Below are 288,358 nucleotides of genomic sequence, written 5' to 3'. Positions count from 1 at the left end.
AAGGCTGGGCTAAACCCATGTGGCTGATGTGTAGATCAATGTTTGGGTCCCACGCCATACAAGGAAGCTCAGCTGGGCAGCAGTTTGGAAGGCTTAATGAATACATAACCCTAAATGGGCCTTAAGCTCATTTCGAACTGGGCTAATTTGATTAGTCTTTAAGGGGCGAATTCTGAGATAAGATCAACTGATAGAATTGGGCCCACACCCTATCCACTCAGAGAGTCCAAGATGTAATGAGATTTAGATTTTGAAACTTCCTAATTAGATTAGGAACTGGCTGATCTAATCTGCAGATAAGATAAGGTTTATCCCTTATATCAAAGAGACTTCTAATCCATATGTGATTTGGGTTAGCAACTCCTAATGGGATTAGGAGCTGATCCCTTTGAGTCTATAAAAGGAAGAGGGGGCGGCTGCCTTTAGACACACAATCACCAGCAATAGTCTTGTCTTCAGAGCTGAGATCACAGAGTAGAGAATTCTGCACCCTGCAAATTCTCTCTAGCCACCTCCTTCCTGCAGCCGCCGCCTATAGCAGTTCGATCTCCATTGCTTGGGAGAAATCAAGATCGGATCTTGATTCTAATCTTTTGGAAAAAAGATTGGTATGAGTTGTATTTACTAGTCGTCCAGGTGATTCTTGGGAAGAATCAAGTTCTTAGGAAGGACACTGTTGATTCTGCTCCACCTTGCACTGCGCCATCTTCAGTGGGAGTAGATTTTGGTTTCTACCTTGGGCGTGAACACCTCCATTGAGAGATATTATTTCTCTGTATCAGGTATTATCTCTCTCCTCATTTTGGTTCAGACCTGGTTCAGTTTATGGTTCAAGAATGATCATTGAAAATATGATTTTCTAAATAGGGAATTCGATTCCCAGTTGAAGGGAAAGAAAAATTTTTGAAATTCGCCCCCTTTATTCCGCAATCTTGGGCGTCCATGTGATGGATTTACTATCCCTTCAGTGGTATTAGAGCCATGGTTCAAATCTTGAACCATTATGTTTCAGATCTGAACCTGCACAAATAGGGAGAAGGCGTTCTACCCAATTAGCGCAGATATGGGTTTTGGGAAATTTGTTCCCAAAAACAGATGGACAAATAATCTGAAATTAATTTTAAATAAATCTGATTATTATTTAGAATAGTTCTTTATAATTTCTTGATTTATGGGTTGTTCGTACAAGAGGAGATCGAAATCTTGGTTTGCACAGGGAGAACTGCAAGATTTGCAATTTGTTGAATTTATTTATTACATTTGGTCTGTAAATAATTTATTTTATTTTTAAACTCAATGTATAGACATTCGATCTGATGTAATAATTAATAGATCTGAACCTGCAAATTCTCTCTAGCCGCCTCCTTCCTGTAGCCGCCGCCTATAGCAGTTCGATCTCCATTGCTTAGGAGAAATCAAGATCGGATCTTGATTCCAATCTTTTGGAGAAAAGATTGGTAGGAGTTGTATTCACTAGCCGTCCAGGTGATTCTTGGGAAGAATCAAGTTTTTAGGAAGGACACTACTGATTCTGCTCCACCTTGCACTGCGCCATCTTCAGTGGGAGTAGATTTTGGTTTCTACCTTGGGCGTGAACACCTTCGTTGAGAGATATTATTTCTCTGTATCAGGTATTATCTCTCTCTCCTCATTTTGGTTCAGATCTGGTTCAGTTTATGGTTCAAGAATGATCATTGAAAATATGATTTTCTAAATAGGGAATTCGATTCCTAGTTGAAGGGAAAGAAAAATTTTTGAAATTCACCCCCTTTATTCCGCAACCTTGGGCGTCCATGTGATGGATTTACTATCCCTTTAGTGGTATCAGAGCCATGGTTCAAATCTTGAACCATTCTGTTTCAGATCTGAACCTGCACAAATAGGGAGAAGGCGTTCTACCCAATTTGCGTAGATATGGGTTTTGGGAAATTTGTTCCCAAAAACAGATGGGCAAATAATCTGAAATTAATTTTAAATAAATCTGATTATTATTTAGAATAGTTCTTTAAAATTTTCTTGATTTATGGGTTGTTCGTACAAGAGGAGATCGAAATCTTGGTTTGCGCAGGGAGAATTGCAAGATTTGCAGTTTGTTGAATTTATTTATTACATTTGGTCTGTAAATAATTTATTTTATTTTTAGACTCAATGTATAGGCATTCAATCTGATGTAATAATTAATAGATATGAACCTACAAATTCTCTCTAGCCGCCTCCTTCCTGCAGCCACCTATAGCAGTTCGATCTCCATTGCTTGGGAGAAATCAAGATTCGATCTTGATTCCAATTTTTTGGAGAAAAGATTGGTAGGAGTTGTATTCACTAGCTGTTCAGGTGATTCTTGGGAATCAAGTTCTTAGGAAGGACACTGCTGATTCTGCTCCACCTTGCACTGCGCCATTTTCAGTGGGAGCAGATTTTGGTTTCTACCTTGGGCGTGAACACCTCCGTTGAGAGATATTATTTCTCTGTATTAGGTATTATCTCTCTCTCCTCCTTTTGGTTCAGATCTGGTTCAGTTTATGGTTCAAGAATGATCATTGAAAACATGATTTTCTAAATAGGGAATTCGATTCCTAGTTGAAGGAAAAGAAAAATTTTTGAAATTCGCCCCCTTTATTCCGTAATCTTGGGCGTCATTGTGATGGATTTCCGATCCCTTCAGTGGTATTAGAGCCATGGTTCAAATCTTGAACCATTCTGTTTCAGTTCTGAACCTACACAAATAGGGAGAAGACGTTCTACCCAATTTGCGCAGATATGGGTTTTGGGAAATTTGTTCCCAAAAACAGATGGACAAATAATCTTAAATTAATTTTAAATAAATCTGATTATTATTTAGAATAGTTCTTTAAAATTTTCTTGATTTATGGGCTGTTCGTACAAGAGGAGATCGAAATCTTGGTTTGCGCAGGGAGAACTGCAAGATTTGCAGTTTGTTGAATTTATTTATTACATTTGGTCTGTAAATAATTTATTTTATTTTAATTTTGGATCGAAGATGGCGGCGCAGAGAAGGAGATTTCGCAGATGGGAGATTCGCTATCGGCGATTTGCAGTTTTAGAAACTGCAATTTGTGATCTTACCTTTGTTTTGCAGGATGGAGTGTGTGAACAGCCTTGATTAATTGATTTATGTTTTTCTTTTATCAGTTATTTAATTTTAGATTATTTACTTGAATTAAGAATTTAATTAAAAATCAAACCCTAGACCCATTCGAACCAAGATTGGTTCAAACTGTTTGGACCAATTCAGGGTTTAATCAAGGCTGAAAGTCAGCCCTATTTTCCCACTAATGGGCCTGAGGACTGATATTTAATTAAATGGTTAATTCGGCCCAGCCTGTAAAGGCCCAGTTTTAAATAGTTAAAACTGCAAAAAGCCCATTTTAAAGGATAAAGCTATATGGGCCGAACTGGGTAACCCTAATTTAGCCCATATACCTAGATAATATTAATGGTTAATATTATGAAATTTTAACGGGCTTCCAACGGGCCTTACAGATAATTAATTGATTGGATCAATTTATCCCTGCATGAGATGTATGGATGTGTGATCTGCTGCGTACATGGGCCATAAGTACTTGGCCCATGCTCATTCGATAGTGGCTCTTGCGCACACAATGGCTGAATGCACATCATTGCCATGGTGTCCCTTTTGGTCATTGGATGACTTCCCTCAGTGGTGGGCCCCACACCTCATCAAGAGGTTACGTGCGGAATCCTAACAGATTTAAGGCCCACTGAAATCTGACTTTATGAAAGTCAGTGGGAGCCACTTTGGTTTGACCTAAATCAAACTAGGGCGTATTTAACTGTTCCCTCCAGCTAATATGAATGCACATGATAGGGAGATTCATATGATGAACTCTCTAAAGGCCTTCCATCATTAGCATGAGGATGGGTTCTTCAGTAATGAGGAAACGCACCAGAAAATGGGCTATCCATTTGCTGTTGGGCTTGTCTAAGTGTTTCATAAGATGATAGGGGCGTCATAGACCAATGTGGAAGGGGCTTCACTAGAAAATGGGAATTCTCTCATGGTACCTTGGCGTTCACGAACATGATGGGTGAACACTCACTGGACAGAAAGGTTTACCTGAAAACGGCTCTAAACCTTGTCTGACAGAGGCCAAAGGGAAAACTCATATGATGAGTGGATATGATCATTCACAGAAAGGTGGTGGGGTTATGCAGCTGAAACAGTTGGCTACATGCACCCTATGTGATTTCCCACATTTCCAGAGACAACCCGTAGTCTCCGTCACTGAGAAAGGAGGGAAATCTCAGAGATGAATAAATGGAAATGGATCGTAGATTAAAAGCCATACCTATGAAATGAACATGAATCAAATTAGGTTGTGGATTGATGTTTGCTCTTTTATCAGAAAATGGCAAACAGATCTTTTGCAAAACTTCTTGATGACAACAACCTTAAGGGCCCAAACTACGCCGACTGGTACAGGAACCTTATGTTGGTCCTAGCTTCAGAAAAGCTGGACAAAGTGGTAAAGAATCCTGCCCCAGAGCATCTGGGAGACAGGGCTTCTGAGGCCCGAAGGAGAGACTATTAGGAATGGGAGGAGAAAAACTCCCTAGCCCGGTGTTACATCATCGCCTCTTTAGACAACCCAATACAGAGGCAGTTCGATCAGATCGAACTTGCCAAGGACATATTGGACAGCCTGAGGACGATGTATGAAGAGTAGAATCGTTCTACTCGGAAAAAGGTCTTGAAGCAGTTCATGACCACACAAATGTCCAACAGCCAACAAGTTCACGACCATTGTCTTCGGATGATGGGATATAGCAACAAACTAGAGGCTTTTGGATCCGGGCTGGACCTCGCAACCCAGATAGACGCAATCCTTAATTCTTTGCCTCCTTCCTTTAATCCGTTCATCATGAACTATAACATGAACAAGCTGAATGTCAGCTTGCAAGAGTTCAGCAATATGTTGCAAAGAGCTGAAGAACTGATTAAAAAGGATGAGCCTGTAGCTATGCTTGTTGAAGCTAGCAAAACGGGCAAGAGAAAGAGGAAGGCAAAGAAGCCTTAGAAGAAAGCCACCAAGGGCAAAAGGCAGAAGAAAGACAAAGCATCAGATGCATGTCACTTCTGCAAGAAGACCGGCCACTGGAAACGGAATTGTCCTGTCTACCTGGAATCCAAGAAAGGTAATTTCGAAACTTGTGTTATAGAAACCAATTTATTGGTAGCTTCTGCGTCCTGGTGTATTGACTCTGGGGCTTCAACTCATGCGTGTAACTCACTGCAGGGGTTCAAGGTAAGCAGAAGGTTGAGTGAAGGAGAAGTCACTCTCTACTTGGGGACTACTGGAACTGTTGCAGCCGCGGCAATAGGAACAATGGAGTTAATTTTTAGAGAAGGAAAAATTGTACTCAAAGATTGTCTTTATGTACAAAACTTAAGAAGAATTTTGATTTCTGTTTCAAAACTGTGTGCAGATGGTTATTCTGTCTTCTTTAGTAATACGATTACTATTAAAAGAAATAACAGATTCATCGCATACGGGGAACTGGAGAACGGTCTCTGTGTTCTACATCTTACTCTAGAAACTAACATAACCGAAACTACGTCGGCTGAAATCCCCAAGAAGAGAGCCCGTGATACAATTAATCCCACATGTCTGTGGCACTACCGACTTGGCCTCATCGGTGTTGACCGAATCACAAGTTTGGTAAAGGATGGTCCTTTGGATTTTCTAATTGTAGAAGATCTTCCCACCTGTGAGCCTTGCCTACAAGGCAAGATGACAAAACAGCCATTTGACGGTAAGCCTGAAAGATGTACAGGCACACTTGACCTAATACATACTGATGTATGTGGTCCCCTGAGTGTTAGGACACGGAACCAACACGTGTATTTCATCACCTTCACAGATGATTTCTCACGATATGGTTATGTGTACCTAATGAGACACAAGTCTGAATCCTTTGAAAAGTTCAAAGAGTTTAGACAAGAGGTCGAGAAACAGTTGGGGAGAGAAATTAAAGCCCTTCGATCAGATCGAGGTGGCGAATATCTCTCTGACGATTCAGGGACTACTTAAAGGACGATGGGATAGTATCACAATTAGCTCCTCCTGCTACACCACAAATTAACGGTGTTTCAGAGAGGAGGAATAGGACCTTATTGGATATGGTCCGGTCACTTCTCAGACACTCAGAGTTACCCACATCCTTTTGGGGTTACGCATTAGAGACTGCGATTTACGTGCTGAATCGGGTTCCAACCAAATCAATTCCAGACACTCCATATGAACTTTGGACCGGAAAGAAACCAAGTGTCAGACACTTGAAGATTTGGGGTTGTCCAGCACATGTCAAAAGAACAAGTGCAGACAAGTTGGAATCCAAGACCAGTCGTTGCCTATTTGTAGGCTACCCAAAAGGCTCTGTAGGTTACCTTTTCTATGACCCAAGTGAGCAGAAAGTGTTCTGCAGTCAAAATGCTCAGTTCTTGGAGACCGATTACATCATGGACACCCATCGTCGGGAAATTGTTCTTGATGAGGAGAGCTCAGGAGTAGTGGGAGATGTCCCACAAGTTCCAGGTAGTGACCAACCTAGAAGATCCACTCGGGTATCCAGGCCACCAGTCCATTATGGTTATGACCAGGATAGTTACCTGGTGGAAACCTTGACTAGTGAGGAGGATCCCGTGACTTAGCGGAAGCTATGTTGGACATAGATTCCCAGAAGTGGGTGGAGGCCATGAGAGCAGAGATGGACTCAATGGAGACCAATGGAGTCTAGACTCTAGTAGATCCGCCCTCCGGGGTAAAAGCAATCGGTTGCAAATGGATTTACAAGAGGAAGAAGGGCCCGGATGGAAGAGTTGAGACCTTCAAAGCTCGTCTGGTGGCGAAAGGGTACACTCAAAAAGAGGGCATCGATTATGAGGAAACCTTTTCGCCTGTGGCCATGCTTAAATCCATTAGGATCCTGCTAGCTGTAGTAGCATACCATGATTATGAGATTTGGCAAATGGATGTCAAAACTGCATTCCTGAATGGAGATCTTACTGAAGATATCTATATGCAGCAGCCGCATGGCTTCATAACTGCGGGTCAGGAAAACATGGTATGTAAACTTAATAGATCCATTTATGGACTTAAGCAAGCTTCTAGAAGTTGGAACATCCGTTTTGACTCTGCCGTCAAATCGTTTAACTTCGAGCAGAATCCGGATGAACCATGTGCTTACAGGAAGTACAGTGGAGATAAGGTTACCTTCTTGGTTTTGTATGTGGATGACATTTTACTCATTGGGAAAGATGTAGGAATGTTGACTACGGTGAAAATATGGCTTCCGCAGCAATTCTCCATGAAAGATCTTGGAGAGGCCTCCTATATACTGGGTCTTCGACTCTATATAAATAGATCGAAGCGGATAATAGGATTATCCCAATATGCCTACATTGACAAAATAGTCAAAAGATATAGCATGGAAAACTCCAAGAAAGGAAATGTTCCTTTCAGGCATTGAGTCACTCTCGCCAAGAAGATGTCTCCCAAGACTTCTGAGGAGATTGATGGCATGATAGACGTTCCCTATGCCTCTGCCGTAGGGAGCATCATGTATGCCATGTTGTGCACTCGCCCAGACATTGCTCAGGCAGTGAGTGTAGTAAGCAGATTTCAGGCCAACCCAGGGCAGGAGCATTGGACTGCTGTGAAACACATACTTAAGTACCTTCAAAGGACAAAAGAGTTTTGTCTAGTATTCGATGGTAGTTCACTACAGATCCAAGGGTATACAGATGCCGATTTCCCGTCGGATCCAGATGATAGAAAGTCTACATCTAGATATGTTTTCACGATAGGATCGTGTGCTGTTTGCTCGAAAAGCAGCAAACAGGGGTCCACTACAGACTCCACGACCGAGGCCGAGTACATTGCCGCAAGTGAGGCTACCAAGGAAGCCGTGTGGATGAAGAAGTTCGTTCATGAGTTGGGAGTAGTTCCATCCAGCACATCACCCATCTCATTGTTGTGTGACAACAATGGAGCTATTGCTCAGGCTAAGGAGCCACGAGCCCACTCGAAATCGAAGCACATCGAGAGGAAGTACCATGTACTGAGGGAGATTGTTGGTAGAGGGGACGTCCTGATTTAGAAAGTAGTGTCAGCGGATAATGTAGCAGACCCATTGACAAAGCCACTATCACAGAAAGTGTTTGAGAAACACGTGGAAAGCATGGGACTTCGGCTAGTACCTGATTGAACCTAAGTGCAAGTGGGAGCTGTTAGACAGTTTTGTATGCCCTTAGCTTCAATTAAAATTGATGTACTTTATGAGTTTATTGTAAATGAATAAAAGTACATATTTGATTCATGTTCCCTTGGTATGTTTCTGTGTAATACCCTTAAACTGGACACTTATTGAGACTCGTGTTAGTTTAGAATGTTCACAGCCAGTGGGTTGGTCTGGGGAGACCTATCCTGACAAGGCTGACACTGTGATGCCAACAAGTCGGTTGGGGTGGCTTGTCTCAGCTACCGAGGTGAGACCCTAGGCACATACAGTGTGGGATTAATTGAATCTTTGAACTGGACCAGATTTCCAGTATTGCCCTGGACCTTGGAGATTGATGGGCAAAACTGGAAAGTTACACCCGACCCCTAGACTCGATTAGGATACTGCACTAGGTGTCGGATCGGGCTGTCTTTGATGTACCATTCAGTGAGATCCTTAGCGGGGGTCAAAACCTGGGTATGTTGGGACAATCCGAGAATTCATCTGAGTGGGTGATCATAGTGACAGAATCAGCCCCTTTGTCGGACAAACGTAATGATCGGGGATGCACTCTCACTGTTGGAAACCAAGACTGCCGACAGCCGATTTCAACCGTTGAGATTCGTTTTGCAAAGTATATTTTATATGAGATATAAAAGTATATATATTATGGTTTCTAAAATGTTTGCAAAAGGTTTTAATTCCCGGGATCCATATTTGAGAGAGTGCAACACTGTTCCTTGCAGCCGAGGGAGAGGTCCTCTCTTGTCGGGCAGTGTATGATCATTATGGGCTGAGAGGTTAAGTGTAAGGCCATTGAGGATAATACCTAATGGGCTAATCTTGCATCTGCCCACAGTCCCTGGGTGTTACAAGGTGGCTTAGCCCAGGGACCACTTAGGGTAAGTGTTGGGCCAATAGAGCCCATCTGATGGATTTCAGGGGGTGCACTGTGAAGGGTTGAGAGATCCATCACATGGACGCCCAAAGATTGCGGAATAAGGGGCGAATTTCAAAAAATTTTCTCTCCCTTCAACTGGGAATCACATTCCCTATTTGGAAAATCACATTTTCAAGGATAAATCTTGAACCTTAAACTGAACCAGATCTGAACCAAAAGGAATGGGAGAGAATGATACCTGATACGGAGAAGCAATATCTCCCAACGAAGGTGTTCACGCCCAAGGAAGGATCCAAAGATTGCTCCCACTGAAGATGGCGCAGTGCAGGATGGAGCAGAATCAGTAGTGTTCTTCCCCAAGAACTCTGTCCTTCGCAAGAAACAGCAGGATGGAACGTGAGCACAGCTTCCTTTTCAATCCTTTCTCAAAGAATTGATGTCAAGATCCAATCTTGACTTCTCCCACAGTTGGAGATCGAACTGGCAAACAGGGCGGCAAGAGCAGGGAGGCGGCAAGAGAGTATTCGCAGGGTGCAGAATTCTCTCTTCTTGATTTCAGCACTAAAGAGGATCTGATGTATTTCTTGTTCTCTCTCAAGGCTGCCGCCCCCTCCTTCCTTTTGTTAACTTAAAAATATCAGCTCCTAATCCCATTAGGAGGTGCTTATCCAAATCATATTTGGATCAGCCTTCTCTTCTAGTGATAAGGATAAACCCTTATCTTATCTGCAGATTATATTAGCTTTATTCTAATCTTATTAGGAGGTTTCTAGATCTGAATCACATTCAGATCTGGACTCTCTGAGTGGATAGGATCAAGACCCTATCCTAACTGCTAATCCATCTCAGAATTCGCCCCTTTAATTAACTAAATTAATAGCCCAGTTCGAAATGGGCTTTAGGCCCATTAAGCTTATATGCTCACTTAACCTTCCTAACTGCTGCCCAGTTGGGCTTCCTTGTATGGCGTGGGACCCAAGCATTGATCTACACATCAGCCACATGGGTTCGGCCCAGCCTTTGTTACAAGGCCTGGTCGAATACACTATTAAGACAGTGCACCCCCTGAAACCCATCGAATGGGCTCTATGGGCCCAACACTTACCCTAAGTGGTCCCTGGGCCAAGCCACCTTGTAACACCCAGGGACTGTGGGCAGATGCAAGATTAGCCCATCAGGTATTATCCTCAATGGTCTTACACTTAACCTCTCAGCCCATAATGATCATACACTGCCCGACAAGAGAGGACGTCTCCCTCGGCTGCAAGGAATAGTGTTGCACTCTCCACTTATATGGATCCCGGGAATTAAAACCCTTTTGCAAACATTTTAGAAACCATAATATATATACTTTTATATCTCATATAAAATATACTTTGCAAAACGAATCTCAACGGTTGAAATCGGCTGCCGGCAGTCTTGGTTTCCAACAGTGAGAGTGCATCCCCGATCATTACCTTTGTCCGACAAAGGGGCTGATCCTGTCACTATGATCACCCACTCAGATGAATTCTCGGATTGTCCCAACATACCCAGGTTTTGACCCCCGCTAAGGATCTCACTGAATGGTACATCAAAGACAGCCCGATCCGGCACCTAGTGCAGTATCCTAATCGAGTCTAGGGGTCGGGTGTAACTATCCAGTTTTGCCCATCAATCTCCAAGGTACAGGGCAATACTGGAAATCTAGTCCAGTTCAAAGATTCAATTAATCCCACACTGTATGTGCCTAGGGTCTCACCCCTGTAGCTGAGACAAGCCACCCCAACCGACTTGGTGGCACCACAGTGTCAGCCTTGTCAGGATAGGTCTCCCCAGACCGACCCACTGGCTGTGAACATTCTAAACTAACACGAGTCTCAATAAGTGTCCAGTTTAAAGGTATTACACAGAAACATACCAAGGGAACATGAATCAAATATGTACTTTTATTCATTTACAATAAACTAATAAAGTACATCAATTTTGATTGAAGCTAAGGGCATACAAAACTGTCTAACACAACTATAGGAAGTTTCACCATTAAGTAGACACTATTGCCCTTTGAATCACCCACAAACTAGAATAAACCCTAGCATATTGCTGCAATCTGAAAACCCTTCATGCGAACTGTACTACACCTCTCATGTATTCCATAACAGAAAATATGCATAAAAAAAAACTTTACCTCATCGCCTGAAGGCCAACCACACGAAGGGCTGAGACACTACTGCACCACACGTACCAGCCCTAACTAGGGCTTAGAAACCACAATAACCAATCACCAACGACACAATCGGAGGCATAGGAACCTCCAAGGGAAGAGGGCGATCACTCCTTTTCAGTCCTTTTCCCAGTCTCCAACTCACAGCTGAGAAACCCAAGAGAAACTCTAATTCGAATGCGCAGAAGACAGAATATAGCAAGTCTGATTTGTTGAACCTCGCTCTGATACCATGTTGAAGTTTGACCTGCCCTAGAATTCTGTCTTGTTCGTTGACTGTAAAGTAAAGTAAACAACAAGAAGTAGGAGAGGAAAGAAGAAGAGAGAAAAGAGAGGAAAGAGAGAAAGGCTGGTTCGAATTAGAGAAAAAAGTTATCCCTAGATTCGGCCAGACCTGTTATTATATTATTAACTTATTGGAAAAGACTTAAGTGCCTTTCTTTAAGTAAGAGGCACTCGAACTAACATAACAGTACACATCAACATTCTCAACATGTACAAAGACCAAAATATTCCTTCACTAACACCACTAACAGGGGTAATCTGGTGACAAGGAAAAGTAAGAAGCAAACAATTGTGGCAAGAAGCAGTGCAGAGGCAGAATATAGAGCTATGGTACATACTACTTATGAATTAGTGTGGCTGAAGAACCTCCTACAGGAGATGGGATACATTGTTGACACTCCAATGAAACTCTACTGTGACAATCAAGCTACAGTTCATATTTCTTCTAATCCAGTGTTTCATGAGAGAACCAAGCACATAGAGGTTGATCATCACTTTGTGAGAGAAAAGGTGTTGAATGGAGTGATAGATACTGCATACGTTAATACAGGGAACCAGTGGGCAAACTTGTTTACTAAAGGGTTGAGTCGGGGAAGAGTGGACTACATATGTAACAAGCTAGGATTATATGATATATATTCTCCAACTTGAGGGGGAGTGTTAGTGTCAAATATGTAGGGTTAGTTCTTGTTAAACAGTTTTGTATGCCCTTAGCTTCAATCAAAATGTTGTACTTTATGAATTTACTGTAAATGAATAAAAGTGCATATTTGATTCATGTCCCCTTGGTATATTTCTGTGTAATACCCTTAAACTGGACACTTAATGAGACTCGTGTTAGTTTAGAATGTTCACAGCCAGTGGGTCGGTTTGCGGAGACCTATCCTGACAAGGCTGACATTGTGATGCCAACAAGTCGGTTGGGGTGGCTTGTCTCAGCTACCGAGGTGAGACCCTAGGCACATACAGTGTGGGATTAATTGAATCTTTGAACTGGACCAGATTTCTAGTATTGCCCTGGACCTTGGAGATTGATGGGCAAAACTGTAAAGTTACACCCGACCCCTAGACTCGATTATGATACTGCACTAGGTGTTGGATTGGGCTGCCTTTGGTGTACCAATCAGTGAGATCCTTAGCAGGGGTCAAAACCTGGGTATGTTGGGACAGTCTGAGAATTCATCTAAGTGGGTGATCATAGTCACAGGATCAGCCCCTTTGTCGGACAAAGGTAATGATCGGGGATGCACTCTCACTAATGGAAACCAAGACTGTCGGTAGCCGATTTCAATCGTTGAAATTTGTTTTTGCAAAATATATTTTATATGAGATATAAAAGTAAATATATTATGGTTTCGAAATGATTTGCAAAAGGTTTTAATTCTCGGGATCCATATTTGAGAGAGTGCAACACTGTTCCTTGTAGCCGAGGGAGAGGTCCTCTCTTGTCGGGTAGTGTATGATCATTATGGGCTGAGAGGTTAAGTGTAAGGCCATTGAGGATAATACCTGGTAGGCTAATCTTGCATCTGCCCACAGTCCCTGGGTGTTACAAGGTGGCTTGGCCCAGGGACCACTTAGGGTAAGTGTTGGGCCCATAGATCCCATCTGATGGGTTTCAGGGGGTGCACTATCCATAACAGTGTATTCAGCCAGGTCTTGTAACAAAGGCTGGGCTAAACCCATGTGGCTGATGTGTAGATCAATGTTTGGGTCCCACGCCATACAAGGAAGCCCAACTGGGCAGCAGTTTGGAAGGCTTAATGATTACATAACCCTAAATGGGCCTTAAGCCCATTTCGAACTGGGCTAATTTGATTAGTCTTTAAGCAGCGAATTCTAAGATAAGATCAGCTGATAGGATTGAGCCCACACCCTATCCACTCAGAGAGTCCAAGATCTAAATGAGATTTAGATTTGGAAGGTTCCTGTTTTGAAGCAGCTACAGTAGTCCGAACCAGTGAAGAAGGAAGAAGAAGATGAGGAAGAAGACAAGAGAAAGAGAGAACAAGAGGGTTTAGTCGAACTGATTAGTTTCCCATTCAGTCGACCCCCTTGTGTTTATTAGGTTCTAATTACACTTACAAAGACTAAACTGCCCTCACTTAAGTGTGGGGCAGAGTACTCTAATAAAACAGCCACATAAGCAAAGTACTTAACTGACATAAGATTACTAAATTACCCTTATTCGGCTCACTCTAACACTCCCCCTCAAGCTGGAGAATATATGTCATATAATCCCAGCTTGTTACATAGATGATTCACTTTCCCTGAGTTTAGAGCTTTTGTAAACAAATCTGCCCATTGATCATTCGTGCCCACATGTTCTGTGTTTATCTCTCCAGCAAGGACCTTCTCCCTCACAAAGTGGCAACCAACCTCTATGTGCTTTGTTCTCTCATGAAATACAGGATTGGATGAGATATGGAGTGCAGCTTGGTTGTCACAATACAGTCTCATAGGTTTATCCATGTGAAACCCAATTTCTTGTAGAAGATTCCTCAACCACACTAACTCACAGGTAGTATGTGCCATGGCCCTATACTCAGCTTCAGCACTACTTCTGGCCACAACCGTCTGCTTTTTACTCTTCCACGTCACAAGATTTCCTCCAAGAAATGTGCAATAGCCCGTAGTAGATCTTCTATCATTCACTGAGCCTGCCCAGTCTGCATCTGTATACCCCACTACTTCAAGTTTTCCTCCTGGTTTATACAATAGTCCACGGCCTGGAACTCCTTTCAGATACCTCACAATTCTAAGAATTGGATCCCAGTGAGGTATACGAGGGTCCTGCATGAATTGGCTCACCACACTGACTGCAAAGGATATGTCGGGTCTCGTGATAGTTAGATAGTTCAGCTTCCCCACTAGTCGTCTATACCTTCCAGGATCTTCAAATACTTCTCCTGTATCACTGCTCAACTTAACATTTGGTTCCATAGGGGTCTCAGCCGGTTTTGCACCAAACAGTCCTGTTTCTTCCAATAGATCAAGAACATATTTTCTTTGGCACAGATTTACACCTTGTTTTGACCTGGCAACCTCTATTCCCAAGAAATATTTCAATGTTCCAAGATCTTTTGTTTGGAAATGGTTTTGCAAAAATACCTTTAATTTGCCAATCCCCAATTTATCACTGCCAGTAATGACAATATCATCCACATAGACCACTAATAGAATCTTCCCAGCTTCTGAGTCATAGCTGAACACTGAGTGATCTACCTGGCACTGCTTCATTCCAAAACTCTTCACCACTTCACTGAACTTCCCAAACAAAGCACGCGGCGATTGTTTCAACCCATAAATTGCCTTTTTCAATCTGCATACCTTACCATTCTCCCCCTGAGCAACAAACCCAGGTGGTTGCTTCATATATACCTCCTCCACAAGATCACCATGGAGAAAGGCATTCTTGATATCAAGCTGAAACAGAGGCCAATCATACATAACTGCCAGGGAAATTAGTACACGAACAGAACCAATCTTAGCCACCGGAGAGAATGTCTCCATGTAGTCTACTCCATACAACTGGGAGTAACCTTTAGCAACAAGTCAAGCCTTCAGACGCTCTACACTACCATCTGGCAAGTATTTCACAGTATACACCCATTTACATCCCACAGCATGCTTACCAGGTGGGAGAGTAGTAAGTTCCCACGTTTGAGTATGTTGAAGAGCAGAAAGTTCCTCCTCCATTGCCTGCCGCCAATCAGGTGAACTGAGAGCTTCTTGGACATTGTTAGGTATGGAAATAGAGGATAAAAGGGAAACAAATTGGCGATGTGATGTAGACAGACGAGATAATGAAACGAAATTGGAAATGGGATGGAGGGTAGAACTGCGTTTACCTTTCCGTAAGGCAATGGGTAGATCAAGGTTTGAGGGTTCAACAATAGGAGCAATGAGAGGATCCGCAGATGAGGTAGAAGCTGGAGGAGGGGCCGGTGCCGTTCGACGTGTATACACTTGCCGGATTGGTGGACGTTCGGTGGTGATCTGCATGGGATGAGGTGATGAGTCTACTCCAACAACAACATCTGGAACTGGATCACTGACAGGGAGAGGAAGAGGAAGTGCGGGTGGAGACGAGGGTGCTTCAGGGCTTGAGAAGAAGGGGACTGACTCAAAAAAGGTGACATCAGGACAGACATAGCACTTCCGGGTGATGGGATTATAACACTTGTACCCTTTCTGAGTCCGTGAGTAGCCAAGGAAGACACATTTAATTGAGCGTGCATCTAGCTTGTCTATTCCAGGGCTCAGATTGTGGACAAAGCACACACAACCAAAGACACGAGGAATTAATGGGAATGGAGATAAAGTGGAAAACAAGATAGAGAAGGGGGACCGACCATGAAGAATGAAGGAGGGCATCCGATTAATGAGAAAACATGCAGTGAGTACAGCATCACTCCAAAAACGTTTAGGAACATTCATGTGGTAAAGAATAAACCGTGCAGTTTCAAGAAGCTGACGGTTCTTCCGTTCAGCTACCCCATTTTGTTGAGGGGTGTATGCACATGATGTCTGATGAATAATGCCATGCTGTTCTAAATACTGTTGAAATGAAGTAAGAAAGTATTCACGACCATTATCTGAACGGAGAATTTTGATTGGAACACCAAATTGTGTGCGTATTTCAGCATGGAACTTTTGAAAAATAGAAAACAATTCACTTCTTTCTTTCATTAAGTAAATCCATGTCATTCTTGAGCAATCATCAATAAAGGAGACAAAATACTTGTACCCATTATAAGACTCTATTTTGATTGGACCCCAAACATCTGAATGAACCAAAGAAAAAGGACTCAACATACGACTCTCAACTCTTGGACTGAAGGACACACGACGATGTTTCCCAAACTGACATGACTCACATTGCAAAACTGACAAATGACTCAATGACGGGACCAAAATCTTGAGAGCCTTGAGAGATGGATGTCCTAGTCGGCAATGCCATTGTAGAGGAGTAAGCGAAGTCTGAAGAGCAATTGAAGATCCACCACCGTCAAGATAGTACAGTCCACCAGCTTCATGCCCCCCACCAATCTTCTTCCCCGTCTTGAGATCCTGAAAAACACAGGTGGAAGGAAAGAAGGTAACGGAACAGTTAAGAGCTTTGGTTATTTTACTAACAGACATAAGATTGAATGGAAACTTAGGGACATATAAAACAGATGATAAGGGCACAGGAGCCATGTCAATATTACCAACACCACATATGGGAGATGAGGACCCATTGGCAAGTGTAACAGTTTGTGATGTGGAGGTTTTAGAGAGAGAAGAGAACACACCTGGAGTCCCGGTCATATGATCTGAGGCTCCAGAGTCAATAATCCAGGGAGAGGTTTTAGATGACATGCAAGCAATACCTGATTGGGCAAGTGTGGCAGTGGTATGCTGTGAAGTAGTTTGAAGGAACCGTTCATACTCATCACGCGGTACGCTCACCATTTCCCTCCCAGAGGTAGATGTAGATGTGGGATGAGTTCGGTCTGCCGGTTTACTGTCACTGATATCAACCTCACCCGCTACAGCATGATTAGCCCATTTAGAGGGAGGGCCATGTAGATCATAACAGAAATTCACTGTGTGTCCCTCTCTACCACAATGAGTGCATTTCCTTGTAGAGTTATTCTTCCCTCTGCCACGGCCTCCCCCTGAGTCACGACCACCCCGACTAATCATGGAACTGCCACGGCCTCCTCGGGGAGCATGACCTCCCCCTCTTGTACTATATCCAACCCCTCAAGCTGTCACAAGTGCTGATCTATCAGACTGTGTGGAGTTCTCTGTCTGTCCCAAAGAGATTCTACGAAGCCTTGAGAATACTTCCTCAAGTGTAGGAAGAGTAGAGCCCCTCAATATTTGGGCTCTAACTGGTTCATATTCCGACTTCAGCCCCACTAAAAATCTTGTAACATCTAGTTGCTCCCTTTGCTGTTGCTGAACTTTAATATCTGGAGTAAGGGGGTGATAGACATTGAGTTCATTCCTTATATTCTTCATGTTGGCATAGTACTCTTCTAGTGTTTTGGTTCCTTGTTGTAAATCAAAATACTCCTGATAAAGCTGATACACTCTTGTTGTGTTATCTTGTCCAGAATATAGCTTCTTAGCATGCTCCCATATATCCTTAGCCGTATCAAGAAACATGAAGTTGGCACTAATTTTAGGTTCCATACTATTCCACAGCCAAGTCATGATTTGAGCATCTTCTTGCTCCCAATCATCAAACCCTGGAGAGTCCTCCGATGGCTTTTCATCTCTTACATGCTTTACTTTCTTCTTTGCCTTGAGAAACACTTCCACTGATTTGGCCCATGGAACATAGTTCTCCCCATTCAGCTTAATTGAGGTCATTTGTACCCCTAGGTAGTCGGAGGAAATTACCACATTAGGTTTCTGATCATTGTAGCCATCTCCTATTGCTGCCATTGTACTCTTTCACAGTTGCCTCTAACCTTACTTCTCAGCTACAAGCTGATTGATGTTGTTCACAGTTTGATACTTCAGCACCTATTGCAGCCCCTAAACACAACAGTGGGAGCACACACTTGTTCTTCTTTACACTACTGCTGACTTCACACACCTACGACCCACATAAGCATCACAAGCACCACAACACAACAGTAGGCCCTCTTACAACCACTCAATAAAAAAAATTGCGCATCACAAGCACCACAACACAGTCAAACTGCTACACCCAGTTCAGATTTGTTTAACACACTTAAGAGGGCATTACACAACCACAAGAAGCTTGGCAAGGTCACTGCATTCCACCTTACACCACTCGGCCACCTACAGCAGCCCTAACACCACTCAACAACTCACAGCAGCCCTACACCATTCGGCTACTGCACACACAACCCTTTTCAGGGCAACAATGAACCTAGTTCTCTAGGTTCTAATCAGTACTAACTGATTCTTGAAGGGTTCCTACCCAGAAATACCAGCAACACAAGAGGACTAAATAACCAACCTTCCTTTGAGAGTATCAGCCAACCATTCACTGCTGAAATCACCTTCCTTGATGAAGAAAACTGTGCGCAGCAGAGAGCAACGAACTGTGATGTCTCAGACCTAGGGCGAACCAGCTCTCTCCATTAACCAACTAGAAACGAAGAGGAGGGTGTCACGAACACAGCTGAGATGCTTTGCAAGCGGAAGCAGGTCAGAAACCTTGCTCTGATACCATGTTTTGGAGCAGCTACAGTAGTCCGAACCAGTGAAGAAGGAAGAAGAAGATGAGGAAGAAGACAAGAGAAAGAGAGAACAGGAGGGTTTAGTCGAACTGATTAGTTTCCCATTCAGTCGACCCCCTTGTGTTTATTCGGTTCTAATTACACTTACAAAGACTAAACTGCCCTCACTTAAGTGTGGGGCAGAGTACTCTAATAAAACAGCCACATAAGCAAAGTACTTAACTGACATAAGATTACTAAATTACCCTTATTCGGCTCACTCTAACAGTTCCTAATTAGATCAGGAGCTGGTTGATCTAATCTACAGATAAGGATTATCCCTTATCTTAAAGGGACTTATAATCCAGATGTGATTTGGGTTAGCAACTCCTAATGGGATTAGGAGCTGATCCCTTCAAGTCTACACCCTGCAAATACTCTCTAGCCGCCTCCTTCCTGCAGCCGCCGCCTATAGCAGTTCGATCTCCATTGCTTGGGAGAAATCAATATTGGATCTTGGTTCCAATCTTTTGGAGAAAAGATTGGTAGGAGTTGTATTCACTAGCCGTCCAGGTGATTCTTTGGAAGGATCAAGTTCTTGGGAAGAACACTGCTGATTCTGCTCCACCCTACACTGTGCCATCTTCAGTGGGAGCAGATTTTGGATCCTACCTTGGGCGTAAACACCTCCATTGAGAGATAGTGTTTCTTTGTATCAGGTATTATCTCTCTCTCCTCATTTTAGTTCAGATCTGGTTCAGTTTATGGTTCAAGAATGATCATTGAAAATATGATTTTCTAAATAGGGAATTCGATTCCCAGTTGAAGGGAGAGAAAAATTTTTTAAATTTGCCCCCTTTATTCCGCAATCTTGGGCGTCCATGTGATGGATTTCCTATCCCTTCAGTTCTGTCTTTATACTTATGTTTATGTGCTAATGTGTAAGATTATGTTAGATTTAGTGTCCCTTACTTAAGTAGGGGCACATGTGTCTTTTCCACAATATAAGTAATATAAATCAATTCTGGCCGAATGGGAGAGTGATCTTTTTTCTCTCCTTTGAACCAGTTCTTTCTCTCTCTTTCTTCTTTTCTCTTCTTCTTTCACTCTCTTTCTCTTCCTTCTTCTTGACTGTTATCAACTTAATAGGATTCAAGGGCAGGCCGAATCCTAATAGCTTTCAACCTCTCAGTCTTACATGATCAAACATTGCTCACTTCTTCCCTAACTACTAAATGCAATGTCACATCCTCTACTTAGATGGATTTCAAGAATAGAACATTTTACAAACATTTTTCATAAAATAATATATTATAAATATAAAAACATTTGCAAAGAGATTTTAAAAATAGTTGAAATCCATTGTTAGTAGTTTTAGGTTTCCATTAGAGAGTGTTAACTCTGATATTCTTTGTCTGATAAAGGGGTTGATTCTAAGACAATGATCACCCACTTGGGTAATATTCCAAACTGCTCCAACATATCCAAGTATTTGATCTTAAGAGGATCTCACTGGTTGGAATATCAAAAGCAGCCTAGTCCAAGACCTAGTGTAGTATCATTATCAAGTCTAGGGTTAAATGCAATTTTTTAGCTTTGCCCATTTGTCTCTAAGGTCCAGGGCATAACTAGAAATTGGTTCATGTTCAGTGTTTCTTGCAAACATCCATTGACTATATTTAGTGTCTAACCCCAACAACTGGGATAAGTTGCTCCACCATTTCAGTAGTACATCAATGTCAATCTTGTCAAGATAACTCCCCAGGTTTATCCAATGGTTGGGAGCTTTCTAAACTAACATAAGCTTCATAGATGTCTAGTTTAAGGGGTAATTCACAAAAACATACCAATCAAAACATGAAACAGTAATGAACTGATTTTATTCATACATAAATCTCAATATGCATCAATAAGGAGTCCACATATTAGAGTTCCTACTTTTACTATATTTTAAATTTTTTATGTAAATTATTGTGATATCCCAACACCACAATTTTTGGAGGTTGATATGCTAGACACTTACAAATTTGCATGCTTAGCACCTGTGCCATGTATCAAGGTGACACAAGATGATTATGTCAAGGATCTCTTTTCTCCTTTGCTCTCTTTTCCACCATATCCATCTCTTAGATATTTCTCTAATGTTTTCTAAATATTCTAAGAAAATATTAAGTTCATCAGCAATTCATTTAATTCCACCGAATTACTTGGGTGGATTACACTCTTCATGGCAAATTCTGGTCCAGATATTGATTCCCCCATGTAGAACAATAACATGATTATTTGATGATGAATAGTGCATCAACAGAAATGCAACTTAAATGAAAATAACTAGTATGAGTCAACTAAGAGAAAGTTCAGAGTAAACTTTTCTTAGTTTCTTTTATTAATGAAAACAACATTGATAAGCTATCATCATGAGGCTTACCTTTCAGGAAGTAGGAGAGAAGGATAGAGCTCGTGTAGAATTCTCACAATCTCTGAATAATGAGCAACACTCTCAACCAAACAGTATCTTCCATTGGCTGAAGGAATTTCAAAGGCCTGAATATGTGCATTGGCAACATCTTTAACATTGACCCATCCAAATGTTGCATTGGGAAATGTATTTGCCCCTGTACCACACAAAACATCAGGCATAAGAATAATGCATATCAATCGGAAAGGTATCTCATTGTTTAGTTGGGGTGGTCCCAAAAATGGTCACCAAGATGAGGAATAAAAAGGCATTACAAAATTTGGTTAAACATTACACAAAATATTAGGAAATTGAATATACAAAACACCAGTACTGTTGAAAGCTCAATGTTGGGTTCTGAATTGAACTCTTCTCCCTTTTCTAAATTCTTGTTTAGTGGTATCAAGCTAAATGGTCAGGGAAGTCTACCCATACACAGAAACCATATTGGAAATATTTGTGATGCATCCCATTGTTTACATTGTGAAAAAGAAATAGAAAACTGAATTTTTATTTTTTTTATTGGTAGAAATAATTATATTGTATTAATATATGCAAGTCTGGGTGCCAATGTAAATATCCCTGACTTAATGCGAAGGGAGAAATTGGGATGCCTAATGATCTCGGTAGGGTGACATGTACAAAATATACAAAAGAAACTCTAAACTTGGTTTAGAGTTTACACCCCCAAATAGTTCACTCCTTGGAATCTAGTTCAACAAAAGGGTTCACTCTAGTTGTCAAAGATTGCACGTCTGGTCCAATAACAAGGCCTAAATCCAAAAGGAAACAGAAAACTGGGAAGTATGTAATGATAAAGAAAAGGGTAAAATACTAAACTCTCATGAGGTATTTGACAATTACTTAGTCATATCTAGCGAATCTATTGTTCATCATCGAATCTTCTCTCTCTGTTTCACTCCTGACAGTGTTGAAAATTATTCAGAGCAACAATCAACCATCAAAGCTGATGACATACTGCAAATCTGAGCCACCAACACAGGCTACATCCTATGGAACAATTTAGAAGGGGAATTGGTGCTGCAGACAATGAAATTGTGGGTTTCAGTGCTGGTGCTGAGGTCTTTGACTTAAATGTTTCAACAAAAGAAATTATACTGGTATCAAATTACACAACAATGAACAATCCTGTGGGTTTGTCGTGCAGTTGGCGAGACCCATGTAGCTGGCAGAATTGCAGTTAGTGTTGGTAGAGCTACATCGCCTGAGAGGGTGGAGCTTAAGAAGGCAACAGACCACAATGTACAAAAGAACAAAGTTGAACTGGAGATTATAAAAGATTGGTTGAAAGTCAAATTGAGGTTTTTTAATTGCAAGGGTAACATAATCATTAAGCATTCCGTTAGTAACAATGGAATCTTGATTTTACACGAGTAGTATTTAGGTTATTAGAAAACCCAGGGTATGGGTAAGTATTTATTAGATACTGTTAAGATGTGCCGAATAGGGGTAGTTTAGTCTTCTTCTGTTTATTAAGTAACTTGCTTATGTGGCAGTGTTATTAGAGTTACTCTGCCCCACACTTAAGTAAGGTTATTTCTGTCTTTGTAACTATGATTAGAATCTAATATAGATTAAGGGGGTCGACTGAATGGGTCAACCCATCAGATTTTCGAAAGACCCTTCTTCTTCTCTTCTTCTTCTTCTTCTTCTCTTCCTGTTCGGACTACTGTAGCAATAGTCGAAACATGGTATCGGAGCCATGCTCCTGACCTAAGTCAGTTGGTAAAGCACCTCAGCATTGTTCGTGACTCTTCACCATCATTTCTGATCAGTCGATGGAGAGAACTGGTTCGCCCTAGGTCAGAAACACTACAGCTTGTCTCTCTGCTACGCATAACCTTCTTCAACAAGGAAAGTGACTTCAGTAGTGAATGGTTGATTGATATTCTCAAAGGAAGGTCGGTTCTCTCTTCTTCTAGTGTTACATATATTTCTGGGTAGAAACCCTACAAGAAACTGTTATACTGAGTAGAACCTAGAGAACTAGGTTCATTGTTGCCCTAGGAAGGGTTGTGTGTGCAGTAGCCGAATGGTGTAGGGCTACTGTAAGTGGCCGAGTGGTGCAAGGTAGAATGCAGTGACCTTGCCGAACTCCTTGTGGTTGTGTAATGCCCTCTTAAGTGTGTTAAATAAGTCTGAACTGGGTGCAACAGATTTGGCTATGTTGTGGTGCTTGAGCGGTTGTAAGAGGGCCTCTACTTGTGATTAGTGAATGGTAAACTGATGCTTATGTGGGACGTAAGTGTGTGAAGTCAGCAGTAGTGTGAATAAGAACAAGTGTGTGAAGTCAGCAGTGGTGTTTAGAGGCTGCAATAGGTGCTGAAATATCAAACTGTGAACAACATCAATCAGCTTGTAGCTGAGAAGTAAAGTTAGAGACAACTGTGAAAGAGTACAATGGCAGCAATAGGAGATGGCTACAATGATCAGAAACCTAGTGTTGTAATTTCCTCCGACTACCTAGGAGTACAAATGACCTCAATTAAGCTAAATGGGGAGAACTATGTTCCATGGGCTAAATCAGTGGAAGTTTTTCTCAAGGCAAAGAAGAAAGCAAAGCATGTTAGAGATGAGAAGCCACCGGTTGACTCTCCAGGGTTTGATGATTGGGAACAATAAGATGCTCAAATCATGACTTGGTTGTGGAATAGTATGGAACCCAAAATCAGTGCCAACTTCATGTTCCTTGATACGGCTAAGGATATATGGGAGCATGCTAAGAAGCTATATTCTGGACAAGATAACACAACAAGAGTATATCAACTGTATCAGGAGTACTTTGATTTACAGCAAGGAACCAAAACACTAGAAGAGTATTATGCCTGCATGAAGAATATAAGGAATGAACTCAATGTCTATCATCCCCTTACTCCAGATATTCAAGTTCAGCAACAGCGAAGGGAGCAGCTAGATGTTACAAGATTTTTAGTGGGGCTGAAGTCGGAATATGAACCAGTTAGAGCTCAAATATTGGGGGGTTCTACTCTTCCTACACTTGAGGAAGTATTCTCAAGACTTCGTAGAATCTCTTTGGGCCAGACAGAGAACCCCACACAGTATGATAGATAAACACTTGTGACAGCTAGAGGTGGTGGACATAGTACAAGAGGGGGAGGTCATTCCAGAGGGGGCCGTGGCAATTCCATGATTGGTAGGGGTGGCCGTGACTCAGGGGGAGGCCGTGGCAGAGGAAAAAATAACTCTACAAGGAAGTGTACTCATTGTGGTAGAGATGGACACACAGTGAATTTCTGTTATGATCTACATGGCCCTCCTTCTAAATGGGCTAATCATGTTGTAGCAGGCGAGGTAGCTATTAGTGACAGTAAACTGGCAGACCTAACACCTTCCACATCTACATCTACTTTTGGGAGGGAGATGGTGAGTGTTCCGCATGATGAATATGAACGGTTCCTTCAAACTACTTCATAGCATACCACTACCACAAATGCCCAATCAGGTATCGCTTGCATGTCATCTAAAACTCCTTCCTGGATTATTGACTCTGGAGCCTCAGATCATATGACCGGGACTCCAGGTGTGTTCTCTTCTCTTGCTGAAACCTCCACACCACAAACTGTTACACTTGCCAATGGGTCCTCATCTCCCATCTGTGGTGTTGATAATGTTGACTTGGCTTCTGTCCCTTTATCATCTGTTTTATACGTACCTAAGTTTCCATTCAATCTTATGTCTGTTAGTAAATTAACCAAAGCTCTTAACTGTTCTGTTACCTTCTTTCCTTCCACTTGTGTTTTTCAGGATCTCAAGACGGGGAAGAAGATTGGTGGGGGGCATGAAGCTGGTGGATTGTATTACCTTGACGGCGGTGGATCTTCAATTGCACTTCAGACTTCCCTTACTCCTCTACAATGGCATTGCCGACTGGGACATCCATCTCTCAAGGTCCTCAAGATGTTGGTTCCATCATTGAGTCAGTTGTCAGTTTTACAATGTGAGTCATGTCAATTTGGTAAACACTGTCGTGTGCCCTTCAGTCCAAGAGTTGAGAGTTGTATGTTGAGTCCTTTTTCTTTGGTTCACTCAAATGTTTGGGGTCCGATCAAAATAGAGTCTTATAATGGGTACAAGTATTTTGTCTCCTTTATTGATGATTGTTCAAGAATGACATGGATTTACTTAATGAAAGAAAGAAGTGAATTATTTTCCATTTTTCAAAAATTCCATGCTAAAATACGCACACAATTTGGTGTTCCAATCAAAATTCTTCGTTCAGATAATGGTCATGAATACTTTCTTACTACATTTCAACAGTATTTAGAACAGCATGGCATTATTCATCAGACCTCGTGTGCTTTCACCCCTCAACAAAATGGGGTGGCTGAACGGAAGAATCGTCATCTTCTTGAAATTGCTCGGTCTATGCTTCACCACATGCATGTTCCTAATCGGATGCCCTCTTTTATTCTTCATGGTCGGTCCCCCTTCTCCATCTTGTTTCCCACTTTATCTCCATTTCCATTAACTCCTCGTGTCTTTGGTTGTATGTGCTTTGTTCATAATCTGAGTCCTGGAATAGACAAGCTAGATGCACGCTCAATTAAATGTGTCTTCCTTGGCTACTCTCGGACTCAAAAAGGGTACAAGTGTTATAATCCTATTGCCCGAAAGTGCTATGTCTGCCCTGATGTCACATTTTTTGAGTCTGTCCCCTTCTTCTCCAGTCATGAAGCACCCTTGTCCTCACCCTTACCTCCTCTTCCTCTTCCTGTCAGTGATTCAGTTCCAGAGGCTGTTGTTGGAGTAGACTCCTCTCCTCATCCAGTGCAGGTCACCACTGAACGACTACCGATCCGACAAGTGTATACACGTCGAACGACACCGGCCCCTCCTCCTGCTTCTACCTCATTTGCAGATCCTCTCATGGCTCCTATTGCTGAACCTTCAGATCTTGACCTACCCATTGCCTTACGGAAAGGTAAACGTAGTTCCACACTCCATCCCATTTCCAATTTTGTTTCATTATCTCGTCTTTCTGCCTCACATCGCCAGTTTGTTTCACTTTTGTCTTCTATTTCCCTACCTAACAATGTTCAAGAAGCTCTTAGTTCACCTGGATGGCAGCGGGCAATGGAGGAGGAACTTTCTGCTCTTCAACATACTCAAACGTGGGAACTTACTACTCTTCCACCTGGGAAGCATGCTGTGGGCTGTAAATGGGTGTATACTGTGAAATACTTGCCAGATGGTAGTGTGGAGCGTCTGAAGGCCAGACTTGTTGCTAAAGGTTACTCACAGGTATATGGTGTGGACTATATGGAGACATTCTCTCCGGTGGCTAAAATTGGTTCTGTTCGTGTCCTAATTTCCTTGGCAGTTATGTATGATTGGCCTCTCCTTCAACTTGACATAAAGAATGCCTTCCTCCATGGTGATCTAGTGGATGAGGTATATATGGAGCAACCACCTGGGTTTGTTGCTCAGGGGGAGGGTGGTAAGGTGTGCAGGCTGAAGAAAGCAATTTATGGGTTGAAACAATCTCCACGTGCTTGGTTTGGGAAGTTCAGCGAAGTGGTGAAGAGTTTTGGAATGAAGCAATGCCAGGTTGATCACTCAGTGTTCAGCTATGAATCAGAAGCTGGGAAGATTTTATTAGTGGTCTATGTGGATGATATTGTCATCACTGGTAGTGATAAATTGGGGATTGGCAAACTAAAGGTATTTCTGCAAAATCATTTTCAAACAAAGGACCTTGGAACATTGAAGTATTTCTTGGGAATAGAGGTTGTCAGGTCAAAACAAGGTGTGAATCTGTGCCAAAGGAAATATGTCCTTGATCTATTGGAAGAAACATGACTGTTAGGTGCAAAACCAGCTGAGACCCCTATGGAACCAAATGTTAAGTTGAGCAGTGGTACAGGAGAAGTATTTGAAGATCCTAGAGGGTATAGACAACTAGTGGGAAAGCTGAATTATCTGACTATCACGAGACCTGACATCTTCTTTGCAGTCAGTGTGGTGAGCCAATTCATGCAGAACCCTCGTATACCTCACTGGGATGCAGTCCTTAGAATTGTGATGTATCTGAAAGGAGCTCCAGGCCGTGGGCTATTGTATAAACCAGGAGAAAAACTTGAAGTAGTTGAGTATACAGATGCAGACTGGGCAGGCTCAGTGAGTGACAGAAGATCTACTACAGGCTATTGCACATTTCTGGGAGGAAATCTTGTGAAATGGAAGAGTAAAAAGCAGACGGTTGTAGCCAGAAGCAGTGTTGAAGCCGAATATAGGGCCATGGCTCACACTACCTGTGAATTAGTGTGGCTGAGGAATCTCCTATAAGAAATTGGGTTTCACATGGATAAACCTATGAAATTGTACTGTGACAACCAAGCTGCACTACATATCTCATCCAATCCTATCTTTCATGAGAGAACAAAGCACATAGAGGTTGATTGCCACTTTGTGAGAGAGAAGGTTCTTGCCAGAGAGATAAATACAGAACATGTGGGTTCCAATGACCATTGGGCAGATTTGTTTACAAAAGCTCTAAGCTCAGGGAAAGTGAACTATCTATGTAACAAGCTGGGATTATATGACATATATTCTCCAGCTTGAGGGGGAGTGTTAAGATGTGCCGAATAGGGGTAGTTTAGTCTTCTTCTGTTTATTAAGTAACCTGCTTATGTGGCGGTGTTATTAGAGTTACTCTGCCCCACACTTAAGTAAGGTTATTTCTGTCTTTGTAACTATGATTAGAATCTAATATAGATTAAGGGGGTCGACTGAATGGGTCAACCCATCAGATTTTCGAAAGACCCTTCTTCTTCTCTTCTTCTTCTTCTTCTTCTTCTTCTTCTTCTTCTTCTCTTCTCCTCTTCCTGTTCGGACTACTGTAGCAACAGTCGAAACAGATACCTTAGGGGAGGTTTAAGTATTTTATACTAAGAAGACTAGGAGTGAGGATCCTAGCATACAAGAAGTGCCTCTGTACACCACTTTGATTTATAAGCTGCTTGTATTATTGGAACTTATAGAAAAAATGTATTATAAACAACCACGCAAATTCACAAGGAAGGTAAGAAATGAAAATCTTACTGTTGTTTCCATTTTACACTTTGGTGATGCTAAGTGAAGTACCTTTATGTGCTAACCATCAAAAAAGAAATAACTTTACTTGATAAGAAGAAGAAATTACTCGTCATGTAAGGGAATAATCTGTAGATATATCCTTAATAGTAGGTAAATTTACCATTAATTACGTTCAAAATTGCAGCAGCACTTGTATTAAGTGACGGCTGCAAAAGAGGGCCAATCACCATTGATGGATTTATTGTAACCATGTTGATCCCATTCTCCTTTGCAAATTTCCAGGCAACTTCCTCAGCCAAGGTCTTTGAAAGTAAATACCAACCCTATGAAAAGTCAATGAATTTATTAAGTAGCATACCAGAAGATATGGAGGAATGTTGCATATAGTTCCTTTAAGTAATATTGGAGCAAAAAAGAAAAGAGTCAGAAAAAGATGAGAAACCAGTATAGAATCATCCATTATGAACAGAATTTGAACATTACATTCTCAATTGGATTATCGAAACCATAACAGAAGCAACTCATGAGCTCCTATTATAGGTATACAGCCAATATCCTTTGTTCTTCCAAAACTTAACTGTTTGCAAATTTTAATTTTTTGGATAAGTAACATTAATTTATTAAAGATGAAAGAAGGGCAACACAAGGACATCAAATAAATAAAAAGAGAAAATAAGATGTATTCACAAAGAACAGAGGCAAAGAAAAAATATATCTCTGATGTACAAAAATCCTAGATGTAAACACTGCCAACTAGAAACAAACCCTTAGAAAGAATATCAATTTTGCAAAGAGTCCTAAAATAAGAATAAGCCCCTCAAAACCTAATCTCCTACCTATGAGCTCCACCAAGTACCTGGAACAAACAAAATACAGTATCTTCTCACAACGTTAGCCTAATTTGAACTATGCTTCCAAACCAAAATAATCCTTCTTGGTTTTAGACATCCGACTACTGACTTCGGGTAGCTGGATCTCCTTTTCCATGACCCATCCCTTTTCCTCTGTTTCAGTTTACTTTACCTATAACCTCCCTTTGAACTTATTCTCCTGAAACATCCAATTTCTCCCATTGTGACATGGACAATGGACCGTTGGCATTGCCTTCCTCCTTATCAGTAATAACATTGCCTACTCTTACTCTCACTAAGTAGATTAAATACTCTCACCATAAGCTTACTCCTGTTTGTCCCTTTCTTCAAGTATTTTGCAATATTCTTTTCCTTTAAAGTGTCCCTCAAGAGGAAAGTCCCAACTATTTTAGTAAGAGATACTTGTCAAGAGCCTCTGAATTCTCTTCTCCAGGTCTATTATTCTCACTCGCTTTACTTGAACATTTTCCTCAATTTTTGTATCCATCTCATTTGTATATATGCCATTGGCCAATGAGATATTTGAAAGAATTGTAGGATCCATCGTATGGATGCCAAAAAGGTTGCGGATTGGGTGGGCGAATTTCAAAAATTTCTTACCTTTCTCCCAACTGGGAATCGCATTCCCTGATTTTAGAATCAAGATTCAAGGATCCTACTCGAACCAAACCAGACCAGATCTGAACCAAGATTAAAGGGAAGGGTTATATCTGATACGGAGAATTAATATCTCCCAACGTTGGTGTTCACGTCTAAAGAAACTTCCAAGATCTACTTCCACTGAAGATGACGCAGTGATACTGAAGCAGAACTAGCAGTGTTCGTCCCACGAACCAAATTCTTCACAAGATTTTGATGGAAGTGAAGAGCACCGAACACAATCAGCCTTTCAGCAAAGAATGTTGTCAAGAACACCTTCTTGATCTTTCCCTCTCAGAGAAATTGAACCAAGCAGTGAATGGCGGCGACGGTTGGAGAACTCAAGAGATGAAGTTGGCGTATTCGCTTTTCTTCTCTCTAGAGTTTCTAAGATCCAATCTCAGATTGCAGAGTGAGTTCTCTACTAAACCCTAGGTCAAATTCTTGTTATTTTGATTAGGGTTTTCTCCTTCCTTTTGTGATAAAAAATCTCCTAATCCTATTAGGAGTTATCCTAATCCAAATCAGCATCTGGATAGGGGATGATCTTAATCCTATCTGCAGATTAGGTCAGCCCTCTCCTGATCTTATCAGGAGGTTACCAGATTCAAATCACATTTGAATTTGGTCTCCAAGAGTGGATAGGATTAAAACCTTAATCCTTTTTCCAACCCTAATCCCAGATACACCCCTTAAGTGGATGAACATATCAACCCAGTTCAAAATGGGCTTTAGGCCCAATAAGTAACAGTGCTCAATTAGACTTCCAAATTGTTGCCCAGTTGGGCTTCTTTGTATGGCATGGGACCCAAGCATCGATCTACACATCAGCCACATGGGTTTGACCCAGCATTTGTTACAAAGCCTAGCCGAATTCACTAGAAAGCCCAGTGAACCCCTTGAGCCCATCAAATGGACCCTATGGGCCCAACACTTACACTAAGTGGTCCTTGTGTTAGACAGTTGTATGCCCTTAACTTCAATCAGAATGATGTACATTATGAATTTATTGTAAATGAATAAAGTACATATTTGATTCACGTTCCTGTGGTGTGTTTCTGTGTAATACCCTTAAACTGGACACTTAATGAGACTCGTGTTAGTTTAGAAAGTTCACAGCCGTTGAGTAAGTCTGGGGAGATTTACCCTACCAAGGCTGACACTGGTGTGCTGCCAAATGTTTGGGTGGCCCGTCTCACCTGCCAGGGTGAGACCCAAGGCACATGCAGAGTAGGATTAGTTGAATCTTTGAACCGGACTAGATTTCCCGTATTGCCCTGGACCTTGGAGATTGATGGGAAAAACTAGAAAGTTACACCTGACCCCTAGACTCGATTATGATACTGCACTATGTGCCGGATTGGGATGTCTTTGATATGCCAATCAGTGAGATCCTTAGCGGGGGTCAAAACCTAAGTATGTTGGGACAGTCCGAGAATTCATCTGAGTGGGTGATCATAGTGACAGGATCAGCCCCTTTGTCGGACAAAGGTAATGATCGGGGATGCACTCTCTGATGGAAACAAAGACTGCCAGAAGCCGATTTCAATCATTGGAATTTTGTTTTGCAAAATATATTTATATATTGATATACTTATATATGTTACAGTTTATAAAATGTTTGCAAAAGGTTTTAATTCTCGGGATCCATGTGAGCAGAGAGTGCAGCACTATTCCTTGCAGCCGAGGAAGAGATCCTCTCTTGTCAGGCAGTGTTTGATCCTTATGGGCTGAGAGGTTAAGTGTAAGACCATTGAGCGTAATACCTGATGGGCTAATTTTGCATCTGCCCACAGTCCCTGGGTGTTACAAGGTGGCTTGGCCTAGGGACCACTTAGGGTAAGTGTTGGGCCCATTAGGAGCCCATATGATGGGCTTCAGGGGGTGCACTGTCCATAACAGTGTATTCGGCCAGGTCTTGTAACAAAGGCTGGGCTGAACCCATGTGGCTGATGTGTAGATCAATGTTCGGACCCGACGCCATACAAGGAAGCCCAACTGGGCAATAGTTTGGAAGGCTAAGTGAGCACATGTCCTTAATGGGCCTAAAGCCCATTTCAAACTAGGCTGACTTGATCAATTAAATTAGGGTCGGATCTGGGATTAAATCAGCTGATAGGAAAGGGTCTTATCCCTATCCACTCAGAGAGTCCAAGATCTAAATGAGATTTAGATCTGGAAACCTCCTAATAGGATTAGGAGAGGGCTGATCTAATCTACAGATAAGATAAGGGTTTAACCTTATCACTTAAAGGGAATTATGATCCAAATATGATTTGGATCAGCAACTCCTAATGGGATTAGGAGCTGATCCCTTTAAGGATATAAAAGGAGGAGGAGGCAACAGCCTTTAGAGGTTGATGTTCTACCTTCAGAGCTGAAATCACAGAAGAAATAATTCAGCAACCCTGTGAATCCTTTCTTGCCGCCTCTTTCCTGCCGCCACCACACCTCCAGTTCGATCTCCAGTTCAGTGGGAGAAATCAAGATTGGATCTTGATATCAGTTTCTTGTGAAGGGACTGATAGGAAGTTGTGCTCACGTGTCGTCCTACTAATTCTTGCAAAGGATTAGGTTCTTGGGAAGAACACTGCTGATTCTACTCCATCCTACACTGTGCCATGTTCAGTGGGAGCAGTCTTTGGATCCTTCCTTGGGCGTGAACACCTTTGTTGGGAGATATTATTTCTCCGTATCAGGTATGTCCCTCTCCTACTGCTTTTGGCTCAGATTTGGTTCTGTTCTTGGTTCAAGATAGATCCTTGAAAATTGTGAATTTTCTAAAATAGGGAATTCAATTCCCAACAGAGATGGGAGAAATTTTTGAAATTTGCCCAGTCTTTTCCGCAAGATTTGGGCGTCCATATGATGGATATCCCATCCCTTCAGTGGTATCGGAGCCAGGTTAAAGTTTTGAACCGAAATTGGATTAAATCTGAACCTGCACAAATGGGCAGAAGGCGTTCTACCCGATTTGCGCAGATATAGAGTTTTTCTGGAAATTTGTTTCTAGTTAATGGGAAGATTGATTTGAAATTAAATTTTATAAATCTGATTGTTATTCAGAATTATTCTTTATAATATTCTTTATTTTTGGGCTGTTGGTACACATGGAGATCGAAATCTTGATTGGTGCAGGGAACCTGCGATTTTGCAGTTTCTTAATTATTTTTTTTCATTTGGTCTGTAAAATAATTTTTTTTTATTTTTTAGACAGAATGTATAGGTATTCGATCTGATGTAATATTAATAGAAATTAGGAAGGATTGTGCGAACAGCCCTGTTTGACTGATTCTTGTATTTCCTTTATCAGTATTTAATTTCAGATTATTTTCTTGAATTAAGGATTTAATTAAAAATCAAACCCTAGACCCATTCGAACCAAGATTCGTTCAAAACTGTTTGGACCAATTCTAGGGTTTAATCAAGGCTGAAAATCAGCCCTATTTTCCCACTAATGGGCTTAAGGATTGATATTTAATTAAATGGTTAATTCGGCCCAGCCTGTAAAAGCCCAGTTTTAAATAGTTAAAACTACAAAAGCCCATTTGAAAGGATAAAGCTATATGGGCCGAACTGGGTAACCCTAATTCAGCCCATATACCTAGATAATATTAATGGTTAATATTATGAAATTTTAACGGGCTTCCAACGGGCCTTACAGATAATTAATTGATTGGATCAATTTATCCCTGCATGAGATGTATGGATGTGTGATCTGCTGCGTACATGGGCCATAAGTACTTGGCCCATGCTCATTCGATAGTGGCTCTTGCGCACACAATGGCTGAATAAACATCATTGCCATGGTGTCCCTTTTGGTCATTGGATGACTTCCCTCAGTGGTGGGCCCCACACCTCATCAAGAGGTTACGTGCGGAATCCTAACAGATTTAAGGCCCACTGAAATCTGACTTTATGAAAGTCAGTGGGAGCCACTTTGGTTTGACCTAAATCAAACTAGGGCGTATTTAACTGTTCCCTCCAGCTAATATGAATGCACATGATAGGGAGATTCATATGATGAACTCTCTAAAGGCCTTCCATCATTAGCATGAGGATGGGTTCTTCAGTAATGGAAATCTCAGAGACGAATAAATGGAAATGGATCATAGATTAAAATCCATATCTATGAAATGAACATGAATCAAATTAGGTTGTGGACTGATGTTTGCTCTTTTATCAGAAAATGGCAAACGGATCTTTTGCAAAACTGCTTGATGACAACAAGTTGAAGGGCCCAAACTATGCTGATTGGTACAGGAACCTTATTCTGGTCCTAGCTTCTGAAAAGCTGGACAAAGTGGCAAAGAATCCTGCCCCGGAACGTCCGGGTGATAGGGCTTCTGAGGCCCGAAGGAGAGACTATCAAGAATGGGAGGAGAAAAACTCCCTTGCCCGGTGTAACATCATTGCCTCCTTAGACAACCGATACAGAGCCAGTTCGATCAGATCGAACTTGCCAAAGACATATTGGATAGTCTCAGGACAATGTATGAAGAGCAGAATCGTTCTACTCGACAAAAGGTCTTGAAACAGTTCATGACCGCACAAATGTCCAAGGGTCAACAGGTTCACGACCATTGTCTTCGGATGATGGGATACATCAACGAACTGGAGGCTCTTGGATCCGGGCTGGACCTTGCTACCCAGATAGATGCTATCCTTAACTCTTTGCCTCCTTCCTTTAATCCGTTCATCATGAACTATAACATGAACAAGCTGAATGTCAGCTTACAAGAGCTCAGCAATATGTTGCAAAGAGCTGAAGAACTAATTAGAAAGGATGAGTCTGTAGCCATGCTTGTTGAAACTGACAAGACAGGCAAGAGAAAGAGGAAGGCAAAGAAGCCTAAGAAGAAAGCCACTAAGAGCAAGAAGCAGAAGAAAGACAAAGCATCGGATGCCTGTCACTTCTGCAAGAAGACCGGCCACTGGAAAAGGAACTGTCCTGCCTACCTAGAATCCAAGAAAGGTAATTTCGAAACTTGTGTTATAGAAACCAATTTGTTGGTAGCTTCTGCATCCTGATGTATTAACTCCAGGGCTTCAACTCTTGCTTGTAACTCATTGCAGGGGTTCAAGGTAAGCAGAAGGCTGAGTGAAGGAGAAGTCACACTCTTCTTGGGGACTACTGCAACTGTTGCAGTCGTGGCCATAGGAACCGTGGAATTAATTTTTAGAGAAGGAATAATTGTACTGAAAGACTGTCTTTAAGTGCAAAATTTAAGGAGAAATTTGATTTCTGTCTCAAAACTGTGTGCAGATGGTTATTCTGTCTTCTTTAATAATACGATTACTATTAAAAGAAACAACAGATTCATTGCATACGGGGAACTGGAGAACGGTCTCTATGTTCTACATCCTTCTCTAATAACTAACATAACTGAAACTACGTCGGCTGAAATCCCTAAGAAGAGAGCTCGTGATACAATTAATCCCACGTGTCTGTGGCATTATCGACTTGGCCACATTGGTGTTGACCGAATCACAAGGTTGGCAAAGGATGGTCCTTTGGATTTTCTAATTGTAGAAGATCTTCCCACTTGTGAGCCTTGCCTACAAGGCAAGACGACGAAACGGCCATTTAACGGTAATCCTGAAAGATCTACGGGCACACTTAACCTAATACATACTGATGTATGTGGTCCCTTGAGTGTTAGGACACGAAACCAACACGTGTATTTCATCACCTTCACAGATGATTTTTCACGATACGGTTACGTGTACCTAATGAGACACAAGTCTGAATCCTTTGAAAAGTTCAAAGAGTTCAGACAAGAGGTCGAGAAACAGTTAGGGAGAGAAATTAAGGCCCTTCGATCAGATCGAGGTGGCGAGTACTCTCTGACGAATTCAGGGACTACTTAAAGGACAATGGGATAGGACCTTATTGGATATGGTCCGGTCACTTCTCATACACTCAGAGTTACCCACATCCTTTTGGGGTTACGCATTAGAGATTGCGATTTATGTGCTGAATCGGGTTCCAACCAAATCGGTTCCGAATACTCCATATGAACTTTGGACCAGAAGGAAACCAAGTGTCAGATACTTGAAGATTTAGGGTTGTCCAGCACACGTTAAAAGAACGAGTGCAGACAAGTTGGAATCCAAGACCAGCCGTTGCCTATTTGTAGGCTACCCAAAAGGCTCTGTAGGTTACCTATTCTATGACCCAAGTGAGCAGAAAGTGTTCTGCAGTCGCAATGCGCAATTCTTGGAAACCGACTATATCCTGGACACCAATCGTCAAGAAGTTGTTCTTGATGAGGAGAGCTCAGGAGCAGTGGGAGATGCCCCACAAGTTCCAGGTAGTGACCAACCTAGAAGATCCACTCGGGTATCCAGGCCACCAGTCCATTATGGTTATGACCAGTATAGTTACCTGGTGGAAACCTTGACTAGTGAGGAGGATCCCATGACTTACACGGAAGCTATGTTGGATATAGATTCCCAGAAGTGGGTGGAGGCCATGAGAGCAGAGATGGACTCAATGGAGACCAATGGAGTCTGGACTCTAGTAGATCCGCCCTCCGGGGTAAAAGCAATGGGTTGCAAATGGATTTACAAGAGGAAGAAGGGCCCCGTTGGTAAAGTTGAGACCTTCAAAGCTCATTTGGTGGCGAAAGGGTACACTCAGAAAGAGGGCATCGATTATGAGGAAACCTTTTCGCCTGTGGCCATGCTTAAATCCATTAGGATCCTGCTAGCTGTAGCAGCATACCATGATTATGAGATTTGGCAAATGGATGTCAAAACTGCATTCCTGAATGGAGATCTTACTGAAGATATCTATATGCAGTAGCCGCAAGGCTTCATTGCTGCAGGTCAGGAAAACATGGTATGTAAACTTAATAGATCCATTTATGGACTTAAGCAAGCTTCTAGAAGTTGGAACATCCGTTTTGACTCTGCCGTCAAATCGTTTGACTTCGAGCAGAATCTGGATGAACCCTGTGTTTACAGGAAGTACAGTGGAGATAAGGTTACCTTCTTGGTTCTGTATGTAGATGACATTCTACTCATTGGGAATGATGTAGGTATGTTAACTACGGTGAAAGTATGGCTATCACAGCAATTCTCCATGAAAAATCTTGGAGAAGCCTCCTATATACTGGGTGTTCGACTCTATAAAGATAGATCGAAGCGGATAATAGGATTATCCCAATCTGCTTATATTGACAAAATAGTCAAGAGATATAGCATGGAAAACTCCAAGAAAGGAAATGTTCCTTTCAGGCACAGAGTCACTCTCTCCAAGAAGATGTCTCCCAAGACTTCTGAGGAGATTGATGGCATGAAAGACGTTCCCTATGCCTCTGCCGTAGGGAGCATCATGTATGCCATGTTGTGCACTCGTCCTGACATAGCTCAGGCAGTGAGTGTAGTAAGCAGATTTCAGGCCAACCCAGGGCAGGAGCATTGGACTGCTGTGAAAAACATATTTAAATACCTTCGAAGGACAAAAGAGTTTTGTCTAGTATTCGACGGTAGCTCACTACAGATCCAAGGGTATACAGATGCCGATTTCCAATCAGACCCAGATGATAGAAATTCTACATCTGGATATGTTTTCACGATAGGATCGTGTGTTGTTTCCTGAATGTTAGCAAACAGGGGTCCTAAGTTGCAAATTAATAATCCACAACCCAAGCCGAGTGCATTGCCGTAAGTGAGGCTGCCTAATGAATGAAGGTGTTCATTAATGAATTTGGAATTCAGCACATCACCCGTTCCATTGTTGTTTGACAACACTGGACCTACGGGAGGATGATAGTAAGAGGTAGCATCAGCGGATAAGGTAGCAGACCCATTGACTAAGCCACTATCACAGAAAGTGTTTGAGAAACACGTGGAAAGCTTGGGACTCTGGCTAGTACCTGATTGGACCTAAGTGCAAGTGGGAGCTGTTAGACAGTTTTGTATGCCCTTAGCTTCAATCAAAATTGATGTACTTTATTAGTTTATTGTAAATGAATAAAAGTACATATTTGATTCATGTTCCCTTGGTATGTTTCTGTGTAATACCCTTAAACTGGACACTTATTGAGACTCGTGTTAGTTTAGAATGTTCACAGTCAGTGGGTCAGTCTAGGGGGACCTATCCTGACAATGCTGACACTGCGGTGCCATCAAGTCAGTTGAGGTGGCTTGTCTCAGCTACCGGGGGGAGACCCCAGGCACATACAGTGTGGGATTAATTGAATCTTTGAACTGGACCAGATTTCTAGTATTGCCCTGGACCTTGGAGATTGATGGGCAAAACTGGAAAGTTACACCTGACCCCTAGACTCGATTATGATACTGCACTAGGTGTCGGATCGGGGTGTCTTTGATGTACCAATCAGTGAGATCCTTAGCGGGGGTCAAAACCTGGGTATGTTGGGACAATCCGAGAATTCATCTGAGTGGGTGATCATAGTGACAGGATCAACCCCTTTGTCGGACAAAGGTAATGATCGGGGATGCACTCTCACTGTTGGAAACCAAGACTGCCGGCAGCCGATTTCAACCGTTGAAATTTGTTTTTGCGAAGTATATTTTATATGAGATATAAAAGTATATATATTATGGTTTCTAAAATGTTTGCAAAAGGGTTTTAATTCCCGGGATCCATATAAGTGGAGAGTGCAACATTGTTCCTTGTAGTCGAGGGAGAGGTCCTCTCTTGTCGGGCAGTGTATGATCATTATGGGCTGAGAGGTTAAGTTTAAGACCATTGAGGATAATACCTGATGGGCTAATATTGCATCTGCCCACAGTCCCTGGGTGTTACAAGGTGGCTTGGCCCAGGGACCACTTAAGGTAAGTGTTGGGCCCATAGAGCCCATTCGATGGGTTTCAGGGGGCGCACTGTCTTTAACAGTGTATTCGACCAGGCCTTGTAACAAAGGCTGGGCCGAACCCATGTGGCTGATGTGTAGATCAATGCTTGGGTCCCACGCCATACAAGGAAGCCCAACTGGGCAGCAGTTAGGAAGGTTAAGTGAGCACATAAGCTTAATGGGCCTAAAGCCCATTTCGAACTGGGCTATTAATTTAGTTAATTAAAGGGGTGAATTCTGAGATGGATTAGCAGTTAGGATAGGATCTTAATCCTATCCACTCAGAGAGTCCAGATCTGAATGTGATTCAGATCTAGAAACCTCCTAATAAGATTAGGATAAAGCTAATCTAATCTGCAAATAAGATAAGGGTTTATCCTTATCATTAAAAGAGAAGGCTGATCCAAATATGATTTGGGTAAGCACATCTAATGGGATTAGGAGCTGATCTTTTCAAGTTAACAAAAGGAAGGAGGGGGCGGCAGCCTAGAGAGAGAGACCAAGAAACACATCAGATCCTCTTTAGTGCTGAAATCAAGAAGAGAGAATTCTGCACCCTACGAATACTCTCTTGCCGCCTCCCTGCCCTTGCCGCCCTGTTTGCCAGTTCGATCTCCAGCTGTGGGAGAAGTCAGGATTGGATCTTGATATCAATTCTTTGAGAAAGGATTGAAAAGGAAGCTGTGCTCACGTTCTATCCTGTTGTTTCTTGCGAAGGACAGAGTTCTTGGGGAAGAACACTGCTGATTCTGCTCCATCCTGCACTGCGCCATCTTCAATGGGAGCAGTTTTTGGATCCTTCCTTGGGCGTGAACACCTTCGTTGGGAGATATTACTTCTCCGTATCAAGTATTATTCTCTCCCATTCCTTTAGGTTCAGATCTGGTTCAGTTTAAGGTTCAAGATCGATCCTTGAAAATATGATTTTCTAAATAGGGAATGCGATTCCCAGTTGAAGGGAGAGAAAAATTTTTGAAATTCGCCCCTTATTCCGCAATCTTTGGGCCTCCTTGGAATGGATCTCTCATCCTTTCAGTAGTTCGGCACCAAAGGGCAGCTCGGCGTATCGCAGGAAGATCTCCTACCTAACAACCGTACCTGACAGATCCGGAGGCCTGCACCCATGTCTCTCGCTAGGCGGCGCTGTGCCTACCAGTCCTGAGAGTTGTCCCTTGACTGGCAGAGCGGTACTCTGCAGCAGTCGCCTACACCCGCCACCTCAGCTCTGGCAGTAACAGCTGCGGCAGAGAGACAGAGGCAGTTACGCCTGACTTGATAGAGGCTGTTATGCCTGATTTGACAGGACACCACTACATAAGGACTCCGACCCCCAAAGACAAGTAGGAGGGAATGGAAAAATGGAGGTAATCCCTGCTCTCTAGCTCTCTCATTTCTCTCCAAGCTCTCTGCAATCAGAATGCTAACTTAGGCATCGGAGAGTCCCCGCTGGGTAAACGCCCCCGGGTCCTCTGATTCAGATCTCGCAAGTTCCTCAACTCCCACCGCCTATAAAGAGGAGGAAAGGATGGAGTTTTCGCAGGTCCCTCAGCTCCCGCCGCCTACAAAGGAGAGGAGATCACTTCATGCAGAGGGTAGTCGGGTTGCGTTACACCAAGGAGATCCACCACCCTTTGAGTTACAGGTCGCCTAGGAGCAGGTCAAATGACGAGGTACTTAGCCAAAAAAAATTAATACATCACAAAAATTGGTACGTGACCAGAAACAGTTATATCAATTGGCGCCGTCTGTGGGAACACGCTACAAAAAGCTAAGTTCTCATCCTACAAAAGCTAAGTTCTCATCTTACAAAAGCTAAGTCCTCTTCTCCCAGAAAGCTAAGTCCTCACTTTTTAGAAATTGAAGCTCTCGCTCTATAGTTTACATTTTTTATGAACTCAAAACCATGCAGGGAGCTAACAGACTAAGTAACTTTACCTTCAATTCGGATAAAGCCTCATCAGTCCTCTTCGCAAGGTCCCCCCTACAAAGAGGAGTTGTTCGTGGCTTCTGCAGGAGTTGGTGGCCAACAGACTACATAGGCGCCCTTACTGGTCGAGCCTTCCAAGGCTCCCATGTGAGTTGGCGACCTAAAGTTAGTAGTGCTGCCCCCGAAGGTCAAGCTCCTAGTAGCTTCTTGTAGGAGTGGGTGACCGGCATTACAAAGCTGATGCAGCGCAATCATAGCTCTAAGGCACCCACTTGGTCAACTCGGCACCTTACAGGTAGCTCAGCACCTAGTCAGCAGCTCGGCACCTTACAGGTAGCTCGACACCTTGTTAGCTCGGCACCTGGTCAGCTCGGCACCTCGCAGGCAGCTCAGCACCTGGTCAGCTCGGCACCTCACTGGTAGCTCAGCACCTGGTCAGTTCGGCACCTCACAGGCAAAGCCTACGGGCCACATTACTGCTTAAGACCCAATCGCCTCTTCGGCATGGGCAAAGTCAAAAAAGAGTGGACTACGAGTCACTCCCAAAAGCCTACGGGCCACATTACTACTTAAGACCCAATCGCCTCTTCGGCACGGGCAAAGTCAAAGAAGAGTGGACTATGAGTCGCTCCCAAAGCCTACGGGCCACATTACTACTTAAGACCTAGTCGCCTCTTCAGCACGGGCAAAGTCAAAGAAGAGTGGACTACGAGTCGCTCCCAAAGCCTACGGGCCATATTACTGCTTAAGACCCAGTTGCCTCTTCGGCATGGGCAAAGTCAAGAAGAGTGGACTACGAGTCGCTTCCAAAGCCTATGGGCCACACTATTGCTAAATACCCAGTCGCTTCCTAAGCATGAGTAAAATCAGCAAAAGTGAACTATAAGTTGCCCCCAGAGCCTAAGGGCTACACTATTGAACTGGCGGAGACCTCCTCACCTTACAGGCAACTCGCCACATACAGGCAGCTCCCAAAGCCTAAGGAATTGGATCAGCACTTACTAGCTCGTTGACTTACGGGCCGAAAGAAGAAATCTACTCCCTTCGCTGAGTTACTCTCAGCTCGGGAGTGGCGGGCAAATGATGAGGGCGGATTTGGCCCTCCAGTGAAATTGTGACACCTGGCACCTCATGCAAACCAAGTGCAGCCTCTTGACAACTAACCAGCTCGGGCAGCTCGGCACAGCTCGGGTAGCTCGGTATAGCTCGAGGAGCTCGGTATAGCTAGGGGCAGCTCGGCATAGGCAGCTCACCACAGGCAGCTGGCCACTCCGCAGGCAGCCTGGCGTCTTACAAAGAGCTCACCACTTAGGGGCAGCTCGGCATAGGTAGCTCGCCACAGGCAGCTGGCCACTCCGTAGGCAGCCTGGTGTCTTACGAAGAGCTCGCCACTTAGGGGCAGCTCGGCATTGGCAGCTCGCCATAGGCAGCTGGCCACTCCGTAGGCAGCCTGGTGTCTTATGAAGAGCTCGCCACTTTGGGGCAGCTCGGCACTTATAGGGTAGCTCGGCATAGGTAGTTCGGCACTTAGGGGCAGCTCGGCGTATCACAGGAAGATCTCCTACGTGACAACCGTACCTGACAGATCCGGAGGCCTGCGCCCATGTCTCTCGCTAGGCGGCGCCGTGCCTGCCAGCCCTGAGAGTTGTCCCTTGACTTGCAGAGCCGTACTCTGCAGCAATTGCCTACACCCGCCACCTCAGCTCTGGTAGTAACGGCTGCAGCAGAGAGACAAAGGCAGTTACGCCTGACTTGATAGAGGCTGTTACGCCTGATTTGATAGGACACCACTACATAAGGACTCCGACCCCCAAAGACAAAGGGGAGGGAATGGAAAAATGGAGGTAATCCCTGCTCTCTAGCTCTCTCATTTCTCTCCAAGCTCTCTGCAATCAAAATGCTAACTTAGGCATCGGAGAGTCCCCACTGGGTAAACACCCCCGAGTCCTCTAATTCAGTTCTCGCAGGTTCCTCAGCTCCCGCCGCCTACAAAGAGGAGGAAATGATGGAGTTCTCGCACGTCCCTCAGCTTCCGCCACCTACAAAGGAGAGGAGATCACTTCATGCAGAGGGCAGTCGGGTTGCGCTACACCAGGGAGCTCCACCACCCTAGGAGCAAGTCAAATGATGAGGTACTTAGCCAAAAAAAATTGATACATCACAAAAATTGGTACGTGACCAGAAACGTTACATCAAAGTTGTTCATGACCGCACAGATGTCCAAGGGGCAGAAGGTTCATGACCATTGTCTTCGGATGATGGGCTACATTAACGAGTTGGAAGCCCTTGGATCTAGGCAAGATCTTGGCACAGAAGTAGATGCCATCTTGAACTCTTTGCCACCTTCCTTCAACCCGTTCATAATGAATTATAATATGAACAAGCTGAATGTCAGCGTCCAGGAACTCAGCAAATTGTTGCAAAGGGCTGAGGACTTAATTAAGAAGGATGAGCCTATGGTTATGCTTGCTGAAGCTAGCAAATCGGGCAAGAAAAGGAGGAAGGCAAAGAAGCCTCCGAAGAAAACTACCAAGCCCAAGAAGCAGAAGGACAGGGCATCGGATGCGTCACTTCTGCAAACAATCCGGCCAGTGGAAGAGGAACTCTCCTTAGTACCTGGAATCCAAGAAAAGTAATTTTGAATCTTGTGTAAAAGAAACCAATTTGTTGGTGACTTCTACGTCCTGGTGTATTGACTCCGGGGCTTCAACTCATGCATGTAACTCACTGCAGGGGTTCAAGGTAAGCAGATGGCTGAATGATGGAGAGGTGATGCTCTACTTGGGGACTTCTGCAAGCGTTGCAGCTATGGCGATAGGCACCATAAGGTTAAAGTTTACAGAAGGAACTATTGTACTAAAAGATTGTCTTTATGTACAAAATTTAAGAAGAAATTTGATTTCTGTCTCAAAACTGTGTGCGGATGGATATTCTGTCTTTTTCAGTAATACGATTACTATTAAAAAAAACAATAAATTCATTGCATACGGAGAACTGGAGAATGGTCTCTATGTTCTACATCCTTCTCTAGAAACTAACATAGCCGAAACTACGTCGGCTGATAACCCCAAGAAAAGAGTACGTGATACAGTTAATCCCACGTGCCTGTGGCATTCCCGACTTGGCCATATCAGTATTGACCGAATCACAAGACTGGTAAAGGATGGTCCTTTGGATTTTCTAACTGTAGAAGATCTTCCCACTTGTGAGCCTTGCCTTCAGGGTAAGATGACAAAGAAGCCATTTAATAGTAAGCCTGAAAGATGTACAGGTATGCTTGACCTTATACATACTGATGTATGTGGTCCCTTGAGTGTTAGGACTCGTAACCAACACGTGTACTTTATTACATTCACCGATGATTATTCTCGCTATGGTTACGTGTACCTAATGAGACATAAGTCCGAATCCTTTGAAAAGTTCAAGGAGTTAAGACAAGAGGTCGAGAAACAGTTAGGGAGAGAAATTAAGGCCCTTCGATCAGATCGAGGTGGCAAATATCTCTCTGACGAAATCAATGACTACTTGAAGGTCAATGGGATAGTATCACAGTTGGCTCCTCCTGCTACACCACAACTTAATGGTGTTTCGGAGAGGAGGAATAGGACCTTATTGGATATGGTCCGGCCACTTCTCGTCCATTCAGAGTTACCCACATCCTTTTGGGGATACGCATCGGAGACTACGATATGCGTGCTGAACCGAGTTCCAACCAAATTAGTTCCAAAGACTCCCTATGAGCTTTGGATCGGAAAAAAACCAAGTGTACGACACTTGAAGGTTTGGGGTCGTCCGGATCACGTTAAAAGAACGAATCCGGACAAATTGGAATCCAAGACCAGCTGATGCCTATTCGTAGGCTACCCAAAAGGCTCTGTAAGTTACCTATTCTATGACCCAAGTGAGCAAAAGGTGTTCTGTAGTCGAAATGCACAGTTCTTGGAAAACGATTACATCCTGAACAATCATCGTCAGGAAATTGTTCTTGATGAGGAGAGCTCAGATGTAGTGGGAGGTGTCTCACATGTTCCAGGTAGTAACACACCTAAAAGATCTACCCGGGTGTCCAGGCCACCAGTCTGTTTTGGCTATGACCAGGATAGTTACCTGGGGGAAGCCTTGACTAGTGAGGAGGATCTCGTGACTTATGCGGAAGCTATGTTGGACATAAACTCCCTTAAGTGGGTAGATGCCATGAGAGCTGAGATGGATTCGATGGAGGCCAATGGAATCTGGAATCTAGTAGATCCGCCCCCTGGGGTCAAAGCAATTGGTTGCAAATGGATCAATAAGAGAAAGAAGGGCCCCGATGGCAGGGTTGAAACATACAAAGCTTGTCTGGTGGCGAAAGGGTATACTTAGAAAGAGGGCATCAATTATTAGGAAACCTTTTCGCCTGTGGCCATGCTTAAATCCATTAGGACCCTGCTAGCTGTAGCAGCATACCATGACTACGAGATTTGGCAAATGGATGTCAAAATTGCGTTCCTGAATGGAGATCTTATTGAAAATATCTATATGCAGCAACCGCAAGGTTTCATACCTACGGGTCAGGAACACATGGTATGTAAATTGAATAGATCCATATATGGACTTAAGCAAGCTTCTAGGAGTTGGAACATCCGGTTCGATTCTACTATCAAAAAGTTTGACTTTGAGCAAAATCTGGATGAGCCCTGTGTTTACAGGAAGTCCAGTGGGGATAAGGTTACATTCCCGGATCTATATGTAGACAACATTCTACTCATTGGGAATGATGTAGGAATGTTGACTACGGTGAAAGTGTGGCTTTCACAGCAATTCTCCATGAAAGATCTTGGAGAAGCATCCTAGATACTGGGTCTTCAACTCTATAGAGATAGATCGAAGCAGATAATAGGATTATCCCAATCTACTTACATTGACAAGATTGTCAAGAGATGCAGCATGGAGAACTCCAAGAAAGGAAATGTTCCTTTCAGGCACGGAGTCACTCTCTCCAAGAAGATATCTCCCAAGACCTCTGAGGAGATTGAGGGCATGAAGGACATTCCCTATGCCTCTGCCGTAGGGAGCATCATGTATGCCATGCACTCGTCCTAACATTGCTCAGGCAGTAAGTGTGGTAAGCAAATTTCAAACCAACCCAAGACAGGAGCATTGGAACGCTGTGAAAAACATACATAAGTACCTTCGAAGGACAAAAGAGTTTTGTCTGGTGTTTGATGGTAGCTCTCTACAGATCCAAGGGTATACTGATGCTGATTTCCAGATGATAGAAAGTCTACATCTGGATATGTTTTCACGATAGAATCGTGTGTTGTTTGTTGGAAAATTAGCAAACAGGGGTCCACGGCAGACTCCACAACCGAAGCCGAATACATTGCCGCAAGTGAAGCTACCAAGGAAGTCGTGTAGATAAAGAAGTTCGTTCACGAATTGGGAGTAGTTCCGTCTAGCACATCACCCATCCCGTTGTTGAGTGACAACGCTGGAGCAACTGCTCAGGCTAAGGAGCCTCGAGCCTACTCGAAGTCGAAGCACATCGAGAGGAAGTACCATGTACTGCGAGAGATTGTTGGTAGAGGGGACGTCCTGATTCAGAAGGTAGCCTCAGCAGAGAATGTAGCAGACCCGATGACTAAGCCACTGGCACAGAAAGGGTTTGAGAAACACGTGGAAAGTATGGGACTCCGGCTTACATCAGATTGGACCTAAGTGCAAGTGAGAGTTGTTAGACAGTTGTATGCCCTTAGCTTCAATCAGAATGATATATATTATGAATTTATTGTAAATGAATAAAGTACATATTTGATTCATGTTCCTGTGGTGTGTTTCTATGTAATACCCTTAAACTAGACACTTAATGAGACTCGTGTTAATTTAGAATGTTCACAGCCATTGGGTAAGTCTGGGGAGATTTACCCTGCCAAGGCTGACACTGGTGTGCTACCAAGTGCTGGGGTGGCCTGTCTCAACTGCCAAGGTGAGACCCAAGGCACATGCAGTGTAGGATTAGTTAAATCTTTGAACCAGACTAGATTTCCAGTATTGCCCTGGACCTTGGAGATTGATGGGAAAAACTAGAAAGTTACACCTGACCCCTAGACTCGATTATGATACTTCACTAGGTGTCGGATTGGGATGTCTTTGATATGCCAATCAGTGAGATCCTTAGCGGGGTCAAAACCTAAATATGTTGGGACAGTCCGAGAATTCATCTGAGTGGGTGATCATAATGACAGGATCAGCCCCTTTGTCAGACAAAGGTATTGATCGGGGATGCACTCTCTAATGGAAACCAAGACTGCCGGCAGCCGATTTCAATCGTTGAAATTTTGTTTTGCAAAATATATTTATATACTAATATACTTATATATGTTACGGTTTCTAAAACGTTTGCAAAAGGTTTTAATTCCCGGGATTCATGTGAGCAGAGTGCAGCATTGTTCCTTGCAGCCGAGGGAGAGGTCCTCTCTTGTCGGGAAGTGTTTGATCATTATGGGTTGAGAGGTTACGTGTAAGACCATTGAGGGTAATACCTGATGGAAACCGACCCGTGCTGATCAAAACCCAACCGACTCGGGTTGGGTCGGTCTGGGTAGGTCGGTTTGGTCGGGTTGGGCCTTCTTATGAACAACCCTATGGGCTAATCTTGCATCTGCCCACAGTCCTTAGGTGTTACAAGGTGACTTGGCCTAGGGACCACTTAAGGTAAGTGTTGGGCCCATTAGGAGCCCATGTGATGGGCTTTAGAGGGTGCACTGTCCATAATAATGTATTCAACCAGGCCTTGTAACAAAGGCTGGGTTGAACCCATGCGGCTGATGTATAAATCAATGTTTAGGTCCCACGCCATACAAGGAAGCAACTGGGCAGCGGTTTGGAAGGCTAAGTGAGTACATGTCCTTAATGGGCCTAAAGCCCATTTCGAACTGGGCTGATTTGATCAGTTAAATAAGGGGTGGATCCGGGATTAAATCAGCTGATAGGAAAGGGTCTTATCCCTATCCACTTAGAGAGTCCAAGATCTAAATGAGATTTAGATCTGGAAACCTCCTAAAAGGATTAGGAGATGGTTGATCTAATCTACAGATAAGATAAGGGTTTACCCTTATCACTTAAAGGGAATTATGATCCAAATATGATTTGGATCAGCAACTCCTAATGGGATTAGGAGCCGATCCCTTTAATGATATAAAAGGAGGAGGGGCGGCAGCCTTTAGAGGTTGATGTTCAACAACACATCTTCTCTTCAGAGCTGAAATCACAAAAGAAATAATTCAGTAACCCGGCAAATCCTTTCTTGCCGCCTCCTTCCTACCGCTGCCACACCTCCAGTTCGATCTCCAGTTCAGTGGGAGAAATCAAGATTGGATCTTGATATCAGTTTCTTGTGAAGGGACTGATAGGAAGCTGTGCTCACGTGCCATCCTGCTAATTCTTGCGAAGGATAAGATTCTTGGGAAGAACACTACTGATTTTGTTCCACCCTGCACTGCGCCATATTCAGTGGGAGCAGTCTTTGGATCCTTCCTTGGGCGTGAACACTTTCGTTGGGAGATATTATTTCTACGTATCAGGTATGTCCCTCTCCTACTGCTTTTGGATCAAATTTAGTTCGGTTCTTGGTTCAAGATAGATCCTTGAAATTTTTGAATTTTCTAAAATAGGGAATTTGATTCCAAGCAGATATGGGAGAAATTTTTTGAAATTTTCTCAGTCTCTTCCGCAAGATTTAGGCGTCCGTACAAAAGATATCCCATCCCTTCACCCTGGGCCAAGCTATCTTATAAAAACCCAGGGATTGTGGGCAGATGCAAGATTAGCCCATCAGGCATTACCCTAAATGGCCTTACACTTAACCTCTCAGCCCATAATTATCAAGCACTGCCCGACAAAAGATGACATCTTCCTCAGTTGCAAGGAACAGTGCTGCACTCTCTGCTCACATGGATTCCAAGAATTAAAACCATTTGCAAACTATTTGAAACCGAACATATCTATATATCATATATATAAATTTCGCAAAACAAATTCCAACAATTGAAATCAACTGCCACTAGTTTGGTTTCCATCAGAGAGAGTGTATTCCCGATCATTACCTTTGTCTGACAAAGGGGTTGATCCTGTCACTATGATCACCCACTCAGATGAATTCTCAGACTGTCCCAACATAGCCAGGTTTTGACCCTCGCTAAGGATCTCACTAATTGGCATATCAAAGACAGCCCAATCCGACACCTAGTGTAGTATCATAAACGAGTATAGGGGTCAGGTGTAACTTTCCAATTTTGCACATCTATCTCCAAAGTCCAGGGCAATACTAGAAATCTGGTCCGGTTCAAGGATTCAAGTAATCCCACACTACACGGGCCTTGGGTTTTACCCTGGCGGCCGAGACAAGCCACTCCAACACTTGGTGGCACACCAGTGTCAGCCATGGCAGGATAAATCTCCCCAGACTTATCCAATGACTGCGAATGTTCTAAACTAACACGAGTCTCACTAAGTGTCCAGTTTAAGGGTCCTACACAGAAATATACCACATAACATGAATCAAACATATACTTTATTTATTTACACTAAATGTCAAAAGTACATCAAATCGGATTGGAGCTAAGGGCATACAAAACCTGGGTAGGATTAATTGAATCTTTGAACTGGACCAAATTTCCAGTATTGCCCTGGACCTTGGAGATTGATGGGCAAAACTGGAAAGTTACACCCGACCCCTAGACTCGATTACGATACTGCACTACGTGTCGGATTGGGCTGTCTTTGATGTACCATTCAGTGAGATCCTTAGCGGGGGTCAAAACCTGGGTATGTTGGGATAGTCTGAGAATTCATTTGAGTGGGTGATCATAGTGACAGGATCAGCCCCTTTGTCGGACAAAGGTAATGATCGGGGATGCACTCTCACTAATAGAAGCCAAGACTGTCGGCAGCCGATTTCAATCATTGAGATTGGTTTTGCAAAATATATTTTATATGAGATATAAAAGTATACATATTATGGTTTTGAAATGATTTGCAAAAGGTTATAATTCTCGGGATCCATACCAGAGAGAGTGCAACATTGTTCCTTGCAGCTGAGGGAGAGGTCCTCTCTTGTCAGGCAGTGTATGATCATTATGGGCTGAGAGGTTAAGTGTAAGACCATTGAGGATAATACCTGATGGGCTAATCTTGCATCTGCCCACAGTCTCTGGGTGTTACAAGGTGACTTGGCCCAGGGACCACTTAGGGTATGTGTTGGGCCCATAGAGCCCATCTGATGGGTTTCAGGGGTGCACTGTCCATAACAGTGTATTCGGCTAGGCCTTGTAACAAAGGCTGGGCCGAACCCATGTGGCTGATGTTTGGGTCCCACGCCATACAAGGAAGCCCAACTGGGTAGCAGTTTGGAAGGCTAAATGAATACATAACCATAATAGGCGTTAAGCCCATTTCGAACCAGGCTAATTTGATTAGTCATTTAAGGGGCAAATTCTGAGATGGATCTAAATGAGATTTAGATCTGGAAGCCTCCTAATCAAATTAGGAGATGGCTGATCTAATCTACAGATAAGATAAGGGTTTATCCTTATCACCTAAAGGAAGGCTGATTCAAATATGATTTGGACAAGCAGCTCCTGATAGGATTAGGAGCTGATCCTTTAGGTTTAACAAAAGAAGAAGGGGGCGGCAGCCTTTAGCAAGAAATCAACATCCTTGTCTTCAGAGCTGAAATCACAGAAGAGAGAAACTGCACCCTACAAACACTCTCTTGCCGCCTCCTCCCTGTAGCCACCACCTATAGCAGTTTGATCTCCTGTTATTGGGAGAGATTCAAGATTGGATGTTGATTCTAATCTTTTGGTGAAAAGATTAGTGGGAGTTGTATTCACAAACCATCCAAGTGATTCTTGAGAAGGATCATGTTCTTTTGGAAGAACACCGCTGATTCTGCTCCACCCTGCACTACGCCATCTTTAGTGGGAGCAGTCTTTGGATCCTTCCTTGGGCATGAACACCTCCATTGAGAGATATTGAACCCTTGAACCGGACTAGATTTCCAGTATTGCACTAGACCTTGGAGACAGATGGGCAAAACTGAAAAGTTACACCTGACCCTTGGACTCGATTATGACACTTCACTAGGTGTCGGATCGGGCTGTCTTTGATATGTCAATCAGTGAGATCCTTAGTGGGGGTCAAAACCTAGACATGTTGGGGCAATCTTAGAATTCATCTGAGTGAGTGATCATAGTGATAGGATCAGCCCCTTTGTCGGACAATGGTAATGATCGGGAATGCACTCTCTCTGATGGAAACCAAACTGCCGGCAGTTGATTTCAATCGTTCGAATTTTGTTTTGCAAAATTAATATATATATATATATATATATATATATATATATATATATATAAATGTGTATGTACGGTTTTAAAAAGATTTGCAAATGGTTTTAATTCCCGGGATCCATGTGAGTAGAGAGTGCGGCACTGTTCCTTGCAGCCGAGGGAGAGGTCTTCTCTTGTCGGGCAATGCTTGATCATTATGGGCTGAGAGGTTAAGTGTAAGACCATTTAGGATAATGCTTGATGGGCTAATCTTGCACCTGCCTACAGTCCCTGGGTTTTTATAAGATGGCTTGGCCCAGCGACCACTTAATGTAAGTGTTGGGCCCATAGGGTCCATCTGATGGGCTTAGGGGTTTACTGAGGTTTTCAGTGAATTCGGTTGGGCCTTATAATAAAGGCTGGGCCGAACCCATGTGGCTGGTGTATAGATCAATGCTTGGGTCCCACGCCATACAAAGAAACCCAACTGGGCAGCAGATTGGAAACTAGTTAAACACTGAACACTTAATGGGCCAAAAGCTCATTTCGAACTGGGCTGATATGATCACCCATTCATGGGGCGAATCTGAGATTAATGTTAGTTAAAAGGATTGGGCTTATGCCCTTATCCACTCTAGGAGACCAAATTCAAATCAGATTTAATCTGGTAACCTCCTGATAAGATCAGGAGAAAACTAACTTAATCTGAAGATAGGATTAAGATTATCCTCTATCCAAATAATGATTTGGATTGGGATAACTCCCAATTGGGAGGTTTCTTAATCAAGAAGAAAGAAGAGAAAACCCTAACAGAAATATTAGATTTCGAACTAGGGTTGGTATGCAAGAGATACCTCCTGTGAATTGAGATTTGATCTCACATAAACTCCAGAGAGAAGAGACATAGTTCAGCCCTCTTCGTCCCTGGATTTTTCCTCCAGCAGCCACCATTTCCCTGTTGCAAGATTGGATCTTTACAGCAATAGGAAGTCAAGAAATCAGTTCTTGACATCAGTCTTGCAGGAAAGACTAAGAAAGATTCAGTGTTCAGAGTTTCCAGAGGATTCTTGCGAAGGATCGAGTGTGTAGGACGCACCCTGCTGGTTCTGTTCCATCAACAGTTGTGTCATCTTCAGCAGGAGCGGATCTTGGAATCTTCTTTGGGCGTGAACACCAACTTTGGGAGATATTGTTTCTCCGGATCAGGTATAATCCTTCCTGTTTCCTTTTGGTTCAGATCTAGTTTGATTATGGTTCAAGTAGAATCCTTGAATAATGTATTCTAAATTTAGGGAATATGATTCCCAGTTGGAAGAAGGTAGGAAAATTTTTGAAATTTGCCCACCCATTCCGCACCATTCATGGCGTCCATTAGATGGATCCTACCATTCTTTCACAAGTGTGCCTGTACATCTTTCAGGCTTACCATTAAATGGTCGTTTTGTCATCTTGCCTCGGAGGCAAGGCTCACAAGTGAGAAGATCTTCTACGGTTAGAAAATCTAAAGGACCATCCTTAACCAGCATTGTGATTCGGTCAATGCTGATATGGCCAAGTCGGTAATGCCACAAGCACGTGGGATTAAATGTATCGCGAGTTCTTTTCTTGGGGTTTTCGACCGACGTAGTCTCGGTTAAGTTAGTTTCTAGATAAGGATGTAGAACATAGAGACCGTTCTCTAATTCCCCATATGCGATGAATTTGTTGTTCTGTTTAATAGTAATCATATTACTAAAATAAACAGTATATCCATCAGCACATAGTTTAGAAACAGAAATCAAATTTCTTCTTAAATTCTATACATAAAGACAATCTTTAAGTACAAGCATTCCTTCTCTAAAGACTAATTCTACGGTTCCTATTGCCGCAACTGCAACACTTGCAGTCGTTCCCAAGAAGAGTGTCACTTCTCCTTCACTCGGCCTTCTGCTAACTTTGAACCCCTGCAGTGAATTACACACATGAGTTGAAGCCCCGGAGTCAACACACCAGGACACAGAAGTCACTAACATATTAGTCTCTATGACACAAGTTTCGAGTTTACCTTTCTTAGATTCCAAGTAGGCAGGACAGTTCCTCTTCCAGTGGTCGGTCTACTTACAGAAGTGACAGGCATCAGATGCCTTGTTTTTCTTCTACTTCTTGGGCTTGGTAGCTTTCTTTTAAGGCTTCTTTGCCATCCTCTTTTTCTTGCCCAATTTGCTATTCAGCAAGCATAGCCATACGCTCATCCTTCTTAATCAAATCCTCAGCCCTCTGCAACATATTGCTGAGTTCCTGGACACTGACATTCAGCTTCTTCATATTATAGTTCATTATGAACGGATTAAAGGAATATTGCAAAGAGTAAAGGATGGCATCCACTTGCGTGCCAAGATCTAGCCCGGATCCAAGAGCTTCCAGTTTGTTGATATAGCCCATCATACCTTCTGCCCCTTGCACATCTACGCGGTCATGAACAACTTCAAGACCTTCTGTTGAGTAGAACGATTCTGCTCTTCGTACATTGTCCTTAGACTATCCAATATGTCATTGGCTAGTTCGATCTGATCAAACTGCCTCTGTATTGGATTGTCCAGGGAGGCAATGACATAGCAGTGGGCTAGGGAGTTCTTATCCTCCCAATCTTGAAAATCCCTCCTTCGGGCCTCAAAAGCCCTGTCTCCCGTGAAGGATAGGAAATCCATCACATGGACGCCCAAAGATTGCGGAATAAAGGGGGCGAATTTCAAAAATTTTTCTCTCCCTTCAACTGGGAATCGAATTCCCCATTTAGAAAATCACATTTTCAAAGATCATTCTTGAACCATTAACTGAACCAGATCTGAACCAAAAGGAGTAGGGAGGGATAATACCTGTTCACGCCCAAGGAAGGATCCAAAATTTGTTCCTATTGAAGATGACACAATGCAGGATGGAGCAGAATCAGCAGTGTTCTTCCAAAAGAACTTGACCGTTCGCAAAAATCAATTGGACGGCTTGTGAATACAACTCCCACCAATCTTTTCTCCAAAAGATTGGTATCAAGATCAAATCTTGATTTCTCCCAAAAACTGGAGATCGAACTGCTGTAGGCGGCTATAGGAAGGAGGCGGCAAAAGAGTAATTGCAAGGTGCAGAATTCTCTCTTCTATTAATCTCAACTCTGAAAACAAGGATCTCTGGATTGCATTGCATGTCTAAAGGCTGCCGCCCCCTCCTCCTTTTCTAGACTTAAAGGGATCAGCTCCTAATCCCATTAGGAGTTGCTACCCAAGTCACGGGATCTTCCTCACTAGTCAAGGTTTCCACCAGGTAACTATCCTGGTCATAACTATAACGGACTGGTGGCCTAGATACCCGAGTGGATCTTCTCGGTTGGTTATTACCTGGAACTTGTGGGACATCTCCCACTGCTCCTGATCTCTCCTCATCAAAAACAATTTCCTGACGATGGGTGTCTAGGATGTAATTGGTCTCCAAGAATTGGGCATTTCGACTGTAGAACACTTTTTGCTCACTTGGGTCATAGAAAAGGAAACCTACAGAGCCTTTTGGGTATCCTACAAATAGGCAACTGGTCTTGGATTCCAACTTGTCTCCACTCGTTCTTTTAACGTGTGTTGGACAACCCCAAATCTTCAAGTGTCTAACACTTGGTTTATTTCCAGTCCAAAGTTCATATGGAGTGTTCGGAACCGATTTGGTTGGAACCCGATTCAGCACATAAATCGCAATCTCTAATGCGTAACTCCAAAAGGATGTGGGTAACTCTGAGTGTATGAGAAGCGACCGGACCATATCCAATAAGATCCTATTCTTCCTCTCTAAAACACCGTTAAGTTGTGGTGTAGCAGGAGTAGCTAATTGTGATATTATCCCATTGTCTTTTAAGTAGTCCATGAATTCATCAGAGAGTTACTTGCCACATCGATCTGATTGAAGGGTTTTAATTTCTCTCCCTAACTGTTTCTCGACCTCTTGTCTAAACTCTTTGAACTTTTCAAAGGATTCAGACTTGTGTATCATTAGGTACACGTAACCACATCGTGAGAAATCATCTATGAAGGTGATGAAATACACATGTTGATTTCGTGTCCTAACACTCAGGGGACCACATACATCAGTATGTATTAGGTCAAGTGTGCCTGCACATCTTTCAGGCTTACCGTTAAATGGCCGTTTCGTCATCTTGCCTTATAGGCAAGGCTCACAGGTGGGAAGATCTTCTACAGTTAGAAAATCCAAAGGACCATCCTTTACTAACCTTATGATTCGGTCAACACCGATGTGGCCAAGTCGGTAATGCCACAGACACGTGGGATTAACTGTATCATGGGCTCTCTTCTTGGGGATTTCAGCCGACGTAGTTTCGATTATGTTAGTTTCTAGAGAATGATGTAGAACATAGACCATTCTCCAGTTTTTCGTATGCGATGAATCTGTTATTTCTTTTAACAGTAATCGTATTACTAAAGCAGACAGAATAACCATCTGCACACAGTTTTGAAACAGAAATCAAATTTCTCCTTAAATTTTGTACATAAAGACAATCTTTCAGTACAATTATTCCTTCTAAAAATTAACTCCATGGTTCCTATTGCCACGGCTGCAACAGTTGCAGTAGTCCCGAAGTAAAGTGTAACTTCTCCTTCACTCAGCCTTTTGCTTACCTTGAACCCCTGCAGTGAGTTACACGCATGAGTTGAAGCCCAGAGTCAATACACCAGGACGCAGAAGCTACCAAAAAATTGGTTTCTATAACACAAGATTCGAAATTACCTTTCTTGGATTCCAGGTAGGCAGGACAGTTCCTTTTCTAGTGGCCGATCTTCTTGCAGAAGTGACAAGCATCCGATGCTTTGTCTTTCTTCTACTTCTTACCCTTAGTGGCTTTCTTCTGAGGCTTCTTTGCCTTCCTCTTTCTCTTGCCCGTCTTGCTAGCTTCAACAAGCATAGGTACAGGCTCATCCTTTCTAATCAGTTCTTCGGCTCTTTGCAGCATATTGCTGAGCTCTTGCATGCTGACATTCAGCTTATTCATTTATAGTTTATGATGAACGGAATAAAGGAATGAGGCAAAGAATTAAGGATAGCATCTATTTGAGTCGCAAGGTCCAGCCCGGATCCAAGAGCCTCCAGTTCGTTGATATATCCCATCATCCGAAGACAATGGTCGTGAATTTGTTGGCCCTTGGACATTTGTGCGGTCATGAACTGTTTCAAGACCTATTGTCGAGTAGAATGATTCTACTCTTCATACATCATCTTGAGACTGTCCAATATGTCCTTGGCAAGTTCGATCTGATCTAACTGCCTCTGTATCGGGTTGTCCAAGGAGGCAATGATGTAACACCGGGCAAGGGAGTTTTTCTCCTCCCAGGCTTGATAGTCTCTCATTCGGGCCTCAAAAGCTCTGTCACCCGGACGCTCTAGGGCAGGATTCTTTGCAACTTTGTCCAGCTTTTTAGAAACTAGGACTAGCATAAGGTTCCTGTTCCAGTCGGCATAGTTTGGGCCCTTAAGCTTGTTGACGTTAAGAAGCTTTGCAAATGATCCGTTTGCCATTTTCTAGTAAAATAGCAAACATTAGTCCACAACCTAATTTGATTCATGTTCATTTCATAGGTATGGCTTTTAATCTATGTTCCATTCTCATTTGTTTATCTTTGCGATTTCCCTCCTATCTCAGTGACGGAGACAATGACTTGTCTCTTGGAAATGTGGGAAAACCACATATGATGCATGGAGTCAACTGTTTCAGCTGCAAAACCCCACCACATTTTTGTGAAGGATCATATCCACTCATCATATGAGTTTTCCCTTTGGCCTCTATCAGGCAAAGTTAGAGTCGTTTTCAGGTAAACATTTCTGTCCAGTGAGTGTTCACCCATCATGTTCGTGAACGCCAAGGTACCATGAGAGAATTCCCATTTTCTGGTGAAGCCCCTTCCACATTGGTCCATGACGCCCCTATCATCTTATGAAACACTTAGACAAGCCCAACAGCAAATGGATAGCCCATTTTCTGGTGCGTTTCCTCATTACTGAAGAACCCATCCTCATGCTAATGATGGAAGGCCTTTAGAGAGTTCATCATATGAATCTCCCTATCATGTGCATTCATATTAGCTGGAGGGAACAGTTAAATACGCCCTAGTTTGATTTAGGTCAAACCAAAGTGGCTCCCACTGACTTTCATAAAGTCAGATTTCAGTGGGCCTTAAATCTGTTAGGATTCCGCACGTAACCTCTTGATGAGGTGTGGGGCCCACCACTGAGGGAAGTCATCCAATAACCAAAAGGGACACCATAGCAATAATGTGCATTCAGCCATGGTGTGCGCAAGAGCCACTGTCGAATGAGCATGGGCCAAGCACTTATGGCCCATGCACGCAGCACATCACACATCCAAACATCTCATGCAGGGATAAATTGATCCAAACAATTAATTATCTGTAAGGCCCATTGGAAGCCCGTTAAAAATCCATAATATTAACCATTAATATTATCTAGGTATATGGGCTGAATTAGGGTTACCCAGTTCGGCCCATATAGCTTTCTCCTTTGAAAAGGGCTTTTAGCAGTTTTAACTATTTAAAACTAAGCCTTTACAGGTTGGGCTGAATTAACCATTTAATTAAATATCAATCCTCAGGCCCATTAGTGGGAAAAATAGGGCTGACTTTCAGCCTTGATTAAACCCTAGATTTGGTCCAAACAGTTTGAACCAATCTTGGTTCGAATGGGTCTAGGGTTTGATTTTAATTAAATATTTAATTCAAGAAAATAATCTGAAATTAAATAACTGATAAAAGAAAATCAATAATCAGCTAAACAGGGTTGTTCGCACACTCCATCCTGCAAAACAGGGGTTAGATCACAGATTATAGTTTCACAAACTGTAAATCACAGATAGCGAATGACCCATCTGCGAAATCTCCGTCTCTGCGAAATCTTCCTTTCTGCGCCGCCATCTTCGATCCAAAATAAAATTAAATAGAAATCCTATTTCTATTAATAATTACATCAGATCGAATGCTATACATTGAGTCTAAAAATAAAAAAAAATTATTTACAGACCAAATGTAATAAATAAATCAAGAAACTGCAAATCTTGCAGTTCTCCCGTCGCAAATCAAGAATCCGATCTCCTCTTGTACGAACAGCCCATAAATCAAGAAAATCATATAGAACTATTCTAAACAATAATCAGATTTATATAAAATTAATTTCAAATTATTTGCCCATCAATCTTGGGAACAAATTTCCCAAAACCCATATCTGTGCAAATTGGGTAGATCGGCTTCTCCCTATTTGCACAGGTTCAGATCTGAAACAGAATGGTTAAAGATTTGAACTATGGCTCGGATACCACTGAAGGGATAGGAAATCCATCACATGGACGCCCAAAGATTGAGGAATAAAGGGGGTGAATTTCAAAAATTTTTCTCCCTTCAACTAGGAATCGAATTCCCCATTTAGAAAATCATATTTTCAATGATCATTCTTGAACCATTAACTGAACCAGATCTGAACCAAAAGGAGTAAGAAGGGATAATACCTGATACAAAGAAGCAGTATCTCCCAATGGAGGTGTTCACGCCCAAGGAATGATCCAAAATTTGCTCCTACTGAAGATGGCACAGTATAGGATGGAGCAGAATCAACAATGTTCTTCTAAAAGAACTTGACCCTTCGCAAAAATCAACTGGACGAATTGTGAATACAACTCCCACCAATCTTATGGAAAACATTGGTATCAAGATCAAATATTGACTTCTCCCAAGAACTGGAGATCGAACTGCTATAGGCGGCGGCTGTAGGAAGGAGGTGGCAAGAGAATATTTGCAGGGTGCAGAATTCTCTCTTCTAGTAATCTCAGCTTTGAAGACAAGGATCTCTGGATTGCATTGCATGTCTAAAGGCTGCTGCCCCCTCCTCCTTTTATAGACTTAAAGGAATCAGCTCCTAATCCCATTAGAAGTTGCTAACCCAAATCATATTTGGATTAGAAGTCCCTTTAAGTGATAAGGATAACCCTTATCTTATCTACATATTAGATCAGCGATCTCCTAATCTAATTAGGAGGTTTCCAGATTTAAATCTCATTTAGATCTTGGACTCTCTAAGTGGATAGGGTCTGTGCCCAATCCTATCAGCTGATCCATCTCAGAATTCGCCCCTTAAGTGACTAATCAAATTAGCCCAGTTCGAAATGGGCTTAAGGCCCATTTAAGGTTATGTATTCATTTAGCCTTCCAAACTGTTGCCCAGTTGGGCTTCCTTGTATGGCGTGGGACCCAAACATTGATCTACACATCAGCCACATGGGTTCAGCCCAGCCTATGTTACAAAACCTGGCCGAATACACTGTTATAGACAGTGCACCCCCTGAATCCCATCAGATGGGCTCTATGGGACCAACACTTACCCTAAGTGGTCCCTCGGCCAAGCCACCTTGTAATACTCGAGACTGTGGGCAGATGCAAGATTAGCCCATCAGGTATTATCCTCAATGGTCTTACACTTAACCTCTCAGCCCATAATAATTATACACTGCCCAACAAGAAAGGACCTCTCCCTCGGCTAAAATGAACAATGTTGCACTCTCTGATTATATAGATCCCGAAAATTAAAACATTTTGCAAATTATTTCGAAACCATAATATATATATATATATATATATATATATATATATATATATATATATATATACTTTTATATCTCATATAAAATATATTTTGCAAAAACAAATCTCAACGATTGAAATCGGATGCCGGCAGTTTTGGTTTCCATCAGTGAGGGTGCATCCCCGATCATTACCTTTGTCCGACAAAGGGGCTGATCCTGTCACTATGATCACTCACTCAGATAAATTCTCAGACTGTCCCAACATACCCAAGTTTTGACCCCCGCTAAGGATCTCACTGAATGGTACATCAAAGACAGCTTAATCCAACACCCAGTGCAGTATCATAATCGAGTTTAGGGGTCGGGTGTAACTTTTCAGTTTTGCCCATCAATCTCCAAAGTCCAGGGCAATACTGGAAATCTGGTTCAGTTCAAAGATTCAAATAATCCTACACTGTATGTGTCTACGGTCTCACCCCGGTAGCTGAGACAAGCTACCCCAATCGACTTGGTGGCATCACAGTGTCAGCCTTGTCAGGATAGGTCTCCCAGACCAACCCACTGGCTGTGAACATTCTAAACTAACATGAGTCTCATTAAGTGTCCAGTTTAAGGGTATTACGTAGAAACATACCAAGGGAATATGAATCAAATATGCACTTTTATTCATTTACAATAAACTCATAAATTACATCATTTTGATTGAAGATAAGAGCATACAAAACTGTCTAACATCCCGAACGTTCCAAGGCAGGATTTTTCACTACCTTGTCCAACTTCTCGGATGTTAAGACCAGCATAAGGTTTTTGTACCAGTCGGCATAGTTTGGGCCCTTATGTTTGTTATTGTCTAGGAGCTTTGCAAATTGTCTGTTTGTCATTTTCTGGTAAAACAGCAAAACATTAATCTACAACATTAGTTTGATTCATGTTACCTACATAGATATGGCTTTTAATCTATGTTCCGTTCTCATTTGTTCATCTTTGAGATTTCCCTCCTATCTCAATGACGGAGACAGCGAAATATCTCTGGAAATGTGAGAAATCACATAGGGTGCATGGAACCAACTGTTTCAACTGCATAACCCCATCACCTTTTTGTGACGGATCATATCCACTCATCGTATCAGTTTCCCTTTGGCCTCTGTCAGACAAGGTTCAGAGTCATTTTTAGGTAAACCTTTCTATCTAGTGAGCGCTCACCCATCATATTCAAGTTACACCAAGGTACTGTGAGAGAGTTCCCATTTTCTAATGAAGCCCCTCCCACATCGGTCTATGATGCCCCTATCATCTTATGAAACACTGACAGATCCAACAGCAAATGGATAGCCCAATTTTATGGTGCATTTCCTCATTACTGAAGAACCCATCATCGTGCTAATGACGGAAGGCTTTTAGAAAGTCAATCATATGGATCTCCCTACCACATGCACTCATATTTGCTGAAGGGAACAAAATTTACGCCCTATTTAATTTAGGTCAAATCAAGTGGCTCCCACTGACTTTCATAAAGTCAGATTTTTTATAGTGGCCCAAATCGACTAGCATTTCCGTGTGCATCCCTTTTCAGGGTTATGGGGCCCACCATGAAAGGAAGGGGTCATCCAATGACCGTATGGGACACCATGGCAATGATGTGCATTCAGCCATGGTGTGCGTAAGAGCCACTAACGAATCATCAAAGGCCAAATGCTTATGGCCCATGGTCGCAGCACATCAAACATCCATACATCACATGCAATGAAAGAATTGATCCAATCAATTAACTGCTGTAAAGCCCATTAACCAGTCCAACAAAAACATAATATTAACAATTAATATCACCTAGGTATATGAGCTGAATAGCAGTTAGCAGTTCGGCCCACATAGCCTTCACACAAAAGTGGGCTTTAGCAGTTTTAACTTCTTTAAAATTGGGCTTTACAGGTTGGGCCGAATTAATTCCTATCATTGAACATCAGTTTTGGCTCTGAAAGTGAAAAATCTGGACTGAAAATAGTTCCCTTTCGAACCCTAGATTCGGCCCAAACAGTTTTGGTCCAATCTGGTCCGAGATGGTCTGAAACTGATTTTCAATTTAAGAATTAATTCAAAAAATATCTAAAATTAATATTTCTGATTTTAGACAATCATAAATCAGACAAGGATTGTTCGTACCACCTGCAAAACAAAGGTTAGTCATCAGGGTTGCAGTTTCACAAACTACAAAATGTAGAAAATGATCCCTCCATAAGTGAATTTCTAGCGCCGACGCCTTCTTTTCTCCAATCAAGAAAAAAAAAACAGAAATCATATTTCTATTAATTACATCATTGATTGAATCCTACACATTCGGTCTAGAAAAATAAAAATATATATATATTTTACAGACCGAATAGAATAGAAATTACAAAAGGATTGCGTAAATCATCTGCACCAAATCTGCACTTCGATCTCCAGGTACGAACAGACCATTAAAACAAGAAATAAAAAAAGAACAATTCTAAATAAATTTCAGTTTTAATAAAATTAATTTCAGACCAATCGCCCTCAACAAGGAACATTTTCTTGAAATAAACTACAATCTGCGCAATACCCAAATAGAACAGCTTCTACCGAATTGCGCAGGGTTAGATCTGATTTCTTGATTCAAGATTTGAACATGTGGCTCTGATACCACTGAAAGAATGGTAGGATCCATCGTATGGACGCCAAAAAGGTTGCAGAATGGGTGGGCGAATTTCAAAAATTTCCTACCTTTCCCCCAACTGGGAATCGCATTCACTGATTTTAGAATCAAGATTCAAGGATCCTACTCGAACCAAACCAGACCAGATCTGAACCAAGATTAAAGGGAAGGGTTATACCTGATACGGAGAATTAATATCTCCCAACGTTGGTGTTCATGCCCAAAGAAACTTCCAAGATATACTTCCACTGAAGATGACGCAGTAATACTGAAGCAGAACCAGCAGCGTTCGTCCCACAAATCAAATTATTCACAAGATTTTGATGGAAGCGAAGAGCACCGAACACAATCAGCCTTTCAGCATAGACTGTTGTCAAGAACACCTTCTTGATCTTTCCCTCTCAGAGAAATCGAACCAGCTAGTGAATGGCGGCGGCGGCTGGAGAACTCTAGAGATGAAGTTGGCGTATTCACTTTTCTTCTCTCTGGAGTTTCTAAGATCCAATCTCAGATTGTAGAGTGAGTTCTCTACTAAACCCTAGGTTGAATTCTTGTTATTTTGATTAGGGTTTTCTCCTTCCTTTTGTGATCAAGAAATCTCATAATCCTATTAGGAGCTATCACAATCCAAATTAGCATCTGGATAGGGGATGATCTTAATCCTATCTGCAGATTAGGTCAGCTCTCTCCTGATCTTATCAGGAGATTACCAAATTCAAATCACATTTGAATTTGGTCTCCAAGAGTGGATAGGATTAAAACCTTAATCCTTTTGCCAACCCTAATCCCAGATACGCCCCTTAAGTGGATGAACATATCAGCCCAGTTCGAAATGGGCTTTAGGCCCAATAAGTAATAGTGCTCGATTAGACTTTCAAACTACTGCCCAGTTGGGCTTCTTTGTATGGCGTGGGACCCAAGCATTGATCTACACATCAGCCACATGGGTTCGGCCCAACCTTTGTTACAAGGCCTAGCCGAATTCGCTGGAAAGCCCAGTGAACCCCCTGAGCCCATCACATGGACCCTATGGGCCCAACACTTACACTAAGTGGTCCCTGGGCCAAGCCATCTTATAAAAACCCAAGGACTGTGGGTAGATGCAAGATTAGCCCATCAGGCATTACCCTAAATGGCCTTACACTTAACTTCTCAGCCCATAATGGTCAAGCACTGCCCGACAAGAGATGACCTCTCCCTCGGCTGCAAGGAACAGTGTTGCACTCTTGCTCACATGGATCCTAGGAATTAAAACCATTTGCAAACAATTTGAAACCGAACATATCTATATATCATATATATATAAATTTTGCAAAACAAATTCCAACGATTGAAATCAACTACTGGCAGTTTGGTTTCCATCAGAGAGTGTGCATTCTTGATCATTACCTTTGTCCGACAAAGGGGCTGATCCTATCACTATGATCACCTACTCAGATGAATTCTCAAATTGTCCCAACATACCTAGGTTTTGACCCCCGCTAAGGATCTCATTGATTGACATATAAAAGACAGCCCAATCCGACACCTAGTGCAGTATCACAATCGAGTCTAGGGGTCAAATGTAACTTTCCAGTTTTGCCCATCTATCTCCAAGGTCCAGGGCAATACTGGAAATCTGGTCCGGTTCAAGGATTCGAGTAATCCCACACTGCACGTGCCTTGGGTCTTACCCTACCGGCCGAGACAAGCCACCCAAACACTTGGCGGCACACTAGCGTCAGCCTTGGTAGGATAAATCTCCCCAGACTTATCCAACGGCTGTGAATGCTCTAAACTAACACGAGTCTCACTAAGTGTCCAGTTTAAGGGTCTTACACAGAAATATACCACACAACATGAATCAAACATGTACTTTATTTATTAAATGTCAAAAGTACATCAAATCGGATTGGAGCTAAAGGCATACAAAACTGTTTAACAATATCCTGCAAAGACAACCCCTCATAGAAAAATACATGGTAAATAAAGCTCATTGGGTTTTGACAAGGAAAGAGTTCAAGAAACTCTCAATGGATGATACCCCAAGAGGTTGGGCACCAGTAGCAAGGTTTATCCACAAACATGAATTCATCAAATATCATCTGACAGCCCCAGTGAGGGGGAGACAGAACATAAATTATGATGGATGTATTCTTGGCAATTCAGGACCTTCAGGAGTAGGAGAGCAGTCAAAGAACATCATGAAATTGTTGTCCTGAGCATCATTGGGCCAATTTGGGTTGGAGACCCATTGAGAGCTAAGATTCTTGCAATCATTCAAGGCCTGAAACTAGTTGACTCTTTGGGATGTGTAGAGAAACTGATGTGGGCCCCACCGTAGGGTAGAATGTACCTAGTCTATTTGTTATGTTTTTATGTTATGCTAGTTACAGGAAAGGACACATCTGCCCTTGGTGTTTACATCATAACACTTAACAATATAAAACTGAAAAGTAAATAACAACTAACTCATCTGCCGCCGCCACTTCAACTTAATATTTATATGTCATGCTAGTTACAGGAAAGGACACATCTGCCCTTGGTGTTTACATCATAACACTTAACAATATAAAACTGAAAAGTAAATAACAACTAGAATAACAGAACTAGAATAACAGAAAAACATAACAAATAGACTAGGTACATTCTACCCTACGGACAGAGTGGCCCCACACATCAGTTTCTCTACAGGATGGTTGAACTTGATTGTAGAAGGGGACTGCAAGGTATGCTCAGTTGGATGGAGAAGAAAAATGAGGGCCCATGGGTACTCCAACAGACAATTAGAGAAGCACTATCTTTAGCATCCTAATTAATCTACTTCTACAAATGGATACTTAAATCAGCTAATACCTTAGATGATGCCCTTGCAAGAAATGGAGTAACCAGGGACCAACTTCTTTGGGGAATACCAGGATTGGGGATTGATGTAACACCAAATTAATGTAATATTTGAAACATTCGTGTGGATGCCAAGTTTGATTGTATTGTCTTCTCTCTATCATATTTTGAGATTGAAAAGTTTTATTTATTTATTAATTAAATTCATAATTAATGATCAAAAACAAAGAAAGCCCCTCAAATTCATTTGGATCTATTCTGGAGCAGCCACCACCAACAACTAATCACCCTTCTTCTAAGAGCCTCTGTTGGTTATCAAAGTTCATGCTATTTTGATCAATGGAAGGAAAACATTAAAGAAAGAAAAAAAGTGGAAAGAGAAAAAAACACATACCTTTATCTCCTTACAAAATTCTGGATCCGAAAACCAAGTTTCATCGGCCACCACATCAGGAGTTCGGGGTCGGCCATTGTATAAAACTGCAGCTACTGATGATGTTATAACCACTCTTTTAACAGATGAAACTTTTGTGCAGGAACCAAGAACATTAAGAGTTCCCTTCACTGAAGGGTCAATTAATTCAGCCTGAAATGCAGAGTGAAACAGAAACAGAGCACTTATAAGAACAGTTACAATGCATTACTAAATTTGCAATTATTTTATATAAACAAAAGAAAAAGTGCTGTGGGGCCAATAAAAGAGCAAAATAACATTCTTCAGACCCAAAACAAAACAATTGTTAAGGTCTGTAAAGACATTGATCAAGACATTGTTAACAAGCTGTTTGGAGGGATTTCAGATATCATTGACTTCATCTAAGTCAGACTTTTTTTTTTTTGACATGTAAGATCATATTTCAGCAGCACTCATTTTTTGGACATGGTATTTCTTAACTTCTATACATTCTGCTCCATACAACATAACTGGATTTCAGATCTCAAAGCTTAAATTTATGTTACAGTAAATTAGAAGTTTTATTTTTGATAGTAAATGGAAATTCATTAAAAGAAAGAAGGGTATACACAAAAAGTATATAGGCCAATTACCCAAGAAAAAGGGAGATGGAAACTCAAAAAAGACCACCCCTTCTCAAGAAACTAAAAAATACTGTTGTAAGGAACTGAATTGCAGGAAATATGGTTTTCAGAAGTAAAAAGGAAAAGAGAGAAAGAAAAGATGTAATCATGTTGATAAAGTCTCTTTGCTGTATTCCGGAACATTTGGAAAGAGAAAGAAGAAATTCTCAAAATAAGTCAAAGTGATGTATGATGGGAAGGAGAAAAATCCAATTAGGGTGTACCTGGCATAGTTTTCAAGCCTAGTCGCCTAGGCGTTGCCTAGGGAATGAACTTTTATGTTAAAAACATAAATCCTAGGGTAGTTCCCTAGGTACCATAGCCATATTTATTTAATAATTATTCATGATTTTCATAAGAAAAGTATAAATTTCATATTGAAGTATAGAAAATCAACATATTCATGAGAAGAAAAGGAAGAAGGAAAATAACTTTCAAAAAATATAAGGGCTGAACTCTTATTTTTGTTATAGGAAAAGAAGAAAATAAAAAGTATTGGTAGTAGTACTAGTAGTAGAATAAGAAGAAGAAGTAGAAAAAGAATATATGGAAGAGCAAAATGGGCTGATAGTAGAAGATCAAGACTGCAATCAATCTTGAATCCTAATAGATTTTAGGTTTACAAAAGGAGAAGAAAAGTGAGAGAAAGGAGAAGGAAGAGAAGAAAAACAGAAGAACACAAGGGGTTGAAAGGAGGGACAGATTCTAACACATCTGCCGCCGCCACTCTCTTAGTATTTATAGGTTATGTTCAGTACATAGAGGAAAGGACAGATCTGCCCTTAGTACTTACATGATAAATAAAGTAAACAAAAACTGAAATAAATAACAATTGAATTAACAAACTGACCCTAACTGACACTACTACAACTGAAACAAATAACTACACATGCTGTCCTACGAACACAATGGGGACCACTGCTGTGGGGCCCACATCAGTGTTCTCTACACTCCCCCTCAAGTTGGGAGTAGATATTTGTCATTCCCAACTTAGATAGGTCTGTCTCTAACTTCTTCCTTGGTACAACCTTGGTGAGGATATCCGCGAGCTGCATATTAGATGTGATATACGAGAGACACACTTCTTGTGATGTGACCCTCTCTCGCACAAAATGTCGATCAACTTCAATATGTTTAGTTATGTCATGCTGCACTGGGTTGTGGGCTATATTAATATTTGTCTGATTATTACAATACAGCATTAATGGCTTTTCATAGTCAATACCCAACTTTTCAAGTAGTGACCTCAGCCATAAGATTTCAGCCACTCCGTTAGCCATTAACCTGTATTCTGCTTCAGCATTGGAGTGGGAGACAACACTCTGCTTCCAATCATTGGAACATAACTTTGTCTTCAAGAGACTCCCCGCCCTTTGCACTAATCTTGTGATTCTGTTCAATGGGTGTATCAGCAGGCTTAACACCCAACTTTCCAATTTTCGCCAATAGATCTAGAACATATTCTCTCCGAGAGATAAAAATCCCCTGCTTGGATCTAGCAACCTCAATACCCAAAAAATACCGTAATGCACCAAGATCTTTCACCTCAAACTCTTGATGAAGGAACTGTTTGAGGGACTCAATCTCATGGCTATCATTTCCTGTCACCACAATATCATCAACATATACTGCAAGTAGTGTCAGAGAGGACTCCACCCTCTTGATGAATAGTGTATGATCTAACTGGGCCTGTACATAACCAAACTTTCCAAGGGCTAATCTGAACCTATCAAACTAGGCTCTAGGTGACTGCTTCAAACCATACAATGCCTTGTTCGGTCGGCAAACCTTCTTACCCGTCTCTGTATCATAGAATCCAGGAGGCAACTGCATGTAGACCTCTTCCTGTAAGTCTCCATTCAGAAGGCATTTTTAACATCCATCTGGAACAAGGGCCAAGAATGACTTGCTGCAAGGGATAACAGAACTCGAATGGTGGTCATCTTGGCTACTGGGGCAAAGGTCTCCAAGTAGTCTATACCATAAGTCTGGGTGAACCCCTTTGTGACCAATCGGGCTTTGTACCTTTCAATAGAGTCATCAGCATTATGCTTCATAGTGAATACTCATCTACATCCCACCGGTTTCTTTCCTTTTGGTGGTCAACCAGTGCCCAAGTATTATTCTTCAATAGGGCATCCATTTCGACTTGCATTGTATCTTTCCATTCTGAAACTGATAAGGCTTCTTGTACTGTTCTTGGAATAGGAACATTGGCAATGGAAGTGAGATAGGACCGGTAAGAGGGAGATAGGCGATCATAGGATAAGAACTGTGAGATGTTGTGAGCTGTAGATGTGGTGCAATGTCGTTTCCCTTTGCAGATGGCAATAGGGAGATCAAGGTCATCCACAGGAGGGGAAGTGGCAACAGTGGAAGGTATCTCAATAGGCTCTGGATCTGGAGCCGCAGAAGGAACTGGAGCTGGACAGGACTGCCGATGACTATGATCAACCTGCCTGCATCGCCTGTGATAGACTCTCAACTCCTGATCCCTCTGACCACCCTCACCACTACAGCCTTCATCACCCAATGGAATAGGTAAAGGAACAGCCCCACTCCCACTGCGCTCCCCCTGAGGAAAGAGATGCAAAATCCCACTCTCACTGCGCTCCCCCTGAGGAAAGAGACTCAAAATCCCACCCTAGGATAATAGGGTGTCTCCTAAAAGAATGTGACATTCATGGAGACAAACCTTTTCCCTGAAACCGGATCATAGCAGCAATAACCCTTTTGAGTTTGTGCATAACTGAGGAAAATGCATTTGGAGCCTTAGGTTCAAACATGGAATGATGAGGCCCGAGAAGCTGAACGAAACAAGTACAACCAAAGGTTTTAAGGGGAACAATGAACAACTCCTCGTCTGGGTATAGAAAGGAAAAAGGGATTTTCATATCAGGAACCCAGGAAGGAACCCAATTAATGAGATATACCACCGTGAGGATATCATCACCCTAGAAGCGAATAGGTACATGGGAGGTAAACATAATGCTTCTAGCCACCTCCAAGATGTGCCTATTCTTCCTTTCAGCAACGCCGTTCTGCCGTGGTATATGAGGGCAAGTGCTCTGGTGAATAACTCCATGGCTAAGAAGGTAGGAGGTCAACGGCTGAGCAAAGTATTCCTTTGCATTATCAGATCTAAGGACTTTGATTTTGGCCCCAAACTGAGTGAAAATCATTTGATGGAAGTTTTGGGTCAGAGCAAGAACCTCATCCCGAGAACGCATAAGATAGACCCAAGAAAAGCGGGTATGGTCATCAACAAACAGTAGAATTTATCTGTACCCACCCATAGAAGAGATGTGATATGGCCCCCAAACATCAGTATGCACAATATCAAAAGAGAAATTACTCCATTTATTACTCAAAGAATAAGAGGTTCTACAATGTTTGGCAAACTCACAACTCTCACACCTCAACTTTGATAACTCAACAGACTCAAATAAAGCAGGAAAGAGACTCTTCAAAGACCTGAAAGACAAATGACCTAATCAATTATGCCAAAGCATAACCGAACTCACAGACTGAGAAACAAAAGACTTCTTATCCACTGACTCCTCCCGACGAGAATTCTCTCCAAGCAAATAGATCACGTTCGTCTCACGGCCAGTCCCAATCACCTTCTTCGTCTCCAAGTCCTAAAAAACACATCGATCAGGGAAAAAGGTTATTGAACAGTTCATGTGTTTGGTAATACTACTGACTGAAAGCAGGTTAGTATCAAGCTTAGGAACATGCAAGATAGAAGATAAAGAGATAGTATCCAATAGCTTGATGTCACCCTTGCCCGAAATTGGTACAAGAGAGCCATCAGCAATGGATACTCTATCTCGGCAAGAGGACAAGTGATAAGAAGTGAACAATGATGGCAAGCTAGTTATATGGTCGGATGCACCTGAATCTATTACCCAGCTATTACCCAGCAGTGGTCAGTATTACCTGGAGCTGAAGCATGGCAAGCTGAGGCTCGAGTACCTAAATGTGCATATGTAGATGTGGCAGGAGCTTATGGTGACTGAAACGGCTGAGCTGAACTCCCAACTTCCTATTCCAACTGTATGAGGGCAGCCCGAACAGCGGCTAAAGTCTCTAGGGATGTGCTTGATGAGGATGTTGAACCAGTGTTCACGGCCACATGAGCATTACCCTTCTTATTTCTTAGTTTTGCCGAAACCAAGTGAGGATGTAGCTTCCAACAAGTATCTTTTGTGTGCTTGGGTTTCTTGCAATGTTCACATACCAGGTCCCGTTTATCTTCCTTCTTCTAGTCCCTTTTTGGATCACCCCCTGACTTAGGTTTAATAGCTGTCAGGGCTAGGAAAGGGGGTTGAGGCTGCATCATGACTTTTCTCCTGGCCTCTTCACTATGCACCAGGGAGTATGCTTGAGAAAGGATCACACTATCTCTTGTCAATATCTGTTGTCACACAATGTCATATTCGGAATTCAAACCAACCAGAAACTCAAACACCCTATTTGTCTCAACTTTCTTTCTGTGAGTCTGTGCATCTTTGGGACTCTCCCACTCAAGGGTCTCTAGATGGTCAATCTCATGCCACAAGGATTTCAAGGTAGAGAAGTAGACAGAAACTGGCTTCTCTCCTTGTTTAAGGCTATTCACCTCACATTTCAATTCATAGGCTCTGACAACATTATGGGGTTGGGAATAGGTTTCTTTAACAACATCCCATATCTCTTTGGTTGTCTTTGCCCACAAGTAATTTCGGCGGATATGTGGCTGCATCGAATTACAAAGCCAAGTCATAACCAAATAGTTCTCTTGAACCCACTTGGTGTATGTTGGGTCCTTCTTGGAAGGTTCTTTCACATCTCCCAAGAGGTAACCCAGTTTTCCCCTTCCTCCAATAGCCATCATGGTTGATTGAGCCCATTCCAAGTGATTTGACCCATCAAATCTCACAGTTGTAATCTGAAACCCGGTTTCAGATACACTACCGTAACTGATGTTCCCAAAACTACTTTTTCCCTGATTTTTAAACTCCAACTTTGGTCAAGTATCAGTAGCTACAAACTGTTAGAGCCACTACACCAGAAAATAGCACTTGGACAGTCGGTCACAACCAAAAAACAGTGTGAAATCAATGCAGGTCTGATCTGAATCCAATCAGTAATCACAGTATATGCATGAACTAGTGCAGCCCTGATCTGAAACCAATTGGCTATCACAGTGTATACAGGAAATCAACACAAATCTGATCTGAAATCAATCGGCAAGCATAGTACTAGGCAGTTTGTCAAGTTTTTTTATCCTCTAAAAGAGCAATCTGAGATGTTATTTTCTGAAACCAGCTTAGAGAGCAGTCTGAGATGCGGGAGCAGAACTAGGGTTTCAATTGTAGGTCTGAAATAAGTGCTCAGCCGCACTCTCCAAGCAGTTCGTACAAGTGGGACCTGTCGCAGGATCAATATGAAACCCTAAAACTGATCACCTCTGAGAGAAGGGAGTTCGACCCAACAGTCAAACCCTAGAAAAAAAACTTAAAGAAGTTCGACCTCTCCTTCTAGATAGGTCCAACCTATCTCGATTGATTACGGTCTCTGAAACTAAATAAAAAACTTACTTATGGTTTTGGTTCACTGCCTTCCAGGGTTACCTGAACCCTAGCCTTCGCTGCTTCTCCCTGATTACCAACTCTCTGCAAGCTGCGGCAAGTCCTCAACTGCTGCGAACCTCTCCTGGTAATCTCAAAGAATCAGCTGACGAATACTTCTTCATAAGGTTCCAGCCCTAGCTAGTCCTCATGTGGTCAACTGAACTAGACACACATGAGAAGCCCTAGATAGGCTCTGATACCAAGTAGAAGATTAAGACTGCAATCAGTCTTGAATTCTAATAGATTTTAGGTTTACAAAAGGAGAAGAAAAGTGAGAGAAATAAGGAAGAGAAGAGAAACAGAAGAACACAAGGGGTTGAAAGGAGGGACAGATTCTAACACATCTGCCGCCGCCACTCTCTTAGTATTTATAGGTTATGTTCAGTACATAGAGGAAAGGACAGATCTGCCCTTAGTACTTACATGATAAATAAAGTAAATAAAAACTGAAATAAATAACAACTGAATTAACAAACTGACCCTAACTGACACTACTACAACTGAAACTAATAACTACACATGTTGTCCTACGAACACAATGGGGACCACTGCTGTGGGGCCCACATAAGTGTTCTCTACACTGATTATATAAAATTTTAAGTTCTTCATTACTTATTAGTTCAGGTTTTCAAGTCTTTGAGTGTTCAATACAGAATTTAGCAATGTTTGTGTTGATTAAACCCTAATAAATAAGAAAATAATACTAAGAAATTAGTATATCTCGACAGTGTAGCCGGCCAGAGATAAGAAGAGGAGAGAAGAGAAGAGAAGAAGAAGAGAAGATAAGAGAGGAGAGAAGAGAGAAGGTTTGCAATGTAACAGTATTGGCAGCGCCAGTGTTTATTTTACTATATATAGGGTGACAGAAATAACAAGGGAAAATACCCTTGTGCCCCTGAGTACAATAACAGACATAACAGAAATAAAAAATGAAATAAAAACACTTTAATTAGCCAAACAAGCCCTCACATCTACAACTAAGTTATTTTAACATTATTCTAACACTTCCCCTCAAGTTGGAGCATAGATGTCAATCATGCCCAACTTGTCACACAAATCTTTGTGCCGCACATGATGAAGACCTTTGGTGAAGATATCTGCAAGTTGCTCTTCCGAGCTGACATATGGTGTGCACACTTCTCCACTTTCAAGTTTCTCTCTGATAAAATGCTTGTCCACTTCAATGTGTTTCGTTCTATCATGCAGAACTGGATTAGCAGCAATATTGATGGCAGCTTTATTGTCACAGTAGAGTGACATAGGATTGCTTACTGTGAAACCCAGTTCACCTAACAGATTTCTTATCCACATGATTTTCGCAACCCCATGAGCCATCGCTCTATACTCTGCTTCAGCACTGGATCTAGCCACCACACTTTGCTTTTTGCTTCTCCATGTGACAAGGTTTCCTCCTACAAAGGCACAATAACCACTGGTAGACTTTCGGTCATTGACTGCTCCTGCCCAATCTGCATCAGTATATACTTCCACTTTTAAGTGACTGTGTTTCTGGAACAACAAACCAGCTCCAGGAAACTTCTTGAGATATCTCAAGATCCTCTCTACAGCCTCAAAGTGAGTTGTTCTCGAGTTGTGCATGAATTGACTAAGGACACCCACTGCATAGGCAATATCAGGCCTGGTCATAGACAAATACAGAAGTCTCCCCACGAGTCTCTGGAACATCTTTACATCTTTCAAAAACTCTCCCTGACTGTCTCCCAGATGGTGATTAGGTTCAATAGGTGAATCAGATGGTTTTACCCCCAACTTGCCTGTATCTTCTAGTAGATCTAGTGCATACTTCCGTTGGGAAATAAAGATACCCTTGTGAGAGCGGGCAACTTCAATTCCAAGAAAGTATCGTAAGGGGCCTAGATCCTTCACCTCAAATTTAGTGGCTAAGAATTTTTTTAGTCTCTGAATTTCAGCCTCCCAATCTCCTGTGATCACTATGTCATCCACATACACAATAAGAGCTGCAATTCTACCTTCACCTCTTTTCACAAACAGGGTATGATCTGACTGGCATTGTTTGAATCCCATCTGTTGGACTGCTTAATGGAACTTACTAAACCAAACCCGAGGTGAAAGTTTCAACCCATATAGAGACTTTTTTAACCTGCACACCTTTTGTTCACTGCCTTTGGCACAGAACCCTGGGGGTTGGATCATGTACACTTCCTCTTCCAAGTCACCATTCAAGAAGCCATTCTTGATGTCCAATTGGTGAAGATCCCAGTCAAGACTTGTTGCCAAGGAAAGGAGAATCCGGACAGAGTTCATCTTTGCTACTGGAGCAAAAGTCTCTGCATAGTCCACGCCATATACCTGTGTGAAGCCTCTTGCAACCAGTCTAGTCTTGTACCTTTCAACAGTTCCATCAGCTTTGTGTTTCACTGTGACCCACTTGCACCCCACTGGTTCCTTCCCTCAGGAAGATCTACCAACTCCCAAGTACCATTTTTGTGTAAGGCATCAATTTCATCCTGCATTGCATCTGTCCATTTAGGTTTTGACTAAGCTTCTGCCACGGTCTTAGGAATGGGGACACTATCCACAGAAGAGAGGAAGGCACGGTACGAAGGTGAAACATGCTCATAAGACACAAAATTAGAGATAGGATGATTAGTGGTACAAGATCTAACACCATTTCTCTTAGCAATAGGAATATTAAGATCATTGGTAACAAGTGAATCAACATTTAAAGGAGCAATGGGAGCAAGTGTACCTGGTTGATGAGACGGATCTACCTCGGGTGAATCCGATGATGTTGGTTGCATAGTGTCTGGCTCCACGGCTCTTGAACTCTGCTGGCTCTTATGGCGACGATGAAAAACCCGAAACAGAGGAGGATCGGGTAAAGGAGGTAGTTGAATCTGAGTCGTCACCTGTTTTTCCTCAACCCTACTCTCCCCCTGAAGGAGAAACCGAGAAGAATGGTTGACTCTCAAAGAACGAGACATCAATGGAAACATAGTACTTGCGGGCAACGGGCATAGCAACGATACCCCTTTTGAGATGAAGGGTAATCAAGAAAAACACAAGGAATAGCCCGAGGGTCAAGTTTACCACGAGTAGATGACAGGTTGTGGACAAAACAACGACACCCAAAAACACGCATCGGAATGGACAGCAGGGTTGTAGGGAACAAGAGCTGATGTGGGGCCTTATACTCTAGTAGCCGAGAGGGCATGCAATTGATGATATATGTCGCACACAATACTGCATCCATCCAGAACAGTTTTGGCACATTCATATGAATCAACAAGCCATGAGCAACTTCGAGAAGGTGACGGTTTTTTCGTTCAGACACACCATTTTGTTGGGGTGTCCTGACACAAGAGCTTCGCTGAAGTGACCCACTCAAAGCAAAGAACTTCGTGAGATCACTATGGAAATATTCATTTGCATTGTCCGACTGGAAGATATGAATTTCCGTTTGGAACTGAGTGAACACCATGCGTTGAAAATCTTTCACAATTTGTGGCACTTCATCTCGAGATCGCATAGGGTAAACCCAAGTGTATCGAGAATAATCATCAATCAAAGTAACAAAATACTTATAGCCAGCCGCAGTAGGTAGAGTAACAGGGCCCCAAACATCAGAATAAACAATATGAAATGGAAATTCAGATCTTTTATTTTGTAAATGTAAAGAACTTCTACAATGCTTACTCAACTAACAAGTTTGACACTGTAACTAACTCACTGACAAGGACTCAAACAACTTTGGGAACATAACTTTTAACAACTCAAAAGAAAGATGACCTAAACGACTATGCCATAAATAGGCCTGACTCTCACTCGACGAACTTGTAGACTCAGTTGCCACTAGACCAGCATTATTCTCCAACACGTAGAGACCATCCACCATGCTTCCTCTACCAATCGTCTTCCCCGAGGTCAAATCCTGAAACACACATGAAGACGGAAAAAAGGTGACTGAGCAGTTCAAAGAGTGAGTAAGACTACTAATGGACAACAAATTAATAGGTAATTTTGGAACATGCAGCACTTAGGAAGAGTAAGGCCAAGTGGGAGAGATATGGTGCCTTGGCCAGCTATGGTAGAAAAAGAACCATCAGCCAGTCTTACCTTATCTCTCCCAGAGAGAAGGTTATATGTCTGGAACAAATTTGACTTACCTGTCATGTGATTTGAGGCTCTGGAGTCAATAATCCAAGGTGAATCAGTAGTATGAGATGACACATAGAAGGTTGTGGCATTACCTGATGTAGACGCAAATGAGGTAGAAGGAGTAGGCCTAGAATCCACCTGGCGGAGAGTCCTATCATACAATTCCAAATGTTCACGGAAGGAGTTGATAATATCTTCCTTAGGGTCAGAACCGGGACGTCTCTCCTAAGTTACAAAAGGACTAGTCTCTGTCGATGCCATATTAGCTAAGCTATACCTTTTTTGATTCTACTGGCCTGGTTTCTTGCCCTGATCCGGTGCTGACTTCTTACCCAAATCCTGTGCCTATTTAGGTTTTCCATGGAGATCCCAACATGTATCTTGTGTGTCGTGTCTTCTGGCAGTGAGTGCACCAAAGCTTGCTTTTATCTTCTGATTTTTTATGAGTGTCACCCCTTTTAAAGCCACCTCCGACATTTGTATCTGAATTTCCCCGGACCGCTAGGGCAATTGACTCCCCTTCTACACCATTCATCACACTTCTGCTTTCTTCTAACTGCACCAAGGCATACACCTCCTGGACTGATGGCAAGTCTTTACTACCCAAGATCTGTACCCTGATGGACCCATATGATGGATTCAGCCCTAGGAGGAAAGCAAACACTCGTTGCTGTGATACAAGTGACTTATAGACCTTTGCATCTTCATCACACTTCCAATTCACATTCTGATAGTGATCAAATTCTTTCCATATTGATGTCAAATCAGAATAGTACATCAAGAGACTCCTCACCCCCTGCTTGCAAGTAGAAGATTCAACTTGTATTTGATATATCTTGGCATAGTGTCTCTGTTCTGAATAAGCGGACTTCGCTTGTTCCCATATCTCACAAGCAGTTTCAGCCCACATAAAAGTCTTCCTTACTTGTGGCAGCATTGAAACCAAAAGCTAAGACATCACCATACTGTTCTCTTGGTTCCACCTATCATGCTCAGCACTTCCATACTTCGGTTCCTTTACTCTCCCATTGATGTATCCTATTCGCCCCCTAGCAGTGGTGTAGAGTTTTATCCCCCTAGACCACTCAAGGTAATTCAGACCATTAAAGGGAATGACAGCCATGGGAAAGCTCATAGCCATTCCCCCACTCACTCCTTTGTGGTTCCCTGAGATCTCTGAAGTAGCAGAATTCTCAGTCGATATGGTCAAGCAGTTAATCAGTCCCAAACACTGGACTTAGGACCCCTCCTTACTCCACAAAACAATGCTCCACTCAGTTCACACCCACACACTCGGATTTACCAACCAGATTGAGCACAAACAGTACCAAATTCCGGACAAAAACTGAGGTAATACTCGGCAGATTTCAGGCCTGTATAGTTTTAACAGTCCCCACCTACCAGAATTCCAGAATGTCTTAACAGCCACTAATCAGCAAGAGAGATCCTTCTTACTTATAATCAACTCAAACCATTGAGAAGATAGGTCATCCTTGACCTACAGTTGTCTTATCACATGAACAGGATCACACGATCCAAGAAAACTAGGGTTACACAGGTTCGACAGCATTCAGCCGCCCCAGATTCATAGGGTTTTCACTCAGCACATGACCAAGGAGAGTAAAGAAGAGAAAAATAGGGAGAACTGTACCAGTTGTAGCTATTCTGTAATCTAGAATCAGATTTTTATTCTGCTAGTCTATTCGATCTGTTCTTTGGGTTGATCGATCTTCTCTTGACAATAGGGTTGATCGATCTGCTCTCTTTTAATCAGCATTCTCGCTCTGATACCATCTTGACAGTGTAGCCGGCCAGAGATAAGAGGAAGAGGAGAGAAGAGAAGAGAAGAAGAAGAGAAGAGAAGAGAGGAGAGAAGAGAGAAGGTTTGTAATGTAACAGTACTGGCGGCGCCAGTGTTTATTTTACTATATATAGGGCGACAGAAATAACAAGGGAAAAGACCCTTGTGCCCCTGAATACAATAACAGACATAACAGAAATAAAAAACGAAATAAAAAAACACTTTAATTAGCCAAACAGGCCCTAACATCTGCAACTAAGTTATTTTAACATTATTCTAACAGTATATAAACACACAAAATGATTATTTTAGTTTAATAATGTCTATTTTATAATTATAATTTCAAAAAAGAAGGAATAAAGAATTATTTTATAGTAGGAAGTAGAAAACTGCTTGGTGATTAGGCGAGGCGAGCCTCAAAGGGCGCCTTGTCACCTAGGCGTCGCCTTGACAACTATGGTTCCTGGTGGGTAAAGGAAGGAATTAAGGACAAAAATTCTAACAAATATATTTTTTTATCAGCAACTGGTGATATTTTGGAGATGAATAAGGACAACAAGGCTATACAAGATGTATATACCCTTAAGATACAAATAGAGCCAGCCGCCTTGCTACTCACCCCAATTCCCGTAAAAGGTTTCAATCTGGTTAAGAGTAATCTGAATTTTATACATTTATAATTGGATTAAATATGGATCCACCCCTATTTGATTTCATTTAAATATATATGCTTCACTTTCATATCATATTGATAAAATTAGTTTGAGTGTTGTGTTTTAACTTAATAGTCATATGCCCAAGTTCTATACAAGTTATTTTTTATTCATTTTGTTCATGATATGCAATATCAAAGTTATTTTTAGTTCATTTTATTAATAACACACAATATCTTATTACAATCCAAATTCAATTCAAACCTGACAAAAATCTGCTGGATAAGATTCAATTCAATCTCAATGCTAACAAATCAAATTTGGATGTAGGTAAATCCAATTCGAGCTGATCCATTTGCATCTGTCTTCTTACTTACCTACTCCTTCATCAATCATCCCTCTTAATTGAGAATCAGGAGTTATTGGATATATTCTATCTTTCTCCTATAACATAATTACTTCCATCCAGTTTTCTTTATTTCATTTTCACTTACTGATCAAAACAAATTTATTTCATTTTCACCTTGAAGAAATAAGTCACGAGTATGGGGTTCCATACCCACACTCAAGTTCTAGTGTGTGTGGTTCCACACCCATACCTAGTTTTCCTAATTGTTTTTATTTTTCTTTTATTGGGCCGGCTGGCCTTTTATCTATGTTATATTTTTGTCTTACTAGGATTAGGACTTAAGTATTTCTGTCCTATTATTGTAAGGAATTAAAGGTTATAAGTAAGAAGAATTTGGAGCGGCAGATATCAATCACCGGACCCCTTTCTTCTCTCTTCTCTTCTTCTTATTCTTTTCCTCTACTCTTCTTTTCTCTTCTTCTTTTTTTTTGAATTACAGTAGAACAGAAATCTACTTGCTTTATTCAAGTTGGTATCAGAGCCTGGGAGGCGAAAGAAATTATGTTTTTCATGTAAGCCTGATCTGGTCGGCTACATGAGAAACCATTAGATCAAGACCTCTGCAGAAGTTGCCTGGTTCTTGGAGGTTACTGGAGTGCTGAAGACTGCCTAAGAAAGATTCTTGGAGAATTACCCGGTGACCAGGAAGAATCAGAGATCAGACTCGATCAAGGTTAGGGTTTCAAACCTAAGAAGACAATCAGAATTCTTTTTCTGAGAAAGAATTCAAATTCGATCAGAGTTCTTTTTCTGAAGTGGGCAATCAGAGTTCCTTTTCTGAAGTGGTCGATCAGGGTTTCAAACCAAAGAGTTCTTTTTCCCAAGAAAAGTACAATCTTTAAGCTAATTCGACCTTAGATAGAAGTTATGAAGAATTCTTTTTACAGCAGCATAATAAATCTGAGAATATCTTGTTGTTTTGAGAATACCTTGCTGTCAACTCCTTGGCATTAAAACCTTCGATCCCTTTTTTGAGGAATCAGGATCTGTTCTTTACTGATATTAATCTAGGGCTCTGATTTTACTAAATTTACAGTTTTGAGGAAAACTGTCGACTGAAATTAAGTTCTAGGTACCTATTCTTTGCTGAAGATCAACTTCTGGATTCTGTTCCTCTCTTAGTGTTTCAGCAAAAAAATGACTTTTCTTCTTAAAGTTTTGTGACCTATTTTCAATCTACATAGTATGGAAAGGGTTGGAAGTGAAGTAAATGCTCAAGGGGAAGTTTTTGGGACTGGTAATATGACTGAAAATACGTTCCAGATTACCACTGTTAGGTTTGATGGAACAAATACTTGGAATGGGCCCAATCGGCAATGATGGCCATTGGGGGTAGAGGAAAATTAGGGTATGTAACCAAAGACACAAAAGAACCAGCCTAAGAGGACATATCTCACCCAATATGGGTTCAAGATAACTACTTGGTGATGATCTGGCCATGCAACTCTATACAGCCCCACATCAGCTGAAATTATCTTTGGGGTAAAACAGCCAAGGAGATTTGGGACAGAATTAAGGAGACCTATTCCCAACCCCTCAATGTTGCTAGAGCTTATGAGCTAAAATGTGAGGTGAAAAACCTCAAGTAAGGAGAGAGGCCAGTCTCAGTATATTTTTCTACCTTAAAATCCCTTTGGCATGAGATTGATCACTTAGAAACCATTGAATGGAAAAGCCAGAAGGATGCAGCAACATATAGAAAACTGCTTGAAACAAACAGGGTTTTTGAGTTCTTAGCCGGCCTAAACTCAGATTTTGACATTACAATACAGAAACTTCTCACTAGGGAGAGTGTGACCCTATATCAGGCCTACTCATTAGTCCACAGTGAAGAGAGTAAGAGGAAGGTAATGCTACCCTTCCAGCCCATAGAAGCAGCCTTGGCAACAACAAAATTCAAAGCTGGAGGAGAAAAGGAAAACAAAGTTAAGAAGGAAGACAAAAAAGATATTTTGTGTAGTCATTGCAAGAAGCCCAAACACACTAGGGAGACATGTTGGAAGTTGCATCCGCACTTAATGCCAGCTAGACTCAGAAACAAGAAGGGAAGTGCTAATACAGCAACTAATACCGATAATACATCCTCTTACAGAGGACCACATCTTTGGATGCCTTGGCAGCTGTCCGAGCTGCACTGACACAGTTAGAAAAGAAAGCTAGTATTTCTGAATCTTCAGCTATTACACCAGCTCAGTCTACTTCAACCCTTGCTCATTCAGGTACAAAAGCTACTGCATGTCATGCTTCTGTCCCAAGTAATACTAGACCTTCCTGGATAATAGATTCAGGTGCTTCAGACCATATGACCAGCATATCTACTTTATTCAGCACCTGTTGTTTATCCTTTAGAAGAGACAAAGTTTCCATTGTTGATGTCTCTCTTATACCAATTTCTGGCAAGGGAGACATCAGATTGTCAGATACCATCACCCTATCCTCAATTTTGCATGTTCCCAAGTTTAATGCTAACTTACTTTTAGTTAGTAGTATTACTAAAAATCAAAACTGTTCAGTAACCTTTTTTCCTGATCGGTGTATTTTTCAGGATCTGGAAACGAAAAGGGTAATTGAGACTAGCTGTGAGATGAATGGAGTCTACCTGCTTGATCCCGCTTAGGTCATTTATCTTTTGGGTCTTTGAAGAGTCTTTTTCCAAACTTGTTTGAGTCAGTAGAAGTGTCTGAGTTAAAATGTAAAGGTTGTGAACTTGCAAAACATAGTAGATCATCTTATCCTTTAAGTAATAAAATAAGCAACTTTCCTGATGATATTGTACATACCGATGTTTTGGGACCATATCATACTCCCACCATGGGGGGGTACAGATATTTCTCATTATTTGTTGATGATTATACCCGCTTTTTATGGGTCTACCTTATGCACTCTTGAGATGAGGTCCCTTCTCTAACCCAAGCTTTCCATCAGATGATTCTAACCCAATTTAAAACCAAGATCAAAACTCTTAGATCTGATAATGCCAAGGAATACTTTGCAAAACCCTTGGCATCCTATCTCCTTGATCATGGGATCATTCATCAGAGCAAATGTCCTTACATACCTTGGCAAAACGGGGTTGCTGAGAGAAAAAATAGGCATATCTTAGAGGTAGCCAGAAGCATCATGCTCAACTCCAATGTTCCCATACGCTTCTGAGGGAATGCAATCCGTACGGATGTATACCTCATTAACAGGGTTCCTTCACAGGTCCTAAACATGCAAAACCGTTCAATCTTCCATATCCAGATAAGGACCTATTCACTATTCCCCTCAAAACTTTTGGGTGTACTTGTTTTGTTCAAATCCTTGGACCTCATCGCTCCAAGTTTGATCCCAAAGATACTAAGTGTATTTTCCTTGGGTATGCACAAAATCAAAAGGGATATTGTTGTTATTAGCCAGTTTCAGGGAAGTGCTTTGTGTCCATGTATGTCACCTTCTTTGAGGATATACCCTACTATCATAAGGCTTCTCCTCAGGGGGAGAATAGTGAGGAAGGGATTTCAGTTTCAGCCCCAAATGTTCCTTTACCTGTCCTAGTTACTAAGGGGGAGAGTTGTGAAGAAGGTTGTCAAAAATGCAGAGAATTAATAGTGTATCACAGAAAGTGGTGGAGGCAGATTGACTCCCGTACTCAACAGCAATCCAGGCAAGTTCCAACATCTCCTACAGCCCCAGATCCAGACACTACTACTCCCACTGTTGATCCCACTATTACAGATGCTCAGCCTCCACCAACAAATGACCTTGATCTTCCAATTTCTATTCGTAAAGGGAAGCGTTGTTGCACCTCATCCACTACCCATTGCATCTCCAAGTTCCTTTCCTATAATTGTCTCTCAGAATCCTACAGATCATACTTGGCATCTATTTCTATTGTACCTATACCCAGAAAAGTGCAAGAAGCCCTTTTGATACCTGAATGGAATGAAGCAATGCAAGTAGAGATGGATGCTCTTGTCAAGAACAACACATGGAAACTAGTTAACCAACCTGAAGGGAAGAAACCTGTTGGATGCAGATGAGTGTTTACTGTGAAATATAATTCTAATGGTACTATAGAGAGGTATAAAACCAGATTAGTTGCAAAGGGATTCACACAAACTTCTGGCATAGACTATACAGAAAGCTTTGCACCTGTTGCAAAAATGAACACTACCAAAGTTCTTCCATCCATTGCTACATACAGTTAGCTGATCTCTTCACCAAAGTAGTCACAAAATCCAAATTGGAGACAGATTTATGCAAGTTAAGGATCACAAATATCTACTCCCAACTTGAGGGGGAGTGAAGAAATAAGTCAAGAGTGTGGGTCCCATACCCACACTCAAGCTCTAGTGTGTGTGCTTCCATACCCACACCTAGTTCTCCTAATTGTTTTTATTTTTCTTTTATTGGGCCGGCTGGCCTTTTCATGTTTATTTATATTATATTTTTGTCTTACTAGGATTAGGACTTAAGTATTTCTGTCCTATTATTGTGAGGAATTAAAGGTTATAAATAAGAAAGAATTTGGGGCGGCAGATATCAATCACTGAACCCCTTTCTTTTCTCTTCTCTCTTCTCTCTTCTCTCTTCTCTTCTTCTTCTTCTCCTCCTCTACTCTTCTTTTCTCTTCTTCTCTTTTCTGAATTACAGTAGAACAGAAATCTACTTGCTTTATTCAAGTCACCTGTTACCCTCCTATTTTTCCCACTATCTTCTCCATATACCACATTCTTCAAAGCTTGTGGACTTTTAATTTCAGATCAATATGATAAGATATTGACCGAAGAAATATCAGCTCAAAAGTTCAGCCACTCTTTTAAAAGGCATATACTTAAATGCAAGGCTAATTGTGTGGGTTATGCCCCTTGCTTCACCTGGCTTTTTTTTTTGATAAATTCCTTGCTTCACCTGGCTTGTCACTATGTTTTGAGGAAATAACCTTGAATTTGATGTTAGATACAAAATTCATTATTTGTACAATGTATTTATGATGGTAGAGCTCAAACAATTAAGCCTATGCAGGTCTTGAATGTAGAAGGCTATAAACTGTCTTAATAACACAATACTCTAACCAATTAACAAGTTTTTCTTTTTTTTTTTAAATAGTTCGCTTTCTTTTTCAAAATTTAGATTTGCAAATTATTTTGCTTTTCTTTTGTTTTTTATTTCAAAAGGTGACATTTCACTTTGTTTAGGCAGTGTCTCACCTTGCACCTTGCTTCTCAAGTCCTAGGAACTCCTTGTGCTTTAGTTGTGTTTCTCACTTTTAAAACACCTGAGTTTATCTAGATTTTATAATGAAAGGGTGTATAGTGGCAGTTATTAACTACCTAATTTTTGTATTGGAGGACAGCTGCTGTTGCATATTTTTCTGTACATTGACATATGTTCTCTTTCATATACGTCCTTTCCAAATATTAATCCAAGCTATCTTTTTTATCAATAATCATGAATTTTATTAATTAAAGAAAAAGTATATACATGTACAATCACTTATAATCAATCAAAATGAGATAAAACTTCTTATCTCTCCCCTATCTTTTTCTTACAACTGTATCCAAAATAGTTGATCTCTCTCCACACCTTGTTTAGCTAATATTTAAGCCAAATTATTAGCAATCCTTTTTACCTGTTAACACCTCACTTCCATTATCGTTGGTCAACCATCTGAATTTCTTTATCTCATTCCTGTATGTCCACATCTTTGCCTCCTTGCTTTGTAGCCATCCCATCACCAATTTAGAGTCTCCCTCATAGAATAACTTTCTTAGTTATGAAAAAGAAAATAAATGATGGAAAGAAAAATAGTACAGGAACCATTTCTGCTAGAGCTGCTCTAGTCTTGAGCAAGTAAAACTGTACATTGAGAGAGAAAAATGGATGAGGGGAGGTTCAGAGTAGTAGGAAGGTGGAGGTCTGACGTGTCGATCGAAGCCAAGACTTTCAAGTTCGAAGAGGAAAGGATCAAAGGTGAGAATGTTTTGAAAATCAGAGAGAATAACAGGGCGACTGTGTTGGTGTCAAAGGAGGTCTTAGTCTGGTTGAAAGGCTTCATAGATGGGGCTATCAACTCTGGTAAGGTGGTTGGATGGACAAATTCATTGGCTGTACCAGGTGAGAAATTTGTAACAGAATTGAAAAGAAACAGAAAGGGATGGTTTATCTCTGTGGTGGAGTTTTTTGGAACAAGTGGAAAGCAACTACTGTGTGTGCCAGAAGGGAGGCCACGGAAAGGGTGGATGGACTTTGTGAAGGTGCTACAGTCTTTTCTTGTAGCCTTGGAAGTGAAGAGAGCAGAGGGGGTGAAGAGAACTGGTCAAATTTCCAAAGACCAGGGTAAAAAAGCTCAGGAAGGGGCAGTTTCGATTAGTTCCTTTGGGAGCGTAGAAGTGCAAGGCACTCCGACTGAAGTGGTGGTTGCTTGCACTTCTAGTCTTCGAAGATTATTGGTAGGAGCAGGGAAGGATGAGTGGAATAAAAGAAGGGTGTTAGTGGCCGATAGAGGAGTGACAGACTGGAGAAGGGTTCTGTGTACAGTGGCAGGGGAGTTAGGATCTGGGAGTGAAGCTATGTTGTTCATTTTTGCAGAAGACGAAAGTTGTGCTTGATGTAGGCGACCATGAGCTAAGTTTTAAAGCAGTTGTGGTGGATGGAGTTCTGATACAGGTTCAGAACTGGAGTCCATTTTGCAATGAAGTCGAAGTCCAAGATGGTTGTATCTGGCTGAAGCTTGTAGGCCTTCCATTTCACCTCTGGCGGAACTCTGTTCTTGAACACATCGTGCATTGTCTGGGAGGCATCTTGATGAAAGCTGATAAGCGATTTCTGGGTGTCGTGGAGTTACAGGTTGCTGGTGTAAGGCACGAGAACTTGTCGAGGGTCATTGAATTATGCTCGGATGATGCCTGGTACAAGGTGTGGGTGGCCTCTGAAGTTGAATGGTCGTGGTGGGGAGTTGTTCCTAAGGTAGAAGATGATGAGCTGACGGGGTGGTGGACACTGAAGGGATGAGAGATCCATTGTATGGATGCCCAAAGATTGCGGAATAAGGGGGCGAATTTCAAAAAAAAATTCTCTCCCTTCAACTGGGAACCGCATTCCCTATTTAGAAAATCATATTTTCAATGATCATTCTTGAACCACAAACTGAACCAGATCGGAACCAAAAAGAGTAGGAGAGGATTATACCTGATACGGAGAAATAGTATCCCCCAACGAAGGTGTTCATGCCCAAGGAAGGATCCAAAGATTACTCCCACTGAAGATGGCGCAGTGTAGGATGGAGCAGAATCAACAGTGTTCTTCTCCGAGAACTCTGTCCTTCGCAAGAATCAGTAGGATGGCACGTGAACACAGCTTCGTATCAATTCTTTCTGAAAGAACTGATGTCAAGATCGAATCTTGACTTCTCCCACAACTGGAGATTGAACTGGCAAACAGGGGCGGCAAGAACAGGGAGGCGGCAAAAAAGAATTCTACAGGGATGCTTAATTCCTCCTTCTGTGATTTCAGCACTAAAGAGGATCTGAATATCTCTGTCTTCTAAAGGCTACCGCCCCCTTCTTCTTTTGTTAACCTAAAAGATCAGCTCCTAATCCAATTAGGAGATGCTTATCCAAATCAAATTTGGATCAGCCCTCTCTTTAGGTGATAAGGATAAACCCTTATCTTATCTGCAGATTAGATTAGTTTTCTCCTAATCTCATTAGGAGGTTTCTAGATCTGAATGTGATTCAGATCTGGACTCTCTGAGTGAATAGGATCAAGACCCTATCCTATCTGCTAATCTATCTCAGAATTCGCCCCATAATTAACTAATTAAATAGCACAGTTCGAAATGAGCTTTAGGCCCATTAAGCTTATGTGCTCACTTAACCTTCCTAACTGCTGCCCAGTCGGGCTTCCTTGTATGGCGTGGGACCCAAGCATTGATCAACACATCAGTCACATGGGTTCGGCCCAGCCTTTGTCACAAGGCCTGACCGAATACACTGTTATGGACAGTGCACCCCCTAAAACCCATCAAATGGGCTCTATGGGCCCAACATTTACCCTAAGTGGTCCCTAGGCCAAACCACCTTGTAACACCCAGGGACTGTGGGCAGATGCAAGATTGGCCCATCAGGTATTATCCTCAATGGTCTTACACTTAACCTCTCACCCTTAATGATCATACACTACCCAACAAGAGAGGACATCTCCCTCGGCTGCAAGGAACAGTGTTGCACTCTCTACTTATATGGATCTCGGGAATTAAAACCTTCTTGCAAACATTTTAGAAACCATAATATATGTACTTTTATATCTCATATAAAATATATTTTGCAAAACAAATCTCAACGATTGAAATCGGATGCCGGCAGTCTTGGTTTCAATCAGTGAGAGTGCATCCCCGATCATTACCTTTGTCCGACAAAGGGGCTGATCTTGTCACTATGATTACCCATTCAGATGAATTCTCAGACTGTCCCAACATACCCAAGTTTTGACCCCCCGCTAAGGATCTCACTGATTGGTATATCAAAGACAGCCCAATCCGACACCTAGTGCAGTATCATAATCGAGTCTAGGGGTCGGATGTAACTTTCTAGTTTTGCCCATCAATATCCAAGGTCCAGGGCAATACTAGAAATCTGGTCCAGTTCATAGATTCAATTAATCCTACACTGTATGTGCCTAGAGTCTCACCCTGGCGACTGAGACAGGCCACCCCAACCGATTTGGTGGCACCACAGTGTCAGCCTTATCAGGATAGGTCTCCCCAGACCGACCCACTAACTGTGAACATTCTAAACTAACACGAGTCTCATTAAGTGTCCAGTTTAAGGGTATTACACAGAATCATACCAAGGGAACATGAATCAAATATGCACTTTTATTCATTTACAATAAACTCATAAAGTACATCATTCTGATTGAAGCTAAGGGCATACAAAACTATCTAACAGACACATGGAGGGCGTAGGTTAGGAGTCAAAAAGGTGGAGTAGATGAAAGGTTTTTTTGGGGTTACTGAGTCGGCTGGGGAAAACCAAATGACAAGAAATCCCTTTAAGGAAAATTTTTCAAATAGGTTTGAATTAAGCAACTTAATGGCGGGATTCTCTTCCGGAGCTGACGTAGCGAAAGGGCAAGGTGGGTTAGGGAGCTGAATGGGTTGGTCTAAGCCATTGAAGGTGGTGGGTGGGTCGAGCGGAGTGAAGGTTGAGTCGAGACAGTATTCGAAGGGCCCACATGACAACTTAAAAGGTCACGCGGGCGGGCCGGGTGAGCATAACACCAAAAGGGGGATCCATTTGAAGGACCCACGTGATAACTTAAATCTTCACGTGGGTCGGGGCAAAGAGGCTTCTCTTGGGGCGCTGATAGACAGTGCTAATGGTATATCATCATCCCAAGTTGTGAGAAAGGGGGGGTGGCTTGTGCGCAGCGGCGGAAGCTGGAGAAGAAACCGGTGTTGCAGTGGGTTTCCCGGCGATGTTTGGAGGAGCATAGACAACTGCGACACTCTTCAGAAAAGCCAAATCCAAGATTCGCTAGGGAACGAACTAAAGAGAGGGAAGAGAAGGATGAAGGATAGGCGCAATGCAGTGAAGGAGATGAAGAAGCGGAGGACCTTTCTGCTGATGGTACTAGCGTGGGCAGTGTAAACGATGAAGGTAGTTGTGCTGGTGGTGACGAGGATGGGTGGAATATTGCTAGCCTATTTCAGGGTGTAGGTTGCAATCAGGTCAACTCATTTCCAAGATTACAGTGTGCAAGGATTATCAGAAGGGGTAAACTGGGAGAACAGGAAGTTGAGTAGGAACACACCATCTAGGGGTGAATCAAGGGCAAAGGGGAAAGATCACCAGATTGACCAAAGGACAGAAGTACTTCCCAACCAACTAAGGGAGACAAATGTTTACCAACCTCTGGAACATGAGAGGGAGGCCGGGAGAAATCCTTTTCTAGCCTATCCACCAATCCCAAGTAACCCAGTGAATTCGGTTTGTGCTACTAACGTGTCTCCTGTGTCTTTGGTTCCAGATTCCGTTTCTATTCCATGTCTTGTAGCCCATGAATATGCAGTCATGCTAGAAAGCGGGCTCTCCGAGGAGGGGGAGAAGGGGATGAAGGAAAGTGGGAAGGTGAGGGAATGAAGGTTTAGGAGTGAAAAAGTGTGGGAAATCATTGAAAAAGTGTTTAAGAAAATGGAAGGAAATTTGATTTGGAAGAGGGAAGGGGAGGAAGGAAGAGGGGAGGGGCTAGTGGAGAGGAGGGAAAGGTTTGAGGGTAGAGATGGAGGGAAAGGAACAGGGAAGGAGGGAAGTAATTGGAGAGGAAGGTTGGATGGAGAGGAAAGAACAAAGGTGGGACCAGGGGAGAGGAAGAACGGGCAGATGGTTGTGGGCTATGTTTATGGAAGCTTGATTGTCACAATATAATATCATTGGAGCATCAATCTGCACTCCCACTTTTGTCAACAAGTTCTTAAACCACAACAATTCTGAGACTCCATGTGCCATAGTTTTGTACTCTGCCTCTGCACTAGGTCGAGCCACAATTAATTGCTTCTTGCTTCTCCAAGATACAACATTACCACCCAACAAGGTGCAATAGCTAGAAGTAAACCGCCTGTCATCAATAGAACTTGCCCAATCAGCACCAAAATAGGCCTCTACCTTCAGATTCCCATTATTAGAATACAACATCCCCTTTCCTGGACATCCCTTCAAATAAACAAGTATTCTATTCACTGCTTGCATATGAAGGCTTGTTGCGTGTATTGGTTGACCACACTCATAGCATATGATATATCTAGTCTAGTTAGACACAAGTAGAGAAGGCAACCGACATGTCTTTGATACACACCTATGTCAGGAAGGGAATCTCTATCATCAACTCCCAACTTATGATTGGAATCAATTGGAGTTTCATCCGCTTTACAATCCAATTTTCCTACCTCCTGAAGCAAATCAATGACATATTTCCTCTAAGAAATATAAATGCCCCTCTTTGACCTTGCGACCTCAACCCCTAGGAAATACCAGAGATTTCTGAGATCATTAATTTCGAATTCAGTAGCAAGGAAAGACTTCAGTTCAACAATCCCAGAGATATCATCCCTGTGATAACAATATCATCGACAATTACTATAACATATTTATCCTAAAGTGTTTTTAATCAATAAAATTTTTTTGTAGTTATTGATAAAAAAAAAAACAAAAGAGTTTTGATGGTATCAGCATGGGAAACCTAGGGAATTCAGGAGTAGAAGTTACTTTTAGAAATGAAGAGGTTAGAAGTGGATGGACAGAGACCCAAAAGGGAAGAGGAGATTGTTAAGGATTTTGTGGATCACTTTAAGGGCATTTTCTCCAAAACAAAGGTGAGCAGACAAGAACTCCTTGACTTGGAATGGGAAAGGGTGACAGATATCCAATCTAGAGCCTTGAAGAAAAATTTTAGCATTGAGGGAATTAAAGAGAACTTGGTTTTTCCCTGATGCAAATGGTTTTACCATGGCATTTTTTTCAAGAATGTTGAGAAATTTTGAAAAAATATTTAAAATAAGAATTCGATGAGTTCCACCAAAAAGGGGAGGTCTCTCCAAGAACAAATTCTACCTTCATTGCTTTAGTGCCCAAAAAGAAGGAAGCTAAAACCCCAAGCGTAGGCCTATAAGCTTGGTGGGAAGCCTCTACAAGATAATAGCAAAAGTCCTATCAAGTAGATTGAAAAAGGTTTTACCCATAGTTGGCTCATAATTTCAAGGAGCCTTTGTTGCAAGTAGACAAATTGTTGACCAGATATTAGTGGAAAATGAGTGTGTAGTGGAGAAGAGGAAAAGTGGAAGGAAGGGCTTAATTTGTAAATTGGATGTAGAGAAGGGACTATGATTTTGTGGGTTGATCTTTCCTTCTTGAGGTTATAGAGAAGTTTGGGCTTGGGGAAGATGGATGCGGATCAAGGGATGCTTGAGTTAAGTCCAATACTTATATTGATTAATGGGATTGCTAAAGACTTCTTCCCAACTAAGAGAGGTTTGAGATGGGGGGATCCCTTGTCCCCCTTCCTCTACTGGTGAGACCCTCTCCCATCTATTAATCTCCTATTCCTTTGTGCATAGAATCTGGGAGTTTTTTGGTGCTCCTTTTGGTTGTAGGTGGGACCTCAAGATGTGGTGGACATCTTCACTCCTTACTTCTTGAAGCAACCAAAGAAAAGAGGGAGAATACTCTAGAGAGCTACTAAGGCAGTAGTTAGTTGTGTAGTTTGGGAAGAGAGGAATAACAGAATATTTAATGAAAAAAGTAGAACTTCGGAGGAGGTAATGGACAGCATAAAATTAAAGGTAGCACTTTGGGTAAAGACCTTGGATAGCACCCAAATTTTCTCAATCACCGATATCCTAAAGGCCTGGACCAAGGTAGCACAGTCCTTGAGAGAAAAAGAAAAAATGAGAGTGGAGTGGAAACCCTCATCAGGAATAGGAGGGCTAATCAGAAACTGAGAGTAGGATATTGACTTTATTTTCAGGGCCAATTGGCATGGGAAACACCCTAAAGGCTGAATTACTGGCACTACTCCAAGGTCTTTGTTTAGCAAAGCAACTAGGTTATAGACAGGTGGAGGTAGAAGGGGATTCAAAAGTAGTTATTTCATGGACGAACTGAAATAGACATATCCCATGGACTCTCAAATACATTTTAAGGGAAGTAGAAGGAATTATGAAGGGCATAAATGCTGAAGTCAAGTGGGTAAGAAGGAATGCAAATGGGTTAGTTGACTCCCTTGCTATTGAGGCAACAACTGTTTTGGGCTTCCTTGTAACCATGATTATGATTGTTGAGGAATGACTTTCTTGTCATTAAGTTGTACTAGTTTCGTTTATAATCATTTTTATATTTTTTTGCTGATCCAACAAAAGAATAACAAGTCTCATGGTTGGCTTTACACATAACACACTAGTAAGGGGATAAACAAAAGTTAGCTCTTATTTTGAAAGAAGTCACAAATATTAATTTTCTCACAGAAAACTCTCCAACCCTAGAAGGAATAGACTAGAGTTACACCAAACTTCAGTAACAAGAAAAAATCTGTAAAGTAGAAAGAGGAGGCTAAGTTAAATCCTTGAAAGAAATACACACAAAAGAAGGAACCAGAGGTTGAGGGAGTCCAAATCTGCCCATCATGCTTAGAATGTTAAGCTACCATTTTGTTAAGAAAAGGCTCACTTAGAGCTTCTTTTGTCCCTTTTTGGTGTTAACTATGCCCATTCATGCCTAGGTAGACCAATTTGGTATCAGAGCAGGTGCTCCTACATCACTTCATGGCCACAAGATGTTTTGGGACTAATGGGAGCATTTGTGGACTAGGTGCTTTTTGTGATACATCAGGACTCTGGGAAAAAAGGAACAGAAGGATCCTTGATAAAATGATAACAGATATTAATAAAAATAGGAACAAAAGGATGTTTGAGAATAGAAGTTGCTTAATTGTGGATATGTGCTTCATTTTGCACTCCATATACTTTCTAGGTTTCATGATTCGGACTTTATGTCATTTGAGTGGGATCGAGATGAACTAGATGGTTGAAGAACTCCCATGTACAGCATCCATTTCTGCATACAGGACTAAATGACCATTGCAAAATGCATGCCCATCAATATAGTAGCAAAAATAATATTAAACAAGAACAGAGGCATTTAGTCATGAAGAGAAATACTAAAAAAGATAAGAAAGGTTGGCAGGGTACTGTAGGCAAATCTCCTTATGAAGCTGCAAGACTGATAATTACAACAATAAAGCTTAAGAAACTATCAAGTATGAAAGGCAGAGTATTGATGGCTAAAGATTAATAAAGCATAACAACTACAGGTGTTGCAGAAGAATTTAATTGGGAAAAACCTGTGGATCTGTGACATTATGATAGAAGGGAGATGCTGTATGGAATACACCTTCACACCCTTCAACTACAGAATCAAAAGATCCTTCCTCCATTAAATTTGCTTCGAGTAGGTGAAGCCTTTCCTTTGCACCATCAAGAGCACGTAAATGTTCAGTCTTCTTTGGATCATCTATAAGAAGAATAAAACAATGAGAAAAGTAGGAAGAAAAACCTTGAACATGACTTGTTCAAAAATAACTTTCCATCAATCACCAAGAAGAGAACAATAATGTACCAACATGGATAGGTAAATGATGAATATGGTCATACATGACAGAAATTGACATAAATAGACCAAAGTTTCTCTTTTTTATTGATAACTATGACTTTTACCAATTAAGTAAAAAGAATGCTTTACAAAAATTGCAATCATCATCATCACCATCTAAGCCTTGTCCCAATTATATGGGGTTGGTTACATGAATCCTATTCTGCAATTTCATTCTCTTCAGTGCCATACTCATTTTTAAATTATGGGCCCTTAAATAATACCTCACCACTTCAATCTATGTCCTTTTTGAAGGGATGATAGATCAATCATATGGATGGATGAACCATACAGGTAGGTTGGGCGAAATTTCAAAATTTTCTCTCTCTCCCATGTGGGAATCACATTCCCTATTTTAGAAAACTGCATTTTCAAGAATCAATCTTGAACCTTAAACCAGACCAGATCTGAAACCAAAAGGTAGAAGAATGATATACCTGACACAAGGTAGTAGTAACTCCCAATGAATGTGTTCACGCCCAAGGAGATCACCAAAGACTTCTCCCACTGAAGATGACACAGCGTAGGGTGGAGCAGAATCAGTAGGGTGGTTCTTCAGCAAGAACCTAATTCTTCACCAAGAATCCGATGGAGGGCGAGTGAGCACGACTTCATATAAGTTTTTCTCCAAAAACTGATATCAAAAACCTTTCTTGATCGCTCCTACAAGTGGAGATTGAATTGGCAATGGCGGTAGCAACAAGAGAAGGCAAGAGCAGAAAATGGCGTCAGTTCAACTGCAGTTGTCTTCTCTCTCATATCAGTAATCTGATTGGGGGTGAATTGGGGTTCGCCCTCCTCCTCTATTTATAGCCTTAAAGAGAGGTTCTCCTAATCCCATTAGAAGTTTCCTAATCCAAATCTTGTATTTGGATCTGGACTCTCTTTAAGAGATAAGAATAACCCCTTATCTTATCTGCAAATAAAGATCAACCCTCCTAATCTAATTAGGAGTTTCCTAATCCAAATCATTATTTGGATCTGGACTCTCTGAGTGGATAGAGACAATCCCTTATCCTATCTGTTGATCTAAATCCCAGAATTGCTCCTCTTTAATTAATCATATTAAACTACTTTGAATTAGGTTTTAGGCCCATTAAGTCCATGTGCTCACTTATCCTCAAAACTGTTGCCCAATTGGATATCCGTGTATGGCGTGAAACCCAAACATTGATCTACACATCAGTCACATGGGTTCAGCCCAACCTCTGTTACAAGGCCTAGCCGAATTCACTATAGGAGACAGTGAACCCCTAAGTCCATCACCATGGGCTCTTAATGGACCCAACATTTACACTAAATGGTCCCTTGGTCAAGCCACCTTATAAAAACCCAAGGACTGTGGACAAATGCAAAATTAGCCCATCAGATATTACCCTTAATGGTCTTACACTTAACCTCTCAGTCCATAATGATCAAACACTACTCGACAAGAGAGGACCTCTCCCTCGGTTGCAAGGAACAATGATGCACTCTCTACTCACATGGATCTCGAGAATTAAAACATTTTTGCAAATATTTTGAAACCATAACATATATATGTATATCTTTATATAAATATATTTTGCAAAAACAAATTTCAACGGTTGAAATCAGTTACCAGCAGCTTTGGTTTCCATCAGAGAGAGTGCATCCCTGATCATTACCTTTGTCCGACAAAGGAACTGATCATGTCACTATGATCACCCACTCAGATGAATTCTCAAACTGTCCCAACATACCCAGGTTTTGACCCCCTCTAAGGATCTCACTGATTGGCATATCAAAGACAGTCCAATCCAACACCTAGTGTAGTATCATAGTCGAGTCTAGGGGTCAGGTGTAACATTCCTGTTTTTTCCATCTATCTCCATGGTCCAGGGCAATACTGGAATTCTGGTCCGGTTCAAGTTTCAAGAAAACACACATTGCATGTACCACAGGTCTCACCCTGACATCTGAAACAAGCTATCCCAACCAACTTGGTGATACATCAATGTCAGCCTTGGTAGGATAAATCTCCCAAGATCTATCCAATGGCTGTGAAAATTCTAAACTAACACGAGTATCATATGTGTCCAGTTTAAGGGTATTATACAGAAACACACCATAATAACATGAATCAAATATGTACTTTATTCATTTACATTAAATTTCATAAGGTACATCATTCTGATTGGAGCTAAGAGCATATACTGTCTAACACTTTTTGGTCTGGCCCTAGCTCTTCTAGACCCTTCAACTTGTAACAGATTGCAATTACAGTAAATTAAACTATAAATTAAAGAGTTTTGTAAAAGGTATTAATCAAAAAATAGAACTCTGAAAGACATCAAGAATGTAAAGAGAAAAGATAAGCACCTCATTGAAGTTTCTTAATTTACTATTATTTTTCAACAACATAACATTTCATTAGAAATGAAAGTTGAAAGGAAATGCAGGTGCACCCAAAAGCAAGGGAAGCTAAAAAAAGAACATCACAAAAGTGATCCCAAATATAGCCCTCAAAAGAGAATGTTGAGAGGGCAAGAACAACTAGCGATGGGGGTCCAGGCCTCATTGAAAATCATCCTTGCTATCCTCTCTCTTTGCATGACCATCAACCACCAATTGGAAGCAATGGGGGTTCACTCTGGATGATATGGGTTTCCCTCTAAGATATGATGATCCTCAGACCTACCATTAAATGAAGTTGAAATCTATTAGTATATCAGTAAGAGGCCCTAACGTAATGCCAAAGTCTCAACTCTGAGAAAGCCAATCAAACCATAAACACCCCAAGTCAATTTAATGAACGGAATGCAAAAATCATTGTAAATTATCTGTATCATTATTGTAACAATATCCTTTTGAGATCGAAAAATAGTGTCAGATTCTAGGAAGATTTATTTCATGGGTGCTTTAAGATGACATTTAACTGAAGATGTCCATCATTAATATATAACGAGATCTTGAGCTAGGTATCCCTTCTTTGAAATTCGGGTTCAAATGAACTGGATGACCGTATCAATATGGTCATTAAACTTCACCTTGGACTGCATTTGTTTCCATGTAAAAGGGCTAGAAAACATAGCTTTCCACCCTTTGGCAGGGAAATAAGCATAACTGAAAGAATACTGGTTGAAAAATTTTCTGCCGCATCTAAGGTAAAGCAAATGGGTATGCTCTAATTTAAGTTAGACTCCGCTTACTCACCCAAGGAACTGATAAAGAAGAAATCTGAGCTTATATGACTAGTTCTACAAATGGGTATGCTCTTCTTCCATGCTAGAAGCATGATCTTAACATATTATGAATAGCTATGGTGACTCACTTGGGTCGCGAACAGAAGCTTTGACAGTGTATCCTCGCTGAAGCAAGAGCTTCACCAACCATGAAGCTACGTAGCCAGAAGCGCCGGTGACGCAGACGACCTTGCCAACACCGCTCATCGTCTCTGATGCTTGGTTCCTGATTCCTCTGCGTTTTCTTATGGCGTTAGTAAAATGATGATTATGACACGACAGAGACCAAATCGGGAAGTTTGGTAGGTGGGCGACTCGTGACACCCTGCACGCCCTACACCTTTCAGTAGTGGGGTAGAGATGACAATCTGGTGATCCTTCAACACTTTTGGATTAGAATCTAAGTACGACGTTTCAATCTCAGTTTCCTACCTAATAATAGTACAATTTGTGAGTCAGCCGTATGACGTGGAAATTGGGAATAGTGTTGGAACTGATTCCATATCCGACGGTTAGAACTAAAGTAGTGAAATGTCTGCAGATTCCATGGCTGTAAGTGTATTAATTGATGTGTGATATTTTGATCGAAGTACTCAAGAAAAAGGGTCAGGGGATTCGGGGTGATTGGCTGTAGTTCTAGATTTGAACCAGAAACCGGCTTGGCATCATTTCTAGATTGCATACGTTAGGGAAAAGGAGAAGAAGAAAACATGAATTTAGTCAATTTACGTAGAGGAATGAAATTTGGGGGAGATATTTACGGCCTCCATTGCCATTGGCGATTTGTACTTATCAACTCTGGTATGATGGTTGCTGATGGAGGGGGATTTGGCTTGACCCCTTCGTCGTGCGACACGTGGGAGCAACCGGGTATAACCTGGAAGGAGCGTCAGCTAGGCACAACGACATAACCGTGTCCCAAGAAGAAGGCCCAAGCTCACCGAAGAGAGGCCCCAAGCTCCCCAAAAGGAACTCACACTTCCCAGGAGGTAGAGCCCGAGCTCTCCTCAAACCCCAATGGCGTCAAGGACCGTCGCTAAGGGCGAAGCCCGAACTGACCCACTTCGGGTCAGTCTAGGCCGTACTTTTCAAAGCTCAAGACCACCTCACGCACCACTCCGACACTTCGGCTCCAGGTCGCACAATTAAGCAATCATACCTGACATTAAAGAAATCCGTACTCTGAGGCGGTATGCCGCCCTGATCAGGGATCTGACAAATGACAACCGCACTCCAACAACCACCTGCTACCGCCATCTCAGCCGTTGCAGAGATGGCCCTGACAGGGAAGATAGCGGTGGTTACGTCTGCCCCCCAAAGGCGGTGCCGCCTGGTCCAGCTGAGGTTTGGGAACGAGTGCACCAGGATGATTATAAAAGGTCTTCTCCCCCTAGAGTAAAGGCAAATGATACTTTGTGCCTTCTGGTCTTAGAAATCTCTCATCTTCCTTGTCTTCTAACTTGAGCATCGGAGCATTCCCACCGGGTTCCTCCCCCGGGGATCTCTTGTTTCCATCCTGTTTCAGGCATCTTGCGCTCCATCAGAAGCAAGGCTACAAACTGCTAGGACCGACCGAATCGCACACCATCATTTGGCGTTGTCTATGGGAAATGCTTCTAAAAGCCTCCCCCAACCTCCAGCTCATCCCTAAAGAGAATTTTGCATTCATGGATTCTTCCGACAGTGATAGGCATAATGCCAACCTGAATGCTGTCGGGGAACACTCTCAGCTCCCCACTGTCTACATCGGGCAGTTCACCATCCCCCTCTCGGTAGACGGAGTCCCTAACCTGAATGTGCCGCGAACAGTGGCACCTGTGAATGTTCCCCCTCCCCCCTCTGTTGAGACAACCTTCGTTGAACCAACCATAGTCCCTCCGGCGACCAGTCGGAACCAACTCAATGATTTGATACATGGCATGCGGGCCATGCAAGCCCAAATCCAGCAGCTTCAGCAACACTAACTTTACCAGCAACAGGTGCTACATCACGTCTCTCAATACCACTACCAATAGCAGTTCCCCCAACTGCCTTAGAGCCAAGCGTAGCTCCCACCTCGGCACTCTGCTACCAAGCAGGTCAAGCCCTCTCCTCAGGGCGGGTGCCCTCATCGGAGAGAAGCTTCCCAGACTCAGAACCCCTCCAAAAGCCAAGCCTCATCCCCTGGTAGGAGGGAGAGACTAATTGCCCCCGCTTTGCAACATGCTGGTGGATCAGGAACCTCCCGACCTATCAAATCAACACCGCCTTGGCGCTCTCAGTGTTGGCTCCCGCTCACAGAAAATCAGTTCGGGGCCTTAGCCGCGAACCACCACCAGCAGTTCGGGCCTGTTGAGTTCAGCAGCACTGAGGCGAGTAGCGCCAACGCCGGACCTTCCAAGCAATCGTGGAGGTGCCGACGAGCTCGCCGAACTACCACCCGCATCTTACCCGAGCTCAGAGGTAAAGAAGAAGTGAGCTCGGACAAGGTAAAGGTCGCTTCTATTCTTTCAGTCCCTTCCCCCCTGTCATCAGAACTCCTATTTGTCCCCATGCCCAAAGATTTCAAACTCCCCCCGCTAGACAAATATGATGGTTCCTTTGACCCGAGTGATCACGTTGATGCCTTCCAGTCTCAGATGCACCTATCGAGCGCCAGCGAGTCCTGCATGTGCGTATCCTTCACTACCACCTTCAGAGGAGTGGCCCACACATGGTATAGGAACCTGGCCCCCGGGTCAATAAGAAGCCGAACCTAGTTCGTGCAATTCTTCATCGCGCACTTCGTCACCAGCAAGCGGTGCCCCCAAACTAAGGAGAGCCTCCCCAATATAGTCCAGAAGGAAGGAGAGTTCATCCGGAGCTATGTCAAGCGATTCAACGATGTGTGCTTACAGATACCATGCCTAGACCCCGCAGTGCAGCTCGCAGCGGCAAAGATGGGGGTAACGCACAAGGAATTCAGATGGCACATGGTGGTCAACCAGCCCACAACCATAGCCGAGTTCCTCAAGCTCGCGGACAGGTTCATAAGAATAGAGGAGGAGATCAATCAAAGGATTGAGGGCGGGTTTGAAAAAAGGAAGAGGAAAAATGAACCTTCCAACCAAGAGGACAAGAGGAAGAAAGACTTTGCTCGGGGGATGAAGCCAAGTCAGCCGTTCCGAGCTCCTGCGGCAAATCGGGCAGGCTACACACCCTTGAATGTGAAGCGGGATGAGATCCTGATGGTGATCAAGGACGCCCCGTACATAAAGTGGCCACCCTGTCTAAGAGGGAACCCGAATGAAAGGAATAAAAACTTGTATTGTAGTTTTCACAGAGACCACGGTCATAGTACCGAGCACTGTAAAAATCTCTGTGATGAAATAGAAGAACTCATTCGTTGTGGATACCTGAGGAATTTTGTACAAAATAATGATAATAATAATAAGGCAGGTCGGTAGGGGGAGCACGATAGGGATGCTCCCAAGTCCAGCAACAGGCCAACAGAGCAGTCACAGAAGCAACCCCCGGAGGAAAGGTCAGTTCAGGGGACGATCCATGTGATTGTTGGAGGATCGGTTGTAGCAGGCTGCACCTTGGCAGTAGCTTGGGCATCAACCTGATAGGCCACCAGAGAGGAGTAGAATCCCCCAAAGTGAACAAGGGTAGAAAACCTCATACTCTTTACTGAGGACGACACGCGCGGAGTGCATTACCCCCATGACGACGCACTCATCAGAAAGGTAAGGATCAATGACTTTGAAGTCCGACGCATCCTCGTCGATTCAGGCAATTCGGCAGACATCCTTTTCAAAGCGGCTTTCGACCAACTCCAATTCCAAGAGAGTGACTTGAAGCCTGAAAACACCCCACTAGTCAGCTTCAGCAGAGAGGAAGTAAGGCCCCTAGGAAAGGTTACATTACCTGTGGAAGTCAGCACGTGGCCTAGCGCAATGAGGCTCAAACACGACTTTTGGGTGGCCGCAACCCCCTCCCCGTACAACGTCATAGTAGGTCGACCAATCACCCACACATTAAGGGTTGTGGTGTCAACCTACTATTTAGCCATGAAGTTCCCATGGACTTCGGCATTGGGGTAGTGTGGGGCGACCAGCTTGAGTCCTGCAAATGCTACGTTGCCGCCCTCAAGGGAAAAGCCAAGGTGGCCAGCGACCTCGAACTGGAGCGACCCATAGAATAGGACGAGGAGCGAGTTGCACCCACGGAGGAGACCGTTCTCATCCCTGTCTCGACAAAAGACCCAGCCCGAACTCTCCAAATCAGCGGTTCCCTAGAGGAGCCCCTACGATCCGAATTGGTACGTTTCTTACTCAGTAACTTAGATGTTTTCGCCTAGTCCGCGGCAGAAATGCCCGGCATAGACCCTAGTCTCATAACTCACAAACTCAATACTGACCTTGTAGTTAGGCCCATTAGACAGAAGAAACGCAACGTAGCCCCATAACGATGGAGGGCGATCAACAAGGAGGTCGAGAAGCTCCTCGCAGCAGACTTCATAAGGGAAGTTCATTATCCGAGCTGGGTGGCCAACCCCGTTCTGGTAAGAAAAGCCAACGGCAAGTGGCACGTGTGCGTCAATTACACCGACTTGAACCGAGATTGCTCGAAAGATTGCTTCCCCCTCCCCAGGATAGACCGCTTAGTGGATGCGACCTCGGGGCACAAGTTGCTAAGCTTCCTGGATGCCTACTCGGGTTACAACCAAATCAGGATGGACCCGACCGATGAAGAAAAGACCGCCTTCATAACCAAGTTCGGCCTGTACTGCTACAAGGTTATGCCCTTCGGACTGAAAAACGTCGGGGTAACCTTTCAAAGGCTTGTGAATAAGCTGTTAAAACCCTTGATTGGCCCCAAGATAGAATGTTATGTAGACGACATGGTCGTCAAAACCCAATTTTCACATAAGTTAATGCAAGACTTGCATTCTGTCTTCCAAATTCTGCGCCGATTTAACATGAAGCTAAACCCTAACAAATGCGCTTTCGGTGTCACCTCGGGTAAATTCCTAGGGTACATCATCAACCGGCGCAGTATTGAGGCCAACTCGGACAAAATAAAAGACATCCTAGATATGAGACCACCCCGAAAGGTAAAAGAGATTCAGAGGTTGAATGGCAGAATAGCCACTCTGAGTCATTTTATGTCTAAGTCGGTAGACCGCTACTTGCCTTTCCTTAAGGCAATGAAAAGCAAAGGGTTTGAATGGACCCCAGGTTTCTATCTCGCGTTTGACGAGCTCAAAAGGTACCAAGCCAGAATCCCAGTTTTGACTCGGCCTGAAGAGGGTGATGTCCTAGAGTTGTACCTCTCAGCAAGTGACGAAATGGTAAGCTCGGTACTAATAAAGGTAGTAGATCGGGTCCAACAATCCATCTACTATGTTAGTAAAGTATTGCAGGGAGCGGAGACGAGATATCCGGAGATAGAAAAAGTAGCCTACACATTGGTCATTGCAACCCGGAAACTCCGCCTGTACCTCCAAGCCCATACCATTATCGTCCTCACCGACAAACCTCTGAGGCAAGTGTTTCTTAGGCCTGAGGTCTCCGGTCGACTGACGAAGTGGGCCATCAAGCAAAGTGAGTACGACCTCCAGTACAAGCCACAATCTGCTATCAAGGCCCAAGCCTTGGTGGATTTTGTTGCATATGTTAGACAGTTTTGTATGCCCTTAGCTTCAATCTGATTTGATGTACTTTTGTTATTTAGTGGAAATAAATAAAGTGCATGTTTGATTCATGTTGTTTGGTTTAATTCTGTGTGAAACCCAAAAACTGGACATTTATAGAGACTCATGTTAGTTTTAAATGTTCACAGCCGTTGGATAAGTCTGGGGAGATTTATCCTGTCAAGGCTGATACTGGTGTGCCACCAAGTGTTGGGATGGCCTGTCTCAGCCATCAGGGTAAGACCCGAGGCACATGCAGTATGGGATTACTTGAATCCTTGAACCGGAACCAGATTTCCAGTATTGCCCTGGACCTTGGAGATAGATGGGCAAAACTGAAAAGTTACACCTGACCCCTAGACTCGATTATGAAATTTCACTAGGTGTTGGATCAGGCTGCCTTTGATATGCCAATCAGTGAGATCCTTAGCGGGGATCAAAACCTGGGTATCTTGGGGTAGTTTGAGAATTCATCTGAGTGGGTGATCATAGTGACAGAATCAGCCACTTTGTCGGACAAAGGGTAATGATCGGGAATGCACTTTCTCTGATGGAAACCAAACTGCCGGCAGTTGATTTCAATCGTTGGAATTTTGTTTTGCAAAATTAATATATTTATATATATATATATATATATGTTCGGTTTCGAATTGTTTGCAAATGGTTTTAATTCCCGGGATCCATGTGAGAGGAGAGTGCGGCACTGTTCCTTGCAGCCGAGGGAGAGGTCCTCTCTTGTCGGGCAGTGCTTGATCATTAAGGGCTGAGAGGTTAAGTGTAAGACCATTGAGGATAATACCTGATGGGCTAATCTTGCACCTGCCCACAGTCCCTGGGTTTTTATAAGATGGCTTGGCCCAAGGACCACTTAATGTAAGTGTTGGGCCCATAGGGTCCATATGATGGACTCAAGGGGTTCATTGAGTTTTTTAGTGAATTCGGCTGGGCCTTGTATTAAAGGCTGGGCCGAACCCATGTGGCTGGTGTGTAGATCAATGCTTGGGTCCTACGCCATACAAAGAAGCCCAACTGGGCAGCAGATTGGAAAGTAATTAGACACTGAACAATTAATGGGCCAAAAGCCCATTTCGAGGTGGGCTGATATGATCACCCATCCATGGGGCGAATTTGAGATTAAAGTTAGTAAAAGGATTGAGCCTTTTAGCCTTATCCACTCTAAGAGACCAAATTCAAATTAGATTTGAATCTGATAACCTCCTGATAAGATCAGGAGTAAGCTAACTCTATTTGCAGAAAGGATTAAGATTATCCCCTATCCAAATACTGATTTGGATTGGGATAACTCCTAAAAAGGAGGTTTCTTAATCAAGAAGAAAGGAGGAGATTTCGAACCACCTAGAAGAGGTATAGGATACCTCCTGCGAAAACAGATCTGATCTGATTCATACTCTCTAAAAAACAGAAAAAGCAGTTCAGCCTTTTTCGATTTGGAGATCTCCTCCTGCCGCCGCCATCTGCCATTGCAAGATTAGATCTTTGCAGAAAAGAAAGTCAAGAAATCTGTTCTTGACATCAGTCTTGCAAGAAAGACTGAAAACGATTCAGTGTTTAGTACTTCCAGAGGATTCTTGTGAAGGATCCAGTGTGTAGGACGCACCCTGCTGGTTCTGTTCCATTCACAGCTGTGTCATCTTCAGCAGGAACGGATCTTGGAGCATTCTTTGGGCGTGAACACCAACTTTGGGAGATACTGCTTCTCCGGATCAGATATATTCCTCCCATTTATCTTTTGGTACAGATCTGGTTTGATTATGGTTCAAGTAGGATCCTCGAATATTGTATTCTAAATTTAGGGAATATGATTCCCAGTTGAGAGAAGGTAGGAAATTTTTGAAATTCGCCCACCCATTCCGCAACCTTTATGGCGTCCATTAGATGGATCCTACCATTCTTTCAGCATAATGCACATTCAGCCCTAAAGTCTCTAGCCCGGTTGAGCACGAAGCTCTCGGATCAGGCGAGCTCAGTGCCCCCAGGCCGGTTGAGTCCAAGCACCGTGAGGCCACCCCCAGTTCGGTATCTCTCCTAGTTAAGCCAAGCGCGAACTGGGATGAAGAACCCTGGGTCCTTCATGTAGATGGCTCTTCGAACTATCAGGGCAACGGAGCTAGAATAGTTCTGCGCGGTCCGAGTGGCACAAAACTGGAGTACGCACTACGCTTCGAGTTCACGACATCCAACAGTGAGGCAGAATACGAAGTGTTGATAGCCGAGCTAGCCCTGGCCCAACAAGTAGGAGCTAAACACATCGTCATCTGCAGCAACTCCCAGCTCATGGTCAATCAGGTTACAGGCGAATATGAAGCCCGCGAACCAACTATGATCGCCTACTTAGCCAAAGTAAAGGAGGCTCTACTTGACTTCCAATCACACTTCATCAAGCAAGTCTTGAGGTAGGAGAATGCTGAGGCCGATGCCCTGTCCCGGTTAGCCAGCCCTAGTGATAACACCATGAGGACCGTGTACATAGAAGACTTACCTCGGCCTAGCATTCTCAGGGGGGGGGGGCAAAGGTAGCTCTTGTCATCCAAGCAGAGCCGAGCTGGATCGATCCACTCATGAGCTTCCTGCTACATGGGCCCTCCCCGCAGACTGCAATGCCACTAGGAGGGTAGAGCGTCAGGCAGCCAAATACGTCATAATAGACGGATGGCTGTATCGAAGATCCTACATGCTCCCCTACCTACGCTGCTTGTGACCTCTCGAAGCCGAGCTTGTACTACACGATATTCATGAAGGCCTGTGCGGCAAACACCTGTGGGGCATGGCCCTCGCTCAAAAAGCACTACGACAAGGGTACTACTAGCCAACAATGAAAGCAGACGCTGTTGAGTTAGTCAGAAAATGCGATAAGTGCCAAAGGCATGCCAATATTCACCATCAGCCTGCCATCGACCTCAAGTACCTCACCAGCCCATGGCCCTTTGCGCAATAGGGCATCGACCTGCTTGGGACATTCCCGATAGCAATAGGTGGGAGGAAGTTCCTAGTAGTGGCGGTAGACTATTTCATAAAGTGGGTAGAAGTTGAACCTCTCGCGACAATCATAGCTCGAAACGTCCAAAACTTCTTTTGGAAGAACATAGTGTGCCACTTCGGGTTACCTCAGGTTCTGATTTCCGACAATGGCAAGCAATTTGAGGATATCAAATTCCAAGAATGGTGCAAAGACATGGGGATTCGGCAGAACTTCACGTCGGTCGCACACCCGCAAGCAAACGGTCAGGCAGAAGTCACAAACAAAGCTATCCTCCGCAAACTGAAGGCCAGGCTGGACCGAGCTAAAGGACTATGGGCGGACGAGCTACCCAGCGTCCTATGGGCCTATTGAACCACAGAGAAGACCACCACTGGAGAAACTCCCTTTAACCTTATCTACGACACAGAGGCAATCATCCCAGCCGAAATCGAAATCCCCTCATTATGGCTGGAAGCATACTGCGACAAGACCAATGAAGACGAGCTACGTATCAACCTCGACCTACTCGACAAGGTAAGAGACCTCGCCTACATCAAGACCGTAGCATACCAGCGAAGGGTAGCTCGGTACTACAATGCCAAAGTCAAGAAACGAAACTTCCGCATCAGTGACCTGGTCCTCCACAAGGTCATGGCACCTGAGCCCGATGTTGGCAAACTTGGACCAAATACCCTGGAGGGTAAACAAATACCCTGGGCATGGAACGCCATCAACTTAAGACGATATTACCCGTAAATTATCAAACTAAGTGGACTATAAGCCACCCCCAGAGCCCAAGGGCCAGAATGCCGAGCTAACAAGGACCTCGGCACCATAAGACCCAATCGCCCCTTCGGCATGGGCATAGCCCGAGGTGCATAGCCCGCTCCGATTCAGGCCTATTGAGGATGGATCAAGTGTATAACAGTTTGCCTTGGGACCTAATCCTAGCAGTTCGGCAATATAGTCACCTTGGCAAGAAAGAAAAAATAACAGTGCACAACACTTGACAAAAAGGGTGTTTTCATTACAAAAATTTTGTTTACAAGTATTTCGTTTACAATTGGCTCCATGCAAAAAGAAAAAGAAACGATGAGCTCACAGGCTCGGAGGCACATCTCCCTCGCCCTTAGAAGGAACTTCGGCAGCACCTGGAAGGTCCGCTTCATCTTCAGAGTCTGCATCATCGTCAGCTACAGCAGCCATCTCCGGAGTAATGCGCGAGGTGGTTATGGCACTGATATCGAGCTTGGTGTACGCATGCCTTATCATTCACCGGCTCAATTTGAAACCCCTCCGATATGAGCCCACCATCAAGTCATCAAAACACGCCAACGCAATATAATCGTCGATGGCCTTCACCTTAGCTTCCTTGAGGGCCTGAAAGAAGATCTCGGTCTTCTCTTTGATATCAGTCTGAAGGTACTCAACCTTGTGCTCCAGGCCCCCCTTCAAGTTCACCAGATGCTTCACTACAAGTCTTAGGGCCCCGTTATCCCTCCGAAGCCTCTCCAGCTCAGTTTGTTGTGCCGAAGACCGCTCCTGAGCTACTCTCAGCTCCGCATGCACTGCACGGGAGGCCTCTTCAGCAGCTTGTGCCCGCTTCAGGCTCCTCTCCGCTTGAAGAGTTAAGGCATGGATAAAGGAGTTCACCTACCAAGGCAAGAACAGGTCAGTCCGACAAGAGGAGAATAACGACAAGAAAAACGTTTAAGGAAAAACCACTTTGACTTACCACCATGGCGTGAGAAGCAGTGCGCGCACCTATGTGGCTTAGAGGAAGGTCAGCCCATGCCGTAACTTCCTCAGGGAAAACAGCCTTCTTGCTCTTGCGAAGAGCGTAGCTCGGCGTCAACACGCTACCAACCCCCTCTTGGCTTCCCGAGCTGGAAAGCACAGCCCGAGTGTAAGAGGCTGTGGTATCGGCGTCCCGGGCTTCTGTCGCTTCCGGAGCAGGATGTGCCACCTCGAGCTCCCTGGGAGGCTCCATGACTGGATGGCTTGTCACTTCGGGCTCCACGGCCCAAGGAGACTCAGCGCGAACCCGCTTAGCAGCCCGCTTTCTCCTCTTCATTCCATCAAGTAAGTTTGCACCATAAGTCTTCTCCGCCTCCATGACATCTGCGAAAAAAGCTCGGCATCAAAAACAAAAAAAGAAGAGGACAAAAACAAAACAAAAACAACCTCTGAGCAAGAAACCTATCCGAACTCAAACCGGTCTGAACAAGCTTGGCCTTCGTAAGGTAATCTCGACACTTGAACCCGAGTCGGGCCCAGTCCTGGAGGCCCTCCATCATGCCTTTGTCTAACATGGTACCGGGATCAGGAACAGCCACCCCCCAATCAGTAGGAAACGACCACCCCGTAACATTTTGGACCACGAAGTAGTCCCGTTTCCACGCTGGGACCTTACTCGGAAGCTCGTGCAGAAGTTTAAACCTCGGACGGGGAGACATGTAATAGGCCCGCTTGCGCCCGGGGAGGGGGTCCGCTTGCTTCTTAAGCATAAGGATGGCGAAAAAAATTTCCAAGTCTATTGGAAGGGAATGTTCGCAACAAAGGGAGATGGTCCTGACAACGTTACGGATGGAGTTCGGGTGAAGCTGACCGATAGTAACACCGAAGTGATTCAAGACCTCGACGATAAGGGGATGGAAAGGAAGGCGCAGCCCGACAACGAGCTGCTCCCAGAATATCACGATCTCATTTGGACCGTGCTCCCAAGAAAAGTTGCCCATGGGTAAGATATAAGTATACTCCCCGGGCAGGTTGAATTGACAAACAAGAGACCAAAGTCTCTCAGGCGTCATGGTGGAGGGACCGAACTTATCTGGCATCCGAGCTCGATGGGAGGTGGATGCCAAGCTACCCAAGGTGACCGAGCCTAAAGGCTTTACCTCGGGCTCACATAGAGGGCTGTCGGAAGCAGCAGCTCGAGTCGTGGACCTAGCCTCAGACCTTCCTAGAAGACTACCTAAGCTACCTGAACTGGACATTGAAAGGAAAGGAAATTGAAAAAAGCTAAGGGGACTCACCAAGGAAAAGCTACTGGACTGGGAGAAGTGACGCGAGCTGACAACCTTGGACGTGAGCTCATGGGACAAATGCTGGAAAATGGCGAAGGAAAGTGACCAGGGCCCCCCACTATTTATAGCCATTGTTCTCGCGCATCAATGGCCAAGATCAAAGCCATCCAACGGCTCTCAGAAAAACCGGTTGCACAACTCCCAAGGTGAAATCAGTTTAGCACGAATTTTTGACGTCCAAGAATTTATAATCGTTTGACGTCCCCGCGTGAGCTGTACGCGACCCGAGATTGACCCTGGTCGAGCCGAGCCGACCCTGATCGAACCAAAAGTGTAAGTAGGTCAGATTGGAGAATCTCCGAACCAGACCAAGCGCGCCACGAGACAAATTCACCCATCATCCTGTGAACTCCCCACGCCGGGTCGAGACCCCGGGCACAGATCGCGCACCATCAGTTGCCATCGTCGCCATCGAAGGAGAGCTGCCGCTGCAATCAGGGAAATGAAGTTCTTTCTGGTCACCAATTCTAACAAAGAGAGATCACAGAGAAACAGAAGATCGTTGTTCTCTCTATAGAGAGCGATTGGGGCAGCTGCAACAGATAGATGGTAGGGTAAGAATGGGGAAGGGGGAAAATAGTAAAATAATAAAAGATTGAGCAAGTGGGTAGTGCCGTCTGCTTTGACCAAAGAACAGAAAGGAAGCCACCCGACCTAGAAGAAGAGAAGGAAAGCCACGTACTAGTAATTGCCGCCGATTGCTGAGTTCAAAGAAGCTTCGCTCATAACTGAGAGCAATAAACAGTGGATTCAAATAAGAAATTGCTTCGAAGTATATAAATTTGTGCCCAAGCTTTAGGTAGATTAGTTTAGCTCTCGCTCTTCGACTAGAAAATACAAATTTCATGGCTTCTGTCTATGATCTTATCAATGAATACACACTCACACACCATTAAATCTTCTAAAGAAAAGGGCAGAGTTGCTTGTCATGAAAGAAATATAAAGAAAGTCTTAAAATATCAGATTTCATGGTTCACATTAGTTCATGTTTTTCGTTCTGGAATTGTTGAGGAAATGAAAAGGTTATGTTGTTGATCAGATTTTGTTAGTCCTCTGTTTATTGTCGAGAATGCTCGTTTGTAGTGGTAAAATCCAATACTCAGGAGCTGATAGATCTCTTATTGACTTCAGAAATGGTGTCAGTCCTGAAAATCGGCTTTCGTCGTGACAAGAAGCATCTATTGAAGCACTAACTGCAATTGAGCTCCGCAACCAACACCTATGACCGATTCTAGCAGATATGGGTCCTGGAACTTATGTGGGCAGATTGGTCCTCCTTTGTTAAGGTCAAGTCTTTTAAGGTATTTAGGTTTGTCTCAACCCACATCTTCAATTCCGAAGGTATTGCTGTTGAGGGAACTGGGAGAGTTGGCATGTGCTACCCAGTGTTTAAGCTTTCGGTTTTTCATCTCAAGTCTGATAACATCGGTGCCACTGAGACGGTGTGATGTGCGAACACAAACTGAGCATAGTTGCAGAACTTTCTTTTGACCCGATAACATAGGGTTCAACTATAATATTAGAAAACTTGGGACCAATCAACCACTATCATGAAAGTGGTAACCTAATTAGGTGGCTATTTATCAAATTCATGGGGGTTGATATAAGAGTTGGATGCCACTTTTAATGGAAAAACTCAAGTTAGATTATGAATCAATCCTTTGTATATCAGTTTCTTGCCTCTTTTATTCCTCTCTTACTATAAGGCAGCACACCATCCACTCACTTGTGAATCCCGACAGTTGCAATACTTAAATCTGTCAATTGCTGGGTTTATTGGCACAATCCCTTCCAACTTGGGTACCCTGTCTAGTTGTGCTAGCTTGGTGTCTTTTCTGAATTCTCTGCATTGACTGATGATGATATTTAGTAGGTAACTGGTCTAAGGTTTTCTAAGAAATGTTGCATGGAAAGGGGTGGACCTTTCACTGATGGGGGCTTGGTGTCAAAAGCTTAGAAATGCTGCATTTGTTCATTGAGAATTTTTCCCCATGAATGAAAACATTACCAATGTGCGGATGCAAATGCTGAGGTTGGTATGACGAGCACTCTCTGAGGAATAAATCTGGATTCACTAATGTAGAATACAAGTCATGGACACTAGACTAATTGGATGGTCTTGGCATGTATTGAAAATTTTATTTTGGAAACTTGTAGAAAAACACTAATGGAATGCTCGCAAATATGCACAACTTTTTTGTTTTGATAAATATGCATAACTTATTTTTAAGAAAAAACAAAAATAACTGCCATGTGCTGATGTGGCAGTTGTTTATTCCTTGAAAATAAAATCATTCGAGGAAGTGAGGGTTAAACAAGTGTGCCAATTTTCTCTTTTTAGATTAATTGAATTCACGTCAGTGCCCCACAATGCCCGAATATCCCTACTTTGTATTGGAAACATCTCCCAATGACAAGTATAAGAGATAACGAGACATCATCAAAACATCTTAAGGGTTGAAAGAGAGCAGGGTGCATGCCACTTCTCGACTGCAGTTACATGGATTTGATCCCCAACCTCCATACCTCCATATTCAGATTGTCACCGAGTGACCATCTCAGCTACTGCCTCTATAAAAGACCCCAGATAACTGGGATCAATATTTTCATACAGAATAAAACATTTCCTACTACCGTGTCACAAAGCATGCAGTGTTATTTCAAATTGTCCTGCGATTGTGTAAAATGATAAAAGATAAAATCAGTGGTGTGTTCACGTTTTATTGAGGCTGCGTTTGGAAAGGATGTAAATGGAGTGTAAATCCCCATTCAGGGTAAATTTGTACTCTGGTTAATTTTTGCCTGTGTTTGGTAACATTACCTTTATGCATTGACAAATGACAGACCAATGCATAAGTACATCAATAAAAAAGAAGTAAATTTGCAATCAAGTGGACTTTTGATAAAAAAAAAAACATATGCTTTATTGGAATTCACACCCATTACAGTTAAAAGTCAATTTAGTAAGAAGGTAAATTTGTCAGTGCAAAACTAATCCAATTTTACAATTTATATGAACTGTTTTGCACTCTACATATTTGCATTCACACTTATTTGCATCATTTCTAAACACAGCCTAAGGGTTTCAGAATTGTACTATGACTGTGTAAAATGTATTCTAGTCATACAGTATAAATCCATGTAAGGTATTGAAAACTTGACTGGATTGCCAATTTAATAGGGTTAAACTGGAATTACACCCTCAAGAGTAACTGGCTACTTTTGGCAATTTAAACCTTGTAAATATATGAGAAAATAGAAACAATATCCATTTCCGTTTTGATGCCTAATCTGGTTTTCAAGTACAACTGAGTGATTTTGGTGATTTTAAAGTTAAACATTTAATTCTGATTCATAATTCAATAGAAGGAAAAGAGAGAGAAGAAACAAAGCCCATTCTCATTTTGTTGCCTGTTCTTTTTTGAAAACATTGTCCATAGATCTTTCACACCCTCTATGTGGCAAACTTCAGGCCTACAATTCTTTGCCACTTGTCTAAATGTTCCATTCTTCTTATCCCAGATCATTTTACAAAGAAAGATAACCACTCTTACATGATACATATTACACCATTAGGGGAAAATATCCCACCATCAAGGTCCAATGGTAGAACCAGTAAATTGGAGACCCGTACAGTCAAATTTGTTCTTTTGGCTTTTCATCACCTCCAAGTCTATTAACATTATTGAGCCAGTATCATAAAATTAAGTGGTAACCTATAGGTGGTTATTTATTAAATTCATAAGGAATTTTGATTGGTCAAAACTCTTCCAATACCATATCTTTCCTATAAAATAGATTTTTTCTTAAGGTTATGTTTGGTTTGAAGAAAAAGCTAAAGAAAGGAAAGAAAAGGTAGGAGAATCTTTGCAAACTTTGTATAGATTTTCCTTTCCCTATCTTTTCCCTCAAACCAAACATGACCTAAATTCAAAATCCTGAATTTTCTGTTTGTACGCTTTGCAAAGACTCCAATCACCTTCTTATCATATCTCCCTTCCAGAAAATGAAGGCTATTGTTCCATGGAAAAGAAGAGGAAGGTGGGTTATATGGTGTGGGATTGATGTTGACAATGCCAGAATGCATGTTGGCAATTAATCCAAAACTCCCCTCTTCAGTTTCATGGTTTCATCTCAGATTGAGTTAATTAGTCTAAAAAGCCTTTGAAATTTTCCACCTAGCGTGAAGAATGGTGTCCAAAAAGTAATCTGAGAAAGGGTCCACAATGCCTGGGACTTTTAGGTTTCCATCACAGTCACCATCTATTATGTTCACGCATGTGGAAAACTTCATAACGAAACCATTCCTTTTGAAAATTGAGCCAAACGTTTTGGAGGAGTTCATGCAGCAGTTTCTGGCTTGGTATGGTGTGCCCCACACAGAAGGATTAGAAACTCTATTTGGTGAAAACCCAGAAAGTCTCGGTTCAACCAAGCTAATTTAATTTGTATTTAGGTTACTGAACAAGCATAGACATAGGCCATCAATGAATATCTGAACAATTGAAGTCTAAATTATAAGGCGGCTTCCCGAATCCTTGCAAAATTTCTGAAACAGGATGACTTGATTAGTGATCCCCTCCAAAGTCCAGATTGATGGCCCTTTGGTTGACAATTTGTTTGGTTCCTTAGTCCATGTCTGCCACATTAAACAATAAATATCTTTCCACTTGTTCCACTAAGGTAAAATGGTAAATAAGATCTCCCAGCCAAGAAGACAGCCATTAACACGGTGGCTCTTTGCACTCTCTCATCTTCAGCACAAAGAGCACGCAAAGCTCAGTAATTCATTGAAGACTCAAGTAGGCCCTTGACATTGACGAGAAGAACAGAAATTAGTTCAAGTCGACGAGAGTCTTCGCTCTCTCTTATCTTCTCTCAGATCTTATCCCCAAAGACACGCCCTTGAATCTATTTAAGAAACGAAAAGTTTCTCCCTGTTCACTCATTAATGAAACTATTAAAAATGTCTGTTGCAAGTGCTGCTGAAATGATGAGAACATTCAAAGTTGTTGGGTGGGCTCTGCTTATCATCTATTTGTTGTCAAGAGTATCAGTTTGTCATGGTGCTACAACAGGTTGCTCAGAATCTGATAGGAAAGCTCTGATCGACTTCAGAAGTGGTATTGCCGATCCTGAAGGTCGACTCCATTCATGGCAAGGGAGTGAGTGCTGTCAATGGAGCGGAGTCAGGTGCGACAACAAAACTGGAGCTGTAACTGCAATCGATCTCCACAACCCACATCCATATGACCCTTATTCTTCTGTCTGGTATGGATTTTGGAACTTAAGTGGGCGGATTGATCCTTCTTTGTTAAGGCTCAAGTCTTTGAGGTATTTAGACTTGAGCCTCAACACATTTCAAGGCATCCCAATTCCTGACTTTCTCGGTTCTATCAAGGAATTGAGATACCTGAACCTATCCAATGCTGGGTTTAGCCGTGCAATTCCTGCCAATATTGGTAATCTTACTAAGTTGCAGTATCTTGATTTGTCTTCTGTATCCAATGTTTTGAATGATTTTAATCCTCAACTAATAGCTGCTGATATTCAGTGGGTAACTGGTCTTGCTTCTCTAAGACACCTTGCACTGAATGGAGTGAACCTCTCGAGTGTGGAGTCCAATTGGGTCCAAGTTCTAAATATGCTCCCATCACTGACAGAGTTGCATTTATCTAGCTGCAGCCTCCCAGGCTCCCTTTCATCTATTCAACCTGTTAATTTTACTTTACTCAAAGTTATAGATTTGAGCTCAAACAGTTTCAGTATGAAGATTCTCAACTGGATCGTGAATGTGAGCAGCCTTGTGTATGTGGATGTAGGTGATATTACTGGTCTTTATGGAAGGATTCCTCTTGGTTTCTCCAAGCTTCCAAATTTGCGTTACTTGGATCTTTCCATGAACAATCTGTCTGCTAGTTGTCCACAGTTACTCGGTGGAAGTTGGCCAAGAATCGAGATATTGAAGCTATTTGGAAACAGAATACATGGCAAAATACCTTCATCCCTTGGAAACATGACACCCTTGGATGAATTGGACTTGTCTAACAACAACATCAAGGGCGGAATTCCAAGCTCCATTGGTAAGCTTTGCAACTTAAAGAGCTTAGAATTATCTAATAACAACTTGGATGGGGTGTTACCAGAATTTGTTCAAAGGACAGAAAACTACTGCAGGTCTGGCGGGAGCCCCTTGCCTAACCTGATCTCAATGAGGATGAGTAGCAACCGTTTGGTGGGGAGTCTACCAGACTGGCTGGGCCAGCTGAAGAATCTGCAAGTACTGGATTTTGAGAATAACTCCTTCCAAGGCCCCATCCCTCCATCTCTAGGTAGATTGTCACAACTACAGTACTTGTGGCTTCGAAAGAATGAACTGAATGGAAGCATCCCAGATTCTCTAGGACAACTTTCCAAATTGGTTTCTTTAGATCTGTCTTACAACCAACTAAGAGGTTCTGTTTCAGAATCTCATTTCTCAAAGCTTAGTAACTTGGAGTTACTAAGCATGTCTTCTAATTCCTTATTAATTTTGAATGTTACCTCCAAATGGGTCCCTCCATTTCAGGTCATGAGAATTTATATGAGATCATGCCGGTTGGGTCCAAATTTTCCAGCATGGCTTGAAGCTCAAAAGCAACTCACAGATTTGGACTTCTCAAATGCTAGCATTTCCAGTCCAATACCCTACTGGTTTTGGAATGTTTCCTCCAATATAAATGTAGTATTGAATGTCTCTTTGAACCAATTACAGGGTAAACTGCCAAACCCACTTAACCTCATCCATGGTGTGGGTGTTGATTTCAGCTCCAACCTATTGGAAGGACCCATACCTCTTCCAGCAGTGGAGATTGTGTCACTGGATCTCTCTAATAATCGATTCTCTGGATCTATCCCCCCAGACATTGGCTTTGTAGCTCCCAACTTGATTTTTCTTTCTCTTTCAAATAACCATCTTACAGGCAATATCCCAACCTCTTTAGGAAACATGTTGCTGCTAGAGGTCCTTAGTCTTTCGGGAAACAATTTAACAGGAAACCTCCCTGCAAGCTTAGGGAATTGTTCTAGTCTAAATGCCCTAGACCTTAGAGACAATCATTTATCAGGGTCAATCCCTTTGTCATGGGGCCAATTGTTGATGCTTCAGTCTTTGCACCTTGGTGGTAATGGGATATCAGGGGAGCTCCCTTCATCCCTACAAAACTTCTCTAGCTTGGAGACGCTGGATCTCGGAAACAACAAATTGTTGGGTAAAATTCCATATTGGATCGGAGAAAGTCTATTTGCTCTTAGAATTCTTCGGCTGAGGTCAAATGCATTTTCTGGTAGAATTCCATCCCAACTTTCCAATTTGAGCTCCCTACAAGTGTTGGATCTTGCAGATAACAATTTGGTTGGCATCATTCCTTCTAGCTTAGGGAATCTTAAAGCAATGGCCAATGTACAAGAGGAAAACCAGTATTTGCTGTACGGAGGCGTCGGAGGCATTGTCATATACTACGAGGAGAGCTTGGATTTGTCCATGAAAGGCTTGCTCCTTACATACAGCAAAACTCTTTCTCTTGTAACCTGCATTGACCTGTCTGAAAATAATTTATATGGAGACTTCCCTGAATCAATAACAAATCTATCAGGGTTGATGGTTTTGAACTTGTCGAGAAACCATTTCACTGGAAAAATTCCTGAAACAATTGCGAGCTTGCATGAATTGTCATCTCTTGATGTCTCAAACAATCAGCTCTCTGGTTCCATTCCTTCTATCATGTCGACCATGGCTTCCTTGGGTTATCTCAACTTGTCAAACAACAACTTATCAGGCTCAATTCCATACAAGGGGCAGTTGACAACTTTTGACATGTACTCATACACTGGGAATCCAGGTCTATGTGGTGATCCACTTCCTGTAAAATGTGATGAAGGTGAGGATTCAAATAAACAAACAACTGTTGAGAGGAATGGGGGCAATATAGTCAACAGCAACTGGTTTTACTCTGGTATTGGTACAGGTTTTGCAGCAGGTCTTCTGGTACCCTTTCTTGTTTTAGCCATGAAAAAGTCATGGAGCAATTCCTACTTCAGCCTTGTTGATAAAATTGTGTATAGAATCTGGGATAAGTGAAGCAGCAGAGCCATATCCCATGAGAAATAACATCAATGGTGAATTTCCAACTGAAGATTAACCATTGATTCAAGTTGGGTAGAAGGCCATGGCTTTAGTTCCAAGTTAGTGGTATTCTGTAGGTTACTTGTGGTAACATATGGTTATATACACTTTGAAATGCATTTCTTCATCCACTTGCCAAAAGCATAAGAATCAGCCAAGAATTTTGCTTTTACATGTCCTTATATTTATAGTTAACTGTTCACTATACACAAAGTAGGTTGTGTATTCTGTGTAAAGTTCATCAAAGTAAGCACCATTTCAGAAGTAATAAATACACATTTCAGAAGTAGGTTGGGTACTGGGCTTTTATATAGGCGGGATGGCTCGTTGGTATGTTAGCTGGTTTGCTCTAGCATTGATGCAGAATCGGTTTCTCTACCACTGATTTGAGGAAAAGGGGTTATGAGTCGTGCATGGCACCAAATACCAAAAAAATAAAAAAAAATTCAGACGTATTACACAAAATTTAATCCGACTAAATACTTTTTTTCAAAAAATGAATTTTTTTTTTATGGCAAGCATGATAATATATTTTGAACGTATTTGGTTCCAAATTTATTTTTCATTCATTTTTTTATCAACCAAAATAATAATAAAGACATACATACAATACTCATTGGTAGATAAATAGTTGAAACATGCAAGACACACACCAACAAAACAAATATCAATCACGTGGGTCCCACATCAATAGCATAAAATGTAAAATATAAAAAAGAGAAAAGAGAAAACCTGAGAATCTTTTACACTTTGTTACATGGGGAAAATATGAAAGAAAATTTAAAAGAAGCAATTAACACCTATTTAAAACAAATTAAAATGAAATTATTTTGCTGAATTTATTAGGCAATTAACAATTTCATCAAATTGATATCAATGGACCAGATTTTGGTCCAATCCAATCCAGTCCAGTATATATGAGTCCAATTTAATGTTTAGACTGGTCCAATCTGATGAATACTAGCTTTGGACCATTCTAGACTGGTCCAATTTAATGTCTAGACGGTCCAAATTATTTGTTCAAAATGGTTTTAATATAGATAGGGTGCAACCCAAACCTGGCCCATTGACACCTGTACTCTTATTTATGTCTATGGAACAGATATTGGTTCAATCTGACCCAATCCAAGATAAATCCACTACAAACCGACCAGGTTCAATCCAATCCAATAAATAGTTTATACTATTAAGTTTGGAATGGTCCAATTCAATATGTCTTATTGATCTGTCCAATCTATTCAAATTAATTTTGAATTGAACCAAATCCAATCCAAACCCAATCCATTGAAACCCCTAAGTATATTCAATAAAGATAACATATTAAGATGAAAGCATTTTTTATAAAAGTACTTTTACACGGAAGTACTTTTGTGCTATGGGGCTGATTTTTAATATTAAATCACTTTTATAAAGGTGCTCTTACACTTAAGGACTTTTATAAAAGTAAATTTATGAAAAGTAGTTTTGTGAAAGTAAGTACTTTTATGAAAACACTTTTATAAAAATACTTTTATGAAAGCACTTTTATAAAAGTACTTTACTAAAGCACTTTTATGAAAGTACTTTTATGAAAGCACTTTTATGAAAGTACTTTTTCAAAACATTTATGTCAATTGGTAAACATTGACGGTTGGAGACTTAGGTTGGCGGTTTATGAATACTAGCACAATTTTTTTTTTAAGAACAAAAATGAGCAATATACGACACTTGTCAGTCTGAAAAAAAAAAAAAAAAAAACATCATTTGAAAAAAAAAGGTTTGGTTCATAGAAATATTTTCTCATTTTGCCTATTTTTACCCATTCTTGTCCATTTTAGAATTTCATCTTGGATAAGGATAAGAAAAAATGAGAATTAACCCAAACATGACCAAACACTCTCATGTAATTCATTCTTGCCCAGAATGAATAAGAATTGAAAGAATGAGACCTATGGCAGCGAACCAAAATGGCCTACACTTTTAATCCTATTAACATAACAAAAAGACACAAAATTCATAAAATAAGACATGTACAAAATAATGAAAACATTGTCCACTAACCTGGAATAGGACTAAGGTACACTATTTACATTCCCATTTATAAAGAAACAACCAAAGACCAGAATCTGATTTAATAGCAAAATCCCTATAACTTTGTCTAGGGCTGCAAATTGGGTTAGGTTAGTTTGAACCCAGCCCAAAAATGTAGGCTTGGGTTGAGGCCTTCACCAATCCTACTTAACTTCATGTTTGTATTTATAAATATTACATAAATATGTATATATGCAAGTAAGTACTTAGTATGTGTATTATGTATATATGTATTTATATATAACCATGATCTTTTATATAATAATGCTAATATTGAATTAACATGAGCCCTTAGAGTTTTAAGAAATAAATACATTTAACAAAAAGAAGTAGAAAATTTGGGCCAACTTGAGACTAACCCAAACCCAACCCAGGCCGAACTTGAACCCAACTGTATTCTAACCTAGCCTAAAGTTTTAGTGTTGGATTAGATTAGGGTTGGGGTTTTAATAACTAGGGTTATGGGTTAGGGTTGTCTCATATTAAATTGGAGACCATTATACAACGCCACCAACTGCAGTTCTACCATACCATCTTTGAATACACAACCACCCAGCCGCACCTAAAAAACAACCAGAGTTAAAAACACAACCATAAGACCCAAAGTTAGAATTAATAGAACCACCATAAAAAAATAATTATATTATTCTCACTAATTAGGATCCTTTGCAATTTACATAAATTACTTGCCTCATATACTATACAACAATCAATATTATCAGCACTGTTTTCAATTCAACTAGTCGAACCGTTTGAAGCATCACCCAACTAATATTCTAGGTCTGATTCAGTCAAGATCCATCAGACAGTTAAAAACCATTGACTTGGTCAAAAACCATTCGACCAAACGATTCAACTGTTGACCCGTTCAACCCGGTCACTGGGTCATGGGTTGCACGCTCAATGTATGCAAACTTCTAGAGGCCATAACTTTGCAGTCCTTGTCCTACTATTTTTGCAAACAAAAAAAAAAACCCTTTTTTGGCCTTAAATTGCAATTTTTATTATTTTTTGTAAATAAAAAAAATTAATAACTAAATTAAAAAGCATAAATTAAATATAAAAATGCATATAACATATCTAAAATGTATTTATAAATTATTTGGTGATAAAATATATATATTTATACACACACATATAAATATATATATATATATATATATATATATATATACATATATATATATATATATATATATGTATATATGTATGTATGTATACTTAATAAATATATATGATGATGTAGCACGGTCTAAACCGTTCTACTCACCCAGTCAAAACGATAACCTACGACTTGGAGGCAAAAATGGCATGGCCTCTAGGTCGGTTTTTAAAAGATTGATTATCAGTTATACTCTATTCACTCTCGTCGGTACTCTAAACAACGTATTTTCAAAACTAACATTACAACCTCTAAAATAACATCATTCCTTAAACACCAAATTACATAACAAATAACAGCAACCCAACTAAGAAATAGAATTTTCTCAATTTAGAAAATAAAAAAGCCATCTTATCTGAAATGAACTTTGAAACATTACCAAACCTCGCACCTCAAGGGGAACTAAACGTCTAAACCAAATATCACTTGCAAAAGGACAAAGTAAAACATATGACAAACATTCTCCTCCTCAACCCCAAAAAGACACAAATTAAAACATATGGCAAATATTCTCCTCCTCAATCCCACAAAAATTGCACAATTAGAAACTTGATTAAGGGGGTCCGTTTAGTCTCTTGAAATATGTAACTAGAATTGAATTTTGTAATGGACCATTTCGATTCCAACCTTTTGTTTGATCACAATGGAATTCCCCCTTATAGGGGAATGACCATTCTAAGCTCCTCCCTTGGGAATGGGATTCTTGGTCTAGAATTTCTAAAGAAGAGCTTTTGACAAAAAAAACCCAAACCCTAGTAGTAATAGTAGTAAAATATTAATAAAATAAAAAATTAATAACAAAATATTAATAAATTAATACAAAAATGACAAATTTTGGTTGATTCTGATTTCAAATCAAAATGAACCAAACAATAATTATTGAAGTTCAACTCCAATTTCCATCTGAACCGAACAGGCATTGGGAATAAATGATTTTGATTTCGATTTCGGGGAATTCCAATCTCAATCTTGACCATAGACCAAACTCCTCATCATGTAAAAAGCTGAAACAAAATTCCTAAGTACGCCACAAAGAAGAGTCTATGCCTAGTTCTTTACAAGATTTAATTCTACCAATAGCAATAGCTATAGTCAACCAAATAACAAAACAAGAAAGTTTAATAAAAAGTTTACCATTCCCACTCACAATTCAAACAAATTGATTATCCAAATTCACACGAAAAATATGCATCATTGTAATGCACCAAATGGTTATAAGAAATGTCCCTCAATGGACATTCTACTATATCCTCCAAAATCATTATTTTTATGTGGAAATTCTTTCATAATGATATATTTTGGGAATTAGGATCACGAAAAATTGAAGGAGAAGCTCTTAGGCGTATATAAAGAAACTACCTTTAAAATGTTGTTTTCCCCCACTCAATTTTATTGAGTTTGTTGTTGGGTTACAAGCAAATTTGTTCCAATGATAAAACGGAGCCTTAGGTGAGAAACTGCATCCAACAAAGTTGAAGAATCTCCGAAGAAGCCTTCTGTGAGACAATAGCAGAGAGACAAGAGTGATTTTTAGTAAAAAGTGATAGAAAATTTATATGTGCATTAGTTGGTTCACACTCTTTATATAAGTTATGGAGAGTCATCTCAAAGAGAAAGGTGTTGGTTCGAAGAGGCTCTTCTTACTATCACAATTTCAAACTTTATAACTATTCACAGTTAGCTAACATTAATGACAGTTAACTTTTGAATAATACCTCTTGATCACACCCGATGGACATGGAAAAAAATTCCTAAGTATGAAAAAATTGAAACAAAATTCCTAAGTATGCCACAAAGAAGAGTCTATGCCTAGTTCTTTACAAGATTTAATTTTTCAAACATCAATCACTTTAGTCGACTAGATAATAAAATAAGCCAATTTGATAAAAAAATATACCATTGCCGTTCACATTTCAAACAAATTGATTATCCAAATTCACAAGAAAAATATGCATCCTTGTAATGCACCAAACCATCATAAGATATGTTCCTCAATGGATAATCTACTTTACCCTCCAAAATCACTATTTTTATGTGGAAATTCTTTGATAATTGTATATGTTAGGAATTGGAAAAGCTTTGAGGAATATCTAAAGACACTGTTGTTAGAATGTTATTTGCCCCCACTCAATTTTACTGAGTTTGTTGTTGAGTTACAAGCAAATTCGTTCATATGATACAATAGAGCCTTAGCTGAGGAAGTTCAAATTTTCTTAAAACTTTTATGACAATGTGCTACTTTCTTGGTTTCATGAATGATTCTGGGAGCAAAACCTAAGCTTTCATGAGAAGCAGCACCACTTCCACATTCCCATAAGTGAGGTTTCACTATGTGTTCCATTACTGTTATTACCCATTATACCCAATACTTGATATTTTCAATTCAGGTTGGGTTACCATCACTGGTGACTAGGCAAAAGGTTTTAATCACATCTCTTTAATTGTTGTTCTTACCAATTCTTTAAGCAAAACCTTGGTATATAAGAGGATCAACTAAGATTTTACTTGACTTCACATATGTTATAGTGATAGCTCCATCCTAAATTAATTGCCTAATATATTCATGTCTTAAACTTATGTGTCTGGACTTGTCATTATAAGTACTGCTATAGGCTCTCGATAGAGTTGCTTCATTATCAAAGTAGATGGAAATTGGAGGCATAAGATTGGGGCATAGTTTTATATCTAAGGCTATGAATTCGGATTTCATGGTCGAGTGAGATATACAGGTTTCTCTTTTGGATGCCCAAGAGTTTGCACCCCCATCAAAAATGAAAATCGAAGCAGATGTGGACATATTATTTCCATTACTAGTAATCTAACTTGCAACAGTGTGCCCTTCTAGTATACCTGTATAATCATAGTAGAACAAAAATCTTATTGTGCCACACATACGTATATATTGCACAGTAGCAAGCCTCTATACTCTCTTCTCTATAATTTTAAGGAGTGTAAACAAGCTCTTATTTAAAAGCTCAAAACAAATTCAACAATTTTCCGATATGAGACAAGGCTTTAAAGAAGAGAAAACAAGTTGAAAAACTAGTTTTTTGTGTGAAATTTAAAATTCTTTTGAAGGTGTATGTCCAGGCATGTTTTCATGTAATTGATCAATCAAGCCCCATTCGATTTAATCTCTCGTGGTATTAAAATCCAACAATATAGTAGTGGAAGACAATGATAAAAAGAAAGATATTTCTATGGAAAGATGTTGTGGTAGTTCGCTATGAGTTTATTGAACACATGTTTGGTAACAACATCTCAACATATTAGAGATCAAATCAAGAGCTGGTGGGGCCTGTGTGATTCAAGTACTCAAAAAAGAAAAAAAGAGATTTAGTGATGTTACCCTCATTTATTCTTTGGGAAGTTTGGTTTGAGAGATGTAGTAGAATCTACGAAACTGCTCTAACTTCGTTTAAAGTTATCACTAAATGAAGCTTCTAATCGAGATCTAAATAAACGAGCTCCTATTCCTCATATTGAAGATCGCGATTATGTTTCCTAATTGGGTGTTTATTTTGCAGATAAAAAGTAGGGTAAAACATAAAATCCTTCCCTAAAATTTTTGACAATCATATTCACTTTAACAAAAGCATCCCCTATAATTTCAAAAAAAAAGAAAAAATTGCAGTTATCTCTCTTTCATCTTTGTCCCAATAATGGAGACTTCAAAGTTACAAAATTGCTCTTACAACTTATTAATTAGGGCACCTTTCAATATAATTTAAAATGCTAGGTTTGCCCTTCGAAACTTCACTAGACCTAACGTTTTTGTAAAATTACTTTACTACTCTTTTCAATCTAAATAGGGGAACTTTTGAATTACAAATTAAAAGTTTGGGAGTATTTTAATAAATTTCTATTTGAATTGATAAATGAGGAGTAAAATGGGTAATTTTGAAAAACTAATTCATCAGGCCACAACATTTTCTATCTAGGACAATAACGAAAAGGGAGGTAACTGTAGGTTAATTTTTTCAAAAGTATAGCATAATTCTTTGTTAAAATGAAACATCAGAGGAGGTTTATATGATTGTGAAAAACCTCAGGGGAGGTTTTTTTATTTTACCCCTAAAAGAAAAGCTATTGATCAAAAGAAATATATCTAGATTAAATGGCAACCCCCTCCTCAGGGTTATTTTAAGCTCAATACAGATGGATCATGTCGAAGTAACCCGGGTTCCTATGGTGTGGGGGCCTAATTGGGATTGAAGATGGCCAGGTTACAGAAACATTTGCTAGTTTCTTTTGTTTTTGCTTATTGTTTTGGGCTGGGTGGAGTGTGTGAAAGAGAGATGTGTAATCAGGGTCTTTGGGGCAAGGGGGATTATGTCCTCCCCTGTAATGTTGTTGCTTATTGAGCTTTATTTTAATAAAATTTTAAGGTGGCTGTCCCTCCACCTAGAATAAAATTTGGAGCTCAAAAAAAATGTCCCTCAATGCACCAACATTCTATTCTCCATTAGAAGTCAATATATCTTATTTAATCACCAAATCTTTAAAAATTCCTACATGCTGGACCCCTCAAAGTTATAAATTCCCTACCAACCTGAATCCAAAGAATGCTCCAAATATTCACATTAACATTCACAAAGACCTTAAACCCAAATTACCCAACCTTCCAAACAAAGTGCTTTACACAAAGACCTCCAAATCAAAGAACTGTTATTAATCCTTATTCTAAGCAGAAATAAGTTATTATTAGTCAAATGTTTAACCTTCAAAACTTTAATAACCCATAAAGCATTCTTAGAGTTCAAAAAAGTCCAAGCCATCTTCGATTAAAAAGCCTTGTTCACTTCTTTAGCCTTCCAAATTCCTAACCCTCAGATTTGGAGAATAAATCATATCCTAATTATACCAAACAAACCCTTAGTATCTTTCCCAAAATTCCATACCTGAGAAAGATTAGACACGTTCCAACTATTTAACTTATTATTTAAATTCTCCAAAATATAAGAAATATAAATTGATTTATTTTTTTACTAGAAAAGGGGAAATCTTAAATATTTAGATTTAGAATCCCTATTATCATCCTTAATTGTTTCCTAATTACTTTCTCTCACCCTTGTGACTTACATTCTTGTTACAAATTAAAAGATACAAGACTAACTACAATTAATATAACCTGACTTGTCATACTTTGGAAATCATTACTAATATCTAACAAATTAGCAATATCTTCTCTAGAAGCCTTCAAAAACAAAATAGTAATAATAATTCATATGGCCCAAATAACCCCACCAATCATATGTGGACATGTGGCACCCCCAAATGATAAATTCATCCTTGCACAGACCCCGAAGACATTCTTGACATTTTCCGGGGCCATAAGGGCAGAAGATATGACCTTGGCTGAACAGTCTTAATTTTAAGGATAAATTTCTTAAACTACCACTATTATTTAACAAAATGACATGCAGCCATTGCTACAAGTTTTCTAATAATTGTCCGATTCCTCCCCTGTCGTTTATATATCCGTTAATGTTCTATCGAAATTTATAACGTGATGTATAAATTATCTTTAAAATTCAATTTTGCCCTTCGTCTCTCTCCATCTTCCCGCTCACCAGCGGCAACTACAGCGAACCACTCTGCACCCGTATCCCCGGCGAAGAGGGCTCTGCATCACAGTTATCCACTTAGATTTTTTTGGGCAATACAAGGAGAGGTCGGATGTGGAAAGGGAAGGAGAACGAACGAAGGGAACCGAGAGAGAGAGGGGATGCGAACAGGGGGGGACAGGGAGAGAGAACGAAGGGAACAGAGGGAGAGAGAATGAAGGGGACGAAGAAAGAGAGAAAGGAACCTCCATTGAGCTCCCGAGCTAACAAAGATGACGGAGAAGAATATTTACCACCGATGCCTTTTAGAAAAATCGCCAGAGTTGGATCGTTCCACCAAGGTTTTCAAGGCATCCCGTAAGAAGCCGAGAGATTCGTCGCTGTTGTCTCCCTCTCCGGTGACGACTAGAACGTTCCGGACTCTACCTCCCAACATCGCCATTTCTGCTCGGATGGTCGGCGGAGGGATTTCAGTGTCTCGATCAGATCGGGCAATAAATCAGATCAGTCTTCGTGCTTTCAGAATCAATCTCCCTCTCCGGCACACGCTTCTTTCAAGTAGACGCTGCAACTACTTCTTCTCCTTCGTCCTCTCTCTCCTTCGTCCCCTTCGTCCCCTTTGTGGTGAAAGAAAAAGTTCGGTTCAAGCTTGACAACACTGGATATTCCTTACCCTCATCCTCTTCATCATTGATGAGTATTGTGTTAAATTCAAGAATGATAAATCGATTGGCAACTAGAGAAAATAAAACAGAAAACATATACAGAGGAGGTTTATAAATCGATTGGCAACTAGAGAAAATAAAACAGAAAACATATACAGAGGAGGTTTATATGGTTCAACTTATATAGCCTACATTCACAGGCGTCAGAGAAGAAGAAATCCACTATTTGGCAATGGAGATTTACATTTCAACCTCTCACCAAACCCTAGCTCCCAAAACATCCGCCACTCTAGCCCTGCTATTTCTCTAACACACTCTTACCTTCTCGTTTGATCCTCAAGATACAAGTTATCTGAGATTGTAAGATAAAGGCTATTTATACCGAGAAAATTTTACCGGGTTGGCCTCCTCAGAACCGCTAAGAGTCGAATCTCACGAGTCTCGCGAGATTTCGCTGTGAGTCCAGACTTGCGAGATCAGTTTGTGATGGTAGGCTATTGTGAGCCCATCTTTCTAGCTGTAGGGGAAAACCCTTGACTAACCAAAAAGACACAGCTGACGCCATTTTTCTTATTACTTTCGGTCTCTTCATTTCCACTGCAATATACATTAGTCATCTCGTCCGCTTTTCCTTCCATATGATCCTTCGCTCCTCCTTTGCTAGTTCCACCATACAGAGTTACTGGCCAAAAACCTTCCGGAGCTATTACCTAAAGAGCACCCTCGCCACCCTCGCTCCTACGGAGACGAGAGTAATCCCCCCCTACAGTTGCAACACTTATTTGGTACATAAACGTTGCATTCGATTGCCTCGCCTGACGGGTGGCTGTGGGAAAGAAGGGCAAATTTGAAGCCTCCGGGACAATACGCTATTACCTATAGAGCACCTTGCTAGCCTTCGATTGCCTCGTACCGGAAGTCTTTGGGAAATAAAGGTAAATTTGACATTTTATTTCCTTTCATTAATACTTAACCGCAATAACAATTGTTAGAAAACTCAACGATACGGCAAAACAATAATTAAACAGTAGGGGTACCATGTGTTATTACGCTAAAATAGTTTAAGAGATTTACCCTAACTTTAATGACACTCTATGTGCAAAGTGGTTATAGATACCCTACTGTGCCGCTTTAGGAGAGACCTCAACTATAAGTACTCTCAATTACTCCTACTCTTCTCTCTTCTTGGCGAGTTCAGATCTGCACCCCACAAGGGGTGCCCATAATGTTCCACAGTACATTCCCGTCGTGTATTAGGAACATCTCCCCATGATGGTATCGTGGGGCTCCCATGATGGCATCATGGGGCCCCCACGATGGGAATGTGTTGTGGGACATTGTGGGATGCCCCCTTATGGGGTGCAGATGTGAACTCCTTCTCGGCACCTCAACTTTCTAAGACCTTAGCTAGAGTATTATAATATCGCCCCTATGACCACACCTCAAGGCCTTTTGATGTCTTTTTGTCCTGAGAGGTGGGATCTTGGACCTCATCACCCTTGGGAATTCGATCCAATCTCAACTTCACTCAACATTATTATTATTATTATTATTATTATGAATTCTATCATGATCCATCATGAGAAGCAACTTCCTTATGTAATGCATGCATGGACCGGGAGAGGCAAATCTAACTGGATTAACACAACACAAGAAGCTTTGAGCCTCTGGCTCCAAATGCCAATAAGAAGGTAAAAAGGAAGGGTTAGAGACTCAACAAAGCAAGAATATTGGCAGTGGTGTGTAGTGTATCATTCCCATTTGAGCTATAGGAAAGATTAGATCATAGCATCATTGGATATGGTGGTGATAAAAGAATAGAGCAGTGGCCGTTAATAGCTTGGCACATCTAACATATATCTTATATATTCTTAAAGCAAAAAAGGGAGAAGGGAAAACACAATGCGTAGCTGGATGACGATTCAATATTCATAATAACACAGTAACCGCCTTGATTGTTTTGTGTTGAAGGCAGTGTTGTTTATGTTTACTGCCACGCAGTCACGACACTTGGCCCCTCTAACCTGTCCCTCCCTTTTTTTTTCCTTGCACCCAATCTATATATATATATATATTAAAATTGGTTTGTCCACGTCATCATACTTCTTCTTGCTTCAAACCCTCCTCCTTAATTTTCTGTTTTTTTGAATTTTTTATTTTTTATTATACATAATTACTCATTAAACCAATAAGGAAATCACATATGCATAACTATTTCTAACAACCATAAAGGAAGAGGGATTTGCTTTTCTAATGTTTAGCCAAGTGGCAACACTTTCCCCCACTTTCCCCCAGTTCCGAAGTCGAGGGATGAGGTTCTCTTGGTTCATTGCTCGGTTGAGAAACTTTTGGGCATGCGTATTGTCCACGTAGTGTCGGTTGTTTCCGAGGGACTTCCGAGCTGTTGTCCTATTCGCATCGTATTGGTCGTTGTCGAGGAGTCCTCCGATCATCGATTGCAGAACTTAAATAAGAACCAAAATTTTGATTACCAAACCACTCCCCCAGTTCTGCTGTCGAGGAGGGGGAATGCTCGGCCGAACTGTTGCGCGGCCTTGTAGCCTTGTTCGGCATAGATTAAGGTTGCTACTGGGCATTCCAGTTGGACCTACGTCCTTGAGTGGCCTAACCGAGGATCCGCATCGATGGTTGGGCCAGTATTGAGGATCAAACCGGTGCAATCAATGGCCGTAACCACTACCTGCCAGGGGCACCGCTCCGGTTTCCGAGGCATTGTTAGAGGCACTTCATCTGCACCATTGATCTCTCATCGGTATTATTTGCAAGGTGGTTGGCGTTGTTTGGCGGCCATTTCTCGGCAGGTTGTTCGGTAGATAGCTCAGGAGATAGTTCAACAAATTGCTCGGTGGTTTTCATTCCTCAGCTCTGTAGATTGCCTGGTATGTCTTTTTCATCTCATCGGTCCTCTTCCTCTTCCGGGTCCTCTAGTAGTTTTGATTCCAACTCTTCTCACGACTCGAACTATGAGCCTGAGCTGAGAGATTTTGTGGCTGCCGAAGTTGAGGAGGCTAAGGCTTCCTTTACGGGCAGGTCGCCGGTTTGGAACCACACCCTACGTCTTGGCGCCCGGGGATATGGCTTGGATTTGAGCTACGTACACCATCCCCGAGGAATACCAAATGAGGTGTCCACTGCCCAGCGAGATGGCCACTGATGCTCAGCCTAGTGAGCTATGCGTTTATGAGCATAGCTTGGAAGCTGGGCTGAGGTTTCTATTGAGCAAGGGGTTCGCCGAAGTGCTAGGCTGGTACAAGGTGTTGCCGGTGCAACTGATGCTGAACTCCTTTAGGTTCTTGCTCGGCCTTATGTCCTACTGTGTCGTCTGTGATATCAAACTAACCCTGGGGATGGTGAGCTTTAAGCTCCAGTTGAAACACCACCGGTAGGGGTACTATTACTTCTCTAGTAGGCGGAATATCCAGTCGTTGGTCGGGGCCCCTTCTTCTGTGAAGCATTGGAAGGAGTCATTTTTCTTCGTGCACATTCTCGGGGGTCTCCCTTTTCCACCGAGCTATGGGAGCCGAGGACAACTGTGCCGCAGCCCCAGTGGTCAACGCTCACTTGGGAGGAGAGGTCGGCTCTGAGCATGATCCACGAAATTGATGTTACCATGTACACATGCTCGGAGATGCTAATGCTCACTGGGTTGATGGAGAGGGTGGCCAGTCTGTTCCTTTTACAATTTGTTTGTCGAGCTATTGTTCCCTTGCCCGCTTTCCACTTATCTTGGGTATTTTGTGTTGCACGTATAAGCATGGCCAACGAAGAAGAGATTGTTCGTTGGATGAAGGCACTTCGACAGAGGTAGGGGTGAGCTGGTGCACAATCGAAGGCTCATCCCGAGATAGAGAAGCGGCCATGGTCTGCGGATAGGGTGGATCGTCGGCAAAGGAGAGCTTGGCAGTGGGAAGCCGAGGAGGACAATGTTGTCGTGGTTGACCCTGAAGGGGTTCATCGTCCTACAGGTGCGTCAGGAACTGAAGCGAGCAACAGCTCGAGTTTGCACATGCTACGGTGGTCGGTTTGCGACGACGATAACTTGGAGATGCTTGGGGTTCCCGAGCAATTGCTGTGGGGGATCATGACTATGTTGATAGCTCGAGAGTCGATCAGGGTCGGCAGCGGAGCCTTAGAGTGTGCGCTTCTACGGTTTGATGCCCAGGTGAGTTCCTTTCTTTCTTACCCCTTGAGCTTTTGCCTTCTTTTTGTACACTTACCATCTTCTTCTGTAGAATTCCTGTGTGGCGGTCGCATTGGTTGATCGTCTCTAAGACCTCCAATCAACGTACGTGTGGGAACACTCCGAATATCTATGGCAGAAGGCCTAGATAATCGAGCATCAGGCTGCTGGGGAGAGGTCGGCCGCGCTAGAGAGGGAGGTGGCCGAGCTGAAGGCGCAATTGGCCGAGCAGGCCAGCATTGTCTGGGGGCTGAAGCAAGAGATCGCCGAGCTTAAGGCGGAACGGGAGAGGTTGAGGCAGGAAGCTGTTGAGGAGATAGTTCACTAGTACAAGGTATCGGAGGAGATGAAGCTGCACATGGATGAGTACGCCGAGGCTTCCTTCACAGTTGGATTCAACGTCTTCCGACGAAGGATCCTTCGCCACCATCCAGAGCTGATCGAGGAGTCGTAGGGCTAGGCTACTTTCAATTCAGATACTTCGCAAGGTTCCAACGAGGGAGCCGATGAAGAGGCTAGGGACGAGGCCGAAGCTGTTGTTGGGGTTGCTGACTCTACTACCGAGGATTGAGTGGCTATTTCTTCCATCCTTTTTATTGGCTCGTTATGACGAGCGTTAAACAATGTAATGGACCATCTTGAATTGAATATTAGTGTTTCTTTGTGTTGACCACATGTATGCCTCTTGCTGTCCCTATCCTTACTTGTGCCTTTCTTTTTCAAACTGAAGCATGTCTGGTCGGGCTATTGCGTGTGTCAAGCTGGGCTATGCCTTGGCATCTTGTTGTACAATTTTCTTCCGTTGGCCAGGGTGTGGCCGGCTGGGCTACTGCATGGGCTGAGCCATGGGATGCTCAGTTTTTGGTCTCGGGAGCCTTGGGAACCTTCTAGGGCTAGCCATTACTCAACTAGCTCGGTCATTAATCAGACGGTTGTGCGGAGTTCCACGACCGCCCTCGGGCCTCGGTAAGCGGGGGCATTCTTTCTTCACGTTTAGGCTCAGCCGTGGTCAATTGAGTCAGGTAGCTTGGTCGGTGATTTGTGATGGGCTCAGCCATTCGGGGTTCGGCGGAGTCAACTTAGTCGGTAGTGTGGCTTGGCCTATGCATGTGTAGTGTGTGCGGTGAGCGTGTGCGTGCTTGGGGATCGAAGATGTAGCTTAAAAGAAAGGAAACTTTCATTGCTTGTAGGTCTACTGGTAGTACATCCTGAGTTTCCCCGAGTTCTAACTCCTCGGTATCGGTCAGCCTTCGAGGTCTTCAAGTCTATAAGTACTCGGCCTGAGGACCCTGGTGATTCTGTATGGCCCTTCCTAATTTGGTCCGAGCTTACCTTCTCCGGGTGTGGGGACTATGACTCTACGTAGGATGAAGTCGCTTGTCTTGAATTCATATCCTCTGACTTTGGAATCGTAGTGCTTTGCTATCCTTTGCTGTTGTGTAGTCATTCTTACGTGTGCTCGGTCCTGGGCTTCCTCTACCATGTCCAACTCTATGCGTAGATCTTCATCATTCTGTTCTTCGTTGAATAGCTCGATGTAGATAGTTGGGGAACCTATCTCCACGGAGACTACGACTTTGGCCCCGTTGGTCTGGCTAAAAGGGGTCTCTCTGGTGGCGGTTTGTGGGGTCGTCCTGTATGCCTAGAGAATGCTCGGTAGCTCCTCCACCCACCTTCCCTTAGCTTGATCCAAGAACGTTTTCAGGCCATGTAGCATGGTGCGGTTGGTTACCTCGGTTTGCCCGTTACTCTGGGGTCGATACGCAGTGGTGGTCCGATTGTAAATTCTTAGGTTGGCAGAGAGGGCTTCAAACTTCTTGTCGGTGAACTACGTCCCATTATCCGTGGTAAGCACACGAGGGACGCCAAAGTGGCAGATAATACCTTGCCAGAAGTTTCGGGCATTATGGGCGATGATGCGTGCTAAAGCTTCGGCTTCCACCCACTTCGTGAAGTAGTCTACTGCCACGAGGAGGAATTTCTTTTGCGCAACCACGGTGGGGAAAGGGCCGAGGATGTCCATTCCTCATTGGGCGAACGTTCATGGGCTGGTGATCGGCTTCGAAGGGGCTGCGGCCTGGCGATAGAGATTTGAGTGTTGCTGGCAACTGTTGCACTTTCAAACCAAATGGGTGGCATCCTACTTCACCATTGGCCAGAAGTAGCCCTGTCGGAGTGGCTTATGGGTTAATGTGCATGCGCCAGGGTGATCCCCGCAAATGCCCTCATGTATTTCCCTGAGGATGTAGTCTGCTTCGGTTGGGGGAGACACTTCAGGTATGGGAGAGTGTGGGAGCGGCAGTAAATCTGGCTCTATATTAGGAAATACTGGGCCGCTCTTTGTTGGAGCTTCTTCGCTTCCACTCGATCTTCTGGGAGAGTACCTTCTCGAAGATACTCGGTTATGGGGTCCATCCAAGATGGGTCGTGCTGCACTGGGAGGACAAGGAGGGTCGTTGGTATGATGCTCGACTGGGCCAATGTGTACAGTCGGACGGTTGCATCAAGGTCGGTCTGCGGTGAACTGGCTAACTTTTAAAGGGCGTCAGCTCGGGTGTTCTCGGCTCATAGGATCTGTTGAATATCGAAGTGCTCGAGCTGCTGAGTGAGCTCCAACACCTTTTGTAGATAACTTTCCATGGAGGGGGTCCGAGCCTCGAACTGGCCATGGATTTGGTTGACCACTAGCTAGGAGTCACTGAAGACCTCGATTCTTCAGGCCCCGAGGTCCAAGGCCAGGCGGAGCCCGGCAATAAGGACCTCGTAATCGGCCTCGTTGTTGGATGCCTTGAACTCCAGCGAAAATCTTTTGGCTGCTTAAGGGCTTTGAAGAAAGGGAGGCATCGGTCTGCGGATTTGGACATGAATCTGCTAAGGGCGGCCATTCTCCCGATAAGCCGCTGCACCTCTTTATGGGTCCGAGGGGATAGCATGTCCAGGATGGCCTTTATCTTTTTCGGGTTTTCTTCGATCCCTCTGTGTGTTACCATGGACCCTAGGAACTTGCCAGAGCAAACCCTGAAAGCACATTTGGTGGGGTTTAGCTTCATCTTGTATTTTCTGAGGGTGTCGAAGACTTCGCGAAGGTCGGCCAGGTGATGCTCGGCCTTCTTGCTCTTTATGAGCATCTCGTCGACGTATGCCTCTACATTATGGCCGAGTTATTCTTTGAACACCTCATTCACCAGCTACTGATAAGTGGCACCAACATTTTTAAGGCCGAAGGGCATTACCTTGTAGCAATATAGGGCATAATCGGTGATAAAATCCGTCCGCTCTTGGTCATCCGGGTGCATCCGGATTTGGTTGTAACCTGAGAATGCACCCATGAAGCTCAGCAGCTCATGTCCTGTCATTGTGTCGACGAGTTAGTCGATCCTTGGCAGGGGGAAACTATCTTTGGGGTAGGCCTTATTTAAGTCAGTGAAGTCGGTGTAGATTCTCCACTTTCCGTTCGCCTTTTTCACCATTACGACATTGGCTAGACAATCGGGGTAATTAACTTCCTAGATGAAGCGGCGTCAAGTAGTTTCTGCACTTCATCGGTGATCACTTGCCACTGCTCTATGGCGAAGTTCTCCTTTTTCTGCTTCACGGCATCGAGTAGTTTTTGCTTCACGGGTTGGCCGCGTTGTGCCCATACCTCATCATGTAGGTCATAGGCCTCTGCCACCAGTGTCTCAGCGGTTGGACATGGCCCATGGTAGGAGAGCTGATAGCAATGTCGTGCTACTTTCTGGTCCCCACGTGCCACCCCTATGCCGTACTTTGTTGGAAACCTCATGAGCATTGAGGGTTGGCCTACTGAGGATTACGCTGTAAGAGGATGGGCAATGCACCACAATGAAATCTACCATGGCCGTCATAGTAATGTCGTCATCCCTGATCAAGAGGGGAAGAGTTATCCTCCCAGTGGATAGGAGGGACTCTCCTGAGAATCCCATCAAGGGCATGATAACCAGTGTGAGCCGCTCTTTACCGATGCCGAGCTTTTCGAATGCATCTTCGAATAGTACATCGGCAGAGCTTCCCGTGTCAACTAGGATCCACCGCAACTCGAAGTTAGCCACTTCAACCATGATGACCAAGGCGTCATCGTGCGATGTTTGGATCCCTCGGAGGTCGTCGTCAGTGAAGGTGGTAGATGTGTTGCGCTTCTTCATGTGCCCGTAGTCGTCGATCTTGCACAGTTGAGCATATCTTTTCCAACCCAAGCTGCTATCCCCTCAGGCGGCGGTTCCTCCTAATATGACATGGATGACGCCGACTAGGGGGCATCAGGGTGGTGGTTACCAATCTTCGTCCATTCTTTGCTCCTCTTGTGCTAGCTTCTCACTTCTGTCTATGAAGCCGATGAGGTAACCCCGCCTAATCAGATCTTCTATATGGTTGCGCAAGTTGAAATAGTTCTCCGTGTCATGGCCGTGGTCCTTGTGAAGCTCACAGTATTTGTCTCACTTCCTTTTGTTACTTTGCGTCTTCATCTTCTCGGGCCGCCTGACGTAGTTGCGGTCATGGATTTGCATCAGAATTTCAGACCGTGAAATGTTGAGCGGTGTGAAATTTTGGTTGGTCGGTGGAGGGGTCCGAGGTCTATGGTCTGGCCAACTATCCTGTCTCTTGCGCTCTGTTTGACCTCTCAGGCTTCTTCAGCGTTAATATACTTCTGTGCATGACTCATTAGCATGGCTAGCATTTGAGGTGATTTTTGGGGATGGAGAAGTTGAACGAGAAAGGGTAGAGCCCGTGCTGTATGGCCGTCACTGCGACTGATTGGTTCAGGTCTCTGACCCAGAACGTTTCCTTGTTGAACCTCGCCAGATAGTCCCTAAGGGACTCCGCCTTCTACTGTCGGATTTGCATGAGGTTGGCCGAATTTTTTCAATGATTATGGCTGGCGGTAAACTGCGCCAGAAACTAGGTCTCCAGCTGGTCCCATGATGTTATAGAGTGCGGCTGCAGAGAGGAGTACCATGCCAAAGCTGGACTGTGTAGGGTGACTACAAGGGCTTTACACATCAGTGCTTCCGACGCACCGTGCAACATCATTTGAGCTTTGAGTGTCGTGACATGGTCGAAGGGGTGGTGTTCCTGTCATATTTGTCGAACTGGGGGGCTTGCCATCTAGCAGAGGGTATCTCGTCCATGATGTCCTAGATGAAGGGTGGTTCCTTGGTGGTATGTGCGGTAGACCGCGCCGGCTGGTCCATGGTGGACGTCACACTCTTGTGGGTCTGAGTACGTTCCAGTTCCTCTAAACGTTGCCGGAGATCTCTAATCTCAGCGTCTCTGTCACCCTGGGCCACAGTGTGGGTGGCCTTCTCCTTTTTAGGTCGCACAGGGCGGTCCTTTACTAAGCTTAACTAGGCAATGAAGACCACGAAGGGCGGCATCCTCTTGCCGAGCCTTTCTTTGGTGGGGATTCGAGATGACTGAAGTGCTTGGCTGTGATGATCCTGCTCACAGGAGCTGGCAGTAGAGGCAGGCCTTCGGGTCGTGTCCTGTTTCTCTCACTCGGTCGGTGCTCCCCTCACATCCGACCAACGTACTTTGGGGTCCTCAGTTCGAGGATCATCCTTTGTGCTCGTCGGGGTGTGAGGGGGGATGGCCCGGTTGGGTGGCGCGGCAGACCCCAGGATCTGCATGAACTCAAAGATCTTATTGACCTTCTCTTGCATAGCCCAGAACTGTGTTGGGTCCACTACGGCTGAGGGCTGCAGGGCTTCCTGATGCGAGGAGTTGTGATGTCAGTTCTCCCAAGACAGGGAACGGCCTACTGATCGTTCAGACTGCTTTTAGGCATCTTGATCGGTTTTGAGGATGCACGGCAAGGAATTTTTTGAGAAGGCTTTTTGTACGTTCCTACAGATGGCGCCAATCTATTGCTGTTTAATCCGAGGTAATGCACGAACTGAGGAGAGCAACCAGATAATCCTTGTTGACTAGGCGGTGCCGAGCTTACAAGGATGATGCCGCGCTATGTAACCTGCGATTAAGAGAAGTCAGAGGCCCGAGGAGTTATCCTTGGGTAAGTACTTCGACACTCAACTCAATAAGAGGGCGGTGAATGGTCAGGCTGAGCAATTAGGGTGCGAGCGGTATGGGTACTAGAAGTTGGGGGCCCTTACCTTGAGCATGGAGTACCTTTTTATAGCCAGGGGTCCATATCCTAGTCGGAGTAGGGTTCCAAGATAATTGGGATAGAGCTTTCCGCTAAGGTTACAGGGGTAGAGTCCTACTCCACGACAAAGTTGTCTTCCCACCCTTATCCATTAGGCGGGCTTATTTGCATGGCGTGTAGCTGACGTGGTTGGCAGGATTAGGCGGAGGACCATGACAATAACGTAGCTTGGATAGGCTATGCCGACGTGGCTGAGCTGTGACAGGCGGCCATGGGTCTCTTTGGGCTAGCTCAGCCATGACCCCAACAGATTCTCTCCTAAACTATCTCTAATTCTTATTTATCCTCTCCCACACTTTTTATCTATATCTATCTAAAGAAAGTTTCAATTAAAAAAACCATAACTATTTAATTGTTATAACGAAATAATATACTAAATTTAAAATATTTATTCAAAACACAAAAAAAATTAATAGATTTAATAATATTCAAATTATTAATAATTTAATATTTTTACAAAGTTCATCATGAAATTTGTAGTAACAATATAAATTATAATTTTATGAATTATTCAATTTAAATGTTATTCAAATAATAAAAAATAAAAATTAAAAAATACAACATTATTTTAATATTTCAACAACTAAAAATCTTAAATAAAAAAGCATTAAAAATAGCCAAATAATGTAACAAAATATTTAATATTATGTACTAACATTAAAATAAGTAAAATTCAATAATGAAAATTATTAAATATTTTACATATTATTTAAATATTTAAATAACAAAACATTTAAGATGAAAGAATTTTAAATATTTAAAATAAAGAAATTATGTAATAAATTTAAAAAAAAAAATCTTAAAAGTAGAAAAATAATTAAAATAGAGTTCATAATATTCATATTAATAATAAATTAATATTTTACAAAATTAATAACGAATTATGTAATAATAGTACAATTATAATTTTATGGAATATTAAATTCAATAAATAATTAATATTTTAAGAATTTAAATAACAATATTATTTCAATAATTAAATAATATTTTAAATAACTAATTTCACTTATATCAATTAATAATTGTAGAAAATAACTATCAAGAAAATTATATTTAATAGTAATAATTTTACAATAATAGTGTATATTCATTATATATTTATATATACTATAATTAATATTTATTTTACTTTTAGTAATTATTTATTATTTTTAAATATGCTTTCACTAATTATGTATAAATGTATTTTTATTTTTGTTATTTAATAGAAAATTATTAATAATTGTTGGAGATTAAGCAACTATTATTTAACTTTTGAAACTTAATTTATTGTATTTTTGTTATAAATTTATTTTTATTAATTATATATTTTTTATAATTTATAGATTAATCCTTTTTAGAGATTAAACTATTATTTAATATTACACTATTTATTAACTAATTTTGTATATTTTCAGTATTTATTATATTTTTGTAATTATTGTATTTTTATTCTGTTTCTATTATTTCATTATAAACTTATTTTCAATGATTGTGTACGTTTGCTATAAATTTTCAATAATTATTGGAGATTAAACTATTGTTATTTATTAGAGATTAGACTATAAATTTAGTTGAAATTGGGAGTGTTCAGTGATTGGTTCAGTTTTTGCTAACCAAATTAATCTAGTCAAGTCCGCAATTTGCCACTCAAAACCGATTGACTATTAGCAAAAATCCACCAACTCAGGTTGTATCAATTTAGGTCTATTTTTCGTTTTGTTTGTTTGTTCAAAAGATTTAGGCCCTATTTGAGAACACTTAAAAGAAGTATTTCTTTTAAGACATGGGACCACACATTAAGTGGTTTTTAAGTACTTATGGGTGTTTGGTAAAAAGAGGGTAATAAATACTTGTTTTTAAAGAAGTACTTATTTAAAAAAGTGATTTGAAGTTGATTTTTTTTCAATACTTTTTAAAGAAGTACTTCTCTAAAAAAATTGGATTAACCAGTCCCTAATATTTTCTTGTAATACCTAAAATACTCTCACTCTCATTCTCTTATTTTTCTCTCCCTCTCTCTCCTTGTCTCTTTCTCTCTACCAACACGATGTCGGCAGCGAGTGTACTAGTTGGCGATCGGTGTATCGGTCGGTAGTTGGTGTACCAACTGGCAACTAGTGTACCAGCGACGTCGACAGCCGGTGTACCGAGCTTGATACTGGTCCATTGACAGCATATATATATATATATGTATGTATGAGAGAAGTGAGGGCTAAAATTGTCATTTGAATAAATATAAACACTTATGGGGAAAGTAGCTTATCAAACATTCTCACCCCCAATAAAATACATAAAAACATAATAAGTATTTGAAAAAGTGGGTTACCGAACAACCTAAAGGGTTGTTAAAACAAGTATTTCTTTTAACAAGTACTTAATCATCAAATAGGGCCTTAAACTTAAAAATTAACTTTAAATTTCATAAATTACAATGATATTATTAAAAAATAAATTACAAAAATTAAATATATGATATAAAATATTTTACACTAACAAATATGGGAATTTCCCTACTTTTTCGTATTGAAAATTTTAATTTAAAATATAAAATATTAATATATATTTATTAAACCAAAGCCAATTTGAAATACTAGAAAGCTTACCAACTCGGATTGATTCTGATCGGATTGTTTATTAAAAAGTTAAAATATAAAACAGTTGTATACTCTTTCTATTGTTCAACTTTCACTTAACAAAGCATGGGTCTCTGCCACCATGCCTCTCCTTGCTCCATTATTCCCACCCTGCATTTTCTTTGACTTTCTCTCATCTCCCCTTCCCACCACTCTCATTAAGCCATGTCACCCAATTAGCTAAAAATATTCCTATAATCTCTCACCTAAGGTATCTCATTTCAACCAATAGGAAAGTATCATGTTGCCCCACTCCTAATCAATTCCTAAAATGCAACCCTCCCAATCTATATCCACTCTCCCTCATTTAAAATATTCATATTAGTTAATAAATAGTTAATTACGGTTAATATTTAATCTCACTCATATTCAATGGGTATTAAATAGCGTTATTACCAAAAGTTAATAAGTACGGTTAGTAATTAAATTACCAAAAATTAATAAATATTGTTATTAATTAACTCATTAACAACATTTTATAGAAATTGAAAATTCTGTCACTAATTTCTATAAAATTGAGAACTATATTTAACATTTATCAAAAAGTATAAAATTTTAGTTATTGTTATTGTTATAATTAATAACCAAATACAAATGGGGAAACAAAATATTATAATGTTAGAAAATGAAATTATTAATTAATTTATATTGAAAGATAAAAGATAAATTAGAGTAAATTTGATAGTAAACTACCAAATAAAAATATATTTAATAACAATTTAAAAAAAAATCAATAAATCCCCATAGTTACACAAATGTAATAATTTTTTTCATAAATTTTCATAAAACAACATTTTTGAAATTAAAAGATATAAAGTATTTGAAAGTTTATTTAAAATGCATTAAATAATTATTGAAAATTATTAGAATATTTTGGATTTTTTAGGAAAATTTTATACATTTAATAGATTTTGGAAAACCATTAAAAAATTATGTAATTATCATTGCAAATTATTGAAAATTATTAAAGATAAATGACTATGGGAAATGGAAAACTATAATTTGAACAAATAGTTATACAAATTACTAAGATAAATTAGTATAATATTGGAAAAAGGAAATTATTGGTTTGTTTATATTAGAAACTATAAGATAAATTAGTATAACTCTGTAAGTAAACCATTTAAAAAGAAAATAAATTATTTAATAAAAATTTAAATAAATTTGAATAAATTTTTAAGACTACACATGTACAATAAATTTTCTAAAATTTTCATAAAATTACATTTTTGAATATTAAAGACAATTTAAAGTACTTTTAGAAATTTACCATGTGCCTGATACTCAATATATCATTCGATCATTTCTATCATCAAATTGAATATTGGGTTGATGGGGATATAGTGTTTTCAAAACTGGATCAAACCAGATGGTTAGACCGGAATAAATTGGGAACTAGACACTGTTTCACCTCAAGACCGCTTTTTGTCCAAAAATTGTTTATTTGGTTAGCGAACCGTTGACCTAGGCAGTCTAACCGTCAACTCGGACAACAGTTTTTGTCCCTTTTTTGTTTTTCTAATTTTTTTACTTTTTTGTCAGAACGAGTCATCTGTTTGGACTGAACAGTCAAACTATTCGACCCCAGAACGGTTCTTTATCCGGTCTATTTTTAAAAACCTTGGATGGGGAGTGGGTGCCTTGCCTTGAGCTTGGCTTGGTGTGCGGCATGGCCTGGCCCAAGGCCCGACCCATGGAACAATACGGGCCTAGGCTCGAGCCTTGGGCCATGCCGAACCAATCCCCCAAATTATTCTAGAGGGAAGCACGGCATGACTTGCACTTTGTGCGAGCCACATGTGGGTCGTGTTATGCTGACCCAGCACATTCCATTTACACCTTTACTTGAACCCACCCAATACTGGGAATGAGGCAGGGAAATTTGAGAATTCTCTATCCTTGACGAGGAGTGGGTGCCTTATCCCTACTATGCTGAAATTGACAAATTGTATAATTACTGTTTACATATTGTCTTAAAGTACCCTTAAGTTTTTGACAATTGACACGCCGGTAAACACTAACGGAAAAAAATGAAATATCAAATTTACCCTTCACTATTCATCAAATTTTCAAAATAAAACCCAATGGATGAAAAACCCCTGATTTTTTATTTTATTTTTTCCAAATGCAACCTCTTTATCAAAATTTTAAAATAAAACCCAACTCATGAAAAACCCATGATTTCCAATTTTTTCCAAATGCAACCTTCAAAACCCAAAACCGTATTTGAGACATCTCCCAAAACCTCCATAGTTCATATTGTTGTAACTGTAACATTTAATAGAAACCATCGCCAGCTCTAACTCTAAAACTCAAAGGAGATGTTCGGTAAAATTCCTTTCGATTTTCTGGCTTTGGCGCTGCTTGTGGTGGTGGAACTTGGGAAGTAGGTAACACAGTCGGAGTGAAGAGTTGTGATGGATTTAGGGGAGCTATGGGCAATCTTTGCGCTGGGCTTCGCCGGTGCAGTCTTCGGTGCCGGCTGGTGGTTTTGGGTTGACGCTGTCGTATGCAGCTCCGTTAAGGTTGGGTTTGTCCATTACCTCCCCGGTTTGTATCTGTTTACTTCTTTATCCTTCTCTTCCTCTATTATTTTCATTCAGATGGGAATTAGGCTTCTGGTTTTCGTCTTTTGCTTCAGGGATCCTTGCATCTCTGGTCACCTTGATGTTCAACTGCGTCAAAAGAGATGACATTGATTACTCTCCATACGAAGAAGGAGAATGGAGGTCAGTTCTCAATTTCTTATTCTTTTTTTTTTTCCTGTTTTGGGTTTTATTTGTTTCATTTCTTAGCAAAATGTTTTTGTGAAAACTACACGCAAGATCATGGTCCCAGCTATCTTCCTTTTGTCCATTTACTTCTGAAACCAGCGGAGCTGTTAAGCTCGATATAGGACTGCTTTCTGGGTGTCTAGCATCCGAGGCGGAAACATCACATTTGGCGATCACTGTGAGTCTTGTGGCCAAAGAGATGAGGTGGATAGAAGAGGCATCGGATTGAAACACGAAGAAAGGTAATACAAAGTAGAGCTGGCCGGGTTGAAGTTGAGTGTCGGGGGCTAATGCTGGTTACTTTAGCGGCAGAAAATAATAAGGGTATTTTAAAATTTTAAAAATAATTATCACTCACATGACACGTGAACGGAGCGTGACAGAAAATTAATGGTAAAGGTTTTAGGCAAGTATCACAAAATTTAGAAGTAAACAGTAAAAATACAGTTTGTCAATTTCATGAACAGAAAGATAATTTAAGAGATTTACATTTACCCTTATTTTTACGACCACAGATTTTATCTTCTACTTAAATCAAAATGGAAGGCATGCGAGATTGGGATATGTGTCTACTTCTTTTCTCGCTTCTTATAGCAAAATGGAAGACATACCATGGTGACATGTGTCCTCACTCTTCCACCATATTAAAAAGCACCTTTAGCGGCAGTTCAAGAGGTGGCTAAAAGACAACTGCCGCTATAACCGCGAAAAATGAATTAGGGGTCCCTTTTCTCCTCCCCCGCCAAAACCCTTTTCTTATATTCCTCCTCTTCCGTGCCCTCAACCTTTTCTTTCCTGCCCTCTTTAGGATAAATATTTTTGAGGGAATCGAGCATCTCTTTATGCAAATGAATAAACATCCGAGGGATCTGTTTAAGATATTCTCAGTTGTACACTGCTGGCCGGCTGAACTTCCCAAGGCAATAGAAGACATTGAAGAGATTGAGCTAAATTTCCAGCTTTATTTGAGTGGTTTCTCTGGGCTTAGAGAAGAGGCTCGTTTGGTCATCATTGGTCACCGGCTTAACGACTCTAGCAAGAGACGAAGATGAAGCAGCTCCTCCTCTGCTGGATGTTCCACTCTTATAAGGACATGTTGTCTGCCCATGGAGAATGAAGAGCGCATGGACTGAAAAAAGTTATAGTGTATTAGGTGGATGGAAGCAAAGAGAAAGCGATCAGAGAAGTAAAAAAAATTCAAGATACGTAAGGATCGACCATTTTTTTGAGGGAAATTATGTGAGGAAGATAAGCCCTCAGACAATGAATCTTTGGCAAAATTCTGCATAGAGAGTAATGCTTCCCCAAATTGATATTTGTTTATATGTTTCTCTACTTAAACAATATTTGGTTTAAGTTTATTGTTCTTGGAATTTCATTGTTTTTTGAAAGAAGAATAGATTAGGAAAAATTACAGAGAATTGGTTATGCTTGCTCTATTTTCTTATAGAGAATCCTAGCTATTTGGATGGTGCCTTGGGAGACGTGGATTGGAATTTTCAATTGTTAATTTGACATAGCATTTGTAGTGCAGCGGGCATGTTCCCCTCCAAATTGTTCCTTATGTTTGCGTAGAATGGAACTTTGGTAATAAAGAATATATTAATAAACAAAATAGCAAAATGAAAGGAAAACTAAATGCTCTTTCTTCTTTCCTTTTAACATTTGTTTTTAAAAACATGAAGTATTTTTAAATGTCAAGCTTCTCGACTCGTTTCATTTCAAGGGTTTCCTTGTTAACTTTTTGAGTCCATAATGTCATTCTACTAGTTGATTTTCTTAATTATTATAATGAAGGTGACAATGCAAGGATTTACAAAAAAGATTGTCGATATGATGAAGGCAGAATTTTTTTTTCGAATCTCAGGATGGTCCAATAATTCTGTCACATGTAATGCAATACACGTTCATAGTAGTTCATTCTCATTTTCCCTAATGTTTCAGGATTTGGTTTATTTCTATTTAGAGTCAACATTCATAGTAGTTCATTCTCATTTTCCCTAATGTTTTAGGGTTTGGTTTGTTTCTATTTAGAGTCAACGTTCATAGTAGTTCATTCTCATTTTTTCTAATGTATCAGGATTTGGTTTGTTTCTATTTAGAGTCAAGTTCACTACCAATTGAAAAGGCCAATCACACAATAAAATGAGCAACTTAGTGGAGAAACTTATGGGTTCCTCTCCTTGAATTTCCCTTACAGATTGAGAATGAATATGGACCTGTTGAGTGGGAAATTGATTCTCCTAGACGAGCTTATACTGAATGGGTGGCAGAAATGGCTTTTGATCTTGGAACCAGAGTTCCATGCGTCATGTGCAAGCAAAATGATGTCCCTAATCAAATAGTAAGTGCCTATGTAGTCTGTACTTTCTTCTTTTTCTTTTTCCCTTAAAATATCCCTTTTTATCTTTCACTTTTGTCAATTTCCTATAATCACTTTTGGCTCTTTTCATGTAACATGTTTTTCCTTAGTGGAGTTCACAATTTGACATGAGAAATTTTTTTCTCATTTGTACATGGCTCAGTTCCTGCTTTCTGAGCATGTCTATTTGTTGCGTGTTGTTTGTATTTAATTTCCTATAGATTATAGATTTTACTTATTCTTGCTACATGTAGCCACTTTTGAGAGTTGGAGGCAATAGAAAGGTCATTCCTCTAGCCTCCCAGATTATCTCTTTCTTGCAAGGAAGAGCTTTTTAGCACTATATAGTAGAGTAGATAAATGGTTGCTAATCATTGTATTTCATTCAATCATCATTTGTCGATTGCCTAAGGAATTTCTCCTTCCATCATGGAAACACCTTTTCTTGGGTAAATTTCTCTCTCTTCTTTCCTCTACATCTTTAAATTTGGGTTTGTGAAATGAGCTATTGTATGCTGTGAATGTAGGGAAAACACCTCCGTGGGTTCACTTTACGGCCGAATAGACGGAGTCGCCACCCATCAGAAATCAATAATGGGGAGTGATGGGTCTCCCGGAATTAAAATCGGTAAAACATTTCGGAATTGATAGTGACTCCATATTGCCCAATCGAGACAAGGCTATTCCGAGTAAGTTGAGAGAGAGAGGGAAGGGGTTAGGCACCCCTCTCCTGTCAATGTGAATGCCGAAATTCCTTCTTATGGATAGGAGACTCGGATCCTCTAGTAATTCGAAAGAGTGCTCCCTTTTGCATTCCTAGACCAATCTCCTTTTGGATGCAGGGGCTGAGCAAAAGGATGAAAAATGGCTTCCTCACCCCTTTTCTATTAGAGCCCCCACCTTCGGAATCAGTTGAATAGTCTGAGAACAGATGGAGTGTGAAACTCTCGAATTCCAGAGGATCCACAAGCCTCGAATTGAAAAAAACGAATGCAGGAAGCAAGAATGACAATGCAAATAAAAACTAAGAGATAAACTATCAAATAAACAAAGAATGCATGATTAAAACTACAGGCAGGAAACTATATTCAGATATGAGGTAGTCGAGCTATACCTCTTGTGGCGTGAAATGAGAAACGGTGATGCAAGAGAATGGGAAAACTCGACCTCTCAACGAGTCTTCTTCAGCAATTAAACCTCTACTTGGGTTGTGATGGAAGCAATTCCTCTTTTTGGATTCGTCGAAAGCTGAGACAAAATCTTCGGTTGTTTTCTACTCTCTCAGGGCTTTCTCTCACAATCTTCTCTCCTCTCTCAAGACCTACTTCCAACCCTCTCTCTCTTCTTCTTTCAGAACTCTCTCTCAACTCTCCATTCGATAGCTCGCAGACTTCCCCTAAGGGAAAATACCAAGAGCGCGTAAACCCCACTTTCCCCAACCTCTTTTCTTTTCTTTGCCCCCTGATTGGGAATAATGCATCCCCTTTTATAATTGAATGCAAAGGGGTTTCTAAACAAAAACCAAGAGGAAGGGGGTTTCAGGTGGGTAAGCTAGGGTTTGGGGAGGTATATCACTAGGTTGGTGTCTTCAAGGGGTAAATTGGAGAAGGGTAACTTGGTATTTTGGACACTTGGGGTAATTTGGGAATTAGGTCAGAGGGGGAATTTGGTGGTGGTATTTTGGTAATTTCGGTTTATGGGTACTTTGGGAATTTGGGGGAAGGGATATTTTGGTAATTTTAGAGGGAGATTTAGGTAACTTTGGTTAAGGGCATTTTGGTAATTTTGGAAGGAGGGACATTTTTTGGAATTAGGTCGGGGGTAATTCAGGTAACTTTGGCTAAGGGCATTTTGGTAATTTTGGAAGGGGTAATTTGGGAATTTGGTTTGAAGGGTATTTGGGGTGTGCGAGATCTGATGGTTGTGTCGACTGGAGCCATTGGATAGGTATCAGACAAGTTTAACGGTGGTTTTTAGGGCTATAGGGATAAAAGTTGGGATTTTTTGGTTTTTGGGTGTTCCAAAGGGATCGAAAGGGTTTAATCAAGTGTTTAGGGTAAATTAGAGGTTCAGGCGACAGACTGAGCAAAAATTGGGTGCTTACATATGCTAAGTGAAAGGTCCATTGGCCTTTAAGTGTTGGCATTGACCCTAAAATAAAGGTATAGACCCCAGTGGAGATGGTCATGGCCACCTATTTAAAATGGACTTGGGATTTTTGTGGACATGAGTGTATCAACACTAGTAATTCTCTCATAGAACATCCTCAATCTTGAAGGTTCTAGAAACAATGGATAAAGAGATATAGAAAATTCAAAAAATCTTTCCCATGGGTTGATTCAGTCAAAGTTAAACAACCCCATGGTGTGCAAATGTAAGGGGGAAGGTGGTTTGTGTACTAGGACTTGTGTTTATTCTCATTTTCTTTTATAGGTAAGATTCTAGCCTTTTAGGAGGGATAAGAAGAGACATATGGTTCTTGATGCAAGCATCATTAAACATTCAATTGAGCTTTTATGCATATGTTTGGTTTGGCTGCATATGAATCAATATAGTAATTTATGCATGATTCTATCTTCTTTTAGACTTTCATTGAGGTTACGCAAGAAAAAGTCTCACCTTATGGCAGAATTTAATGAGATAATGGGGTTGGGGTTTTAGGAAAAATCAGTAGGAAATGTTTTACCTATCTGGTATATTCACATATATATACATGGAAGTGAACAGTTTTAGATTAATTCCCATGCATGGGTGCATGAATGCCTCAAGTTAAGTTATATATGTTTAATTTTGATTCGTTTAATATGAGTTCAGGTATAACATGGTGGAACATGGTTTTTATGTGAGAAGGTCTTCTCTTTTTCGTGCAATCGAAATCTAGAGGTTGAGGAAGGGGGTGAGATCTTCTTTGGTGGTGTTGATTCCAAACACTTTAAAGGGAAAGCATATTGATGGAAGGTGATTTGGCCCGACCTCGTAGCACGGGTACACGTGGGCATGACCTTGCTCAAGCGATGACTCAGTGTGACAGCACGGCAAGCGCAATCGCAACTCGATGGGAAGGGCTCACCGAGTTTAGTCTGGCAACTCGGTGGGTTAGGCTACTCACCGAGAGCCGCCTGGCTTGCACCTCCTTCCCAAGGATGAGGCACTCCAAGCTACCTCCAAGCTCGGGGCCCCCTGACCTTTTCTAATGTTCGAGCTCCTCCCAGTGGATTTTAGGCCACTCCCAAATAGGAACAACCTAATCCGCCTCTAGATACCCCGAGGTAGAGACACCTTGGGCCAGACAGCTCAGTGTAGCTTGCCACAAGCAGCTCGCCACTTGCAGGGTAGCTCAGTACAGGGTAGCTCGCAGAAGAGCAGTTTGACACATCACAGGAAGGCCTCTTGCCTGACCACCGTACCTGACAAACCTGGAGACTGCAACCACGTCTCTCGTCAGACAGTGTTGTGCCTGCCAATTTATAAGGTGTCTTACACCTGACAGGTACGTACCCTGCAACGACGGCCCCACACGTGCCACCTCAGCCCTGTCTGTAACGACTGTGGCAGGACAACAATGACGGTTATACCTGCCCTGTCAGAGGCAAGTGGGCCTGATTCGACAGAGTTTTGTTATAAGTAGCCCAATCCAAAAGGACAGAGGTAACTTTCTGATACTCGCACTATCTACACTCTTAGTTTTCTTCCTTCCTTTGCATCTTTCACAGAACTCTAACTTAAGTGTCGGAGTGTTCCTGCCGAGCAAGCCCCTGGGGATCCCTCATCTTCTCTATCTCAAGTACCTTTCAGGAGCCACGCAAGTGCTAGATAGGAGTGACCGGATTGCGCACCATCATTTGGCGTCGTCTGTGGAAATGCTTCTAAAAGCCTTCCTCTAAGCTTTCACAGTCCCTTCTTTTCTGAAAGCTCGGCATTCATGGCTTCTTCAAGCAATGTCGGGCGTAGCATGGAGATAGACATCGTTAGGGAGCAACTCCAGGTCCCCGTGGTCTGCATTGGGTAGTTCACCATTCCCCTTTGGGTGGACAGAGACCCTAACCTGAACATGCCATGAGCAATGGTGCCTGTGAGTGTTCCTCTTCCCCCCTCTATTGAGACAACCTTTGCTGAGCCAACTGTTGTCCCTCCGACGACAAGCCAGAGCCAACTCAACAACCTGGTGTAGTCCATGCGAGCCATGCAAGCCTAGATGCAGCAGTTTCAGCAGTTCCAACTCTACTAGCAGCAGGTGTTGCACTAAGCCTCAACTCCCTCCTCGGCACCTAGCCTCACGACAAGCTAGGTCTCACCGCCAGGATGAAAGCCCTTCTCGCCAAGGAGAGGCATCTCAGAACCCCCCTAAGAGCCAAGCCTCTTCCCGCAGCAGAAAGGAAAGACCAGCCACTCCGGTCTCATCGCGGGCAGTCAGGTCGGGAGGATCCCAACTCGCTAGGTCTACATCACCCCAACAATCAAAGTTCGAAGCCCCACTTCTAGAGAACCGGTTCGAGATCCTGGCTGCAGATTCTAAGCATAACCCCTCTGTCCGCAGCCATCACCAGCAGCCTGAGTTGCTTCCTGCGCAAACTATTCCTGACAGTACGGAGGTGAGCAGCACCAATGCGGAGCCTGCCAAGAAACAAAGACGCCGCCGCCGAACTCGCCGAACTACCACCCCCAACCTACCCAAGCTTAGAGGCAGGGAAGAGGTAAGCTCGAGTGAAGTTAAAGCTCCCCTCCTTTCTGTTCCATCCCCCTATCTCCCGAGCTCCTGGCTGTTCCAATGCCCAAGGACTTCAAGATCCCCCCTCTCGATAAATATGACGGGTCGTTCAACCCGAATAATCATGTAGACGCTTTCCAGTCACAGATGCACCTGGCGAGGGCCAGTGAGTCTTGCATGTGTGTGGCTTTCTCCACCACTTTCAGAGGAGTGGCCCACACATGGTATCGAAACCTTACACCCAGATCGATAAGAAGTTGGGCACAGTTCGCACAAGCCTTCACGTCCCACTTCGTCACCAACAAGCGGTGCCTGCGAACTGAGGAAAGTCTTCTCAACATAGTCCAAAGAGAGGGAGAGTCCACCCGGGGCTATATCAAGCGGCTCAATGATGCATGCATGCAGATACCGCACCTGGACCCCGTAGTGTGCCTTGCAGCAGCCAAGAAGGGCGTGACGCACAAGGAATTCAAGTGGCACATTGTTGTCAACCAGCCTTCAACCATAACTGAATTCCTCAAGCTTGTAGGTACGTTCATAGCCACAAAAGAAGAGATCAATCAGAAGGGCGAGAGCGTGCCCGAGAAGAGAAAGAGAGAATGAGAACTTTCCAGCCAAGGAGACAGCCAAAAGAAGAAGGACGTAGCTCGCGGGACAAAGTCGGGTCAGCTGTTTCGACCCCTTGTAGTGGACCGAACTGACTATACCCCACTGAACGCTAAGCGGGCTGAAATCTTGATGGCAATCAAGGATGCCCCGTACGTGAAGTGGCCACCCCGCCTGAGGGGGAATCCCAATGAAAGGAATAAAAACTTATATTGTAGCTTTCACAGAGACCATGGTCATAGTACCGAGAACTGTAAGAATCTCCGCGATGAGATAAAAGAACTCATTCGTCACGGATATCTAAGGAATTTTGTACAGAATAACAGTAATAATAATAATAAGGCAGGTCGGAAAGGGGAACATGGTAAGGATGCTCCTGAGTCCAGCAGCAGGCCGACAGAGCAGTCATAGAGGATGCCCCTAGAAGAGAGGCCAGTACGGGGCACCATCCACATGATCGTTGGAGGTTCGATCGTCATAGGCTGTACCCCGGCGGCAGCTCGGACGTCAGTTCGTGAATCTGTCAGGGAAGAACAAAATCCTCCGAAATGGCCGAAGACAGAGGAACCGATCTTCTTCACGGAGGATGATGCACGTAGGGTCCACTACCCCCACGATGACGTGCTCGTCATAAAAGTAAGGATCAATGATTACGAAGTCAGGCGCGTCCTCGTTGACTCAGGTAGCTCGCCAGATATCCTCTTCAAAGCCGCATTCGACCAGCTTCAGTTGTAGGGAAGTGACTTGAGGCCCGCTAATACTCCCTTGGTGGGCTTCAGTAGAGAAGAAGTCAGGCCCCTCGGGAAAATAACAGTACCTGTGGAAGTCGGCACATGGCCCAGCGTAGTTAGACTCAATCATGACTTCTTGGTGGCCGCGACCCCCTCCCCGTACAACGCCATAATAGGCCGACCAATCACCCATGTCCTACGAGCGGTGGTCTCCACTTATCATTTGGCAATGAAGTTCCCTACAAACTTCGGAGTAGGGGTAGTGCGGGGCGACAAACTTGAGTCTTGCAAGTGTTATGTCGCCGTCCTCAAGGGAAAGACCAAGGTGGCTGACAACCTCGAACTGGAGTGACCTACGGAGCAAGGCGAAGAACGAGCTGCACCCACGGGAGAAACAGTTGCCATTCCGACTTTAGCAGAAGACCCAGCTCGGACACTTCAGATCGGTGCTTTAGTCCAGGAACCCCTGCGATCCGAACTAGTAAGTTTCCTACTTCAAAACTTAGATGTTTTTGCATGGTCCACAACAAAGATGCCTGGTATAGACCCTAGCCTTGTAACTCACGAGTTCAATATTGATCCTGTAGTTAGGCCCGTTAGACAAAAGAAACGCAACCTAGCCCCAGAGCGATGGAAAGCAGTCGACGAGGAGGTCGCGAAGCTCCTCGCAGCCGACTTCATAAGAGAAGTCCATTACCTGAGTTGGGTTGCCAACCCCGTTCTGGTAAAGAAGGCTAACGGCAAGTGGTGCATGTGCGTCGACTACATCGACCTAAACCGAGCCTGCCCAAAAGACTGCTTCCCACTCCCCAGAATCGACCGCCTCGTGGACGCAACCTCAGAACACGAGTTGTTGAGTTTCTTAGATGCTTATTCGAGCTATAACCAAATCAGGATGGACCCGGCGGACGAAGAAAAAACTACCTTCATCACAAAGTTCGGTTTATATTGTTACAAGGTTATGCCCTTCGGGTTGAAAAATGCTGGGGCAACCTTTCAAAGGCTTGTAAATAAATTATTTGAGCCATTAATTGGCAGAAAAAATAGAGTGTTATGTAGACGACATGGTCGTCAAAACTCAATTCTCACACGAATTGATACAAGACTTGCATTCTATCTTTCAAATTCTACGACAATTTAACATAAAGTGGAATCCAAACAAGTGTGTCTTCGGTGTCACCTCAGAAAAATTCCTAGGATACATTGTTAACCGGCGTGGCATTGAGGCCAACTTGGGTAAGATTAAGGCCATCTTAGATATGAGACTACCTCAGAAGTTGAAGGAGGTTCAGAGGTTGAATGGCCACATAGCCGCCCTGAGCCGCTTTATGTCCAAGTCAACAGACCGTTGTTTGCCTTTCTTTAAGGCAATTAAAAGCAAAGGGTTCGAATGGACCCAAGACTGCCAGCTCGCATTTGACGAGCTCAAGAAATACCTCGCTAGTGTGCCAATCTTAACCCGGCCCAAAGAGGGCGATGTTTTAGAGTTGTACCTCTCAGAAAGTGACGAATAGTCAGCTCGGTACTAATAAAGGAAGTAGATCGGGTCCAATGACCCATCTTTTATGTTAGTAAAGTATTGTAGGGAGCGGAAACGAGATATCTAGAGATAGAGAAGCTAGCCTACGCACTGGTCATCGCAGCTCGGAAGCTTCATCCGTACTTCCAGGCTCATATTGTTATCGTCCTCACCGACAAACCTCTGAGGCAAGTCTTACTTGAGCCCAATGTCTCTGGTCGATTGACGAAATGGGCCGTTGAGATCAGCGAGTGCACTTTCAGCTCCGAAGTCCCCAGTCCGGTTGAGCACGAGGCCCCCAGTTCGGGCGAGCCCGGAGCTCCCAGGCTAGTTGAGTCTGGGCCCCATGAGGTAGCAGCCAGTGTGGCATCTTCATAGTTAGGCCAAGTGCGAACTGGGATGAGGAGCCCTAGATCCTTCACGTAGATGGCTCCTCGAACCAGTAGGGCAGCGGAGCCGGAATAGTTCTACACGGCCCAAGTGGCACGAAATGGGAGTATGCACTACTGTTCGAGTTCGTGACATCCAACAATGAAGCGGAATACAAAGCGTTGATAGCTGGACTAGCTTTAGCCAGAGAAGTAAAAGCCAAGCACATCGTCATCTACAACGATTCCCAGCTCGTAGTCAACCAAGTCACAGGAGATTACAAAGCTCGCGAACCAACCATGGTTGCTTACTTAGCTAAAGTAAGAGAGGCTCTGCTCAACTTCCAATCACACTTCATCAGGCAAATCCTAAGGTTGGAGAACGTTGAGGCCGATGCCTTGTCCCGGTTAGCCAGCACCAGCGATATCACCATGAGAACCGTGTACATAGAGGACCTACCTCGGCCTAGCATTCTCGAGGGGGCAGAGGAGGTCTTTCCTGTCGTTCAAGCAGAGTCGAGCTGGATTGACCCGCTCGTGAGCTTCTTGCCACATGAGACCCTCCCTGCAGATCGCAATGCGGCCAGAAGGGTAGAGCGCCAGGCAACCAAATACGTCATAATAGACGAACGGATGTACCGGAGATCCTACCTGCGTTGCTTGCGACCTACCGAAGCCGAGCTCGTACTCCGCAACACTCATGAGGTTCTGTGCGGTAGACACTTGGGGGGCAGGGCCCTCGCCCAAAAAGCACTACGGCAGGGGTATTTATTGGCCAACAATGAAGGCAGATGCCATCGAGCTCGTCAGAAAATGTGACAAATGCTAGAAGCATGCCAATATTCACCATTAGCTTGCTGCCAACCTCAAGTATCTCAAAAGCCTATGGCCTTTCGCACAATGGGGCATTGACATACTTAGACCGTTCCCGCCAGCGATAGGCCAGAGGAAGTTCTTAGTAGTAGCAGTGGATTAATTCACCAAGTGGGTAGAAGTTGAACCTCTTGTAACAATCACAGCCCGGAACATCCAAAACTTCTTTTGGAAGAACATTGTGTGCCGCTTCGGGCTACCTTGGGTACTAATTTCTGACAACAGCAAGCAGTTCGAGGACATCAAATTCCAGAACTGGTGCCAAGACATGGAGATCCGATAGAATTTTACTTCAGTTGCACACCCTCGAGCAAATGGTCAAGCAGAAGTCACAAAACAGAGCCATCCTCCGCAGACTGAAGGCACGTTTGGACCGTGCTAAAGGATAGTGAAGAAATTACGTAAACTCAGTACCATTGTCACTTCTAACTATCTTTACCAATTTATCATATTGGCATTCAACCATAGTGAAGAAATTACGTAAAGTTTTGCCCACTTCACTTTTGTCATTAAGCAAGAAAATCCAAACGGCTCTTGAGAAATCATCAACAATAGTAAAAAAATATGTGGCACCACAAGACGCACGTACAGAGTAAGGACCCCATAAATCACAATGAATCAATTCAAAAATTTCAGTAGCATTATTTTCACTAGAATCAAACACACCTCTTGATAGCTATAAATATATAGCCCTAGCAAGTGCACTAGTTATCAAGTAGTATAAAATATCGTTCCCACAGGGGTTTAACAAAATAAGTATTAGAACCACAGTCTTCCCTAATTATTTGGACAATCGAAATTCAGTTTTGAGCAAGAACTACTGAAAATAAAAACTAGAAAAAGAAAATAAAGCAAATGTGATCACTAACCGAATATACAATGGATGAAATCGCTAGGACTTTTAGGTCCATTTAACCAATGTAATGAATATTAAAGGATTCGATTAACAAAGATTATTTGCCATTTTCATAAGTTGAGGTCTTTCCAAATTTATTTAATATTCTCTCTCGAGACATACTAAAACTACGTCCATCAGGTAACCTTTCGATCTCTCGAGTAGAGCTCTCAAGATGGAAATGCATTAAGTCCAAGACAAACCATTAAGTTCAGATGAATCATGTATATATATCTCTATATACCATTCAATTCACACTATGAATTATTCAGTCGATTATATGAATTTCTCTCTTGATTCATTCACATAACACAAATCAATTAAGAGGTGCCAAGCTCTTAATTGCATTAAACACAATAATTTATAGACTATATGGAAATTACAGTCTTGGATAAATCATAAAGATAAAAATATATTCATTAACATGGTTAGGTTTTCCACAGCCCTAGCAAGAAACAAATCAATTCATGATAAGAGAATTAAGGGTGGCGATGGTTGATGTTCCTCCTTCGGAGTTCGACAACACTTTGGACATGGACCAAGTGAAGGCCCTAGCTAGGAGGTTCCACATACCTTGGTCCTACTAGCTTAGGGTTCCAGACGTCGGTGACCATCTATGGACCCCTGGTGAGGGAGAGATTTGTATATATCAACACTTCTTAGAGTTCAGCCTTAGGTTCCCTCTTCATCCCCTCATCTCTGATCTGTTGGAGTGGTACGACATCACCATCAGTCAGCTCGTTCCCAACACCATTAGGACCATAGTTTTCATGTTGGTGTGGGTTAGGCTTCGAGACATGAAGCTGATCCTGAATTTATTCCATGCCATGTTCGTAACGAGGAAGCATTCTTCTGAGGCCAGAATGTACTTTCTTTAGCCATGAAGGAGCAAGCCCGTCGATAACCTTACATCCGTTCACAATTGGAAAGGCAAATTCTTTTTCATCTCGTGCCTCGAAGGTTGGAGGAGGAGACAGCTACTGTGGCTCACCTACTCGTGCTAGGGCAGTCAAGGCCAAGGCTTTAGTGGAGAAGGAGCTTCCCCTAGTGTTTGTGGGGCTCAGCCTTGCCCCCCTCATTAGGAGAGGTTTCATAGTTTTCTTTAACACGTTCCCTTTTATATGTATTTTGATGTACACAATTGAAATTTAAATTATATATATATATATATATTAATATATTATATAATTATTATCAGGCCATGAACAGAGCTAAGCCATGTTTTTATAAATTAATAAAATAGATAAAAAATTAAAAAATAACTTCAAAAGTTATTTTATATGAATTTTGCTATGTATAATTGTTTATATATGCAATAATAAAATGAAATAATATAACAAAATTATATATATATATATATATATAAATATATATTAATATATTATGTAATTATTGTATATAATATAAGGCCTGAGCCCATACGGGCCTGTGGCATGGCACGGGCCAAGCTGGTCTGAGACCAGATCTGCTCCTTACACTTGGCGCCTCATAGGCACATCCTATCATGCATTGGGAACATCTCCCGTACTTATTTGTTATTATTCATGGGAAATGTTTCCAATGCATGGTGGATGTGCATGTGAGGCGCCCATATGTGAGGAGCAGATCTTGTTACGATTGGTCAACGGGCCAAGTATTAGGCTAGGTCAAGCCACAAACTGAGTTAAGTCATTTTTTTTAATTTTGAAAATAGCAATGAAAATTTTAACATAAAATAAAAAATGGATGAAAAAAATTAAAAAAGATCTTCAAATTTTATTTTAGCTCGAGCCCACAGGGCCTACGCTGTGTTGCGGGCCAAGCTGGTCAGTGAGCCAAATCTTAGGCCAAGCTGGGCCACGAATTGGGCTAAACCTGTTCATGGACTCGATAGCCTGGTAGTTCAGCCCGACCCTTTAAATACATTATTATCTAGATATTTATTTTAAATAGATGTTTTTTTTTTCAATAAGGCTCAGTTTGAAAGGAGTACAAATACAAACATGTAGAGTGCAAAAAAACTTGTATTTAATATTATTTTGTGTGTATTTACACTATACATATTTGTATTTATACTTTTTTAAACTAAGCCTAAACTTTTAATTAAAAAATTTGACAAATCACTTACCATCATATCTTACCCCTGCAACGCAGGGACCCTTCCCCTAGTATCTAGGTTAAATGGCAACCCTCACCTAGGGAGCGTGTTATTTTAAGCTTGACAGAGATGGAGCGTATCAAAGTAACCCAGGTCCCTCTGGTGGTGGGTGCCTGATTCGGAAGGAAGATAGTTTTATATCAACGATTTAACACCCATTTTAACAGCAATTGGAAGTGGGCTCGTTGTGATCAAGAAGCCACCCACTTTAACAGCCGGCTAGATGACCTTGTAATCCGATGATCCGATCTATGCAAATTGCATGTGGAAGGGAAGACTCGGTGATTGTGGAACAGGGGACTGTTCATTCAATTTCTGCCGAGCTCACATCTCCGCCCCACAAGGGGCCGCCTCACAACTCCCCACGGCACATCCCCGCTGTGCATTGGGAACATCTCCAGGGATGTGCTGTGGGGAGTTGTGGGGCGGAGATGTGATCTCATTTCTGCCACAGAACATCTGTTTCAACATGCCACTTAATTCAGCAAATCTCTTAAAACTAGAATATGGAAAAATTTTTCTTTAGATATCTTTTTTTTTTTTTAATTTTATGTTGTTTTCATCCTCATCTTTCAAAATTATTTTGTTATGCAAGATTTAAATTATTGTTATTGATGATGTGCGGCCAAATCACCCCTTATCAGTGATCATAAAGAATATGCTACAAATGGGTATGCATCTTAAGGTAAGAGTCATGTGTATTGACATGATACATTTTCGTATTGGGCTGTATCACACATTCACACCATATTGTCAAATACGTATCATACATAAGTGTATCTAATTTGATAAAATTGTTTTTGAACTTTAATAAAAGTTGAAAATTATAATTATAAAAACTAAAATAGAATTATAATTATAAAAATAAAATAAATAATTTAAGATTTATTTTTTCTTAAAAAATTAGTAAAAACTGAAAATTAAAAAAACAATTTATTTTATCTTCCTTAAATGATTTATATGTTTTATTTTACATATAAATTATATGTTAACAATAAAAAATTATTATTTGAAAACTAGAGTTATTATTGGCATAAAATGTTAAATAAATATCTTTTCTTAAAATTTTAATACAAATTAATAAAAAATAATTATAACAATTTTTTGGTAAACATTATAACTGAAATGGAGTGATAATTATTATATGATGTATTAGTGTTCTAGAATCTGTGTATTGTCAAATGTAATGTTTCTCTTTATATAACCTATTTAAGCGTTCTTTTCTTGTGTGTACACCTTATTCATAAATAATTTAGCCTTAGATTTATTGCTATTGATGTATTTATGTGATTTGTATATATTTTCTCAACGTACTTAAGCATTTCCATCTATTTCTAAAATATATTAATATCAGTATTTGTACATGAAAAAATCGCTTGTGGGCTTGACTTCGGGTTGGACCAAGCCGAAGCCCGACGTTTGAGTTTTCAGGTTGGGCCCGGGTTGACCCTCAGCCTAACCCAATTCGTCCAAGTTGTGAGTTCGCATCACCGCCCCACCACGCTTCGCCCCACTCGACGTGCGACTGACATTTGTCCAGTCGCATTAAACCAGACCAATCTGAGTTGTGTCATGTTGAGCTCGCTTGCGGGCTTGACTTCGGGTTGGACCAAGCCGAAGCCTGACGTTTGAGTTTTCAGGTTGGGCCCGGGTTGACCCTCAGCCTAACCCAACTCGTCCAAGTTGTGAGTTCGCATCACCGCCCCACCACGCTTCGCCCCACTCGACGTGCGACTGACATTTGTCCAGTCGCACGCGGTGGGGCGTTCCCGCGTGTGACGCTAACGTGACGGACGTTAGCCCCATCCGTAAGCCCCAAAACCAATTCAAAAGTGCTGGAGCGCGCACCCTGAACCCTGATCTCTTTTCCCATATTCGCGCCCCCCTAAGCTCAAATCGGAGGAGAGGCTCTGACCCCCGTTCTCTGCCCGAGCTCGGATCTCCGCTCCCATCTCCGGTACTGGCGAACTCTCCGATTACCAGGTAAGCTCTAACCCTTGTTCTGTGTCTGGGGCTTTGATTTTTTTATTAAACCCTCTCTGATGTTTTGTTTTTCTTTGACTTTTTTTACCCTCTTCCACCTCTCTCTCCGGCACCGTCACCAGGTGTTGGAATGTTTTTCATTTCAAGAAACCAATGCTCTATGAAAAAAAAACTAGGGAGTGATGCCCCTGCATGTCTTTATTGTGTCTGTGTGCGCACACAACTTTGGAAACTATAAGAGAAAAGACAATCAAGTCGAAACAGGTAAATAGATTTCCTCTTTGATCTCTAATTTTCTCTCTTCGTTAAGGTAGAGAAGACAGACCGAAAACAATGGAGAGTGGTAGGAAACAAAACTGACCCCATGCTATCCGAAAAGAAGATTTCTCATTTTCTTGGTAACCAAAAGCAGATCAGAGAACCAAGTTAATGAAAACGCCAATGGGAGAAGTACTTCTCCCAGAATATTTCATATAAGAAGAAAGTATGATATAAGTAACAAATTTGGGTTCATGATGTAGTTGGGACGAGGCATTATCGAGTTGAGAACTTGAGACGGGATCCCAACTTTTGTACGAATACCAGTTTTTTATGCCCCCTTTTTTTATTCATGATATTCTGAACTTCTGCAACAAATAAACAAGAATCTCTCTCTCTCTAGTTGCATTTTTTTAAACAATAGATTATAAAGCCTCGTAATATGTTATTTTAATCTGCAAAATAGTCGTGCGATGCTGAGATTGATGATACCTTATTGAATGAACACCATGAAGAGAAGGTTCAATATATCTCAACATATAAGCATACTTGCTCTATCAAGAAGTAGAGTCAGATTTCTCAGAAGGAAGAAGAAAAAGATCTGACATGGCTTTAGATTAATATTGATGGAGCGCGATCCGGTCGGTCTTAGCTGTCCGTGGCCTTGTTTTGAACGGGGTAGCAGGGAACCTGAAACGGAGGAGATGGGGAAGCTCCGGGGGGAACCCGGTGTAGAGGCTCCGAAGCTCAAGTTAGAATCCATCAAAAGCAAGGTAATACCAGATAGCGCAAAGTTTGCATACCTCCTTTGTCGGGGGGCAGGGGGTTCTTATAATCACTTCGTGCACTCGTCCCGAGGCCCTTGTCAGGTTAGGTATGATTGCCCTTGTGCTTGTCAATTCGGCCGTCGTCCTTTTTGCTGAGACAGAACCGTCACTGCCTAGTTGTCTTTCTAACTAGAGATGGCGGTGTCAGTGGCGGTGGCAGGTGGCTGTTTAGAGTGCTGCCGCCAAACATCAGATCCCAAGTCAGTCAGGCGCGGCGCCCTTGGGCACGAACTTCCTTAGTGTCAGGCATGGTACAACTTGTTTGGTTTTGGTGCCCAGAAGGTGATGCGAAGTGCTGAGCGAGGCGGTCTTGAGTTCGGAGGTATCTATAGGGCAGGTCAGTTCGGTGAGGTGTATCCCGAACTGTTACAAGGTGGGTCAGTTCGACGAAGTGTATTCCGAGCTGTTACAAAGTGGATCAGTTCGGTGAAGTGTATCCCGAGCTGTTACAAAGTGGGTCAGTTCGGCGAAGTGTATCCCGAGCTGTAAGAAGGTGGGTCAGTTTGGCGAAGTGTATCCTGAGCTGTTACAAAGTGGCAGTTCAACAAAGTGTATCCCGAGCTGTTACAAAGGGTGAGTTCGGGCCCCTGGTAGGGAGTTCAGTCCGTTCGTGTCCCCTTGTTCCCGCCTAGGCTTGGCCCCTTTTGCCGAGCTGTTGTTTCTGCCACGTGTCATGTAATAGAGAGGTCGGGCCAAATCTTCCTTTATCAATTGCCCCCCACTCCTTGCGCCGGGGGTCTTGCCATGGTGCGGGGAGTTTCGCGAGGTAGCAGGTGGATTTGTCCCGTCCTTCGAACCTTCATTGCGCCGGGGGTCTTGCCATGGTGCGGGGAGTTTCGCGAGGTAGCAGGTGGATTTGTCCCGTCCTTCGAACCTTCATTGCGCGAGTTGCTTTTGTTAGGGTTCTTTCGGTTTCCGAGAAGGCTGGAAACGTGTTTAATCAAGAATACTGGTGGTTGTGACAGCGCGTGTTTTAAATTTCAAACCAATTCGCGCCGTTGGGACGTGACAGCGGGTCATTTCAAAAAGGCACGCCACTGCTGTACGTGCGCGGGCGATTGTCAGGGAGACGTGCGGCGCGTCAGTTTCGGAAAGACGCGTGTCGAAGCGACGTTGGTTTCAAAAAGACGTGCGCTGACGTTTTGCTTTTTTCGTAAAGACGGGCGCCAATCACGTCTCGACCTTAAGGGTCGCGCGGTCAGTAAGAACGTGGGCTGTCGGATCGTCTTCGATCTGCACGGTCGATTCTTGGTTACTGTAGCTATAAATAGTGGGGGACCCCGGTCGGTTTGTCACTTCTGCGGTTTGTCTACTGAGTTCGCGTCCAACCTTTCAGCTCGCGTCCAAGTCTTTTCTAGCTCGCGTCAAGGCTGGTTATACTGTCTTCACGGTTCTTTGGCTTGTTTTTCAAACTTTCCGGTGAGTACTTTCCTGAATCCATCTTTTCCCCAATGTCTAGTTTTGATAGCTCAGACGATTCTTCGGGTAGGGCCGACGTAGGTTCCACCAACCGAGCCGTGTCCCCCGATTGCCTCAGTGATCCTGAGGTGGAGCTTGAGGACTATGATCCAGTAGGCCGAGTCGCTTCGGGCAGTTTGGCATCTACCTCCCGCCGAGGTCGGATGCTAGACAGGTTTGGTTTTTCGACCATGATGCTTGAGGGGCTTCAATCCATACTTCTGTCTTACAATCTTCTTGGGGGGTACACATATTTTATTCATTCGGTTAGATTTCCTTGGGAACACGGTCCTGACGAGATTGTGATTTTTCGAGAGTAGCTCGTTGCGGGGTTGCGACTTTCTTTCCATCCCCTTCTCGTCGAAGTCATAAACCACTTCGGTGTCACCATTGGCCAGCTTCATCCGAACTCTATTCGGAACCTGGTGGGGACAGTTTCCCTTTTTTGCGAGCAGAACTTCACCTTGGATTTAGAGATATTCTCCTTTATCTTGATGCTCAAGAGACAGACGGGTTATCTTCCTGAGGGGAGACGGGCGTATTACCTTTCTCCTCGCCAGGGTTTTAAGTTTCTGCACGATCTTCCTAATAAGGTCCCGACGTGGAAGCGGGACTACTTCGGCGTGCGAAATGCACAAGGATGGCCCTTTCAGACCGGGTGGGGTGAGGCCGCTCCCGACTCGGGCGTAACTCTTGATAAAGAGACGGCGAAGGGTCTCCGGCAGTGGGCACGACAAGGCTTAAAGTGCCACCACTACTTAACGGAGGCTAAGCTTTTTGCAGCCGGCCTGAGTTCGGGTAGGTTTCTGGCTATACGGTTTCTTTCTTGCTCTGTTCCTTCATTTTTTCTGATGTCGAACTCGTTCTGCAGGTGTGATGGATGCGGAGAGAACTCGCGGCGGGCGTTTGTTCCAAGGTATGAAGAGGAGGAAGCGGGTCGTCAAGCGAACTCGTAATGTGCTGCCCCTAGATGAGGAGCCCCAAGCCCCAGACCATACGACAGAGGATCTACTCGGGGAGCCCGAAGTGACTCCACCGGTGCACGAGACTGCCGGGGCGCCTTTCGCTGAAACCACTCATACGGGCGCTCCTGCGTACTTAAGTGCTCCTCACTCCGGGTCTGCTCATACGCGGGCTGGGCCCTCAGGCTCGGGAGCTCAAGGGGAGTTTAGGAGCGTGTTGATGCCGAACTACGCTCTTCAAAAGAGTAGGAATGTTACTTTCCCCGAGGAGGTTGCGGCGTGGATCGATCTTCCCTTGAATCAGGTCGCTTGCCACGCCGTAACACATGCCATGGTGGTAAGTGAGATTTTGTCTTCCTTTTTTATTCTGTTGCTTCTGCTGTTATTTGTTCACTTGTTTCTTTTGGTAGGTGAATTCTTCAATTCATGCCTTGGCTGCCCAAGTGGAGAGGAGCTCGCGACAGGCGCGAGCTGCTGAGGTTGCTGCTCATGCTGCTGAAGAAGCCTTCCGTGCTGCAGAGGCAAATACCCGGGCTGCTGAGGCGGCTGCTTACGCTGCTGAAAAGGCTGCTCGCGTCGCGATGGCCAGACAGGCGAGGTCTCAGCGTGACGCCGAGGCCATGGGGGTAGTTGTCAAGCACATGGCGGACTTGAAGTTGGATTTGCAGCATCAAGTCGAGTATCTTCAGGAGGACATTAGGGAGAGAATACAGATTTTCTCCCAAGGCATTGAAGACGCCAAAAAGAAGGCAGTTGAAGACTACATTGCCTCCCCGCGTTTTGACGATCTGATGGTGGACTCTTACAGGAGGGGGTTCAAGTTGAGTCGGTGGATGATCCGGAATACATACCCCGACCTCGATGTAAGTGCCATAACCACTTCGCGCATAACTCAGGAGATGGCCAATGCTGCCGATGGCGAGCCGGACTCTGAAGGAGAGGCAGGGCCTTCGGGTGTTGTTGAAGTGCCTTCCGATGGCGAAGAAGTGGCTCCGGGCATGTAATTTTTTTTTGGAAGTCCTTTCTGATGGCCAATGTACTGTTTCTTGCAATGGAATATATACGTCTTTTTCCCCGTGTTCTTCCCCGAACTGATTCTTTGTCTGCCACTTTGTCCGGGTTATTATATTTTCGCGGTCTGTTCTGCCGCGAACTGGTTTTTTGCCGAGCTGATAATATGCTCGACTTCGTGGCACATAGGACCTGATTTCGTCCACTTCGCTTGGTGTTTTATAGGTAGTATCGCCTTAAGTTCACGATGTTCCACGCTCGAGGTACTCGCTTGCCTTCCAAGGTTTCGTGTTCGTATGCCCCCTAGAGCGTTATTTTTACTTTATAGGGCCCTTCCCAATTAGGTTCAAGTTTGCCCATGCTGGGTTCGGGCACCATAATCTTACGAAGGACCAGGTCGCCGACTCGGAAGCTTCTTTGCTTTACATTGCTATTGTAGTAGCGAGCTACCTGCTGCTGGTATGCTGCTGTTTGGATGTGCACGAGGTCCCTTACCTCGTCCAGTAGGTCAAGGTTGGTACGTAACTCGTCTCCGTTCGTCCGATCGTCGTATGTTTCTAATCACAATGTTGGTATTTCGATTTCCACCGGGATCACTGCTTCGGTGCTGTAGGTGAGGTTGAAGGGGGTTTCTCCCGTGGCGGTTTTTTCGGTAGTTCGGTGAGCCCATAAGACACTTGGTAGCTCTTCGGCCCACAGTCCCTTAGCTTGATCCAGACGTGCTTTCAGTCCGGTAGGATGGCTCTGTTCATTACTTCCGTCTGACCGTATGCCTGCGGGTGCGCGACTGACGTGAAGTTTTGTCGAATCCCCATGTTCTGGCACCACTCTTAGAACTTGATATCCTCGAACTGCTTGCCATTGTCGGAGATTAGTACCCGAGGTAACCCGAACCGACATATTATATTCTTCCAAAAGAAGTTCTGTATGTTTCGAGCCGTAACAGTTGCCAGAGGTTCGACTTTTATCCACTTCGTAAAGTAATCTACTGCAACTAGGAATTTTCTTCCACCTGTTGCTGGTGGGAATGGCCCAAGGAGGTCGATGCCCCATTGTGCAAAAGACCACGGGCTGGTGAGGTATTTGAGGTCGGAGGCAGGTTGATGGTGGATATTGGCGTGCTTCTGACACTTGTCGATTTTCTGACGAGCTCAACAGCTTCTGCCTTCATCGTTGGCTAGTAGTATCTTTGTCGAAGTGCTTTTTGGGCGAGTGCTCTGCCCCCCAAGTGTCCGTCGCACAGGCCTTCATGAGTGTCGCGGAGTACGAACTCGGCTCCGGCAGGTCGCAGGCAACGCAAGTAGGGGAGCGTGTACGACCGTCGGTATAACCGTTCGTCTATTATGACGTATTTGGCTGCCTGGCGCTGCACCCTCTTGGCCGCATTGCGTTCTGCAGGGAGGGTTCCGTCTATCAAGAAGCTCGCGAGTGGGTCGATCCAGCTTGGCTTTGCCTCCAAGACGGGAGCGACCTCCTCTGTCCCCCCGAGAATACTAGGCCAAGGTAAGTCCTCTATGTACACAGTTCTCATATTGTTGTGACTTGTACTGGCTAACCGGGATAGGGTTCTGGGGCTAATGGACTTCCCTTATGAATTTTGCTGCGAGGAGCTTCTCGACCTCCTCGTCGACCGCCCTCCAGCGTTCTGGGGCTAAGTTGCGTTTCTTCTGTCTAACGGGTTTGACTACAGGGTTAGTATTAAGTTTGAGTTATCAGTCCAGGGCTAATGCCGGGCATGTCGGCCGCGGACCATGCAAAAATATCTAAATTTTGAAGTAAAAAATCACCAGTTCGGTTCGTAGGGAATCCTCGATGGAAGCTTTGATGTGAAGTGTGCGAGCTGGGTCCGTAGCCGAAGTCGGGATTGTGACAGTTTCCTCCGTGGGCGAAGCTCGTTCCTCACCTTGCTCCGTAGGCCGCTCCAGTTCGAGGTCGTCGGCCGCCTTGGTTTTTCCCTTCAGGGCGGCAACAAACACTTGCGGGACTTGAGCTGGTCGCCCCGCACTACCCCTACACCGAAGTCCGTAGGGAACTTCATGGCCAAATAGTAGGTGGAGACCGCCGCCCGTAGGATATGCGTGATCGGCCGCCCTATGGCATTGTATGGGGATGGGGTCGCGACTACCAGGAAATCATGGTTGAGTCTGACTGCACAAGGCCATGTGCTGACTTCCACAGGGACGGTTACTTTTCCGAGGGGCTTGACTTCCTCTCCGCTGAAACCCACCAGGGGAGTGTTCGCGGGCTTCAGCTCGCTCCTCTGTAACTGCAGCTGGTCAAATGCTGATTTGAAGAGGATGTCCGCTGAGCTGCCCGAATCTACGAGTACGCGCCTGACCTCGAAGTCGCTGATCCTTAGTTTAATGACAAGCACGTCATCATAGGGGTAGTGGACCCCTCGCGCGTCGTCTTCCGTGAAGAAGATTGGTTCTTCGGTCTTTGGTCTCTTTGGGGGGTTCCGTTCTTCGAGGGCCGCTTCGCGAACTGAAGTCCGGGCTGCTGCCGAGGTACACCCCGCTACCACCGAACCTCCCACTATTACATGGATGGTTCCCCGAACTGGCCTTTCTTCCGGAGGCTGCTTCTGCAACGGTTCGACAGGTTTGTTGCTAGACTCGGGGGCATCATTTTCGTGCTCCCCTTGCCGACCTGCCTTATTGTTATTATTGTTGTGCTGTACAAAGTTTCTCAAGTATCCGCGACGGATGAGTCCCTCTATCTCGTCCCGGAGGTTATTACACTGTTCGGTACTATGACCATGGTCTCTATGGAAACTACAATACAAATTCTTATTTCTCTCGTTCGGATTTCCCTTTAGGCGAGGTGGCCACTTAACGTACGGGGCGTCTTTGATCATCATTAAGATCTCCGTCTGCCTCGTGTTTAACGGCGTGTAGTCCGTCCGAACTGCTAGGGGGGCCCAGAACGACTGGTTCGGCTTCGGCTCCCGGGTTAGGTTTTTTCTATCACCGGGTTGGAGAGCTCGCCTTCTCTCTTTCTTTTCTCGTTCCCGCCTTCGTTTCGTTGGTTAATTTCTTTCTTTGTCCTCATGAACTTATCCGCGAGCTTGAGGAATTCGGCCACGGTTGCGGGCTAGTTGGCCACCATGTGCCACTTGAATTCTTTGTGCGTCACCCCTCTTTTGGCCACCATGAGCTGCACTGTGGGGTCCAACCGCGGTATCTGCAAGCATGCTTCGTTGAATCGCTTGATGTAGCCCCAGATGGATTCTCCTTCTCTTTGGACTACTCCGAAGATGCTTTCCTCTGTTCTGGGGCACCGTTGGCTGGTGACGAAGTGTGCGGTGAAGACCTGCACGAACTGGGCCCAACACTTTATCGACCCGGGGGCCAGGTTCCTGTACTAAGTGCGGGCTACCCCCTTGAGGGTGGTGGTAAATGCCACGCACATACACGATTCGCTGGCCCTGGCGAGGTGCATTTGGGGCTGAAAGGCGTCAACGTGGTCGTTGGGGTCGAAGGACCCGTCGTACTTGTCCAGAGGTGGGAGCTTGAAGTCTCTTGGTAAGGGGACCGTCAGGAGTTCCGATGCGAGGGGGGAAGGAACCGAGAGAATCGGGGAGCCCCTACCTTGTCCGAGCTCGTGTCTTCGCCTCTGAATTCCGACAAGGCACGGGTGGCGGTTCGACGACTTCGCCGGCGCCTTCGCTGTTTAGCGGGCCTTGTACTGGCGCTGCTGGCCTCTGTGTTACCGAGCTCGATGGGCCCGGAATGCTGGTAGTCTGCCACTAGGGCGTCGAATCGGTTTTCGGTGAGCGGGAGCTCGGGCTTGGAGCGTCGGGATGCCGACCTCGCGGGTGAGGTTCCCGACCCGCCTGCGGGTTGCGAGGCGGGGATGACATTTTTCTCTCTTCGGCTTGGGGACGAGGCCTGGCTGTTAGGGTGGTTCTGGGGCCGGGAGGCCTTCGCCTGGTGGGGGCGTCCATCCTGCGGGGAGGCCTTGATCGGCCTCGCAGCGGGGTGGCGAGGTGGAAGTAGTGGTTGGTTCAGTGGCAGTTGGGGGAACCGCTGTTGATAGTGATGCTGGAGATGTTGTGCAGTACTTGGTGCTGGTGAAGCTGGTGCCGCTGGAATTGTTGCATTTGGGCTTGCATTGCCCGCATGCACTGCATCAGGTCCTCCAACCGGTTTTGGCTGGCTGCCAGGGGGACGACAGTCGGTTCAGTGAAGGTTGTCTCAATGGGGAGAGGAAAGGGGATGCTTGTGGTAGGAGGGTTTACGGGTGCCACTGCTTGTGGTGCGTTCAAGCTGGGGATCCCATCCGCCGAAAGGGGGATGGTGAATTGTCCAATGCACACCACGAGGACTTGAAGTTGTTCCCCGGTGGCGTTTGTCTCCGTGCCACTTTCGGTGTTGCTGGAGGAGGCCATGAGTGTTGGGTTTTTTGAAGAAAAGGGGTTATCGAAGTTTGGAGGGAGGCTTTTTGCAGCGTGTTCCCACAGACGGCGCCAATTGATGGAGCGCGATCCGGCCGGTCTTAGCTGTTCGCGGCCTTGCTTCTGAACGAGGTAGCAGGGAACCTGAAACGGAGGGGATGGGGAAGCTCCGGGGGGAACCCGGTGTAGAGGCTTCGAAGCTCAAGTTAGAATCCTTCAAAAGCAAGGTAATACCAGATAGCGCAAAGTTTGCATACCTCCTTTGTCGGGGGGCAGGGGGCTCTTATAATCACTTCGTGCACTCGTCCTGAGGCCCTTGTCAGGTCAGGTATGATTGCCCTTGTGCTTATCAATTCGGCCGTCGTCCTTTCTGCTGAGACAGGACCGTCACTGCATAACCGTCTTTCTAACTAGAGATGGCGGTGTCAGTGGCGGTGGCAGGTAGCCGTTTAGAGTGCTGCCGCCAAACGTCAGATCCCAAGTCAGTCAGGCGCAGCGCCCTCGGTCACGAACTTCCTTAGTGTCAGGCATGGTACAACTTGTTTGGTTTTGGTGCCCAGAAAGTGATGCGAAGTGCTAAGCGAAGCGGTCTTGAGCTCGGAGGTATCTATAGGGCAGGTCAGTTCGGCGAGGTGTATCCCGAACTGTTACAAGGTGGGTCAGTTCGGCGAAGTGTATCCCGAGCTGTTACAAGGTGGGTCAGGTCGGCGAAGTGTATCCCGAGCTATTACAAAGTGGGTCAGTTCGACGAAGTGTATCCCGAACTGTTACAAGGTGGGTCAGTTCGGCGAAGTGTATCCCGAGCTATTACAAAGTGGGTCAGTTCGGCGAAGTGTATCCCGAGCTGTTACAAAGTGGCAGTTCGGCGAAGTGTATCCCTAGCTGTTACAAAGGGTGAGTTCGGGCCCCCGGTAGGGAGTTCAGTCTGCTCGTATCCCCTTGTTCCCGCCTAGGCTTGGCCCCTTTTGCCGAGCTGTTTTTTCTGCCACGTGTCACGTAATAGAGTGGTCGGGCCAAATCTTCCTTTATCAAATATGGTTTTTTGTTTAATCATCATCATGTCACTTTAGATCTTATGAAACCCATGATTTGATCTCGGTCTCCAATCCATGTGACACTACTGTTACCATGTATAAGATTAAGATTGAGGATTCTGCTTGCTCTGTTACAGTAACTGTACTTCTGTTGGATTCTTTAAACTACTTCAAAACTGTCGTATTTATCATGTAGATGGAACATTAATAAGAAGTGTTGATATTGCAGATTGAAGCATCGGGGGCCTGATTGGAGTGAGCTGTACCAGTATGGACCATGGAGACTGCTTTTTGTCTCATCAAAGGCTAGCTAGTATTGATCCTTCTTCAGGGGACCAGCCTCTGTTTAACTAAGACAGGAAGGTAGTTGTAATGCCCTGCTTTAGGCTAGTTAGTTGGACTATACCATAAACCTGTGTTTAATATATTAAGATACCTTTGAAAGCTAGAGAAGAGAGAGAGAGAGAGAGAGAGAGAGAGAGAGAGAGAGAGAGAGAGAGAGAAATAAACCCTTGAAAGTGTTTGAAAATTCAGCTTTCTGTATTGTATCTGTACAAACGCATACAAATTAATAATAAAGTTTGAAAATTCAGCTTTGTGTAGCCATGGCCAATCACTGCACTACTTTCTCTTTCTCCTTCCGTCGTTTTTTCCTATGCTGGATGGAGTTCATAGCCATAGCCAAAACCTGTAAACCAAACAACTTTCTAAGTGAGTTTTTAATGGCCATTGCATAATAAAAAAGTTGAATGCAGTTCTAAGTGTGACACTCCAACACCTGGTGACGGTGGCCGGAGCGATCGCCGGTGCCGGAGAAGGAGGTGGAAGAGGGTAAAAAAAGTCAAAGAAAAATAAGACATCAAAAAGGGTTTAATGAAAAAAATCAAAGCCCCAGACAAAGAACAAGGGTTAGAGCTTACCTGGTGACCGGAGCGTTCGCCAGTGCCGGAGATGGGGAGTGGAGATCCGATCTCGGGCAGAAAACGGGGGTCAGAGCCTCTCCTCCGATTTGAGCTTCAGGAGGGGCGCGAATATGGGAAAAGATCTTCAGGGGGCGCGTTCCAGCATTTTTGAATTGGTTTTGGGGCTAATTGGCGGGGCTAACGTCCGTCACGTTTGCGTCGCACGCGGGAACGCCCCACCGCGTGCGAGTGGACAGGTGTCAGTCGCACGTCGTGTGGGGCGAAGCGCGGTGGGGCGGTGATGCGAACTCCCAAGTTGCACTCCCAGTCTCCCACCTATATGGTGCAGGCATGACGGCCGTATGATCATTGTTGGTTATTTTCACCTGTAAAACTGCATATGATTGGTAGTGGTGTCTGTTGCTGATTTTTGCTTTGACGGGAGCCGTTATTTCCCGCCACCTGCTTTGGTCGCTACCCGCCAAGATAGTGATGTAGTAGTAGGGTCCGCAGTCCGCACAACTTCACACCGGCTTCAATGGCTCTCCTTCGCCTTCGCGTACTTCAAGCCCCCGTAGCAGAAGATATTCATCTCGTTCTCCTTCTCTTCCTCTCTCTCGACTATGGCTCTCTTCACTTTGATTTCTTCTGCTCCGAGCTCGTTCTCCCTCTCTCTCCATCGTCCCCCTCGCACGATCAGACGCTTCTCACTCCCGATCGCTTCCCTTAGTTCATCATCGCCATCATCATCTCCGGAGTATAATCCCAGTGAAAGCGTCCCTTTCTCGACTTCTCCGGGCAAGAAGCCTTTTGTTGAACCCACTAGGCCACCGGATTCCAGCTTCAACTATGCGGTGGTAAATCCGAATAGTAACCCTGTTGTTCGACTTTCTCGCTCCACTGAGTCTACCATCGAGAGGGTAATGACTTCTCTCACTTGGTAAATCTTGTCAAAATGTTGGACTTTGTACATTAGGATATTGTTGTTGTTGTTGTTTTCCCCCTTTTCTTTTGGTATCTCACTGATGCAGGAGAATCTGCAGTTGATTCTATCAATCACATTAATTGAGCACCCAGAGATGCAGTGTTGAATGGTTGAACTATAGCTATAAACAGTTAGTGATTTAATGCTCGAACAATAGAGACAGAAGATCATTTCCCACTTAAGCCTGTTTATTTATTTATTTTTTAACTGAGGTTCGGGGACACTGTCAAAAAGATGCTCCCTACATCTTGGCTAGTCAAACTTAATTCATATTCCATGGAAAACTATTGGTGTTTCGGAATATAAAAATAGTTTTAAAATATAGATTTGATATTTCTATTTATAAGAAATAATAGATTATTTCTAGATTTACAAAGCTCTCCTTTCAGTGTTACTGATAAAGAAACAGACTATTTCTACATTAATGGAACTATTACCTGACTGAAATGAAACCAACAAATTCTTACCAGGTTGTTGGCCATGCAAGTCCGGGCATCCTTTAAGGTATCTGTTTGTAAATTTGTAGACTTCACATTAGTAGGTTATAGTGTATCATTAATTTTGTGGAGTTTTTAGAAGGCTGATTCATTATATGTCAAATAGTGCAAAATTACTGATACTCAGCTACTAGATCCTTATATATGACTTATGGCATGCCCTGTTAGAATGTTAGAATGATGTTCGGCTGATAAGAGTTCTTATTAGCCCATTCTTATGTTTAACTTATCTTGTAACCGGGCGTGTGTTAATGGGCCTAATCCTGTTTAATGATTTAAGTCATCTGGGTGTCCCATCACTAATCAGGGGCATCCCAGTAATTTCTTGTACCTTGTACTATATTCATCTATAAATAAAGGATTGGTCGACTGGATAGTACAGTTCGACATTCTCTTCAGTTCTGTGGTTCTCTTCTCTTCCTTGCTACTTCGAGTATAGCTCTTCAGATTACATGGTATCAGAGCATTAGCTTCTTCCTGGTTTCAGCAGGCGCATTCTTTTCTCTTGCTGTCCTTTCATCTTCTCTCTTCCTTTTCTGGGTTGCTGCAGTGAAGACCTAGGAGTGTAAGAGAGTAAAGCAAGTTCGAACCTAGGGTTTCTCTTGGTTATAGGTTTCAAGGGAAGTAAGACCTAGAAGTAGATGTCCTACTAGATTACACCAGCAAATAGTAGCTATTGGGCTACTAAGAGAGGTCTGTATAAGACAGACCTGGTTGAGGGCTGATTCAGCAGTCCTAGCACTAGCCGAAGGGGGAGAACTTCCTCTACAGTTGCAGCTTCGTGCTCTAGCAAGACTTGTGCAGAACAAGTGGTAAAGACTTAGCTCCTTCAACTTCAGTTGCAGTCTTGGTGCATCAGAACAAGTGGTAAAGACTTAGCTCCTTCAACTTCAGTTGCAGTTTCGGTGCATCAGCTTCTACAGTTGCAGTCTTGGTGCATCAGCAAGACTCTTACAGAACTGCGGCAACTTCAGTTACAGATTTTCTTCAGGTCGGTTATCAGCCCTACCCTTGGACTGAACTGGTTCAGTTACAGACCTTTACTTTTTACCAGAATTGCGGCAACTTTTGCACCACACAGTTGCAACCTTAAACTTTTACCAACACTGTGAACTGGTTCAGTTACAGACCTCTACTTGCTACTGTACCCGTACTGTGAACACAGTGACCAATTTGGCCAGTCCTTAACAGAATCACCTATAGTACTGTGAACAACTCTTGGACTGAAGTCAGGATGTCCTCACTATCCGGTGAAGTTTCCTCTAGAGTTAACAGACCTGTTACAAGGTCCTCAAACCTGGAAAACCCTAATCTGCACAGCTTGCAGATTACAAGTGTGCTTCTAGATGAGTATAACTTCAGAGAGTGGTCTGTCTCAGCAATGCTGTTCATTACCTCTCGTGAGCTCACAGGCTATTTGGATGGAGACAAGAAACAACCAGAAATTGGCAGTCCTGAATACACCGTGTGGTGCAAGGAAAATGCCACAGTCATGTCTTGGTTGCTGGCCTCTATGACTCCTAGGGTGGCCAGAACTGTTCATCACTTCCCCACAGCTGCTAAAATTTGGGAGAAAGTATCTAAGACATGTGGCCAGAAAAAGAACAATGCTAGAATCTACAGGCTGAACCAAGACATTGCATCCCTAAGGCAAGGAGACATGTCCGTGGCAACCTACTTTGCAACATTGGAAGGCCTCTGGGAAGAGCTTGACCACCATTTGATTTTGGATTGGGAAAATGCTAATGATAAGGGGAGGCATGATAAGCAGATTGAGGAGGGCAGAGCCTTCAAGTTCCTGGCGGGTCTTGACCCTGTATATGAAGGTATAAGGTCACAGATTCTAGGGAGAGATGAATTACCTGAGCTTCACCATGTCTACTACCTGGTGAGGAATGAAGAAGTAAGGAGAAAGGAGATGCAAATTGACTCCCAGACACAGTCAACAGAACTACCTGGAGAACATTCAGCCTTAGTCTCCACTAAGGGGAATAGATTTTCAGACAAGAAGTCCCTCAAGTGTACACATTGTGGTGGTGAGAAACACACAAAGGAGAAATGTTGGGTCCTGTACTCTCATCTGAAGCCAATTGCTCTGAGAAAGGACAAAAGGCAACATAAGGGCCACACAACAAGTGGGAATCTTGCCACCAACAACAGTAGTGACAACTCACAGAGTATTCAGACAGTGTCATCTTCCACCGCAAGGCAGGCTGCCGACTCCTCTGGACCAAGTACTTTGGGCTTCACAGCTAGTGAGGTAGAGGTTCTCAGTCGGACATTAGCCCGTCTGAAGAACAATTCTTTAGCTTCCACCTCTCTTGCCAAATTAGGTACAACCTTTGCATTTAGTGCATCTAGTTCCATTAATTCTACCTTTTGGGTGATTGATTCTGGAGCCACTGACCATATGACACATATGTCATCCTTATTCTCCACATATCATTTGTTGTCTGGCCAGGATAAGATGAGAGTAGCTGATGGGTCCCTCTCCACCATCTCTGGAAAGGGGGTGGTTGACCTAAGCAAGGATCTCTCTCTTAAATCAGTCCTACATGTTCCTAGTCTTACCTCAAATCTATTGTTTGTTTCAAAGCTTACAAAAAACTTGAACTGTAGTATAACTTTCTTTCCTTCTCATTGTCTTCCAGGACAGATTGACGAGGAGAACGATTGGGAGTGGTCATGAGTATGGGGGCCTCTACTATTTTGATGAAGATGTCATCTCAGCCTTGCAAGCTTCTACTACTAGTCGGGAAAGTGTGGAGTCAATAGCTAGGTTGCACTTGTGGCATGCTAGGCTAGGTCATTTGTCCTTTTCTTCCTTAGCAATGTTGTTTCCCGAATTATGTAAGGGCATTCCGAGTCAGAGTTTAATTTGTGATGTGTGTCAAATGTCAAAACAATGTAGATCAATGTATCCAATTTCTAGTAATGAAATTCAAGCCCCTTTTGATTTGGTTCATTTTGATGTTTGGGGTCCTTCACCCATTGTTTCCATTGATGGCTTCCGTTACTTTATCAGTTTTATTGACCATTATTCTCGGTGCACTTGGATTTATTTGTTGAAAGGACGTGAAGAAGTTCCCCGGATAACTATGATGTTTTGCAAGATGGTTGAAACACAAATTGATAAAAAGATCAAGCAATTCCGTTCAGACAATGCAGCTGAATATTTTGAAAGATCCCTGAACTCATTCATGGAAGATGCAGGCATGTTACATCAATCATCATATGCTTACACCCCTCAGCAAAATGGGGTTGTTGAGCGCAAGAACAGGCATCTATTGGAGACAGCTCGAGCCCTGATAAATCGGATGCCATCTAAGGTACTGGGTATGAAGACCCCTTTCTCTGTTTTGTGTCCCACTCTTCCAGAATTTCCTCTTCCCCCGCAGGTTTTTGGTTGTACTTGCTTTATACATGTGAAAGATCCAAAGAAGACCAAGCTGGATCCTAAGGCTACAAAGGGAATATTTTTGGGGTACTCTCCTACGCAGAAGGGGTATAAGTGTTATGATCCTGTCTCCAAGAAAAAATGTCACTAGGGATGTAGTCTTTTTTGAGTTTCAACCCTATTTCCAGTCTTCTCAGAATCCTCTTCAAGGGGAGAGTAGTGGGTTGGAAGAGAATTCTCATTCTCCTTTCTTTTTTGTTCCCATTTCATCACCTTCCACTACTACTAGCTGTAACATTCCGGGTCAACCTAGTGAGACTTCCACTGTGCCAGTTGCTTCTCCAGATTCGGCTGATGCTTTTGAAGGTTCCAGTAAACAAGAGAAAGAGATACTTACATACAGTAGAAGGAAGAAGGCCCCTCAACCTCATGATTGCAACCAGTTGATCTCAGATCAATCTGTCTCTGCAATCCAAGGTAATTCTGATTCACTCAATTCAGATTTGGATCTTCCTATTGCTCTCCGTAAGCCTATTCGTTCTTGTACCACTCGACATCCCATAGCCGATTGTGTTTCTTACTCACACTTATCCCCTGCCTATCATTCCTTTGTGTCTGTTCTTTCCTCTGTATGTGTCCCTTCCAGGTATTCAGAGGCGGCATCTGATCCAAGGTGGAAAGAAGCCATGAATGAGGAGATGAAAGCCCTAATGAAAGCAAGGACATGGGAATTGGTGGACCTGCCAGAAGGGAAAGGCACTGTTGGGTGCAAGTGGGTATTCACAGTAAAGCACAGGGAAGATGGGTCAATTGAGAGATACAAGGCCAGACTTGTGGCAAAGGGATTTACACAAAAGGAAGGAATTGACTACAAGGAAACCTTTGCCCCAGTAGCAAAGCTCAACACAATCAGGGTTCTACTGTCACTAGCAGCAAAATTCTCTTGGGAACTTCATCAGCTGGATGTGAAGAATGCCTTCCTAAATGGTGATCTTCATGAAGAGGTATTCATGGAACCCCCACCTGGATATGATGTTGGAAAGAAGGTATGTAAACTAAGGAAAGCATTATATGGTTTGAAGCAATCTCCCCAGGCATGGTTTGAGAGACTTTGTTTGGCCATGAAGAAAGTAGGGTACACTCAGAGCAGTGCAGATCATACATTGTTTACAAGGAGACAGGATGACAAACTTACAACACTCATTGTGTATGTGGATGATATGGTGATTACTGGAAATGATGTGAAAGAGATGAAGAGGCTGAAGGAGTTCTTAGCTTCAGAATTTGAGATCAAGGACCTGGGAAATCTGAGATACTTTCTTGGAATTGAAGTTGCTAGATCAAGTGAAGGAATCTACATATGTCAAAGAAAGTATGTGCTAGATCTCCTAGAGGAAACAGGCATGATGGGGTGCAGGCCAGCAGATACTCCAATAGAACCAAGCCATGGATTACAAGAATCAATGGGTGAGGAATACTGTGATAAGGAAAGGTACCAAAAGTTGGTAGGAAAATTGATATACTTATCCCTTACTCGGCCAGACATTGCCTATGCAGTGCATGTTGTCAGTCAATTCATGCACTCACCAAAGACCCCTCATATGAGAGCAGTGGAAAGAATCCTCAGATACTTGAAGACTTGCCCAGGGAAAGGAATTCTATTGAGAAAAAACAACATACTTGAAATTGAAGCCTACACTGATGCTGATTGGGCAGGGTCCGTTGGAGACAGAAAATCAACCTCAGGTTACTGTACATTCTTGGGAGGAAACCTAGTCACATGGCGTAGTAAGAAGCAGAATTTTGTGGCTAGATCAAGTGCAGAAGCAGAATACCGGGCTATGGCACACGGGGTTGCTGAACTCTTATGGCTCAGGACTCTCCTTAATGAGCTTGGTATCAAGACTGAGGGTCCTCTCAAACTGTATTGTGATAATAAAGCTGCTATCAACATTGCCAACAATCCTGTGCAGCATGACAGGACAAAACATATTGAAATTGATCGACACTTTGTCAGAGAGAGAATTATTTCAGGAGAACTTTGTGTGCCTTATACTCCATCAGAGATGCAGATTGCAGATGTATTAATTAAAGGGCTGGCATCAACGAAGTTCAGGGACATACTTGGCAAGCTAAACATGATTGATATTCATGCTTATCTTGAGGGGGAGTGTTAGAATGTTAGAGTGATGTTCGGCTGATAAGAGTTCTTATTAGCCCATTCTTATGTTTAACTTATCTTGTAACTGGGCTTGTGTTAATGGGCCTAATCCTGTTTAATGATTTAAGTCATCTGGGTGTCCTATCACTAATCAGGGGCATCCCAGTAATTTCTTGTACCTTGTACTATATTCATCTATAAATAAAGGACTGGTTGATTGGATAGTACAGTTCGACATTCTCTTCAGTTCTGTGGTTCTCTTCTCTTCCTTGCTACTTCGAGTTAGCTCTTCAGATTACATGCCCATAGAAATCTTATTCTATATGACTGAAACTATGTAATAAGCCCTTCCATTGTGTTCAACTCAACATGTTGAGAAGGACATGTTTGAGGTTAGAATCAAAATTGAGAGTGCAAAAGTATGGAATCTTCCGTTAACTTTTTATTCTATGTGAATATCCAAGTTGGAATATGCATCTTTGTAATCCACATTCATAAAAAATTGCAAGTGAACTAAACCACAAACTATGCATCTAGTTTTTGTTTTTCGACCCATTAGTACACTTTTTAAGATGCAGCTTAATGTTAGATTTGGCTGGGCTGATTTCCTTTCTTTCACATGATATTGAGTTTTTAACCATAAGCCTTTGAAGTCAAGTTCTAGACTCATATATATGGGTTGGGTCTTCAACCCTCCAAGTTTTTAGCAAGACCCCTACTCCAATATGCAACTTAAGGAGACTCGGTAAACTTGAGGCATAAACATGCAGAATAAAGCTTAGGTGTACCTGTCTTGGCTGAAATTTTAAATCCTGGCCTTGACACTTTTTCCAGGATAGCAACATCCAGGATAGCAATATGGCCGAAGGGATTGCCAAGTGTTACTTTCCATCTTGAACATGTCATGTAGCCTGTCATGCACTATATTGTTAAAAGTTGACATATATGGGCATGTGGAATGGAATTAAAGCCATTCTCTCATGGAAGTGCCTTATAAACAATAATGCTATGGATGCAAGCTACATTGGGCAATGTGGTAGCTATTATGCTAGGCCATTCCTCTCCTTTGACAAATTTCTGTCTGAGACAGCCCTTTTAGAAGTTTTTTTAGGAGCATGGGTGGGAGGTTATATCCTAGGTTGCATTTAACCGAAGTGGATGACATTCATGGAGGGGAAAATTCTAGGGGGCATAAATTTCCTTCTAAGTTCTGTGAGACTGAACAACTCATAGTGAGGTAACAAAGGAAGGGTGCTCCTGTCTAGTGGTTGTGGTGGTAAGGGAATATAAACAATATAATCATAATTGGGGGTATTGAAGGAGGGACATTAAAGAATTTCTCTAGTTATGATGTACTCCAATAGCCTGGAAGAGTGGGGGGAATGCAATTCAGGTGGTGGAGTTCTGAAGGTCTATTAATTCTCATAGATAAGTAGGCAGGGCTTGGTTGAATAAAGTTATATCTGAATGTGCTCATATTAGGAATCAGTGTTGGAACTTGGAGGGTTTAAGCCACAGTACCTGTATATATCTGTATTTGGTATTTCTACTAGACCTCCTTTTCACATGTTGTAGAGGATGGACCAAGGGAGTAGGTGACAATGAAAAAAATCCTCAAAGGGTCAGAGGTATCAGTTTCTTCTCAGGAATCCTTTTTTTACATTTGGGGAACAGGAGGAGGTTATCAACTGAAATTGGTTAAGACTGACCTGATGGTTTTTGAAGATTTTGAAAATCACTATAAAAGGATTTGATTCTTCTCTATGGGGAGGGAGTGATGCTCAATAATTTTATTGATTGAATGAGATAGATCTTCTAGAGCTTAAAGTCTAGAAGGCTCATGAAGAAGGTACTTGTTATGTGCCTTAGGAGAACTCCCCCCTAAAAGCTAGCTGTTAGAGGGAGGGAACCCAAGCACATATATACCCCACAACATCATCCCATTCTACCGATGTGGATACCTCACATTAGCATCCCATACTACCAACATGGGACAAATGGATCGTAACATCCCACCATGCTTCCGCAGTCCTGGCGCCCACGCAGGCTGGCTTTGCACTAGTCCACCTAGTCCCTGCTGAACACTGCAATACCGGTGTCACCACCTGCGCTGCACGATTGCAACTGGGAGGCATAGTGTAGGCTCTGATACTATTTGTTATGTGCCTTAGGAGAACTCACCCCTAAAAGCTAGCTGTTAGAGGGAGGGAACCCAAGCACGTATATACCCCGCAACAGCATCCCATTCTACCGATGTGGGATACCTCACATTAGCATCCCATACTACCAACATTGGACAAATGGATCGTAACAGTACTAAATATTGCCTCCCTCTCTGGTGATGAGAGTTTGGTGACCGGTGATATGTTTGATTATCCTAACAAGTATTTGGTAGTTTCAACTTGAGTAGCCAGAACTTAAAGAGGTTCTGGAAAGGGTTTTTAAGAATGCACACTGATATTGTTTTTTTAAGATGCTAGTACTTTATGGTACTTGTCAGTTGATTAAATCGTCCACACATTCTTCTTATACAAACTGAAGCCCATATACTCTCCACCCTTTCCAAGATTTCAGACAACTGTGTGACCAGCTTTAGGTTATCATCTTCATCTAAGCCCTGTCCCAACTGTATGGGGTCAGTTACTTGAATCCTGTTTTACCATTCCATTCTGTTCAGTGCCATATCAGTCGTTAAATTATGAGCACTTAAATCATTTCTTATCACTTCCACCCAAGTCCTTTTCAGTTTGCCCTTAGCTCTTCTAGCCTCTTCAACTTATAACAGGTTACTTTTTTTCTAACAGATTCTGTAGATGGTCATCTATGCACGTGACCAAACCATCTCAACCTACTTTCTCTCATTTTATCACCTATTGGAGCTACTCCTAGGTGATAATGGCCTTAGATAAAAATGAAGTTCTTCTATACGTAGTTGATGCAGGAGCATCTGATGATGGCTACAATGGGTAGCCCTGAATCATGTGCAATGTGGCCATGAGAAATCAAAGACATTAATTAGGGTATCTTGTTCTTTCCAAAAGTAGTTAATCTATTAGCTTTTCCTAGGACTATTAAGAAAGCAAGTGCTAGAACTTTAACTAGTCATTGGTAATTGTATTTGTTTTGGAGCCAGATTTTCCTTTTTTTTTTTTTGATCAATAACAGGAATTTTTCATTAATTGAAGATAAGATACAATGAAGCACCACAGAGAGAGATAAACTCTCTTAGCTCTCTCCGAGGTGATATCGGAATACATAACTTACAGCATAGCCCAGAACATCTGATCCCTTCCCACCCCTTTGCCAAAGTATCAGCAAAAGCATTTGCACTCATTTTTACCCGCTGCAGCTTGATCTCTATATTTTGAATTAAGCATTTGAACTTTCTTCTTTCATTAATAAAGTTCCACCAACCTATCTCTTCTCTTTGCAGCCAGTTTACTACCAACATTGAATCCCCTTCAATAATCAATCTTCTAATGTTCAGCTCCTTCACCTTTTGAATTCCTTCCATCACTGCCATGATTTCAGCCCTTAATGGATCTCCACACCTATTGGGGCTGAGTATAGAGCAATAATTCTTCCCTCCTCATTCTGGAAAACACCTCTAATGCCTGAAGGACTCAAATTCCCCTCACTACTTCCATCGAAATTCAACTTAACAAACCACAAGGAGGTGGGAACCAAATCAACCTAATAACAGCTTTAGGGAGAGAACAATCTGCCACCTCCTTCTTTCTAAGCAAGTCATTTGTGGAATATCTTCAAAGCTGCTCAAGTACTTGACCCACTGGATTAGTCTAATTGTAATGGCCTCAATGGTCGCTTCTCTACTTCCATGTTCGAAAAAAAACTCTTTGATTTCTCTCTTCCCATATTGTCCATCCTGCATACTGCTGCCCTTGTACACCTCCGCAGAATTCTCCCCCTTCTTTTCCTCCAACTAATAAAAGAAGAATTGAACAAGCCTTGTACATTTGGTGGGGGGTTCACCTGCACCCAAACAAAGAGAAAACCATTCCCAAATAATAGAAAGTGTTGAGTTGGGCTTAGTTGTTTTTATTCTTACTTTAAGTTATTTAGTTAGGAAGTTGTTGGGCTTTAGGCTCATTAGTTTATGTTTTTAAGTTGTGACTGCTCAACTACTTTAGTAGCCGCCCTACTAAGGGCATTCTTGTAATATCTCATCCTTTAAGTTAAGTATAAATTATAATGAGGGGTTGGCGGCTAGGGTTAATCTAAGAATCTTGGTTGACTTCCTACTCTTTTCTTCTCCTCTTTTCTTCTCTACTGTTGAAATCTTCATCTTCTTCTTTCCCTTCACAAGGAATTCAACTAAATCTGCAGTTAGTGATTTCTACTTTGTATTAGAGCAGGCCGAAGATTCCTTGAGTTGTTTTCTCATGCAGCCCTAGATCGGCTGATTGCATGGTGATTTAAGAGGCTGATCAAAGATCTCAGGTAAGCCCAGTTTTTGGATTTTTTGGTGGATCTGTTTGCCTTGTAGCCGGTCTGGGGTTTCTCATCAAAATCAGGAAAAACTGGAGAAAGGGGAAGAGTTCTGTTTCTGTTGGACTCTTCAATTTTGACCTAAGAAGTGGCGCCCTAATTTTTTGGGGTTCCTTGGAGTTTTCTGTAGGGGCGGTTCAAGGCCTGCTTGATTTGGAGGCTTCTAGAGAGCGGTTGCCTCTTCTCTCTCTTCTCCCGTTCCGTAGAAAATCAATCTTTTGTGGGAAGACAGTCTAGGACACTAGAAAGGTGGTGTTGGTTCCAGAAGTGTTTCGTTTGATCTTCTTGCATATTTTCAGTTATTTTCTTTGCACTTTTTGAGAAGCATGGAGGGTCACGGAGTTGAAAATAAGCCCGAGAGTGAAATGAGACCAGCGAGAGGAGGTGCTGGAGACCTTTTTGGGACTGGGACCATTACTACAGTTAGGTTGGATGGTGCAAATTACTTAGAATGGTCATAATCTGCAAAGATGGCCATTGGTGCTCGTGGGAAATTAGGGTATATCACTGGTGAAGAAGTGAAACCCGAAACTAGCAACTCTCGGTGGGTATAGGAGAACTATATGGTGATGATTTGGTTGTTTAATTCCATGTTGCCCCATATAAGTAAAAATTTTTTATGGGTAAATACAACTAAGGAAATATGGGATGGGGTTGCAGAAACCTATTCATAGAGGGAGAATGTTGCTAGGGCTTATCAGTTGAGAAGTTAGATTATTTCTACAAGGCAGGGAGATAGACCTGTTGCAACCTATTTTTCAGCCCTTAAAAACCCTGTGGCAGGAGATTGACTATTTAGAGACATTTGCTTGGGAAACCACTAAGGATGCAGCTACCTATCAGAAACATCTAGAGAAGTATAGGGTGTTTGAATTTCTTGCTGGCCTTAACCTTGAGTATGATATTGCAAGACAACATCTTCTTTCCAGGGACAGTGTTACCCTCTCCCAGGCATATGCCTTTGTGTCAGGGGAGGAGAGCAGGAGAGATGTGATGAAAAATCCAATTTTTGATCAGTCTGCCATGGTGAGTATTGTGAAACGTAAACAAAGTGGAGATCGGGGTGGCAGTGGAATCAAGAAGGAAGATAAAAGAGATTTGATTTGTGACTATTGTAAGAAGCCTGAACACATAAGAGATACTTGCTGGAAGATTCACCCACATCTTGTGCCGAATAGACTGAAAAATAAGAAGGTAAATGCTCACATGGCAGTTATTGGTGACATTTCGGCCCCTCCTACTACAGTTGCTCTGGAGTTTGTTGTAGCTGCTGCGGTAAGGGCCGAACTTGAGAGGTATGGGCAACTTCTGAACCAGTGGGATACAGCCAATTCCAGCTCAGCAGCAAGCGGACAGCAAGGTACAGGTGGTATTGGTGGAGTCCACTCTACTTCCTTTGCTCACAAAAGTAGTTCACATGTCACTGCTGAAAGGGATGGTAGAGTCCATCGTATGGACGCCAAAACAGTTGTAGAATAGGTGGGCGAATTTCAAAAATTTTCTACTTGCCTTTCAACTAGGAATCACATTCCCTAATTTTAGAATCAAGATTCAAGGATCCTATTTGAACCAGAACCGAACTAGATCTGAACCAAAAGTGAAGGGGAAATTATACCTGATCCAGAAAAAAAGACTTCTCCCAAAGTTGGTGTTCACGCACAAAGAAGGAACCAAGATCTGCTCCTACTGAAGATGACACAACAACTGTGGAACAGAAGAATCCTTTGGATGGCAATGAGCACCAAACCGAATCAGCCTTTCAATGGCAATGACAATAAAGGCTGATATCAAGAACTATTCTTGATCTTTCTCTGACAGAGAAAACGAACTGTGACAGATGGGTGGCGGCTGCAATAGGAGGAAAAATAGAGAAATAGATGGGGAACTACTTTTCTTTTCTCTAGGGTTTCTGAGATCCTATCTCACAAAACTGCAGAGTGTGTTCTGTCTCCCTGGGGTTCGAATTCATGTAATTTGAATGGGGCTTCTTCCGGTTGCTTAATGATTAAGAAAGGATTTCTTGATCATATCAGGAGTTGCCCCTTATCCAAATCTGTATTTGGATTAGGACTCTTCTTAATCCTATCTGCATATTAGATAAGCTTTTGGGCTCATCCTAATCTCAGATCTGCCCCTTAATAATGACTGATCAAATCAACCCAGTTTGAAATGGGCTTTAGGCTCAATAAGGTTATGTGCTCAAAAGTCTTCCAAACTCCTGCCCAGTTGGGCTTCTTTGTATGGCGTGGGACCCCAAGCATTGATCTACACACCAGCCACATGGGTTCAGCCCAACCTCTGTTACAAGGCCTGGCCGAATTCACTAGAGAGCCCAGTAAACCCCCTGAGCCCATCATATGGACCCTATGGGCCCAACACTTACACTAAGTGGTCCCTGGGCCAAGCCATCTTATAAAAACCTAGGGACCGTGGGCAGGTGCAAGATTAGCCCATCAGGTGTTATCCCAAATGGCCTTACACTTAACCTCTCAGCCCATAATGATCAATCACTGCCCGACAAGAGAGGACCTCTCCCTCGGCTGCAAGGAACAATGCTGCACTCTCTGCTTACATGGATCTCGGGAATTAAAACCATTTGCAAACATTTTGAAACCATACTTAAATATATGTCATATATATAAATTTTGCAAAACAAAATTCCAACGATTGAAATCAATTGCCGGCAGTTTGGTTTCCATCAGAGAGAGTGCATCCCCGATCATTACCTTTGTCCGACAAAGGGGCTGATCCCGTCACTACGATCACCCACTCAGATGAATTCTTAGACTGTCCCAACATACCTAGGTTTTGACCCTCGCTAAGGATCTCACTGATTGGCATATCAAAGACAACCTAATTCGACACCTAGTGCAGTACCATAATCGGCTCTAGGGATCAGGTGTAATTTTCCAGTTTTGCCCATCAATCTCCAAGGTCCAGGGCAATACTGGAAATCTGGTCCGGTTCAAGGGTTCAATTAATCCTACATTGCATGTGCCAAGGGTCTCACCCTGGCGGCTGAGACAATCCACCCCAACAGTTGGCAGCACACCAGTGTTAGCCTTGGCAGGATAAATCTTTCCAGACTTATCCAACGGCTGTGAACGTTTAAAACCAACACGTCTCATTAAGTGTCCATTTTTAGAGTCTTACATAGAAGTATACCACACAACATGAATTAAACATGTACTTCATTTATTTACATTAAATATCAAAAGTATATCAAAATTGATTGAAGCTAAGGGCATACAAAAACTGTACAACAACTCCCATTTACACTTAGGTCCAATCTGGTACAAGCCTGAGTCCCATACTTTCCATGTGTTTCTCAAACACCTTCTGTGTGAGTGGCTTAGTTAATGGGTCTGCCACATTATCTGTTGATGCTACCTTCTGAATCAGGACGTCCCCTCTACCAACGATCTCCCGCAGTACATGGTACTTCCTCTCGATGTGCTTTGACTTCGAGTGGGCCCGAGGCTCCTTAGCCTGGGCGATGGCTCCATTGTTGTCACACAACAATGGAATGGGTGATGTGCTGGACGGAACCACTCCTAATTCGTGAACGAACTTCTTCATCCACACAGCTTCCTTGGCAGCTTCACTTGCGACAATGTACTTGGCTTTGGTTGTGGAGTCTGTCCTGGACCCCTGTTTGCTACTTCTCTAGCAAACAACACACGATCCTATTGTGAAAACATACCCAGATGTAGACTTTCTATCATTTGGATCCGATTGGAAATCGGCATTAGTATACCCCAGAATTTGCAGTGAACTACCATCGAATACCAGACAAAACTCTTTTGTCCTTCAAAGGTATTTAAGTATGTTCTTCACAACTGTCCAATGCTCCTGCCCTGGGTTGGCCTGGAACCTGCTTACAACACTCACCGCCTGAGCAATGTTAGGGCGAGTGCACAACATGGCATACATGATGCTCCCTATGGCTGAGGCATAGGGAATGCCTTTCGTGCCCTCAATTTCCTCATAAGTCTTGGGAGACATCTTCTTGGAGAGAGTGACTCCGTGCTTGAAAGGAACGTTTCCTTTCTTGGAGTTTTCCATGCTGTACCTTTTGACAATTTTGTCAATATAAGCAGCCTGGGATAATCCAATTACTCGCTTCAATCTATCTCTATAGAGTCGAAGACCTAGTATATAAGAAGCATCTCCAAGATCTTTCATGGAGAACTGCTGCGAAAGCCATACCTTGACCGAAGTCAACATTCCTACATCATTCTCAATGAGTAGGATATCGTCCACATATAACACCAAAAAGGTGACTTTATCCCCACTGGACTTCCTGTAAACACAGGGCTCATCCGGATTCTGCTCAAGGTCAAACGATTTGACGATAGAGTCAAAACGGATGTTCCAACTCCTAGAAGCCTGCTTAAGTCCATATATGGATCTATTATGTTTACATACCATGTGTTCCTGACCAGCAGCAATGAAGCATTGCGGCTGTTGCATGTAGATATCTTCACTAAGATCTCCATTCAGGAACGCGGTTTTGACATCCATCTGCCAAATCTCGTAGTCATGGTATGCTGCTACAGCTAGCAGGATCCTAATGGATTTAAGCATGGCCAGGGGCGAAAAGGTTTCCTCATAGTCGATACCTTCTTTCTGAGAGCCGGTATGTTACCATGGATGTTGCCTTTTTTGAATCCACATACTTCTTCTCAAAGAATCCTTCTCAAGGGGAGTGTTTTGGGGAAGTGATTCAGTAGTCTATTCCTCTCCTAGTTCCAGTCCCTATGTCTACTCCTGTGCTTGACTTTCCTGTGTCACCTACCTTACCACCTCCTTTGCGTCTTGCTTCTCAGCATTACTCACGACAGGACTTCACAGGGAGGTTGATTCCACTACAACATAACTCACATCACTTTCTGTTGGTTCTTTGGAGACTCTAGATTTAGTTGACATGGATTCAGGTATTCCTCTTGATCCCGCTACTATTTCAGTTCTTTTTGATTCTACTAATTGAAGGGATGAGAGATCTATCCCATGGACGCCCAAAGATTGCGGAATAAGGGGTGAATTTCAAAATATTTTTTCTCCCTTCAACTGAGAATCACATTCCCTATTTAGAAAATCTTATTTTCAAGGATCATTCTTGAGCCTTAAATTGAACCAGATCTGAACCAAAAGGAATAGGAGAGAATTGTACCTGATACGGAGAAGTAATATCTCCCAACGAAGGTGTTCACGCCCAAGGAAGGATCCAAAGACTGCTTCCGCTGAAGATGGCGCAGTGTAGGATGAAGCAGAATCAACAGTGTTCATCCCCAAGAACTCTATCCTTCGTAAGAATCGGTAGAATGGTACGTGAGCATAGCTTCCTTTTCAATCATTTCTCAAAGAACTGATGTCAAGGTCCAATCTTGACTTCTCCCACAACTGGAGATCGAACTGGCAAACAGGGCGACAAGAACAGGGAGGCAGTGAAGGGTTGAGAGATCCATCCGATGGACGCCCAAAGATTGCGGAATAAGGGGCAAATTTCAAAAATTTTTCTCTCCCTTCAACTGGGAATCACATTCCCTATTTAGAAAATCATATTTTCAAGGATCAATCTTGAACCTTAAACTGAACCAGATCTGAACCAAAAGGAATGGGAGAGAATAATACCTGATACGGAGAAGCAATATCTCCCAACGAAGGTGTTCACGCCCAAGGAAGGATCCAAAGACTGCTCCCACTGAAGATGGCGCAGTGCAGGATGGAGCAGAATCAGTAGTGTTCTTCCCCAAGAACTCTGTCCTTCGCAAGAAACAGCAGGATGGAACGTGAGCACAGCTTCCTTTTCAATCATTTCTCAAAGAATTGATGTCAAGATCCAATATTGACTTCTCCCACAGTTGGAGATCGAACTGGCAAACAGGGCGGCAAGAGCAGGGAGGCGGCAAGAGAGTATTCGCAGGGTGCAGAATTCTCTCTTCTTGATTTCAGCACTAAAGAGGATCTGATGTGTTTCTTGGTCTCTCTCTCTAGGCTGCTGCCCCCTCCTTCCTTTTGTTAACTTGAAAAGATGAGCTCCTAATCCCATTAGGAGGTGCTTATTCAAATCATATTTGGATCAGCCTTCTCTTCTAGTGATAAGGTTAAACCCTTATCTTATCTGCAGATTAGATTAGCTTTATCCTAATCCCATTAGGAGGTTTCTAGATCTGAATCACATTCAGATCTGGACTCTCTGAGTGGATAGGATTAAGACCCTATCCTATCTGCTAATGCATCTCAGAATTTGTCCCTTTAATTAACTAAATAAATAGCCCAGTTCGAAATGGGCTTTAGGCCCATCAAGCTTATGTGTTTACTTAACCTTCCTAACTGCTGCCCAGTTGGGCTTCCTTGTATGGCGTGGGACCCTATCATTGATGTACACATCAGCCACCTGGGTTCGGCCCAACCTTTGTTACAATGCCTGGTCGAATACACTGTTAAAGACAGTGCGCCCTCTGAAACCCATCGAATGGGCTCTATGGGCCCAACACTTACCCTAAGTGGTCCCTGGGCCAAGCCACCTTGTAACACTCAGGGACTGTGGGCAGATGCAAGATTAGCCCATCAGGTATTATCCTCAATGGTCTTACACTTAACCTCTCAGCCCATAATGATCATACACTGCCCGACAAGAGAGGACCTCTCCCTCGGCTGTAAGGAACAGTGTTGCATCTCCACTTATATGGATCCCGGGAATTAAAACCTTTTTGCAAACATTTTAGAAATCATATTATATATATTTTTATATCTCATATAAAATATACTTCGCAAAAACAAATTTCAACGGTTGAAATCGGCTGCCGGCAGTCTTGGTTTCCAACAGTGAGAGGGCATCCCCGATCATTACCTTTGTCCGACAAAGGGGTTGATCCTGTCACTATGATCACCCACTCAGATGAATTCTCGGATTGTCCCAACATACCCAGGTTTTGACCCGCTAAGGATCTCACTGATTGGTACATCAAAGACAGCCCGATCCGACACCTAGTGTAGTTTCATAATCGAGTCTGGGGGTCGGGTGTAACTTTCCAGTTTTGCCCATCAATCTCCAAGGTCCAGGGCAATACTGTAAATCTGGTTCAGTTTAAAGATTCAATTAATCCCACACTGTATGTGCCTAGGGTCTCACCTCGGTAGCTGAGACAAGCCACCCCAACCGACTTGATGGCACCACAGTGTCAGCCTTGTCAGGATAGGTCTCCCAGACCGACCCATTGGTTGTGAACATTCTAAACTAACACGAGTCTCAATAAGTGTCCAGTTTAAGGGTATTACACAGAAAATACCAAGGGAACATGAATCAAATATGTAATTTTATTCATTTACAATAAACTCATAAAGTACATCAATTTTGATTGAAGTTAAGGGCATACAAAACTGTCTAACAGCTCCCATTTGCACTTTGGTCCAATCAGGTACTAGACGGTGTCCCATGCTTTCCACGTGTTTCTCAAACACTTTCTGTGATAGTGGCTTTGTCAATGGGTCTGCTACATTATCTGTTGACGCTACTTTCTGAATCAGGACGTCCCCTCTACCAACAATCTCCCACAGTACGTGGTACTTCCTGTCGATGTGGTTCGACTTCGAGTGGGCTCGTGGCTCCTTAGCCTGAGCAATGGCTCCATTGTTGTCACACAACAATGGGATGGGTGATGTGTCGGACGGAACTACTCCCAACTCATGAATGAACTTTTCATCCATACGGCTTTTTTGGCCTCTGTTTGGTTACTTATACAAGGTGACCAAGGTTCTATGTCCAATGTGAATATGTTAATCTGGAAAGTTGTGGCTATTTTACTGATAGAATGTGAGTCTATGACAGGATATGGGTGGTTCTAAAGTTTTTTGGTTAATATTGGATTTATTTTTGTCTCTATTAGCTTTGGCACAATTAGTAAGGGATATTCGGGATTTTTCTGGGAGTTATCTGTATCTGAATTTTTCTAGTGGGTTTACGTTATCTTTAATGCAAGCAGGAATCAATTCTTGTTAGTTTATTGAGTTTTAATCACCCTGTAGAGGGTGATATGATCCCTTATGTTGAATCTATATACACAATTCTTGTAATTAGAATTGGTAAGTAATGATTTGGTGAATAAAAGTCTGGCAATTTCTGGTTGTAACTTGGCACTTCTTCTACCTCTTCTCTAATAAATTTTGATATTTTCTTCTCTTCTTTCTTTTATCTGCATCTCTCTAATACAGCAACTGTCTTCTTTTCGCAACAATATATTACAGTCTAGTCATCTGTCTTCAATCTTTTATAATTAATTTTTCATCTTGCTCTCGTATTCCACTCTGTGTAAATTGGTCTTGTCATCACTTCTGCTGTGCAATTAAGCAGAGGATATTGAAATTCTTTTGTCATGGACCTTGAAATTCTTCTGAATAGTTACTATTTCAGGTTTTACCTTTAAATTGTATATGAATTTGGCCATATATGGTCATAACTGTAGAATGAAGGAACCCAACCCTTATTAAGTAATCCTCTATTTATTGAGATGGACTGTTTCCTAAATGCCCAAGAAGGACCTTAGAAAATAAAATGGCCAATTCTGGTTTATCCAGAGGTACCAATACCATAAAGTCTATATTATATATCTATATCGTGTATTTGTTTTACGATTTTCATCTTTTCATGGAAAAAGTGATTATTTGGATCGTCAATGAGTGATTAGAAAGATAGTTAAGATGAGCTCTGCCTACACGGGTTATTTGATGTTTGGGTTTACCATCAGAATAGACTAATGTGCCAGCTTCGTTGTTTAACATTTTTTGTTGATTGAGGTAGTCAGCACAACATCTGAGTAAAGAATGACTTTGCAGAATTTATTCTTCATTGAAAGTCCACTTAAAAAGTAAGATCATGATCATATTCTAATCTGATTTAACCCTTTTTGTTTTTTTATTGAGCAGGTAATTTTTGACTTCCGCTTCTTGGCACTTTTGGCTGTTGGAGGTTCATTGGCTGGGTCCTTGTTGTGCTTTCTCAATGTACTTCTTTTTGCAATATTAACCTATTTCTGCATTGTGATAGAAATCCAAAAACGTTCTTTTTTTTTTATCTTGTTTTGATTGATAAAGCATGGACTTGATTTTTCATCAGTTACTCAAGCTTGATTTGGCATTAAACTAGGAGAACATCAGCATTGACAAGATCCATAGTGAGTGGCCATTACTTGGTGTAATGATAAAATCTTGGTTTGGCAAGCATGGCAACACAGATTCGAGTCTGTGGAAAGCTACTTTCTGCGAGAAAAAGCCAAAGGCTAGGACTGTATCCAGTCTACCCCTTCCAATTCTCCAGAGAGCTGTGGGACCAACATTGGGTAATGGCCTTAGGCAAGATCCCTAATGTCTTTTAAAACTGGATATACAATAATTGAATTATGCACTGGCGTGTCATGTAGATAAGTTTTTCACCAACATCTCTCTCTTTTGTGGTGTAGTGCACAGTTTGATCCTCAATATTCTTATGAGGCACAAATATAAACTCTTTGCACGTAATATTCTCATAAGACATTAATTCTGCATGTTTTATGATTTCAAATTGTTTGTTCTCTTCCCATTTTGGTTTTCGGAGCTTTTAAATTGAAAATTTTGTAATGTGGACCTGCATGAGTGAACAACATTGGACCATGCCTATGGTAGCCACGCTTTTTGAACTCACCAAAGGCATGGGTTCAGACTTAAGGGCTTAATAAAGATTGTACAGGTTTTATCAAATAGAAAACATATGATGGGAAACTGTATCACCTTATAGAATTACTAGTGGCTAACTTGTAAATACTTTGATTCACACTTCCCTATAAGCTTAGGTGAATGAAAAAATAATAACTAGTTCTTTGTTGATACAAATACTGAGCAATCTTTCAGGGTGATTTTGTCTTTGGAGTGGAGAGGGTACGAGTAGTGTTTTTCCTTTTCTGTTTACTGTTTCGGTTGTAGTGTTTTTTGTATTAACCTTAGGAGTGATTGTCGAGTGTGATGTAGTGGATTGGGGTGGTGGTAGCTTCTTTTCTCTTGGGTGACTTCTGGTCACCTTTCTTGTATTTTATTTGGTCTTTTTAATAAATTTTATTTTGTTACTAAAAAACAAAACTCTTCCATCAATTGGCTTCTATTAGGATTCATATTTTGAGATTTGATCCATGTAAAACTTCAGGTTCAGACCAAATTGATTCCTAAAGTTTGGAGTTTCATTACATGGTTAATCTTTTGGTAATATCTGGTGTTAATAGTAAAAAACAGGAACTAAGTGTCAATAATCGTTTGATCCCATGGAGGCATGTCTAATGCTACTTGTACATGTCCAGTTTGGGATATATTTTTTCATATTCATACGTATTGATCTTTGTGTTATTCAGGGTTGTGTTTACATTGTTGATGCATATAAGGTTTATTGGACATGCTGTCTCAAAGGGGTTCACACAGGGCAGATGGTTCTACGATTAGTTGAAGCTATTGGTTAGATTCCCAACTTCACTTTCTTAATTGTCTTATTTTCTTGTTCTCAGTTTATTGTTTTAGTGGTTTAGATAAGTCCTATTCAAAGAGAAAGAGAAAGAGAAAGAGATAGAGAAAGAGATAGAGAAAGAAGAAGAACAAAAAGGAGAAGAAGAAAGCTATTGAACTAGAGAGTCTAAAAACCCCTCCTAGTCAACCATAATCTCTATTATATTAAAATAAGGGTACAAAGTCAAATATACCCCTACTTAAGTATGGAACAAGAGAAAAAAAAATAAAACAAAATTGCCACATCACTCTGCTACTTAAACTATAATGAAAAGGCTAAGTTACCCTTACTCGACCAACTCTAACACTCCCCCTCAAGCTGGAGAATATATGTCATATGATGTTAATATATAGTTTACTCTCCCTGAACTCAAACCTTTCGTGAACAAGTCTGCCCATTGATCACCTGAACTCACGTTCTTTGTGCTTCTCTCTCCAGTAAGGACTTTCTCCCTCACAAAATGGCAATCAATCTCTATGTGTTTTGTCCTTTCATGGAAAACTGGATTAAATGAGATGTGGATTGCACAACTTGGTCGTCACAATACAATCTCAGGTTTGCTCATTGAGAATCCAACTTCTTGCAGAAGATTTTTCAGTTATACTAATTTACATGTGGCGTGTGCCATGGCCTTTTATTTAGCTTCAACACTACTCCTTACTACAAGTTGAAAAACAGTTCTAGAAGTATGGGACTGTGCAAGAAATCAGAAAAACAAACAAGAGAAGATAAGAAAATGAGAGAGTGAGAGAGAGCTGCGGCAAGAAAGGTTAGAGAATGAGAGGTTCGAACTAAACCTCCCTCTAACACTCTAATACACTTTTATTAAGTTAGTCTTTGAGTAATTACAAGAGAAGTCTTTGGTTGGACAAGAAATTACAAAAAAAGAGCATAGAAGAGTATGGGCCCAGAATAAGGCCATTACAGAGAAGAACATAAAGATAACATAGAGTAACAACCTATGGGCCATTCGGTCCATTTTCTCTACACTCCCCCTCAAGCTGAGCATAGATGTTAATCATGCCCAGCTTGCCAGTGTCATGCTGAAGCCTTGCCTTGGGAATACCCTTGGTGAGGAAATCTACCAATTGTCCTTCAGAAGTAATGAATGCAAGACACACTTCACCCGAAGAGACTCTTCTCGAATAAAGTGTCTATCAACCTCAATATGTTTAGTTCTATCATGTTGTACGGGGTTGTGGGCAATGTTGATGGCAGCCTGATTATCACAGTACAACATCATCGGCTTGTCATAATCAATCCCGAGTTCTTCCATCAATGACCTTAGCCGCAACAGTTCAGAGACTCCATGTGCCATGGCCCTATATTCTGCTTCTGTTGAGGATCGGGCCACAACTGATTATTTCTTGCTCCTCCAAGAGAGATAGGCAACTCTAGGATAGGAGCAACTATAAGATCTGCATATGAGCTAGAAGCTGGAGGAGGTGCCGGTGTTTGTTGATGAGTATACACATGCTAGATTGGTGGTCGTTTAGTAGGAATTTGCACTGGAGGAGGTGAAGACTCAGGTATAACAGGAATAGCTAGAATGGGATCACCAACAGGAAGAGGAAGAGGGACCAATGGTGAAGAGGCCGGTACATCAGGACCTGGGAAGAACGGCACGGACTCAAAAAAGGTGACATCAGGATAGACAAATGACTTCCGAGTGATAGGATTGTAACACTTATACCCTTTCTGGGTTCGAGAATAGCCGATAAAGATACACTTAATAGAATGTGCATCCAACTTGTCTAAACTAGTGCCCAGATTGTGAACAAAACACACACACACAAAGACCTGGGGAGTTAATGGAAATGGAGATAAAGTGGGGAACAAAATAGAAAAGTGAGATCGACCATGAAGGATGGATGAGGGCATCCGATTAATGAGGAAACAAGTTGTGAGCATTGCATCACTCCAAAAACACTTAGGAACATTCATATGATGAAGGATAGACCGAGTAGTTTCAAGAAGATGACGGTCCTTTTGTTCAACCACCCCATTTTGTTGAGGGGTGGATGCACGTGAGGTCTAATGAATGATGCCATGTTGTTCCAAATATTGTTGAAAGGAAGTAAGAAATTATTCTTTGCTGTTATCTGAACGAAGAATTTTTATTGGAACACCAAATTGTATACGTATTTCAGCATGGAATTTTTTGAAAAATAGAAAACAATTCACTTCTTTCTTTTCAATAAATAAATCCATGTCATCCTTGAACAATCATCAATGAAAATGACAAAATACTTGTGACTATTATAGGACTCAATTCTGATTGGACCCCAAACATCTGAATGGACTAAAGCAAAAGGACACACCATACTACTATCGACTCTAGGACTAAAGGAAACCTGATGGTGTTTCCCATACTAACACGACTCACACTATGATGAGTTGTTGCTCACCTCAGGAGTCTCTTCGAGGGAGACCCTTCCTCCTAATCAGAAATGAAAAGAAGAGAGAGAGAGAGGGAGAGGATTCAATCATGCTTCATTCATTTGGCCATCCCATACTAGTAATGATTTCAGTTACAAAATATCTCAACAAAGTCTGAGCTCTAACAACAAACTCTGATCTCTAACGAATTCATGTAGAGGGACCAACTGACTTGTTGCTTGTTGCAGTTGGGTGTTGAAACTGCTTGCGTGCCTTCTTCCTCAGGTAGGTGCGGGTAAGTGGAGGCCTGGGCCTTGGGTTCGGATTTGGGTCTTGGTTCCCAACAGTTTCCACTCCCTCAAGATGAGCCTTGTCCTCAAGGTCCAAATCTGGAAATTGATTTTTTAGCTGCAAATACAGTTCCCACGTGGAGTCATGGAGGGGAAGCCCAGTCCAAGTTACTAAGGCTTCCTTCACTATGTTCTTCCCACGATGGACCCAACGGTAATCCAATATCTTGGCGGGTGTGAGGGTAATACCTCCTTCCTCTGTAAATGTTAGTAGGCCACTACTAACTTTGGTTGTATCCTCCACCGACTTCTTAAGAAAGGAGATGTGAAAAACTGGGTAGAGGCGAGCTGTTTTGGGGAGGTCCAGTCGGTAGGCAACATTGCCTATCTTCTCAATTATCTTGAGTGGCCCAAAGTAGTGAGGAAAGAGCTTATGCCAGACCCTTTTTGCTACTGAGGACTATCGGTAGGGCTGTAGCTTGAGGTAGACATAGTCCCCCACTTGAAAGTCGATGGCTGAAGGGTTGAGAGATCCATCACATGGACGCCCAAAGATTGCAGAATAAGGGGCGAATTTCAAAAATTTTTCTCTCCCTTCAACTGGGAATCACATTCCCTATTTAGAAAATCACATTTTCAAGGATAAATCTTGAACCTTAAACTGAACCAGATCTGAACCAAAAGGAATGGGAGAGAAAGATACCTGATACGGAGAAGCAATATCTCCCAACGAAGGTGTTCACGCCCAAGGAAGGATCCAAAGACTGCTCCCACTGAAGATGGCGCAGTGCAGGATGGAGCAGAATCAGCAGTGTTCTTCCCCAAGAACTCTGTCCTTCGCAAGAAACAGCAGGATGGAACGTGAGCACAGCTTCCTTTTCAATCATTTCTCAAAGAATTGATGTCAAGATCCAATCTTGACTTCTCCCACAGTTGGAGATCGAACTGGCAAACAGGGCGGCAAGAGCAGGGAGGCGGCAAGAGAGTATTCGCAGGGTGCAGAATTCTCTCTTCTTGATTTCAGCACTAAAGAGGATCTGATGTGTTTCTTGGTCTCTCTCTCTAGGCTGCTGCCCCCTCCTTCCTTTTGTTAACTTGAAAAGATGAGCTCCTAATCCCATTAGGAGGTGCTTATTTAAATCATATTTGGATCAGCCTTCTCTTCTAGTGATAAGGTTAAACCCTTATCTTATCTGCAGATTAGATTAGCTTTATCCTAATCCCATTAGGAGGTTTCTAGATCTGAATCACATTCAGATCTGGACTCTCTGAGTGGATAGGATTAAGACCCTATCCTAACTGCTAATCCATCTCTGAATTCGCCCCTTTAATTAACTAAATTAATAGCCTAGTTCGAAATGGGCTTTAGGCCCATTAAGCTTATGTGTTTACTTAACCTTCCTAATTGCTGCCCAGTTGGGCTTCCTTGTATGGCGTGGGACCCTAGCATTGATTTACACATCAGCCACATGGGTTCGGCTCAGCCTTTGTTACAAGGCCTGGTCGAATACACTGTTAAAGACAGTGCACCCCCTGAAACCCATCAAATGGGCTCTATGGGCCCAACACTTACCCTAAGTGGTCCCTGGGCCAAACCACCTTGTAACACCCAGGGACTGTGGGCAGATGCAAGATTAGCCCATCAGGTATTATCCTCAATGGTCTTACACTTAACCTCTCAGCCCATAATGATCATACACTGCCCGACAAGAGAGGACCTCTCCCTCGGCTGCAAGGAATAGTGTTGCACTCTCCACTTATATGGATCCCGGGAATTAAAACCATTTTGCAAACATTTTAGAAACCATAATATATATACTTTTATATCTCATATAAAATATATTTTGCAAAACAAATTTCAACGGTTGAAATCGGCTGTCGGCAGTCTTGGTTTCCAACAGTGAGAGGGCATCCCCGATCATTACCTTTGTCCGACAAAGGGGCTGATCCTGTCACTATGATCACCCACTCAGATGAATTCTCGGATTGTCCCAACATACCCAGGTTTTGACCCCGCTAAGGATCTCACTAATTGGTACATCAAAGACAGCCCGATCCGACACCTAGTGTAGTATCATAATCGAGTCTAAGGGTCGGGTGTAACTTTCCAGTTTTGCCCATCAATCTCCAAGGTTCAGGGCAATATTGGAAATCTGGTCCATACATAGAGAGCCTGTTGACCACCACCAAAATCACCGTCTTGCCCCCAGAGGGTGGAAGACCGGTGATGAAGTTCAGGGATATGTTAGACAGTTTTGTATGCCCTTAGCTTCAATCAAAATTGATGTACTTTATGAGTTTATTGTAAATGAATAAAAGTACATATTTGATTCATGTTCCCTTGGTATGTTTCTGTGTATTTCATTATCCATTTTTGCTGATCTGGAGTGAGAGTCTTTTGGTCCAATATATACTTCAAGCTTCTCTGATCCGTCCGGATTGTAAAATTTTGACCCAACAAGTATGGTCGCCATTTATGGACTACCAGTACTATTGCCATAATCTCCTTTGTATATATTGACTGGTTCTGGGCTCTAGTGGAGAGGGCCTTGCTGAAATAAGATATGGGCCTTCCATTTTGCATGAGCACCGCTCCAACTCCCACACCTGATGCATCACATTCAACCACGAAGGTCTCTTCGAAATTTGGTAAGGTTAGGACTGGTGGGCTTATCATTGCCTGCTTTAGAGAATCAAAAGCCTTCTGGGCCTGCTCCGTCCAAGTGAAGCAGTCTTTTTTGAGAAGCCCAGTTAATGGGGTTGATAGTGACCCATAGTTGCGTATGAATCTTCGGTAGTAGCTGGTAAGGCCCAAAAACCCGCATAGGGCTTTGACTGTTTTGGGTTTGGGCCAGTCTTGTATACAATTTATTTTTTCTGTGTCAGCCATGACCCGTCAGCTGCAACCACATGGCCCAAATAATGGACTTTAGTCTGCCCAAAAACACATTTTAAAAGCTTGGCAAACAGTTGATGCTGTTTCAGCAAGCTCAATGTTTGTTCCTAGTGTTGGAGGTGTGAATTCCAATCCTTGCTGTATACCAGAATGTCATCAAAGAAGACCAAAATAAAACGCCGGAGGTAGGGCCTGAAGACATCATTCATGATAGCCTGGAAGGTAGAAGGGGCGTTGGACAGCCCAAACGGCATAACTAGGAGCTCATAGTGTCCACCATGGGTTCTGAAAGCTGTCTTGTATACATCTTCAGAGTGGACCCGGACTTGGTGATAGCCGGATCGGAGGTTCATTTTGGTAAAATACTTGGCTTGCCCCAGCTCATCTAATAGCTCATCCACAACCGTGATTGGGAACTTATCCTTGACTTGATATGGTTCAGGGCCTGGTAATCTACACAAAAACACCAGGACCCATCTTTCTTCTTTACAAGGAGCATTGGGGACAAAAATGGGCTTGCATTAGGCTGTGTCCATCTCCTTTGTATATATTGACTGATTCTGGGCTCTAGTGGAGAGGGCCTTGCTGAAATAAGATATGGACCTTCCATTTTGCATGAGCACCGCTCCAACTCCCACACCTGATGCATCACATTCAACCACGAAGGTCTCTTCGAAATTTGGTAAGGTTAGGACTGGTGGGCTGATCATTGCCTGCTTTAGAGAATCAAAAGCCTTCTGGGCCTGCTCCGTCCCAGTGATGCAGTCTTTTTTGAGAAACCCAGTTAATGGGGCTGCTAGTGACCCATAGTTGCGTATGAATCTCCGGTAGTAGCTGGTAAGGCCCAAAAACCCGCGTAGGGCTTTGACTGTTTTGGGTTTGGGCCAGTCTTGTATACAATTTATTTTTTCTGTGTCAGCCATGACCCGTCAGCTGCAACCACATGGCCCAAATAATGGACTTCAGTCTGCCCAAAAACACATTTTAAAAGCTTGGCAAACAGTTGATGCTGTTTCAGCAAGCTCAGTGTTTGTTCCAAGTGTTGGAGGTGTGAATTCTAATCCTTGCTGTATACCAGAATGTCATGAAAGAAGACCAAAATAAAACGCCGGAGGTAGGGCCTGAAGACATCATTCATGATAGCCTGGAAGGTAGAAGAAGGGGCATTGGACAGCCCAAACGGCATAACTAGGAGCTCATAGTGTCCACCATGGGTTCTGAAGGCTGTCTTGTATACATCTTCAGAGTGGACCCGTACTTGGTGATAGCCGGATCGGAGGTTTATTTTGGAAAAATACTTGGCTTGCCCCAGCTCATCTAATAGCTCATCCACAACCGTGATCGGGAACTTATCCTTGATTGATATGGTTCAGGGCCTGGTAATCTACACAAAAACACCAGGACCCATCTTTCTTCTTTACAAGGAGCATTGGGGACAAAAATGGGCTTGCATTAGGCTGTATCCATCCCTTGTGTAGGAGCTCCTTCACGAGCCCCTCAATCTCAGTTTTTTGGAAATGGGGGTTTCTGTAGAGCCGCATGTTAGTAGGGGCTGCCCCTGGAATTAGAGGTATACGGTGGTCTTGGAACTTGTTTGGTGGAAGCTGGTCTAGGTCTGTAAAGACTTCTGGGAATTGGCCTATCACCTTTTGTATATTATCTTGGTCCTTCTCAGATGATTGGACCTCATTTTCTAGCTTTAGTAAAGGTCCATTACTGTCGTTCCACGCAGAATCACCGGTTAGGGGGCAACCCTCAAAGGTAGCTTTGGCTGCATTGGTTAATACAGATTTGATTGAACCTAAACAACTTCCAAAGATCAATCAATCAGGGGAACCAGACCTAGATTCGATACCTCCGATAGCATTTTCTGCCCCTGTTCCCACTCTGCCAGTTCCCTTTGAGTCAGGTATGCCTGTGGATTTGTTTACTGGTACTAACAAGGGTCCTATGCCTGCGACAGGTACTTCGGCCTCTTAGCCAGAAGGAATGGCCAATGGAGGGGAGAGTGGGAATGTGGCTAAGGGTTGTGGAGAAGAGGAGGGGAAGTCTTTATCAAAAAGGAAGCAGGAAGAAGAATTAGAGAGAATATGGGAGCGGATTTGTGCTCTCTTGGAGGATTATAAAGAGAAAGAAGAGCAAATGGAGGTTACCCCTACAAAATTGGAACAGAAGGAGGGGAATAGAGAGAGCTTTAGAAGTGCTGGAGTAGATAAAAGTAGGAAAAAAAAGAAAAGATCAGAGGTGGAAAGGCTAATCTCAGATATTGAGGGTGATATTGAGTTTAATTGTCGAGGGGAGAGAAGAAAGGGTCTCAAGTAAAGGGGGGTAAGGGTGTTTGGGAGGGAGTTCTACTATTTCCTAATGAAAATCATAAGCTGGAATGTGAGGGGCTTAGGAAGTGCAAGGAAGAGAAGACTAATGAAAGAGATGCTTAGAAGGGAAAGGCCTGATGTGGTTATGCTACAAGAGACAAAATTAGAAGGGATGGATAGAAGGTAGGCTAGAAATGTGTGGAAATCAAGAGGGATTAGTTGGGCTTCAACTCCCTCTTGGGGAGCTTCAGGGGGGATAATTACCTTGTGGAAAGAAGATGTGGTAGAAGCACTTGAGGAATTAGTAGGTAACTTCTCTGTGTCTCTGAAATTCAAAATGGTGGAGGGTGATTTTACTTGGCTGCTAACCAATGTGTATTGGCCCAATAATTACAGAGAGAGGAATGAATTGTGGGAGGAGTGTATGGCATTCAAGGGTTATGGGAAAGTCCTTGTGCTTAGGTGGAGATTTCAATGTTATTCGGTTCACAACAGAGTCAAATAACCCTCATCAATCCATCACTACCAGCATGAGGAAATTCAATGATTTTATTAACTCTTGTGAGCTGAAGGAGATTCCTCTTTTGCAAGCCAATTTTACCTGGTCCAACTTTCAGGAGAACCCAACATGTTCGAAGCTAGATAGATTCTTGTTCAATGAAGCCTGGGAGAATCAATTTTACCTGGTCCAACTTCGGATCACTGCCCTATCTAGTTAGGAGAGGAACCATTAGACTCTGGACCTAGACCCTTTTGATTTGAGAATATGTGGTTGACTCTCCTAGACTTTGTAAAAAATATTGAGAGTTGGTGGAGTGAAGATCTAAGGGGGAGTGAAGTGGAAAGGAGATAGTTTTCATAGAAAACTAAGGAACTTGAGGACAAAATTGAAAGCCTGGAATAGGGACCAATTTGGGAGGTTAGAGGATTTAAAATCTTCCTTGTTGACTCGGATTGAAGAATTGGACAAAAAGGAATCCCAAAGGACTATGAATGCACAAGAACGAGAGTTGAGATGGAATTTAAAAGGAATTAGAAGAGGTCCTGCTGCGAGAAGAGAATTCATGGAGGCAAAAATCAAGGTTTAAATGGATCAAGGAAGGAGATGGGAACACAATTTTTTCATACGATGGCCAATGGGAGGAGGAAAAATTTTGTAGGACAACTTGAGATTGGTGGAGAGGAAATCTCCTCTCAAGAAGAGATAGCCAGATGCTTTGTAGATCATTTTAAGTCAATTCTGAGAAGACGTCTTGATTGTAGGGTGGAAGTGGATGGTCTAGATTGGCTACGTCTTTCTGAGAGGGAGAGGGGACAACTAGAAAGAAATTTTGAGGAAGAGATCAAATAAGCAGTTTTCTTAATGGATAGATCTAAGGCTCCTAGGCCAGATGGATTCACGATGGCCTTTTATCAAGATTGTTGGGACATAGTTAAAAAATGATTTATTTGAGGTCTTCAGGGAGTTTGAGGATAATCATGTTGTTTGCCCTGGAGTCAATGCTACTTTTGTAGCTCTTGTTCCCAAGAAGGCTGTCGCTAAGCATCCTAAGGACTTCAGAGCAATCAACTTGGTGACTAGTGTTTACAAAATTTTGGCTAAGGTCTTATCCTTGAGGATTAAAGCGGTACTTCCCTCTCTAATTAGTCAAGCTCAAGGTGCGTTTGTACAAGGCAGACAAATAGTAGATCAGATTTTGATAGTGTAGGTTGTCAAGACTGCTATTCAGTCTTGATTACTAAGAGATTTCAGGTTCGATGAGAAGAGAATGTGAAGAAGATGTAGAAGAAAGAGTGATGGGAGAGCAATAGAACACAAAATATTAGGAGAACAGAATGTCAATATTCTGCCGCCGCCACTTTAAGTTAATATATATAGGTTATGCTAGTTACATGAAAGGACATATCTGCCCTTGGTGTTTACATCATAATTGCTAACAAATAACAAACAATATAAAACTGAAACTAGAAATAACAGAACGGAAAAATAACCACAGCTGTGACTAGATACATTGTACCCTACGGACAGAGTGGGACCACAGCTGTGGGGCCCACATCACTGTTCTCTACACTCCCCCTCAAGTTGGGAGTATATGTTCATCATTCCCAACTTGGATAGATCCGCCTCTAGCTTCTTTCTTGATACGACTGTAGTAAGAATGTCTGCTAGTTGCATACTGGATGTGATGTAAGGGAGGCATACTTCTTGAGATGAGACCCTCTCTCGCACAAAATGACGGTCAACTTCAATGTATTTGGTTCTATCATGCTTTACTGGATTATGTGCTATATTAATGGCGGCTTGACTATCACAGTACAGCATCAGGGGTTTCTCATACTCAATACCCAACTCCTCAAGTAGAGATCTTAGCCATAGGATTTCAGCCACTCCATTGGCCATGGACCTGTATTCTGCTTCAGCACTTGACCGGGAGACAACACTTTGTTCTTACTTCTACAGGAGACAAGGTTTCCTCCCACAAGGGCACAATATCCCGAGGTAGACCTTCTGTCATCAACACTCCCAGCCCAATCTGCATCAGTATAAACCTCCACCTTCATGTGATTGTTGTTCTTGAAAAGTATACCCCTACCTGGGCATCTCTTCAAGTAAGCTAAGATTCTTTCTATCGCAAGAAGATGTGTGGTTCTGGGAGAATGCATGTACTGGCTGACAACACTAACAACATAAGTAATATTTGGCCGAGTAAGGCAGAGATATAGGAGCTTTCCTACCAGTTGCTGGAACATAACTTTGTCTTCAAGAAGCTCCCCACTTTCGGCACTAATCCTGTGATTCTGTTCAATTGGTGTATCTGCAGGTTTGACACCTAACTTTCCAGTTTCTGCCAACAGGTCTAGGACATATTTCCTCTGAGATATAAAGATCCCCTGTTTGGATCTAGCAACCTCAATACCCAAAAAATACCGAAGTACACCAAGGTCCTTCACCTCAAATTCTTGGTGAAGAAGCTGTTTAAGAGACTCAATCTCATGACTATCATTCCTTGTGACCACAATATCATCAACATATACTGCCAACAGTGTCAAAGAGGACTCCACCCTCTTGATGAATAGGGTATGATCTGATTGGGCCTGTACATATCCAAACTTCACAAGTGCTAGTTTGAATCTATCGAACCAAGCCCTAGGTGACTGTTTCAAACCATACAAAGCCTTGTTGAGCCGGCAGACCTTCTTACCTACTTCTGCATTATAGAAGCCAGGAGGCAAACGCATGTAAACTTCTTCCTGCAGATCTCCATTCAGAAAGGCATTTTTCACGTCCATTTGGTATAAAGGCTAGGTGTGACTTGCTGCAAGGGACAAGAGAAGTCGAATAGTAGTCATCTTGGCTACCGGTGCAAATGTCTCCAAGTAATCTATGCCATAAGTCTGTGTAAACCCTCTTGCAACTAACCGAGCTTTGTACCTCTCAATAGATCCATCTGCATTATGCTTCACCTTAAATACCCATCTGCATCCAACTGGTTTCTTTCCTTTTGGCAAATCAACTGCCTCCCAGGTGTTGTTCTTCAACAGAGCATCCATCTCAACTTGCATTGCATCTTTCCATTTAGGGACGGATAGGGCTTCTTGCACTGTTCTTGGAATAGGGACATTGGAAATGGAGCTAAGGTAGGACCTGTAGGTTGGAGATGGACGATCATAGGATAAAAATGGGAAATACAGTGGGCTGTGGATGTGGTATAATGTCGTTTCCCTTTACGGACTGCAATTGGAAGGTCAAGATCATCTGTAGGGGAAGTCTCTGTGGGCTCTGGGACTGAAGTATCTGGACCTGGAGCTGCATATGAGATTGGAGCTGGTCTGGACTGCTGATGATCAGGATCAACCTGCCTGCACCGCCTGTGATAAACCCTCAACTCCTGATCCCTCTGACCACCCTCACCATTGCAGCTTTCCCTCAACTCTTGATCCCTCTGACCACCCTCACCATTGCAGTTCTCATCACCCAATGGAATAGGTAAAGGAACTGCCCCACTCTCATTGCTCTCCCCCTGAAGACAAGAACTCAAACCCCCACTCTCACTACTCTCCCCTGAGGGGCAACCCGAGGATAATAGGGTGTCCCCTCAAAGAAAGTGACATCCATGGAAACAAACTTCCTCCCGGAGACAGGATCATAACAGCAATAACCCTTTTGAGTTTGTGCATAACCAAGGAAGATGCATTTGGAGGCTTTGGGTTTGAACTTGGAGGGATGGGGTCCGAGAAGCTGAACAAAGCAAGTGCAACCGAATGTCTTAAGGGGAATAGAAAACAAGTCCTTATGTGGGTGTAGAAGCGAAAAAGGAGATCGCATATCAAGGACCCTGGAAGGGACCCGATTAATAAGATATACCACTGTGAGGATAGCATCCCCCAGAAGCGAATGGGGACATTGGAAGTAAACATGAGGCTTCTAGACACTTCCAAAATGTGCCTATTCTTCCTCTCGGCAACTCCATTCTACTGAGGTGTATGAGGGCAAGAGCTCTGGTGGATAACCCCATGATGAAGAAAATAAGATGCCAATGATTTGGCAAAGTATTCCTTTGCGTTATCAGATCGAAGAACTTTGATCTTGGCATCAAATTGGGTTAGGATCATTTGGTGAAAATTTTGAAAGAATGGTAGGATCCATCTAATGGACGCCAGGAAATGTGCGGAATTTGTGGGCGAATTTCAAAAATTTAGAATACATTATTCAAGTATTCTACTTGAACCATAATTAAACCAGATCTGAACCAAGATCCGCTCCTATTGAAGATGACACAACTGTGGATGGAACGGAACCAGCAGGGTGCGTCCTACACATTGGATTCTTCACAAGAACCCTCTGGAAACCTTGAACACCGAATCCTTTTGTCTTTCTTGCAAGACTATTGTCAAGAACTGCTTTCTTGACTTCCTGTTGCTGCAAAGATCCAATCTTCCAACAGGGAGTGGCGGTGGCTAAAGGAGGAGAAGTCCAGGGACGAAGAGGGCAGAACTGTCTCTTCTCTCTGGAGTCTGTGAGAGATCTAATCTCAATAATGCAGGATGTGTTTCTTGCTTACTCAAACCCCTAGTTCGAAATCTGATATTTCTGCTAGGGTTTTCTCCTCTTTCTTCTTGATTAAGAAACCTCCCAATATTTTGGGAGTTATCCCAATCCAAATCAGTATTTGGATATTGGTAATCTTAATCCTATCTGTAGATTAAGTTAGTTAACTCCTGATCTTATCAGGAGGTTACCAGATTCAAATCTAATTTGAATTTTGTCTCTTAGAGTGGATAAGGTTAAATACCCAATCCTTTTACTAACATTAATCTCAGATTCGCCCCATGAACTGGTGATCATATCAGCCCAGTTCGAAATGGGCTTTTGGCCCATTAAGTGTTCAGTGTTTAACCAGTTTCCAATCTGCTGCCCAGTTGGGCTTCTTTGTATGGCATGGGACCCAAGCATTGATCTACACACCAACCACATGGGTTCGGCCCAGCCTTTGTTACAAGGCCCAACCGAATTCACTGAAAGACTCAATGACCCCCTTGAGCCCATCACATGGACCCTATAGGCCCAACACTTACATTAAGTGGTCCCTAGTCCAAGCCATCTTATAAATACCCAAGGACTGTGGGCAGGTGCAAGATTAGCCCATCAGGTATTATCCTAAATGGTCTTACACTTAACCTCTCAGCCCTTAATGATCAAGCACTGCCTGACAAGAGAAGACCTCTCTCTCGGCTGCAAGGAACAATGCCGCACTCTACTCACATGGATCCCGGGAATTAAAACCTTTTGCAAATCTTTTGAAACCGTAATCAACTGCCGGTAGTTTGGTTTCCATCAGAGAGATTGCATTACCGATCATTACCATTGTCCGACAAAGGGCTGATCCTGTCACTATGACCACTCACTCAGATGAATTCTCAGACTGCCCCAACATGTTCAGGTTTTGACTCCCACTAAGGATCTCACTGATTGACACATCAAAAACATGCCGATCCGACACCTAGTGATGTGTCATAATCGAGTCTAGGGGTCAGGTGTAACTTTCCAGTTTTGTCCATCTGTCTCCAAGGTCTAGGGCAATACTGGAAATCTGGTCCGGTTCAAGGGTTCAAGCAATCCCATACTGCATGTGCCTTGGGTCTTACCCTGATGGCTGAAACAAGCCATCCCAACACTTGGTGGCACACTAGTATCAGCCTTGGCAGGATAAATCTCCCCAAACTTATCCAATTGCTGTGAACATTTAAAAACTAACACAAGTTTCTATAAGTGTCCAGTTTTAGGGTCTTACACAAAATTATACCAAACAACTTTAATCAAACATACACTTTAATTTATTTCCACTACATAACAAAAGTACATCAAATCCGATTGAAGCTAAGGGCATAGAAGACTGTCTAACAAATTTTGGGTCAGGGATGGTACCTTCTCTCGTGAACGCATGAGATAAACCCAAGAAAAACGGGTATGGCCATCTACCAATAACAAAAAATATTTGTGCCTACACATGGAAGGGATATGATAAGGCCCCCGAACGTCAGTATGCACAATATTAAAAGAATTTTCACTCTTTTTATTACTCAATAAATAAGGCTTTCTACAATGCTTAGCAAACTCACAACTTTCACACTGTAGCTGAGACAACTCAATAGACTCAAATAAAGTAGGAAACAGACTCTGTAAAGATCAAAAAGACAAATGACCTAATCGGTTATGCCAAAGCATAACCGGACTCACACTCTGAGAAACAAAAGATAACTTCTCTACTGACTCTCCCTGATGGAACCGCTCCCTGAGTAGATAGATCCCATTCGTCTCACAACCAGTCCCAATCACCTTCTGCGTCTCCAAGTCCTGAAAAACACATCGGTCAGGAAAGAAGGTTACTGAGCAGTTCATATACTTGGTAATACTACTGACTGAAAGAAGGTTAGTATCAAGCTTAGGCACATGCAAAACAGATGATACAAACATAGTATCTGAAAGCTTGATGTCACCCTTCCCAGAAATAGGAACCAGGGAGCCATCACCAATAGATACCTTATCTCTAGCAGAAGACAAATGGTAAGTAGTAAACAGTGAAGGCAAGCTAGTCATGTGATCAGATGCACCTGAGTCTATTACCCAACAAGGCTTAGTAGTACCTGGAGCTGAGGCATGATAGGCTGAAGCTCGAGTACATGAATGGGCGAAGGTGAAGGGATAGGAAATCCATGATATGGACGCCCAAGATTGCGGAATAAAGGGGGTGAATTTCAAAATTTTTCTTTCCCTTCAACTGGGAATCGAATTCCCTATTTAGAAAATCATATTTTCAAGGATCATTCTTGAATCATAAACTGAACCAAATCTGAACCAAAAGGAGGAGAGAGAGATAATACCTGATACAAAGATAATATCTCTCAATGGAGGTGTTCACGCCCAAGGTAGAAACCAAAATCTGCTCCCACTGAAGATGGCGCAGTGCAAGGTGGAGCAGAATCAACAGTGTTGTTCCTAAGAACATGATTCTTCCCAAAAATCACCTGGACGACTTGTGAATACAACTCCTACCAATCTTTTCTCCAAAAGATTGGAATCAAGATCCAATCTTGATTTCTCCCAAGGAATGGAGATCGAACTGCTATAGGTGGGGGCTGCAGGAAGGTGGCGATTGCTGCACATAGATATCTTCAGTAAGATCTCTATTCCGGAATGCTGTTTTGACATCCATTTGCCAAAATCTCATAATCATGGTATGCTGCTACAACTAGCAGGATCCTAATGGATTTAAGCATGGCCACAGGCAAAAAGGTTTCCTCATAATCGATGCCCTCTTTTTGAGTGTACCCTTTCGCCACCAAACGAGCTTTGAAGGTCTCAACCCTACCATCGGGGCCCTTCTTCCTCTTGTAAATCTATTTGCAACCGATTGCTTTTACCACGAAGGGCGGATCTACTGGAGTCCAGACTCCATTGGTCTCTATTGAGTCCATCTCTGCTCTCATGGCCTCCACCCACTTCTGAGAATCTATGTCCAACATAGCGTCCGCGTAAGTCACGGGATTCTCCTCACTAGTCAAGGTTTCCACCAGGTAACTATCCTGGTCATAACCATAACGGACTGGTGGCCTGGATACCAGAGTGGATCTTCTAGGTTGGTCACTACCTGGAACTTGTGGGACATCTCCCATTGCTCCTGAGATCTCCTCATCAAGAACAATTTCCTGACGATGGGTGTCCAGGATGTAATCGGTCTCCAAGAACTGGGCATTTCGACTGCAGAACACTTTCTGCTCACTTGGGTCATAGAAAAGGTAACCTATAAAGCCTTTTGGGTAGCTTACAAATAGGCAACGACTGGTATTGGATTCCAACTTGTCTGCACTCGTTCTTTTAACGTGTGCTGGACAACCCCAAATCTTCAAGTGTCTGACACTTGGTTTCTTTCCAGTCCAAAGTTCATATGAAGTGTTCGGAACCGATTTGGTTGGAACCCGATTCAGCACGTAAATCGCAGTCTCTAATGTGTAACCCCAAAAGGATGTGGGTAACTCTGAGTGTATGAGAAGTGACCGGACCATATCCAATAAGGTCCTATTCTTCCTCTCTGAAACACCGTTAAGTTGTGGTGTAGCAGGAGGAGCTAATTGTGATACTATCCCATTGTCCTTTAAGTAGCCCCTGAATTCGTCAGAGAGATACTCGCCACCTCGATCTGATCGAAGGGCCTTAATTTCTCTCCCTAACTGTTTCTCGACCTCTTGTCTGAACTCTTTGAACTTTTCAAAGGATTCAGACTTGTGTCTCATTAGGTACACGTAACCGTATCGTGAAAAATCATCTGTGAAGGTGATGAAATACACGTGTTGGTTCCGTGTCCTAACACTCAGGGGACCACATACATCAGTATGTATTAGGTCAAGTGTGCCTGTACATCTTTCAGGCTTACCGTCAAATGGCCGTTTTGTCATCTTGCCTTGTAGGCAAGGCTCACAGGTGGGAAGATCTTCTACAATTAGAAAATCCAAAGGACCATCCTTTACCAAACTTGTGATTCGGTCAACACCGATGAGGCCAAGTCGGTAGTGCCACAGACGTGCGGGATTAATTGTATCACGGGCTCTCTTCTTGGGGATTTCAGCCGACGTAGTTTCGGTTATGTTAGTTTCTAGAGAAGGATGTAGAACATAGAGACCGTTCTCCAGTTCGCCGTATGCGATGAATCTGTTATTTCTTTTAATAGTAATCATATTACTAAAGAAGACAGAATAATCATCTGCACACAGTTTTGAAACAGAAATCAAATTTTCTTCTTAAGTTTTGTAAATAAAGACAATCTTTGAATACAACTTTTCCTTCTCTAAAAATTAACTCCACAGTTCCTATTGTCGCGGCTGCAACGGTTGCAGTAGTCCCCAAGTAGAGAGTGACTTTTCCTTCACTCAGCCTTCTGCTTACCTTAAACCTTTGCAGTGAGTTACATGCATGAGTTGAAGCCCTAGAGTCAATACACCAGGACGCAGAAGTTACCAATAAATTGGTTTCTATAACACAAGTTTCGAAATTACCTTTCTTGGATTCCAGGTAGGCAGGACAATTCCGTTTCCAGTGGCCGGTCTTTTTGCAGAAGTGACAGGCATCCGATGCTTTGTCTTTTTTCTGCCTCTTGCTCTTAGTGGCTTTTTTCTGAGGCTTTTTTGCCTTCCTCTTTCTCTTGCCCATTTTGCTAGTTTCAACAAGCATGGATATAGGCTCATCCTTTTTAATCAGTTCTTCAGCTCTTTGCAACATATTGCTGAGCTCTTGCAAGCTGACATTCAGCTTGTTCATGTTATAGTTCATGATGAACGGATTAAAGGAAGGAGGCAACTAATTAAGGATAGCGTCTATCTGGGTTGCGAGGTCCAGCCCGAATCCAAGAGCCTCCACTTCGTGGATGTAACCCATCATCCGAAGACAATGGTCGTGAATTTGTTGGCCCTTGGACATTTGAGTGGTCATGAACTGTTTCAAGACCTTTTGTCGAGTAGAACGATTTTGCTCTTCATACATCGTTCTCAGGCTGTCCAATATGTCATTGGCAAGTTTGATCTGATCGAACTGCCTCTGTATTGGGTTGTCCAAATAGGCAATGATGTAACACCGGGCTAGGGAGTTTTTCTCCACCCATTCCAGATTGTCTCTCCTTTGGGCCTCAGAAGCCCTGTCACCCGGACGCTCCGGGGCAGGATTCTTTGCCACTTTGTCCAACTTTTCTGAAGCTAGGACCAGCATAAGGTTCCTGTACCAGTCGTTGTAGTTTGGGCCCTTAAGCTTCTTGTCACAAGAAGCTTTGCAAAAGATCCGTTTGCCATTTTCTGATAAAAGAGCAAACATCAGTCCACAACCTTATTTGATTCATGTTCATTTCATAGATATGGCTTTTAATCTACGATCCATTTCCATTTATTCATCTCTGAGATTTCCCTCCTTTCTCAGTGACTGAGACTACGGGTTGTCTCTGGAAATGTGGGAAATCACATAGGGTGCATGGAGCCAACTGTTTCAGCTGCATAACCCCACCACCTTTCTGTGAAGGATCATATCCACTCATCATATGAGTTTTCCCTTTGGCCTCTGTTAGACAAGGTTCAGAGCCATTTTCAGGTAAACCTTTCTGTCCAGTGAGTGTTTACCCATCATATTCGTTCACGCCAAGGTACCGTGAGAGAGTTCCCGTTTTCAGGTAAACCTTTCTGCCGGCAGTCTTGGTTTCCATCAGTGAGAGTGCATCCCCGATCATTACCTTTGTCCGACAAAGGGGCTGATCCTGTCACTATGATCACCCGCTCAGATGAATTCTCATACTGTTCCAACATACCCAGGTTTTGACCCCCGCTAAGGATCTCACTGATTGGTACATCAAAGACAGCCCAATCTGACACCTAGTGCAGTATCATAATCGAGTGTAGGGGTTGGGTGTAACTTTCCAGTTTTGCCCATCAATCTCCAAGGTCTAGGGCAATACTGGAAATCTGGTCCAGTTCAAAGATTCAATTAATCCCACACTGTATGTGCCTAGGGTCTCACCCTGGTAGCTGAGACAAGCAACCCCAACTGTCTTGGTGGCACCACAGTGTCAGCTTTGTTAGGATAGGTCTCCCCAGACCGACCTAGTGGCTGTGAACATTCTAAACTAACACGAGTCTCATTAAGTGTCCAGTTTAAGGGTATTACACAGAAACATATCAAGGGAACATGAATCAAATATGCACTTTTATTCATTTACAATAACTCATAAAGTGCATCATTTTGATTGAAGCTAAGGGCATACAAGAATTGTCCAACATAAGGCAGATGTGATAGGGGCTAATGGAGGCTGTGGTGGCTGAGCTGAATTTCCAACCTCTTTTTCTAGCTGTATTAGGGCAACCCGAATTGCAGCTAAGGTCTCCAAAGATGTTCCTTTTGTGCCAGATGAGGATGCTGAATTAGTGTTCATGGCTACATGAGCAGTGCCCTTCTTGTTTCTTAACTTCGCAGGAACCAAGTGAGGATGCAATTTCCAACATGTCTCTTTTGTATGTTTGGGTTTTTTACAATGTTCACATACTACATCCTTCTTTTCTTCCTTCCTCCTGTCCTTTTTTGAATCACCCCCTGATTTGGGTGTAGCCGCTACAAAGGCTGATACGGGTTGCATCATAACCTTCATTTTGGTTTCTTGACTATGTACAAATGAGTAAGCCTGAGAGAGAGTCACACTTTCTCTAGTCAAAATCTGTTGCCTCACAATATCATATTCTGGGTTCAGTCCCGCCAGGAACTCAAACACTCTATTTGTCTCGATGTGCTTTCTATGGGTCTGAGCATCTTTGGGACTCTCCCACTTAAGAGTCTCTAAGTGATCAATCCCATGCCATAGGGACTTCAAGGTAGAGAAGTAGACTGATACCGGTTTCTTTCCTTGTTTATGGTGTTCACTTCACATTTCAATTCATATGCTCTGGCAACATTAAGGGGTTGGGAGGAAGTTTCTTTTATAACATCCCATATCTCCTTAGCTGTATTCGCCCACAAATAGTTCCGGCTAATATGAGGCTGCATAGAATTACACAACCATGTCATAACCAAGTAGTTTTCTTGCATCCACTTGGTATATGTTGGGTCTCCTTTGGAAGGTTCTTTCATATCTCCCAGGAGGTACCCTAATTTACCTCTTCCACCAATAGCCATCATAGCTGATTGGGCCCATTCGAAATAGTTTGATCCATCAAACTTTACGGTCGTAATCTGACCACCCATCTCAGAAACACCACAATAACTGATGTTCCCAAGACTGCCTTCTGCCTGAATCTTAGACTCTTTTTCTGTCAAGTCTCAAAAACAGTACTTGAGTCACCAATCACAATCAAAACAGTATAGGCCTGATCTGTATTCTCAGTGTATGTGCACAAAGCCGAAGTAGTTCTGATCTGAAACCAACTAGCCAACACAACAGTAGCTGTCCGTAGATCTTTAACCCCCTTAGAACTCTGAGAACAACTTTAAAACAAAACTGATATGCTAGGGAAAATTAGGGTTTTAATCAGTCCTGAAAAGGAAGCAATTCAGTCGCATAGTCCAAACTGTATAGATGAGCTTGTAGTAATAATAAACCCTAGAATCTGATCGGACCTTCCAATCAACTTAAGAGTAGCTCTAGGTAGATCATAGGGTTCAGTCAACCACTAGGGCTTGCCGCAGATCCCTTTCAAACGCTAGAGTAGAGAGAAACACAGTTCGGTTCAGGGTTTGCTGTAAAACCCTAGGAAATCGAAGAGAGAAAGAGCCAGAATGGTTTGGCCTTCCCCTCCAGATAGGTCCAACCTATCTTCTCTGAAAGAACTTCTGTTAAAAAGGTAACAACTTACAATGAAAAATAGTTCGTTGCCTTCTAGGGTTACCTGAACCCTAAATCTTCTCTGATCCTTCCTGACCACCAACACTCTACAACCCTAGCAAGTTTCCAACAGCTGCTAGTACCTCTGGTGATTTCCAAGAATCAGTCTGCGAACTCCTCCTTTTCAGCTTTCAGTCCTAGGAGATTCTCATGTGGTCGGCTAGTATTAGACACATGAAAAAACCTTAACTTGGCTCTGATACCATGTAGGTTGTCAAGATTGCTATTCAGTCTTGATCACTAAGAGATTTAAGGTTCGATGAGAAGAGAATGTGAAGAAGATGTAGAAGAAAGAGTGATGGGAGAGCAATAGAACACTGAATATTAGGGGAAGAACAAAATGTCAATATTTTGCCGCCGCCACTTTAAGTTAATATATATAGGTTATGCTAGTTACATGAAAGGACATATTTGCCCTTGGTGTTTACATCATAACTGCTAACAAATAACAAACAATATAAAACTGAAACTAGAAATAACAGAACAGAAAAATAACCACAGCTGTGACTAGATACATTCTACCCTACGGACAAAGTGGGACCACAGCTGTGGGGCCCACATCACTGTTCTCTACAGATAGCTAATGAATGTGTGGAGGAGATGAAGAGATCAGGTAAGAAGGGCTTTGTTTGCAAATTGGATCTTGAAAAAGCCTATGATATGGTGGACTGGAGCTTCCTCTTAGAGGTGCTAAGTAAGTGTGGATTTGGGGAAAGATGGTGCAAGTGGATCAAGGGTTGTCTCACTTCTTGCCATTATTCTATCGTTGTCAATGGAGTAGTTAAGGATTTCTTCCCAGTGTGTAGAGGCCTAAGACAAGGTGATCCACTCTCCCCCTTTTTATTCACTCGTGTTGTTGATGTGTTAAGTAGATTGATATCAAAAGCAGACAGGGAGGAGGTTGTGAGTGGTTGGAGAATAGGAAGAAATAGTGTGCCTATGACTCACCTTCAGTTTGTAGATGATACTATAATCTTTTGTGGAGGAAGCGATTTGAGGAAGGTTGGGAACCTTAAGAACTTAATTAATTTTTTTGAAAAGGCCTCAAATCTAAAAATCAACTTTGAAAAAAGTTGTGTGGTGGGAGTCAATATTGATGCTCAAGAAATAGAGGCTATTGCAGATTGCTTAGAGTGCTCCACCTCTTCTTGGCCCTTAACTTATCTAGGTCTTCCCCTAGGAGGTAACGCAAAGGAAAGCCGCTTTTGGATCCCTATTGTGGAAAAGTTTGGTAAGAAGTTGGCAAGCTGGAAAAATAATTATATCTCTGTGGGGGGTAGAGTGAATTTGATCAAATCCACACTTGGTAATCTGCCGGTCTACTTTTGTTTGTCTTTAAGATTCCTGCTAGGGAAGCTAAGAGGTTAGAAAAAATGATGAGGGACTTCTTGTGGGAGTCGGGGCAAGAGAAGAAGGATCATCTGGTTAGATGGGCGATAGTTAGTCGAAGTAAGGAGGAAGGAGGATTAGGAATGGGGAATATCACTTTCAAGAATGTAGAACTTCTAGGTAAGTGGTTGTGGAGGTGGCCTTTAGAGAGGGAGAGGTTATGGCATGAAGTGGTGGCAAGTATCCATGGCTATTCCAGAAATGGTTGGGATGCAGGGGTATCCAGACGGGCAACTCTTGCAACACCTTGGAAGGCAATTCATGGCATCCTCCCACAGTTCCTACGCTTTGTAAGGTATGATGCTTGCTCTGGGACTCGTATTGTTTTCTTGGAAGACACTTGGGTGGGAAATTTGCCCCTTAAGAATCTGTTCCCTTCTCTCTTCTCTATTTCCCTTTATAAAAACGAACCTATGTCTTGCTTTATTTTGCCCCTAAATACCCCTTTGTCGACAAATTGGAACCTTGGATTCCGTAGAGGGTTGATGGATGAGGAATCCTTATCTGTTTCTGAGCTCCTACTTTTACTTGATTCTGCTTGCCTGGACCCACTAAATCCTGATAGGCGGATTTGGACTTTGACTCCTAAAAGGCTGTTTACTTGTGCTTCTTTCTCTAATTCCCTCTACTCCAGTTCTTCTTCTTGGGCTTTCCCAGTTAAGGAAGTTTGGTCTAGCCCTATTCCCCCCAAAATTGCTGTATTTTGTTGGGAAGTTTACTTGGGTAAAATCAATATGATGGATAACCTACAGAAGAAAAGACCTTTTTTGTGTTTATCCCCTAACTGGTGTATTTGTGCAAAGCACAAAATGAGGACTGTTACCACTTATTGATTTCTTGTCCTTTTGCTGCAGCCATTTGGAACTGGGTATTTGATTTGTTTGAGTGTAGGTGGAACTTGCCAGCTGAGGTAAATTTGCTATTTTCCCCTTCTACCTTTGTGTGGACCACAAGAAGAGGGAGAGTCATGTTGAAGTGTATAAGAGCAGCTCTCCTTTGGACTACTTGGGAAGAGAGAAATTCCAGAATTTTTCAGGAGAAGGAAAGAAGCATTCTTGAGGTCAAAGAGTGTATTGTTACAAGGACTTAATGAGTGTATCCTTAAAGCTCTTTGAATATTATTCCTTTGAGGATTTAATGAGGAATTGGTCTACAATTGCCCTCACTTCCTATACGATGCCTAGAGTCCAAGTAACTTGGACTCCGCCGATGGAGGGTTTTATTAAGCTAAACTTTGACGGAAGTAGTCAGGGTAACCTAGGACCGTCTGGGATTGGTGGTGTACTAAGAGATGAGAACAACAACATTATTGCCTTTTTTTCGGGACTGGTGGGAATAGGAGATTCTGTGAGGGCAGAACTCCTAGCTGCGGCACAGGGGGTACAGATCGCCCATCAACTCGGAGTGCAAAACTTAATAATTGAAGGAGACTCCAAGGTGTTAGTAGGATGGTTGGCTGACCCCGGTATTGCCACTTGGAACTTTAAGGATATTTTAAAAAAGGTTAAATGGCTATTGAGGGGTATGACAGTTAGAGTTCAGTGGCTAGGTAGATCGGCTAATGCCTTGGCTGATTATCTTGCTAAACAAGGGGCTACTCGGGTTTCATTGTATTGGGCTTCATTGTAATTTTCTTATTCCTTTGTTATGCTCTTTAACTAAAGGGTTGATGGTTTCTTCCATCTCCCCTCTTTAAAGGGGAGGTAGCATCTCGTGTTTCTCCCTAAGTTGTACTGTCTTTGACATTGATTTAATAAATCTTAATATTCATTGATCAAAAACTAGGCCCATCTGCATCAGCAGCAGGTGTTCTTTTCCAAACCCCCCTTTTAGCATGGAGTGTAGACCTTCCACTATTGGGTTGGGTACCTCCTGACCTTGCAGATGGCAGTGGAGCCCATCACAATAGAAGTCCATGGTCATGTGTCCCCACTCACAAAGGACCGAGCCCAGTTGGCTCAGCCATTGTACACCCAACACTACATCGGCCCCGCTGAAATCCAATGGGTGCAAGTCCACGATGAAAGTGTGGTCTTGGATTACCAGCTTTTCATGTTTACAAATACTTTCACATTCAATGTGGTTACCGTCCGCTACTCTAACAACAAATGGAGAGGTGTAGAGAACTGTTATACCTAGTTGGCTAGCCAATACTTGTGTGATGAAATTTAGTGTGCTTCTGCTATCTATGAGTACGGATACCCGAACCTCTGAGTTTCCCTTCAACCCTCATAGATTTGGGGGATGCCAGCTCTGTTTAAGCTTCCAGAGAGATCTCGGGGTTGTCGTATCGAGTCCTGTTCGGTTCCCTTTCCTCAGCTAGTACCTCCTCACCTTCTTGTCCAGTCTCCTCCCATTGCAGCAAGGGCATCTGTTGGGTCTTGCATCGGTGGCCAAGCCCAAACTTCTCATCACAATTGTAGCACAGGCCCTTCTCACGTTAGGCCTACATTTCGGCCTAGGATAGGCGTTTGAAGAGGACTAAGCTCCTAGTTGGCGGTGTGGGTTCTTGGGTGGGCCGAGTGGTTTTCCCTATAGTTCGGTTGGGTTCTGTCATGGGCCGAGGGAGAAGCCCATCTTGGTGGGACGGGGTTTTTAACAGGGGCCCAGATGGTCGAGTCATCACCTCTAGTTAGTTGAGTCTCTCCTCTTGCAACCTTGCCAGTCCTGCCATTGTAGACAGAGAAGTGGGCTGAAGAGCCTTCACCTCCACTTTGATGTTGTCCCTCGGTCCTCCAACAAAGTAGTCAACCAATGCCTTTTCCAGCCACCCATATGCTTTGGTGGGTAGCCGTTCAAACTCAACTTGGTAGTCTCGCACCGTTCCAATCTATTTTTCCCGGGATAACATCTCATCATAGTCATCATACCCAGTAGGACCAAATCTTATGCATAATACCTCCGTGAATTCTTGCCATGGGATTTGGGGTCGGGAGTGCCGGAACCACTGAAACCACAAAATTGCCTCCCCTTCCAAATGAAAAGAGGCAATGGTCACGCGCTGGAGTCCTTGTACATCATGATACTCAAAATACTTCTCGGCCTTGAAGATCCAAGGAATTGGGTCTCCCCCGTAGAATGTTGGGAAATCCAGTTTGGTGATTCTTCTTGGGATGTAATTCCCCCTCTTGCTGCCGCCCTAGTTGGATTCTTCGTTGTCACTTTCTCGGCCGGTGGCGGGAGAAGCTTTCTCCTTCTGAGATGCAATTACTGACATATCTTCCTTGATCTCCTTAAGCCCCGTGACCACCCGGTGGAGATCGACTTTGATATTGTCCACCCTCTCGTCTAGCATCACCGATCTGGTGTTGGTCAACTTCGATCGTTCAAGTTAGTCGACGCAGCTCCGATACCAATTGATGAGTTTTTGTCACCATAGGAGTCTCTTTGAGGGAGACCCTTCCTCCTAAGTAGAAATGAAAAGGAGAGAGAGAGAGAGAGAGAGAGAGAGAGAGAGAGAGAGAGAGAGAGAGAGAGAGAGAGAGAGAGAGAGATTGAATCTTTGCATGCTTCATTCATTCGGCCATCCCATACTTATAATGATTTTAGTTAACAAACTCTGAGCTCTAACGAATTCATGTAGAGGGACTAACTGACGTGTTGCTTGTTGTAGTTGGGTGTTGAAACTGCTTGTGTGTCTTCTTCCTTAGGTAGGTGCGAGTAAGTGGAGGCTTGGGCCTCGGGTTCGGATTTGGGTCTTGGTTCCCAACACACTACAAAGAAGATAAATGACTCAAAGAAGGAACTAGTAGCTTGGGAGCTTTGAGAGATGGATGTCCAAGCCGATAGTGCCATTGGAGAGGAGTCAAGGAAGTTTGAAGTGCAACTGAAGATCCACCATCGTCAAGATAATACAATCCATCGGCTTCATGCCCTCCATTGATCTTCTTTGTCTTGAGATCCTAAAAAACACAAGATAAAGGGTAAAAAGTGATAGAACAATGAAGGGCTTTACTTAATTTATTAACAAACATAAGGTTGAATGGAAATTTGGGCACATATAGAATAGAGAATGAAGAGAGAGATGCAGTATAAACATTACCAACACCACAAATGGGAGAAGAAGAACCATTGGCTAGGGTAATAGTTTGGGATGTGGAAGTCTCAAAGAGGGAAGAGAACATACCTGAAATGAGCAAGGGTAGCAGTGTTCTGTTGTGAAGTGGCCTGAAAGAACCTCTCATACTCATCTCGTGGTACACTCATCATCTCCTTCCCGGAAGCAGATGTAGATGTAGAATGTGTTTGATCTGTCTGTTGACTATCATTCATATCAGCACTACTAGTGACTGCATGGTTAGCCCATGTGGAAGGTGGGCCATGTAGATCATAACAGAAATTAATTGAATGTCCTTCCCTGCCACAATGTGTACACTTCCTAGTAGCGTGCCTTCTTCTTCTACCGCTGCCTCCTCTTGAGTCACAACCTCCACCACTTCCACTACTACGACCAAACATGGGACTATCGTGGCCTCCTCAAAATGAATGTCCTCCCCCTCTATTTCCACATCCACCTCCACTCGCTACAACAAACACTGATCTGTCAGAAGTTGTGGTACTCTCTGTGGGTCCTAGGGAAATCCTACGGAGCCCAGCAAATACTTCCTCAAGTGTAGGAAGAGCAGAACCTCCCAACATTTGTGCTTTAATTGGTTCATATTCTGATTTCAGCCCTACTAAAATCCTGGTTACATCATCAAGTTGTTGCGGTTGTTGTTGCTGAATTTTGACATCTGAAGTGAGGGGGTGATAGACATTAAGTTCATTCTTGAGGTTCTTCATACTAGCATAATACTCTTTAAGGGTTTGATTTCCTTGTTGTAAATTGAAGTACTCCTGATAGAGCTGATATACTCTCGTAGTATTGTCTTGTCCAGAATAAAGTTTCTTTGCAAGTTCCCATATTTCTTTGGCTGTATCTAAGAACATAAAGTTGTCACTTATCTTGGGTTCCATATTGTTCCATAACCATGTTATGATTTAGGCATCCAGGCATCCTCTTATTCCCAGTCATCAAACCCTGGAGAGTCAACTGATGGTTTATCCTCCTTTACATGTTTCACCTTCCTCTTGGCCTTAAGAAAAGTCTCCACTGCCTTGGCCCATGGCACATAATTTTCACCATTAAGTTTAATTGATGTCATCTGTACACCTAAATAGTCTGAGGGGATCACCACATTAGATTTCTGATCACCACCACCATCTCTGGTTGCTGCCATTATGTTCTCAATACACTAGATTTCTCCTAGTTCTGAATTATCAACCAACAAAAAAGGATTTCTGCTATTCAATCAACACTGCTGCAATCTGCACATCACCTTATGGCACCTTCTCAACCAACCACCATGAAAAAACACTAGCATATATACCACCATTCAGACACATTCGGCCATCTCCTTAATAAAAAAAAAAACTGATTTCTCACACCACTACTGTTAACCACACTATTTCTCACATCACCGTTCAAACACAAACAAAAAAAAATCCCCTCTTGAAACTTCTCAGTAGAGGGTCTGTAACACAACAAACACCACCACACAACCACTAGGGCTGTCACTCATGGTGACAGCAATCTGAGAACTACTCACCTAAGGCTGCCGCACCTTCCTAACACCTGTAATGGGGATTGCAGCAGTCCTGGATCACCAAAAAAAGGTTGCCGCAGCCTTCTACTAGGTGTGCCGCAGCCTTCTACCTGTGTAACTGAGATCACACCTCAGAGAAGAGGAGAAAAGAGGAGGAGAAGAGATTGCAGGTCAGGAACTTGAGATCACAGCCTTCCTCTCTTTTATTTAGTGCTCCGATACCTTGTTTTAGTGGTTCAGATAAGTCCTATTCAAAGAGAAAGAGAAAGAGAAAGAAGAAGAAGAAGGAGAAGAAGAAAGGTGCCGAACTAGAGAGTCTAAAGACCCCTCCTAGTCGACCATAATCTCTGTTAATAAGGGTACAAAGTCAAATATACCCCTACTTAAGTATGGGACGAGAAATAAAAAAAACAAAACAGAATTGCCACATCACTACACTACTTAAACTATAACGAAAAGACTAAATTACCCTTATTCACACAGGGCAGATGGTTCTACGATTAGTTGAAGCTATTAGTTATATTCGCAACTTCACTTTCTTAATTGTCTTATTTTCTTTTTGAGAAAATTTAACCAGAATTCATTAAGATTGTTGTAAGGCTTATTTAATTGTTACTTTATAGTTGCTTTAGAAGGTTGTCCTCTTAAGATACTGTCAGTTAGTTATTTTTCCTTTTTTCTTATTAGTTTGTTTCTAGGGTGTGCCACCAGGGGCATACTTGTAATTTCTGTTCTTTTTTATTAAGTTAATATAAATAGTGAACTGGCGGCAGCCAGAGACAGTTTTCTTTTTCTCTCAATCGCATCTCCCTTTCCTTCTCTTTCTCTCTCTTTCGTCTCCCACTCTCCATGAATGATTCCATGGTATCAGAGCAAGTTTTTGGGCTGTAAAAGAATTTCGGTCCCTCTTGTTTTGAACCTGCTTCGCGTTTTTTTTTCCTTCTTTAATTCTTGGATGTGGAAGACAGAGAAACCCTAGCAGATTACTGGCGCCACCTCCTGTGGGTTCTTCCTTGGTCGTAATATCAAGGAAACCCTAGTCAAAGAAGGGCGATGTTGATAGAGATTCTCTTTCTTCTTTGTTCGATGCTATGAAGTTGATTTCTGGTTGGCACCTTCGTACAGGTGTTGGACAGGTGTGTTCTTGCTTTTGTCTTTTTTTGCTCAATGGTGTGAAGGCCTTATTCCTTGGTTCTATACATTCGTTTGGATGCTGGATTGTTAGACTGTATGGGCTGTAGTTGGACTGATAGTAACGTCTGCCTTGGCTGTGTTGGGCTGATTACCGGGCTGGTTTAATGACTGAATCATCACAGAGTTGATTTCAGCAATTTCTCGTTTTCTTCCTCACATCCTAAAAGTAAATTTCTTGAGGGTTGGTATTCTGCTTGTGGCCGTTGTGTAGTTGTGTGGGATTTGGACTGTTTTCAGCAGTATTCTATGGCAAATTATGAATTAACTTTGTGATAGAACAAGAATTGGAAGAAATTGATATATTTCAATTGAGAAAATAGTACATATATATAGAGCCTTGTACATACTAAAAATGAAGAAAATCATATAGCCTTGTAGATACTAAAAAGGAAGAAAATCATACAGCCTTGTAGATACTAAAATAGGAAAAAAATCAAGAAAGAATAATTCCTATAATCAAGCTATTCCTAATTGGGCTAATACTACATATTTACAGCCTATAATTACAACCTATAATCTCGTAACACTACCCCTCAAAATGGAGCATAGATGTCAATCATGCCCAGTTTGTTACAAATATAAGAAACCCGAGCTCTATTAAGAGCTTTTGTAAAGATATCTCCTAACAGCTCTCCAGTCTTCACATATGCTGTAGAGATCAAGTTTTGTTGAATTTTCTCACGAAAGAAATGACAGTCTATCTCAATATGTTTAGTTCGTCATAAGATCCTAAAACAGACAATGATCAGGAAAGACTGAGATACAACAGTTAAGAGTACGAGTGAGTTTGCTAACAGATACCAAATTAAAAGAAAATTTTGGTAAACTCAATAAGGATGACAAAGGAATTGTTGGTGTGGGATTGATGTTAGACAGTTTTGTATGCCCTTAGCTTCAATCAAGATGATGTATTTTACGAGTTTATTGTAAATGAATAAAAGTGCATATTTGATTCATGTTTCTTTGGAATGTTTCTGTGTAATATCCTAAAACTGGACACCTACTGAGACTTGTGTTAGTTTAGAATGTTCACAGCTAGTGGGTCGGTCTGGGAGACCTATCCTGACGAGGCTGACACTGGGTGCCACCAAGTCGGTTGGGGTGGCTTGTCTCAGCTGCCGGGGTGAGACTGTAGGCACATACAGTGTAGGATTAATTGAATTTTTGAACTGGACCAGATTTCTAGTATTGCCCTGGACCTTGGAGATTGATGGGCAAAACTAGAAAGTTACACCCGACCCCTAGACTCGATTATGATACTGCACTAGGTGTTGGATTGGGTTGTTTTTGATGTAACAATCAGTGAGATTCTTAGCGGGGGTCAAAACCTGGGTATGTTGGGACAGTCTCAGAATTTATCTCAGTGGGTGATTATAGTGACAGGATCAGCCCCTTTGTTGGACAAAGGTAATGATCGGGGATGCCCTCTCACTGATGGAAACCAAGACTGCCGGCAACAGATTTCAATCGTTGAGATTTGTTTTTGCAAAATATATTTTATATGAGATATAAAAGTATATATATTATGGTTTCGAAATGATTTGCAAATGGTTTTAATTCCCGTGATCCAAACCAGAGAGAGTGCAACACTGTTCCTTGCAGCCAAGGGAGAAATCCTCTTTATTCGGGCAGTGTTTGATCATTATGGGCTGAAAGGTTAAGTGTAAGACCATTGAGGATAATACCTGATGGGATAATTTTGCATCTGCCCACAGTCCCTAGGTGTTACAAGGTGGTTTGGCCCAGGGACCACTTAGGGTAAGTGTTGGGCCCATAGGGCCCATCTGATGGGTTTCAGGGGGTGCACTGTACATAACAATGTATTCGGCCAGACCTTGTAACAAAGGCTGGGCTAAACCCATGTGGCTGATGTGTAGATCAATGTTTGGGTCCCACGCCATATAAGGAAGCCCAACCGTGCAGCAGTTTGGAAGGCTAATTGAATAAATAACCTTAAATGGGCCTTAAGCCCATTTCAAAGTAGGCTAATTTGATTAGTCACTTAAGGGGCGAATTCTGAGATGGATCAGCTGATAGGATTGGGCCCAGACCCTATCCACTTTGAGAGTCCAAGATGTAAATGAGATTTAGATCTGGAAACCTCTTAATTAGATTAGGAGATGGCTGATCTAATCTACAGATAAGATAACGGTTATCCCTTATCATTTGAAGGGACTTTAATCCAAATATGATTTGGGTTAGCAACTCCTAATGGGATTAGGAGCTGATCCCTTTAAGTCTATAAATGGAAGAGGGGGTGGTAGCTTTTAGACATGCAATGCAATGCAATCTAGAGATCCTTGTCTTCAGTGTTGAGATTATAAGAAGAGAGAATTCTGCACCATGCAAATACTCTCTTGCCGCCTCCTTCCTACAGCCGCCGCCTACAGCAGTTCAATTTCCTGTTCTTGGGAGAAATCAATATTTGATCTTGATACCAATCTTTTGGAGTTGTATTCACAAGCCATCCAGTTGATTCTCGCGAAGGGTCAAGTTCTTTTGGTATAACACTGTTGATTCTGCTCCACCCTGTACTGCGCCATATTCAGTGGGAGCAGATTTTGGATCTTTCCTTGGGCGTGAACACCTCCATTGGGAGATATTGCTTCTCTGTATCAGGTATTATCCCTCTATACTTCTTTTGGTTCAGATCTGGTTCAGTTGGTGGTTCAAGAATGATCTGTGAAAATATGATTTTCTAAATTGGTAATTCGATTCCCAGTTGAAGGGAGAGAAAAATTTTTGAAATTCACCCCCTTTTTCCGCAATCTTTGGGCGTTTATGTGATGGATATCCTATCCCTTCAATTGATAGTGACAGAACCAAGGACAGAAGAACTAGAACCATCTGCTAAGGTGACTGAAGAAGGAAAAGTGTGTGATTGGAAAGTGGAAAAGAGACTAGGATTATCTGTCATATGATCTGTTGCACCAGAATCAATGACCCACTGAGAGGAAGAAGAAATAAGACATGTATTGGTTTTACCTGACTCAGCAAGGGCAGTGATGGACTGAGAGGAATTATTTAATGACTTTTGATACTGGGTAAATTTCGCATACTGATCTGCAGAAATTGTAATTGTCTGATTTGACGATGGATGAGGAGCATCACTCGTAGTTACAACATGAGCTGACTGAGACCCAGAAGACTTTTGGTTTTTTTTAGCAATTTCTAGCAAGTCCTTTTAGTGTGGCCTGGTTTATGACAATAGTAGCAAACTACTCCCCTTGTGGCCTGAGTTCCAGCATTCCGACCACTATTACTACCACCTCTGCTACTATTATGAGAACGAGACCGACCAGTTGATCCGCTATTCTGACTGACAAGTGCACTAGGTTGTTGTACAGGTGAGGTATGGAAACTAGTATCTGTACGAAGGACCCTAGTAAAGACCTCTTTTAAAGAGGTAATCTCAGGATTAGACAGAATCTGTGATTTAACACCATTAAATTGAGGATTCAGGCCAGCTAGAAAACTCATAATAGCCATCTGTTCACGTTGAGTCTGTTGAACTTTGACATTAGTACTGAAAGGTAACAAGGCATTCAATTCCTCATAAGTGCTTTTGAAATTCAAGAAATAGGTCTGAGGAGACTGACCTGTTGTTTAACCCGATAGAATGTTTTGCAAACATAAAAAATACGGGAAATATTTTCTTTACCAGAGAACAGAAAAGCCAAATATTCCATTAGTTCTTTTACAAACTCACAGTGAGAGACATGACCGACGTACTCATTCTCAATAGAATTACGGATTTGCAAAAACAATTGAGCGTCAACCCTTAGTCATTCAGTGCGAATCTCATCAGTAGGAGGGTCCTTAGTCAAATGGTTGTCCTTAAAGATACTCCGTAAATACAAACGAACAGTCTTACTCCAGTCTAAATAATTAGTTCCGTTTAGTTTTTGTTCAGTGATTTTAGATAGAATAGGGATAACACTAGGCATAACCAAGTTCTTTTGTTCAACCGCCATCATAAACACAAGAAAATAAACTTTTAACAACCAGCAAAGGCAATAAAACACACTTATACGGAATTGGCAGCAGATGCAACACCCAAATAGCAAGAAATCACAACTGGCAGCACCGAAATATCAACTGTATAAAAAGAATAGAGAAGAAAGACTTTCCTGAGGCACTCGTCGGAAAAGAGACTGGTGAAGGTGGGTAGGCCGGTCTGGGGATTCCGCTTCCATTGGTTGGGGCGGTGAGATGCAGATGTCACTCGGAATGGGTGACCTAGAGATCGCAGCTGCTGCTCACTTGGGCAACGTACAGAATTCAAAGCTGTTCACTTGGGCAGCAAAGGGAAGAAAACCATAAATTAATTTCAGACTGGAATTGGTGTCTCCAGCTCTGATACCATGTGATAGAACAAGAATTGGAAGAAATTGATATATTTCAATTGATAAAATAGTACATATATATACAGTCTTGTAGATACTAAAAAGGAAGAAAATCATACAGCCTTGTAGATACTAAAAAGGAAGAAAATCATACAGCCTTGTAGATACTAAAATAGGAAGAAAATCAAAGAAAGAATAATTACTATAATCAAGCTATTCCTAATTGGGCTAATACTACATATTTACAACCTATAATTACAACCTATAATCTCATAACAAACTTCATCGGGGGTTACACTGACCTGCACCACAACTAGTATGGGAGGTGAAAACATGATGTTTCCCATGCCAATTACCCCTTTAAATGGTTTGAACTACCTAGAGTGGGCTAAAAGTGTAAAATTCTTTGTAATGGCAAGGGGAAAAGCTGGTTACATAAATGGAAGGGTGAAAGAACCCAAGGGTGAGACAGTTGAACATGATAGGTGGGACTAAGAAAACAGTATGGTGATGTCTTGGCTCCTTGCATCCATGGAACCTGATGTGAAGAACTTTATGTGGGCAGACACCGCTAGTGAGATCTGGGAACATGCCAAAACTACCTATTATGAGCAAAGGCATTATGCCAAGGTTTATTAGTTACAAGTTGAATCTTCAACTCGTAAACAGGGAAACCGTAGTTTGTCTTCATATTATTCAACCCTTACCTTTATATGGAAAGAATTGGATCATTATCAGGCTGTAGAGTGGAAACATGATGATAATGCTAAAGCCTATAGGAAGTTGGTCTCATAGTAACATGTGTTTGCCTTCTTGTTGGGACTGAACCCTGCCTATGAACCTTTGAGGGTTCAGATCCTAGGAAGCAAAGAGTTGCCGTCGATTCACAAGGTATACTCCCTTGTTCAATTGGAAGAAAGTAGGCGGAGTGTGATGGTTACAACTGAGGGGTTGTAACAAGTTGTTTTGGTTGTGATGAATAATAACTCCACAGAGAAGAAAAGTGACACTAAGAAGACTGATGTTAAAGACAAGTTGTTTTGTACCCACTGCCGGCGTTCACGGCATACACGTGACACATGTTGGGACATCCACGAGAAACCCAAGTGGGCAATGAAGAACCAAGAATAGGGTAAAGGTCAAGGTCTGAAGAAGTTGAAAACAGCAAAGCATGCAACACATGTGGCAACCCAAGATACTCAAGCTGCCGATACTACCCGGGACCACCTTAATAATTCTGACCCCAAGGAAGATATAATGAATTCCTTCAGAGAACACCTGGAGTCTTATGGTAGGGCTTTGTGACAAATGGATAGCTCAGTCACTGGTACTTCCTCTACTTCATTTGCATCTACATCAGGTAATACGGCTTCTGCATTCCATGTCACTCCCACAGGTTCCCCTTGGATCATTGACTCAGGGACCTCCAACCACATGACCGGTAAGCCGAACTTGTTTCAGACTTATAGCCTTTTGTTAGGAAGGGATGGAGTGAGACTTGCAGATGGCTCATTTTCCTCCATTGTAGGCCAAGGATCAATATCTCTTCCCCATGGCCTTAACCTGAATTGTTTATTGCATGTCCCTCAACTTCCTATAAATTTGCTTTCAATTAGTATAATAAGCTCTTTAAACTGTAGTGTAACATTTTTTCCTGGCTCATGTGTTTTTCAAGACCTAACTTCTGGGAGGATGATTGGTAGAGGGAGCCTAGTGGATGGTCTCTACATTCTCGACAACAAAGCTGGTCTCTCGGTGTCATCTTCAGTGTCACATAGTCAGTCAAATAAGAGTTGAATTTTTTTGTGGCATAGTCGTTTAGGTCTTGTTTCTTTTGAAATAGTAAAGTCTTTGTTTCCGGTTTTATTTAAGTCATGTTCAGTGTTAGAGTTCCAGTGTCAAACGTGTCAGTTAAGCAAACAATGTAAAACAACTTTTCACTCAAGTAATAAAAGATCAAGTGTTCCTTTTCATGTTGTGTATTCTGATGTATGGGGGCCTACTAAATGTAATCTTTGAGGGTGGATATAAGTACTTTATCACATTGATCGATGATTACTGTCGCTATATATGGGTATTTCCTATGCGTAGTAAAGACGAAGTTCCAAAGATTGTGAAAGACTTCCAGAGGATGGTATTTACGTAGTTCCAATCCAGCAATGCAAAAGAATACTTCCATGGTGAGTTCAATGAGTTCTTTGTCTCCCACGGATCTATTCATAGGAGCTTATGCGCCAGAACACCACAACAAAATGGTGTTGCAGAAAAAAAAACATACACCTCATTGAGGTAGTTCGCGGGATGATGTTACACATGAATGTTCCAAAAAGGTTTTGGATGGATGCTATACTTGCAGCTGCTTATGTCATCAATCGCATGCCCTCCAAAGTGCTGAACTACATGACCCCTCATCAGTTATTGTACCCTCAGTCCCCTTTATTTTCCATTCCCATGAGAGTTTTTGGTTGTTGTGCCTTTGTACATGATTTGTCTCCATCTCGAGGTAAGTTAGACTCTCGGTCCATTCCTTGTATCTTTCTGGGGTATCCCTCTTGATGAGACAAAAAAGAACCCTATTTTTATCCTCTAATATTCACTCTTTTATATTTATTTATCACTTAAATGAACTCATTACTCTTGTCTTTTGATCTAGGGCAATAAAGAAGGCAATTGGAAGAAAACCGGGCAAATCGGGTGATTTTGCACAGTTTCGGCGACAGTCAGTAATCTGGGCCTAACTCTCAATTCCGGACACCGAATTGAACAATTCAAGAAGCATTAGAAAGATGAAAGGAAGGCCCACAACTTTTACGTTTTGGGTTTTGACAGATTCGGCCCGCATCGAGTACGAAAATGAGCCCAAAGTCGGAGCAAGTTCGTAGCCAGGCCCATTTCACAACTTAAGCCCAAATCGCAGAAGTACCTTGAAGCAGCCCAACTCGAATTCAAGAGTTAAGAGTCCGAATTTCGAATGTAATCTCCAAGGAGAGAGTTTTATCAGATCTAAAGTCTTGAATGTAATCCTAGAGAGATAAGAAGATTGAGATTAGAGCATTAGATAAGAGATAGGATAGGATTAGTTCAAGATAAGATCAAAACTCCCTAAGGATAAGATGATCTCCTAGAAGGAGTTGGAAAACAACCATCTCCTTTGGCTATATAAAGAGGGGGGCGAACCAGCTCTAGCAATCACTCATTCCAAGATCCAAGAGATCATCAAGAAGACCAAGAAGCAAGAAGGCAGTTCGGCTATGGAGAAGAAGGCATGGAGATTGCGCAGATCATGAGTAACTAAACTTCTTTTTCTGGTTCAATGGGGGAGGTTCGATTGTGTCATTGTGAGGTTCTGTAGTTACTTTATTTTCTTTATTTTTAATTCAAGTTTTCATTGGTTCTTGTGCACATTTTTATTGGATGTTAATGTTAATTAGTCTGACAAACTGAATTAATATTGATTTTCCTACTGCTATCCATGATTTCGGTGATCCGTAATTGTCACGAATAATGGTACAAGTAGCAATTAGGTTGATATCTTTTTGGGTCAATTGTTCGTGACAGCCTTTGACCAATGTTTTAACATGGTTCAACCTAAAAGAATCGATGGAACAAAATTCAGTAATTGCAGCTATCTCAATTATTGTTATTTTGGTTTAACTGTTTTCACAAATCTTAATGCTATCATTGTTTAACATGGAACGCTATCGTACCCAGTTGAGTGGTGATAAATGTTGATCGAATGCTGGGTTTGGTCAACTGAATTAGGAAAACAGAAGGTTTATTATGGCTATCCTAATAAATCTAAGGTTAAATGCTTGAATTGCAAGAATGCTGAATTGTACCTAGGATCGATGGCCAATCGATTCAACCCGAACCCTTGAACCAGAATTCGGTAAGGCTGATTTTCTCTTGTTTGTTTAGTTTGTTATTCTTTTAATTTTAGTTATTTAATTTTCCCACACAATTACTTTATCCATTCGGCTAAGAGATTACTGATTTGCTCCCTGTGGGATTCGACCTAGAACCACTTTTACTGCAAATATTTTATTGTGGGACTAGTACTAATTTTGAGGGCTTCGACAAACCTGTCACCTCTTCTGAAAAAGGGTATCGGTGCTTTGATCCCATTAGTCATAAGTTTTTTGTGTCTATGGATGTGCCATTCTTTGAGTCTGAGCCATTCTTCCCTGCTTCTCCTTAGGGGGAGAGTAGTAGTGTGGAAGAGGAGAAGCAGGTTCAAGTCTACCAAGTATCTCTTCCTTCTATTCCAGACCTTGCTCATTTTTGTGTCTTCCAACGTACACGCCGTAGCGATCAACAATATGATAGAGATATAGAGCAGCCAAACATTGAGCAACCGACACCATTAGACTCTAGGAGGTAAGTCCAATCCTTGTTGCACCTACTGATACCCCTACTCTTACTGTGGATGACCTTGACATTCTTATTGCTCAACGAAAGGGAGTCAGGTCATGCACTACCAAACACCCCATTACCCATTTTGTCTCTTATGATCACATTTCCTCTTCATACTGAGCCTTCCAATCTGCAGTTGATTGCATCCCTGTTCCTAGAAGCGTTGCAGAAGCCTTAAAATGCCTCGAATGGACAAATGCCATGAAGGAGGAGATTAATGCTCTCAACAAAAATCAAACTTGGGAATTGGTGGATCTTCCGAAGGGGAAAGACCTCGTGGGGTGTAAATGGGTGTTTACGGTTAAACACAAGGCAGACGGAACAATGGAAAGGTACAAAGCAAGATTAATAGCCAAAGGGTACACACGTCAAGTTGACTATGATGAGACTTTTGCTCCAGTAGCTAAGATGAACTCAATTAGGGTTCTCCCGTCATTAGTTGCTAATCAAGAGGTCTGTACATTTTGGATACCCAGGAATCTCGAACCATTGCCTGTTCCAGTACTTTATCTCCTTTTGAAGCTCATTGTCGGTTGGGGCATCCATCTTTACCTTTGTTAAAGAAGTTATGTCCTCAGTTCATGATGTATCTTCTTTAGATTGTGAGTCTTGTCAGTTTGCAAAACATCATCGTCTATTGTCTGTTTCTCGAGTTAATAAAAGGGCTAGTCATGCTTTCGAGTTAGTACATTCAGATGTTTGGGGACCTCGTCCCATTATGTCTAAGACTGGATTTCGATATTTTGTTACCTTTGTGGATGATTTTTCTTGTATGACTTGGCTTTATTTAATGAAATCTCGTTCTGAGTTACTTTCACATTTTAAAACCTTTTGTGCTGAAATAAAAACCCAATTTGATGTGTTTGTACAAACATTGCAAAGTGATAATGCCAAAGAATATTTCTCTAATTCCTTTCAGACTTACATGGCTCAGAATGGAATTCTCCATCAATCATCTTGTGTTGATACTCCATCTCAAAATGGAGTGGCTGAGAGAAAAAATAGACAGTTTCTTGAAACTGTCAGGGCTCTTTTATTTCAATCACATGTTCTTAAACAGTTTTGGGCTGATGTTGTTTCTACAACGTGTTTTTTGATTAATCGCATGCCCTCCACTGTTCTAAATGATCAAATTCCTTATAAGATTTTGTTTCCTAATAAATTTGTGTTTCCTGTTGAATCTTGTATCTTTGGATGTTCGTTCTTTTGTTCGTGATGTTCGTCTGCAGGTTTCCAAATTGGACCCCAAGTCATTAAAATATGTCTTCCTGGGATACTCTTGTCTCCAAAAGGGTATAGGTGGTTTCTCCTCTCTTGAACAAGTATCTTGTGTCAGCTGATGTTACATTCCATGAACATCTTCATTTCTTTACTGCTCCATCTACACTTGTGTGTCCATAAGATGATGATGATCTACTTGTGTGTCCGTAAGAGGATGATGATCAGCCAGATTGAAGGTGTAACTTCATCATCCATCCCTTCTGGAAGTCCAACCACCATTGCATTTGCTCACTCAGGTATAAGGGCTTCCGCTAACCATGCATCCACCTCAGGTAATCACAAAACCCCTTGGGTCATAGACTCGGGTGTTTCTGATCACATGACCAATCTTTCCACTTTGTTTGTTTCATATGATTTACTTCCTGGTCGTGACAAAATCACCTTAGCTGATGGTTCTCTTGCCCCTATTTCTGGCAAGGGAACTGTCAAGGCTACAAACTCCTTACTCTTATCTTCCACTCTTCATGTGCCTAAATTAAATACCAATTTATTATCTGTAAGTAGCCTGACCAAGTCCTTGAATTGTTGTGTAACATTTTTCCCTTCTCATTGTGTTTTAGGATCTGAAGTCTCAGAAGGTGATTGGGAGTGGCCATGAAACGAATGGAATATACTTGCTCGACACCCCTGGCCAATGCTTTAATCATCCCAAGAATGTTGCTTTTGGTTGTATTTTTTTAGAGTCTGTTAGTCAAATTATGTTGAGTCATTGTCAGTTGGGTCAATTACCTTTTTCTGCTTTAAGCCATTTGTTTCCAAAACTGTTTAAGGGAGTCAGTGTGTCCAGTCTCAATTGTGAGTCCTGTCAGTTGTCAAAGCATTGTAGAAAAAATTACCCTGTGAGCAATAAAAGATCATCTTTTCCTTTTCATATTGTGCACTCTGATGTGTGGGGGCCTTACCACTTATCCTCTATGGGGGGTTACAGATATTTTGTCTTGTTTATTGATGACTTTTCTAGATTCACTTGGATATACTTAATGAAATCCCGGGATGAAGTCCCAAGACTTGTGATGCAATTTCATGAGCTTGTTTTAACTCAATTTGATACTAGAATTAAGGTTTTCAGATCTGGCAATGCAAAAGAGTATTTTGAGAAGAGTTTATCCTTGTATCTCTCTGACATGGGGGCTATTCATCAAAACTCCTGTGTTAGAACCCCCGAACAAAATGGAGTTGCTGAGAGAAAAAATAGACATATTGTTGAAGTTGCAAGGAGCCTTTTGTTTGCCTCAAATGTTCCCACAAGATTTTGGGGTGATGTTGTATTTACTGCTACCTATCTCATAAACCATATGCCATCCAGGGTTTTAGGGTTTAAATCCCCCTTCTGTCTTCTTCATCCAGACAATGATCTCTTCTCAATTCCTCTTCGTGTGTTTGGCTGTACCTGCTATGTTCACATTCCAAGTGTGCAGAGACATAAGTTTGAACCGAAAGCCCACAAATGCATCTTCTTTGGTTACTCCCTCACACAAAAGGGTTATTGTTGTTTTGATCCAAAGACTAGCACCCGACATGTCTCTATGGATGTTACCTTTGATGAACTTTCTCCTTTTTATGGTTCCTCTCAAGAAGGACATTGTCCACAGGGGGAGAGTCAGTCACAAGTTTTTGCCCTTCCTCTTCCTGTCCCAGTTGAGTCTCTTGACAAACCTGTATCCTCACCAAATGAATCAAAGGAGGATCAATCACTTCATACCTCTTGTCCTAGTGCCCCTATTTCTTTACCTCCTCGTCCTATCCATAATCCCAAAGTGTATCAAAGGCAGAGATCCAGGAATGAGCAAGTAGTTTCCCTTACAACAGATGAGGCTCATACATTCCCAATCACAAATGAGATAATAGGTACTGCTTCAGCTCCTTTGGAATCATCCTTCCCAGACCTTGATGTCCCCATTGCTGTTAGGAAAGGGAAGCGAAAGTGTACTGCACACTGCATTTCCAAACACCTTTCTTATGACCTGCTTTCTCCTTCATACTTTGCCTATCTCTCTTCTGTTGTTTCTAACTCCATTCCTATGTCTGTCTCAAGCCCTTGGGATTCCAGAATGGAGAGATGCCATGGAGATCGAAATGGATGCTCTACATGCAAATGGTACTTGGGAGGTGGTGGATTTGCTTGAAGGGAAGGATCCAGTTGGATGTAAGTGGGTTTTTACCTTTAAATACAGGGCTGATGGAACTGATGAGAGGTACAAGGCCAGACTTGTTGCAAAAGGCTACACACAGACATATGGGATTGACTACCTGGAGACTTTTGCCCCTGTTGCCAAGATGACATCTGTGAGGGTTCTTTTATCTATGGCAGTTCACTTTGATTGGCCTCTCTATCAGTTAGATGTAAAGAATGCATTTCTGAATGGTGACTTACATGAGGAGGTCCACATGTGTCTTCTTCCAGGGATGTATGGGAAATATATGCAAGGAAAGGTATGTAAATTGAAGAAATCACTTTATGGTCTCAAACAATCTCCTAGAGCCTGGTTTGAGAGATTTAGAGCTGCACTTGTTAAATTCGGCTATGTTCAGACACAGTCAGATCATACTCTATTTGTGAAGAAAAGTAGATCTCTGGCAGTGTATCTCATTGTGTATGTTGATGACATTATAGTGACTGGTGATGATGCCTCAAGCATTCTGGCCCTTAAGTCTTTCTTCCGTACAGAATTTGAGATTAAGGATCTGGGGGAGTTGAGATACTTCCTTGGCATAGAAGTTGCTAGATCCAAGGATGGGATTCTTATTTCCCAAAGGAAATATGTTCTTGATTTGTTGTCTGAAACTGGAAAACTGGGTGCAAGACCAACTGCAACTCCCATTGATATGAGTCACAAACTTTCAGCTTCAGATGGAAATTTGTTGGAAGACAAAGGGGTCTTTCAGAGACTTCTTGGGAAGCTTCTGTACCTGTGCCTGACTAGGCCAGATATTGCGTATGCTGTCAGTTGCATTAGCCAGTTCATGCATGCTCCTAGAGATACTCATATGGCAGCAACAGAACGGATTTTGTGCTATCTGAAAGGCTCTCCAAGGAAAGGAATTTTATTTACCAAGCATGGTCATCTGAAAATTGAAGCCTATATTGATGCTGATTGGGTTGGAAATATTGATGATAGAAGATCTATTTCAGGGTATTGCAGTCTAGTGGCTGGTAATGTTGTCTCTTGGAGGAGGAAGAAACAATCTGTTGTGGCCCGATCCTCTGCAGAAGCAGAGTATAGAGCCATGGCACATTGAGTCTCGGAATTGTTGTGGCTAAGGTCCTTAATGGAAGAACTTGGGATTGATCATGACAAACCCATGATGTTGTACTGTGATAATCAGGCTACCATCAACATTGCTCACAACCCGGTACAACATGATCGAACCAAACATATTGATGTTGATCGACACTTTATTCGAGAAAAAGAGTCTCCTCCGGAGAAGTGTCTTCCATTCATTACTTCTGAAGGACAATTGACAGACTTTCTCACCAAAGGCATTTCCAAGGCAAGGCTTCATCATGACACTGGTAAGCTGGGCATGATTAACATCTATGCTCAGCTTGAGGGGGAGTGTAGAGGAGATGGGCCGAATGGCCCATAGACTGTCACTTCATGTTATTTTATGTTTCTCTTTGTTATGGGCTTTATTCTGGGCCCATACTCTATAGTGTTATGTTTTTTTGTATTTTTCTGCCCACTCAAGGGGCTCTTTGTAATTTATCAAAGATGAACTTAATAAAAGAGTATTAGAGTGTTAGAGGGAGGTTAAGTTAGAATTCCTCATCCTCTAACTCTCCTTTCCGCAGTTCTCTCTCTCTCTCTTCTTCTCTAATCTTCTCTAATCTTCTATTGTTAGTTTTTCTGGTTTTCTAGCACAGTCCCATACTTCTAAGACTGTTTTTCAACTAAAGGCATTAAAGAACTCCTCTCAGTCCATCACTGCCCTTGCAGAGTCAGGTAAAACCAATACATGTCTTTTTTCTCCTTCCTCTCAGTGGGTCATTGATTCTGGTGCAATAGATCATATGACAGGTAATCCTAGTCTCTTTTCCACTTTCCAATCACACACTTTTCCTTCTTCAGTCACTTTAGTAGATGGTTTTATTTCTTCTGTCCTTGGTTCTGGTACTATCAATCCCACACCAACACCTTCTTTGTCATCCTTATTGAGTTTACCAAAATTTTCTTTTAATTTGGTATCTGTTAGCAAACTCACTCGTACTCTTAACTGTTGTATCTCAGTCTTTCCTGATCATTGTCTGTTTTAGGATCTTATGACGAAGAGGATTATTGGTAAAGGACGAAAATTAGAAGGTCTGTACATTTTGGATACCCAGGAACCCCGGACTATTGCCTGTTCCAGCACTTTATCTCCTTTTGAAGCTCATTGTCGGTTGGGGCATCCATCTTTACCTTTGTTAAAGAAGTTATGTCCTTAGTTTCATGATGTATCTTCTTTAGATTGTGAGTCTTGTCAGTTTGCAAAACATCACTGTCTATTGTCCGTTTCCCGAGTTAATAAAAGGGCTAGTCATGCTTTCGAGTTAGTACATTCAGATGTTTGGGGACCTTGTCCCATTATGTCTAAGACTAGATTTCGATATTTTGTTACCTTTGTGGATGATTTTTCTGGTATGACTTGGCTTTATTTAATGAAATCTCGTTCTGAGTTACTTTCACATTTTAAAACCTTTTGTGCTGAAATAAAAACCCAGTTTGATGTGTCTGTACAAACATTGCGAAGTGATAATGCCAAAGAATATTTCTCTGATTCCTTTCAGACTTACATGGCTCAGAACGGAATTCTCCATCAATCATCTTGTGTTGATACTCCATCTCAAAATGGAGTGGTTGAGAGAAAAAATAGACATCTTCTTGAAACTGTCAGGGCTCTTTTATTTCAAACACATGTTCTTGAACAGTTTTGGGCTGATGTTGTTTCTACAGCGTGTTTTTTGATTAATCGTATGCCCTCCACTGTTCTAAATGATCAAATTCCTTATAAGATTCTGTTTCCTAATAAATCTGTGTTTCCTGTTGAACCTTGTATCTTTGGATGTTCTTTCTTTTGTTCGTGATGTTCGTCTGCAGGTTTCCAAATTGGACCCCAAGTCAATAAAATGTGTCTTCCCGGGATACTCTCGCCTCCAAAAAGGGTATAGGTGTTATTATCCTCTCTTGAACAGGTATCTTGTGTCAGCTGATGTTACATTCCATGAACATCTTCTTTTCTTTACCGCTCCATCTACACCTGTGTCCACAAGAGGATGATGATCTACTAGTGTATCATGTCACCGGTCCAGACACTAGTGTTGTTCCAATACCCCCACCACCACCTTCTCAACCAAAACCACCTATTACTCAAGTTTATTCTCGACGACCTAATCCTCCTGTGACAAGTCCGACACTGGTCTCTTCTTCGTCATCGGATCCAATGCCCAATGATATTGATCTACCTATTGCTCTTCGGAAAGGTAAACGCCAGTGTACTTATCCAATTTCATCTTATGTTACCTATGATCGTTTGTCCTCTACTTCTTGTTCGTTTGTTGCCTCTCTTGATTCTGTAGGGATTCCCAAATCTGTTCGCCAGGCCTTATCCCATCCTGGGTGGTGTGATGCCATGCTTGAGGAAATGAGTGCCTTGACTGAGAATGGTACTTGGGATCTGGTCGATTTACCTACTGATAAGAAAGCGGTTGGATGCAAGTGGGTCTTTGCAGTCAAATTTAATTCTGATGGATCAATGGCTCGCCTGGTGGCCAAAGGCTATGCACAGACATATGGAGTGGACTATTCTGATACTTTCTCCCCTGTGGAAAAATTGACTTCAGTTCGATTATTTATTTCTCTGGCAGCTACATATGGTTGGCCACTTTACCAACTTGATATTAAAAATGCTTTCCTGCATAGAGTTCTTCAGGAGGAGGTTTATATGGAGCAACCACCTAGGTTTGTTGTTGAGGGGGAGTCTGGGAATGTTTGTCGTCTTCAAAAATCGTTGTATGGACTAAAACAGAGTCCTCGAGCTTGGTTTGGAAAATTCAATCACGTAGTAGAGAGGTTTGGGATGAGGAAGAGCAAATCTGACCATACTGCTTTCAATAAGCATTCCACATTTGGCATCATTCTACTTGTTGTATATGTAGATGATATTGTTATCACTGGGAGTGACACGAAGGGAATCTCATCCTTGAAATCCTTTTTGCAGAGCCAGTTCAATACTAAAGATTAGGGGCACCTAAAATACCTTTTGGGGATTGAGGTGGCAAGGAGTAAAAGAGGCATTTTCCTGTCTCAGAGGAAGTATGCTTTAGACCTGTTAACAGAAATCGGGAAACTGGGAGTCAAATCATGCAGTACTCCATTGCTTCCTAACCAGTAATTCACAAAGAATGGAGATGCTTTTGATGATCCTGAACGATAGAGAAGATTAGTTGGAAAGTTGAACTATCTCACAGTGACTCGTCCTAACATTGCTTACTCAGTTAGTATTGTAAGTCAATTTATGTCCTCTCCTACAGTGCATCATTGGGTAGTCTTAGAACAAATCTTGTGTTACTTGAAAGGAGCTCCTGGACGGGGGATATTGTATCGGAATCATGGTCACAGTAATATTGAGTGTTTTTCTTATGCCGACTAGGCAAGTTCCAAGATTGATCGAAGGTCCACTACTGGCTATTGTGTTTTTGTGGGTGGTAATCTGGTTTCGTGGAAGAGTAAGAAGCAAAATGTGGTGTCGCGATTTAGTGCAGAATCTGAGTATAGAGCAATGGCACAAGCTTCGTGTGAGGTTATGTGGGTTTCTCAACTCTTAACTGAGGTTGATCTTAAAGTCTCAGTTCCAGCGAAGCTATGGTGCGATAATCAAGCTGCGATTCATATTGTTTTGAATCCAATTTTTCATGAACGAACTAAACATATTGAGATAGACTGTCATTTCTTTCGTGAGAAAATTCAACAAAACTTGATCTCTACAGCATATGTGAAGACTGGAGAGCTGTTAGGAGATATCTTTACAAAAGCTCTTAATAGAGCTCGGGTTTCTTATATTTGTAACAAGCTGGGCATGATTGACATCTATGCTCCATTTTGAGGGGTAGTGTTACGAGATTATAGGTTGTAATTATAGGCTGTAAATATGTAGTATTAGCCCAATTAGGAATAGCTTGATTATAGGAATTATTCTTTCTTGATTTTTTTCCTATTTTAGTATCTACAAGGCTGTATGATTTTCTTCCTTTTTAGTATCTACAAGGCTATATGATTTTCTTCATTTTTAGTATGTACAAGGCTCTATATATATGTACTATTTTCTCAATTGAAATATATCAATTTCTTCCAATTCTTGTTCTATCACAGAGTTGATTCATAATTTGCCATAGAATACTGCTGAAAACAGTCCAAATCCCACACAACTACACAACGGCCACAAGCAGAATACCAACCTTCAAGAAATTTACTTTTAGGATGTGAGGAAGAAAACGAGAAATTGCTGAAATCAACTCTGTGATGATTCAGTCATTAAACCAGCCCGGTAATCAGCCCAACACAGCCAAGGCAGACGTTACTATCAGTCCAACTACAGCCCATACAGTCTAACAATCCAGCATCCAAACGAATGTATAGAACCAAGGAATAAGGCCTTCACACCATTGAGCAAAAAAAGACAAAAGCAAGAACACACCTGTCCAACACCTGTACGAAGGTGCCAACCAGAAATCAACTTCATAGCATCGAACAAAGAAGAAAGAGAATCTCTATCAACATCGCCCTTCTTTGACTAGGGTTTCCTTGATATTACGACCAAGGAAGAATCCACAGGAGGTGGCGCCAGTAATCTGCTAGGGTTTCTCTGTCTTCCACATCCAAGAATTAAAGAAGGAAAAAAAAACGCGAAGCAGGTTCAAAACAAGAGGGACCGAAATTCTTTTACAGCTCAAAAACTTGCTCTGATACCATGGAATCATTCATGGAGAGTGGGAGACGAAAGAGAGAGAAAGAGAAGGAAAGGGAGATGCGATTGAGAGAAAAAGAAAACTGTCTTTGGCTGCCGCCAGTTCACTATTTATATTAACTTAATAAAAAAGAACAGAAATTACAAGTATGCCCCTGGTGGCACACCCTAGAAACAAACTAATAAGAAAAAAGGAAAAATAACTAATTGACAGTATCTTAAGAGGACAACCTTCTAAAGCAACTATAAAGTAACAATTAAATAAGCCTTACAACAATCTTAATGAATTCTGGTTAAAATTTCTCAAAAAGAAAATAAGACAATTAAGAAAGTGAAGTTGCGAATATAACTAATAGCTTCAACTAATCGTAGAACCATGTGGGCATAATCTATTAAGATCCATGTCTGTAGTAGAGGTGAACTAGGGTTTCTAACGGGTAGTAAGGCGATGCCGGATGAGTCTGACCCTACATATGAGTAATTGATGCAGTATTACTACACAATTATTGGGTGGTTGGTAAATTGCAGCCCCATTTAAGTCAACATTATCTATGGATGTCTTCAGCCAAGGAGATTTGGGATAGTGTGACAGAGACATACTCTCAAAAATTAAATGTTACAAGGGCCTACAAACTAAAGAGTGATGTGAAGAATTTAAAACAGGGGGAGAAGAGTGTTGCTGTCTATTATTCGATGTTGAAGTCACTATGGCGGGAGTTGGATCTTATGGAAGCATTTGTATGGGAAAACACCAAAGATGCCGAATTTTTAGGAAATTTTTGGAAAGAAATAGGGTGTTTGAGTTCTTTATAAGACTCAATCTTGAATTTGATATTACAAGGCAGAATATCTTGGCCAAGGATGATGTGTCACTTGCACAGGCATACTCTATGGTGAGCAGTGAAGAGAGCAGGCGATAGGTACAGTTACAGACCCTACCTCCTCTTTGAACATTTTGCACATGCTGGAATAAAACCAAATGGTGGAGTGAGAAAAAGGAAGTGATTTGTGAATACTGCAAGAAGCCGAAACATACTAAGGATTCTTGTTGGAAGCTTCATCCAGATCTTCTTCCTTAGAGGCTTCGGAACGACTCTAAGAAGGGTGGCCAGTCTGGAAAACCCAAGAATGCAAATGTTGTCACAGTGTTTGAATGTGAAGAAAAATCTGTTGTGCAACAATTGGCTGCAGTGAAGGTAGAATTGAGAGATATGGGAAGTTGATAAATCACTTGGAGTCTACTGTTGCATCTTCCTCCTTAGGCACCCTCTCTACATCCGCTTTTGCCCATTCAGGTATTCGTGCTTCTACAAATCATGCTACAGTCTCAAGTAATCGTAGAATTCATTGGATCATAGATTTTGGTGCATCAGACCATATGACTACCCTACCCAACCTTTTTTGTTCATACCAGCTCCTCTCGGGTAGAGAGAAGATTTTCTTGCCGATGGGTCTCTTGCTCCCATCTTTGGCAAGGGGAATATTAAAGCCTTTGATTCACTTGTATTATCCTCTGTTCGTTATGTTCCCAAACTTAGCACTAACCTTTTATCTGTTAGTAGTTTAACCAAATCAATGAACTGTAGCATAACCTCTTTCCTACTTATTGTGTTTTTCTTGACCTAAAGTCTTAGAGGACGATTAGGAGTGGCCATGAGGTGAATGGGAGATATTTGCTGGATGTCTCTGATCAAAGTCTTGGATTACCTGGTAGGAGTTGCTTTGGAGTCTGTTTTATCAGAGTCAGTTAATAGAGTCATGATATGTCATTTCAGATTTGGTCATTTGTTTTTAGAAATGTTTAAGGGAATATCCCTATCGAGTCTTCATTGTGAGTCATGTGAAATTGCTAAACATTGTAGACGATCTTTTTTAATGAGTAATAAAAGATCTGTTTCTCGTTTCCATATTGTGCACTTTGATGTGTGGGGGGCATCTCATTTACCTGCTATGGGGGACTACAAATATTTCATTCTTTTCATTGATGATTTCTCTCGTTACACATATATTTACCTTTTGAAATCCGGGATGAAGTACCAAATATTGTACAAAAGTTTCATGAACTTATACTTACCCAATTTAACACTCGGATCAAAATATTCCGATCTGATAATGCAAAGGTATATTTTGAGAAGAGTCTCTCCTCCTACTTTGATACCTTTGGAGTTATTCATCAGAGTTCCTGTTCCTACACTCTTCAACAAAATGGAGTGGCGGAAAGGAAAAACAGACATGTGGTTGAGGTTGCGAGGAGCCTTCTTTTTGCTTCCCATGTTCCTATTAAATTTTGGGGTGATGCTGTTCTTATAGCTACATACTTGATAAACATAATGCCTTCTCGGGTTCTGGGGTTTAAAACTCCCTTAGCTTGCTTTTTCCAAATGAGGATCTTTTTTCTCTTCCTCTCAGGGTGTTTGGGTGCACTTGCTTTGTCCATGTTCACAGTCATCAAAGACATAAGTTTGAGCCTAAAGCACACAAGTGTGTCTTTTTGGGATATGCCTCCACACAGAAGGGGTACTGCTGTTTTGATCCAGTTCGTGGCATTCGCTTTGTTTCTAGAGATGTCACATTTGCAGAGTTTGTCCCTTTCTTTGGTACTTCTCTTGAGGGGGAGCATTCAGATGAGTTGTTTGAATTGTTACCATCTGTTCCTCTTCCAATTCCCATTGAATCTTTTATAGTCTTCTCCAGTTGAGTCATCTATTCTTACTCCCCCTCCTCCTACTCATCCTCATTTTCTTTCCCATCCTATTATCCAGAGATGGTACTAGAGACAAAAACTCAGATACATGCAAGTTGTTTCCATGCCTTCAGATGTGCCTCTTGCTCCTCCCATCACTACTGAGATAATAGGTCAGCCCTTTTCTACCACTTCGGATACCTTCCCTGACCTTGCTCTCCCTATTGCCCTTCGCAAAGGCAAATGGAAATGCACAACTCGTTGTATTTCCAAACACTTGTCCTACAACCTCTTTTCCCCTTCCTACTATTCCTTCCTTGCCTTTGTTTCCACACATGTAACTCCCTGATCTGTCCCAGATGCCTTGTCCAAACCAGAATGGAGAGATGCTATGATGACTGAACTAGATGCTTTGCATAAGAACAATACCTGGGAAATTGTGGATTTGCTTGAGGGAAAGGAACCGGTTGGCTATAATTGGGTGTTCACTATTAAGTATCATTCTGATGGTACTGTTGAGAGATATAAGGCTCGTTTGGTTGCTAAAGGATATACTCAGATGTATGGTATTGACTACTTAGAAACTTTTGCCCCAGTAGCCAAGATGACTTCAGTTCGAGTTTTGCTATCTTTAGCTACTACTTTTGATTGGCCTCTTCATCAGTTTGATGTAAAGAATGCCTTTTTGAATGGGGACCTAAATAAAGAGGTCTATATGTCTTTACCTCCCAGGGTGTATGGGAAGGAGATGCAAGGAAAGAGGTCTGTAAACTGAAAAAGTCTCTTTATGGCCTTAAGAAGTCTCCTAGAGCCTGGTTTGACAGATTTTGGGCTGCTCTTGTTGCTTTTGGGTACACACAGACTCAGTCGGATCATACTTTGTTTGTTAAGAGGAGAGATTCCTTAGTGACCCTCCTGATTGTCTATGTTGATGATATTGTGGTTATAGGAAATGAATTTTCTTAACAGTGAGTTTGAAATTAAAGACTTGGGAGAACTCAGATATTTCTTGGGAATTGAAGTTATCAGATCTAAGGATGGTATCTTCATTTCTCAACGGAAATATATTCTTGATCTCCTTGAAGAGACTGGGAAACTGGGGGCTCGACCTGCTTTTACTCCTATTGACCAAAATCACAAGTTGTCAGCAACTGAAGGTGAACTGTTGCGTGATAAGGGGGTGTTCCGGAGACTGGTTGGGAAGTTACTTTACCTTTGCATGATTCGGCCAGATATTTCCTATGCAGTTGGTGTAATCAGCCAGTTTATGCATTCTCCCAGAGATTCACATTTAGCAGCTGCTGAGAGAGTTCTGTGCTATCTAAAAGGGACTCCAGGAAAAAGTATCTTGTTTGTTAAGCATGGACACATGAAGCTAGAAGCATACGCTGATGCTGACTGGGCCGGATGTATTGATGATAGGAGGTTTACTTTAGGTTACTGTGCTATGGTAGCGGGGAACATTATATCATAGAGGAGTAAGAAGCAGTCTGTAGTGGTAAGATCTTCAGTTGAAGCAGAATACAGAGCAATGACACATGGAATTTCTGAACTTTTGTGGTTGAGATCACTTTTAGATGAATTGGGTATAGACTGTGAGAAGCTAATAATGTTATATTGTGACAACCTGGCTGCTATCAACATTGCACACAATCCTATTCAACATGACAGAACTAAAGATATTGAGGTTGACAGGCATTTTATATGAGGGAGAGTTGCCTCAGGAGAAGTCTGTCTACCATTTGTTGCTTCTGAAGAACAATTGGCTGATGTTTTGACAAAAGGTGTTCCTATAGGAAAGCTGGTTTATTATATAAGCAAGCTGGGCATGATGGATATCTATGCTCAGCTTGAGGGGGAGTGTAGAGAGATTGGGCCCATTAGTGTCTTTCTTATTAGTTCTTTGATGTTATGTTTTCTTATTGGGCCTTTTTCTTTATGGGCCTTTATCTCTTATTTATGTTTTCTAAGTTTAGTGCTGATGTGGATGCCTACTTAAGGGCCTCCTTGTAATTTATGTAACTTAAGTAAGTTTAATAAAAGATTAGAGTAGGGGAAAGATGAGACATGCGAACTCCTCCTTTCTTTCTCCTTTCTTCTCCAATCTTCCTCCTTCTTGCTGTCTCCTTCATCTCTGATTTCTTTTACTTATTCTGAAATATTCTACTGATCTTATTGGTTTGACTCACATCTTTGTGGACTGAAGAGAGCCTTGACTAAGATTGGGGCTATGCCATACAAACTCTTCTGGCTGGCTAGAAGATTGCTCAATTCTCTAATCAACTTTTCCTTTAATTCTTGCCCATGCCACAGCAGCTTTTGCTTATGTTTCTCTTTCTGATGAACCGAAGACTGCTGAAAATTGATTTTTAGGATAACGTCCTGGTAACTGTATTTGTTTTTTTTTTAATCATTGCCTAAATGCATCCTGACTGTACTACTAAATTTCTCTGTTACCTGATGCTTTAGCCAAACAAGGGGTGGGAAGAGAGACTTTATTTTGGACACAGTTGTGGGGAGAGATAATAGATCTTGTCTCTCATTGACTTGTTTTTCTTTTTACACTTTTTTATTTCTACACTATGCACAATCCTTTCTTTCTCTCTTTAATAAGTTATGCAGTTACTGATCAAAAAAATTGTTGTTATTATAGTTAGGGTTTATTTATCCTTTTTAATGGGGAAGTTCCTAGTGTATCAAAAAATGGGGTTCCCAAAATTGGTAAACTTATGTGACCTAGTAACAAAATTTTCCCAAAAGTATTCTAAATAATAAAAAATGAAAATTTTCTGATATTCCTAGCCAAAAAAGGTCAAGAGAAAAAGGTATCTATTATTTCTTGGTTTTCTTTCTTTAATTTGGAGGTGCACTAATTTTTTCCTTGTAATGTGCATATATGAGGTCCTTTTACTTTTCCAATCTGATTATAGAATTTTTATCTTCTTTCCAAATTTAGCTTGGTAGAAAATTCCACATTTCATCTTCACCTTTAGAACTAAAGATTTTAGCAACTTAATGTTGTATTTGATCTAATTGCATTTTTCTCCCCTTAGAAATATATTGAAGTTGAATTTCTCATATTAAATGCAGATGTCTATCTTGCTGGCACTGTTATGTTAATATTTGGTATGGGCTTGTATGGACTATTTATCAGCAATGTGCCTCCTGATGTGCCTTCCAATATTGACCGTGCTCTGAAAGGGTCTTCTTTATTTGGGATGTTCACCCTGAAGGTACTTCAATGTCCTTTTTGGTCTAAATCTCCAATTGGGTATAAAGAATGTAAAATTCTGTGCCTTTTTAATTGTACCTGCTATTATTATTTTGTTTGGACTTATGATTTTGTTTTCTTCACATTCTTTTTTTCTTCTCTAAGTTCATTTTCTGAGTTTGAAGTTGTTAAATTTCCATTGTTCAGGATGTCAGATAGGTTCTGCATGTAATAATTTTTGTGTGGAAATCCCCTGTTTATTGTATTTTAGTTATTGAATCCATTTTTTAATTTTAATTTAAATTAGTGCATTTATATTAGGATAATTATATTTTGGATCTCATAACCATAAATTCTAAACTGATCTTATTCTTTCCCATAATCCTCTCCACATGCTTTTTTTTCTTTCCTTTTCCTTAACCAACAATAGAACAGAAATTCAAGAAGAAAGTTATAGAACAGAAATTCAAGAAGAAAGTTATAGTCTAGAAAAGAACCTATAGTAGTTAAGTACTACTATAGCAATAATGAAATCTCCAACACCACCTAACCAACAATGAAATCCACTTTAGCAATAATGGGAGTCATTAGTTCTAAAAACAATGGCAATAGTATAGTCTCAAATCATGAAATGATGAGCCCAGATCAGCTGTACTTTCCTTCACCCACCAGGTTAGACAAAATGAAGATGATGGAATTGGAACTATACCTGAAAGTGCCCTGGTGCTGGACAGCCAAGAATTACCTTTTGAGTAATCAAAGTTGAGCCTTCCGACTTTAGGATACGAGGAATTCCAGAAAACTAAACCACATTTATTCACTTCTCACAATGCTATCCGTTATAACCCCTCTGAGATTGCCAATTATGGAGGCATAATCAGCTATGTTTGGATTAATCAAGTCGAAGGCAGTCTGAGTGGACTAAATTTATCTTGCAAATTCTAAGGATATCTTCCTTTTCAGATACCATACAGAATAGCTAAGAAGGCCAACCTCTCAAGATGCCCCAAAAAGGCCATTAGCCCATTACCCAGTGCCAGTTCCCACTATTTGGGGTCTTGGGAGGGGGTGACAAAAAAAATCAAACTTTCTGCAGGATTCTACCTCTATTCTCAATAGTCACAAGGTAACAGCTCTGCATAAGGTTAAACAACTTAATTTATCTGACATCCCAAAAATTTAACATATCACAGTAACCAGACTAGTTGGATACTTTTAAAATTTTGATGCATGCATTTAAGGATTAAAACATTGATATGTATTCATATCCATCCAAGAACATGTATCTTATTTTGTTTTTAATGATATGAAACAAATGGAATCATACAAGTTGCATGGCTTGAATAGTGTTATGCAGACTATTCCATTTATACCAGTATAATTCATAATAATATTATGTCTGATGTAATTGATGCTTGGTCAATATGCAAAGGGGTGTTTATTAAATGATCTGATTCTGAATGAATTTCTTAAAGTTTTTGAAATCAAGTTCATCTTTCCTAAATTTGAAGCATATCATTTGTCTAAAATGTTAGACTATAAATTTTCAGAAGTAGGTGTTTAGATTGCAGATTTGTTGTGTATAAATATAAACACTTTAGTTTAGGAAATATTTTAACTTTGAATTACTATATTGTAAATATGTTTTAAATTGCCATAATGAATTTTTAAGAGTATAAAAAAATATAAACTGTTTTCAGTGTTTTAAAGGAATTTTGAGGTGCAGTCAGAACAGGCATGGATGCCTCAACGAGGAAAGAAAGAAAAGAGAGAAAAAAATGAAAAGAAAGAAAGATAGAGAGAGAGGAATGTAAGAATTAATGAAGGAAAAAGACCAAGAAGAAAACTCCTCCCCTTTAGGAGGCTTACACCTCTTGTAGTCTAGTGTTCTGAAGTCTGAACTGCCACTCACACTTCCAAGTAGTGGAATGCCTCACATTACACCCCAATATTTTAAAACTTGACTTTTACAAATTGTTAAAATAGGTTGTAAACTTGTTTAGATATAACCAAGGTTCAAAGTATCATACGTATAAAGGCCTGCCCCCTGAAAATATTAAAAACACAAAATACCAGTACCTAATATTTAGCTTATCCAGGCATTACCGATAAGATAAGATATGCCTGATATGGCTTGATACATGATGAAATTTTGAACCTTGGATATGATTAATGCTTGTATAATTTAAACTTTGCCTGGATTTTTTGACGTTAATGATAATTAGCTACAAGTGGACTAATTTTCTATCAGAAGGATATAATAATTATGTATATTGTTAGAATGTTATATGGTCGTGCTTCCTCTCTAACATATTATAATGTTGTATGTACATGATAAAGCTTGTAGCATCTTTGAGTATTTTTCTTTGAACCTTCAATCAACCACCGATGACCCAGTAGTCAAGATGGTCACTTGTCACCCCTCCTAATTGGTGGTGCATGATCTAACATGCATCTTTCTCTGCCCAACCTCTGATTCCCCTGTAATGAGTAGTATGTAATACTAAAAGAAAGAACCTTCAATCGATCAACATCATGTATTCATGAGCAATCACATTCTAATTCTTACATAGGTAAATAAACTCATGATTAATTTTTTCCATCTTATTTCCAATCATTTGGATGTTGAAAGGATTATTTCTTAATATATCTGATTTATGTATTTCTCTTAGGAGTTTCGATATGAATCTTAATTATTCAGGCGAGTTTTATGGGTGCAAATTGGGTCAGTTGGGTTGGGAATTTGTTAAAGTTTTAAAGGGCCTAAACTCTAACTCTATCCCAATGTAGTCGAAATTTTTCAAGTCATGCAACCTAACTTGCAACCTTAATGTGTCTTCAAGGTTCTTCAGTACTAATATTCTCTTCAGTACTAAAAGTTTTGATGAAAAGTCACGGATCAGAAGGGTGTTTAAAGTAAATAATTGTTTTTTCCCAGAGACTCTACTCTTGATTCTTAGACTGGGAATGTTGTGGTGACTGTCATGCCATCCAAGTCCAAATTTTAAACTCTTGGTATATGTTCTTTCTGGACCATTATCTTCATTTAATTGTTCAATTTTGGTTTTTCTGATTTTGGAATGATCATTAAAGGGATGCTCACTGATTGGTTAGTCCACAATATTTGGATGATGGACAAATTGTATGAAATGAATAGGGTCTTTGATAATGATAGACCAAACTCCCCTTTTGACATGAACATGTAGTTGTATCTCTTAGATATTTGTGTTATTCAAGTGGAATCTCTAACACTGTACTTGTCTAGAATCTGCATGGTCTTGCTATATATATGGATTCTTGATATGTAATGGCAACCTTTGATTTCTAGTCAAGTGATACAAATCGAAATATAGTACAGAATGGTATATAACTCAACTGATTGATGTTCATCACAATCATGGGTGCGCAGTTGAAATCCATCTACATTATGATAAACATTTATTTATTTTTCTTATTGATTGCAGGAGAGACCAAAATGGATGAAAATCAGTTCACTTGATGAATTAAAAACAAAGGTGGGACATGTTATCGTCATGATTCTTCTGGTGAAGATGTTTGAGAGGAGCAAAATGGTGCAAATAACCACTGGTACGGATCTGCTTAGTTATTCTGTGTGTATTTTCTTTTCATCTGCTTCTTTATACATTCTTCATTATCTTCACAAGTCAGAATAAAGATGTTCCATGTATTAGAGGACAACTTGTAAACATGTGAAATATTGTCCTTTTGACAATAGTTGAGGAGGCATTGTGCACCCACTTCAAGGAAAAGTAACCATACAGACAAATGTTTACTTCATCAAACATTTGATGAATAAATAATGTTGGGGGCTCAGGCTTATGCCAGCATGTTTTTTCCTTGAGATATTTACTGTTGATAAGGATGCCATCTTAATGATACTATGTAGGCTTCCCAAATCATTAATCACATTAAAATATCAAAAGAGGTCATAGAAAGAGAATGCACATGAAGTAGGTAACTAATAAATAAGCAATATTGATAACTGGTGTAGCAGCTGGAAGAACAAAAATCTTAAAGAAGCTGCCTTGGAAATTCCCCATTACCATTTGCACTTGTGCTTCTGTTGTTTGTACCATGTTTTGTTTTGCTGTCCTGTGTGTTATTACTTATTGCTCCTATTCTCCTAAGACATACCTTTTTCTCTTTAATATATTTTAGTTTTTTCTTTAGTAATCTTCATATTTATTATTTAGAATAAATCACAAGACATTGTTTATTCGTGCCTGTTGTAGGACGTGGGAATTGTTTCATTTCTTAGTTTTAATATGGATATGTGCAACACTAGCTCTAAAGAAGTCTCTTGTAATCATCTTATTTTGGTGGAACAAGATGATGATTGATAAATGGAATTTGGTTTTATTATACAGCCCATATTGACCCCAGCTGGCCTCTATCTTCACTTCTCTAACCTATAGAACATTGTTTTCCATGTTTTTCATCAGCCCTCCCATATTAATCTCCCAATTTCACCCTTCTGTGCACTAGTTTTTTAGCCGTCCCTAGTAGTTATTAGTTCATCCTGGTAAATTGTTTTTGCCCATCCACTATCATTCCTCCACCAAAGGTTGCAAACGGCCCAGACTGGCCCAATGGGCTTAAGGCCTAGACTAAGATATTGGGATTATTGGTCTAGATTGGCCCATTTAAACAAGCTAGCTATACATATAAAAACATACAGAAGTACATATTTATGTGTACAAGACCAACCTGGGATGAAAACTGCTAGCCTAATAGTGAAGCATTGCAGGGGTTTAACTGTAGATGTTGATACAAATTGCCGGACCATGTTAAAACTTGTCTAGTATTCTCTGTTATTTTGTTTGTTTTGCGTTCTTAACTTTGGCACAAAACCAACCCTACTCTTAAGTCTTAAGAGAAGAACTCCATATGAGAAAGCAAATGTCTGTATATGTCTGTGTGCGGTGTCCTTTTATGTATTTAATTGTTTGTGCATATTGAAAAGGTTTGGGCAGGATTGTTGGGCTGCAAATGTATCGGATTAAATTGAATATTACTTAAATGCAAATTTGATTTGTTAATGTTTGGATTCAGATCAAATCTTATCCATCAGATCTAGTTTAGACCTGGTTCGGATTTAGATATTGAATACCATTAGTAAATTAAGGAAAAAGATAATCAGAATAGTACATAAGATTAATTCCTCAATAATCGGTTTGGGTTTTAATTGGTTCAGAACAGCAACAACCGGTCCCAGTCCAAGTATTAATTAGGAGTAGAACAAAATCACAGAACCAGAACTGATATACTCGGTTTGGTGGTCAGGTAGAACTGACCCATTTATAGCCCAATATAAATCCAATAGGGTCTAATCTGATCCATCCCGTACCCCCGTCCATTTACATCCCTGCCCGATTTCCCACAACAAATTCAAAACAAACAAAGGCCGAGACAAAGGACACTCTACTACTTACGTTTCAAGCTACTCACAAGAATGAGAGAACTTAGAAGCCGTGCTATAATATTATTAACAAAGCAAAAAATGCAACACACGCCAAGTTTGGTTGCATAAACATCACGAGGCATCCTTTTCAATAACATAATTGATAAGGGCGAATTTGGCCCTCCAATGACTTTGTGACACATGGTATCTCGGAACAATTGGGTGACACTCAGAACCATTTAGGCGACAAATTGCCCTAGCCAAAATGATGGAGTCCCAGCTAGCGACCTGGCACTATTGTCGACCTATCTCTTGTATCGACCTGGTGACCTATCTCTAGCATTGACCTAGCAACCTGCTTTTATGCCAATCTAGCGACCTCGACCATAACTCAGGTCGGCTAGAAGCACTTTGTCCAGGGCTGACTTGTAGCACTTAGTAATTGGCCGAAGTGACTTTGACGAAAGGAGCGACCTCCCTCAAGGGCGTGCCAGCTTGACTGGTGTCCAGGTGGCGACTTGCGAGGCATGCTCGTTGACAAATTTGGCATGCATATCCCGACACTCCCACAATTCTTGGAAGTTGACCCACATTCTGAATGTTTTGGAGGATGGTCAACGTGTATGGCAGTTACCTCCGGGGATTTCAAATCGATTAGGCACGACTTCTTGGAAATCTCGGATGCGATGCGTAAGACCCACACAAAAAATTAATAAATATTGTTATTAATTAACTCATCATGACTTTTTAAAGTATTTTGGGTAAATATTGTTATATTCATGTTAATTAACAACATTTTGTAGAAATTGAAAGCTCTTTAACCAATTTCTATAAAATTGAGAATTATATTTAACAATTTCTAAAAGTATAAAATTTTAGTTATTGCTATTATTATAGTTAATAACCAAATGTAGATGGGGGATAAAATATTATAATGTTGGAAGATGAAATTATTAATTAAATTATATTGGAAAACAAAATATAAATTAGTGTAATTTTGTTAGTAAACTACATAATAAAAATGAATATTTAATAACAATTTAAAATAATTCTCAATAAATCTCCACAATTACACAAATGTAATAAAACTTTCAAAACTTTTCATAAAACTACATTTTTAAAATAACATTCTAGAAATTAAAATATTTAAAATTTTTGTAAGTTTATTTAAAATGTATTAAATAATGATTGAAAATTATTGGAAATTTTTGGAAAATTTATTACATTTGATTGATTTTGGAAAACTATTAAAAATTATGTAATTTTCATTGTAAATTATTGAAAATTATTAAAGATAAATGAGTATGGGAAAGGGAAAAGTATAATTTGAACCAATAAATACACAAATTATTAAGATAAATTAGTATAATATTGGTAAAAGGAAATTATTGATTAGTCTATATTAGAAAATATAAGATAAATTAGTATAATTTTGTAAGTAAACCATTTAAAAAGAAAATAAATTATTCAATAAAAATTTATAAATAAATTTGAATAAATTTTCAAAGTTACACAAATGTAATAAATTTTTCAAAATTTTCATAAAATTACATTTATGAAAATTAAAGGCAATTTGTGTACTTTTAAAATTTACCATGTGGTTGACACTCAGTATCTCCTTTTGGTCATTTTTGTCATCAAGTTGAATATTGTATTGATGGGGAGTGGGTGTCTTGCCTTGAACTTACTTGACACTAGGGACGGGGCGGGTAAAATGCTAAAATTCCCCATCCTTGATGAGGAGTGAGTGTCTTGCCCTAAATTTACCTAACATTGAGGATGAAGATGGGGGGGGGGGGGGGAGAATTTAAGGATTCCCTGTCCTTAATGGGGAGTGGGTGCCTTGCCTTGAACCCACTTTACACTAGGTAAGGGGTGGGGATGGGGTATTGTGTTTTGACTACAAGATGGGATAGGAATGGGGTGTCCCACTCTGTTGCCATTCATATATAATTGTTAACTATTAGTAAATTAATAAAAATATTAGTTTTTATAATTATTTTTATTTGTTTAAATTCAATCAAAATTTCATTTAAAAATAAAGAAAATAATAACAATTATTAAAATTACTATAAATGATTAATAAAATTAAATTTATTAAAAAATATTTGTTCATATTAAATTAATAATAATTATTTTCTATAAATCAACACTAAATGAAAAATACAATTATGAAAATTTTAAGTATTAACAATAACTTTGAATACTTTTGGTTAATTAACAGCAAACTTTGATTATTAATTTATCAATTAATTAATAGTAAATAAAATTATTCAATCTTTCAGCACGGGTTCCCACTAGTAAAAATATGTAATATATCCTATTATATATATAATATACCAGTTGATTTAGTTAACAATTGATTTTTCTTTCAGATTAAACTAAAACCAAACCGATACCACCGGTTTTTTGCAAAACACTGAACCAAAATCAAATGGATTGATTAAATTAACTGGATTTTTCGGTTGGATTTTCTCGATTTGATTCAGTATTTCGGTTTTTCAGTTTTTTGTTGACCACCCCTACTATAAACCTGGATTTGCTTGGAAAGTCAGGTTTGGCTGCAAGTATCATTTGAATAATTTTCAACTAGTAGACAAGAAAGGGGGTTCTATATATTGGAGTCAAAGTCTATCGTCACGTTTCTTCCCACACACTCACAAAAACTGAAGTATGACAAAATACCAACACTGCACGCTTACTACCGGAGTAGACTTCAGGGACTATATCCATCCATTCGTGGTTGTGGGCGCATGCCAAAACAATTGGAATCAGTATGGCACCATGCCGTGAAACTTCAAATCGAAATGGGCATCACACAACATGAGCACGTGGGCTTGGAAAGTTGTAATCCCTATTAAACCCATTTACTTTTGATTTTTCGTTGTAGGAAGCACGTCCTTCATGAGTCACTCTCTAGTAGACCATGCAATCGGGTTGGGTGGGTCGGGTTCGTGTTGGGTTAGGGTATTTCGGGTTGATTTTGGTTTGGGTTGAATTTTGGGTTGGGTTGTCAAATGCTAGACTCTAACCCTAAATGTTTGGATTAGGGTTGATCCATGGGTCAATTCGGGTCATCCCAAAAAATAATTGAAATTTAAAAAAATAAATAAAAATTACATGAAAAATGTTAAAATTAAAAGAATTAACCTTAAAATTCCAAATATAAAATAAAAACTTGAACATTTAACAATTTAAAGGGTAAACAATAAAAAGTAAAGAATAAATAATAAAAATTAAAGAGTGGAAACTTCTAACAATGCATGAATAATCCCAATTAGACTTGACAATCGGGTCAGCAGGTTGACCCATGACCCAACCCAACCCAACTCAAATTTTTCGGGATGGGTCATTATCACATTCGGGTTGCTAAATATGTGACCCTAACCCTATTTTTTCGGGTTGGGTTGGATTGGGTTGGGTCAACTTTTTGCCAGGTCTACTCTCTAGTCATGAGGTGGGTCCGTTGAGAGAAATAGGTATTGGTTGGTGAATTCAGATATTACTTATCTTTGATTCAAAGTATATTAAGGAGCAATCATTTATTGATAACAATAATGGCCTGTTTGGCAGGGCTTCTGTATTGATTGAGCTGTGTCGATTGAATCACTTTAAAGAAATTACTTAAATAGCTTATTTTCACTAGAAAGTCATGTAAGCTTATTTTCAACTTTGGGATTTTTTATCAAACAACGGCTTCACAATTTTCCAGGTTTATCAGCCAAAAACTGATCCATGAAAATGCTCTCATCAAACAGGCACTTAAAAAAGTCTTGAAGTAATGGTTTGATTGCTCTCGTACGCTTGGCTGCGTCATTTTCAAGTTCAGTAGTCCCCCTCAGAGTTGGTTTATTGATTCCCCAAATGTATTTATGCCCACCCTCCTATAAACACCATCCCCCGTTGGGAATCTTCTGCCCCCTAACGCTGTCCTAAGCTGTATTATAGCCTTGGGTATTCTGAGTGGAATTGATCTCAAATTATTCCTTTTATTAAAAGTTTAAGATTCATTTGGTGTGTTTTTTGTATGGTTTTTTTTGGCTGATTACAAATTGGGTAGATCGATTGTCAAAAGCTGAAGCGCTGAAAAGACACAAAAACCCATTTTGAACTGATTTTGGAAAGGTTAAAATAAAATTTTTTGCGTCTTTCGAGTTTTATTCTGTCTACTAAACGATTTTCCTAAAAAGATGTGTCAAAGGACCCTTAATTATCACCTTACCCAATGGACAAAAGGGAGAAATTAGGTAGTCTCACATATTCTGTATTACATGATTTGATTGACTGATTGATGAATTATTCGGTAAGGAAATAAAAGGAATTGAAGCTTATATTGGATCATTTTTAATCATCCCATTCTGTTAAGAAAGATGCTAATGCTGATAAGTTAAGTTTTACTTGTGGCAGCATGCAAATCAAGCCATGTTTGAGAGAATTTCTGCCGAACTCGAGATTCAACATGGCCAATTTTGATTGGCCCGCTTTATCCCGGCAGTCTAGGTTGCAGCAAATGTGAATCTGCTGCATTTGTAGTGCAACTGTATTCAGTCTGTAAAAAGGGAATATGTAATAAAATACATGTCACAGATTGAATTAATACTAGTTTACCCAAACAGCAAATGAAACTGCAACTACTTTCCAATCAATGGTTGGATAATCACATAGACCATACTTAAAAAAATAAAAAAAAAGTCACGTAGACAAATAATTTTTGTTGGTGAATTAATTAATAGCTATTCCTCTTCTTTGTTTTTTCAATTATGTACTATTTAATTCCATGGAGTAGAACTCAGACTCATCCAACCTAATGAAAAGACAAAATGGAGAATGACTTGCCGCAATTGTTCCATTTTCAATTACAATACATAATCTAAACGCCTCTTCAACATCTGACAAGGTAGACTGGGGACAGAATTATTCTCATATTTTTTTTACCACACAAAAAAAAGAAAAGAACTTGGTGAGATCACACTCGTCTATGCAGCAGCAGCCAGCAGCATAGACGACATAGGAATTAACCACCGGGTGACATGTTATTCCATAAACCAATCGATCAAATTAATCAGTCGAGCTGATCAAAGGATCTCTTACGCGGGGACGATTTTCTCAACTTTTGCAGTTTACAAGCTAGTTCTTGCAGTCTTGCCTTTAATAAAGTTGGAGATCTGTCCAACCCATCACAAACCTGTAATCAAAATAAGAAAAGGAAAGGAACCCAGTTCAGAAAACTAGAAAAAGATTCATGGGTGATAAAAGGATTCAATCAAAACATCCGAAGAGGCACCGATAAAAGCAATACAAACCTTGCTTTCCGAGTAATTAATTGTTTTACTTCCATCACAGCAGTAAGTAGAGCGGATAAGCTCGAGATGATGAGCTTCGAGCTCATCCAAGACAGCAGAGAGTGAGAGAGCCTGCGAGGTGGTCTTGCTGTCAGACAGAGACACATTGACACGGTCCCCTCGGATGCGAATCGATACGGACGAAGAAGGCTCAGGTGCAACGCGGATGTCGCAGTCAGTTGAGTTGGACACGGCCGAGCAACGGTCGGAGACCTGCACAGCTGGTGACGACTTGGGAGCAGCCGACGACGACGACGAATCCATTCGGTTCTGAAGGGATCGAAGGCGAGCCGCGGCTAAGGGGATGTACTTGATGATCTCGTCGAGGATTGCTGACTGTTCTTTTCGAACTGTGTTGGCGTGAGGAAGGAGAGCATGGAGAGAAAGAAACAGCTCTCGCATGGACTTTCGGCGTTCACGTTCGGCAAGCTTGTGACGCTCTCTGGCGTCGACGCCACCGCTGGTTGATCGTCCGCCGGGCTTGTCGTCTGATCCAGCTGTGTCCCAATCGCTCCATTCAATTGTCATGGTTGTTTCAGACTCTTTCTTCGCACACTACTGACTCGGTTGTATTCAGACTCTTTCTCCACTACTTATTGTTCACGGGTCAAGGTTTCTATCGGTATTGAATCTTGATGATGTGATATATGTATGCGTCATATAAATATTATATATAATATATTTTATAATTTTTAATATAAATATAGTGGATGGATGATAATGTAATTTTTTTAAAATATAAATTATATTTATATTTTAAAAATATAAATTATGATTTTTTAAATATTTGTTTAATATATTTTAAAAAATATAAATTATTTATATTTTTTTCTAAAATAGTACATAATAATGTAATATTTATAATAAATGATCATTAATTAATATAAGTAAAGAGGTGAATTAATTATAATTAAGTAATCTATTAAAATAAGAGGCCTTCGATTAAAATCTTGTAATAACATTTTAAAAATTCATTTATGTAATGGATTTTAGTGGTTTCATGAAATTGCGACCGATTCATCGGTTTTTTGGTTAAATCGACCAATTAATCAGTTTTCACCAGCTTTGAGCAAGTCTGTTTATTGGGGTATGACTGAACTAGTCAGGGCCTCAGGCCACGGTTTAACCAATTCGACTGGCCAATGCAGGCTGGTTTTCTAAACACACATAGGTGAGATATAATTATAATTCTTTGGGTAAAATATAATAAAAATCTTCTCTCAAGTTTCACTTTAAGAAAAACCTCCCCTTAACTTTTGGAAAACCTTACTTCCATCACTAACCCAGATGGAAAATGTTCCACTGATGTATTATTTTCTAAAAATATCCATTTTACCCTTCTTAAATAACTCTTAACCGTCCCCTCCTGAGTTCACATCTGCCCCCCCACAGAACCCGCCCCAAAAATGCCTTACATTATCACTAGGAGATGTTCCCAACACACATTTGGGATGTGCTATTGGATGTTTTTGAGGCACTTTCTATGGGGTCAGATGTGAATTCCTTTCTCCTCCTTCAATCTCCCTCGAGCTCGGATATGCTACCCGCTATTTATTCCCACATGCCTACCATAAGACAAAATAGCTAGACATTGGGAATATCTCCCTTATCATTCTAGGGAGATGTTCCGAATACACAAAGTCAGATCTGGAGGCATAGATGTGGAAACAAATTGTGGATAGTAGATCTGGATGCATCTCTCACCCCTAAAACTCAAGTCCATTGGGTAAAAAAGAGAATAAGCATTCAACTAACTTAAACTCCATTAGTCAAGGAAGAGATCTACTTTAACTCCACCATAAACTCCATGAACCTTGCCTCACAAAACTTTTGGCTCCAGACCTCCACCAAACTTCTGATGTCATAGTTGCTACATTCATTGATCATCTACCGATGTCTTTAATTCTCGCGGTGGATGGATGGAACTCACATATGAACTACCATAAAATTTTGCCTAATATTATATTCTTCATACTGCATTGCAGTTTACATCCTTTGGTCCATCTAACAAATCACCCTTCCACTTGATCAATGCACATGTAGGAAATATGTTTCTAGGTAAATGATTGGCAACGGATTCGATAGAAGCAGATACAATCAAGGTTATCTCACTGTAATCTTTTCAAAATTTCTTGTGACAATCGAATGCATTGAGTCCTCAAATATGAGCTTGATATTGTCTGGAAACATCAAATTTAAGTGAATATCACTGAAGAAGAATAGAATCCAGAAATCAAGATAAATAGAAACTTAGGCCCCATTTGTTTTTCGTAAATACCCAGTTAAGTGCATTTACCCATGTTCTTTCGTAAATACCCCAGTTGATTGCTTTCGTACGGCTCCCATCTCAGGCATTTATCTCCACCAACCTCCAGGTGCCTCAAGTATAAATAGGAGGTACCCCCTCTAGGTGAGGGATCCTGATTCTGAAATCTAATACACAAAATTTGAGTGTCTTTACTTTGGGAATTTAGTATCCACGAGTAGCCTCCCCAGAGCCCTCGTCTGCACTTAATTCCCCTCTTCGTACCCTCGTACGGATTTGATCGTCAAAGTCTCCACCTTGAGTTCTCACTCGAGTCCTCTGACATCCTCTGTCTTGTAGCACCTCAGCTACCAGCCCTCGGCTTCCCCGGAGCTCGGCATACGAATAGCCCCGTCCTCCAGTCTTCGGCCTTAGCATTTCGTCCCCGAATCCTTGAAGCCTTCAACCCACTTTCAGAGCCCAGGGGGTGAAATTACCTTGTTGTCCTCAGCCAACCCGAGCCCCAACAATTGGCGCCGTTTGTGTGAAACGTTGCTAAGACGATCCCTTAAAAAACTGTAACAAACTAAGAAGTCTCTAAGCTCCAATCACCATGGTGCGAAGAGCTAGGAACACCCAAAACCTTGTCACTAGTGAACAATTCCAGGCCATGCTTGACCGCCTAGAGTATTTAACCCAACGAGTCGAGTAGAGCTACCCCCAAGCAAGAGGTCCTCCCTAGGGAGACTGCCCCACTGGGGAAGTCATCACAACCAGGATGGCATGTGTCTACAAGCCAGCCAGCCCTCGGCCCCGGACACATGTCATAGATCGACCCCTCTAATTCCGGCAATGGTTGCCCAGCTAGCCTGCCCAGGAACTCCTGACCTCCCAAAACACTCCAAAGTCTATGCCGACCCCCACTACGTCTGCAAAGACTGAGATGGCGTGTAGGCCATGCCCGACCCTCAGTTCGCCGAACTGTGAGTAGAGCTCGGTGCTATCAAAGCCAAGCTCCAACAAGTCAAGAAAGGTCAAACTAACACCTCGACCGAACAACGTAACTCTATAGGGAGAATGGATGCCTTCTCCTTCGACATCATCACCGAGCCATTGCCCCCAAACTTCAAATCTCCCACCTTGGAGATGTACGACGGGAACACAGACCTAGATGATCACCTGGAGAGCTTTAGGGCACTCATGATCCTATATGGATACTTCGACGCCTTGACATGCCAAACTTTCCAAGCAACCTTCAAGGGAGCCGCTCGACAGTGGTTCTCAAGCTTCCCACCTCGTCCCATTAACTCGTGGGAGCAAATCCCTAGCCTATTCCTCGCCTGCTTCATCATCAGACGATGACCCCAAAAGAGTGTTGTCTCGCTAATGACAGTTAAGTAGAAGCGAGGAGAAAGTTTACGATCATGCATTGACTACTTCAAGAAGGAGGAGCTCGAGGTCTGTGACCTCGACCCCAAGGTTTCCATGCATGCCGCCATCAGTAGACTCCTACCTAACTCGGCCCTCAAGTACTCAATTGCCAAAAGCTAGCTGAAATGAAACTGGAGTTCCTTGAGAGGGCCCAAAAGTACATTATAGTCAAAGAGGCTTCAGCTGGTGATGTTCAAGAAAGGGGCACCGAGCATTGTGACGGAGCCCCAGAAAAGAAGAGAAATAATGGAGACCATGGCTGCAACAACAGCAACAACAACAACAACAGGAAGCCACTGACCTTGGCTCTGACTTACAACCATTACATGCCACTCTACTCCACCCGCATGTAGATTCTAATGCAGATCGGGAAGGAGAAATTTATGAAGTGGCCTGATAAGTTGAAGAAGAATCCCCAAAGGGGGAACCCAAAAAAGTATTGCAAATTCCATTGAGGCACTAGCCACGAAACTGAGGATTGCTATAATCTCAACAATGAAATAGAATCTCATACGCCGAGGCCACCACAAACAGTACGTTGGAGGCGAGGTTGACGCCTTGTCCTCTCAACAACATCAGCAAGTAGCCGATGTCATTGATGTCATAACCGGAGGCACGGCCTCGGCTTGCAAGGCCTACACCAGGCAGTTAAATGTCCAGGGGCCGGCCCCCAAGAAGTAGAAGTAGTAAGACTCCCTCTCCTTTACGGGCGAGGATTTGAAGGGGGTAGCAGTCCCCCATGATGACACTTTGGTGGTTTCAGCCATCATATCAAACTTCGTTGTCAAGAGGATTCTTGTTGACAGTGACTCTTCGACTGACATCCTCTTCTATGAAGCATTCGAGAAGATGAAGATAACACCATAGCGTCTTCAGCCAGCAGATGTTCCATTAGTTGGCTTCTCCGGCAACATTGTCAAACTAGGGGGCAAGATCACCCTACCGGTCATAGTAGGGACGGAGCCCCAACAGGTGACGAGGATGACAGAGTTCTTGGTCATAAGGATCAACTTACCCTACAATGCAATCATGAGAAGACCAACCCTTCACACACTCTGGGCAGCCATCTCCTCCTATCACCTTGTTCTCAAGTTCCCCACTGAGCATGGTGTTGGAGTTTTTCAGGGGGACCAGCATGCCGCCCGCCAATGCTATGTGGCAGCACTAAAAGGCAAGAACAAAGAAACCTTGCCACTAGAGGGTCTTGACCTCAGGGAGGAACCAGCGAGCCGAGGCCAGCTAGCCAAGGACCTCATCTCGGTCCCCCTAGATGAGGATGAGCCCAAAAAAGTAGTCCGCATTGGGTCCAACCTTCCCTCGGAGAGTCCATCTAAACTGGTAAGCTTCCTCAGACTTAATGCCAATGTCTTTGCTTGGTTTTCCGTTGACATGCCCAAATTTGACCCTTCGGTCATTACTCACAGTTTGAGCGTGGACCCGAGCTATAGGCCAGTCCAACAGAAGAAGAGGAACTTTGCACATGTATGATGGAAGGCCATAGAAGAGGAAGTTGGGAAGCTACTCGATGCCGACTTCATTCAATAGGTACACTAGCCTATGATTATCAAATGTAGTTATGGTAAAGAAAGCTAACGGGAAATGGCAGATCTCCATTGGTTTCACAGACCTTAACCGAGCATGCCCCAAGGATAGTTTTCCTCTACCAAGGATAGACCACCTCATTGACGCCACTATAGGGTATGAACTACTCAACTTTATGGATGACTTCTTTGGATATAACCAAATAAAGATGCACCCAAGTGATGAAGAGAAGACTTCGTTCATCGACGAGCACGGAACATACTACAACCGAGTGATGTCCTTCAACCTCAAAAATGTCGGAGCCACCTACCAACACCTTGTTAACAAGGTAATCAAAGAGCAAATGGGGAGGAACGTTGAAGCCTATGTGGATAACATAGTAGTAAAAAGCTTGAAAGTTGAGGCCCATATCTCGGACTTAGCCGAGACCTTCGATACTTTGTAGAAGTACAACATGAAGCTCAACCCTAGCAAGTGCGCCTTCGATGTCACATCAGGCAAATTTCTGGGCTTTGTCATCACTTAGAGAGGCATTGAGGCTAACCCTGAGAAGATACAAGTCATACTGAATATGGCACCCCCTCGGACGGTGAAGGAAACCCAGAGACTCACCGGTCGAATAGTAGTCCTCAATCGCTTCATGTCGAAATCAGCTGACCGTTGCCTACCCTTCTTCTATGCCTTCGATGAGCTCAAGGCATACCTTACCTCACTTCCCCTCCTCACTTGGCCGTCTGAGGGAGAAACCTTGTACCTATACCTCTCGGCCAAGGACGAAGCAGTCAATTTAGTCTTGATTCAAGAATATGGCGTGCATAAGCCAATTTATCATACCATCAAGGTACTCTATGACGCTGAAACCAAGTATCTTGAGATAGAAAAATTGGCTGTCGCCCTCTTGGTTTTGGCTAGAAAGATCAAACCATACTTCCAAGCTCACTCTATAGTGTTCCTGACGAACCAGCCCCTCAAAGTTGTCCTTGCCAAGCCCAAGACCTTGGGATGCCTGACGAAGTAGGCCATCGTGCTTTTCAAGTTTGATGTTCGGTACCATCCGAGGCCCGCAATCAAGGCACAAGCCCTGGCAGACTTCATAGTGGAATGCACATTCAACCGAGCCCTATACCAGACCCCAAAAAATGTCAAAAGGGATCACGTGGACGATGAGGCTCACCCCCGATGGAAACTCTTTGTCAACGGCTCCTCCATTGCTAAAGGAAGCGGAGTGGGCCTCATCCTTCTCACCCTCGATGATGTTACTATAGAGTATGTGTTGAGATTTGACATAACAACATCAAACAACGAAGTTGAGTACAAGGCCCTCTTCGTCGGCCTATAGCTTGCTAGGGACCTTAGCTTCTCACACGTTGAAGTCTACAGTGACTCTCAACTAGTGGTGAATCAAGTAAACGATGATTACGAGGCCAGAGAACAAAGCATGTCCAAGTACCTTTCTTAAGTTCAAGATTTAGCCCACCACTTCTTGCGCTTCTCCTTGCAACAAGTTCCATGAGCCAAGAATGCAAGAGTCGATGCCCTCTCTAAACTGGCAAGCACCTCGAGCGGAGTCCTCGGATGGACCGCAAATGTAGAGAAGCTACTTCAGCCCTCCATTGAAGAAGTCCAAGTGCTCCCAATAGAAGCTGAACCGTTATGGATGGATTCCATCATCATTTTCCTATCAATAAGACAACAACCTAAAGACATGAATCAGACGTCAGGCAACCCACTATGCCTTGTTAAAGGGAAACTATACTGAAGATCCTTTACCCTGCCTATCTCTGATGCCTCTGTCTAGAGGAGGGTGAGTATGTACTGCAGGAGATTCATGAAGGCATCTGTGGAAATCACCTCGGCAGAAGGGCCCTAGCCTAGAAAACTCTAAGGCATGGGTACTTCTGGCTGACCCTTCACAAGGATGCCGCCGAGCTAGTGAGATCCATGCCAGAGGCACACCAACTTGTGCCTCCAATTGGCCACCACTCTCTCGGACCTCAACAGCCCTTGGCCCTTCACCAAATAGGGGATGGACCTCCTTGGCCCTTTCCCATAGGCCATGGGGGGTAGAAAATACCTTGTCGTCACTATAGACTACTTCATCAAGTGGGCAGAAGTTGAGCCCTTAGCCACCATCACGGCTTAAGCAATCCAGAACTTCTTTTGGAAAAACATTATCTATCGCTTCGGCCTACCCCACATGTTGGTCACCAACAATGGGAAGCAATTTGATGATGCCAAGTTCCGGGAGTGGTGCGCCTCTCTCAGCATCAGGCAACCATACACCTCGGTAGGCTACCCCCAAACCAATAGCCTAGCTGAGGTCACCAACAAGGCAATACTATACAGGCTGAAGATCCGATTAGACCAAGAAAAAAGCCTATGGGATGATTGAAGGGATGAGAGATCCATCATATGGATGGCCGAACCCTGCAGGAAGGTTGGGAAAATTTTCAAAAATTTCATTCTCTCCCATGTGGGAATCACATTCCCTATTTTAGAAAACTGCATTTTCAAGGATCAATCTTGAAACCAAATCGGACCAGATCTGAAACCACAAGGTAGGAGAGGAATATACCTGATATGGAGTAATAGTAACTCTCAACGAAGGTGTTTACTCCCAAGGAGAAAACCAAAGACTGCTCCCACTGAAGATGACACAATGTGAGGTGGAGCAGAATCAGCAGGATGGCTCTTCAGCAAGAACTAAATTCTTCAGCAAGAATGTTGTGGAGGGTTGCTGAGCACGACTTTAGATCACCTTTTCTACCAAAAGGTAATATCAAGAACCCTTTTTGATTGCTCCCACAGGTGAAGATCGAACTGGTATGGCGGCAAGAGCAAGAAAGAGCAGAAGACAAGAGCAATCAAACTGTAGATTCTTCTCTTTGTAATCTTTGAACTGAGAATTGTGTTTTGGAGGTTCACCCTGCTCCTCTATTTATAACCTTTAAAGAGAGCATCTTGTAATCTCATTAGGAGTTTCCTAATCCAAATCTTGTATTTGGATCTGGACTCTCTTTAAGAGATAAGGATAATCCCTTATCTTATCAGCAGATAAAGATCAACCTTCCTAATCAAATTAGGAGTTTCCTGATCCAAATCTTTATTTGGATCTGGACTTTCTGAGTGGATAGGGATAATCCTTTATCCTATTTACTGATCTAAATTCCAGAACCACCCCCTTTTAATTAATCTCATTAAGCCAGTTCGAATTGGGTTTTAGGCCCATTAAGTCTATGTGCTCACTTAACCTCCAAACTGCTGCCCAGTTGGCTATCATTGTATAGTGTGGGACCCAAACATTGATCTACACATCAGCCACATGGGTTCAGCCCAGCCTCTGTTACAAAGCCTGGCCGAATTCACTATAGGAAACAGTGAACCCCTGAGTCCATCACCATGGGTTCTTAATGGGCCCAACATTTACAATAAATGGTCCTTGGGTCAAGCCATCTTATAAAAACCCAAGGACTGTGGGTAGATGCAAGATTAGCCTATTAGGTATTACCCTCAATGGTCTTACACTTAACCTCTCCGCCCATTATGATCAAACACTACCCGACAAGAGAGGACATCTCCCTAGGCTGCAAGGTACAGTGCTGCACTCTCTACTCACATGGATCCCGGGAATTAAAACCTTTTGCAAACATTTTGAAACCATAACATATATATGTATATCTCTATATAAATATATTTTGCAAAACAAATTTCAACGGTTGAAATCAACTGCCGACAGTTTAGGTCTCCATCAGAGAGAGTGCATCCCCGATCATTCACTTTGTCCAACAAAGGGGTTGATCCTGTCACTATGACCACCCACTCAGATGAATTCTCAAATTGTCCCAACATACCCAAGTTTTGACCCCCTCTGAAGATCTCGCTAAGTGGCATATCAAAGACAGCCCAATCCAACACCTAGTGTAGTATCATAATCGAGTCTAGGGTTCAGGTGTAACATTCCAGTTTTGCCCATCTATCTCCAAGGTCCAGGGCAATACTGGAATTCTGGTCCGGTTCAAGGTTTCAAGAAAACCCACACTACATGTACCTCATGTCTCACCCAACGGCTGTGAAGATTCTAAACTAACTTGAGTCTCATATGTGTCCAGTTTAAGGATTACACAAAAACACACCATAATAACATGAATCAAATATGTACTTTATTCATTTACATTAAATGTCATATTGTACATCATTTTGATTGGAGATGAGGGCATACACTGTCTAACAATGATTAACTAAATAGTGTATTCAGGGGTTATCGAACCCCTCCTCGGACAGCCATCGGGGAAACACCGTTCGGCTTAACCTACGGCACGAAAGCAGTGATCACAGTAGAGATCGTCCAGCCGACACTCTGAGTTGAAACATACTGCAAAGCTGAAAATAAGGAAGCCCTCAGAGCAAACTTGGATCTACTAGAAGAAACCTGAGAGCAAGCACAAATAATAGTGGCCGCCTACCAACAGCGAGTGGCCCGCTACTACAACTCTAGGGTAAAGGAAAGACACTATCATAAAGGAGACCTCGTCCTTTGGAAGGTTATGGTCCCCGAGTTTGGAGTGGAGAAGTTGGGCCCCAACTGGGAAGGCCCCTACAAGATTAAGCAAGTTCGGCCCCGACACCTTTCACTTGGAGCATCTAGATGGAAGATCCGTCCATCGGACATGGAACTCGGAGAATCTCCGAAAGTACTACAAGTAGTTGTAATATTGTTTTGGAATGATTGAATGAATGAAGAAAAGTTCTCCTTTGGCTCAATGCTCCGAATGCCTCAGCACCCTTCACTCTTTGGCTTCACAACTGTTAGAGGCACATGGCCTCCCTGGAGGATCGTGCCCTCATGCCGAACCGATGCTAAGACTTAAGCAACTAAGTAGCAAATACCCTAGCCGAGCGATGCGTCAGAATATACCAAGATGGTTGAGGCCTTACATCCCTCAATGCTCCACCTTAGCGGTGGCTGGCCTCTTGGACTTTTTCACTTAGCACAATTAGCAAAGGACGACAACACCCTTCGAATGATAAACGAGACCTCGTCAAAAGGAATACATGGGGAGATGGGAGCCAGGCGAGCCTTAGCTCTGCCTCTTTCACTCCTCCGTGTTGTAGGCCACCTTGGCCTTGCCGAAGCCAACACTTGGGGAAATGGATGTCAGGTGAGCCTCAGCTCCGCCTCGGCCCCGTCCACAGCTCGATGAGTCAACTTACCTTTGTCTAAATATCTGCAGAAGGAAGAGAGGCAAGCAAGCTCCTGCTTCACCTTGGCCTCCTCCCCCCGTCATAGGCCACCTTGACTTTGCCTAAGTGAACACTTAGAGGGAAGTTAAGCCAGACGAGCCACAATTTGATTGTATGGCTCTACCTTGGTGGCCCTCCACCACACACCTAGGCCACGCGTATAACAATCCAAAGTGCACTATTTTACGGTGTGATCTTTCTAATTAGGGGGAGGGACAAGGGCCCCTTGGTGAAAAATAAGACAACAAAGCAAACAAAAGAAAGAAGAACACAACAGAATGCAGAAATCAAGTAATCGAGAGGAGATTCAAAAAATGCCATCGATTTCCATTATATTCAAAAAATGGGCTTTACAAAAACTCACTCACGGCCTTCAAGGCCGAACACATGTACAGTATCAAAAAAGAAAAGAAAACAAAACAAAAACCTAGCCTAGGCCTTGCCACTTGTCAGAGGGGGAAGAGTGGAGTTAGTAGCCTCAGAAGAGTCGGGGATCACCTTCAAAGATTCAAAGTCAAAGTCAGGAAGAGCCACCGTGAGCGCCTTCTTCGTAACATTAAACCAATCTAGGTAAGCCCTGGAGGCGAGATCAGCCAGCTCCTCGGCCCGCTTCTTGGACTCCTGGGCCCTCTTCTCGGTGTTGGCAACTTTCTGCTCGGCCTCCGCAGCCTACTTCACTGCCTCCTCGGCCTTCCTATCCGCCTCGGCAGCGTCCCCCTCAGCTTGGTTGCGGCGCCGTTTAGCCTTGGAGAGAAGGCTTCCGATGTGGGCCCTCTCCATCTACTCATTGGAGAGGCTCTCCTGTGCTTGAGCCTCCATCTAGAACATCTTCTTGTTGTTGAGGCTTTGCCGGAACTTGTGGTACTTCTCTTCGGTGGCGGCAGTAGCTTGTTGGAGCTTCCCCTTCTCCTCCTCTATAGCTTGTCCATTTGGGCCAAGGTCAGCTTCAACCGATCCCCAAGGCCAACAAAGTGGAGGTAAACCTACAGTGAAGGAACAATTAGTATTCCACAGAAAAGCAAGTAACCATGAAGGAAAAGGAACAAATGTTACCTCGGCCAAACTTCCCAAACCCTGGGTGTAGACCTTCTCAAGAGCACTTCCCTGCATCTGAAAGTGATCGCTCAAGAGAAGGACCCCACTCATTGGGGCTGGACCAACCCCCTCTTCACAGATGGAGTCCCCTTCGCAGACGTTTCATTGGGAATGGAAGATTTGGTTGGACCACTCGGCGAGCTCCTCCAGGGGTGTGGGGGTAGAAAACGGACCTATCTGTTCTTTATGGAACCTCCTCGGGGCATCCCCCATTGAGTTCCCGACATGGGCCACCTTCTGCGGTGGCTGATCCCCCACTGCCTCCTCGATCGACCTCTTTTGCCCTACCTCGATTTCCTGGGCAGGCTTCTTCGACTCGTTGGTCGGCTTTGGGGGCACCTGCTCCTCCTACCTTGACTGGCCCTCCTCGACGGGACTTTTCCCCTTAGCGGGGACTTGTGAAGTTGCTCCCATCATGGGAGCTATTAGAGTGGTCCCTTTGGCAGGGACCTGTGGAATTGTCCCCTTAGCAGGGACCTAGCAAGAGGACCCCCACTTCACAAGGGCAAGGACCTTCTCCTTTGGCGTCGGTGCCCCATCGAAAGGTCTCTGAGGCATTTTCACCCGCTCCTTCTACATTGCATGAGCACGTTCTAGCACGGCCTTCCGGGCGTCCATTGGCACCTTTGCAAACAAAACAAAGCCATTATTAACACAGTGCAAAGAAGAGGATGAGGAAAAGTGTTAAGGGACTACAGGGCCTCTCATACCAAGGGGAGTAGGGCTGAGCCCCGCAAAGACTAGTGGGACCTCCTCCTCCACAAAATGCTGAGCTTGGACACTTCCCAGGTTGAGCAATCGTGTGAGATCATCGTTCTCCTCACTCATGAGAAAGGGACACTCTTCTTTGCAGCCTGGCTAACCTCTCCCCACCCTGATTTAAAGGACCAACCCTCGGGACAGAAGAAAAAGAAAAATTTACCCTTCTAGTTATGCACGGAAGAGGGTTTGTCTACTGGCTTTGTCCTATGGGGTTGAAGGTAGTACTTGCCATTTTTGGAAGAGTGCTTCCTCAGCACAAATAGCTCTTGGAAGAGCTTCAGCGTCAGTTCCACCCCCTAGAACCACTATGGTCGCCCACCTCGCCACTATGGTCCTAATGGCGTTGGGCACCAGCTGGCTAAGGGTGACCCCATATGCCCTCAACAGTTTAGAGATCAGTGGATGAAGGGGGAACTGAAGACCGAACAAAAGAAAGTGTTGGTAAACGCGGATCTCCCCCTCTTAGGAGTCCATGGTTGGTCGCCCACCTTGGGTACCCTCATACCATAAGACGAGAGTATGAAGTACTGCCTCTCTAGAGCTTTGACCAGATCCTCATCTAGAGAACTCTCAAATCCTAGGCATAGGATATTGGTCTCGGCTACTGCTTGGGCTGCCCTCGTCCTAGAAATAGGGTCTAGGGTCTCCTCCCCCTCGACTTGGGAGGACCCCTTGGCCTCCCTTAGCATAACGGATGTGGCGCTCTCGCAGGGAGGGTCATCGCCTCGATGGCTACCTTCGGCACCCTTGGAGGCTACCCTCTCCCAAGCACCGCAACCTCTTGCCAAAGGGGGACAAGGGCAGAAGGACTCAAAGGAGAAAGGGGAGAAGGGGTTCGGGTGGGGCTCCCCTCTGACTCATTCGGAAGATCATTGCACTCAGGTCCAGAATCTGAGAAAGACATCGTTCAAAGTTAAATAAAGGGAGGTGGAGGAAGAAGTGAAAACGAAGTGTTGAAGGTTGGAGAGTGTAGGAGCTAAGTTCACTCGAAAGCAAAGGCACTTCGAGACAAACGACAAGAACGCTACCGCCAAGGCCCCTATTTAAAGGAGAACAAACGACCTATATATCTCGAGATCCAACGGCTAAGGTGAAAGGGATGGTAGGATCCATCGTATGGATGCCAAAACTGTTGCGGAATGGGTGGGAGAATTTCAAAAAATTTCATGCCTTCCTTCCAACTAGGAATCGCATTCCCTAATCCAGAGAAATAATATCTCTCAAAGTTGGTGTTCATGCCCAAAGAAGACACCAAGATCTACTCCTGCTGAAGATGACACAGCAACTGTGGAACAAAACCAACAGAGTGCGTCCTACGCACTGAATCCTTCACAAGAATCCTCTGGAAACAATGAGCACCAAATTGAATCAGCATTTCAGCAAAGATTGATATCAAGAACTCTTTCTTGATCTATCCCTCACAGAGAAATCGAACTGGGTGGTGGTTGGTGGCGGTTGATGGAGAAGAGAAACTAGAGAAGAAAGTGGTGAACTGCTTTTTCTTCTCTAGGGTTTCTAAGATCCAATCTTCAAAATGCAGGTGTGTTCTCTACGAATCCCTTGGGTTTGAATTCTTGTAATTCGAATTAGGGTTTCCTCCACTTGCTTAATTTTTAAGAAATCCTCCTAATCATATCAAGAGTTGCCCTTGTCCAAATCTATATTTGGATTAGGACTCTTCTTAATTTTATCTGCAGATTAGATAAGCTTTTGGGCTCATCCTAATCTCAGATCCGCCCCTTTTTAGTGATTGATCAAATCAGCCCAGTTCGAAATGGGCTTTAAGCCCAATAAGAATAAAGTGCTCAATAGTCTTCCAAACTACTACCCAGTTGGGCTTCTTTGTATGGCATGGGACCCAAGCATTGATCTACACACCAGCCACATGGGTTTGGCCCAGCATCTGTTACAAGGCCTAGCCGAATTCATTGGAGAGCCCAATGAACCCCTTGAGCCCATCATATGGACCCTATGGGCCCAACACTTACACTAAGTGGTCTCTGGGCCAAGCCATCTCATAGAAACCCAGGGACTGCAGGCAGATGTAAGAATAGCCCATCAGGTATTATCCTAAATGGCCTTGCACTTTCAGCCCATAATGATCAAGCACTGCCCGACAAGAGAGGACCTCTCCCTTGGCTGCAAGGAACAGTGTTGCACTCTCTACTCACATGGATCCCGGGAATTAAAACCATTTGCAAATGATTTGATATATATATATATATATATATAATATATATAAATTTTGCAAAACAAATTCCAACGATTGAAATCAACTGCCAGCAGTTTGGTTTCAATCAGAGAGAGTGCATCCCCAATCATTATCTTTGTCCGACAAAGGGGCTGATTCCGTCACTATGATCACCCACTCAGATGAATACTCAAACTGTCCCAACATACCCAGGTTTTGACCCCCGCTAAGGATCTCACTAATTGGCATATCAAAGACAGCCCAATCCGACACCTAGTGCAGTACCATAATCAGGTCTAGGGGTTAGGTGTTACTTTCCAGTTTTGCCCATCAATCTCCAAGGTCTAGGGCAATACTGAAAATCTGGTCCGGTTCAAGGGTTCAAATAATCCTACACTACGTGTGCCTTGGGTCTCCCCCTGGCAGTTGAGACAAGCCACCCTAATAGTTGGCAGTACATTAGTGACAGCCTTGGCAGGATAAATCTCCCTAGACTTATCCAACGGCTATGAACATTTAAAACCAACACAAGTCTCATTAAGTGTCCAGTTTTAGGGTCTTACACAGAAGTATACCACACAATATGAATCAAGCATGTACTTCATTTATTTACATTAAATATCAAAAGTACATCAAAACTGATTGAAGCTAAGGGCATACAAAACTGTCCAACATGAGGAGCCACCGCCTCCACAACCCAACTGCAGCATGCTACGTAACATTCAGCCTTGGATGACAAAATGATGCTCTAGAGATGGCTCAAATTGTTTTAGATCTAACAGACGCAAAATGCCTCTGCACTTGCGATCTAGCCACACCGCACCCCTTAGCGCTCATTCTTGGAAGGCAAAACGACACTCAGGGCAAACCACTACCGGTTTATGTGACCTGGTCGCGCAAACGCGTACACTGGTTTGACTAGAAACCCATTCTGCACACTGAATGTTCTCCCAAAGCATAAACCCATGCAGAATATGGCCCTTGATCGCCTGTCTGAAGTAGTAGTTCCACAGATCGCTTGCAGTTTTGGCCTAACTTATGAAAAGAACTAGGTGGAGACACAAAAGAGAACGCCACTACAGGGTACACCTCGGCTGCCGCCCACTGGCCCTCACCATTACTACTTCCATCAATCGAAGTTGAAGTCTTCACCTTGGCCTCGAGAGTGGGGAGCAAGTGATGTAGGGTGGCCCAGCCCAGCTGATGAACACGAGAACCAGGGACATGACTAGCCACAACAAGGGCTACCCTGCACCCCTTGTATGGAGCCAATCATGGAGCGCCTACATGTCCCCGCTTAGCTGGCTGACTGGCCTCGTACAACTCCCATCTCAGGTGTTCATCTGCACTAACCTCCAAGTGCCTCAAGTATAAATAGGGAGTACCCCCCCTCTAGGTGAGGGATCCTGATCTTGAAATCTAATCCTACCATAGAATTTGGGTATTTCTTTGGGAATTTAGTATCCACGAGTAGCCTCCCCAGAGCCCTCATCTGCACTTAATTCCTCTCTTCATACCCTCGTACTGACTTGATCGTTGGAGTCTCCACCTCGGGTTTTCACCTGAGGCCTCTGACATCCTCTGCCTTGCAACACCTCAGCTACCAGCCCTCGGCTTCCCTGGAGCTCGGCATATGAATAGCCCCGGCCTCCAGTCTTCAGCGTCAACATTTCATCCCCGAATCCTCGAAGCCTTTGGCCAACTTCAAGAGCCTAGGGGTGAAATTACCTTGTTGTCTTCGACCAACCCAAGCACCAACACTAATAAACCTCTCTTGTATGCTGACCCTAACAAAAATCTCTCCCTAATGTAAGATGTGAATACTTCCAGTTCTTTATTTTTCTTAACCCCCATGGATCGGGTTGGTTTGGTATTGGGTATATCATCAGATACTATTTGATAAGAAATTTGACTGATCTGGATCTGGATCTAATAAGAATCCATTAGATTTTTGAGCTTATGATTCAAATTTGAATTTAAATATTTTATCGTATATCTGATTTGAATTAAATTATAATAAAAAAATTGATGATATAATATAAATCATATATTATATATTATATAATATAATAATATATTATAAGATAAAAATATATAATATATAATTATATAAATAATATAGGGCTCGTTATGTGCATCTTTCCACACGGTCGGCTATTTACAAACTAGGAAGACTGATTTTTGGTCTATTCCTGTTTGGCTCGCGGAAGATCTAGCCGCCAAATGACGATGCACCAAAAAGACGTGAAAAGCCCATTTCGGGCTGATTTTGGGAAGTTTAAAATGAAGCTTCCCATGCCATTCGCGTTTTAATTTCACGTGGAAAGACACGGGCAGACGCATGTCTACCAAATTCTCTTCAGGCTGCCCAAATCTTATGTCAAAAGCTCAATAGGTCTTTTAACTATCAAACTGCAAGAAGATCTTCTCAAAAAGATGCACCAATATAATATATATTATACATATATAATATCTCTCTATCTATACTGTATTATAAAGCCATTCAGTCTCCCTTCAACATTCCTCTCCTTCTCCCATTGTCCCTTCTCTCTTCTCTCCTTAAACTCTCTCTTTTCCCCTTGCCAAAGTTTTCTCATCCCCTCTCTCTTTCGTTTCTTAGTAGTCTGTTTAGTAAAGTTCCAAAAGATTATCTTTCTCCATCATCTTTTCCTTACAACTCTCTCATTCACTCTCCTATTTTTTTTGCTTAATGTCAAGCTTTTGGGTAGAGACGAACGACGATCCACTATTCAAATGCCTCTTACTGATTGTGAATATTAAAATAGGTATATCCTTCCCTTGTTTTGAGAGCGCTAATGTTGAGTTACAGACTACCCAATGAACTCCCTTTTCTTGAGATGCCCTGTTACAGCCTGCCCATTTTTCTTAACCATTCACTCTCTTTCTTTTGCTCATTTAGAAGCTTTTGGTGAAAGAATAGTAGGATCCATCTAATGGATGCCATGAAGGGTGTGGAATGGGTGGGCAAATTTCAAAAATTTCCTACCTTCTTTATCCCAATCCAAATCAGTATTTAGATAGGGGATAATCTTAATCCTATCTACAGATTAAGTTAGTTAACTCCTGATCTTATTAAGAGGTTACCAGATTCAAATCTAATTTGAATTTGGTCTCTTAGAGTGGATAAGGTTAAAGACCCAATCCTTTTACTAACATTAATCTCAGATTCGCCCCAGGAAGAGGTGATCATATCAGCCCAGTTCGAAATGGGCTTTTGGCCCATTAAGTGTTTAGTGTTTAACCAGTTTCCAATCTGCTACCCAGTTGGACTTCTTTGTATGGCGTGGGACCCAAGCATTGATCTACACACCAGCCACATGGGTTCGGCCCAACTTTTATTACAAGGCCCAACCGAATTCACTGAAAGACTCAGTGACCCCCTTGAGCCCATCACATGGACCCTATGGGCCCAACACTTACATTAAGTGGTCTCTGTTAGACAGTTTTGTATGCCCTTAGCTTCAATCAAAACTGATGTAATTTATGAGTTTATTGTAAATGAATAAAAGTACATATTTGATTAATGTTCCCTTGGTATGTTTCTGTGAATTACCCTTAAACTGGACACTTATTGAGACTCGTGTTAGTTTTGAATGTTCACAGCCAGTGGGTCGGTCTGGGGAGACCTATCCTGACAAGGCTGACACTATGGTGCCACCAAGTCGGTTGGGGTGGCTTGTCTCAGCTACCGGGGTGAGACCCTAGGCACATACAGTGTGGGATTAATTGAATCTTTGAACTGGACCAGATTTCCAGTATTGCCCTAGACCTTGGAGATTGATCAAAACTGGAAAGTTACACCCGACCCCTAGACTCGATTATGATACTGCACTAGGTGTCGGATGGGGCTGTCTTTGATGTACCAATCAGTGAGATCCTTAGCGGGGGTCAAAACCTGGGTATGTTGGGACAATCCGAGAATTCATCTGAGTGGGTGATCATAGTGACAGGATCAGCCCCTTTGTCGGACAAAGGTAATGATCGGGGATGCACTCTCACTGTTGGAAACCAAGACTGTCGGCTGCCGATTTCAACTGTTGAATTTTGTTTTGCAAAATATATTTTATATGAGATATAAAAGTATTTATATTATGGTTTCTAAAATGTTTGCAAAAGGGTTTTAATTCCCGGGATCCATATAAGTGGAGAGTGCAGCACTGTTCCTTGCAACCGAGGGAGAGATCCTCTCTTGTCGGGCAGTGTATGATCATTATGGGCTGAGAGGTTAAGTGTAAGATCATTGAGGATAATACCTGATGGGCTAATCTTGCATCTGCCCACAGTCCCTGGGTGTTACAAGGTGGCTTGGCCCAAGGACCACTTAGGGTAAGTGTTGGGCCCATAGAGCCCATTTGATGGGTTTCAGGGGGTGCACTGTCTTTAACAGTGTATTCGACCAGGCCTTGTAACAAAGGCTGGGCCGAACCCATGTGGCTGATGTGTAGATCAATGCTTGGGTCCCATGTCATACAAGGAAGCCCAACTGGGCAGCAGTTAGGAAGGTTAAGTGAGCACATAAGCTTAATGGGCCTAAAGCCCATTTCGAACTGGGCTATTAATTTAGTTAATTAAAGGGGCAAATTCTGAAATGGATTAGCAGTTAGGATAGGGTCTTAATCCTATCCACTCAGAAGTCCAGATCTGAATGTGATTCAGATCTAGAAACCTCCTAATAAGATTAGGATAAAGCTAATCTAATCTGCAGATAAGATAAGGGTTTATCCTTATCATTAGAAGAAAAAGGCTGATCCAAATATGATTTGGATAAGCACCTCCTAATGGGATTAGGAGATGATCTTTTCAAGTTAACAAAAGAAGGAAGGGGGCGGCAGCCTTGAGAGAGACCAAGAAACACATCAAATCCTCTTTAGTGCTGAAATCAAGAAGAGAGAATTCTGCACCCTACGAATACTCTCTCGCCGCCTCCCTGCTCTTGCCGCCCTGTTTGCCAGTTCGATATCTAGCTGTGGGAGAAGTCATGATTGGATCTTGACATCAATTCTTTGAGAAAGGATTGAAAAGGGAGCTGTGCTCACGTTCCATCCTGCTATTTCTTGCGAAGGACAGAGTTCTTGGGGAAGAATACTGCTGATTCTGCTCCATCCTGCACTGCGCCATCTTCAGTGGGAGTAGTCTTTGGATCCTTCCTTGGGCGTGAACACCTTCGTTGGGAGATATTGCTTCTCCGTATCAGGTATCATTCTCTCCCATTCCTTTTGGTTCAGATCTGGTTCAGTTTAAGGTTCAAGATTTATCCTTGAAAATATGATTTTCTAAATAGGGAATGTGATTCCTAGTTGAAGGGAGAGAAAAATTTTTGAAATTCGCCCCTTATTCCGCAATCTTTGGACGTCCATCTGATGGATCTCTCAACCCTTCAGTCCCTGGGCCAAGCCATCTTATAAAAACCCAGGGACTGTGGGCAGGTGCAAGATTAGCCCATCATGTATTATCCTAAATGGTCTTACACTTAACCTCTCAGCCCTTAATGATCAAGCACTGCCCGACAAGAGAAGACATCTCCCTTGGCTGCAAGGAACAGTGCCACACTCTCTAATCATATGGATCCTGGGAATTAAAACCTTTTGCAAATCCTTTGAAACTGTACATATATATATATATATATATATATATATATATATATATATATATTTTTAATTTTGCAAAACAAATTTCCAACGATTGAAATCAACTGCCGGCAGTTTGGTTTCCATCAGAGAGAGTGCATTCCCGATCATTACCATTGTCCGACAAAGGGGCTGATCCTGTCACTATGACCACTCACTCAGATGAATTCTCAGACTGCCCCAACATGTCCAGGTTTTGACCCCCACTAAGGATTTCACTAATCGACACATCAAAGACAGTCCGATCCAACACCTAGTGATGTGTCATAATCGAGTCTAGGGGTCAGGTGTAACTTTCCTGTTTTGCCCATCCATCTCCAAGGTCTATGGCAATACTGGAAATCTGGTCCAATTCAAGGGTTCAAGCAATCCCATACTGCATGTGCCTTGGGTCTTACCCTGATGGCCGAAACAAGCCATCCCAACATTTGGTGACACATCAGTATCAACCTTGGTAGGATAAATCTCCCCATAATTATACATTTAAAATTAACACAAGTTTCTATAAGTGTCTAGTTTTAGGGTCTTACACAGAATTATACCAAACAACATGAATCAAACATGCACTTTAAATTATTTCCACTAAATAATAAAAGTACATCAAATCCGATTGAAGCTAAGGGCATAGTAGACTGTCTAACAACTCCCACTTGCACTTAGGTCCAATCTGGTACAAGTCGGAGTCCCATACTTTCCACGTGTTTCTCAAACACCTTCTGTGAAAGTGGCTTAGTCAATGGGTCTACCACATTCTCCGCTGATGATACCTCTTAATATCATCCTCACGTAGGTCCAGTGTTGTCATACAACATTGGAATGGGTGATGTGCTGAATTCAAAATTCAGGAATGAACACCTTCATTCATAAGGCAGCCTCACTTACGGCAATGCGTTCGGCTTGGGTTGTGGACTATTAATTTGCTACTTAGGACCCTTGTTTGCTGACATTCAGGAAACAACACACGACTTTATCGTGAAAACATATCCAGATGTAGACTTTCTATCATCTGGATCTGACTGGAAATCGGCATCTGTATACCCCAGAACTTGTAGTGCACTACCATCAAATATCAGACAAAACACTTTTGTCCTTCGAAGGTATTTAATTATGTTCTTCACAGCAGTCCAATGCTCCAGCCCTGGGTTAGCCTGGAATCTGCTTACCACATTCACCGCCTGAGCTTTGTCCGGGCGAGTGCACAACATGGCATACATGATGCTCCCTACGGCTGAGGCATAGGGAACGTCTCTCATGCCCTCAATCTCCTCAGAAGTCTTGGGAGACATCTTCTTAGAGAGAGTTACTCCATATCTGAAAGGAAAATTTACTTTCTTGGAGTTTTCCATGCTGTAACTTTTGACAATTTTGTCAATGTAAGCAGCTTGGGATAATCTAATTATCCGCTTCGAACTATCTCTATAGAGTCGAAGACCTAGTATATATAAAGCTTCTCCAAGATCTTTCATGGAGAACTGTTGTGACAGTCATACCTTGACCGAAGTCAACATTCCTACATCATTCCCAATGAGTAGGATATCATCCACGTACAATACCAAAAAGGTAATCTTATCCCCATTGGACTTCCTGTAAACATAGGGCTCATCCAGATTCTGCTCAAAGTCAAACGTTTTGATGGCAGAATCAAAACGGATGTTCCAACTCGTAGAAGCCTGTTTAAGTCCGTATAAGGATCTATTGAGTTTACATACCATGTGTTCCTGACCAGCAGTAATAAATCCTTGCGGCTGCTGCATGCAGATATCTTCACTAAGATCTCCATTCAGGAACACAGTTTTGACATCCATTTGCCCAATCTTGTAGTTATGGTATGTTGCTACAGCTAACATGATCCTAATGGATTTAAGCATGGCTACGGGCGAAAAGGTTTCCTCATAATCGATGCCTTCTTTCTGAGTATACCCTTTTGCCACCAAGCGAGCTTTGTAGGTCTCAATCCTGCCATTGGGGCCCTTCTTCCTCTTGTAGATCCATTGACAACCAATTGCTTTTACCCCGGAGGGCGGATCTACTAGAGTCCAGACTCCATTGGTCTCCATTGAGTCCATCTCAGCTCTCATGGCCTCCACCCACTTCTGGGAATCTATGTCTAACATAGCTTCCGCGTAAGTCACGGGATCCTCTTCATTAGTCAAGGCTTCCACCAGGTAGGTATCCTGGTCATAACCATATCGGACTGGTGGTCTGGATACCTGGGTGGACCTTCTAGGTTAGTCACTACCTAGAACTTGTAGGACATCTCCCACTGCTCCTGAGCTCTCTTCATCAAGAATTATTTCCGGATGGTGAGTGTCCAGGATGTATTCGGATTCTAAGAATTGGGCGTTTCGACTGTAGAACATTTTCTGCTCACTTGGGTCATAGAATTGATAACCCACTTAATCCATTCGGTAGCCTATAAATAGGCAACGACTGGTTTTGGATTCCAACTTGTCCGCACTTGTTCTTTTAACGTGTGCAGGACAACCCCAAATCTTCAAGTGTTTTACACTTGGCTTCCTTCCGGTCCATAGTTCATATGGAGTTTCAGAACTGATTTGGTTGGAACCCAATTCAGCACGTAGATATCTGTCTCTAATGCATATCCCTAAAAGGATGTGGGTAATTATGAGCATACGAGAAGTGACCGGACCATGTCCAACAAGGTCCTATTCCTCCTCTCTGAAACACCGTTGAATTGAGGTGTAGCAGGAGGAGCTAGTTGTGACACTATCCCATTGTCCTTTAAGTAGTCCCTGAATTCGTCAGAGAGATACTCGCCACCTCGATCTGATCGAAGGGCCTTAACTTCTCTCCCTAACTGTTTCTCGACTTCCTGTCTAAACTCTTTGAACTTTTCAAAAGATTCAGACTTGTGTCTCATTAGGTACACGTAACCATATCGTGAAAAATCATCTGTAAAGGTGATGAACTACACGTGTTGATTCCCTGTCCTAACACTCAGGGGACCACATACATCAGTATGTATTAGGTCAAGTGTGCCTCCAGATCTTTCAGGCTTACCGTCAAATGGCCGCTTAGTCATCTTACCTTGAAGGCAAGGCTCACAAGTGGGAAGATTTTCTATGGTTAGAAAATCCAAAGGACCATCCTTTACCAGTCTTGTGATTCGGTCAACACCGATATGGCCAAGTCGATAATGCCAGAGGCACCTGGGATTAACCGTATCACGATTCCTTTTCTTGGGATTTTCGACCGATGTAGTTTCGGTTAGGTTAGTTTCTAGAGGAGGATGTAGAACATAGAGACCATTCTCCAGTTCCGCGCATGCGATGAGTTTGTTATTCCGTTTAACAGTAATCATATTATTAAAATAAACAGTATATCCATCAGCACACAGTTTAGAAACAGAAATTAAATTTATTCTCAAGTTCTGTACATAAAGACAATCTTTAAGTACAATGACTCCTCTAAAAACTAATTCTACGGTTCCTATTGCCGCAACTGCAACACTTGCAGTCGTTCCCAAAAATAGTGTCACTTCGCCATCACTCAATCTTCTACTAACTTTGAACCCCTGCAGTGAGTTACACGCATGTGTTGAAGCCCCGGGGTCAACACACTAGGACACAGAAGTAACTAACATATTAGTTTCTATGACACAAGTTTCAATGTACCTTTCTTAGATTCTAGGCAGGCAGGACAGTTCCTCTTCCAATGGCCGGTCTATTTGCAGAAGTGACAGACATCAGATGCCTTGTTGTTCTTCTGCTTCTTGGGTTTGGCAGCTTTCTTCTGGGGCTTCTTTGCCTTTCTCTTTTTCTTGCCCAATTTGTTAGCTTTAGCAAACATAACCACATGCTCATCCTTCTTTAAAAGATCCTCGGCCCTCTGCAACATATTGCTGAGTTCCTGGACGCTGACATTCAACTTATTCATGTTATAGTTCATAGTGAATGCATTGAAGGAAGAGGGCAAAGAATTTAGGATGGCATCCACTTGCGTGCCAAATCTAGCCCGGATTCAAGAGCTTCGAGTTTGTTAATGTATCCCATCATCCGAAGACAATGGTCATGAACATTCTGCACCTTGGACATCTGCACAGTCATGAACAATTTCAGGATCTTCTGTCGAGTAGAACGGTTCTGCTCTTCATACATTGTTCTTAGACTATCCAATATGTCCTTGGCTAGTTCGATCTGATCAAACTGCCTCTGTATTGAGTTGTCTAATGAGGCGATGACAAAGCAGGGGGCTAGGGAGTTCTTATCCTCCCAATTTTGGTAATCCCTCCTGCGGGCCTTAGAAGCCCTATCACCCGGATGTTCCGGGGCAGGATTTTTCACCACCTTATCTAACTTTTCAGAAGTTAGGACCAGAATAATATTTCTGTACCAGTCAGCATAGTTTGGGCCCTTAAGCTTGTTATCGTCTAGAAGCTTTGCAACTTGACCGTTTGCCATTTTCTGATAAAACAACAAAAACGTTAGTCCACAACCTTAGTTTGATTCATGTTACCTACATAGATATGTCTTTTAATCTATATTCCATTCCCATTTATTCATCTCTGAGATTTTCCCTCCTTTCTTAGAGACGGAGACGACAAAATGTCTCTGGAAATGTGGGAAATCACATAGGGTGTGTGAAACCAACTGTTTCAGCTGCATAACCCCACCACCTTTCTGTGATGGATCATATCCACTCATCATATGAGTTTCCCTTCGGCCTCTATCAGGCAGGGTTCAGAGCCATTTTCAAGTAAACCTTTCTGTCTAGTGAGTGCACACCCTTCATATTCAGGTTACGCCAAGGTACCGTGAGAGAGTTCCCATTTTCTGGTAAAGCCCCTCCCACATCGGTCTATGACGCCCCTATCATCTAATGAAACACTCTAACATATCCAATAGCAAATGGATAACCCAATTTTATGGTGCGTTTCCTCATTACTGATGGATCCATCATTGTGCTAATGAGGGAAGGCCTTTAGAGAGTCCATCAAATGGATTTCCCTATCACACACACTCATATTTGCTTGGAGGGAACAAAATTATGCCATAGTTCTAATTTAGGTCAAACCAAAGTGGCTCCCACTGACTTTCATAAAGTCAGATTTCTGGTGGGCCTCTATCGGCTAGGGGTTCCGTATGCATCCCTTTATAGGGTTGTGGAGCCCACCAAGTAGAGAGGGGGTCATCCAATGAACTTATGGGACACCATGGCAATGATGTGCATTCAACCATGGTGTGCGCAAGAGCCACTAACGAGTCAACATGGGCCAAGTGCTTATGGCCCATGGTCGCAGCACATCAAACCATCCAAACATCACATGTAAAAGAGGAATTGATCCAATCAATTAACTGCTGTAAAGTCCATCGAATAGCCCATTTAAAAAACCTAAAGCATTAACAATTAATGTTTATTTGGTGTATGGGCTGAATTGCAGTTAGCAATTCGGCCCATACATCTTTTCTCACAATAATGGGCTTTTGCAGTTTTAACCCTTTAAAACTAGGCTTTATAGGTTGGCCAAATTAATCCCTATAATTGAATATCAGATTTGGAATAAACAGTGTGAGAAATATGGACTGAAAAACAGCCCCCTTCGAATCTCATATTCGGTCCAAACAGTTTTGGTCCAATCTAGTCCGAAATGGTCCTAAACTGATTTTCAATTCAAGAATTAATTCATGAGAGATCTGAAATTAATAATTTTGATTTTAGACAATCACAAATCAAATATGGACTGTTCGTACCACCTGTAAAACAGAGGTTAATCACAAATGTTACAGTTTCATAAACTGTAAATCGAATTAGGCGATTTCTCCATCTACAAATCTCCAGCGCCGCCATCTTCTTCCTTCTTCTTTAATCAAGAAAATAAATAAAACCAGAAATCCTATTTCTATTAATTAATTACATTCTTGATCAAATCCTATACATTCAGTATAGAAAAATAAAAAAAAAAATTATTTACAGACTGAATTGAATAAAATAAATGAAAAAAGGTGCGCAGACCATTTGCGCCAGAACTGCACTGCGATCTCCAGGTTTGAACAGTCCATTAAATAAAAAATAAATAAAGAACAATTTTAAATAAATTTTTTGACTTAACAAAATTAATTTTAGATCAAACGCCCTTAACAAGAAACCATTTCTTGAAAAAAAAAGAAAGCAATCTACGCAGATCTTGGCAGAACATTTTCTGTCCATTAACGCAGGGTCAGATCTGATTTTCTTTTGGTTCAAGATTCGAACATGTGGCTCTGATACCACTGAAAGAATGGTAGGATCCATCTAATGGACGCCATGAAGGACGCCATGGTAGGATCCAACTGGGAATCATATTCCCTAAATTTAGAATACATTATTTAAGGATTCTACTTGAACCATAATCAAACCAAATCTGAACCAAAAGGAAACATGAAGAATTATACCTGATCCAGAGAAACAATATCTCCCAAAGTTGGTGTTCACGCCCAAAGAAGAAACCAAGATCCGCTCCTGCTAAAGATGACACAGCTGTGGATGGAACGGAACCAGTAGGGTGCGTCATACACACTGGATTCTTCACAAGAACCCTTTGGAAACCTTGAACACCGAATCCTTTTTTCTTTTTTGCAAGACTGTTGTCAAGAACTAATTTCTTGACTTCCTGTTGCTGCAAAGATCCAATCTTCCCACAGGGAGTGGCGGCGGCTGAAGGAGGAGAAGTCCAAGGATGAAGAGGGCAGAACTGTCTCTTCTCTCTGGAGTCTGTTAGAGATCTAACCTCAATTCGCGGGATGTGTTTTTTCTTATTCAAACCCCTAGTTTGAAATTTGATATTTCTGCTAGGGTTTTCTCCTCTTTTTTCTTGATTAAGAAACCTCCCAATATTTTGGGAGTTATCCCAATCCAAATCAGTATTTGGATAGGGGATAATCTTAATCCTATCTGCAGATTAAGTTAGTTAATTCCTGATCTTATCAGGAGGTTACCAGATTCAAATCTAATTTGAATTTGGTCTCTTAGAGTGGATAAGATTAAAGACTCAATCCTTTTACTAACATTAATCTCAGATTCGCCTCATGAACAGGTGATCATATCAGCCCAGTTCGAAATGGGCTTTTGGCTCATTAAGTGTTCAGTGTTTAACCAGTTTCCAATCTGCTACCCAGTTGGGCTTCTTTGTATGGCGTAGGACCCAAGCATTGATCTACACACCAGCCACATGGGTTCGGCCAAACCTTTATTACAAGGCCCAGCCGAATTCACTGAAAGACAGTGACCCCCTTGAACCCATCACATGGACCCTATGGGCCCAACACTTACATTAAGTGGTCCCTGGGCCAAACTATCTTATAAAAACACAGGGACTGTGGGCAGGTGCAAGATTACCCCATCAGGTATTATCCTAAATGGTCTTACACTTAACCTCTCATCCCTTAATGATCAAGCACTGCCCGACAAGAGAAGACCTCTCCCTCGGCTGCAAGGAACAATGCCGAACTCTCTACTCACATGGATCCCGGGAATTAAAACCTTTTGCAAATCATTTGAAATCGTACATATATATATATATATATATATATAAATTTTGCAAAACAAAATTCCAACGATTGAAATCAACTGCCGGCAGTTTGGTTTCCATCAGAGAGAGTGCATTCCCAATTATTACCATTGTCCGACAAAGGGGCTGATTCTATCACTATGACCACTCACTCAGATGAATTCTCAGACTGCCCCAACATGTCCAGGTTTTGACCCCCACTAAGGATCTCACTGATTGACACATCAAAGACAGCCTGATCTGACACCTAGCGATGTGTCATAGTCGAGTCTAGGGGTCAGGTGTAATTTTTCAGTTTTGCCTATCTGTCTCCAAGGTCTAGGGCAATACTGGAAATCTGGTCCGGTTCAAGGGTTCAAGCAATCTCATACTACATGTGCCTTGGGTTTTACCCTGATGGCCGAAATCCCAACATTTGGTGGCACATCAGTATCAGCCTTGGCATGATAAATCTCCCCAGACTTATCCAATGGCTATGAACATTTAAAATTAACACAAGTTTCTATAAGTGTCCAGTTTTAGGGTTTTACACAGAATTATACCAAACAACATGAACCAAACATGCACTTTAAATTATTTCCACTAAATTATAAAAGTACATCAAATCCGATTGAAGCTAAGGGCATACTAGACTGTGTAACATTTGGATGGAGATGACTGACGACCCACCGCTTAATTGCCTCTCACCATTTGTGAACAGTAAAGACGGTATTTCTTTAGATCTTTAGCTCTATTCTTTACATATTAATTTAAATATCATTAGTGTTGATTAGTTTCCTAGGAATGAAACTCAAACAAATGTGATTTTGAGTGGATAATCAACCCTTCAAAGCTATGCCATAGGCCCTGATACGTTTCTTTCGTTCAAATGCGAGTAACGTATATCGGGTTAAGAAGGAGATCCATTTATGAATTATCGGGTCGGATTATCTATGGGTAAATGGGTCGGAAGGGATATTGTTCACTAATTAGTGTGCTTTGCTGGTTATTGTTCACTAATTAATTAATGTGTTTTACCTGTCATGGTTCTTCTCACCTCTCCAATAATCGGTTATTATACCAAATGCAATTCTTATATTTAAGAAGTAATAAAAATGACTGCATCCTCAAGATTAAATGACAGTTTCAGCATTTCATTCATAATTTTATGCATGATAGAAATCCTATACCTAACAATTTCCTAATAAACAGCAATAATACAATAAACATCTACAATCAAGAACCAAAACAAGATAAGCTCCTTCCCTTAGCCTAACTCTATAGAAGTATATCTATCATGCCTTCAACCAATAAATTCAAAAAAAAAAAAAGAACAAATAAACATGTAAAGTGTTACTTTACATGTATGATTGTCCAAAATGCAAATGCATGATTCTTAGAAACTTTGGTTGACCACGAAATTTTCTTTCATGGGGAAGATAATAAAAAGAGGTGACACATTCTGAGCTCCAATTCCACCCAAAGCTGTCCAGGGTACCTAAATACTTCACATTTTCGGTGAAGGGATCCACATTTTTATATTATTATTTATACTTTTTAATGAGATTAATTTAAATGAAATTGGTTAAAACTATTCTTGAAACAAATAATTCTTACAATTTCAATAGTTTCTAATAATTCATCCATAACTAAAAATAATTTACTGTTAGTTATTACAAATAATATAATGATAATTGTTGTTGTAAATTTTACAGAATTTTGAAAATTTTAAAATAATTCGTGAATAACAAAATTACTATGATACTGGAATTTTCATAATTATCAAATTACAAAAGCAACAAAAAAATATTTTAAAAATTACTCTTATTATTTTTTATTTATCAATATTTTTTTATCATTGCAATAAATTAGCAATAAGTGTGGTAAATTGAAATAATTATCACAATTTTTTGTTAATTTAATAATTAATTTTCACAAATAATAGGTTCGGGTAATTCACAACTTAAAGTTATATATGATTATGGATAAATTTCTTAGAGACAAAAGGTTTTTAAATAACCAAAACAGAAGCAGAATATATGCAATATGGATTAAATAATAAAAGGAGTAGAAATTAGGGTACACTTAATTGGAGACTAAGAGATATCTCTTCTCATCAATGAAACTAAGAGATATCTCTTTTGATTAGCGAAACTAAGAGATATCTTTTGCCTTGGTGGTGGTTACTCATCAATGACAAAGCATCGACCAAAATAAACCTAGCATGTTTCATTCATCCAATCTTAAAAGATGTGTGTAGTTTGTTAAAAATAAATAAATAAGTTTACTACATTAATCTTGATGCCAGATAGCACTTATATAAGAATGCAGTGAATTGTAATCAACCAAAAAATAAAAATAGCACCTTGATATAGACACCTCGGGTAGCCAGTAATGACAATCAAGGGGGAAAATGAAGAGGAGGGGAGAGCTAGAACAAACATAAATAGAGTAAAGCTTACCAACATATTGAGCTTTTATAATCTGTCGCACACTTGTAGGCCAATTTCTCCCGAGCAGTATTAACCATGTTGATTCGTACTAGAAGTCCAACTGCCCATGCATTATAGATCAGACATTTAAAATTCCTTCATAATTCATAGGAAAATAATTATTCACAAATGTTCTACTTAACTTTAAATTCAAAACACTCGTAACATCAGTAGAAAAAGAAAAGAAACAAAAATAATCTCAAGAATATTAGTGACTGTAAATGACATTTACCTACTTAACAGTCACGAGATCTATCATTCTCATTGTCAGAGTTCACATTTTCACAAAAAAAGAAAAGGCAATAAAAAAAACTTCCATTAAGAGATCAAAGATCAAAATGATTCAGTTACACCTATAGATCATACAAAATTCTAAGAAATTGCTTGTAATTGACCGTACAGAATTCACTGGTATAACCTTGATGGTGACAATCCCCACAAGTGCTTCCTTGGACTTTTCTTGCCCTAGGAAGATCCTATTTTCTCTCTTCCCAAATTGACCACAGGATGGGCATCCTTCTCTTTTAGGACTGAATCAATAGTGCTGATCTTTCCTAGGGTTGCCAACCATAAAGAGAAGCATACTCTAGGTAGAACAAAAGAAAGATAGTTTTTTTTTTTTTTTTTTCCAAGGAATACATGTTAATCAGGGTTAAAAATCAAAGTCCGGGCCTATGGGGAAAATATTTAGTGGTAAGAAACCTAATGATTGGGTTTAGGGCAAACAAATTCTAGAATCAAGGATAGATGGAGAAAACATCCCTAGGATTATTGATAAGGGAGACAAATTCCTCTATCTTGGAATTCGTAGGAAGATGTTTAAATGTAAATGCCATGCCAAACCAAAAATTACAACATCCTTATGCAAGGTGAATTGAATAATGCGTGGGAAAGAGGAGATCAAACTGTAGTTGCAAAAATGGTGTGAGTTGATGTTATTGCCCCACATGTTTGTGTTCATCCTGAATTTCTTGCAAATAATGGATGTCCAAAGGTTTGATTGCTCATCGCACATAAATATCCAATCCTAATAAGGTCTCTTTTTCTCCTCCATCCCATAAAAAAATTCCTGTAAAGTTGTTTAATATGGTTCCTCAACTTATTAGGATTCTGGAACACTAAAAGATAGTAAACCAGGACATTTGCCCGAGCATAAGTCTTCCTTATTTAGTGTCTAGAGATGTACTTCCTCTTCCACATTGGTAACCATTTCTGAAAATTTCCAATTACTTGATATCAATAAGGAAAAAATTGTGGGTTTTCACGCCAAGGTCCCAAAAACATAATTGGATATTTCTCCACCCTACACCCCAAATTTTTTTTGAAAATTCTTTGCCCACATCTTGTATTTGCAACAACAATTTCTACTACTTTTTCAAGAATAAAAAGTCACCCCTTCCCCGTTTTTCTTTTCTTTCCATAACTTCAGAAAGGATGAAATAATCAACAGTAATAGCTAATTTTTTTATAAGTATCAATAGTAATAACTAATAACCCCTCTAGAACTATAATTGTCTTATGATGTATCTTCTTTTTTTATATGGATGTACCGGTTAAGTGAAACCTCTTCATCGATGGACTATAATTCTTTATTTTTTATTTTCAAGTATTTTCTCGAAATTCTAAAATTTAATGCCCAAACCAGTGATTCAAATCTAGTGAGAGTAGGAAGACTGGTGGCATGGAAAACATATATTTCTAAATAATGTGTAGAACTTTCTTGGGGCCATTAATACCCATGACAGGTTTGGTCCATTCTTGAGATTATGTCAACTAGAGCAAGAAAGACGGGAGCAGGAGTATAAGGACACATCTTTGAATGTTGGAAACTAACATCTCATAACTACAATGAGTAAATAATATGTTCCCTTCAAGTATTAAGAACCACCAACTAACCATAACACAAGCAGTACTAACAAAGTAGTTGAAAGTTCCCAAAAGTTTTTCAGAGCCCATGTATTAATCTCTGCTGGGGGAAATTAATGGATTCCCTAAACAGATATATAGTTTTCCTAAGAACTTCAATATAACATATCTTGCACATCCATAAACAAACAAACAATTTTTATAGAAAAAAATACAAATAACAAGTGTTCTTAGGAACCAAACACTGGAATTAAAACGATGCCGACATGAAACAAAGTACAATTAATATAAAATGTTGCATGATGCCATTTGGATGCAATTGAAGATGCTAAAACATAAACAGATAGATGAGATTATCCGAACTTGAAATTACCCTGTTAGTGTCAATGATGTCTCACCGTATTCTCCTAATTGTCATGTTCTACCTCATCTACAGGTCCTTGTATTTTGCAACTCCCTTTCAAGACTGGTGTAATCTAAAAATAAGGTTAATTCACCATTAATTATCCTCTCATATTCAGTGACCATAACAACTTCAAGACAACTAAATACCAATGATAGAATACAATTATTGAATCACCAAAAGGAGACCATGTCTTTGAACATAATGCTGCCATGGTTGAGAAGTAGAATGTTTCACAAATACTGGAACTATGATTAATTTAGCATGCACATTATTCAAAAGTAAATCAGTAACGCCCCAACCAATATACTGAAAACCAAAAGATTCAATTCCCAAATTAATCAAAAACTCTAAACAAAGCGATAAAAAAAAGTCGGTAAATTCTATAAAATGAATCTTAAATAAGCAGACATTCTCCAACACGGAAAACCCTAATATTCGAACTATAATTAAACCCAACTTTTAAGCCAATATGGGAAGTTTATCTAAAAAAAATCAAATGAATCAATTCCCAAAAACCTAACTTTTCTTTGCCAAGTCTAGAAAAACAGGACCATCCAACATGATTCTTGTATTCCAACCTGAAATATTGATTTACTGGGTATGGACTATGGAGCCAAGCCAATTCAAGGCTAGGTTAGGATTTGGCCAACTGAAAAATATATAAGTAGTTATGCACCGCAACCCAGTTTGGCCCAAATGACCCAGTGATGCTATTAAGATTTTCTATCTCAACAAGTTCGGGTATATGGTGTATATATATTAGGTTGTCAATAGGTGGGGTTTATCCGAAGGATCCAAACCAACCGAATCAATTATAATGATTCTGGTTTCATGACTTTGTCCAAATTAATAATTGGGTTGGTTTTGATTCTTGCCTATCATGAACCGATTCAAATCTGAAATCGATTATATATATATATATATATAGTTTCTAATTTTTTTGTAATTTTTACCATAATTTATGATAAATTTGATAGATAATATATATATATATATATATATATATATATATATATATATATATGATATAATACTATTTAAAAATACTTAATTTATTAACATATAAATAATTTAACATTGTTCTATCATTTTATTAAATTTAAATTTTAAATTATTATTTAAATAAACAAATATAATTTTTAATATAATTAGGTCTATTGGGTCCCACCTGACAATTAACCAGGAAAGTTTTAGGTATGTTATTTTGTCTCAATTAAGAATCAGTTTTGGACAGGGACCACCCTGTTCCGATCGGATCCAGATCCAATCCGTTGATAGCCCTAATATAAATACCTTCTTTTTTGCCTCAAGGCTTCTGCTCTACCTTCTTTGTGGTTGGGACCACCTTGGAGGTCGGAGCTTTGGCTGCATCCTCAATAGCTTTGGCACGGGCCCCTTTTTGACCTCTCCAAAGAGTTGTATACAAACAGAAACAGGTCGTTCAACTTCCGTCGATGCTATTCTTTGAGTACCCGTTTGGTAGGGCTTTCCCACAGCAGCTTATGGCATCGCAAGGTAGTCCCTCCATGAAAAAGTTGGGTACCTTTAAGTCACTAAGTGAAGACAGTTCATTGAATGCAGCAGAGTGCTCTGAGTCAACACAAGACTCTCTTACAAAAGTTCAAGAAAGCTGGGTACCTTTAAGTCATTTAAACACTAAAATATAGTTGAAGACAAACGAGCCTTGCAAAAAGTTTTATAGTAAAATAATGCGTTTGCCGGGAGTCGAACCGGGTCTATTGCTTGGAAGGCAATTATCCTAACCGTTGGACTACAAACGCAACAGTTTTGAAATTATGTTTTCCTTTTACTTCCGTATACCAAATTAACCAGATATAATCAAACATGCGAAATTATATTCAATTTAAATCAATTTATCTAAATACATGAATGCGGTTTAGCCTCTAAAGTGGTCATAGTCAAGGCTAAAAATTTTGACACGATAAATATATCATATGGGCCGCCTCCCTGAAACAACCTTTTCAAGAT

General features: G+C 41.9%; 4 protein-coding genes, 3 long non-coding RNA genes and 1 other non-coding gene across 10 annotated transcripts in view; 2 read left to right on the top strand and 6 right to left on the bottom strand.

The window, feature by feature from the left end:
* Positions 1 to 96,713, bottom strand: part of LOC148872387 (phenylacetaldehyde reductase-like) — a 105,716-nt gene extending 9,003 nt beyond the window's left edge. Inside the window, exons 1-5 of the mRNA XM_088969224.1 lie at positions 96,231 to 96,713; positions 92,631 to 92,800; positions 65,449 to 65,640; positions 28,534 to 28,696; positions 21,267 to 21,453 (exon numbers count right to left, since the gene is read on the bottom strand). Coding sequence (XP_088825350.1) covers positions 21,267 to 21,453; positions 28,534 to 28,696; positions 65,449 to 65,640; positions 92,631 to 92,800; positions 96,231 to 96,348 — 830 coding nt within the window. The 5' untranslated portion in view covers positions 96,349 to 96,713. The remainder of the gene's footprint in view (positions 1 to 21,266; positions 21,454 to 28,533; positions 28,697 to 65,448; positions 65,641 to 92,630; positions 92,801 to 96,230) is intronic.
* LOC148872388 (uncharacterized) lies at positions 55,430 to 58,174 on the bottom strand. Its single transcript, XR_016107120.1, has 2 exons — positions 55,708 to 58,174; positions 55,430 to 55,607 (listed from the first exon to the last, which is right to left on the bottom strand). It is a non-coding gene; the product is annotated as an uncharacterized LOC148872388 (long non-coding RNA).
* Positions 96,714 to 112,466: 15,753 nt separating the features above from the next.
* On the top strand, positions 112,467 to 116,199 carry LOC148872386 (receptor-like protein EIX2). The gene has a single exon (XM_088968445.1). The coding sequence runs from the start codon at positions 112,815 to 112,817 to the stop codon at positions 115,980 to 115,982; it is 3,168 nt and encodes a 1,055-aa protein (XP_088824571.1). The 5' UTR covers positions 112,467 to 112,814; the 3' UTR covers positions 115,983 to 116,199.
* Positions 116,200 to 141,662: 25,463 nt separating this feature from the next.
* LOC148872385 (uncharacterized) lies at positions 141,663 to 145,069 on the bottom strand. The gene is made up of 2 exons (XR_016106646.1): positions 144,739 to 145,069; positions 141,663 to 142,391 (listed from the first exon to the last, which is right to left on the bottom strand). It is a non-coding gene; the product is annotated as an uncharacterized LOC148872385 (long non-coding RNA).
* Positions 145,070 to 167,909: 22,840 nt separating this feature from the next.
* Positions 167,910 to 168,603, bottom strand: LOC148872384 (uncharacterized). The gene is made up of 2 exons (XR_016107253.1): positions 168,311 to 168,603; positions 167,910 to 168,078 (listed from the first exon to the last, which is right to left on the bottom strand). It is a non-coding gene; the product is annotated as an uncharacterized LOC148872384 (long non-coding RNA).
* Positions 168,604 to 168,631: 28 nt separating this feature from the next.
* Positions 168,632 to 247,064, top strand: LOC148872383 (uncharacterized). Of its 3 annotated transcripts, none has more exons than XM_088969862.1 (5): positions 168,632 to 169,212; positions 188,770 to 188,847; positions 190,221 to 190,320; positions 243,080 to 243,222; positions 246,665 to 247,064. In XM_088969862.1, exons 1-5 carry the CDS (start codon positions 168,916 to 168,918, stop codon positions 246,872 to 246,874), a joined length of 828 nt encoding a protein of 275 aa, XP_088825988.1. In that variant the 5' UTR covers positions 168,632 to 168,915; the 3' UTR covers positions 246,875 to 247,064. The 3 variants fall into 3 exon arrangements, with proteins under 3 accessions (XP_088825988.1, XP_088825987.1, XP_088825989.1); XM_088969861.1 differs by lacking the exon at positions 190,221 to 190,320 and adding an exon at positions 188,990 to 189,182; XM_088969863.1 differs by lacking the exon at positions 188,770 to 188,847 and having other exon boundaries at positions 168,795 to 169,212.
* A 6,381-nt stretch (positions 247,065 to 253,445) lies between these two features.
* Positions 253,446 to 254,569, bottom strand: LOC148872382 (uncharacterized). Its single transcript, XM_088969860.1, has 2 exons — positions 253,926 to 254,569; positions 253,446 to 253,807 (listed from the first exon to the last, which is right to left on the bottom strand). Exons 1-2 carry the CDS (start codon positions 254,490 to 254,492, stop codon positions 253,685 to 253,687), a joined length of 690 nt encoding a protein of 229 aa, XP_088825986.1. The 5' UTR covers positions 254,493 to 254,569; the 3' UTR covers positions 253,446 to 253,684.
* A 33,510-nt stretch (positions 254,570 to 288,079) lies between these two features.
* Positions 288,080 to 288,150, bottom strand: TRNAG-UCC (transfer RNA glycine (anticodon UCC)). The gene has a single exon. It is a non-coding gene; the product is annotated as a tRNA-Gly (tRNA).
* Positions 288,151 to 288,358: the final 208 nt, after the last annotated feature.

The sequence above is a fragment of the Nelumbo lutea genome, chromosome 2 (genome assembly GCF_056320005.1).
Source record: "Nelumbo lutea isolate HS-2025 chromosome 2, American lotus-T2T, whole genome shotgun sequence".
In the NCBI taxonomy this organism is placed as follows: domain Eukaryota; kingdom Viridiplantae; phylum Streptophyta; class Magnoliopsida; order Proteales; family Nelumbonaceae; genus Nelumbo; species Nelumbo lutea.
The sequence above is the reverse complement of the archived record's forward strand: the minus strand, read 5'-3'. Positions and strand labels throughout refer to the sequence as shown.

Coding starts and splice junctions, on each gene's coding strand:
- LOC148872383 (XM_088969861.1), top strand. CDS start 168,916: ATGGCTCTCTTCACTTTGATTTCTTCTGCTCCGAGCTCGTTCTCCCTC. Junction 169,213..188,769: donor CTGAGTCTACCATCGAGAGG/GTAATGACTTCT, acceptor TTTATTGAGCAG/GTAATTTTTGACTTCCGCTT. Junction 243,223..246,664: donor TTGGGATGTTCACCCTGAAG/GTACTTCAATGT, acceptor TATTGATTGCAG/GAGAGACCAAAATGGATGAA.
- LOC148872382 (XM_088969860.1), bottom strand. CDS start 254,492: ATGACAATTGAATGGAGCGATTGGGACACAGCTGGATCAGACGACAAG. Junction 253,808..253,925: donor TTAATTACTCGGAAAGCAAG/GTTTGTATTGCT, acceptor TTTTGATTACAG/GTTTGTGATGGGTTGGACAG.
- LOC148872386 (XM_088968445.1), top strand. CDS start 112,815: ATGAAACTATTAAAAATGTCTGTTGCAAGTGCTGCTGAAATGATGAGA.